The sequence below is a fragment of the Cetorhinus maximus genome, chromosome 22 (genome assembly GCF_964194155.1).
Source record: "Cetorhinus maximus chromosome 22, sCetMax3.hap1.1, whole genome shotgun sequence".
Lineage (NCBI taxonomy): Eukaryota > Metazoa > Chordata > Chondrichthyes > Lamniformes > Cetorhinidae > Cetorhinus > Cetorhinus maximus.
The window spans coordinates 42,988,747-43,244,606 of NC_135900.1; the positions used below are offsets into that span (position 1 = coordinate 42,988,747).

Genomic DNA, 255,860 nt, shown 5'->3' on the forward strand with positions numbered 1-255,860 from the left:
TGGGAAGCATCTTGGGGCATTTTGTTACATTAAAGATGCTGTATAAATACAAGTTGTTGTTGTTGTCATTACTGATTAAAAGCATTTTTAATTGCCCACTTAAATGATTAGCATTTCCAACATTGAATTACCATGTAGGATAGAATACCATTATGTCTCTCACATTTGCCACGAGATTGGGGGTCACTAGAGGTAAATGAGTGTATCTATAGGGCGAAATCTGAGATTTTCACTAAGTGCAGTAGCAGGCGGGTAAACCAACGTTTTACCTGCTGGCCGTGATGGTGGGTTTTCACGTCATGTCGTCTCAAAAACGCCACATTAATTATGCATTCCCGGGAAACAAGCCGTTTCCATGGTGGGCGGGCTCTCATTCACCTGCTATGCCATCACCTCGCTGCTCCATCACGCCAGGCACCATATTTAAAGTACAGTCGCACTCAGTGCTTCCAGCCCAGAACTGCAGCAAAGAAGAGATGGCCCTGAAAGGCAAGAAGACTGTAGCCCTCGAGCGACATTTGGATGCCGTGGATGCCCACTGTGATCTCCTCCACCCCCGCTTTGGCCGCAGGAAGGCCAACTACATCACCATTCTGGCTTGGTAGGTGATGGCAGTGGTGATCAGTGCCAATGCTGCACAGAAGGGGTTGGCCACCAATGCAGATAGAGGATGAATGATCTCATCCGTGCAGCCAGGGTATGGCAACCATCTCATCGCTCTAAACTCACACACTCAAGCCCATCACACATTCACTGTCATCTCACTCGCTGCCAGTTCAAGAGACATCACCACCCATTCTCACACACAAACCCTCACATGTCCATCTGGCCTCATTTCCTCTGGAGACTGCCTCCTCAGCCCTCACCATCTTGAGGCCACTTGCACAGATCAACATGTGCCCCCACACACACCCTGGGATACCCTCTTTCCCTAGTGGAGCTCTCGTTCTGCAGATTCTTCTCTTGTCTGAGGTCACTTCTCCCCCTTCACCAAGCAAGCCCTAGCCCTGCAGCCATTGAAAAGCCACCCACATATGGCTGATCTGGTAGGTAGAGACCTGCCATGAGCACCCCCTAAAAGTGACGTGCTGCTGTCTGAAGCCTGGTGCTGATGACTGCGAGTGCTGACTAAAGCAAGGTAGGCAAACAAACCTTGAAGTCCTGAGTGAAGTGCACACCTTATATATGCTGTTGTGAAACACGCCGACATGCTTTCCCACCGACGTGGGCGGACAATCCAGCGGCGGAGGGATGAGTCCAGCAGGCTGGCCTTATGATAATATGCTGATGTATTACAATGAGATTCCCGACATCCAATGGCGGGGAATGCAGCCCGCCATCAGCGGGCGGAGTGGACAATCGCAAACTGGTTTCACAAAGTTGTGAAACCAATTTTTGGCCTTCTCGCTATATTGTCCACTCATGCCACTGAACATACCCGGGCACAGAAAATTCCGGCCATAGACTCTAACCATGCTAAACCCCTCCCCGTCCTTACCAGGAAGTAGCCATTTGAACATTCAGATGACCTATGGTTGAACATAAAGAAGCTAGCAAAGGGGAAGGGTAAGTGCAAACTGGAAGATTGTCAAACTATTCTCAGACTTTGCATCTGATGCGAACTTCATTACAGCATCAGCCTCCGGCCGACAATGCAATTCAGTAGGTTGCCTCCATGTCACATTGTCCCTTTACTTGCCTGATGTTACTGGAGTCATAAGAGTCAGAGGGGAAGAAGGGGAGGAGATAATGAGCTGGGAACAAGATCCACCACCATCATTAAGCACTCTGTCCTAATCAAGCATCAGCCCAGAGACATGCATTGAGGGTCCACAGGTAGTTTGTAAGAGAGAGTATCACTGAATGATGCGTTAGGCACTGGCTGTCAGGAGAAGAGAGACATGAAGGAAAAGGATACTGTAGTTCCTGATTATAAGGTTAAGTAGCCCTGGGCTCAGGAGTTATTGCCAAAGATTTTGTGACTCTATTTCAACAGGTGACTATTCAAAACTATGCAAAGGGTCCATGATTGGCTTCCTACCATGGAATGTAGCAATTCTCAGAATGCTCTGCTACAAAGCTTAATGCTGCAACAGGGTAATTAAATTTGCTAATGAGAAAAAAGTAGTTTAGCAAACCTTGAGGATGACTGTAAAATTCCTCAGGAGGACTGGAAGTGGTTAGTGGATTAGGTAGTCAGGTGGTAATGACAATTTAATTCTGAAAATATGAGTTGATGCATTTTTGGAGGAAAATTGGGGAATGTGAAACACTGAAAAGGCATGGATGAACAGAGACGTGGAAGGTCAAATAGAAAGCATTTTGAGTTGGTGCAGTGGTCTAAAATGGGTGACAGCAAACTGGTTAGTTGTTTTTTTACATTTTTCATGGTTTTTATTTTCATTGACTTCAATGCTGATTTCCTGTCATCTCTCTGACATTATCACACTAAGTTAACATTCCCCTATAATAAGCTGACAATGACAGCTCAGGTAAATAAGGCTATAAAAATGATCAATTGCATTTTGAGTTTTATAAATAGTCACAGAAGAGTAAAGGAATAATGTACAAGGTAATGATTAATCCATGCTTAAAGTGTTGTTTGCACATTTGGACACCCCACTATTAAAAAAAAAGTCATTAAATCCATATATAATTTACAATATAGATTTACCAAAATGATGACAGCTATAGTTACGAGGAGAAATGTGAGACATTGGGACTATTTCCATGTAAATAGAGGAGACTAGGAGGAAATGTAATAGCTTATTTTTTAAATGATTGGGGTTTTAATAGGATGAATTCTGGTAGTAGTCTATGAAGGCACTGTAAAAAGGGGTTAGAAAAAATGTCTTTATACCAAGGGATGTTGGAGAATAGAATACTTTGTGTGGAGGCAGCGATCATTGCACCTTTAAAGGGAGATTTGGAAATATCTTTGATGTGCAAGAATATGGGGAAATAAGTAGAGCAATTAGGTTAATTTTAGGTCACTCTAACAAAGAGCCAGCACAAATACAATTAGCAAAATTGTCTCATACTTTACCACAAACTTCGATCGTCTATAAAAATAAAGCTGCAAGACATACTTCGCATGTGGCACCGAAACAATTTGCTGCAAGCTGCCTTTAATAGTAAAAATCCAACCAGATATCCCCCTATCATGTTGGGCACCAATAACTAGCATGAATAGCTGGTAGCTCATCCTTAAATTATAATGACGCATGAATCTCAAAACAGTTCATGTCTGTTATCCATGTCATTAAGTCGGCACCACAAAGCCTGGCCCATTTTGTGCCAGTTCTGGGTGCAAACAAAAGATTGCCTCTACCCTCACTGCCTTCCAACCTTCCCAGTTCATAATGATGGTCTTATGCTTCTCCCTCAGTTCAAAATCTGACACCTGATCCAACCCAGCTTAAAATGATACTTACCTTCCAATCCTGCCACTCACACTGGGGATAAAGAGGTGGTAGCAGCTATATTTCTGGCAGAGGCCTCCAACCATCATTCCCATTTCTTTCAATGACGTTATAACGGGAAGAGAGGGGCTGCAAGAAACACCAGATTTTAGATGAAAGGTGGAAAAAGACGAAAACCCTAGTGATACCAGGCTTCAGTCCAAATTCCTCCCTCCCACACTTCAAGGTTTTTGTACTGAAAATGCTGAGGAATTTCAGTATATATATTTCCAATGCACAATAGACACTTTTTATTCATGTTAAATAGTAATTAATGTAGATTATGCTAATTTACACACAATTTACATCATTTCCACATTACATTATTTTCTCTTTATTTAAAGTTGGTGTTAAACAGTATGAGGCGCTGGCAGAGTTCCAGTGGCCAGAAGAAGAGAAGGTGCTGCGTAAAGAATAACCCTTTCAGTGAATTCTTGCAGCATGAGTTGAATTTCCTTGTTAGTAACACTCAGGAAATACATATTCCCCAGGGGCTGACAGGAAATAGGGGTGGGGGCCAATGAAACAGGGCCTCCCACTCCTCTACATAATCCCAGGATCCTTGCAACTTCTCCAGAGGAGAAAGCCTGGGCATATTAGGTGCAGGCCAGGATCATCCATGGAAATGGCAGAAGCAATGTTATTCCTGGCTTTGCTGCTTCACTAGTCGAGAGCCTCCTGAAGAAGCCAGCTTTGGCCTGGCATCTGGAACCCTCTTGGAGTGAAGGGCCTGAGAAGGACAGGCAGAAAAGCAAAGAAGACTTGAGGAAAGTTGATTGACCTTTGTTTTCTTTTATAGTGGTCCTTCAGATCTTTAGATGCTGTGCAGCTGCAAGCTTCTGACATTCGTTTCCAACAATATTTTCCAGTTTAAAGCCCAGCCAGGGGTTATGCCAATGACTCACTCCACAAAATTTAGGAATTCTAAGACCTGGACTTGTGGACAACACCTAGGTTGGAATTTTAACTATGGCACGCCATTCCCACAGCAGAACCTCAAGTGTGCGCCATTTCCGCTCTCTTGCTTTTAGTCAGTTCCCACATGATTCTAATTAAAATGTAAACTGGGAGACAGCTGTGATCCCATGGCGGGAAAAGCTATTCAGTGGTGAAATCTGCCGTCAGCTGACAGTGCAGCAGACATGGGCGGGTTATAAAACAGCCTCCTGGGCATAACAGGTAGGCTCTACATTACAACCACAACTTTCCTACCCAACACCATTGCCATTAACACAGCATTATTGAGAGCACAAAGGCATCGGTGTTTTTTGAAATTTAAATTTCATTTATAAATAATTCACATTACTTTGGTTTCACTTTATTCATGTATGCATCATTGTTATTGGTTGAGACTAACTCAGTCAGAGAGCTAAATAGACTGGCACACCTCATGGTTGGCACACATTGATGTTTACAGGGAAGTTTGGGACATTTATTTATTGTGGAAGAAACGATTATGTGTTTATGCATTCACTCTTTATTGAATGTTCAATATGACCCACCACAAACACACCAGTGAGTTAATCTCTAAATCTGAACCTGCTGTCAGGTTCATGAACAAAGTATTATTTTCAGAGTTTCTTTACTTTTTACTGATGTAAGTGTCTGCGCATAATGCAGATAAATTTAAGAATCTGGGCTGCTGATAATGTGAATTGAAATCTTGAGTGCCCACAGCCTGCAATTTTATGACCATTCATTTTTTTTAGCTAGAAAATGACAGGCTGAAAAAGCCAGCTGAATTCCTGCAACTGAAAATCTAGTATGTGCTGCTTATTGATAAAACACCCCACCAGAATCACTGACTTGCAAAATCAGCCCCAATATATTTCATGTAAAGCAAGGGTGTGCTGCACAGTTGTTTTTCATGGACTAGTGCACTATATTCATTTGAGCACACTACTTCTACGTGAGGCCTTATTGAAAGAAGTAGGTGTAAAAGTCTATGCGAGGATGCCTGAGATGTAATTTCAGAGTGCCCATCGTCTATGCCTTACAGAACCAGATGGTCCTACCTTTTTTCAGTTGTGAAGCTTTCATGCTTTAGCATATTCTTCCTGTCACTTGCCCAAAGGCAGTTGCTAATAAGGGATTGGCAGCGCTAGCTACCTGTCCCTGTACTCTTGTTCCTGGAGATTGTGTTTTACACAGTTTATGTGCACAGAGGTTGTTGCCAGGTCTCCAAATCCCACTTTAGTGCCTGGCCCTTGTGTGCTTCCAAGCATATTAAAATCAGCCTTTTGTTTTCTTGAACTCTGGACTTTAATGACTCTGATGGTTAGTGGGAACATTCCTTTGAGATGTTTCAACTGTGTTTGTTGTTTTTGGGCTTGAGGTCTCACTGCAGATGATGTTACTGTTGCTGCTCAATTGCAGACAGCAGAGCAAACAGCCCTTGCTTGCACTCACACTGCTTAACTAGGTGGTTGAATCTGTAACTTGAGATGAATTTTCACCAAACTGACCTGCTCGCAGCAGGGGCTGTTGATCAGGAACCTGATTTAATGAACGGGCTCTGACATGGCTCTTTAACTCAGCCATGGCATTAGCATCCCACATCCAGGTTTCCTGACCAATCACAGTTATGATGACAACCCACACCTAGCAACGGAAGGATTGCTATGTAAAGGGGTCATGGCAGGAGGCAGAATGGCTGTATTTCAGATTGATTCCTGAGACTTCAGAAAGCTGAAGAATAGAAGTGAGACATGGGGAGGCTGCCCCCTAGATTCTCTGCCTCTTCCCTGGAGGTCCTGCTTCAGGTGATAAGGGCCCACGGAGACATGCTGCTTCCCACGGATGGGAAGAAGAGGCAAGCCTCTTAAACTAAGCAGGTAAGGTGGAAGTAGCTGAGGAAATGAGCAACAGGAATATGGTCCCTTCAGCCTGCACACATTGAGGTTCAATGACCTCAGGAGGGTAGAAAAGGTGAGTGGCATAACACTCACAGGTGCCGACCCAACACTCTGACTTGTCCAGCATTCTCCTGCACAACACTGCTCAGGTCACCACACCTTATAGCTCCACTTATTTGTCTCTCAAGGAATCTTCTCACATCCCCATCTGGACAGCCAGCACCGACACTCACCCTCATTTTATTGCCATCTCACAGCCAGCCTCACAGTCACTCTCCACAAATGTTGTCATTCCATCCTCCATGCAATCATTCCTCACAGTCCCAACTCTCTTCCTTCTCTCATTGCAGGAAAATGGAGTGCAGAACATCAAGGAGAGACAGAATACTGGGGTTGGCCCTCGAGAAATAGCCACCTTGACCACTGTGGAAGAAATGGCTTTGGAGTTTGGCAGGCACTGGAATGCATGCCCATTGGTGGTGGAGAGATGGAGGGGTGCTCCCAAACACCTGGTGATGGAATTAGAAATCACACTACTATGAGGCACATAACAATCACTAATGTCGATTTGCTACCACTGCTAACTGTAGTAGCTGTGCAGCTTCACTCTTTAAAGGCTTTCCAGCCTGTCAGTTTCACAGAGTAATGAATGCCCACTGTGCTCTCACCTTGTTGATCCTAGTAAGTTTCACACAGCTTAGAAACCCATGTGTTGGTCATCAAAGACAGAATGTTGTTCTTAGTATATTTAAATTAGAGACTCGACATCTCCACAGATGTTTCCAGTACCCTTCCGAACATGCCCTGATAAAAGCTGACAGTTGGGTTTCTGACACGCTTTTTTTGGGGGGGGTTTAAACTCCTCCCACCCACACCAGAATATGGCTCCTCTTGCCAGTTAAAATTCTATCCTTCATCACAATCTGTTTTCATACAACGAGACAAATGACTTGCTTAGCAGTTTGTATTTGTGAAAGATCCTCCAATTCATTGGTGGCCCCATGAGAACAAAATTACAAAATTACTCAGCGGACCCACTGTCACGTCAGCCAGACTTTCTTTAATTTCTTTACCCAGAATAAGAAGAAACCACGATGTAGCTGATGCTGGAAACCTGATTCAAAACAGAAATGTTGGAAATACTGCTAATTGTTTCCAACAAACTCCTGGGCCAATCTGTACCCTGCTCCACTTCCCCAGGCTTTTATGCTTCATTTTCCAATTTAGTTAACATGCTTTATCTATTCAGACATTCACTAGGTCTTGAATGTCTTTACTTCTCTCATCATGCCTTTTTTTCAATCAGTTCAGTCATTTAACCAATTCCTGTTCTCTACCTCATCATTTTACAGCTCATTCTTTTCCTTTTCTTGTGCATCACAAAAAACACCCATTTCCCCAGCATAACATCACGCCACTTTGCTCATCTGCTGCTCTCTCATTCATACCTTTGTTACTTCTACACTTGACTACTCTAATGCACTTCCTACCTGGTCTCCCAAATTCTAAGCTTGAGATCATCCAAATCTCTGCTACCTATGTCCTAACTCATACCAAGTCTCAATCATCTGACATCCCTTTACTACATTGGTTCCTGGTCAAACAACACCTTGATTTTAAAATTCTCATGTTTTCAAATCCCTCCATGACCTCAGCCCTCCCTGCCTCTGTAATCTTCTCCTGCCCCATAACCCACCAAGAGACCTGCATTCATCTAATTCTGGCTTCTGGAGCATCACTGGTTTTAATTATTCCACAAGTGGTGCCTGCGCCTTCATCTGCCTAAGCCCTAAGCTCTGGGATTCCCTCTCTAAATCTCTTTGTCTCTCTACTTTCCTTTCCTCTTTTAAGAACCTTCTTAAAACCTACCTCTTTGACCAAGTTTTTGATCATCTGATCTAATATCTCCTTATATGGCTTATTGTCTAATTTTGCTTTATAACATTACTTTGAAGCTGCTTAGGATGTTTTACTACATTAAGGGCGCTTATATTCCTAAACTATTGTTACATGTGTCTCCACAGCTTCCCCCACCCCCACTATTCTGCCATTCTCTTGTTTTGTTTCTTCTGAAAGCTGATCATCTATAATACCCAGTTCTGACAAAGGGTTATTGCTGAAACATTATCATTTTCTTTCCTTTCTTTACAGCTGTGGCCTGTCTTTCTGTGTCTTTCTGCTATTTCGTGTTCTCCATCACCTCTGTTGACTCTCCAACTAATGATTAATGTCTCAACCCGTGTTGCTTTTATAAAGTTCACTATTAGGAATTAAGTAGACCTTTTATTGCTGGGTGAAAACCAGGTGTTAGTGAATCAGCAGCCCGTTTTCTTCATCACAACCAAAGTTAAAATTATGCCCGTAATCTACAAAGAGGGAGGACAAGATACAGGGACATGATAGTTACCACACAGCACTGGGTTTCCTGAATAAGTTTGTAGTCTTTCCATAAATCTGTTGAGCAGATTTTAGCATCCTTATGCCAATCTACACCCATTTACAGGAATAGACAGATGTGCTGGATTGGAAAATCAGGTGCCAAGCAGTTCCACTAGACCCAGTTGGCTTGGGCGGACGGAGTGATTCATCTGAAGAAAATGTCAGCTTCTTTGGAACACTCGAAACAGAGCCGAGCAGTTCACCTGCATTTTGTGGCTGGCAGGTGAGTGGGATATCAAGTCCTCAATATTCCCCAGAAAGTCTCAAGGCAATTTTATGAGAAGAAAGCCTTTAAAGCTGCTACAATGGTTTAGCTGAGACTTTTCTTTAATTTGTAACTTTATTTCTAGTTAGAACTTAGGATTTCATGGGGCAGAAACTTCCCCCCATCGGGGAGGTTGTGCGGGGGCAGGCAGGAGCAAGCGTGAATCCAATCGGCACCTCCAATCGGGTGCGTGCTGCCATTTTGTGTGGGCGGGCCAATTAAGGCCCGCCCAGCGTGTCGCACACCCAGAAGCACTGTGCGCTCCCTGTGCGGGCGGGGGGGATTCCCTGAGTGCAGGGCCTGCGCTCTTTCATGCACACGCACAAAAGAGTGCAGAAATCTCCCTGAGGCACAGAGGTTGCTCAGGGAGATTAGTTTAAGTTTTGAAAAATGTAATAAAGGTAAAAAAAACTTTTAAGGACATGTCCCCTCGTGAAACTGTCACATGAGCTGGGACATGTCCATTAATTTTTAAAAAAATTTTATGTAATTAATAAACCGTTCATGGAACTTCATCCCACCCATGGTTGAGGTTTCATGAAAAATGCAAAGGCCGCCTGGGCTCTTCGCCTCCCCGCCAACCTTAAAGTGAGACGGGCAGCATTCGTAACAGCTTTAATTAGTTTGTTAATGGCCTTAATAAGCCTTTGCCAGTTCGGCGGGCGCGCAGCCAACACAGCTGTGTGCCCACCGAACTGATAATCTAAATGACAGGTGGTGATGTCGGGATGCCCGCCCGACGTCACCGCGCGTCATTTTACACGTCAGCGAGCGGGCCCTGCCCCCGCTCGCCAACGGGAAAATTCTTCCCATGATCTTTTCCCAGGAAAGAAGGATAAGACCTGTGAAGTGATGCCAGGCAGGTCCAGCCCCTCTTGTTGGCACCCTTACTGAGAGAGAGAAACGATCGCACTTTGGCATAGGTTCTTCACTTAATGCCATGGAATTGCTTTTTAAGTAGAAACTGTAAAAATAACAAAAACTTGCGTTTATGTAACACCTTTAACATCATGAAAATTCCTAAAATGTTTCGCACGTGTGTAGTCAGACAAAATTTTATATTGAATCACATAAAGAGATATTAGGGCAGGTGACCTAAAACTTGATCAAAGCGATAGGTTATAAAGAGCATCTTAAAGGATGAGAGTGAGATAAAAAGGCAGAAAGGTTTAGGGATGGAATTCTAGGTAGCTGAAGGCATGGCCAATAATGGTGGGATATGGAAACTGGAGATGCATAAGAGGCCAGGCTTAGAGGAATGCAGGTCTCAGAGGAATATAGGGCTGTAGAGGTTACAGATATAGGGAAGGTCAAGGCCATGGAGGGATTTTCAACACTAGGATAAGAATTTTAAATTTGCAGCATTGCCAGACCAGAACTCAATGTAGGTCAGGAAGCACAAGGGTAACAGGTAAACAAAGCTAGGATATGAGTCGCAGAGTTTTGATTGAGCTCAAGTTTATGCAGGTTGAATGGTGTGAGGTGGGTCAGGAAAGCATTCGAATAGTTAAGTCTAGAGGTGACAAAAGGATGAATGAGGGTTTCAGCGACAGATGAACTGAGGCAGGGGTAGGGATAGGCAATATTATTGAGTTAGGAGTAGGTGGGCTTGGTGATAGAGAGTATAAGGGGTTGGTGGAGAGGATAAGGGGCTGGTGGAGAGGATAAGGGGTTGGTGGAGAAGATAATGGGTTGGTGGAAAGGATAAGAGGTTGGTGGAGAGGATAAAGGGTTGGTGGAGAGGATTAGTGATTGGTGGATAGGATATGGGGTTGGAAGCTCAGCTCAGGGCCAAGTGGACACCAAGACTGCAAACTGTCCAGTTTGGCCTCAGACAGTGGCTAGGAAGGGGAATAGAGTTTGTGGCAGGGACCAAAGACAATTCAGGCATCTTTTAAGGAATTGGACCAGAAGAGCAAGTTGACTTATGGTGCAAGTGGTAAAGCAGCAGGTGAGAAAAAGGTAGGCAGGCAATAGTAACCTTCTTTCATTTCACTGCGTATATTCAATACCACCACTACCTTCTCCAGAGCAATTAGGATGAGCGACAATTGCTGGCCTTGCCAGCGACACTCACACCCCGTAAAAGAATAAAAAAAAGCTTTTAAAAGCCTTTGTTAAATAAAAACAGCATCAGAGAAATACAAAATTCAGAAGAGTTAGATATCCAGACAATGCGAGTTCAATTAACATCAATGTCACTTATCTAGAGTGCTTTGGTGCATAATCTCAACTATACAAGTTAGTTTCACCACCTTGCATTGTCAGACACAGGAAAATTTCTTTCACAATGTCATCATAATTCACAGACTAAAGAAAATGACAGGATAGAATAGAAATAGATCTTTGTAAGAGTTGGATTTTTAAGTGGTGGTATTACACAGAGTAAAGTTATCTCAGCTAGATCAACAATAAGAATGTGATTGACACGCCTCCAATGTTGGGAACATTATAGTCAGTCTTAGTACATAAAAAACTTAAGAACATAAGAAATAGGAACAGGAGTAGACCATTCGGCCCCTCGACCCTGCTCTGCCATTCAATAAGATCATGGCTGATCTTCTTGTGTTTCGATTTCCACATTCCCATCTAACCCCAATAACCTTTGATTCCCTTGCCTAACAAGAATCTATCTACCTCTGCCTTAAAAATATTCATTGACCCTGCCTCCACCACCTCTGAGGAGAGAGTTTGAAAGGCACACAACCCTCTAAGAGAAAAAGTTTCTCCTCATCTCTGTCCTAAAAGGGAGAGCCCTAATTTTAAAGCAGGGCCCCTTTGTTCTGGGCTCACCCACAAGGGGAAAAATCCTTTCAACGTCCACCTTGTCAAGGCCGTTCAGGATCTTGTATACTTCAATCAAATCACCTTTCACTCTTCAGAGCTCCAGTGGAAACAAGCCCAGTCTGTCCAACCTTTCCTCATAAGACAACCCACTCATTCCAGCTATCAATCTAGTAAACCTCCTTTGAACCACCTCCAATGCATTTACATCCTTATTTCCTTAAATATGGAGACCAAAACTGCACACAGTATTTGAGGTGCGGTCTCACCAATGCCCTGTATAATTGAATCACAACATCCTTACTTTTATGTTCAATCCCTCTCGTAATAAAGGATGGCATTCCATTAGCCTTCTTAATTACTCACTGTACCTGCATACTAACTTTTTGTAACTCATGTATTAGAACACTTACATCCCTCTGCACCTCAGAATTATGCAGCCGTTCTCCATTTGAGTAATACTCCTTTTTTTGTTCTTCCTGCCAAAATAAACAACTTCACATTTTCCCACATTAAACTCCATTTGCCAGATCTTTGCCCACTCACTCAAACTTTCTATAACCATCTGCAACCTCCTCAAGCCCTCTTCACAACATACTTTCCTACCTATATTTGTGTCATCTGCAAATTTAGCTACCATATCTTCACTCCCCTCATCTAAGTCATTAATGTAAATTGTAAAATGTTGAGGCCTCAGTACAGGCCCCTGTAAGGCTCCACTCATCACATCCTGCCAATCCAAAAAAGACCCATTTATGCATACTCTGCTTTTTGCCAACCAGCCAATCTTCTATCCATGGTAACATATGTTACCCCCTACACCATGCACTTTTATTTTCTGTAATAATCTTTAATGTGGCACCTTATCAAATGCCTTCTGGAAATCCAAGTGCATTATATCTACAGTCTCCCCTTCATTGATTGTGCATATTACTCCTTCAAAAAACTCCAATAAATTGGTTAAACATGATTTTTCTTTCACAAAACCATGCTGACTCTTCCTGATTGCCTTGAGCTCTTCTAAGTGCCCAGCTATAACCTCCTTAAAGATCGATTTAATAACTTGCCCATAACAGACGTCAAGCTAACTGGCCTGTATATTCCTGTTTTTTTGCCTCCCTCCCTTCTTGAATAGAGGGGTTATATTTGCTACTTTCCAATCTAATGGAAACTTTGCAGAATCTAGCGAATTTTGGAAAATTAACACCAGCACATCGACTACCTCATTAGCCACCTCTATTAAGACCCTAGGATATAGTCCAAAGGATCTGGAGACTTGCCAATTTGCTCAGTACCATTTCTCTAGTGATTTCAATTTCACCAAGTTCCTTTCTCCCGTTCATGTCCTGATTCACAGCTATTACTGGAATGTTTTTTGTATCCTCTATAGTGAACACAGAAGCAAAATATTTGTTCATGACTTCCGCCATTTCCTTATTATCTACTGTTGACTCCCCACTGACGCTCTCTAGAGGACCAACGCTCACTTTACTTACTCTTTTCCTTTTTAGATACCTGTAGAAACTCTTGCTATCCATTTTCACATTTCTAGCTAGCTTCCTCTCATACTCTAATTTCTTTCTCCCAATTAACCTTTTAGTTATTCTCCGATGTTTTTTCTATTCTGTCCAATCATCTGTCCTGCCACTCATCTTTGCAGAGTTGTATGCTTTTTCCTTAAGTTTGATGCTTTCCTTAACTTCTTTAGTAAACCAAAGATGCTGGGTCCTCCCCTTAGAATTTTTCTTTATAATAGGAATATACTTATTCTGAGTATTCTGAAATATCCTCTTAAATGTCTGCCACTGCTTCCCTATTGATCTATCCTCTAGCCTAGTTTCCCAGTTCACTTCAGCTAGCTTAGCTTTCATGCCCACATAGTTGCCCTTATTTAAGTTTAAGATATTAGTCTTAGACCCGCTCTTCTCCCTTTCAAACTGGATATAAAATTCAATCATACTGTGATTGCTGCTACCAAGGACTGCCTTTACTCTGAGGTCATTAATTAATCCTGTTGCATTACACAATAGCAAGTCTAATATAACCTGCTCTCTGGTTGGTTCCAGAACATGCTGCTCTAAGAAACTAGCTCGAAAGCATTCTAAGAACTCCTCATCCAGGCTACTACTGCCAATCTGATTTTCCAGTTTCTGTGTAGATTAAAATCCCCCATGATTATTGCCATCCCTTTATCACAAGCACACAATATTTTCTCTTGAATACTTTGTCCTACACTGTGGCTACTGTTAGGGGGCCTGTAGACCACTCCCACTAATGACTTTTTTCCCCTAATATTCCTCATCTCCACCCAAACTGATTCTACATCCTGATCTCCTGAAACAAGGTCATTTCTAACTATTGCACCAATGCCCTCTTTGATTAACAGTGCTACACCTCCACCTTTACCTAGCTTCCTATTCTTCTTGCAGGTCATGTACCCCTCAATATTAAGGACCAATCTTTGTCGTCCTGCAGCCATGTCTCTGTAATTGTTATCAGATCATATTTATTTACTTCAATGTGGGCCATCAATTCATTTACTTTGTTATGAATGCTACGTGCCTTCAGTTTTGTCTTTTTGTTACCTTTGTAACCTTTAGCCTTGACTGTTGATGTATTCTTAGGCATTTCCTCTCTGTCCCTTCCTGCTAATCTCTGACCCTCATTTCTCATATTACTTTTTTTCTCTCCTGTCTTGACTCTACACATTGAATTGCTACCATTACCCAAGCTTGATCCCTAACCCCTCTTTTTTAGTTTAAAGCCCTCTCTACTTCCCTAGTGATGCGATTTGCAAGAGCGCTCGCCCCAGCACAGTTCAGATGTAAACCGTCCCAATGATACAGCCACCATTTTCCCTACTATTGTTGCCAGTGCCCCACAAACTGGAACCCACTTCTCCCACACCAGTCTTTGAGCCATGCATTCATCTCTCTAATTTTATCCAGAGATTATTACCTTTGAGGTTTTGCTTCTTAATTTGGTACCTAGCTCCTCATACTGACTTTGCAGAACCTCTTTCCTAGTTCTACCTATGTCATTGGTACCTACATAGAACACGACAACTAGACCCTCCCCCTCTTACTGCAAGTTCCTCTCCAGCCCTGAGCAGATGTCCCGAACTCTGGCACTGGGCAGGCAACATAATCGCCTGTACTCACTCTTAACTGCAGAGAACAGTGTCAATCTCCCTCACTATACTGCCCCCTACTACCACTACATTCCTTTTTGCTCCCCCCGCTTGAACGGCTTCCTGTACCACAGTGCCATAACCAGCCAGCTCATCCACCTTGCAGACTTCGCTTTCATCCATTGTGAGCACCTCAAACCTGTTTGACAATTGCAAAGTCTGAGGCTCCTCCACTATTGTCTGCTCTGTCCCATTACCTGTCTCACTGACAGTCACATCCTCCTGTCCCTCACTGCTGACCAAAACAGATGACCCTCTTCTAAGCGGTGTGACTGCCTTCTGGAGCAAAGTATCCAGGTATTTCTCGCCCTCCCTTATGTTGCACTGTGTCTGCATTTCGGCTTCCAGATCAATAATCCTGATCCGGAATTCCTCAAGCTGCTTACACTTCCTGCAGACGTGTTTGTCATGGATCGCCTTGGCGTCCAAAAGCTCCCACATCTCACAGCTGCAACATAACACCTGTTCCGCCATTCTAACTTATGTTATTTAGTTAATTTACTTTAATTACTTTCTTCCAATGTATGCTATAATTTACTGTGTTTATTGAATGCTAGTACCACTGACAACTAAAGGTTATATGCTTCTTAACTACAAGGTATGTGTTTTAGATGTTTGTTTAAATTAGTTTATTTTTATTGCTTTTTTATCTTTATTGTTTTATTTTAATTTTAAAATTTTAAAATTTTGGTTTATTATTTTAAAGTTTTAGTTCCTTTTATTTATTGATCTACCTGAACTCACCTGCCCTAAGCTGGTTTCTCACACACTGTCCCTTAGACGGAGTGCTTACCGGTCAATCAACTTACTAGCTTCCTGTGACATCACAGTTGCTTCTCCCCCCACCCCCCCGCTGCCTCACAGCAGCTGAAACAGCGCACTCCTCAGCTCCCAACTGTCCCCCGCAGGTCTGCTCCGCTCCAACTCCCAGCCAGGTAGGCCACTCTGCAATCCCCGGTCTGTATTTATAGGCGCTCCTCAGCTCCCAACTGTCCCCCGCAGGTCTGCTCCACTCCGACTCCCAGCCAGGTAGGCCACTCTGCAATCCCCGGTCTGTATTTATAGGCGCTCCTCAGCTCCTGACTGTCTCCCGCAGGTCCGTTCCACTTCGACTCCCAGCAAGTAGTTGGACTTCTAAGATAGAAACTTGTACCATAACAACTTAAACTCTTCAGATGGACTCTGGCAATAAGAATACTATAATTAGGCCTTATTGATGGGAATACTACAGTAAAGTCCCATTGGTAGAAATCCTTAGGTAAGCTCCCGGACGTGGAATGCTACAATGGGCCCAAATGATATTCTTGCTCCGGCAGGGGGGTGGTATATTTGAGTTCCAGCAGTGAGGCCTGAACTGAACACTGGACTCTAACAATACAGATGCTGTTGTGAAGGTTAGCACCCCCAAGTTACTGAGAGGGAAAGCCAGGTGAGAATTTCTGTCCAAATTATTATCCAGTGTTCCTTGGTGAAATTGCAGCTATCAATTGTGGACAAAAATCAGACTTAGATACAATGGGTTGAATCTTGACAGGGGGGAAATGGAGTGGAGTTTCCATCAAAATAAACAGAAATTCGAGTTTCCCTACATGCTATGGAGTTTTGACTCCACAGCATGCAAAGCTTTGCTTTGACAGGTTCCCCTTCTGGAAGTCAGCTTGATTCCTAGGCTTGGCTACCAACCAGGTGGTGGGCACTACGGAGAAGGCTGCAGCTGTAGGTAAGTCACTTGTTGCTGCTAGTGGGAGCGTGGGTGTGGTGGTTGCTCACCAGTCCCTGGGGGTGGCGGTGCAACCCTGGAGGGGGCTCAAATCCCCAGCTCTGAGGTGCAAGCAGGGCCAGGGGAGAAACCATGGGCCCTCGTGCTTCTCCTGTTTCCAGACTCCTTATTACCACCAACCCCCACCCCAACCTTTTAACCCTCGACAGCTTCTGTCATGCGCCTTCACGATGTGCTTTGGGTCCTATAGGATAGAACAGCGCAGCACAGAAGGAGGCCATTCATCCCATCAAATCTATGCCAGTTCTTTCGAAAAGGAATCCAGTCAGTCCTACCACTATCCCTCCAACCATGTACCCACCCCCCACCCCCCACCCCACTCACCTGTTCTTTCCTTTTTTTTTCTCTCTCCAAGTATTTATCCAAATTCTTTCTGAACACTAATTTGAATCCGTATCAATATCAGGTGGGGGAGCGCATTCCAAATCCTAACCACCCTGTGTAAAAGTTTTTCATCACGTCACCTCTGGTTCTTTTGCCAAGCAACTTAAATGAAACTAAATCTGGGCTATCTGATTATTGATCCTTCAGCCATTTGAAACACTTATTCTATCTAAACCCTCCGTAATTTATACAACTCCATCAAATCCCCTCAGGCTTCTTGGCTCTAAGGAGAACAACTCCAGCTTCTCTGCAATTCCTCATATCTGGAGCCGTTCTAGTAAATCTCTTCTGAACCTCAACAAAGCTTTCATATCCTTCCAGTGCCCAGAATTGAAACAGTGGAGTTGAACTGTTTTGTATAGGTTAAGCAAAACTTCTTGGCTTTTGTGCTCTATACCTCTATTTATAAAGCCTATCGAAAGCTCAGGTTTCAGCATGATACACTTTACAACCATACAAGTTGGTCGTTCATAATATGCAACCAGCTCTGCTTCTTTGAACCTGGCCTTATACAATATCCGGATAGCAACATCCAACACTGCCACCGCTGCAAACAACAATCCCATGTACACATGAGATTATCTTGAGCTAACAGTGACATATTCAATGGTGTACGATTACTTGGACAGAATTTTACATCCTGCCGGCGGGCGGGCGCATGCCCGACCCGATCGGGCGTAAAATAGTGCACAATGACGTTGGGTGAGCATCCCAACATCATCACGCACACACGTGATATTTCAGTCAGGGGGAGCAAGTGGGTGCCAGAGCCACATCCGCCATCGATTAAGAGGCCACTTAACACCATAAAAAGCCAATTGATGGCGCTTTGTCGTTGCCCGTGTGATTTTGCGCTTATCGCACGGGCAAAACGGGCAGGTGGCCAACCGACAATTTCAAAAACCTCATCCACGTGCAGGATAAAAGGGGTGAGCAGCATTGCCAGTGTCAGTAGTGGGGAGTTTGGTACATAGTTTGCTGCTGGTGATTTATTGGTACTTGGCAGCTTCATCTCTGTTCAGTGCTTCATTCTTAGCATTTCCAGGCTTCATTTCAGGTCTACTTGGTGTCTCCAAGGCCCCCGGAGGATTCAGAACATGTGGACGCTTGCAGATCTCAGGCAGCCTTCCATTATCCTGGTAATGGGGATTGTCGTCTCCGCTGGAAGTACTTATTCTGAGGAGGAAGAGAGGGGCATGAGGGAGAGGAGGCCAGGTGTCCCTGTGCAGCTTCCAGGGGAGAGACCTGTGGGAGGAGATTTTCAAGCACAAGGGGCACAGGGCCAGCCAGTAGTCCAAGGTGGAAGGGGCCGCAGAAGGTGCCACTATCCTGCTGCAAGGGTTTACTGGCAGAGATGCAGCTACCTCAATATGTCTGAGGTGCGATGCCGAAGGAGGCCCCACCTCTTAAGGGAGACAGTGACCTCCATTTGTCAGATGATTGGGCCTGAGACCAGCTCAAACTGTGTGGGTGGACACTCCATGCCAGTGGCACTGAAGGTCACAGCAGCTCTCAACTTCTATACCTCCAGCAATTTCCAGGGGTCATTGGGGGATCTGTGTGGACTCTCCCAATCAGCTGTCCACAGTTGTGTCAAGCTGGTGACAAGCTCTGTTCAGGCAGGTACTGAGCTTTATTCTTTACCATATGGGTGAGGCCAGCCAGGCTGAACAAGCCAGAGGCTTTGCAGCAATTGCTGAGTTCCCCCGTGTCCAGGGTGTAATCATCTGCACACATGTGGCCATCAAGGCGCCAGTGGGTCAGCCGGGTGCCTTCATCAGCAGGAAGGGCTTCCACTCCATGAACATGCAGATAGTGTGTGACCTCAGGATGCAGATTCTGCAAGTCTGTGCAAGGTGCCCTGGCAGCTCCCATGACGCTTATATCCTGAGACACTCCCAGATGTCGAGGCTCTCCAATGCTCCAGCCCAACTAGATGAATGGCTGCTGGGTGACAAGGGCCATTCATTGAAAAGCTGGCTCATGACGCATCCCCGCCACCCAAGAACAGAGGCAAAGAAGCATTACAATATGAGTCACACCCTCACAAGGGCGGTGATAGAGAGGACCATAGGTCTTCTCAAGATGCGCTTCCGATGCCTGGACCGTTCAGGGGTTGCACTACAATAACCCCCGGAGCGGGTGTCACTGATAGTGGTTGCATGCTGCACTCTCCACAATCTGTCACTGGCAAAGGGGGGACCCACTGGAGGAAGAGGATCTTGACGCAGCTGCACAGGTTACACATAATGAATCCAGTCATGAGTCAGAAGAGGAGCACGATGAGGAGATCACTGAGGAGTGGAGACAGACCTTTGTAACCTCCAGGGAGACAGGGACGCCAGGGATGCCTTGATCCAACGGTCCTTCAGCTAGGCTACCAAGGATCAGCTTCAAACGTATGCCAGGGCTGCCGAAATAACCCTTTTATTTGCACCCAAAGTCCACTCAATGCCCATGCAATAAAGTATCCAGCCACTCGCGTCCAGCATTTCATACTGGTATACTCTGCATCAGAAAGAAAAAAGATGAAGTGTACTCAGGCCATCAGAGCCAAAGCAAATTTAATGTTATTGTCACATTGAAAGCACCCTGACATGACCCATGACTGGTGCTGATATCCACACCAGCAGACATATAAACCAAACATAAATGAACAGAAAACCACCCATGAACTGTCCCTCTCATGCCCATAGTGCCTTAAACTTACATTTACAAGAGCTACATCTTGGTGCCCCCCCACCCCTCGCTGGCACCGGCATTGGAGACAGCCTGCTGACTCTGCTGTCTTGTTGGCCTTGATGATTTTGGCAGGCGTCCTCTGGCCAGTGGAGCCTGTGCTGGCCTCGGCTGGGAGGGAGCGGCCAGTGCCACTGTTGGCATCTCCCCAGTCATCGCAGCCTCATCTGTTGCGACGGTCACTGGCAGAGGGGCAGAGGAATTGCTGCCATCATCCAAAGCACCCTGAGAGGAGCCCACAGAGATGACAAGCAGTTTGTGTGCCAACGTGAAGTCGCTCTGGACCTCCCTGCTCATGATGGATGGATGGGCATCTAGCTTGGATACTGGGTGCCCCATCCATCTCCCACACTGGCACTGACCACCTGAGGTCATTGCCAGTGTGTGGGCTTGCAGGTCTGAGCGCAACCCCTGATTCTGATCCTGGAGCTGCCTCTCCATGAGAGTCGTCACTCTCTCAATGCAGGAGGCAGAGCGCTCAGCCATGACGGTCAACGCAGCACTCACACTCCGCACTGACTCCTTCACGACAGAGACTGTAATACGCAGACCCTCATGGATCTCCGCCAGATCCACCCACACATCCCACTGGACATCCAGCATCTACTTCTCTGGACGACTCCAGAGGTTCACCATCTGCCTTCGACTGAGCATCGTCCCAGCAGTCCTCTGACTGCCGACGCCCTGGGCACTCTCTGCTTCTGGCTGCATCTCAAGCGAGCGTGAACTGCCCTCACCAATGTGCACTGACATTCTAGCCGCCGATCTAACGCCCACTGAGGTGTTGGTATCTATGATGGTGCCTGCTTCAGAGAGCGGGCGTGGCGCAGCTGCAAGTTTAGCTCGGTGGTCCTCTGGTGTCAGGGGTGGCCCTTTGGGGTCCAGAGAGTGAGCGCGTGCTGCCGACCCTAAAAGGGAGAACAAGTACATGTCAATAATTAAAAGTCATCACACGGTCACTGTGCGTGCCAGGGACCCTGGTGAGACAATGGAGATCTGTATTATGGTGCCATCGTCTTCCAATGATCGATGGGGACTCCAGGTTCGAGGCTCCCATCAATGAAGAGACTACACTAGAATGGTTGCACAATCCGAAACTCTCACCTCTGTGCACAGCACTCTTACCTTCGTCTGGCACCCCCTCCTCTCACGCCCGGTTGCACAGGGACTATGCCGGCTCTCGAGCTCTAAGCCATCCTACTCGAACCTGCTGAGCAGCAGGAGGTTGGACAGACCTCCGCCTGTATGTGCCCTCTCTGCTTGGTTATGGCTCATCTTCTCCTGTAAGGACAGAGGAGCATTGATTAGTGCACTCTCTACCTGCAGCACCATTGCAGCCTGGCCAACCCCACCTGAGGAACACCTTGCAGGGCACACCTGAGCCGTGGCCCTCGAGCCACCAGGCACTCAGTCAAAGCAGCCAGGGCTCACCCCATTGGCCAGCTCCGGCGTCATTGACAGTTGCTACTCAAGCTCTAGCATCCCTGAGGTCCATGGGGGGAAGGCCACACCTTAACACTTCTGCAAATTGACCCATTCCAACATGGTACTCACCATTCCTGAGCGCAGCAAGTCATTTAACCACTTCCGGCACTGGACCCATGTACGCCGCACCATGTCATGGCTGCTCACCATTGCTGCCACCTCCGCCCATGCCCTTTTGGTGAGTTGAGGGGGCCTCCTCCTCCCATCTCTGGGGACAAGGGTGTCCCTCCTGCCAGCCACTTCCTCCAGCGGGACCACGAGGTGCTCATCCGAAAAGAGGGGGGCCGAGTGCCCACCCAACCTGTGCTCCCGCCTGACGTCTCCAGCCACATTCGACTCCAGCCACACTCAACTCCAGCCACACAACGCAGAACAGACGTCCATCCTTGGCAGCCTTTCTGGGGCTGCCTGGGCCGTTTTTAAACCAGCTGCTGGATAGCCATTGGACCCGGCGGCCGACAGGCCCCTGCCCCTCCACTCGGCCCTTCCTGACCAGTGAAGAGCCGCATTTCATGCTGGGCGGGCCTTAATTGCTCCTCCAGCATGAAATCACAGAGAGGGGCCGATCGCGAGCAGTGGGCTGTTTCCCAGCCGCTCCTGGTCCTGCCGACTAAGCCCATCCGCCAACCTCAAAATTCAACCTCTTGTATCGGTTCCGAGTTTAAAAATAGCAAAACCTTCCAGTAAGTTAGCACCAACCAATTCACCTGCGATAATGTGCCATTTCTATCCACATAAGTGGGCTTTGTTAGCAGAAAAATTACACTTTGCATTGAGTGATAAATATTTTTTCATGTTAAATTGAAACTAACCACATTTATAAATGCCCAGGATGGAGCATATAATAGGAAAGCAAAATGCTGCAGGTGATGAAAATCTGAAATACAAACAGAAAAGGCTCGAAATACTCAGCAGGCCAGGCAGCATCTGTGGAGAGAGAAACAAAGTCAACACTTCAGATCTGCACTAGTTCTGAAAATGGCCAGGATTTTCTGGCCCCATCATGGCACAACCCACCGCAGGAGATTCGGCAGCCCAGCCAAAAGCCCATGGACTTTCGGCAAGACTGGATGATCTCGGCAGCAGGCAGGGCCGGAGAATCCTGCCCAAAGGGCCACTGACCTCTGTTTCTCTTTGCACAGGTGCCGCCAGATGTGCTGAGCATTTCCAGCACTTCCCATTTCATTCTGGAGCAAAAATAATCCCTTTTGCCAGCCGTCCAAACAGCAATCAGACTTCTTGTGAGCCTTCCATTCCCCTTCAGCAAGAAACCCAACAGCAGCTGCCTGAGATCTGCTTTGCACAACATTAAACAAAAAAAAGTTTCAAAAAAAGTTACGGTATGAAGAAAACATAAGCTACTTGCTGAACAAAAAAAAAAATATCAAAGCAATAAATCGATAATTTAAAGAAGTAAATAACAAAATGACCATTAAAAAATGCCAAGCAGCAGAGCTAACTAATAAAACTTTTTTTGCCTTTTCACTTAAGAAGCAGAGCTGGAGAGGTGATGACAAGGCCCCAAGTCCCGGCCACCAGGGAAAGGGGAGTAGGCTGGGGCTGAGCTAAGGAGTTGTGTTTAGTTAACCTCGACATCACGTTTGCCTCTGGTGTGCACATTCCGAGTTGGCGTCAGTGTAATTTATATGAAAGAGGGGGTCAGAAACGGGTTGCCTTTCAGCCTGGGTTTTGTCCTCTCCCAGACTTAGAAAATAATTGCAAGCCAGGACCATTTCTGGATCCTGACTCTGCTCAAGGTACTGGAGGCTTGGAAACTATTCTACCTGAACTGCAATATTGAACAACAAGCTTTGAGAAGAATGTGGCTCATCAATCTACCCTCTCTTCTGGTTTGCGCAGGAGCCTGCTGAAGTTATTTTTTTTGTTTCCAAGCTTCAAGACATTTCCTTTCCTACTTTCTCCAGCACTTTGTTGATACTACTTACACACATGTCAACCATTAGCATTTTACAGCCTTATAATATATTATAATGCAATATAATAAAAAATCTTCTGCTTTAAGAACTAAGTTAAATCTTTGTAAATAACTTTAAATGACATTTAAACGATGAAGCAATTCTTTCCTTTCAATTTCTTCCCATCATTGGAGCCTAAGTAATCTACACTTTTTTGGAAAGTCATGTTGATTTTTCTCTCTTTCAGAAATTTCAAATTGGTTTCAATTTTGTTCCTCCAACAAATTGGGCTAAAAGTAGGGTTGTGTGGTTTCCTTGGTTGGATGGGGTGGGAGTCAGGGGGTGGGGGGGGCTAGTGCTGGTGGGTGTCACTATTCAGCGCCCTGCAGATTGAGTTGGAGGAGGCCATGCAATTTTAATCTATCCACTTCATCTCCATCATTGGCCCAAGGCAGTTGCAGTGCTGCATCCTCTTCATCTCAGCTGCTAATTGTGAACTCTAAACATTGCAACAGGGCTGGGTGAGGCCTGGGAGAGTGGGTGTACTTGCACTGGTGTGCCTGTCAGCTAGTTCTCCCTGGAGGCAGTCAATTAGGACACCACGTCCAGGAGCTCCATCGAATCAGCCAGGTTTCAGACGTGGTGCAGCCTTGGAAATGACCGTGTGCCATCTGTGCAGAGGGGTGGTGCTGCCAGTAGCAAAAGCTGCGAGTTGAGCCCAGGAACGAGGGCATGCAGCCCTCACTCACTCACTATTCCTGGGGCGTGAGGTGGCCGCTGGAGAGAGGGGTCCAAGCCCAGGCCCCCCACCAAAGATAGAGACCCCAGTGATTAGCACCTTCTGCACTGCCTCTCCTGGGTCCTGGGGTGCAAGGTCTGATCCCTGTCCGCTGGGAGGAGGGGTGCAACCTGAGGGGGAGTGGGAGGGTTACCTTCTCCCCAAAGCTGCCCTCACCTCCCTTCAGCTGCTGGGAATCCAGTCTGTCTGGGTAATGCCTGTAAAAGCAGATTAAATCACAGTGTGGCAGCTTCATTAAAACATTCAAAATTGCCAACCTGTCTCCTGGAAAGGAGTTGGTTAATATGCATTATTCCATATCCATTAAACTCAGGAGCAGGCAGGCTGGAATCAAGTTTGAGCTTTTTAAAGTTTTAACATTTCACTCACCACCAACCCCCATTTTTGGAGATTATGAATCATGTGGCCTGTCAAGGCTCACACATGAATGGTGGTCAGTCATGTAACATGATGATGTGTACCCCAGCCAGGAAGCAGTGTTCTTAGAAGGGATGTGAAGGAACAGAACTGACAGGGGAAAGAAAAGAGTGGTGATGCATGAAGGACCTTTGAAGCATTTTTTAAACAAGGGTTTTATTCAGAAAAAAGGGCCATGAATTTGTCACATTAATGATAGGATACATTTACGATTTGTATATTTACCTCTGTTCTATATCCCACAAAATTCTGAGATAGAAAGTTTATTATAGTGGTGGGATGTAGATTATCTTAACGAGTGTTTGTTAATGAGTTATTGCCATTTGAATATGCTGCAATATTTTGGTGCATTCGATGTCACACAACTGAAGATAAAATAATCCAAATATAAATTCCAAAGTACATGATAGAAAAAAATGCACCAAATATACAGATGATGCTTGATGATTAATTTTTTTGAATAGCATAAATAACAGGTTATTTGAATAATGATGAGTGCCCCACTGACAAGCACAATGAATGACTTTCAAAATGTTTGAATGGAATGATTTTAAACACATGCACATCCATCTTGACAATTACTAGACCAAGTGCATGAATTTTTATAGGTGCAATTTTGTGACAAAGAATACTAAGATTTTTTTTGAAATACAAGCTGCTCATTCAAACAAATGGAGTATGAAGAGATCAAGATGATTTTTCACACAAAGTAAAAAAGAGAAGTAACATTGGTTTTTAGAGGTTTTCTGACAGGAATTCTTAATGGAAGGAGCAGTTACCATGAAATGTTGAGAATTCCAAGGAAGAAGGGAAAGTATTCTGATCAAACAAACAGACTTACAGAGCCTGCGTTTCCTGGATAAATCCCTTGGTGATGGGAAAAATAACAAAGGCTGGAATTTTCCGCCTCCGTTGGGTACCATGGTGGGTGCGAGCGGACAATATGGTAAGAAGGCCAAAAATCAGTTTTACGCCGTTGTGAAACCAATTTGCAACCGTCCACTCCGCCCGTCAATGTCGGGGCACGTTCCTGCTGTCGGACGTCGGGAACGTCATTTTAATACATTTGCATCTAATTATAAGCCCATGCTAAATCATCCAGGCATGTCAGCATGATTGCACACTGATGTGTTTCACAGCTGCACATAAGCGACGTGCACCTGGGCAAGCTGCACTTCGCTTGGGACTTCAAGGTTTGTTTGCCTACCTTTCTTCAGGCAGTACTCATGGTCATTAGCACCACACTTCGCAGGCAGCACATCATCACTTTTAGGGGTGCTCACATGTAGGTCCCTACCTACCAGGCTAGGTGGGGTGGATTTTCAATGGCTATAGGTCTACGGCTTGCTTGGGGAAGGGGGAGAAGTAGCCTCAGGCAAGGGAAGAGGCTACAGGGCGAGGGATTTACTGGGGAAGAGTGGTATCCCAGGGTGTGTGTGGAGGCACATGTCGATCTGTGCAAGTGGTCTCAAAATGGTGAGGGCTGAGGAGGCAGTCTCCAGAGGAGGTGAGGTCAGGTGGAGATGTGAGGGTTTGTGTGAGAGAGTGAGTGGTGATGTCCCTTGATCTGGCAGTGAGTGAGATGTCAATGAATATGTGATGGCCTTGTGAGTGGGTGAGTTGAGATTGATTATGATGGTGCCTTAGCCTGGCGGCACTGATGAAATCATTCATCCTCTTTCTGCACTGGATGGCTGACCTCTTGTGTGCAGCATTGGCCGTGACCACTTCTTCCACTTGCTCCCAAACCAGAGTGGTGAGATTGCTGGACCTCCTGCAGCCAGAGCGGGGTGGAGGACATCATGGCAGGCCTCCAAACGGCATTCCAAGTGACAGTCACTTAACTCTTCTTGGCTTTCACTGGAGCAGCCCTGGGCTGCAAGCATTGAGAACTGTGTGCATAGCTGCAGTTTAGATATGGCACCTGGAGTGAGGAAACGGTGAGGTAACAGTGTGACAGGCGATTCGGAGGCACCTGCCAGCGAAATCACGTGTTTCCTGTAGCTGAATAATTAACGAGACGGGGAGCGGACAATACTGAGCAAAAACCTGCTCCCGCATTTAGTGTAAATCTGGGATGATTCCGACCCATGTGTGTTAGATTTCCTGTTGGTGATACTGCTACCAAACAGTGATAGTACCAATAGTGATAATGAACCCAGAATGTCTATCCTAACAGAAGTTTTTGGTATAAATTTGCAATTCCAGTTTTTACATTACTTTGTTTTCTGCACTTCTTTCCTACACTCTTCTCAGCCCTCTCACAGCCACAACACTCTCAGGTCACAAGGACTTTGTTGCTCTGCAACAAGACCCTGGAAACACCTGAGAAGAGGGTTGGGAGTCTTCCCCATGGTATCAAATGCTTACACAAGAAATGCAACACCTGATACCTTCGATGGTATTAGCAAGGCACACGTATTATGAGGGAAACCAGAATGAAGTCATTACAATAGGTGTGTTTCCTACTGAAAAAGTCAACTAGTAAAGATTTTACATCAACTTAGTAATGGCACTACCATCTCTCTTAATCCCTCCACCGCCCTTGTATTGCCAAGCTGCTTGTCTGACATCCAGATAAAAACAAAAAACTGTGGATGCTGGAAATCGAAAACAAAAACAAAAATACCTGGAAAAACTCAGCAGGTCTGGTAGCATCTGTGGAAGGGAGCACAGTTAATGTTTCGAGTCCGCACGACTCTTCAACAGAACAGCCAAACAGTGTTGTCTGACATCCAGTCCTGGATAAGTCACAATTTTCTCCAATTAAGCATTAAGATGACCAAAAACATCTCTCTCCAACTCCCACCTCAAGCTCCAATCTCTAGCTACCAATTCCATCCTCCTTCTTGGCCATTGTCTGAGGCCAAGCCAGACTACTCATTACCTGGAGTCAATGGGAATTAGGGGGAAAACTCTCCACTGGTTGGTCTCATACCTAGCACAAAGGAAGATGGTTGTGGTTGTTGGACGTCAGTCATCTCAGTTCCAGGACATCACTGCAGGAGTTCCTCAGGGTAGTGTCCTAGGCCCAACCTTCTTCAGCTGCTTCATCAATGACCTTCCTTCAATCATAAGGTCAGAAGTGGGAATGTTTGCTGATGATTGCACAATGTTCAGCACCATTAGCAACTCCTCAGATACTGAAGCAGTCCATGTGCAAAGGCAGCAAGACCTGGCAAATAACATTCACGCCACACAAGTGCCAGGCAATGACCATCTCCAACAAGAGAGAACCTAACCATTACTCCTTGACGTTCAATGGCATTACCACCACTGAATCCCCCACTATCAACATCCTGGTGGTTACCTTTGACCAGAAACTGAACTGGAATAGTTATATAAATCCTGTGGTTACAAGGACAGGTCAGAGTCTAGGAATCCTGTGACAAGTAACTCACGTCCTGACTTCCCAAACCCTGTCCACCATCTACAAGGCACAAGTCAGGAGTATGATGGAATACTCTCCACTTGCCTGGATGAGTGCAGCTCCAACAACACTCAAGGAGCTTGACCCCATCCAGGACAAAGCAGCCCGCTTGATTGGTACCCCATCCACAAATATTCACTCCCTCCAATAGTGATGCACAGTGACAGCAGTGTGTACCATCTACAAGATGCGCTGCAGGAATTCAGCAAGGCTCCTTGGACAGCACCTTCCAAACCCACGACCACTACCATCTAGAAGGACAAGGGCAGCAGACACATGGGAACCTGAACGTTCCCCTCCAAGCCGCTCATCATCCTGACTTGGAAATATATCGCCGTTCCTTCACTGTTGCTGGGTCAAACTCCTGGAACTTCCTCCCTAACAGCACTGTGGGTGTACATACACTACATGGACTGCAGTGGTTCAAGAAGGCAGCTCACCGCCACCTTCTCAAGGGCAATTAAGGATGGGCAATAAATGCTGGCCTAGACAGCGATGCCCACATCCCATGAATGAATTTTTAAAATCCTCAGCATCCTACCTGACACTGAGCTGAGCTTGCGAACATATTTCCTCCCCATCACAGAGACCACCTCCTTCCACCTGTAAAGCAGCCCACCTTATATGCTGCTGAAATGCTCATCCATGCCTTTGTTACCTTGGAATGTTGTAATATTCCTTTAAAGAGTATCAGCACAACATCATTAGAAAGGAAATGTGTCCTGTGATCCAGTCTTCATTTCACTTTTGCTTTGAGCAGAGCACACACACAGAGAACGGATGTCTTCAAGCTTTATACCCGTGTATAACTGTTCTCATGTGCCTCGTCTCAATTAATGAACCCATGTGTTTACTCAATATCTCCTGGCTGATTGGTGCCTTGTGTCTTGTACAATAAAATAGCCCAAGGTATTATATAATTATAATAACATGACTCAGAACTTGATCATTTCAATGCTCTGTGGAGAGAGAAACAAAGTTAACAGGCAGGATTCTCCGCACGTGCACCAGGATCTTCCGGTTCTGCCGCAAGTCCATGGACTTCTGGCTGGGACGCCACTTCGCCCGCGGCGGGTCCCGCCCGCGATAGGGCTTAAAATCCTGGCCAACATTTCAGGTCAATGGCCTTTGATCAGAACCTCTGACATAAGACGACTGACCTGAAAAGTTAAGTCTGTTTCTTTCTCCACAGATATTACCTGATCTGTTGAGTATTTATAGCATTTTCTGTTTTTATTTCAGATTTCCCACACCCATGGCATTTTATTTTTGTAATCCAGTGCTATCCTGGCCAGCCTCCTTTTCTAACTTCCACAAACTTCAGCTTATCCAAAATTCTCATGTCTGTATTTTAACCCATACGTAGTCCCACTGAACCATCATCCTTATGCTTACTGAACTACACTGACTCCCTGTCCACCAACACCTCAGTTTAAAAACTCTTATCTTTGTGTTCAAATCCTACCATAGCTTTGCCCCTCCCTATCTCTGTAATCTCCAGCCCCCAAAACCTCCAAGATCTCTGAACTCTTTCAACTCTGAACTCTTGTGCATACATCACCACCTTTCTTCCATCACTGGTAACTGGGCTAAGCTTTGGAATTCCCTCCTTAAACCTTTCTGTTGCTCCCATGTCTCTCTCCTCCTTTAAAACACTCTTTGAGCCAAAGAAAGGGATATCAGGATGAGTAAGTAAAAGCTTGGTCAGTGTCAATTATTACCTTATTACACCCTTGTGAAGCAGCTTGATACATTTCCCTGTTACATGTACTATCTAAATATAAGTTACGGTTGGTACTGAATCCTGTTCAAATATCACATATCTAAAGAATTTTGGTAATATTGGGGAAGATTCCAACCAGATATGAACATGTCACAACCTAACAGAATCTCCAATAAGGAAAAGGTGTTAACCTTAATTGTTGATGTCAAGCAGATGGCTTTGTTTAAGAAAAAATTGCAAGCAGTTTAAATTATTCAACAAATTTTAAACATCAGCTAACTCCGCATGTTCAAACCTGTGTTGACATGTTTACAAAAAAAGAAATATACAAACAGGGGGCTGGATTTTACAGGGTTGAGAAGGGGATCCCCGACCTCAACATAAAAGTCAGGGATGAATCTGTCCCCTCTTTGTCAGTTCACCTTGTTGTCATTTAACAGCCATCGGGCTTTGGGTGGGCCTTCTTTCCATTTGAGGAGGAAGTCCCGCCTCCAAGACCTGCAGGACAAATAAATGGCCAGCAGCTCTCTGATCCCAGCAGCACCATCGAGAGTCGTGGTCACTGCTGGGACTGCACCCAGCCCCAAAGATGCTGCAATGGAGCCCAGACTTTAAGGCAAGTTTGAAGTCTTGCCGGGGCGAGGTTGGCAGGCTCCAACGAAAGTAGGAGGGGGGGTTGGGGTGGGTGGGTGGAGCTGGGTGGAAGGCTGGGATGGACAGAGCATGGGGGGAGTGGGGGTGTTAAGGGGAGGGGAAGCCTGGGGGTGGGAAAACCTTGTGGGGAGCCTTTGATGGGCACAGGCTGCCTATAAAGTAAGTACCCTCTCTGCTTGACCAGCCACCTGCCTGAGCAGTGAGACGTGCCAGGATGCACACAAGGCATGGGCTTCTTCCACTGCAGGTAGAATCCCAGTGCCAGTAGGATGTGGACCTTAAGTAGCTATAACTTGGCCACGTAAAGCTTCAATTGGCCCAAAGCTGAGCAGGCCTCCTGCTCCGCCACTGCTGTAGGTAAAATTGAGGTGGGGGTGGGGTTAGGTGAGTAGGCACCAGGAACGGTGCCAATGGCTCTCAATTTTACGACACCGCTCCTGGGGGCTGTAAAATTCTGGCCATGAAGACAAAGATGGAAGCTCCTAACACAATGCAGTTTCCAATACTCGCAGTGCACACATTGAAACCTCATCGCATCGAGCATAAGTGCATAGACTGCATACATGTCAGGGTATGCAAAACTTCAAAGGGCTGAATCAGTTTATTAACTCACGCAAGTGACAGTGTGTTTAGAAATAGAACTAAACCCAAGTATTATGCAAATGTTCTTAATTAATATTCCAACATACAATACATTTGAATATCTGAATAGCCCACCTTGATTCTTATTCCTTCCAGGTCTGAATGTAATCCTTCACTTTGTCTGAAAGATGACTTACTCACAGGTGTTTAAATAAGGCTAATCAACATGCATTTTCATTTCATTAACTTTTACAAGGTACAAATCATTTTCTATTCAAACTTTTCAGATTATGCTTTGTAGATTATTATTAAAGCTCTTGCCTTCTTCAAAGTAAAAGTGGAAATATACCCAAGTGTAAAACAGACAAAAATCATTTACATTTTGTTTCTTACATAATTAAACAATAGAGATATTGGGGTACAAATTGGTAGATGTTTCACCTGTTTTTAGGATAAAACAAGCACAAAATTTACAGAATCACACGACTTTTTTTTAATGTGAGCTTCTGCGCTCAAGGTGGACTGATGGCATGGCTGGCATCACATTGGTACATGTTGTTATGTAGCAACAGCAGCAGCAATGGAACAATATTAAAAGCTCAAAGGTGGGCCAAATGCCTGTTTCAAGTCCGCCTTCCAGAGTTTGTGAACGTTAGGCGGAGCATGTCGTTCTATAGTGGACGAGCTAGCGGTCCTTCAAGAACTGATTGCAGAGTTTGCTGGGCCACAATCCAATTTTTAAAACATGCATAAGGTAAGACATCCACTTTCCAGAGGCTACAATATCTCTTCCTGCACAAAGATGGGATATCCAGCACAGGCAGCTCTCCAAACGGGAACCTGCCGAAAATACTGACAGCCATCCTGGAAAATCACAGGGATCAGTGATGTCAACTGAGGGGAAGAGGTCGGACGTCCCAACCTCATTGAAGTTGCACCAATGTATGCTCGAGAAGAAAATTACTCTTTGACAACAATCCAGATACAGTTCTTAAAGAAGAAAAAGGGTGGCACCTAGGATCCAGTGATGACAATATCATGAGAACTGGAATACTTATGACAGTAATCAAAAAATACACAAAAAGAATATACTAGTATTGTCCACAAGGGGAAGATGGGTGCAGTCTCCCAGTCTCCCGCCATAACTTTGGTAGGAGATTGGTGGAAACTGATGCAAATAGCTCCTTAACTATACTAGGGAGATTTTAACTCCCCTTCAGGTAACAATTATCCAATTCTATTGTCACACAGATACAACCCTGTGGCTGTTTTAAGACCTTGTGGTGGAGGTGACTCAGGCAGTCACTTCATTGTACATGAATATCAGGCTCCTAAAACTCAGCTAGGACCTTGCAGCAATTTCAATGATCTAGTCAGCTCCACAGTGGAGGCTCCAACCAGTAAAACCTATTGGAGAAGATATGGATGCCCCAAATTCCAAGTCCAAAACTTATCTTTGTGGGGTCAGGATTTAGAAATACTCCTCCTGGCCCCACAAAGAAAATTTAGTCCTCTGCCATCTTAAGTTTCCACTCCTCCTTCACCACGAAATCCTCCTGAACTCCCCACCTGACTCCCACTAGGCTCACTTACAAAGCCCACCTGAAACTCCCATAGCAACTCCCAGGCAGGAAGTCTGACCCATCTCCCTTTTCTTGTTGGATTGGACACATACTTTCTCCCTGATTTTCCACCCGGGAGTTAAAATTCCCACTCAATTGATCATCCTGTTTTTAACGAGTGGGCACAAAATATGGGGATGAACAGATAGCACTAATATAGAGAATAGTAAGTTAATAGGTAAAGTTGGGGAAAGGGAGAAAACAACAAAATCTAAATCGGAAACAGAATTACCTGGAAAAACTCAGCAAGTCTGGCAGCATCGGCGGAGAAGAAATCAGTCAACGTTTCGAGCCTCCATGGCCCTTCGGCAGAACTGCAGCATAGTTTCAACAAGGGAGAAATATAAATTGGTTTAAGGTGGGTGGGGGGCGGGCGGGAAGAGACACATTGAGGGTGTGGTGTGAGCAGACAATCAAAAGATGTCAGAGACAAAAGGGTCAAAGAGGTGTTGAAGGTGGTGGTCTTTGTCTGAGAAAAGTGCTAATTAAGAATGGAATACAGGATATTCAAAGTACAGCTCTAGTGGGGGTGGGGTGGAAAGACTAAAGGTTTTAGTTTTAGATTTAAAAATAATGGAAATAGGTGGAGAAAGAAGAATCTATATAAATTATTGAAAAAAAAGCGGGTGGGGGGGGGAAAAGAAACGGGGTGGGGATGGGGGGAGGGGGAGTTTAAGATCTAAAGTTGTTGAATTCAATATTCAGCCCAGAGGGCTGTAAAGTGCCTAGTCGGAAGATAAGGTGCTGTTCCTCCAGTTTGCGTTGGGCTTCACTGGAACAATGCAGCAAGCCAAGGACAGACATGTTGGCAAGAGAACAGGGTGGAGTGTTAAAATGGCAAGCGACAGGGAGGTTTGGGTCTTTCTTGCGGACAGACCGCAGGTGTTCCGCAAAACGGTCGCCCAGTTTGCGTTTGGTCTCTCCAATGTAGAGGAGACCGCATTGGGAGCAACGAATGCAGTAGACTAAGTTAGGGGAAATGCAACCTCGGTTAAGGAAGAAGGAGGACATGTCAGAGGAGCTGTTTTTGAAGGTAGCGTCATCAGAACAGATGCGACGGAGGCGAAGGAACTGAGAGAATGGGATGGAGTCTTTACAGGAAGCGGGGTGTGAGGAGCTGTAGTCGAGGTAGCTGTGGGAGTCGGTAGGCTTGTAATGGATATTGGTGGACAGTCTATCATCAGAAATTGAGACAGAGAGGTCAAGGAAGGGAAGAGAAGTGTCAGAGATGGACCATGTGAAGATGATGGAGGGGTGGAGATTGGAAGCAAAATTAATCAATTTTTCCAGGTCCTCCTTCTTCCTTAACCGAGGTTTTCCATCCACGGTCGTTGACAGGGCCCTCAACCGTGTCCGGCCCATATCCCGCGCATCCTCCCTCACGCCTTCTCCTCCTTCCCAGAAACATGATAGGGTCCCCCTTGTCCTCAGTTATCACCCCACCAGCCTCCGCATTCAAAGGATCATCCTCCGCCATTTCCGCCAACTCCAGCATGATGCCACCACCAAACACATCTTCCCTTCACCCCCCTTGACGGCATTCCGTAGGGATCGTTCCCTCCGGGACACCCTGGTCCACTCCTCCATCACCCCCTACTCCTCAACCCCCACTTATGGCACCTCCCCATGCCCACGCAGAAGATGCAACACCTGCCCCTTCACTTCCTCTCTCCTCACCGTCCAAGGGCCCAAACACTCCTTTCAAGTGAAGCAGCATTTCACTTGCATTTCCCCTAACTTAGTCTACTGCATTCGTTGCTCCCAATGCGGTCTCCTCTACATTGGAGAGACCAAACGCAAACTGGGTGACCGTTTTGCGGAACACCTGCGGTCTGTCCGCAAGAAAGACCCAAACCTCCCTGTCGCTTGCCATTTTAACACTCCACCCTGTTCTCTTGCCAACATGTCTGTCCTTGGCTTGCTGCATTGTTCCAGTGAAGCCCAACGCAAACTGGAGGAACAGCACCTTATCTTCCGACTAGGCACTTTACAGCCCTCTGGGCTGAATATTGAATTCAACAACTTTAGATCTTAAACTCCCCCTCCCCCCATCCCCACCCCGTTTCTTTTCCCCCCCCCACCCGCTTTTTTTTCAATAATTTATATAGATTCTTCTTTCTCCACCTATTTCCATTATTTTTAAATCTAAAACTAAAACCTTTAGTCTTTCCACCCCACCCCCACTAGAGCTGTACTTTGAATATCCTGTATTCCATTCTTAATTAGCACTTTTCTCAGACAAAGACCACCACCTTCAACACCTCTTTGACCCTTTTGTCTCTGACATCTTTTGATTGTCTGCTCACACCACACCCTCAATGTGTCTCTTCCCGCCCGCCCCCCACCCACCTTAAACCAATTTATATTTCTCCCTTGTTGAAACTATGCTGCAGTTCTGCCGAAGGGCCATGGAGGCTCGAAACGTTGACTGATTTCTTCTCCGCCGATGCTGCCAGACTTGCTGAGTTTTTCCAGGTAATTCTGTTTTTGTTTTGTTTTGGATTTCCAGCATCCGCAGTAGCTTTTAGCTTTTTGTTTTTAAATCTAAATCGGGGTTGCTATGCATGTATGTGAATGCACGGAGTATAGTAAATTAGATTGGGGAGTTACAGGCGCAGATTGCCATGTGGAAATATGTTGTGGCAATAACAGAGACCTGGCTCAAGGAAGGCCAGAACTGGGTGTTAAATATTCCCGGATACAAGGTGTTCAGAAGAGATAGGAAAGGAAGGAAAGGAGGAGGGGTGGCGGTATTGGTTAAGGAGAGCATTGCAGTGCTGGAGAGAGAGGATGTCCCAGAGGGTTCAAGGACAGAATTATTTTGGCTAGAGCTAAGGAATAAAAAGGGTACAATCACATTGCTCAGTGTAGTCTATAGACCGCCAAATAGTGAGAAGGACGTAGAAGAACAAATCTGCAGGGAAATTACAGAGAGATGCAGTCATTATAGAGTAGTTATATTGGAGGACTGGGACAGTGGTAGTGTAAAGGGCAGATAGGGGCAAAAGTTCCTAGATTGTGTTCAGGAGAATTTTCTACAGCAGTATGTGTCCAATCCAACAAGAAAAGATGCATTGTTGGACCTGTTCTTGGAAATGAGGCGGGCCAAGTAGATCAAGTGTCAGTGGAGGAACATTTAGGAGACAGTGATCATTGTACTATATGATTTAGGGTGATGATAGAAAAGGACGGTAGGCAATGCAGAGTAAGGATAATTAACAGGTCAAGAGTTGACTTTGATGGGGCAAGAACGGAGCTGGGCCAGATAGACTGGAATGAAAGATTGGCAAGAAAAACTGTAGCTGAACAATGGGCTACTCTCAAAAAAGAATTGGTTCGGGCACAGTCAAGGTATGTTCCATTGAAAAGGAAAGGTAGGACAAACAAATCCAGAGCTCCCTGGATGAAAAAGGAGATTGAAATTAAGATAAGGAAAAAATAGTGCGCTTATGACAGGTGTCAGGTAGAAAATACAATTGAGAACCAAGAGGAATACAGAAGGTTCAGAAGGAAGGTGAAAAAGCATATTACAGAAGCGAAGAGGGGTTATGAGAAAAGACTGACAGTCAACATAAAGGGGAATCCCAAAGTTTTCTATAGACATATAAATAGTAAAAGGGTGGTAAAAGGAGGAGTAGGGCCAATTAGGGACCTAAAAGGGAATTTACACATGGATGAAGGGGCCATGGCTGAGGTATTAAATGAATACTTTGCACCTGTCTTTACCAAGGAGGTAGATGCTACCCAGGCCACGGTGACACACAAGGAAACTCTGTCACTAGAAGGGTTCAAAATTGGCAAGGAGGAAGTGTTGAATAGACTGTCGGTACTTAAAGCTGACAAGGCACCGGGACTGGATGAGATGCATCCAAGAATATTGAAGGAAGTGAGAGTGGAAATTGCAGGGACACTGGTCATAAACTTTCAGTCTTCCCTAGACTCAGGGGTGGTGCCAGAGGACTGGAGAATTGCAAACATTAAGCCTTTGTTCAAAAAAGATTGTAAGGGTAAGCCCAGCAATTACAGTTTAACTTCAGTGATGGGCAAGGTTCTAGGAACAATTAGTCGGGATAGAACTAGTTGTCACGTGGAAAAATATGGGTGATAAGGAAAGGCCAGCATGGATTTCTAAACAGGAAATCGTGTTTAACTAACGTGCTGGAGTTTTTATAAGAGGTAACAGAAAAGGTCGATGAGGGTAATGCTGCTGATGTGGTGTACATGGACTTTCAAAAAGCATTTGACACAGTGCCATACAACAGACTTGTGAGAAAAGTTATTGTTCATGGAATAAAAGGTACAGTAGCAATGTGGATACAAAATTGGCTGAAAAATAGGAAGCAGAGAGTAATGGTCAATGGATATTTTTCGGGCTGGAGGAAGGTTTGTAGTGGAGTTCCACACGGATCGGTATTGGGACCTTTGCTTTTCCATATATATATATATATATATATATATAAATGATCTAGATCTTGGTGCGCAGGGGACAATTTCAAAGTTTGCAGATGCTCGAAGCTTGGGAGTGTTGTGAACTAAGAGGAGGATGGTGTGGAACTTCAAGAGGGCATAGACAAGTTGATGGAGTGGGCAGACAGGTGGCAGATGAAGTTTAATGCAGAGAAGTGGGAGGTGATGCATTTTGGTAGGAAGAACATGAACAGACAATATAAAATAAGTGGTGAAATTTTGAAGTGGGTTCAGGAGCAGAAAAACTTGGGTTCATCGATTATTGAAGGTGGCAGGACAGGCAGAGAAAGCAGTTAATAAAACATATAGTATCCTGGACTTAATTAATAGAGGCACAGAGTACAACAGGAGGGAGGTTATGCTGAATTTATATAAGACACCCGTTAGAGCTCAGCTGGAATATTGTGTACAATTCTGGGCACCACATTATCGGAAGGGTATGAACACATTGGAGAGAGTGCAGACCAGGTTTACAAGAATGGTTCCAGGGATGAGAAACTCCAGCTATGAGGATACATTGGAGAGTTTGGGGCTGTTCTCCTTGGAGAGAAGAAGGCTAAGAGAAGATTTGACAGAGATGTTCAAAATCATTAGGGGGCTGGACAGAGTAGAAAGGGAGAAGCTGTTCCCACTCGTAAAAGGAGCAAGAACGAGAAGGCATAGATTTAAAGTGATTTGCAAAAGAAGCAAATGTGACATGAGAAAAAACTTTTTCACACAACGAGTGGTTCGGGTCTGGCATGCACTGCCTGGAAGTGTGTGGAGGTAGGTTCAATCGAGGCATTCAAGAGGGTATTAGATTAGATTATTTGAATAGAAACAATGTGCAAGGGTACAGGGAAAAGGCAGGGCAATGGCACTAGGTCATAATGCTCATTTGGGGAGCCAGTGCCAACATGATGGGCTGAAAGGTCTCCTTCTATGCCGTTAAAATCCTGTGATTCTGTGAAGAAGCAAATATTGTTCACTGTGGTAATGAGTTCAAACACAAAGAGATACAAGTAATAAATTAGCGAGTTAGGAGTCAGACATTCAAGCATGCATTTTTCATCCAATGGTTAACACACTTATGTAATAAATTACCAGGGGAGGTCATTGATGAGGACAGTATGGATGGATTAGAGACAATTTGAAACATATTTGGAAAGAGTATTGAATTGAAGATGTAATGAGGAGATGGGCGAGTAGAGTTGGGGCTTGATTTTCATTTCAGGGTCAGGCTCAGATAACTTCTGCATCCCAACCCCGCAACACTATCTTTAAGGACAGAATTTTTTGCTCAGCTTGCAGGCTTGTGCCCAACCCACTCAAGCATGAAATAGCACGTGACGAGTCGGTAGCACGCCCGCTGACAATTAAGAGGCCTATTAAGGCATTAACGTTGTAATTGATGAAGAATTTCCATTGCCTGTCCAATGTTATGGTTGGTGGGCGGGCGAATTGGCCAGACAACCTTTGACTTTTTGAGGAAACCTCATCCAAGGGTGCGATGAGGTTTCCGATATTAATTTTAAAAAATAAAAATGTTTGTACATAATTTATCATCATCCATATGTGCAAGTGACTGATTCTGATGCATGGACATGTTTTTTGGCATTTTAAAATATTTATTTATTGCTTTTGGATTCTTCAGCTCCTTGAGACAGCTCTCTACCTTCAGGGAGCTTTCATTCCGCACTCCCCCACGCCTGTGTTGACTTCAGCACTTTCCCTCCTCCCGCCCCCATCCCAGCTGCACTAAGCATTTCAGCGCGCTTTTTACGCTGGTTGGCTGTTAATTGGCTAGCCAGTGTGAAATCGCAGTCAGGGCCAATTGTGGTTGGTGGTCCGTTCCCCAGCTGATCCCGGACTTGCCGATCACGAACTAAAAATCCTGCCCTAAATGTAAATGCGCTAATCAGGCAGGAGGCGAGCTCAGTGCCCAATTAGTGGAGTCGAGCATTACCAAGAGGTGGGACCTGCCTACAGAATATGAGTGGCAAAAGTGGCAGCCATGGTGCATGGGGCCTCCTGTTGCCTTGCAGAGGAGATCACCTCAGAGGGCCAGCACAAAAGTGGCCAAATGACCAAAATGAAAGGTACTACACACAATCTGATGCAAGGTTCCAAAGTCCCAACACTTTTCACCATATAAAAAAACATCCGTCCATAATGAACACGAAAGCTGTGCACTAAAATGCACCAGACTGTCGGGCATATCGATTTCAATTGAAAATTGTATTCTTGCCCACCCCGGCCTCTTAACAAGCCTTCAAAGGCTCGACAAGCTGTTCATTGGAAGAGAGCAGGTTCTTGATTCACCCCAACCCCCAACACGCACATCCTCAGTTCGAAAATTCTAACATGTCCCAGAGGCGTCAGAATTCACAGATGTTTTCCAGATGTGTGATCTTCAATCTGCGCCCACATCCATAAGCACTTTGAAAATCCAGCCCTGATCTCTTAGGCTTGTTGGGTCTAATGTCCTTTTCCAGCTCTTATGACAGACAGACTGACAAATAAAAGAAAAGTTTAGATGGAGAAAAACGTAGAAGTAACTTTGATAGAACAGAGGCTTCTATATAGCCTCAGGATCCGTGTATTACTACAGAAACTTGATTCTTAGATGATGCATTGATGACCTCAGTCGTCATGAAATGCACTACCAGGCAAAAATAAAGGTACCTGGCTGACAATAGAAGGAAAAATTCCATGTGTCCCAAATCAGGATACATCCCTATACTCATTTGGTCATAGAATGGCAATGATAGGTGTTGTAGAGATATCTACTGGTACCATCCAACTTCTCTCCAACTTAAAATTTGTCAAAAAAAGTTATGGGACGATAAAGTTGATATCAAAGGAACATTTTATTATGTTCTTCCAATCACAGGAGATTTCCTCTGCGTTTCTGTCCTCCTCTGTCCCCAAATCTCTCCAGCCATGCAGGTCAAAATCTTCTGCTGTTGTTGGTGGTAAGCCTGGAGATGGGAGGGGTTTATAATTAGGTGGTATGGTGGCATACTGGAACTTGCCACCTTCCCACCTCTGCCAGAATTAAATTCTAGTTGGAAATGCCCGTGGGCGACCTTCCTGCCCCACTGCCTATTGAAGCCCTTAAGTGGCCAATTAATGACCACTTAAGAACCTCATCCCACTGCCACTTGTATTAACCTAGCTGCAAGTGGGCCTGTCACCATGCGGTGTACTTGGCAGCTAAAACCGAGAAGCCAACTTGTTACCTCCGGGAGGGGGACCCTCGATCAAAGGCACTTAGATCAGGAAGGTGGGGGGTGGGGGGGGGGGCTGCTGATTACATTTGCAGTTTGCCCTCGCTGCTGACCCCCCTCTCCCTGTAACACCCACCCCACAAACCAAACACCCAATCATATTACTTAATTGTAGCCTGGGTACTCCATGATCTTGGGTGTCTGGTAGGTGCATTTCCTGCAACAGCCACCAATTCCCCTGGGGGAGCTGCTGAGCACAATAGCTTCCAGCCTCGGAATGGCTGGCAGCTCTCAGTAGGTGAGACTTCCACCCCCGGGGTCTTGATTCCAAGGGAAGGCCTGCCGGTGGCCTCATCACTGCCTGATTGGCTTGTAGTTTGGTGGGTCTTCCCAAAAAGAGGCAGCATAGGTCTCTTGCCGGATCTCCAGGCGGCAGATGAGACCCCCAGCACCTCAAGATTCCACCCATAAATTTTCTTATTCACATTAATCACCAACAACTCAACCATGTTATTTCCCACAGCTTTCTACTCCCATTAGCTCGATGACTGACAAGCTATAATCGGAACATTTATTTGTATCCCTCAAAAAAACACACTGCTTCTGCTCCTGTCCTTGGAAAAGTTACTTACTGAAATTAGTTATGTTTGCACTTTCAAACTCGCAACAACCTAACCCTTAGCCTTTATTCACTATAATATCTCTACAACTGTCAAAATGTTCAACCCTCACACCCCCACCTCAGTCACCTCCATTTTTAATGCCCTTTTCCCCAACAAAATGTTTACTCTCTCTCATTCCTGTCAATCAGCTCCCCATTGTCTTTCCCTCAAGTCCATAGGTGCGCTATTGGTTTAGCCATTCATCACCAAATCTGGCTGAGTGATATAAAGCTCTATCACCTTGCGCTCTCTGTCAAACCATTCATCACTTCAGAATCAACCTGGGGAGCAAAGATAGCCTCAAAACTTCTTTCTCCAATATCAACTATCTTCTTAATCCCCTTCTCTCTTGACCTGTACCTCCAACAAATGCAAAGAGCTAATAAACATTTTTGTTATGAATATTGAGGTCTTCCATCTTCCAGAGCCTCCGTCTCTTCACCTTTCCCCCTAAGCAAAACTTGGGAAAATTTTGGAAACCAGAAATAGATGACCAAAAAAAATAATGAGGGGGAAATTAGAATGTGAGTAAACTAGAAAGAAACACAAAAACAATCAGTAAGACCTTATACAAGTATATAAAAAGAAAAAGTAGCTAAAGTAAACGTTGGTCCCTGAGAAGATAAGTCACTGGAGTTAATAGTGGAAGAGATTTTAACAAGTATTTTGTATCTGTCTTCACAGTAGATGACACAAAAAGCATCAAGAATCGTAGCAAATCAAGGGGCAAAAGGAATGGAGGTACTTAAAATAATCACTACCACTAGAGAAAAAGTACTAGGAAAACTAATGGGACTAAAGGATGACAAGTCCCCTGAACCTGATGGCCTGCATTCTAGGGTGTTAAAAGAAGTAGCTGCAGAGCTACTGGATGCCTTGGTTGTAATCTTCCAAAATTCCTTAAATTCTGGAACGGTCTGAGCAGATTGGAAAACTGCAAATGTTAGCTCTATTCAAGAAAGGAGGGAAACAGCAAGCAGGAAAGTGAAGGTCTGGTAGTCTAACATTTGTCATTGGGAAAATGCTAGAATCCATTATTAAGGAGGTGGCAGCAGGACATTTAGAAAATCATAATACAATCAAGCAGAGCAACATGGTTTTATGAAAGGGAAATAGTGTTTTGACAAACTTATTAGAGCTCTTTGAGGATGTAACAAGCATCTGCAGTATTTTGCTTTTACTCAGTCTATTTAGTTCCTCAAAATACCTCAGTTTTGATATAATTTTCATAAATTTTTTTGGACCTTGTCCAGTGCCTCGAAACCCTTCATGTAATATGGAGACCCAAATTGTGCACAAAGAAAAACTAACAAGTATTCATGGAGCAGAAAAGATGATAGAAAATAATAGTATAGTTTTTGACAAAATGAAGCAGAAATAATGAAAATTAAGAGCGTATGAAATTAACAAAATACCAATGTTGTTACGGCAGGCGGATGGTAAATGCCAAGCTACCCAAATCCCAGAGGGAAACCTGAAGCAGCTGCCGCAACTGTTTACAATTTGTACTTTGTATTTCGAGATGCTGGTTTTGAATTCAGTAAAAACGTCACCAAGTCTTATAGGTTTCTTACAAAATTAAATTAAATCTATATTAATAGAAGAAATGATTTACAAATGATCTACAAATTACTGCTATGATAACTTCTAAAATCCCTAATTAATCTAAGCCCGAGTTACAACTCTGTTAAGGCAACAGTGAGACACATAGGGCTGAATTTTCGGCTCAGCGAGTGGGCCCCACCCCCCGCTCACCAAGGCATAAAAAGACGCGGGCTGACTTTGGGCGTGCTTCCCGACGTCACCGGGCATCATTTAGATTCTCAGTTCGGTGGGTGTGCAGCCTTAAGGTTGGACAGGCAGCTCAGTTTATTACTTCAATCAATATTTAAATGGCCTTAATAGGCCTTTGACAGTTCGGCGGGCACGCAGCCGAACTGAAAATCTAAATGACGCGCGGTGACGTCGGGACACCCGCCTCGCCAAGCGGGCCCCGCCCACACTCGCCGAGCCGAAAATTTTGGCCATAGACACAGTCCCCACTGTTACTCTACTTTATAATAAATCCCAATGGCATTATGAAAATTATTATATCTTCTTGACAAGGTGCAGAACCTCATCAACAAAATTGGGAGATTTGGAAATAATTTGAGTTGAGGAAATAACTGTAAATAGGGATAAGAGAAAGATGGCTTCAGACAGGCCAGGCTTTTAAATATTGCAAACTATAATGAATTTAGAAAAGCTAGGACAGGAAGAATGGCTGGTTGGGTAACCGTGTTGGTTAGAAATAATGCAACAGCAAGAAAGGACACAATTACCAGTAACAAGGAGATAGAAGCAGAATCATTATGGATTGAGCTAAAGGGTAGAAAGGGATTAATTACACAATTAGGGGTATATGACATACCCATAGTAGAAACGAGTGGAGGGAGAAATATATGGAAAACTATATGAAATGAGACCAAAAGCACCATATCATAATCAAGGGGAACTTCAACCACCCCTAAATAACCTGACAGGGTGAGCAAACAAAAGGAGAGAAGGGGATGGAGATTTTATAGTGTGTACAAGATTCCTTTCTGAGCCAAAGGGAAAGAACTCCAACAAGGGACAATGCACTGCATTGTCACTCATTGAGTAATAGGAAGGGTACCAGAGCAGATCAACCAGAGAAGCAAGCAAGGAAAACATCCAGGGAGTAGAGTTCACAACATAATAAGGTTTAACATAATGATGTTAGAGATATATGGATAATAACAAGACCAAAGTAATAAACTAGAAAAAACAACAATTAAAATGGAGCTCAGGGAACATCCACCGCCAAAGAGATAGAACAATAGGCCATATTTAAAGAAGGGATCAATAGAATTCAGCAGAAATATATCCCAATAAAACATGAGAACAAACTAGCCAAGAATGAGATGCCATAGATAAGTAAAGACGTTGGGGTAAAGTTGAATCTAAAGAAAAGGCATACATACAGTATATAAACAATCATTCAGATGATTATAAAAGAGAATATGAGAAGCTTATGAGACGTTAAGAGAATCAGGAAGTCAAAGAGAAATAAGAAGCAAAAATATCAGAAAATATTGAAGTAAATGAACAGTAAAGTTTTCTATAAATACATAAATAACAAAACAGAATTAAGATAGGGGAAGGCAATATTCCCTCTTAGTTGCACGGCTGCCCAGTCACACAACAGGCCAGACATAACCAATGTTCCTTTTAAAATGCAGGAGTGTGGCATCAAGGAGCCCTAGCAAAACTGGAGTCAATGGGAATCAGGGGGAAAACTCCCCTTGGTTGGAGTCATACCCAGCACAAAGGAAAATAGTTGTGGTTGTTGGAGGTCAGTCATCTCAGCTCCAGGACATCACTGCAGGAGTTCCTCAGGGTAGAGCCCTCAGCACAACCATCTTCAGCTGCTTCATCAATGACCTTCCTTCCATCATAAGGTCAGAAGTGGGGATGTTCGCTGATGTTTGCACAATGATCAGCACTATTCACGACTCCTCAGACACTGAAGCAGTCCATGTCCAAATGCAGCAAGACCTGGACAATATCCAGGCTTGGGCTGACAAGTGGCAGGTAACACTCGTACCACACAAGTAGCAGGCAATGACCATCTCCAACAAGAGAGAATCCAACAACTGCCCCTTGATGTTCAATGGCATTACTATCACTTAATCCCCCACTATCAACATCCTGGGGGGTTACCATTGACCAGAAACTGAACTGGACTAGCCATATAAATACTGTGGCTACAAGAGCAGGCCAGAGGCTAGGAATCGTGCGATGAGTAGCTCACCTTCTGACTCCCCAAAGCCTATCCACCATCTACAAGGCACAAGTCAAGAGTGTGATGGAATACCCTCCACTTGCCTTGACGACTGCAGCTCCCACAACACTCAAGAAGCTTGACACCATCCAGGACAAAGCAGCCCACTTGACTGGCACCACATCCACCAACATTCCCTCCCTCCATCACCGACGCACAGTAGCAGCATTGTCTATCATCTACAAGATGCATTGCAGGAATTTACCAAGGCTCCTTAGACAGCACCTTCCAAAGCCATGACCACTATCACCTAGAAGGACAAAGGCAGCAGATAGATGGGAACACCACCACCTGGAAGTTCCCCTCCAAGTACTCACCATCCTGACTTGGAAATATATTGCCATTCCTTCACTGTTGCTGGGTCAAAGCCCTGGAACTCCCTCCCTAACAGCACTGTGGGTGTACCTACAACACATGGACTGCAACGGTTCAAGAAGGCAGCTCACCAACACCTTCTCAAGGGCAACTAGGGATGGGCAATAAATGCTAGCCCAGCCAGTGAAGCCCACATCCCATGAATGAATAAAAAAAAACATAAGAATGCACAAGGAATCAAGACTAGATGTTACAAAGATAACAAAAAGACTAAACTAAAGGCTCTGTATCTGAATGTGCATGTCATTCAAAAAATAGATAAACTGATAGCGCACATTGAAGTAAATAAGAATGATCTGATAGCCATTATGGAGCCCTGGCTGCAAGCTGACAAGGATTGTGTCCTGAATATTGAGGGGTATATGTCCTTCAAGAAGACTAGGAAGCTAGGTAAAAGTGGTGGGGTAGTACTGTTAATCAAGGATGGCATTTGTGCAATAGTTAGAAATGACCCTGATTCAGGAGATCAGGATATAGAATCAGTTTGGGTGGAGATGAGAAATAGTAGGGGAAAGAAGTCACTAGTGGGAATGGTCTATAGGCCCCTTTACAATAACCACAATGTAGGACAAAGCATACAAGAAAAAATAGTGGGTGCTTGTGACAAAGGGACAGCAATAATCATGGGTGATTTTCATCTATATATAAACTGGAAAAATCAGATTGACAGTAGTGTGCTGGATGAAGAGTTCATAAAATGCTTTCAAGGCAGTTTCTTAAAGCAGCACATTCTGGAACCAACTAAAGAGCGGGTTATATTAGACTCGGTATGGTGCAATGGGGCAGGATGAATTAATAACCTCAAGAGTAAAGGCACCCCTAGGTAGTAGTGACTACAATATGATTGAATTTTATACCTGGTATGAAAGGGAGAAGAATGGGCCTAAGACTAGTATTTTAAACGTAAGTAAACAACTATGTAGGCATGAAAGCTGAGCTAGCTGAAGTGAACGTGGAAACTAGGCTGGGGGATAGATCAATAAAGAAGCAGTGACAGACATTTAAGGTGATTTTTCAGAATACTCAGAATAAGTGTATTCCTACTACAAAGAAAAATTCTAAAAGGTGGACCCAACATCCATGGTTAACTAAAGAAGTTAAGGAAAGCAATAAACTTAAGGAAAAAGCATATAACTACACAAAGGTGAGTGGCAGGACAAGTATTTGCACAGAATATAAAGAACAGCAGAGAATAACAAAAAGGTTAATCAGGTGAAAGCTATTAGAGTATGAAAGGAAGCTAGCTAGAAATGTAAAAACAGATATCAAGAGTTTCTACAGGTATTTAAAAAGGAAAAGAGTAAGTAAAGTGAGTGTTGGTCCTCTAGAGAGTGACAGTGGGGAGTTAATAGTAGATAATAAGGAAATGGCGGGTGAAATGAACAAATATTTTGCTTCTGTCTTTACTATAGAGGATACAAAAAACATTCCAGTAATAGCTGTAAAGCGGGAGGGGAGAGAGGAACTTGGTGAAATTACAATCACTAGGGAAGCAATACTGAGCAAACTGATGGAGCTGCAGGCTGACAAGTCTTCGGGTCCTGCTGGACTTCATCCTATGGCCTTAAAAGAGGTGGCTAATGAGGTAGTAGATGCATTGGTGTTAATTTTCCAAGATTCTCTAGATTCTGTAAAGGTTCCATCAGACTGAAAAGTAACAATTGTAACCTCTATATTCAAGAAGGGATGGAGGCAGAAAATAGGAAACTATAGGCCAGATAGCTTGACATCTGTCGTGGGGAAGGTGTTACATTCAATCATTAAAAAGGTTATAGCTGGGCACTTGTAAAAGCTTAAGGTAATTGGAAAGAAACAGCATGGTTTTATGAAAGGCAAATCATGTTTAATCAATTTCTTAGAGTTCTTTGAAGGAGTAACATGTGCAGTGGATGGACGGGAGCCTGTAGACGTACTGTACTTGGATTTCCAGAAAGCATTTTAAAGGGGTGTTTCAAAGGTGCCACATCAAAGGTTATTGCAGAAAATAAACTCACATGGTGTAAGTGGTAATATATTAGCCTGGATAGAAGGTTGGATAGCTGGCAGAAAACAGAGAGTATGCATAAATGGGTCTTTATCTGATTGGTAGGATGTGACAAATGGAGTCCCACAGGGACTGTACTGAGGCCTCAACTTTTTACGATTTACATCAATTACTTAGATGAGGGGAGTGAAGGCATGGTAACTAAATTTGTAGATGACACCAAGAGAGGTAGGAAAGTATGTTGTGAAGAAGACATAACGAGTTTGCAGACAGATATAGATAAGTTGAGAGAGTGGGAAAAAATCTGGCAGATGGAGTATAACATGGGAAAATATGAAGTTGTCCATTGTGGCTAGATGAATAAAAAAGCAGAGTAACACTTATACAGAGAATGGATGCAGAATTCCGAGGTGCAAAGGGATCTAGGTATTCTCGTGCTTGAGTTACAAAAAGCTAGTATGCAGGTGCAGCATGTAATCAAGAAGGCTAATGAAATACTATTCTTTATTATGAGAGGAATTGAACATAAAAGTAAGGATGTTATGCTTATGTTATACAGGGCATTGGTGAGACTGCATCTCAAATATGGCATGCAGTTTTGGTCTCCTCATACAAGGAAGGGTGTAAATGCTTCGGAAGTAGTTCAGAAGAGGTTTACTAGATTTAATAACTGGAATGAGAGGGTTGTCTTATGAGGTTGGTTGGATAGGCTGGGCTTGTTTCCATTGGAGTTTAGAAGAGTGAAAGGTTATTTGATTGAAGTATATAAGATCCTGAATGGTCTCAACATGATGGACGTGGAAAGGGTGTTTCCTCTTGTGGATGAGTCCAGAACTAGGAGGCACTGTTTTAAAATTAGGGGTTGCCCTTATAGGACAGAGTTGAAGAGAAATTTTCTCTCAGAGGGTTGTGTGACTTTGGAACTCCCTGCCTCAGAAGACAGTGGAAGCGGGGTCACTGGATATTTTTAAGGCAGAGATAGATAGTTTCCTGTTAGGCAAGGGAATCAAAGGTTATTGGGGGTAGATGAGAATTTGGAACTCGAAACAAACAGATCAACCATGGTCTTATTGAAAGGCGGAGCTGGCTCGAGGGGCTGAATGGCCTACTTCTGCTCCTATTTCGTACGTTCATATGCTAATTCAAGGGTTAAAAGTGGGTTTTGAGAGCCATCTTGTTGCTCACAAGTTTGACTGTAGTCATAGATATACTGGGTGTTCCTTGGGCAGAATATGTGAGAAATCACTGTTAGCGGAGGAGCCTGAGGAACATTACACTTCAACACACTTTGGGGTGATCGCCCAAATCAAAGGCGTAAAAGTCGATCATGTATTGATAAGTATATATTTTCTTTTCATTTTAATAAACTTTGATATTATCTGCCATTTCAGTCTTGTCTTTGCCTGATGGCTGAGTCTCTTTTGAACTAAAATGGTTTAAAGGATTAGTTAGAACTGGGTAATTAGGTCATGCACAGCTAAATTAAACTGGGCCTAAATTTAAATGAAATACCCCTTTAAAACTGACAGTAGGAGTTTACTGTTTTTCCAATTGCAGAAAGGGGGAAGTGGGTCCACTGTTGCTCACCCAATAAATAAATGATTTGGATTTGAGGAATTAGAGAAATGGGGGAAAAAATTAGATAATACATGAAAACAGGCACAAGAGTCTGCATGATTAACCCATGCCTGTTCATTCCAAAGCAGGCAGCATGCAATCTTCATGCTGCCTGCTCGTTTTAATGATGGTAGCTTGCAGCCCAGCACTAAATACATTATTGAGTGGCTGCATGCCTCATCCAGGGGTGTAAGTTTGAGTGAGGTTAGCACCACACAAAGCTAGCCTTTACTACTTAAAGTCAGCCTGTACCTCTTAAATGGGGATGGATTCTGCCTGCAGCATGTGCTGGAAGGGGCTGCAAAAGACATTCTGAACAAGAAAAGTGGAAACAGTGTAACAGGGGCAGAGTGTGGGGAGCAAGGTTCCGCCATGCAGCACTGGAGGCCTTGGTGCAGGAGGTGAACAGGATGAAGACAAAGGTCCTAAACCCACCGGGGGCCTGGCAGCCCTGAGGGCAGTGGATGCAAATAACCATCGCTTTTAATGTAAGTGTCAGTTTGATCAGGACCTGTATTCAGTGCAGGAGAAAGTTCAATGACCTCACATGAGTGGTCAAAGTCAATGAATTCATCAAATGCCATAATATTACAAGTGAACAATTATGCTTACACATTGCTCCATTCAGCACTCCTCTTCATTCACCTACCAAATTTCCTTTAAATGCAACCACATCTAAAATTCATAGCCACATCTCACCCTCAACCACTTGGCAGTGCTGCAAGCCTCAGACCCACATCTCTCAACTTGCACACACTGCCAGTTATTAAACCATGACAGGCCCATCACATTGCACCACACACACTGACACACTTCCCTCTCTCTTGCAGGAAAAGGTTGGCAAATAATTGCAAGCAACAGCACCTAGCTGGTATGGGGCAGGCACAGCTGCAAGTCCTCAGCCCCCATGGAGGAGACAATGCTAACAATTGGCGAGGCCACACTGAGGCTGTGGCCAGCTGTGAACCTGAAACGGGAGAAGATGATTTCTACCCAATCCTCCTTCTCACAAGCCACCTCCCACAATCTCTTTTGATCTACAAGCTACAGATTGTCTATGTACACATCTCCTGTGTCCTCCCCACATTCCCTCACTGCCATCTCTCCTTATGCCTTTCACCTTTCAGATACCCCTGAACTGACACCTGACCAGCCAGTGGTCCAGAAGTGTAAAGTCCAAGAGGAGCAGGAGCACCAACACCATGGAGCATGAACCTGCTGTCCTCTCCTAGGATGACAGCACTCATGCTCCCAGCATTGCGACTTCACCCATTGCCCTTGCTTGCCAGCCAGCTAGCCCAGACCGTCACTGCCCATTCTGAGGTGGTGCAGTCCAAAGCCAGACATTCTAGGCCTGGAACTGGTCAAGGCCATCTTTCAAGGTCATAGGCAGTCTCCTCCATTGAAGGTCAGCAGTTTCCCACTAACCATGTTGCAGCGACTGGGGTAGCCCTGCATAGGCAAAGGCACCTACAAAAGTTGAATAGTTGGCTTTTGTACAAAATATTGAATGGTTAGTTTGGTAAAAGTTGGTATTGGAATTGATGTTTTGTGGTGGCTTATATTTCAACATTGCTGCCAAGAGGACACTGTGATGGTCAGTGACAGAGGAATGGAGCATAGGACTTAGGTGTAGCAGTAGGCTATTCGTCCCTTTGAGCCCGCTGCACCATTCGATAAGGTCTGGATGATTTAACTATGGTCTCAACAGCACTTTCCTGTCTACCCCACATAACCCTGGACTCCCTTGTCTATCAAAAATCTATCTAACTCAGCCTTGAATACCTTCAATGACCCAGCCTCCACAGCTTTCTGGAAAGAGAATTCTACATACTAATGATCCTCTGAAAGAAAAAAATTCTCCTCATCTCAGTCTTAAAAGGAGATCTTATTCTGAAACTGTGTCCCCTAGTTCTAGTCTCCCTGATAAGAGGAAACATCCTTCTGGTATCCACCTGATCAAGTCCCCTCAGGATCTTGTATGTTTCAATGAGACCACCTTTCCTTCTAAACTCCAATAGGTATAGGCCCAACATGATCAATCTTTCTTCATAAGATAAGCCCTTCATCCTAGGAATGAGTCGAGTGAACCTTCTCTGAACTGCTTCTAACAATTATATCCTTTTTTTCAAATAAAGAAACCAATATTTTACACGGTATTCCAGATATGTCTCACCAAGGCCCTGTACAGCTGCAATAAAACTTCCCTACTTTTATATTCCATTCCCCTTGCAATGATTGCCAACATTCCATTTACCTTCCTAATCACTTGCTGTACCTGCATACTAACTGATTGTGATTTATACACCAGGACATCCAAATCCCTCTGTACCGCCGATTCTGCAATCTCTCTTCATTTAATATATATTCCGCTTTTCTATTCTTCCTGCCAAAGTGGATAATCTCACATTCTGCCACATTATATTCCATTTGCCAAATTTTTGCCCACTCACTTAACCGATCTATATCCCTTTGCAGGCTCTCTACCTCCTCTTGGCAACTTACTTTCCTTCCTATCTTGATGTCATTGGTGAATTTAGCCATCACACATTCAGTCGCTTCATCCAAATTATTAATACAGATTATAAACAGCTGAGGCCCCAGCACTGATCCCTGTGACACTTTACTAGTTACAGCTTGCCAACCTGAAAAAGACACATTTATCCCAACTCTCTGCTTTCCACTAACTAATCAATCCATTATCCATGCTAATATGTTACCGCTCTGCCATGAGCTTTTACCTTGTATAATAAGATGTGGTACCTTATCAAATGCCTTTTGGAAATCCATGTATACCACATCTACAGGCTCTCCTTTATCCACATTGCTTACTAATTCATCAAAAACTCCAATAGCTTAGTTAGACACAATTTCACTTTCACAAACCCATGCTAAGGTACTAAGATGAGTGACTGGTGCAGAATGGAGAATTGGGGTTGTGTTCAAGGCAACTGAAATGGACGAGGCGATCATGGAGAGGGGGGTGTGCTATTTACTTCCCCCTTCCTCCTGCTCCTCCACCCTCCTGCTCCTCCTCCTTCTCAGCTGCTTGCCATATACTTGGTGTCAAGGGCAATGCTGCCACAATGGTAAGGTTGTGCAAGCTACAGCTGACCACCAGGAATTGTGGCATATGCTCCAATAAGAATAGCAGGGATACTTCAGAGTGGTCCAGAGATTGGAAACATTGCTTGAACACTCTAATGGTATGGTCGATCATGTTTCATGTGGCAACATGGCTTTTGTTACATGAATGGTGCCCACCTGTGGTTGGGTTGTGCACCAGAGTCATGAGCTGGCTGGTCATCAGAAAGCCCTTGTCACACAGGAGGTCTGATGTGGTGGCTCAAATACTGAGGAAACAGTGGACTGGCTCTTGAACAAAAGCATCATAGCTGCTGCTGGGATATCAGGCATTCACCTGCATGATATGCTGAGCATGATCACACATCAACAGCAAATTCAGGGAGTGGAAACCTTTGCAGATGCAATTTATCTCTGCATCTAGAAGTGCTGCTTGTAAATCCACATGTGTGTAGTCGATGGCACCCTGCACCAGGGGGAGGCCCGTTATCCTGGCGAAACTACGTACACGCTCCACTTCCTTCTTTTTGGTCAGAAAAAACATAATGTACACAATGTATACTCCCCTCTCCTGGCATATGGAGGGTCAGTCGCCTTCCTTATACAGCAGTGGACGGCAAACTGGAGATGTTAGAGATGCTGCCTGGTCCAGCCTGGAAGGATCCCAAAACAAAAAAGTTCATGGCGATTTTGTCACCTTCACAGCTGCTGGCAGGCCATCCTTGACCTGCTCTGAGACTGCAAGTGGGGCAGATTTTAGTGAGTATAGTATTTAATTGTTTGGTGTTTGATTGTGTGTGTCTGTTGACTGTTCTCTGTGCTGTTAGTCAAGCCTATATATGGTGACTAAGAAAGAGAAACTAAAAGTAAGCTGATACCTTGTGACTGCAGACATTTTAAACCATTGAATTAAACTCCTGTTCAGACATAGAAACTGGTGTCATCTCCGCATATTTCAGAGGCATAAAACACAACAGTGAGCACTTCCTCATTCAACAGAAACAATGTACATACTGTTCTTGGCTTAGGTTGAGGTAGGAGACTTTCTCCCTGAAGACTCTGGGTGGATAAAGGTCCTTGTTGGAAATATTGCTGAACACATGTTCAATTTTGTATGTTTAAGAGGGGATGTTAGCTGAAGTGGCAAAGTGTAAAATGACAGTCCTGATGTCAAACCAGCATTACACATTGACTGACATCACAATATGCCTAACCTGCATTCATCTGGCATATGGTCCTAATGTCTGTGCTTACACCCTGACCAAAATGGCACCCAGAGTGAGCTGTGCCAGAAGCGTCTGTGCACATGGAAGGCATTTTTGTACCAAAACGGCACCTGTAAATGCAGGCACTGTAGAGCAGAATATTGCAGCCAAAGCTTTGAAATTTACAGATGATACAAAATTTCAGGGCACAGCGAATAATGCAGATGACTGCACTAAAAGATAAAACGACATAAACAGACTGTCAGGGGGTTTGGATAAATGGTAAATGAAAATCAATGAAGCAAAGTGCGAGTTGTTTCGTTTTGATAGGAGGAATAAAGAGGCCACTCATTTCTTGGAAAGTAAAGAACTAAATGGGGGCAGAGGAACAAAGAGATCTGGGAATACACACACATAAGTTGCTGTAAGCAGCAACACAAGTTGATACGGCAAAAAAGTATTCAAAGTACTGGTGTTCATTTCTCAAGGAATAGAATTAGAAACAAGAATTAGAGTACAAAAGCAGAGAGATAATGTTAAATGTATATAGAAGATTGGTTAGACCACACCTGGAGTGCTGAGTAGAGTTCATGACTTGATACAAAAGTATAATAATTTTCAAAATACATTTCTAGTTTATTGTAAAGTAGGTTTATGGGTATGACAGCACCTTCCAAACCCACAATCAATACCATCTAGAAGGATAAGAGCAGCAGATAGATGGGAACACCACAACCTGGAAGTTCCCCTCCAAGTCACTCACCATCCTGACTTGGAAATATATCGTCGTTCCTTAACTGTCTCTGGGACAAAATCCTGGAACTCCCTTCCAAACAGCACTGTGGGTGTACCTACACCACATGGACTGCAGTGGTTCAAGAAGGCAGCTCACCACCACCTTCGCAACAGTAATTAGGGATGGGCAATAAATGCTGGCCCAGCCAATGAAGCCTACATCCTGTGAATGAATAATTTTAAAAAATAGCTGGGTCTGTCTGTGTGATATAATTACATTTGAAGTCAGGTAGAGTGCAAGTTTGGAATTATCAAAAGAAGCTAGGGGCAGGATCTTCCCCCACACTGGGGGAGGTGTGTGGAAGTGGGTGCGGGCGTGAGCGGGTGGGTTCCCGATCGGCGCCCCCAGCTGGAGGTGCGCCGCCATTTTACGTGGGCGGGCCAATTAAGGCCCGCCCAGCGTGACATGCGCCAGGAAACGCTGAGCGCTCCCTTTGCGGGCGGGGGGAGGGAGGATTCCCTGAACAGGGAGTGAGCTCTTCCGCGCATGCGAACAAAAGAGCGCACAGATCTCCCTGAGGCTCAGTGCTGCCTCAGGGAGTTCGGCTCAGGTTTCAAACATTGAATAAAGATGGGGAAAAAATTATTGACATGTCCCTTCATATGACACTGTCACATGAGCTGAGACATGTCCACTACTTTTATTTAAACATTTCTGGAACATTTTAAATCCGTCATGAAACCTCATCCTGCCTATGGATGAGGTTTCATGTTTTTTCTGAAGGTTGCCAGGGCTCTTCACCTGCCCGCCAACCTTAAGGTTGGACGGGCAGGTCCATTAAGTGTTTTAATTACTTTATTAATGGCCTTAAGTGGCCATTGACAGGTTGGCAGGCCGCAGCCAAGTCAGCTGCGCGCCTGCCGACCTGAAAATCTAAATGACGTGGGGTGATGCTGGGACGCATGCCCGACGTCACCCCGCATCATTTTACGCGTTGGTGAGCGGGCCCCACCCCCGCTTGCTGAGCTAAAATTTCTCCCCTCGATGTAGAAATGTGCTTGAAATGCTAATGAGTAAACATGGATGCTGGCTTAGCATGTAATGTGTGAAGGGAATTTGTATTTTTAGATAAATGAAGGGATTGTTTGGATTTCAAAGGCATCTTAGTCTGTTTACAACTAGCCGGATAAGCAAAGCTAAGGAGTGTGATTATTTTCCCCAAAGGTTACTGACAATATTGGCAACATGAAAGTTTTTATATTGTAGAAAGGGTACCATTCCAAAGACATATGGAACAATAAAATTTACATATTAAATAGAAATAAACAGATATAAAGGGGAATGAAAGGCTATTTGAAAGAGGGTCATGTAAGATCTAACAGGAATGTGTGAAACAGCCTTCAAGAAGCCTCCAGCCAGTTGTGCATAAGTCTGCTATGTAAAGTAACTGAAGTTGGGGAAAGCCATTTGGAATTCCACTGTCAAGTGGGTACTGTGTTAGCTTGCTGGTTTTGTTTTAAATCTAAAATCTATTTTGGACTGTTGCCTTAAAGGGGGTATATAACTGAGAGTCAGGTTAATTAGGAATTCTAGGATTTGCTATAGTATTAAGTAATTGTAGTCTTATGTATGTGCTTAAAATCTTTTATTTTGCAAATAAATATTTTAATGTAATTTTTAAAATTGCTAAAGGGCTTGGTGGACTCATTACTTCTGAATAGAGTGCACATATCTTCTCATAATAAATACAAATTGCAAAACCATTATGATAGCGCGACCAAGTTTCCCTTGTGGATTTGGTCCACCTTGCATACATCATCTGCCACGTCATAACAGACTTCATAGTACATCAAGGATACCAAATTTCAAGAAAATATGCAAAAAATATCAACAAGGCTGTTGCCAGATTTGAGCTGATAAAATTATCAGACAAGATTGAGCAGGTTGAGGCTCTAGGTTTTCTCTATGTTAAAGATAGTATGTATCTATTATGGAAGCATTGTAGGTGAAATATTACAAAGACTGTGCGTGGAACTTGACAGCTTGTAATGATGTGGAAAAATCAAAAGGTTAAACTTACTGAAGAATAGAAAATTGGAAAAATCAAACTACACTTAGGTGTGTTATCATTTCAACCAAAAATAGAACTTGACAGCATGTAGTATAAAAACACATTCAACTTAAGAAAACATGAGAAAAACACTTTTGCACAAATATTAGCCTGACATAAAAAATCCTAATCCTAATTTTGCAGCAGTCTGAGCTCAGGAGGGAGAAAGGAAGATTTCAAAATAATCATGTGTTCGATCCCCTGACCACCAGGTTTTCAAATTCATTCCTACCCCAGCACCTGGGAATCACTAAATGACAGCCATAAAGTTCAGATGGCGAGCACTCATAGGTTGCTCTTGTGCAGCTTTCGAGAGCCAGCTGTAAACTGGCAGTCATTTGCAGCCTGGGGCAGATTACTTGCCAACCTTTCAACTGAGGATAGAACAAAGACTCAGGGAGACCCATGAGCGATGGAGCAGAGCAAAATCCTATCCAAAAGACAATCTGAGCTGAACTCTTCCATCATGATTAGAGATTACAATTTAAACAAGCCCAGAGTGAATTGCCTCATTATTAGAACACTTGCAGGCCTGCATTGAAAGGCACACAATTGTCAGAAGAGAAGATTTATGAGCAATGAATTGGAATTGATGTGGAAGAAACCAAGTGAAAATTTAAAAATCCCTGTGACACAAACCAAATCTCAAGAGTAAGAAATTTTGGTGGTGGGGATGGGAGATGATTAAATACACCTACAGATACCAATAGAAACAAAAAGAATTATACAACTTGTATATTAAATCATGTAAGGCTTCAGTATGTTAGGCTGTGAGTGAAGGAAAACTTGTGAATTAGGGTGTGAAAGGTCTAATGGACCCTCATGGACATCTAAGGAAAATAGTATATGATATTCATGAAAAGGAGGGCAAGATGTGTGGAAATATGAAGCACACCTACAATATTGTACCAGTCCAAGTTGTGACTGGCCCCTCTTACCTATTTACAAGGTCATGGAACTTCTTTGCATTAATTGATCATTCCAGGGTTACCGGAGGTCACAGTCAATCACAAGGCCACCTCTTTCCACTGTGCCTAGATCCTGCTCTTCATATGCCTCCTGCCCTCAGAGCCTAAAAACAGAATTCTCTTTTGCCAGATTTCACCCAACAATGGGCAGAATCATCCCAGATTTGCATTAAGTGTGGTTGTGGGCGGGTAAAATGATGTTTTACCCATTGGCTGCAATGGTGGGTTTTCACACCATATCATCCCAAGCCCGCCGTGTTAGTTATGCATTCCCGGGAAACACACAGTTTCGATGGTGGACAGGCTCTCATTCGCCCGTCACACCATCACCTCGCCGCTTCATCACGCCAGACACCATATTTAAAGTCCAGATGTGCACACAAATCTCAGTGCCCCCAGCCCAGGACTACTGCAGGGAAGATGTCCATGAAAGGCAAAAATACTGCAGCCCCAGGTTTAGTGATGCGCCACCAGAATGCCTTTTGGATGCTGTGGAGGCCCACTGTGATGCCCGCTATCCCTATCCCCGCTCTGGCAGCAGGATGGCAGCGGCATGACCAACCAGGCATGGGAGGCGGTGGCAGTGGTGATCAGTGCCAATGCTGCACAGAAGAGGTTGGCCATCCAATGCAGATAGAGGATGAATGATCTCATCCGTGCAGCCAAGGCAACCATCTCATCACTCTAAACTCACACACTCAAGCCCATCACACATTCGCTGGCATCTCACTCACTGCCAGTTCAAGGGGCATCACCACCCATTCTCACACACATACCCTCATCTGACCTCATCTCCTCTGGAGACTGCCTCCTCAGCCCTCACCATCTTGAGGCCACTTGCACAGATCAACATGTGCCCCACACACACACACCCTGGGTTACCCTCCTTCCCCAGTACAGCTCTCATCCTGCAGCATCTTCCCTTCCCTGAGGCCACTTCTCCCCCTTTGCCAAGCAAGCCCTAGCCCTGCAGCCATTGAAAAGCCACCCGCATATGGCTGATCTGGTAGGTAGAGACCTGCTGCGTTGCTCCCTGAAAGTGACTTGGTGCCGTCTGTGAAGCCTGGTGCTGATGACTGCAATTGCTGTCCGAAGCAAGGTAGACAAACAAACCTGGAAGTCCCAAGCAAAGTGCAGCCCGCCAAGCGCACATCGCTAATGTGCTGTTGTAAAACACGTTGGCATGTTTTCCTGTCGACATGGACGGACGATCCAGCAGAGGGGGGACGATTCTGGCGGGCTGTCCTAATAATGATATGCAGATATTATAATGAGGTTCCAAACGTCCGATGGTGAGAGACGCGGCCCACAATCGGAGGGCTGAGCGGACGTTCACAAACTGGTTTCACGGCATCATGAAACCGATCGCGCCATATTGTCCGCACACACCACTGAGCACGCCCGATCCCAGCTGGCACAGAAAATCCCAGCCAATATCTCATCTGAAGAGTCTGATAGCATTGGGGCTCAATACTCTGACAATCCATCAGCCTTAGACACTTTAGGGTGTAAATGCTGCACCTGATCTCTGTTCAACCCAGAGGCAAGGTTTCAATGAGTATAAAGGATTAATTCAAGGAATAGAGTAAGAAACACAAAGTCCAGCTCAATGGAGTGTTTCTTCAGCAGAATACTTAACTTGGTGAATTTGATGACTGATGGAATTTGGCGCTACAAGGGAAAAGGTGCTTTCTGGTATTTTACAAAACAAGGAGTGGTCTGAGAGAGGGAGCAAGAGGCAGCAAAACCTGAGAGCTGAAGTCTATAGCTTTAATTAATTAGGCAGGCAGGTGATTGGTTGGTGAGTTTTAAGAAGATTTTTCTAAACTATGGAAGGGATTTAAACTAGATGCAGGAAAATTTAAGTACTGTATTAAATTTATAGTGTAACTAGTTGAACTGCTTAATGTCGTGTTTCCCATATTTTTTCCCGATGTGACCCCATTTGAGGCTCGAAAATTGCCATTACCCCAGAGTGAGATCCAGGTGCATAGAACTATAAGAATGGGGGTTGGGCGTGGGGGGAAGGGGAATGGGGGGACTTGTGAAGGCAAAGTGTTTGAATTGCAGGGTTTTTTTTAAAAGCACCTATCTTTTCACTGGCTTTTTGGAGCAGGAATCAGGCTTCAAAGATCGGTAAATTAGGCCACGCCTACCATTAAACCATTAAAAAAGAACACAAGGATTTAAAGGAGCTGTGAGCATTCAGCCCAAGCTCCATGATAGCAATTGCTGCCCCGGAGCTAGTGACTCCAAAACCTCATCTCCCAACCCCACGGGGGTTTACAATCCAGTTTGGAAAGCCCTGACAACTAACATAACTTCAATTAATCAAATAAATTAGATAAAGCTAGTCTAACTAGAACTTGGAAAAAGAAGGGGTAAATCCAGCTGTTGTGGTCCATGTTGGAACAAATATAATAATTAGGAACAGAGAGGAGGCCCTGCTGTAAGAGTATCAGGATTTCGGCGCTAAATTATAAAGCAGAACCTCAAGGGTAATAACCTCCAGATTACTGCCTGAGCCACATGTAAATTGATAGGGGACCAGACAGATCAGGAGAATTAACACATGGCTAAACAGCTGGTATGGGAAACAAGGTTCCTTTTCACTGGGACACTGGCAACAGTTCTAAGACAGGAAGGAGCTGTACCGATTGGATGGGCTCCACTTGAAGATAGATGAAGACCGTGTCCAAGCAGAAAGATTAAATAATGGGGTGGCAAAGGCTTTAAACTAATAAGATGAGGGAAGGAGGTCTGCAAGAAATGTAAGCACCTAAATATAAAATCAACAGGGAAGCCGAGCATAGGAAAGAATAAAATAAGGGAGAACATTGATGGTACAAAATAAACGGAGTTATAGAATGGGAGTTTCAAAACCATGGTCAAACATAGGGGAGAATGTTCTCCCTGTCAGAGGGGGGTTGGTCGGGAGCGGGCGCGGGCGGGCGCGCAGCCATTTTACATGGGCAGGCCAATTAAGGCCCACCCAGCATGACCCGCACCCGGAAGCGCTCAGCGCCCCCTGTGCGAGATGCCTCATGGAGGTTAAGTTTGTTTTCAAAAATTTTAATAAAGAAAAAAAATTTTTAAGACATGTCCCCTCATGTGACAGTGTTGATGAATTGGGACATGTCAATGAATTTTATTAAAAATTTTTAATTAAACTTTAAAAACCTTCATGAAACCTCATCCCGCCCATGGATGAGGTTTCATGATAAATGGGAAGGCCGCCTGGGCTCTTTGCCTTCCCGCCAACCTTAAGGTTGGACGGGCAGCTCTGTTAATCATTTTAATTGGACTTTAAATGGCGTTAATAGGCCTTTGACAGTTTGGCAGGTGCGCAACCGACTCTGGTGCGCACCCGCCGAACTGAGGACCTGAATAACGTGCGGTGACATCGGGACACACATCCGACATCACTGCGCGTCATTTTACGCGTTGGCGAGTGGGGCCCACCCCTGCTCGCCAACCCAAAATGGCCTCAGGCAAGGAAAGAGGCTGCAGGGCAAGGGTTGTATTGGGGAGGGAGGTATCCCAGGGTGCGTGTGGGGGCACATGTTGATCTGTGCAAATGGCTTCAAGATGGTGAGGGCTGAAAAGGCAGTCTCCAGAGGAGATGAGGCCAGATGGAGATGTGAAGGCTTGTGTGAGAGAGAGCGAGTGGGGTGATGTCCCTTGAGCTGGAAGTGAGTGGGATGCCATGAATGTGTGATGGCCTTGTGGGTGTGTGAGTTTAGAGTGATGATAGTTGCCTTACCCTGGCAGCATGGATGAGGTCATTCATCTATTTTCTGCCCTGGATGGCCATCCTCTTGTGTGCAGCAGTGGCACCGAGCACTGCCTCCCAGGCTGGAGTGGTGAGACTGATGGGCCTCCTGTGGCCATAGCAGGGGTACAGTACATCGCGGCAGGCCTCCATGGCATCCAGAAGGTGCCCCAGGGATATGTCACTGATTCAGGGGGCTGCATTCTTCTTGGCTTTTTGGGGACATGCCTTCACTGGAGCAGTCCTGGGCTGCAAGTATTGAGAATTGTGCACGTGGCTGCAGTTTAAAAATAGCATGCCGCATGAGGAAGCGGTAAGGTGACGATATGGCAAGCGAATTGGAGGCTGCCCGCCAGTGAGATGGCATGTTTCCTGTGGCTGAATAATGAATAAGGCGGGAATAGGATGATACGGCGCGAAAATCTGCCATTATGGCCGACGGGTAAAACAACTCTTTTCCCCCCCACTACCGCACTTGTGCAAATTTGGGATGATTCCACCCCTAGAGTACTGCCCTTATACCATACCCCTGGTCACCATATTATAAAAAGTACAGAGAGGCACTGGAGAGGATGCAGAGAAGATTTACAAGTCTGATACCAGAAATGTGTGGGTATGCATACCAGGAAAGGATTGACAGGCTGAATTTCTCCTCTCTTAAAAAAGGCCAAGGGGTGATAGAGGCCTTTAAAATTATGAAAAGTTTTGATGGGGGTGGACACAGAGAGAATGTTTCCTCTTGTAAGGAAGATCATAACCAGAGGCCATCAGTATAAGATAGTCACCATGAAATCCAATCATAAACTCCTAAAAAATGTCTTTACCCAAAGAGTAGTGAGAATGTGGAATTCGCTAACACAGGGAGTGGTTGAAATGAATAGCATAGATGCGTTTAAGGGGAAGGTAGATAAGCATATGAAGGAAAGGGAATATAAGGTTACGATGATAAATCTAGTTGAGGAAAGATAGGAAGAGCCTTGAGGCGCACATAAACATTGGCATGGCCTGGTTGGGCTGAATGGCCTTTTACTGTGCTGTATATCCTATGTAATCCTATGATACAAATAGCACTGAAAACTCACCCACAATATTAAAATAGGGTTAACCCAAGATAATGCGACAAGGTCACAGCAGAGTCAAACTGGTGTATGGAAGTACAACCTTGACACACATCTAATTGAAACTCTACCACAGGGTCCTACATCACCAGATTTTAATGCAGGTGTCAAATCATGGACTGGATAACAGAATAATATAACATAGCACAGAAAAAAAACATTTGATCCATTGTGCCTGCCCAGCACCTCTTTAACTGGAGCTATTTGTCCTTTCTTTGTATCTTTTTATATTCTACTTTTTCAATATTTTCCAATCCCCTTTAAATGAGACTATAGCCTCTGATGCAACAAGAGACTTGTGGTAAAATATTCCATGTTTTAATAACCCTCCATGTGCAAGCAGTCTTCTAACTGCCACCTTCATTCTTTGAGTGATAATTCTAAATTTATACTCCAGGTTATTGATTTACCAGTTGATGGAAACAGTTTTTCACTTTTTCATTTTCTCAAACCTTTCAAAACCTTAAATTGGTGCTAGATCTTCAATAATCTTTTGGTTGCTCCAGTAACCTTTCCATGGCTGTAATATCATTCCTCTAACATGGTGCCTGGGTTTAGCTGTGTCCAAACTGGTATCTTGTACAAATTCAAGATCAATGCCTTGCTTTTACAATCAATGGTCCTTTCTACTGCACTGTCATCCTTAAAGATTTCTCTTACTGTAGTTTGTTAAGAGCCCTACTGTTAAAGGTATATTTCCTTTCATTCTTCATCCGAAAATATACTATTTCACATGTCTCTGCAGTGAACTTTGACTGCCATCTATCTGCCTACATCACTAACCCATCGGTGGCCTCTTCCATTCTTCTTCAAAGTTTGCCATGCCCCAAGTTTGATATAATCAGCATTCCTCTTGTGCCTGTCTAAATTATTCAAATAAATGGAAGACAAACTAGCTCTTTCTCAGATCCATGGGGCACAATAAACACCAATTTACCCTGCTCAATGCTTCATTTGACCCAGCCATCTTCACCAGATTTAATTTTTGTAACAAGCTTATGTGACGCCTTATCCAACATCTTCGAAAATTACATCAGTATTCCTTTCATATATACAAAGCAAATCCTCAACAATTCATTTAAATTAGGCAAACGCAAATTGCCTTATGCAAATCCATAATGATTATTCTTAGTTATACCATGCTTTCTGAAATTTGAATATTGATTGGTTAGCTAAGAAAAATGTCCACATTTTGTGGAGAGCTCAGTGAAACTCGAATTCAAAAGGTTAATAATGGGAGTTTGTGATGTTGGATAGCACACTTTCCTTTCATCACTAGGACATGAGTTGGAATCCAGCCCAGGCTGATAGGATGAAAGGACCTTTACAGATGGCAGAGAGAGACTATGTGAAATGAGGTTGACAATGTCTCAACCCAGATAGCACAGGGCCACAGCACAAAACTGTATAAAATTTGGCATCAACTGGTGTGGGAAATGGAAATGGGGCACAAAACTTGTATTGGCTGCTCTTCTGAGCTGAGATTAAAGAGGCCAAGACAGGGCACAAAGGCAGAATCAGAGATAGAAACAGAGATAATTACTCAAACAAAGAAAAATACAGAAAGAGATAAAAATGGATGTAGATATACAGATACATATATACAGCCAAAGGGTCAGACTCAGGTCTCGTAAGGCACAGATAAACTTACAGCCAAAGAAATAAACACAAAAGCCTGGATTTTAACTGCCAGCAGGTTTCCGGTAGAAAACCGAGCTGGTGAGTTAATTTTCCACTTGCCCATAACAGAATGCAACCTTGCTCATTTTAAACAGCTCGCCTCATTTATATCGTGCCAGCTGACTTCATACATCTTCCTGGAGGGACTGCCTTTTGTTCAGGAAGAGTCCACAGCAGGGGATACCTAAATTTTCCTCGTAAGGAATACACCTGCTCCTCTTGGACCCAGAAGGAAAGTAAAAACTTGTGTTAACTTGCCGCTCCTCCTCCTCCCCTGGGGAGACAGCAGCAGCCACTCCCCAACTCAGGCTACCAGTTAAAATTGCAGTCGGAACTTTTGGGGTGAAGTCTGTAGGGGTGGCGTGGCATATGCTGAAGGACTTTCCTTCCTGACATGCATATGCCAGCTTTGGGTGGGTCTCCTTGCCATCTGCTCAGTAAAGCAAGTTAAAATTTAGAACAGTAAGTTCTTGGCGGCTCAGGTATAAAACCAGGCACATTTTAATTGCCCAATCACCCGGTTTCAGCTGAGTGGTTAGAGTCAAAATTGCTGCCAGAGAGGCAGGTCTACAGAGTAACAAAGGCAGAAGTGTAGTGTTTGCCTCACGGGATTTCGAGGTATTTCTGAAGAAACTCTGAAGAAGAGTCATACGGGCTTGAAAAGTTAACTCCATTTCTCTCTCCACAGATGGTGCCAGACCTGCTGAGTTTTTCCAGCATTTTCTGTTTTTATTTCAGATTTCCAGCATCTGCAGCATTTTGCTTTTATATTGTGAGATATTTCCTCTGGCAGCAGGACTGTGAAAATATCTGATCAACTATTCAGATTTAACCTTTCCAATCAGCCAATGAAAACGGAGGCTGAAAAATTTGGCTGCATAGCACTTGTATTTTTGGTGCTACTTTGGTTCCAAATGGCATCCATGCCACATGCTCACATTTCTGGTGTAAGCGGCACAAGACACACACGCATTAACGTAGACACAGGGACAGTGCATCAGAAGGAAGCAGACTAGGCAGATTGTGACATCTATCAGTCTTTAATGCTGATTTGATGCCAATGTTGTCATTTTGGAGCGAAGCACTCCAACAAGTGCCCTCTCTGAACTGCACACAGATGAACATCGATATTGAAAGCAAACACCAACTACATTCAAGTTAGCTGCTAATTGATTTCAATTGGCTCCTGCTAAGCTTGAAGAAGTATTTGACAGTTTGTACAGTTATTTAAAGCTGGTGAAATCTTTAGGGGTGGTGTGGCATGTGAAGGACTTGGAATAAAAACAGAAAATGCTGAAAATACTCCACAGGTCAGTTAGCAACTGTAGAGAGAGACAAAGTTAACATTTGAGGTCGAATGATGAAAGATGCGCAAGCAGCTGGTGTAATCCTATTCCTATTCTAGATCCAAAAGAGAGTGGCCCTGATGTTATCAACATTTCCAGTGCATTATTGACACTGAAACAGTGTTTGTTCTCTGTAAAGCCTGCATATTGGACCAGATCCTTTTATGACAGATTTCTGCCCTGTAATGGCCAAGTTGCCACTTCCAATGGAGTTTGGTCTTGAATGTCACACATGATATACACTCGAGTAATGAGGGGGGGGATTTAAATAATCCAGCTCTGTTGGAATAATAGAATGCCCTGGCCTAGAAATGCATCTTGGGGGCCAGTAACAGCTATCCGAAGGAAAACAGTGCTCTCACTATAAATAGTCTTTTTTTTTGCTTATAGCAACCAAAATCACGGGCAGAACCATCCCAGAAATCGGCAAAGTCCGATATTGGGCAGGGAAAGCAGCGTTTGACCCACCAATGGCAATGGTAGATTTTTCCGCCATTTTGTGCGGCACTTTGTTTAAAAAATGCAGAGGCACGGGTTTCACATCGGGTCGCTGGCAGGGCGGCCTCTAATTTGCCCGGCCCGCCGTCACCTCAGGTCTTCGGTAACTTAGGCGCCATATTTAAAGGGTGCCCCTGCACAGAGCTGGCTCTCTCTAAGGGTTCTAAAGCTCCTGGAAAATCATGGCTGCCGAAGGGAGGAAGCATGCTGCCCCCAAATTTAGTGACACTTCTCTCGAGCGCCTACTGGATGCAGTGCAGGCCCACTGCAAAGTCCTTTATCCCTGCTGTGGGCAAAGGCCAGCAAGCAAGGTTACCAATCCACCATAGGAGGCGGTGGCAGTGCTGGTCAGCGCCAATGCCCCGCATGAGAAGACAGCCATCCAGTGCCAAAAGAGGATAAATGATCTCTTCCATTCCACCAGGGTAAGTCACTCTTCTCATCACTCTCAACTCACACACTCACAAACCCATCACACACCCACAGGGATCTCACTCATTGCCAGTTCAAGGGACATTGTTGTGGTCACTTTGACAAACGGACCACAGAAGTCTCAGGTACAGGTCACGATCATTTATTCGAGCAATTGTAAGGGGAGAACCATCTCAATGCAGCTTGAGATAGCACTCTGCTAAACTACAAAGTGTTCAACATATTTATACATTATTAGTCACGTACATGAACAGTTTCCAAATTCCGATCTCATCAACATATAGGTTTACATTAAAGAGACATCTCGTAACAGGTACATGCATCGCATGTCCCTATTTTTCACCCAGGCAGAGACCTTCCCTCCTATCTAAGCTGGGACTATCTGTTCTTCCCCTATCTGCTGAAGAGCACACTTAATCTTAGTTGTTATTGCCAATGCTCTGACTCCAGTCCGGCTCCCAAGGCCTTTCTGTTGTTTGCAGGCCCTAAGGCTATGCAAGGTTCAGATTTCTCTCTGTCCGGCCTGGCCTTTAACTGTTAACTGCTTACGCAGACAGGTTTTGCCTGCTTGGATATTTTAAGTATTGATTCCCTTCAATAAGTTCTTACTGTATCCCTATATTGTATCCCTTTATTTCCCCCTAACAGGCATCATCATTCACTCTTTCTCACACACCCTTATCTGCCCTCCTGAGAATGTATCCTTGCCTATGGCTCTTTGTTATGTTGAGCAGTGCTCGTGTTAATCAGATATGAAACTTTGTTCCCTGCACAAAACGTCGCAGCCCAGGCCCTTTCCCCTGTGCACAGTGTAGTATTTTGAGCACAGTAATTGTCCAGCTTCAGAGTCACTCTCCAGATTAATGATGCATGCACCTCCATGTGGCTTGTGTTTGCTGAAAGAATCTGTCATGAAGATATTAGTATATATAATGATATTGGAAATTATTTTAAATTGGGCTTGTAGTAGGGTCTGTGTGTATGGGTGTGAGTGTGTGTGTTTGGATTGGATTAAAGCCAGCTAGACTGAGTGCTTTGATGTATAGTAGTTTTGAGATGTTAAACAGTAAGGTAGAATAAGGCATTTGCATTTTGTTGAATAAACCATTCAAAGACTGGGGGTGAAATCTTGCACCTAGCTAGGAGACACCAAGCAATATCTTTATATTACTAATAAAATTGGTACTATGAAAGGGGATTTATTGTTAGAAGAGGTGGAGTTCAAATGGCCTGGTGATACAATGAGAATTTACATTCAAAGGGAAAGCTAAGTATATACAGAAAAGAGTTTTGTTTGTGCAGGTCAGAGGCATGTAATATCTAAGCAGCCTGTAAGCCCTACAACTGTCTGCAGAGGAAACAAATTGCAAGGGACCTCATTTTGAATTAATAAGGTAAAATGTGCTTTGCCTGGTGGCTGTTTAACGTCTATGGGTTGTTGTTGCCTTGGTGAAGGTTTATCTAGAAACGATTAATTTGGGGATTTGTTTAAAAGTTATTATGGTAGTAATTTGTAGACATGTGTATATGTTTAATTCCTTGTTAAATTAATAAGTGTTTGATTTAATTTATATAAAACCCTCTGGAGGCTTGGTGGTTTCATTTCTGAATTCAGAGTTGCATCTCAAGCACACCAATTGAAAATATAGGTTATGACAATTGTTTAAAATTTCCCTCTGGGATTTTAAATAATTCAGCATTTACCAGCTGCTGTGTCATAACAAATCTTGTACCCAAGCGCCACTGGGTTCCGTGATTTTCTCTGTGTGCTCTCAGCGCCCTTGAGGCGAGGTTGCCTCCCACCCCTTGACAGAGCATATGTGCTCTGCTCTCAGCCAGACAGGGGTCAGACTTTCCCAGATGCAATGTGAAGATCTCAGGAGCATCCTCACTGCATCTCATCATCATCCTCCTGGAATCTTGTGGCAATGAGGGCCTCACAACTACACCTGTCTCATCTGGCCAGTGCAATAGTCTCATCATCTGAACCCTCGCCTTTCAGGACATCATCACCCTCATCCCTTTCGACCTCCTACTCATCAGAGGAGACGTGCAGCTCTTGCATCTCTTCATAACCCAGGTCCTCCCCCCTTTGCATCACCAGGTTGTAACAAGCCACTATTATATGTGACACCCTCTGGGGAGTGTACAGGAGTGCTCTGCCAGATCTGTCCAAGCACTGGAACCTCATTTTCAGGATGCCAATGATGTGCTCAACCTAACTCCGGGTTGCAGCATGAGCCTCGTTGTACCTTCCCTCACCAAGAATCTGAGGCCGCTGCAGGGCGTCATCAGCCACATCCTTTGTGGGTAGGCCTTGTCCTCGAGGATCCAAACCTGCATCCTGTGTGGTCCCTGGAACATGTCAGGGATCTGAGACCTGCTGAGGATGTACAAGTAGTGGACTCTTCCAGGTTATCTTGCACACACCTGCACGATCATTAGTTTGGTCGCAAACCAGCTGAGCATTGAGAGGGTGGAAGCCTTTGCGGTTCACATACTGGGCTGCTTGTTGCCAGGGAGAGTTAAGAGCCACATGGGTGCAGTCGATGGCTGCACCTGTGAGAATCCGGAAATCTGAGAAAATCCCAGCACTCATGCTTCCTGGCTTGGCTGGATCCCTGTCAAAATTGACAAAGGTGTGTGTCTTGACAAAAAAGGGCACCTGTGGCCTCCTGGACACATTTGTGAGTTGAGGCTTACAAAATCCTGCAAAGGTCCCCAGTGGAGCCCTGGAAGGAGCGACTGCTGTAGAAATTGAGCGCAGCAGTAACTTTAACCGCCAATGGCAGTACATACCCTCCGAGTCCCCGCGGTGCCAAATCCTGCAGAAGGTGGCATATGTGCAAGGCCAGTTCCCTTGTACATGTGCCATCTGTAGGCCCCAGGTCTAGCGATGTGCCTATGAATGACAGCTCTGTGGGGTTCATCCTCTGCGTGAAGAGGAGGCCGTGCTGCCCCTTGGTCTTCAGGGTTCTGCTCCTCTTTTTGGCGAGCCAGGCACCTCCGTCACATTCTTCTTCTTCTCTTCAGCCAATAAGCAACCAGGCAGACAGCAAGATCACCAGACTCCGTGTCCCTGATGGTCTCCTCACTGCAGTATCAAAGAGAGAGACGCAAAGGTCAGCAATTGTCTCCTAAGGACCACTCTTGGTCAAGTCATCGCCTGCGGCTGCCTCTCAAGGCCCCTTAACACATGCTCGAGAGTTGAGGCCATCACATGGCTGCCCAGTGTTTAGTGTGTATGATGGCTCACCACGCTCACACCCAGCACAACATGACAGTGCCAACAGCATTGGCCACTCGACTGCATCTTGAACTCTCATCTCACACACAGGCATTTTCCTAACCTGGACTTCAAGGCTTCGCAGTTTGATTGGATCATGAGGGTGACTTTTCAATGTCAACTGAAACATAATGCAAGGGGTTAGCAGCACACCCCTCCCTCAGTGTTCGATGGCCACCTTTCCCAACAGGACCCTCAGGCTTGCTCAGTTGCCCAATGATTCTGCAGCACCAAAGCACTCATTCAAGTTCTAAGTGCCTGCGTGAGGGGTTCACAGTAGAGGAGCAATCATTGACACTGTGAGGAATTGGTGCTGCTTGAGTGGGCTTGACTAGACTGACTCCAAGCATGTCAATTGAGCTCAAGCTAAATGCTCCCAGCTGTGGTGGAGTGCTCATCTTTGACATGTTTTGCCATTCGCTCAGCCATTTTCTTCCCCACACCCCGGCCCACCCAGCACCAATCCCTACACAAGTTTGTGCTCAAACTTCAGTCGGTGCTGCCATGACTCCGTCCCCCCCAACCATCGCACTATCGCCCTTGCCCCAAAGTTGCCTTCTCTCCCTTCACGCTTTGCACTGTCACCCTTCCCCTAAGGTTGTTTTCCCCCCCTTCCCCACTTACACTGTCGCCTTTTCCCCGAGCTTGCCTTCTCCTCCTTCCCTCTTTGCACTGTTGTCCTTTCCCCGGCGCCACAAGCTAGTCACGGAAAAGCCGCTGTGGAGACTTGCCTGTGCCACCCCTGAATCTGCAGCGCCGCTGGGATCATTGCAAGTGCTGCGCAAAGTTGCGTGCACTCACCTCCGAGTTCCCCTCAAAGTTGAGGTTGCCAAGTTCACGCCTTTTAAAAGCAGTTTTGAATCATGCTGTTGTGAAATTGTATTTAAATTTGACTTGCGGGGATAATCCCAGCATGTGGCCACAATAATTAAATGCATTTATTACAATTAAATTCCCAACGTTCGACGGAGGGAAACGCGGTCCATCATTGAAGGGGAGAGGGGACAACCGAGTCCAGGATTTACGTTGTCAGGAACCATGGCTAGGGTCTTCTTGCGAGATTCTCCAATCTCGCCACCGAGCACACCCACCATGCACTGGGGGGGAAATCCTGGCCCATGATTTTAACAGTCAACAATCTGAAAAATTCAGAAAATTCTAGAATATAACATTATGATTACAGCTTATAATATGCCTGACCCCATCGCTCCCCGCTCCAGATGAACAGAAATCTGATGACCTTGTAGAGCCCCAGGATCCCTTGTGAGATCACAGTTTGAAAACCTATATGTTAAAAGATAAAATCCAGTTTTCATTAACTCAAAATAATTGGAATCAAATGATCAGAAAACTCGATCTCAGCTTTATTCATCCTGTATTTTGTATATGCAGAAGCTGACATGTCTCCTGCCACATGACATCTGTTAAAAGGAATTTTTCCATGGGCTTGCAATTCTGAATATTAATAGAGAAAAGCTGCAGTAGCCTACCAGTGAATTAAAGTGGCCTTTCACCTCCTGGCTTATTGTCAGCATTCATAATTACCCATTAACAGCCGGAAGACATGTTACAAAATCTTCAGAATTTTTTTAATAGATTGTTCTCTGAAGAATAAGACATGCCATCTCACTTCAAGTACAGTGATGAATGTTTTTTTTATTTTACAAATGTACTTCGTTGTAGAATAATTCAGCACCAAATATATTGAGTCACTTATTGAGAGTGAGGAGTGATGGCCTGAAGAGAACAATTTCAATTGCTTGTTCTTTTGCCTAAAGATTATGTTTAAGTGTGCCACCTTCAAAATTGGAGTAGACATCCGATTTTTGAGTGGCTGCACTGAGATTTCTTCGGCATTCGTACATTGTTTGTGACATACTTTCCACAGCTAATTGATAAATGTGAATAGTTCTCCTTATGCTACATGACAAGTAATAGTTGAGCTGCATAAGTCAAAGTGATAACATTAAGCAGAAACCAGCACTTGTACAATGGCTCCCAGACCTCCAGACGTGTGCTGGAAGGCAAAAACTCTGAAAGAGTATTGAAGTCAACCCAGACTGACAATTCATGAAGGCCTTCAGAATCTACCAAATATGTGACTCAAATCACGCAAACCTTTTTGGAGCTCTCGGAATGATTTGAGCAATGCAGATTTGGACAAATAGGACAAATGGCGTAACTTTTGGGTTGATACCAATATTGCTTACAAAGATCTGGTGAGAGATTGGACAGTTAAGCCTGCAGGGTTCAACTTACTACGACCCGGGTGAGGAGGAGTGAACTGGTTCCCATTTATTCAGCCCCTTGGTTGGTTGCAACAAAGGCTTTTTAAAATTTATTTTCCCCATAAATGCTTTTTCCAATCCAAATGTATTTACTTTTTAATAAGGAGCCAATTAAACTAGGTTTTCTTGAGTCAAAGAAAGAGTAAGTTTATCAGATACTAAACCAGGGAAAAAATAATAAAAGATGCAACACACACACAGAAGAGAGAGAGAGAAGAGAGAGAGAAGAGAAGAGAAAGAGAAGAGAGAGAGAAGAGAGAGAGAAGGGGAGAGAGAGAGAAGAGAAGAGAAAGAGAAGAGAGAGAAGGGAAGAGAGAGAAGAAAAGAGAGAGAGAAGAGAAGAGAGAGAGAAGAGAAGCGAGAGAGAAGAGAAGGGAAGGGAAGAGAAGGGAAGGGAAGAGAGAGAGAGAACAGAAGAGAGAACAGAAGAGAGAACAGAAGAGAGAACAGAAGAGAAGAGAGAGAAGAGAGAAGAGAAGAGAATAGGAGAGAGAGAAGAGAAGAGAGAGAAGAGAAGAGAGAGAAGAGAAGAGAGAGAAGGGAAGAGAGAGAGAAGGGAAGAGAGAGAGAAGGGAAGAGAGAGAGAAGAGAGAGAAGAGAAGAGAGAGGGGTGGGAGAGAGAGAAGAGAGAGAGGGGGTGGGGGGGGGCGGAAGAGAGAGAGAGGGGGGGGGGGGGGCAGAGGGAGAGAGAGAGAGAGAGATTCTTTACCGATCCCTTCAGCAGTGTTTCCAGAAGACTTTTACTTTTCTCTCTGTGTTTCTGGCTTGGCAAAAACAGTTCTTAAACCTCTTGTCTGTATATCCTAAGAATGAATTTGATTAACATATCTTGCAGTCTTTGTTGCTGAACAAGTAATTGCACTTTTGATCTTTCATCTCAAAAACTTTTGACACATTTCAAGATAGTAGAGACCAACAGGAGTTGGGGTTATTTTGGTCTCCATAGCGGGTTTTGAATGCCTGTTGGGTATCTTGCTAGTTAGCAGTTCCCATTGTCTTCACAGAATTATAGCTCATTAACATCCAGCACTTTTCATTTTTAATGCCTACTGTTCAAGAGTCTCTTTTTGAAGTGGACCTTGTGTGGATTTCCATGAGCAACATGTCAGCAGTGCAATCCATATAGACCTTCCCAAGAAAGGTCAATTTACAATCCCAGACATCAGATAGCTTGTGGCAGCCATTTTTAGTCAGTGTCTTTTCTTGTATTTTTTTAAGAAAACAGATCCTCCTTAAACAGTCGTATATTTTTTTTGGTTAGCTGGTGAAGTTATAGATAGATCTCACTCGGTCATAATTTCCTGTCGTGACAAACCTCCCTCACAAACAATGGTCTACACTCAACATAATGTGCACTCTCCATGCAAAGACATTATACCTCCTTCACAAATGGAATTTGAAGGACAGCTCTGTATGTGACTGTGGTCACCCAGATTAGGCTGTTCACCACATTGTGAATGAATATGCCCTATGAAAATTTGCGCAGGATTCATGGCATTTCACCAAGTAACTCATAGTGTTATGACATGGAATTAAACTTGAAAAACTGTAAGATGTCATATGCAAGAAGAAGGTTGAGGTTTCTTAAATGTAAAGCAACAGAGTTCCTTTTTTAAATAAAAATATTTGGTTTACTTTCACTCCTTCTGTCCCTTCTATTAGAGCCAAATCTTAGTAACCACCACTTGCTACATTACAATGGGTATCACACTTCAAAAGTACATCATTAGCTGTAAATTCTTTTGGAACATACTGAGATCATGAAAGGTGTTAACTAAATGCAAGTACTTTCTTTTTAAGGATTATTTTCACCATCAGCAAAAAAGACAATAAAAGGCATGCACAATCCCACACCTTTCTCCATTGCATTCCTACATCCATGTAGCTTTAGATGAGCAAAACTTGGTAATTCTAATTAATTAATTAATTATTCTTGATGTGAAATCTTTAAGGCAAGATGCGTAAGTTGTATTTTGCTGAACAGCTGGAAGCTTTGGCTTCAGTTCTTGCTTTGTGCTGAATGAGAGGAGAGCTGCTCTCAGCTGTACTTAAAACAATGCAACTATTTCCTCTCTCTGGAGAAATCCTCCTACTGCTCCAGAGTCATTCTACAATACAAAAGTTCCAAACCCTCCTTCACCATTGTCAACCACCGCTTCAGGAATCCCTTCTAAAGCGCCATTCTTCACTCCAGTGCCACAGGAGTGGAAAATTGTAGAAAGCATACTAGTAGGTTTCTATTATGTGCTCCAAATGGGTGATGTGCTCCAAATGGGTGAGGTGCACCAGGGAAAATCTTGGCAAATCAGTCTTTACCTGGAGAGCAAAAATACCACATTTCTTTCAACTCTGCCTCCCCTACAAATTCCAACTACTTCATTTCCAACGGGTTGCATTCTTTACCTATTATGTCCCTCGCCTATCACTATGATCCCTATTAACCTCTACAGCCTCCCATCCCCTCACACAGAACTTTACAGTCCTTTTCCTGCTTTAGAAATTGCTCGATCTTACTCCATTATTTTAGAAACTTCCTGCAGCGCTTGTACAGACTTGCAGCCTGTGGCCCTTACAACACAGGTCTATGTTACTTTTCAACATCTTCACTCGAACTCTCACTCTGCCACATATATTCTACCAGTATAGTGGAAGATGAAGAGAGAGGGTAAGTTTGAGGATGTAATTTACAGCAATAAAGTGAGTTTGGGACCAATTTTGTATTCTAGAATGGTCGAGGTACAGTAGGGGGATTTGTTCACCAGGAGGGAATTATGGCATAGGCAGAGATATACCACAGTATATCTCTAGATGGAATAGAATTTCTTATAACTTCCGTCAGAACATCTATATTGTGTAAGACATTATTCAGGAAGTTTATTTTAGTCATTCATGGGATGTGGACATCATTGGCTAGGGCAGCATTTATTGCCCATCCCTAATTGCCCTTGAGAAGGTGGTGGTGAGCTGCCTTCTTGAACCACTGCAGTCCATATGGTGTAGGTACACCCATAGTGCTGTTAGGAAGAGAGTTCCAGGGTTTTGACCCAGCGACAGTGAAGGAACGGCAATTTATTTCCAAGTCAGGATGGTGAGTGACTTGGGTGGGAACTTCCAGGTGGTGATATTCCCATGTGTCTGCTGCCCTTGCCCTTCTAGATGACAGCAGTTGTGGGTTTGGAAGGTGCTGTCTAATGAGCCTCGGTGAGTTCCTGCAATGCATCTTGTAGATGGTACACACTGCTGCCATTGTGCGCCAGTGGTGGAGGGAATCAATGTTTGTGGATGGGGTGCCAATCAAGCAGCTGCTTTGTCTGGACGGTGTCCAACTTCTTGAGTGTTGTGGGAGCTGCACTCATCAGGCAAGTGGAGAGTATTCCATCGCACTCCTGACTTGTGCCTTGTAAATGGTGGACAGGCTTTGGGGAGTCAGGAGGTGAGTTACTCTCCGCAGGATTCTGAGCCTCTGACCTGCCCTTGTAGACACAGTATTTATATGGCTAGTCCGGTTCAGTTTCTGGTCAAAGGTAACCCCCCCAGATGTTGATGGTGGGGGATTCAGCAATGGTAATGCCATTGAATGTCAAGGAGCGAAGGTTAGATTCTTTCTTAGGAGATGATCATTGCCTGGTACTTGTGTGGCATGAATGTTACTTGCCACTTGTCAACCCAAGCCTGGATGTGGTCCAGGTCTTGCTGCATTTGCACATGGACTGCTTCAGTGTCTGAGGAGTCGCAAATGGTGCTGAACATTGTGCAATCATCAACAAACATCCCCACTTCTGACCTTATGGCGAAGGAAGGTCATTGATGAAGCAGCTGAAGATGGTTGGGCTGAGGACACTACCCTGAGGAACTCCTGCGGTGATGTCCTGGAACTGAGATGAGTGCCCTCCAACAACCACAACCAGTGGAAAGTTTTCCACAATTCCCGTTGACTCCAGTTTTGCTAGGGCACTTTGATACCATACTCAGTCAAATGCTGCCTTGATGTCAAGTCTCACCTCACTTTTGGAGTCAGCTCTTTTGCCATGTTTGAACCAAGGCTGTAATAAGGTTAGGAGCTGAATGATCCAGGCAGAACCCAAACTGAGCATTAATGAGCAGGTTATTGCCAAGCAAGTGTCACTTGGTAGCACTGTTGATGCCCCTTCCATCACTTTATGACTGATCGAACGTAGGCTGATGGGGCAGTAATTTGTCAGGATTGGATTTGTCCTGCTTTTTGTGTACAGGACATACCTGGGCAATTTTCCACATAGCCAGGTAGATGCCAATGTTTCAGCTGTACTGGAACAGCTTGGCTAGGGGCGCTGCAAGTTCTGGAGCACAAGTCTTCAGTATTATTGCCAGAATATTGTCAGGGCTCAAAGCCTTTGCAGTATCCAGTGCCTGCAGCTATTTCTTGAAATCATGTGGACTGAATCGAGTTGGCTGAAGACTGGCATCTGTGATGCTGGGGTCCTCTGGAGGTGGCTGAGATGGATTATCCACTTGGCATCCGGCTGAAGATTGTTGCAAATGCTTCAGCCTTATATTTTGCACTGGTGTGCTTGTCTCCCCCATCATTGAGGACGGGGATATTTGTGGAGCCTCCCACTCCAGTGAGTTGTTTAATTGCCCACCACCATTCACGACTGGATGTGGCAGGACTGCAGAGCTTAGATTAGATTCATTGGTTGTGGAATCACTTGATACTTGTTGCTTATGCTGTTTGGCTTGCAAATAGTCCTGTGTTATAGCTTCACCAGGTTAACACCTCATGCTGCTCCTGGCATGTCCTCCTACATTCTTCATTGAACCAGGGTTGATCTCCTGACTTGGTGGTAATGGTGGAGAGGGGGTTATGCTGGGCCATAAGGTTACAGATTGTGTTCGAGTACAATTCTGTTGCTGCTGATGGCCCACAGCATGTCATGGATGCCCAGTCTTGAGTTGCTAGACCTGTTCAAAATCTATCCCATTTAGCACAGTGGGAGTGCCACAGAACATAATGGAGGATATCCTCAATGTGAAGGTGGGGCTTCATCTCCATAAGGATTGTGCAATGGTCACTCCTGCTGATACTGTCATGGACAGATGCACTGCAGCAGGTAGAGTGATGAGGATGTGGTCAAATATGTTTTTCCTCTTGTTGGTTCCCTCACCACCTTCCACAGACCCAGTCTAGCAGCTATGTCCTTTAGGACTCGGTCAGTAGTGGTGCTACCAAGCCACTCTTGGTGATGGACATTGAAGTCCTTCAGCCAGAGTACATTCTGTGCCCTTGCCACCCTCAGTGCTCCCTCCATGTTGAAGGCCACTTGGAGGAAGTACTGGTTCATCAGCTGAGGTGGAGCGGTATGTGGTAATGAGCAGGAGATTTCCTTGCCCATGTTTGACCTGATGAGGCTTCATTGGGTCCGGAGTCGATGTTGAGGACTCCCAGAGCAACTCTCTCTTGATGATATACCACTGTGCACATCCACAGTGATGGTGGTGTCTGTAAGATATGATTCCGTGAGTATGACTATGTTGGGCTGTTGCTTGCCACAGACAGCTCTCCCAATATTGGCACAAGGCCAAAAGATGGCCCCAGATGTTAGGAAGGAGGACTTTTGCAGGGTCAACAGGTGCCTGAAGTTGATGCCAAATAGTCAGTACAGTTTCTTGCCCTTATAGGCTTTGTAGTGGTTTGATACAACTGAGTGGCTTGCTAGGCCATTTAAGGGTCAACCATGTAGGCCAGATGGGACTTACTTCCCTAAAGGGTATTAGTGAACCAGATGGGTTTTTAATGACAGTCAACAATGGTTTCACAGTCACCATTATGCTTTTACTTCAGATTTGTATGGAATTTAAATTCCACCATCTGTTCTGGTGGGATTTGAACTCAGGTTCCCAGAGCATTACCCTGGTTCTCTGGGTTACTAGTCCACTGACAATACCGCTGTACCACTGTCTTCTCCTACTTCACCAACTAAACAATATGGGGGAGCCAGCAGAACACTGAGCCTTGGCTGGACTAACAGATTGGACATGCAAAAGGTTTGTTGCATTTGGCTACCAGGAGCTGATATGGTCACTTTAAAGCAAATCTTTAACTGAGTTATTGGAAACCCAAGTAGTTCTCGAAGTTTTATTATCGACTTTTATGAACTACTACAATGCCATGAACATTCATGAGTAAAATTAAGTAGTTCTGAGATCTGGCAGGCTGCCATGTTCAAAAGGGGCACCGGTGGAACAATCAGCATAACAGTGCCATAACCCTACATCAATTCATGTAACCTTTCATCACTGGGGGGGCAAGACTTGTGAATGTATCTATTTTTTCATTCTCGGGATGTGGAAATTGCTGGCAAGACTAGCACTTATTTTCCATCCCTAGTTTCCCTTGAGAAGACAGTGGTGGGCCTTCTTAAACAACTGCAGTCCATGTGCTGAAAGTACTCCTGCTATCAGGTGAAAGGGCTAATCATGTTGCTGAGTTAAAATGTATATCTTCAAGTCAAAATGGTGTGCAACATGGGAGGGAATTCGGAGATGATAGTGTTTCCGTGCACCAACTTGTCACGAGTTTGCGAGGTGCTGCCAAAGAAATCTTGACAAGTTGTTACAGTGCATCCTATAGGTGGAATACATTGCAACCTTGGTACACCTGCGATGAAAAGGGTGAATGTTTAGGCTAAAGGGTATAAAACCATCTTATATCTTACCAGAATTTTTATGTCCCAACTCTTGGTTCTGCAGAAATCTGCACACCGGAAGCTGCAGTGTGATAGTGATAAATCATGAACTGATGATTGAGACAACAAATCCCCATGTATGAATAGCAGGGTGTCCATTGAACGCCCAGTGGAGCTCTACATAATATCTTTCTTTTCCAATGGCAATTATGTTTTGACTTTTTTCAAATTGGCTGCAAACACAAAGCTCCATGAACACATATTTACAATAAATCACTGTCACATTGTGTTCAACCAACGATTTCAAAACATTACAGTCTCTCACACAGAGACACAAACACAAAGCCATAAATATATGAATAGACAGAGTTACAAACTCATTGCCATAAAGAGATATCTTCCAAACACTTGAGCACCTCTTTACTAAAAGCCATCCTTTCAACTCACTACTTCTTCTACAAATGCTTCTACTAGTCTTCAGGGACAGTCCTTTTCAAGAGACCTGACACCTTCACTTCTCATCATCATGATGTGCACAGTTTCATATTGGGGAAGTCTCTCGTGACACCTATATTGCCTTCTTTCTCTCTAAAACAAAGAAATGGTGTACAATCAGTACCAAGAGAGATGAGTAGATGAAGATCTCCTTCAATGAAGTCCTCAAGCCCACAGGAAGAGAAGACATTAGATTTAAGAGGTAAACATTCAGGTGCATCTGTAATGGTTTCAATAAAAACAGTTATGATCTTGGTAGAGACCAATAACATATTTAGTTTTTTTTAAGAATCCAAAACCCCAAGGCAGAATATTGCCGTCGGCATGCGGGGGTGGGCCCGACACACCAACACATAAAATGACGCGCGATGACGTCGGGTATGCGTCCCGATATCATCACGCATCATTTGGATATGTCGATCGGTGGGCGCATGCCGGAGGTGCATGCCTGTGCACCTGCCAAACTGTCAATGGCCCATTAAAAAAGCAATGAACCTTGTTAAGAATGTTGCCCGCCAGAAGAGCCCAGGTGGCCTTCACATTTTTCAGGGAACCTCATCCATGGGCGGGATGAGGTTTCCTGAAGGTTTTATAAAATAATTAAATAAAATTTGCAAACTTCAGAAACATGTCCTAGCTCATGGGCAGAATTGCACCCCCCCACCCCCGGCCAGGTCACCAGGTCAGGGGAGGAGGTTGGGGGGCGAGTTCAAGGGGAGGCACACAGAGGTGCACCTCTGATCGGCGCCCCCAATCGGAGGCGCACCATCATTTTACGTGGGTGGGCCAATTAAGGCCCACCCAGCATGACGCCGGCCAGGAAGCGCTATGCACTCCCTGTGCGGGCGGCGGGGGGGAGGGATTCCCTGAGCCGAGAGTGCGCTCTTTCACACATGGGGGCGAAAGAACACACTCATCTCCCTGAGGCTAAGTGCTGCCTCAGTGAGATTGGCTCCACATTAAAAAATATTGAAAACAGAAAAAAAAATTTCCCTGACATGTCCCCTCATGTGATACTGTCACATGACTTTTAACATGTCCATCACTTTCAGTTTCACTTATATTAAAAATTTATAAACATACATGAAACCTCATCCCGCCCATGGATGAGGTTTCATGCTTTTTCCAATGCCCGCCAGGGCTCCTGGCCTGCGCGCCAACCTTAAGGCTGGATGGGCAGGTCCACTAATTACATTAATTACTTTGTCAATGGCCTCAATAGGCCGTTAACAGGTCGGCGGGCACACCGCTGATTCGGCTGCCTCCCCCGCCAACCTGAAAATTGAAATGGGGGGAGTGACATTGGGATTTCCGCCCGACATCATCCCGTGTCATTTTACGTGTCGGCGGGCGGGCCCTGCCCCCGACCGGGAAATCCTGGCCATGCAACACTGTCACATGAGGGGATATGCTTAAATAATTTTTTATTTTATTTATTAAAAAGTTTTATTATCTACTTAATCTCCCTGAGGCAGTTCCGTGCCTCAGGGAGATTGCTGTGCTCTTTCACGCGCATGCACGAATGAGTACAGGCCCCAGCTCTCCCTCCTCCTGAACATTGTCCGCACAAGTCGCGCAAGTGCTGCTTTCATTGGCCCGCCCGCGTAAAATGGTGGCGCGCAGCCAATCGTGGGTGGCGATTGGCTCCACGCTCTCCCCCCCCCACCCCCAGCCCCCTAGCCCGCCATAGGAAAAATTCTCCCCCAGGTATTTACTTAAAGAATGAAACCCCCACATTCACAGTTTAAAATCAACGAACACAAATACTAATAATTGCACTACCTTAAATAGTCAGTTAAGTTAAAGATATTAAATGTACAGTGAACACAGTTACTTATTATCTAAACCGAACTTCTTAAGTCAAATTTTCTTCTACACCCATTTGACTTACATCCTCAATAACTCAAGCCAGATATTTATCAGGATGTTTAGCTGCTTGGTCTGAGGACTGTTTCAAAGATTTGTATCGAGGTTAAGATTTCTTGGACCTTCCATTTACTTCCAGCAAGGCTGCCCTTCAAATCTCCCTCAACCACTCCATGGCTGTAGATTCCCCAATCAACATAGGCATTGCTAAAGTCTTAAGCATAATCACCTTGGATCAGAACTATCCTTGCTATATTATTATTTAATTCTCTAATTTTGCATCTGAAATTCTCCCTCTCCCTCTCCCTCGCTAACCCAAAGTTCAACTCATTGTTAGGAGTCCTTCAGTTAACAAGAGTTTTATATCTTCTCGCCAATGCACAAGATTTCACTGATTGCTGCTTGAAAGAGATGTTTCCTGCACCTGTTCCAAAATTACGAACTAAAACTGTTTGAACACATAACCACATCATCTACAGAACCCTACAATTAACTTCTGGTTGACTCTGCTATTCTATTGTTCATCTTACAGACAACCTTGTTACATGATCATTTACTGGAAGCCAGGTGCTTTACAAGAAATCCCCTTTCAGAGAAACCCAGTTCTTAAAGGGACCATCACCCCAACTCAACATATAGATTTTCCATAAAAGCGCATGAACCATCACAAAAGCTACAATGGTGATGTAATGGATGGATAAACATCACTGGTATAGGCATTGTACATTTTGCAGAATTTCTTTATCCAATTGTTTAATGTTGTACATACCTGTAATAAGCAAAGGCAGCATCCATTTATTTTGGATAAGCCGATTTCTGTCAACCTTTATTTTAAAAAATTGATAAGATCCTGACTAGTGTGTCTATTAGCAGACAACTTAACTCAATATCACTGGACTATGAAGGCAAAAAAATCAGTCAAGGTTTCCATTCTTGGCCAATGTTCAGTGATTCTTGTTGAAAAAGGTCAGATGAGAATAAGTTCAAGCTAGTTTCTAATGACCCAAAGTCCTGTTGCTTGCCAAAAATTGCTGTCAAATGTGCATTGGCCACTTGAGCAATGTACTGAGGGAACTGGTGCTCATGGAACTGAAATGCAGCATAAATCACCATCGACAGGAAGAAATGGGGAGGGAAAGATCCAAATTGATCCAGTTCAGATGTGGGAATGTTTTTGTAGCCTATGATGAAATTGTATAAAAAAATTAAATTTACAAATTGTAGAATTCAGCGTTTGATGTAACTCAAGAGCCTGTGATATTAAAAATGGCATGTCATCATTTAAATCAGTCAAGTACAAGGCAACTATATTTTCATTGCTAATCAACATGTATTCAAACACAAAATGACACTCCTAATAAGACTCCCATCTGACACCATATAAGGTACCTCAGTAGATGTCTCTTTAATTACAATGAGATGTCTCGTGCTCACAGCAACAAGGTACAATTCCCTTGGAGGCTGCTGAGAGAGTAGTAAAGAGGATGGTTCAAGAACGTTGAGCTGTCTGGCAGTCAATGCAGTTTTCAGAGAAGTTTTAGCAACTGTTGTGATCATCGAAGTATTTAATGACCAAATTGACTGGATTTCTCATGATGACTTTTTAATCGTGATGGCTTGTTTTACTCGAGATGCTGTTAGTGAGGGATTTCTTATTCTCTGAGATTTTCATTTGATCTTTCAAATATAGTTATGATAGTTTTATGGGACGTTCACAGAATTATAATCATTATGATCCTACCTATAATTTCAACATTAAGGCCAATCATTCTTGCGCTGTTTTGTTCACTGGAAGGATATCATTCATAATCTTTTCTGTCCTTCTCAGCAATTCACTGAGATTTTTCTCAATTTCCACCCCTACTCTGCTGAAGGCAATACCCCCAAAATGGGTCATTCTTTACACATAGAAACATAGGAAATAGGAGCAGGAGTAGGTCATTCAGCACTTCAAGCATGGTCTATCATTTAATATGATCATGGCTAATCCTCTTTCTCAACGCCGTACACCTGCACTCTCACCATACCCCTTGATGCCTTTAGAGTCCAGAAGTCTATCTTTTACCTTCCTAAATATATCCAATGACTTGGTCTCCACAGCCTTCTGTGGTAGAGAATTCCAAAGGCTCACCACCCTCTGAGGGAAGAAATTTCTCCTCATTTCAGTCCTAAATGGCCTACCCTGTATCCTGAGACTGTGACCCCTTGTTCTAGTCCCCCCAGCCGGAGGAAACATCATCCCTGCATCCAGTCTGTCCATCCCTGTCAGAACGTTAAATGTTTCAATGGGCAGAATCTTCTGTTCGGCGTGCGGGGGCAGGCCCAGCTTGCTAACACGTAAAATGACGCATGGTGACGTCGGGTGTGTGTCCTGACGTCACCGCATGTTATTCTGACCTTCCGTTTGGCTGCGCACCCGCCAAACTGTCAAAGGCCCTGCTAAGGCCATTAATCAAACAATTAAGCCAATTGAAAAAGCTGCCCATCCAACCTTAAGGTTAGTGGGCAGGCGAAGAGCCTTCGTATTTATCATGAAACCTCATCCGCGGGCGGGGTGAGGTTTCATGAAGGATTTATAACATTACTAAATATTTTTGGAAAATTTGAAAGACTTGTCCCAGCTCATGTGATGCTGTCACATGAGGGGGCATGCATAAATGATTTTTTAGTTTCTTTATTTAAAATTCACATCATGAAATTAATCTCCCTGAGGCACGGAGCTGCCTCAGGGAGATTTCTGCGCTCTTTCGCGCGCAAGCACGAAAAAGTGCAGGCCCCAACTCTCCCTCCTCCCCCTGCCCGCACAGGTAGCGCTGAGCGCTTCTGGGCATGCGTCATGCTGGACGGGCCTTAATTGGCCTGCCCACGCAAAATTGCGGCGAGCAGCCAATCACGGGCAGCGTTCGGCTCCGCGCCCGCCTGCGCCCACTCCCAACTGGCCTGCCCAACGGGGAGAAAATTCTCCCCAATGAGGTCTCTTCTTATTCTTCTAAACCTCAGTGAATACAGGCCTAGCCGGCTCAATCTCTTCTCATACAACAATCCTGGCATCCCAAGAATCAGCCTGGTGAACCTTCAGTTCACTTCATCTATGGCAAGTATATCCTTCCTTAGGTAAGGAGACCAAAACTGCACACAATACTCCAGGTGTGGTCTCACCAAAACCCTGTACAGCTGCAGTTAGACATCCTTGCTCCTGTACTCAAGTCCTCTCGCCATGAAAGCCAACATGCCATTTGTTTTCTTAATTGCTTGCTGCACCTGCACGCTTGCTTTTTAGTGATTGGCGTATAAGACACCCAGGTCCCTTTGTACATCAACATTTCCCAATCCATCACCATTTAAATAATAGTCTGCAATTCTGTTTTTTCTACCAAAGTGGATAACTGCGCACATACTCATGTTATACTTCATCTGCCATATATTTGCCCACTCACTGAACTGTCTAAATCGCCTTGAAGCCTCTTAACACGCTCCTCATCACTCACATTCCCACCACGTTTCATGTCATCAGCAAACTTGGAAATATTACATTTGGTTCCCTCATCTACTGATGATATTGATATATATTATGAATAGCTAGGGCCCAAGCACTGATCCCTGCAGTACTCCACTAGTCACCGCCTGTCACTCTGAAAAAGACCAATTTATTCCTACTCTCTGTTTCCTGTCTGCTAACCAATTCTCAATCCATGCCAATATATTACCCATAATCCCATGTACTTTAAATTTACACACTAACCTCTTTTGTGGGACTTTATCAAAAACTTTCTGAAAATCCAAATACACCACATCCACTGGTTCTCCCTTATCTGTTCTGCTAGTTACATCCTCAAAAAACTTCAGGAGACTTGTCAGACATGATTCCCCTTTCATAAATCCATGTTGACTTTGTCTAATCTCGTTGATATTTTCTAAGTATCCTGCTATCACATCCTTTATGATCGACTCTAGCATTTTCCCTACTACTGACATTAGGCTAACCAGTATGTAATTTGCTGTCTTCTCCCTCCGTCCTTTTTTAAATAGTGAGGTTACATTTGCCACCCGCCAATCTGCCGGGACTGTTCCAGAATCTACAAAATTTTGGAAGATGACAACCAACACATCACTATTTCCATGGCCACCTCCTTAGTACCCTGGGATATAGATTATTGGCCATGGGGATTTATTGGCTTTCAGTCCTATTAATTTCTCCAGCATTATTGTTTTAGGAGTACTAATTTCCTTCAATTGCTCCTTTTCACTAGGTCCTTGGTTCCCGAGTAGTTCTGGGAAGTTATTTGTGTCTTCCTCTGTGAAGACAGAACTAAAGTAGTTGTTTAATTGCTCTGCTATTTCCTTTTTCTCTGTTATAAATTCTCCCATTTCAGACTGTAAGGGGCTTACATTTGTCTTCGCTAATCTTTTTCTTTTTATATACTTACAGAAGCTTTTACAGTATATTTTTTATGTTCCTTGCAAGTTTACTCTCATACTCTATTTTTCCCCTCTTAATCAATCTCCTGGTCCTCCTTTGTTGAATTCTAAACTGCTCCCAATCCTCAGATTGCTACATTTTCTAGCAACTTTATATGGCTCCCTTTTCAATCTAGTACTATCCTTAATTTCTTTTGTTAGCCATGGTTGGGCCACATTTCCTGTTGTGTTTTTGCACCAGAAAGTAATGTATAATTGTTGCAATGCCTGCATTCATTCCTAAAGTATTAGCCATTGTCTATCCACCAATTTTAATGAAGTTCCCCAATCTATCTTAGCCAATTCATGCCTCGTACCTTTGTACTTTCCTTTGTTAAGATTTAGGACCCTAGTTTCAGATCGGACTGCTTCACTTTCCATCCTAATGAAGAATTCTATCATGTTATAGTCACTGTTCCCTAAAGGACTCCACACAACAACATTATTAATTAAGCCCTTCTCCTTGCACATTACCAAATCTAGGATAGCCTGTTCCCTAGTCGGTTCCATGTCAACAGTTTATATAGACATGGGAATGTAACAGTGCAGACCAATGCAATCTTGATTCAATAACCACACTGTTTCTCCCCACTGGCCACGCCCTCCACACTCCATTTTCCCCACCACCACCTCTACCCACTAACTACCTCCACCCCACCAACTGGGTACGCATACACAGTTCATCAGGAGTCAGCAGAAAACAAATATGAGTGGAAACACTTGCTGATTTTTCATATTCTCTAGCCTGAGGACACCATGATCATCTCCAGCTACTCCAAATCCCCACCTCGCCTAAAATCCCCACCACTTCTGACTGCTGTCCAAGCTGGAACATGTTCATTTGAAATAAAGCAATGATGCAGCCTGGTATTTTCCTGATCTGCATCACTCGATACCACAAGGTTAGTGTATTTACCAAAGCATTGTGGAATCAGGCCCTTTTGATATTTCAAATCAAACCCCTCTCCCACCTTCCCATCACTTAACTTCCTTCAATTTTAAGAGGCTTTTTACTGGTTTTCATCTTAAACTGCTTCTCATTCCAGAGTGCCACTCCAGCTGATATGCCATTTATACACCCCATAACCATATCACAAAGATGATAAAGAGAAGTACAGATGCCAGAGATCATTTGGCCCATGTAGATCATTCTTTTATAGAACTTTACATTCCCCCATCATAGTATTCTACTTCCTCTAGAATGATCCAGAGTTTTTGTCTAAAATGTCCTAACAATTCCAATAACAATCATTCTTTGTATGAATTATTTCTCAACATCAATTCTGGATTTGTCCTTTAACAATTTGTACCTTTGTCTTCTTGCCCGCAGTTGTAATGCAATTCCATAAACCTCCAAAAGGTCCCCTCTTAGTTGACTCCTTTCATGGCTGAAGCTTTCCAACATTTTCGTGTAGCTCAATTCTCCGGCATGAGGTGTAAATGAAGCTGGGTGGATGTTATCAGCCACCTGCCTCATTAGCCTCATTGGGTGGTCTAGCAAAGTAGTGTGCAGTGAAACTGCCATCAACAGGAGGGTCCCATCCCATGGACAGGACAAGGAGAGGCAAGTAAGTTCACACTTTTCATTTTAAACCCTTCCCACTGAGACATTTGAGTTGATTGCCATCAGGAGTCAGAAAGTCTTAGTCACAAGTTAATTTTGTCTAAGAAATAATGGAAACAGTGTTGAAAGAAAAGGATGTTTATATCCTGCAATGCATTATTCAACTCAGCAAGAGTGCAAATGTTACAAAGCATGCATTTTTCACATTGATAGATCCCCATTCACCTTTTCTTGAGGGAAAATAAATTGGCTTAATGAGCATGTGACTTTTGGGGGAAAAAAATTAAACATACGCATCCCAGGGATTTTAGGACTTGGTTAAAGCCAGCAATAAAGAATCATATTGATCTGTATAGCTGCACTTAAAAAGTGCCCACCATCGCATGTAACAATAGACTTTGGACTCTCAACAGTGTCTCCAATACCAGTCAGATCACTTGACACAGATCAAATATCATATTAAAACCTATCCTCATTCAGTATAACATTTCCAAAAACTCAAACTTGCCCAGCCCTGTTAAAGATTGCATTATGTCAAGTTTGACCACAGTAAAATCTAAATGTTTTCATAGTTTGTTTTCAGTCTGAGTTCCACTTGATTCCCAAGTGATTTTAGAAAATCTAGCAAAAAAATGAGCTACCCACACTCATAGTGCAGCAGCAAACATGCCATCTATCAACAAGTGATTGTTGCTCTCGGTGGGGGGAACAGCAATGGGCATGGGATAGAGCAGCAGAGACTCAACCTGAACCCAGTTCTTATAATAGCATCTGTTTAATTCATATGCCCTCAGCATATTACAACAAGATCTGTTGTTTCTATCCACAGCAAGGGAAATCTTAGAAAGCCTGAAAACTATCTAGAATCCTATTGATATCAATGTCTCATAAAGCCATTTATCAGATTGTATTTCCACTGTCACTCCTATAATATCCTTATCTGTAAAATACAGCCACAACTACTCTTGAGAAAGCTGACATTTCACATGAGACAATAGCTGGGCTATGCCAGAATGTTCATTTGAGGAAATTTTTAAAAGATTTAAAAACTGGACTTTATTATATACAAAACTTTTTTGGGGAAGGGCAAATTAAGTCAACACATCTGTAGTTGGCTTTCAGAAAACATTTGTGCATCTTAAAACTTTTCCAACTGCAATTTGTGACATAAAGCAATGACTGATTGATTTGTTCTGAAAGAGTCCAATCCTATCCCCTGCCCAATCTGATTACTTCAGTCCCAGCCTCCTGCCAATCTCACTAGTTTTGAATGCTCCAAACTACCCTTCAGTTGAACTAATTGTTGATTCTGACAAGTTCCAATCTGGTGAAAAAGCTGATTTGTCCTGTGGGATGCAAAAAAGCTTACAACAGAATTGAAACACTGACATTTAGCATGTTGGAACTGATCAGTGCATAAAAAATAGAAGCTACAGACTGATTAATGCACTATACCTGGAGACATTATATGGACTGAACAATACACAAAGAGGAGCTGCATTGACTGATTAATGCATTAAAAGGCACAGGTGACTGGAGGAATATATTTATTATGTGCCTTTGGAAGCTAACTGCCTTGCATTACTATCATGTGTCTCTTTCTCCTGATGATTCATCCTCCTGTTTAGTAAATGGTTCCATCATGAATACCCTGCTCGCTTCAGCTTCAAGTGACATATTCCTCCAGTTACAGATAGTCAAAAGCTGCAGAGATGAAAGTAACTCCTTCAGGGGCCATTTAATATTGGCTTTTCTTAGCTGGTAGTTGATTGCTTGGTTGTACAGTGCTAAGGTAGTTTTATTTTCCCTTAGTCTCCCAGGCAGGAAAAAAGGATCGACATCAATTTCAGAAGCAACAAAGGGGCTTAACAGCACTATAGTGAATTACTTCACCATAAAATTGCCATGCAATAAATGCAGGTAGTTTGTGCCTCAGCTCCTGCCCTGGCTTGGCTGAGTTTTTGATCTTGCTAGTCCCTTCAAGATAGTAAGCATTTGTGTCTGACTGCTTAAGTGGGAAGGAATGGCAAATTTAGGATGGATTTAAAATAAAAATGATTGAACTTTAGAGAGTATGGGGCCAATTTTAACTTTGAGTGGACATCAGTAAAGCAGCAGGAGATGCATTCAAGCTCCCCATCCAATGTCCTTGCTGTGAAGCAACAGCGGTTTCAATGGCCAGGTTCTCATTTCGATATACACAGAAAACTGGGAGCTCACTCTCTGGAGAGGACAAGGCAGAAAATCCTGTGGTTCCCATGCGGAGTCGAGTCTGAGGTAATGAGTTAAAAAGGAGGAATGTAATTGAGGGAGTGGGCGCACAGAGGCCGGCAGCGGGTAGGAAAATTCATACTCTTTCTGGCCTCACAAAAATCTTTATGAAAACTTGCCTTCCGTATTTTTGTAAGTGACCTGCAGCTGTCCTTTAAAGATCAATGGTTAGTCTGCTCTACACCAAGGGTTAGTGGCCAGGATGTGTGTACGCTCCACCCATGAGCACTATAAGTTGTATCGCTGTCCACTGTAAATTATGGGATGCCCCCAGAAAATGAAAACAGCTGGATCAGAAACAAGAATAGGATTGTAAATGCAACCCCGTATTTTCAGCAGGTCACTGCCCCATTTCCACTCAATGGGGACTGTGAAAATTGGCCCTTAAGTGAATATTGTGTAATTAGATTAATTTTGTAGTTATTGTACAATTATTTTTATTATAATACTCAGTCCCAAAGCTTTTCATTCAGGAGATTTTATTATTTTTTCCTTCTCATGAAACAAAGACCCTTCCCTGAGATAAAATGACCTGCTCCTAGATTTTCACCAATGCCATCTTAAAACCAGTCAATGGTGTTGCAGAGCTGAGTCAAGGGCAACTCTTGCCTGGAGAAAAATCTGATTAGTCCCATGGAATGCAAACAAGCTAACACTTGGGCTGAAACACTGACATTTAGAATGCTGGAACTGATCAATGTATAAAAAAATTGAAGTTATTCAACATAGTCCCACAGTGCCATGATTCAGAGTGAGTGCCAACAAGACAAGGATCATTTTGCTTTTATCTTAAGACAAGGATCATGATTGACTCTCAATAACTCCATGATGCAGCATACTTGGCCTTCAAGACTTCACCACATCACAAGTCTTTCAATCTTTTCTTCCTTTCTTCCTTAATTCTCAAATCTTCATAACACATTAAAAAAATGAGAACAGAAGGATTAAAAAATTCTGAGGGGGCTTGGCAGAGTAAGTCCTAGCCATTTGCATCCCCTAGCTGAACAGTCTAAAACTAGGAGGCATAGTCCCAAGATAAGGGGTCGATTATTTAAGGCTGAGATGAGGGGGAATTTCTTCTCTCAAAGGGTTGTGAAAATTTGGAAATGTTGCTCAGTTTGAATCACATAATCTTAACAGCAAAGAAGGAGGCCATTCAGCCCATCATGTCTGCACTGGTTCTCCAGATGAGCATTATGACCTAGTGCCATTGCCTTGCCTTTTCCCCGTACCCTTGCACATTGTTTCTCTTCAAATAATCACCTAATGCCCTCTTGAATGCCTTGACTGAACCTGCCTCCACAACATTTCCAGGCAGTGCATTCCAGACCCAAACCATTCAAGGCTGAGATCAATGGGTTCTAGGACTCTAAGGAAATCAAGGAATATGGGAATCAAGCAGGAAAGTGGAATTGAGGTCAAAGATCAACCATGATCTTACTGAATGGCAGGCCAAGCTTGAGGGGCCATAAAGTTTATTCCTGCTGCTACCTCTTATGTTTTTAAATCCTTTTGTAGGAGGTACAGCAAAGAAGGTTGGTTATAACTGTAAAAATTGCAAACTATCCACTGTGGGCTACCACTGGTGTTTGGTCTCCATGGAGGTCCAAATCCATCTATAACTACTGTCAACGCTGGTTGTTGAAATTTTTAAAGGAGAGCACGGGGTTGTGCCTTCAGAAACAAATCATCTGAAGGTTAGTGAGGAGCCAGCCATGGATTCCCCAAGGCATCAGCCCAGCCCCACAAGAGGGTAAGTAGGACAAAGGGGGGCTGGGCACATGGTAATGGAGGGGCCTTGGCAATGCAAAGGGGGCTTGGAGAATGGGCACTCAGGGCCCAAATTTTGAATAGGATTGACATCACAAGGGCAAAAGAGCAGGAAATAAGGCTGCCAAGGGAAACTGGCTACCAATCCAGGAGGAAGGCTCTAGCTGGCAATGGGGGCATAACTGTCAGATTTTGGACCACGTGGCGATTAGGGGCAACACCCTGGCAAAGGCAGCACCCCATGGCATCAGCAGGGCACAGGAGAGGAAGGAGGGGCAGGAATGCACGGCAGCCAAACCCTCTACATAGGAACTACCACTGAAGGTGAACTATCTGGAGATGACAAAGAAATTGCCAAAGATCTCACACCTCGCAACCCTGGTCGCATTGCCCTGCCAATGGCCATCCAAGTCACTATGGCCTTGAACTCCTTCCCTTCATATTCCTTCCAAGAATCAGCTAAGAACCTTTGTGGGATCTCACAAATAGCAGCACCACTGCATCTCACAAGAGACTGGTGCCCTCTTTGCCAGAGCTGGCTACTTAATTAATTTAATGACAGACACAGCCTTGTAAGGACAGAGGGCATTGGGTTTCACCTCCATTGCAGGATTACCCCAGTGTTGTAGCTGTTCCAGTACAGCTACAACACTGTCATCTACCCAGCTATGTGGAAAATTGCTCAGGTATGTCCTGTACACAAAAAGCAAGACAAATCCAACCCAGCTAATTACCACCCCATCAGTCTACTCTTGATTATCAGTAAAGTAATGGAAGGGGTCATCGACAGCGCTATCAAGCAGTACTTGCCTAGCAATAACCTGCTCACTGATGCCAAGTTTGGGTTCCACCAGGGCCACTCAGCTCCTGACCTCATTACAGCCTTGGTTCAAACATGGATAAAAGAGCTGAACTCCAGAGGCAAGATGAGAGACATCAAGCCAGTATTTGACCAAGTGTGGCATCAAGAAGCCCTAGCAAAACTGGAATCAATGGGAATCGGTGGAAAACTCTCCACTGGCTGAAGTCATACCTACCGCAAAGGAAGATGGTTGTGGTTGTTAGAGGTCAGTCATCTCAGCTCCAGGACATCAGTGCAGGAGTTTCTCAGGCTAGTGTCCTCGGCCCAAACATCTTCAGCTGCTTCATCAACAACCTGCCTTCCATCATAAGGTCAAAAGTGGGGATGTTCGCTGATGATTGCACAATGTTCAGCACCATTCACAACTCCTCAGATACTGATGCAGTCCATGTCCAAATGCAGCAAGACCTGGGCAATATCCAGGCTTGGGCTGACAAGTAGTAAGTAACTTTCGCACTACACAAGTGCCAGGCAATGACCATCTCCAACAAGAGAGAATCCGACCATCGCCCCTTGCTGTTCAATGGCATTACCATCACTGAATCCCCTACTATCAACATCCAGGGGGTTACCATTGGTCAAAAACTGAACTGGACAAGCCACATGAATACAGTGGCTAAAAGAGCAGGTCAGAGTCTCGGAATCCTGCAACGGGTAACTCACCTCCTGACTCCCCAAAGCCTGTCCACCATCTACAAGGCACAAGTCAGGAGTGTGATGGAATACTCTCCTCTTGCCTGGATGAGTACAGCTCCAACAACACTCAAGAAGCTTGACACCATCCAGGACAAAGCAGCCTGCTTTATTAGCACCACATCCACAAGCATTCACTCGCTCCACCACTGACATACAACAGCAGCAGTACCATCTACAAGATGCACTGCAGGAATTCACCACGGCTCCTTAGACAGCACCTTCCAAACCCACGACCGCTACCACCTAGAAAGACAAGGGCAGCAGGTGATGGGAACATCACCACCTGGAAGTTCCCATCTAAATCACCCACCATCCTGACTTGGAAATATATCGCCGTTCCATCATTGTCGCTAGGTCAATATCCTGGAACTCCCTCCCTAACAGCACTGTGGGTGTACCTACACCATATGGACTGCAGCAGTTCAAGAAGGCAGCTCACCACCACCTTCTCAAGGGCAACTAGGGATGAGCAATAAATGTTGGCCCAGCCAGCAAAGCCCACATCCCGTGAATGAATTTTTAAAAATCATCGATTGTGCCCATGTGGCCATCAGGGCACTGAGTGACCAGCCAATGAGATCCTTCAACAGGAAGGGTTTCCTCTCCCTCGATGACTAGTCTGCAATCATAACAAGAGATTTTTCTCTGTGTGCGTTAGCTTTCCTGGCAGCTGCCTTGACTCCTTCACCCTTTGCCAGTCAGACCATCTCAGATCTTCTCTCCAACACCCAAAGTGCATTGGTAAATCCTAGGGGACAAGGGAAATACTTTGAAAACTCGGTTGTTCACCCCTCTGCAGGACCCCCAGACAGAGGCACAGAGTCGATAAAACCAATGCCACTTGTTCAGTGGGACAACCGTTGAACAGACCATCGGTCTGAAGATGTGATTCTGGTGCTTGGACTGGACGGTAGCATCCTCCAATACCCTCCTGCAAATGGAAGAATTTCAAGGCCACAGTGACTTGGATGGCCACTGGCAGGGCATGGTGACCAGGGCTGCGAAGTCTGAGGTCTTTGGTAATGGCGGAACGGATGCCTGTGACCATCTACCTGGAGTGTCACAATCTCCTGTGGCACTGGTTCTTTGTCATCTCCAGGTAGTTTTGCCTTCAGCAGTAGATCCTATGTTCAGGGTTTGGCTTCCGTGCCTTCCTGCCCCCCTTTCCTCTCCCATGCCTTCCTGATGCCCTGAGGTGCTGCCCTTCCTGGGGGGTTGCTCATAATCGTCACGTGGTCCAAATCTGACAGTTTTGGATGGCTGCACTCTTCATAACATGGCCCTCCAGAGAAATATGGACCTTGAGAATGGTGAGGCCCTGGAAGGAGACAGCTCATCAAGAGAGGAGGAGGAGCAGGAGGTAAGAGGAAGAGGAGTTGGAGGGAGCTGACATTGAACAAAGAGGTGACTTTGCTACAGGGCAAGGTGGCATCCATCTACCACCATCCGAGCAAAGGACCTCCCTCCTCTCCCTCAGAGCCTCCAACCTTAGATACAAGTTGGCATCAATGAAGTAATGCCAACCTCCGTGCCTGGAGACCTCCGGCTTCCCTGTGGCATCTAATTTCCCTCTGGTGAAGTGGAAGGCTTTGGCACAAACAGCAAATCTCTCCCTCTAGACAACTAGCAGCCTCTGATAGCTGCCGTGGGGTGTCTAAATGAATCCCAAACTTCATGTGACCCACCTCCGTTCCCGTCCTCACTGGAACTGTGGGCAAGAAACCCACATCGGTAGCAAGTAAGAGCTTCCCCACCCAACAATCTGAATTTCAATCCATTTGCCACAGAAGGCGGTTTTCTGAACCAAAAACAAATCTAACTCCTGTTTCCGACCTTGTGAAAATTCAGCCCATGATGAGTGATATTGAGGTTTTAGAAAGGTTTAGAGGAGGGTCACTGGACTAATTCTCAATAGAAAGATCTTAGTTGTCAAGATAAGCCAAGCTATTTGGGACTCTACTTTAGAATAGCATAGACTTAGAGGGTGATCTGATCGAGGTTTATAAGACGAAGGGAATAGACTGTTTTCCAACTGACAGTCTGTCCTAATTAAATAGATTAGGAAGGACCAGAGGTCACAATTTTAAGTTGCATAAAATCAAATCTAGGTTAGATGACATAGGCTTAGACTTAGTAGTTTCCATGTCTTGAAACTCATGAGGGAGAAAAAGCACCCCATTCTCTCCTGTCCACAATCAATGTTCTCACATTGCTTCAGCATCTGTTGAGCGACTGGAGATCTCTGACAGTCTGGTGCCAGTTCATCTTGGGTTACCCTCTTCTTCTACCTCTGGGTTAGATGCCAGGAAGTGATTCTTCTCCTAGAGAATAGTGGACCTCTGGAACAGGCTGACACCTCATGAGTTGGACACCGATTCACTAAATTCCATTAAACAAGAGGTGGACCTATTTCTGGCTGAAGCAGAGATGATTCATGTTCAGTAAGTCTCATGTTTATGTTGCATGTTCATGCTCATGCTGCATTTTCAGTAGGTCTCACGAAGAGGTTCTGAGTTTTGTATGGTTGAACATTAAATACTTCATAGTAACACATTAACTATGTACATATATGCAGGGCATATTTCAAGCTATGAGCTAACTCTATGCTTGCTTATACATGGGTCTCTGCCCAGTCCACAACTGACTCTACTCTCAGTCTATGTCTCTTTACATCACATTGTGGGTGGTACTGCATCCCAGTCCCACGCTAACCCTTGCTATGCCAGATACCCTTATATTACAATAAATATTGCAACAAGGCCAGGGCCAGAGTGATCTCTTGCACTACTTTCCATTGCCTAGATGATATACAAGGTATAACATTTGTGTGGAACAGGCTGGATGGACCAGAAGCTCTTGATCTGTCCACCATTTTTCACACATTTATACGTTCGTATCTGAAGGATCATTGACATCATTGTGTTTACTATTTTCAAGCAAGAGGATCTATTTTATAAACAATTCTATAGGCCTTTTTAATTTTTTTCCCACTTTCTACCAATTTTTTCCTTCCTCGTTTTCTGAAGACATTGAAACTTTGTTGGACTTCAGAATACTGGTCTTTCTACAGTGCCACTTATATTTTCACTTTCTTCATGTGTGACCCTAGGCATAGTGTCGGCAGCCTATTTGATTATGGTGGAAATCACAGCTAGCCCAGTCCTGTTTTCACACAACAGCTAATGTATACACTTATTTCACCAGGGTAGGAACATAAGAACAGGAATCCTGGCTACTTTTCTTCCCTCTAATTAAGGGTTACTGAAGCCAAAAGAACTCAGTAATTCAGAATAGATCAGGGTTCAAAACTGGGACCTTCCTACTCTGTATATTTCAACAACACAATCCCCTTAACCAGCTGTGGAATCAGTGGGCAATTAATGTTGACTGCAGTGCTGAATAAAATGGAGGATGTGATATTCAAGATCTATGATTCCAAAATGGCACCCCACATTACCAGCAGTTAAATTGATAGATGCATCTAAGGTTTAATTCTAAGGTTAACAGTTTGTCACCATGACATTAACAGCTTCTATACTGGATAAGGCGGTGTGGCATCATCACCTCATATAGCATCAGTATTGTGACCAGTTGCAGCACAAGACTGCAGTTACAGTAACATGTTATGACATTTTGAGTTGAGTTTTCAGAACCAGCCTGACATGATCCTGCTTGAATGCCACTGAGTGTAGCAGCAGATAACACAGATTGATTTATTAATGTTTAAGTGTAGCTAGATTCTCCACAGTGACAGACAGGTCACATCATCTGCTGCTTCTTTTACTTTATCTCCTGGAGACCATAAACTTAATCAACGAATAGAAAATTTCTACACGTACCTGGAAGAAGGGGTACTGGAGGGGATCTTCTGATCAGCGTCAGCTGCTGGGCAACAGAACTGATGTAAAACATTCTCATTTCTGTAAGAAAATGGAACAAAAATTGAAATTAATCTAATTCCTGCTACATTATTAGAAGAAAATAAAACAGGTTGCTGGGGTCCATTGAAAGGACAGTCACAGTTTCCAAATCATTGCTGTTGATAGTTAAAAGAAATGCAGACTGAGGGGCTAGATAATGTGGTATGTTAGTGCAGTGTCCTTTCACTTAGCCCAAATCAAGCAAAGGAATGAAAGCCTAATCTCTATACCATATAAGTACGCTTAGGCTCAGAATCAGTTCTTAGCTGGCAGAATCCCTAATTAGATAATTTCATATAGAAGCCACCAGGATGGTAGATGGGAGAAATGGAAATGCCAATTAATGCACTAGTAGATGGTCTTTCCCAGGTCAGTACAAGCTCAGGATATTGGATATTATGGAGTGTAAGATCGTACTTCATGATGGCCACACCAAAAACCTTTTGAGCTGGCTGCAACTTAACATGTGACTATTGGCATTTAAACTGTGGACAATATTTAATTCTATAGCCAATATTTAGTTAAACATGGACCTGAATAAAGGTCCTGTGAAATTTAAACATCTCATTGTTTAAGGATGAAATAGCGTTTGAGGAATCTCTAGATGGTGTCCCCAGAGTGTTGGTCTCTGAGTGCCATATTGAACAAAGCAGGATATTTGAGCTCAAGTTGGGACAGAAATAAGAGTGAATGACCATTTTCAACTGCTATTGAATTGTGGTGGTCTGGACCCCAGAAATGTTAACCATGCAGTCATGTGACTGAAACTAACTTTCAGACACTGAAGTTTAAAATATCCCAAGCAAAGCAAATCCAACAGAGAAACATTTGAAACATCAAAGCTGAAAGTCTTCCAATGCAGACAAAGTGCTGTACTTGTTCCAGCTTCATAATCCACCTGAGAACCAATTTCCTGGCTATCAGTTTACAAGAGGCTTCACAGCTTCATGAGAATGCTTTGTTTCTAAAAGACCTTCACTCCAACTAAAGGGTCACCCCAACTAAAAAGACATAGGCTGGGATTTTCCGGCCCCACCATGGTGGGATCTACCGTGGGGGATGCGGCAGGCCAGCCAAAAGTCCATTGACCAGAAGACCACGGCAGTGGGCAGAGCTGGAAAATCCCAGCCATCATGCCTGCATCAACATAGAGACTGAGTTATAAAATCCATTTTTATAATGATGGCTTTAACTTCATCCGCATCTAATCTTTGCGTGTGTGAAAATGCAACTGAGATGAGCAATTGAGACATTGCGTTTCAAACATCCGGAGCAAGTGCGTGATAATAAATAACCTTCTTTATTTTTAAAATCAGCAACAAGTCTGCTGCTGGAATTAATTTTAAATTAGGAAAAATCACTTTGAGTGTAAGAAAATACAAATACCTTACACACAAACATCCTGATTGCGGACTGGAAGAGACTACACAGATTCTGTAGTAACACTACTTTGAGACTTTTTCTATTCCCTCTAAACATACGACTTCACGAGTGCATCTGCCACTTTTTAACAAACTTAAACTCATTTAACTGTATAATTCATAGCATTGGGGCCACAACAAAGCACTTATTCAGAATATGAAAAGCGATATGATGAGGACTCAAGGTATAAAATATTCATTCAACGAAACAAACTATTAAGTCTTTGGCACCTGTGTGTTATGTGTTCAGGCTTACTTGATATTCAAAGGGGAACTACTGCACATCTTCGACTAATGCCATAGGCAGCCAGATTGGTTATTGGAAAAATCGGATAAACCATAACTTAGGTAAAAAAAAATTTAGGCTCTACCAAAGCCACTGAAGTTCTGAGCCACACAAGGAGCCTTGGAAAATCTGGAATGGAGTAGGTTATCTTCTTGCTTGCCTTTTATGTGCAGAGGGGTGAATAGCCAACCAAAATGGGAGGAAAGGCTGAACAGTTTTCTGCATTTAAGCATTGTGTTACAACAACAAAGCAACATAAACAAATTTAACATCTTGATCAATCACAAGACTGATAAATATCCCCAATCATGAGATAACCTTAACCAACTTATGACTGTCACTCCTGATTTATTTATTCAGTCCAGTGTGGAGTTCAGGTCCTGCTGCTGGCTGAGACATCTTACAGCAGAACACAAATTGTCATCTATTTTAGGATCAAATCCTTCTTTTATTTCTCTTGTTTGCACTTTTTATATTAAACTTTGTTCTCAATTTGCTACTAAATCACATCTGTACAAAAAGTACAGGGATTCAGAATCTGCATGGGTGGAAAATACAGGAAAGAAAGCATACATATCAATCAGCATCAATTCAGCATCAATTTAGCATGATGATGGCCCACTTCATGTTTGTCATTAATAACAGCAACTTGCACTTAGGTAATGCTTTTAACAGAGAAAACATATCCCAAAATGATACCAGAGTGTAAGAAATAAATGTTCATCAAACAAAAGAAGTAGATATTAAGACATAAGCAAAAGACTACGCATGGAGATCTGAAATATCATCAGAAAATGTGGGGAAAAGTTTGGAAGGTCAGACAGCATTTGTGGAGAGTTAATGGGCTGGATTTTCACTACTGAGACAGTTCCAACGAATCAGGTCATTTCCCGTCTCAAGCTACCCATTTCAGTAAAACTTATTGTGAACCACATAATTATCGCTCTGTCGGGTGTAGGTACAGGATAGATTCAGACCCACCATCCCCATGGTGGTCTTCGGGGAGGCATATGCCAAGGCAGGCTGGTTAGAAGGCCTGCTTCTGTTCTCTGGGACTTCGTCCCAGTTGTTTTAGAAGCTGTTAGGCCACCTAACCCTCACCCTTCACATTTCCCACTAACCCCCATAGCCCCTCATCCTCTCCATGCCACCTCCATAGCCCCTGCCCAAGCCTCACTTCCTCCCATAAAAGTGAAAGAGCCTTGGGTACACATACTGGGATCAATTTTAACTTGTATCACCAGGCATTAAATTGGAGATTATCTGCCTGACAAAGAAGCTGGTAGCCTTACCACCCATTAACTCTAAAATGTGGCTGGTGCCATTTTCAAAGGGGCTCTCGCTGGATGCCTAAACTACCTGCCAGTTTCAGGCAGTGGGCTTAGTTCACTGGGAAATTCAGTGTTCAAAAATCCCTTTTACCATTTTAGGTTGGATGCACACTCCAGTCATTTCCACAGGTGATGAAGAAACGGTCATCTGTCACTTAAAATTCAAAATCAACCCCTGTTTAAATTAAAATGTCTGTGTAACTCTTTGTTTTCAATTTAACTTTTACACGGACAATTCCTCATTAGTCAATTTTTCGGCCTGTGTCGGCTTTTGCTAGTGTTCTAAATTGGGAAGGGGGAGAAAACACTTTCTAAATGGTTAAACTCAAAGCAGGAGGAAACTCCCAGTTGTAACTTTGCTTCATTACAAAAGATAAATAAAGTAATTGTAGCTTTAAGGAATGTAATGACTGTAGCTTTAAGATTTATTGTGTTGTATAGATTCACATGACAGTGTGAACAAATCAGCTCTAAGTGCGGGGAACCTTAGAGTGGGAGTTCTTCTTCCAGTTTGATGGAAGCATGTAACTGCTGCTGCAGCCTGTAAATAAAGTTCGATGTTTCTGATGAGAAACCAGCCTGGAAAATAAAGTCCATAACAAACTGGATATAAATCGTGTCTGGCATTGTCCCTCACCCAGCGACTGTGAGTATCTTGTTTATACAGAAGAAAAGGAAGATATACTCACCAGATATGCAACATTTTGGCAGGACTGACCCCTTCAAACCATCCACAGAGGATTGGTGTCAATATATAGAATGAGTCGGGTTCTATTTCCAGGCAAATGAAATAATGGGTGAGGAAAAAGAGGAGAGCAATTCTCCTAAGTATTTGTGGGAGTAAAACCTATAATTTAATCTGATTATTTGATGGCCCCGAACTCCCCTGATTTGAAGACCTTTGGTGAATTGGTAGACCTCATTAAAGGACACTTTCAACCCAAACCCTCAGCCGCCATGCAAAGGTTCAGGTTTAATTCGAGGGTTAGAGCCCCAGGGGAGACCATTGCTACATAGGTGGCGAAATTGAAACAACTGACTCAACACTGTGATTTCAGGGAGACCCAAAGTGATATGCTCAGGGATCATTTGGTCTGAGCTTTGCAAGATGATGCCATTCAACGGCAATTATTAGCTGAAGTAAACTTCGATGTTAATAAAGCATTGGAAATAGCTCATGATGGAAAGCACCGAATGGGACACGCAGGCTATGCAAGGTGCACAAAATGGCACTGTTTTGCAGCTGGGGAGGGAATGGACAGCTGGGTGTGGCACAAAAAGTTGGGACTCTGCCGCAAAGCAGGAGACAGTCCCCGCTACCTGAAAATTTAAAATAAATACAGGAAACAGCTCAACAGCAAATCTGAAAATGAATTGTTACCAATGTGGAAGCAATCATACTCCTGAAACTTGTCGTTTTAAAGAGATGGGGTGCTATTTTTGCCATTAAAGAGGGCACACATTGAAGCATTGTAAAGCAAGATTGAGACAGACTCCTAGGCAGCAAACTAAGTTAATCAAACTACATAATGTGAAAGAACCAGAAACCACCAATTCTGGTTTTTACTCCCTATTTAATGTAAAAGTAGGGAAGACAGAGCCAATCACTGTTACTTTGCAGGTAAATGGAAAACCTTTAATAATGGAAGTGGACACTGGTGCTTCAACAACTGTAGTGGAAGAGCACACCTTCAAATATTTAAACAAGGGTACTCAACAATTCAATTTGGAGCAGACTTCAGCCAAACTGAAAACTTATACTAGCGAAGGGTATTATCACTGTACCTGTTTATTAAATTAATCAAACAGCACAGCTCCCAGTGATGGTAGTAGAGGGTGAAGGACCAAGCCTTCTAGGTTGTGATTGGTGGAAAGAAATTAAACTAAACTGGTCTGAAATTTTCCAGCTACAAGTAGGAGGACTGCCAGAGCTGCTAAAGAAATATGACAAGGTTTTTCAAGATGAACTGGGGAGAATCAAAGGCCTACAGGCTAAGATCTACATTGACTCAGAAGCAACTCCTCATTTCTTTAAAGCAAGGCCGGTGCCATATGCTCTGAGGGAGAAGGCTAACACTGAATTGAATCATTTAGAGAAGCTGGGGGTCATACAGCTGGTTCAATTCTCAGAGTGGGCAGCACCTATTGTCCCTGTCTTAAAACTGGATCAGATCATGCAGATCTGTAGGGGCTATAAACTAACAGTAAACAAAGCTGCCAAGTTGGAGAAGTACTTGATCCCCAAGATTAAGGATCTCTATGCTAAATTAGTGGGAGGAACAACTTATACTAAACTAGAAATGAGTCACACGTATCAGCAGCTGGAATTGGATGATACCTCCAGAGAGTTTGTGACCATAAATGCCCACAAAAGGTTATATCAATACACACCTCTGCCCTCCGGTGTTTCTTCGGCCTGCGCGATTTTCCAGAGGACGATGGAGGATTTGCTACAATGACTACCTCAAGCCATGGTCTACCTGGATGACGTCCTAATAATGGAGTTCATGGAAGCTAATTTGGAGGAAATCTTGAAATGAATTTTGGAAGGAGTGGTGCTCTTAAAAAAAAAGTCTACCTTTCAGGCAAGCAAAGTTGTTTATTTGGGCTGTTGGGTGGATGCCCAAGGATTACACCTAATGATGCCCTAAGTCACCTTCCTTTGCAGGAGAGCAATGAACATGCCCCAATTCCCCAAGAGATCATATTAGTGATGAATTTCCTGGCAAAGCAGATAAGAAACTGGATGAATCGTGATCCAGTCCTGACTAAATTGAGAGACCAAGTGTTGAAAGGGTGGTCCCAGGAACCAGTCTCCGATGAATTGAAGCCATTCTTCATTCAAAGGAATGAATTGAGCAGTCAAGATGGTGTTATGTTATGGGATGCGCGAGTAGTTGTTCCTTCACAAGGAAGGGAACCACTCTTAGCAAAGTTGCACAGCGCACACCCAGGAATCTCAAGAATGAAGATGATCGCGTGAATTTACATTTGGTGGCCAGGCATGGATAGTGATATTGAGAAGGTGGTTAAACACTGCATACAATGCCAACAACTTCAGAATTTACCTGTTGCGGCCACACTACACCCGTGGGAATGACCTGGTAGGCCCTGGGTGAGACTGCACATAGATTATGTTGGTCCTTTTCTAGGGACCATGTTCCTACTAATAATTGGCACACATTCCAAATGGCTAGATGTGTATGAGGTTAGGTCGCCAACATCATGTGCGGCTATAAAAAAGTTACGCCAAAGGTTTTCTATACATGGATTGCCAGAAGTACTTGTCTCAGTATTGCGTTTACTAATGCTGAATTTCAAAGTTTTATGAGCCTAAATGGTATCAAACATGTAAAGACGGCACCATATCATCCATCATCTAACAGATTTACCAAGAAAGCAGTACAGACTTTCAAAGCTGGGATGAAAAAATTATCAGGAGGATCATTGGAGACTAAAATTTCACGTTTTTTGTTTCACTATAGAACAACCCCACACACTATTACCGGTTTAACACCTTCGGAGTTACTTATGAAGCAACGCCTTTGAATGAGATTAAGCCTAGTACTTCCCAATTTGGGAAGGTGGAGAAAAGCCAAGGGAATCCTAAAGCGACTCATGATTTGCATAGTCACATGCAAGAATTTACTCTTGGTGAAGCAATATATGCATGAAACTTCAGTGGTGGATCGAGTGGGTTACCTGGTGTAATAGTTTCTGTGACTGGACCCCTCTTGTACCATGTAGAAGTGGAGGGCCTGATCACCTGCAAACACGTGGATCATTTGAGAAGAAGGGAGATACCCAACAAAATGATGTTCCATCTGTAACCATTATATAACCCGTGGTCCCTGTTGAAATTGTTCAACAAAAGAGAGTGCATTAAGCTATTAATGTATATAATGTTACTGGAAATTATGTTAAATCAGACTTGTAGTAGGGCCTGTGTCTGTGGGTGTGAAAGTGTGTGTGTGTCTAAATTAGATTAAAGCCAGCTAGTCTGGGTGCTTTGATGTATAATAGTTTTGAGATGTAAACAGAAAGGTAAAGAGGACATTTGCATTTTGTTGAATAACCCATTCAAAGACTGGGGGTGAAATCTTGTACCTAGCTAGCAGACGCTAAGCAATATCTTTATTGTACTAATAAAATTGGTACTATGGAAGGGGTTTTATTGTTAGAAGAGGTGGAGTTCAAAGGGCCTGGTGATACAATGAGAATTTACATTCAAAGGGAAAGCTGGTAAATACAGAATAGTTTTTCCTGTGGAAATCAGAGGCATGGAAGATCTAAGCTGCCTGTAAGCCTATAACTGTGTGAAGGAACCTCATTTTGAATTTGCAAGCTAAAATGTGCTTTGCCTGGTGTCTGTTTAAAGTCTATGGGTTATTGTTGCCTTGGTGAAGATTTTAGGAGTGATTAATTTGGGGATTTGTTTAATAGTTATTATGGTAGTAATTTGTAGATGTGTATGTGTTTAATACCTTGTAAAATTAATAACTGTTTAATTTAATTTATATAATAAACCTTTGGAGGCTTGGTGGTTTCATTTCTGAATTCAGAGTTGCATCTCAAACATACCAATTGAAAATGTAGGTTATGACGGTTGTTTAAAGTTTCCCTCTGGGATTTTAAATAATTCAGCATTTACCAACTGCTGTGTCATAACAGAGAGACATACCAGATGTCTCTGTCAGAGTAGTTAACACTAGACTGCCTGTGCCTAAAGAGGTACCTGAAATGGCTGCAGTTGCAGATAATGTGGATCCTTTAAGAGATTCTAAAGTCATGGAGCTATGATGTTCCCCCCGGATCAGGAAACCACCTGAGAGACCGAACTTATAATTCCATGACCTGTATATATATTTGTAGTATCATGAAGATAGATGTTCTTGTAAATACAAACTGTACAAAATATTTAAAGGGAGAGGAATGTAGTAATTGTAGCTTTAAGAAATGTAATGACTATAACTCTAAGACTTGTTGTGTTGTATAGTATCACGTGACAGTGTGAACAAATTAACTCTAAGTGTGGGAAACCTTAGAGTGGGAGTTCTTCTTCTAGTTGTGGAGCTTGATGGAAGCATGTAACTGCTGCTGCAGCCTGTAAATAAAGTTCGATGTTTCTAATGAGAAACCTATCTGGAAAATCAAATCCATAACAGAAGAGCAAACAAATGGCTGAGGTGCATTATTTCTGGAGAAACAGGAAAGAAAATACCAAATCTTCCATCTAAATTTTCTAAACTAGCTGCTTTTATAAAAATTGAACTTTAGGCCCCTTTGTATCTCGGTTTCAATTTCTATAGAAGTGTGGAGGTGAACAAGCAGAAATGTAGTGATCTATAATTGAGGATCACCACTTGACTGGAAGACAAAGCCACAGGTCACTGCCTGCACCCCAACTGCTATTCTTAATTGCTACCTATGGTTAATTTAGTGTAGCACTGCACATACTCATTGCTAACATTCAATCACATTCAGCTCATATTTATCAATATTGCTTTTTGAACCGAATGCTATGTCAATACAAATTTCCTGCTTGACCTGATTACATCATGCTTCCATTAGTCCATCAATTGAAGTCCTCATCAGAACACTGCCATCAGACCTTGGACTCTGATTACCCTAGTACACATGATATACAGCACAGGAATGGACCATTGGCTATTGACTGTCCATTTAAAATTATCCATCTCACGGTTCTCTCTTTATGGTCCAACTGAACTCCATGGCTAGATCCCAATGTGTAACCAATACCTGGGAATGAATTATCCTTTGTAGAAACTATATCTGAAGTTCTTGATTAGATTTTAGCCTATAACTCACTCTGGGTAAAAGTGCAGGCTGGGGAGCTGTGTCTGGAACACAGACCAGTTGAGCTTATCCAGGCAGTGCATTTTGGTCACTGCCTCTCTGGCTGGTGAGGCCATTCAGCTATAGGAGACATCACAACCCAATATGATCCTGTTCTCATTCAGTGTCTTGTCATGTCCACTTCTTAGCAGGGGAAAACTGTACACAGTGATCAGGAGTGAGAACTCAGGTTAATTGCCCCTACTAGCTCGAGGGCACAGAAGCCAATGAAGTCAGCTAACTCAACACAGGCTAGGATCAATTATTTACCCTCTATGCCTTGGAAAAGTTTGTATTTTATATGTTTACATTAAAGTCACTGGTTAACAGTGAACACTTCATGGAGTTTCTCAAATTCCTGCATGTAACAATGTATCAATGCAGTTTTTTTTATTATTCATTCACAGGATGTGGGCTTCATTCACTGGGCCAGCATTTATTACCCATCCCTAGTTGCCCTTGAGAAGGTGGTGGTGAGCTGCCTTCTTGAATTACTGCAGTCCATGTGGTGTAGGTACACCCACAGTACTGTTAGGAAGGGGGTTCCAGGATTTTGACCCAGAGACGGTGAAGGAACGGCAATATATTTCCAAGTCTGAAGGTGTGTGGCTTGGAGGGGAACTTGCAGGTGGTGGTGTTCCCATCTATCTGCTGCCCTTGCCCTTCTAGATGGCAGTGGTCGTGGGTTTGGAAGGTGCTGTCTAAGTTGCCTTGGTGAATTCCTGCAGTGCATCTTGTAGATGGTAAACACTGCTGCTACTGTCACCCAGCAATCTGTTTATATGGCAGCCGCTTCACTCCGTCTTCCATGCAGCACATTCTATTGGTGAAGCCTGCAAGTTAACTCCAGATCAATTACCTCCTCTTCCACCTCTCATGAGAAATGCATTCTTAATATAAGCCTTTTTTTCAGAAATGGTCCATTGCTGATAATAACTTTGGCAAGAAATGTTAAGTTTGAAGCAAGGTTTTTATAAATTACAGTTAAAAATAACCAATGTGCAAATATATGGATCACAGCCATTTCTTTCAGCAGATCAATTTGAGCACAAACAACAAAAAGTGTAAAGAGGAAGTCTCACCATCAAAACCTGTTTAAAAAAGGAATAATAACCACTGGATGCTCTTTTTAAAGAGGAATCTTACTATCGTTTTAAAAAGATCAAACAACTACAAATAACTACCAAAAGCCTTAATATGCTTTTTCAGGTTTTGATTGTTTAAATATATTTTTAATTAAACTGTGATCCCTGATGAGATCAAGAAAAACTGATGTAGATGGGTCAAGAGCCTGCCTGTGAAGGAGCTCAACCAACATGAGCAGAGGGTTAGTCATTAACCTGAAAAATTATTAGGCCTGACAGTGTGAGAGCTAAATTAACATATGACCATAAAGTTCAGACTATGAAAAGGCTGCTTGGCTCATTAGGTTCAGTTCATACACCATAATTCTATCATGCACTTGATCCATTATCAATAGCTTCTAATCACCTACTTTAAGGAACATTCATACTCTATTCTTTCTTCTTATGAATTGCCTGTTCCACCATTTCAACCTATCTCTCCTTTACTGACAATTTTGTTCCCATGCTATTAACCTTTCAGATTGCATGCCACCAGAGTGTATAACCTTCATTCTTCAACAGTGCACATTCTGATTCACTGCATCTTGATCTCCTCCATGCCCTTAAATAGGGAAATCAACATTTTGCTTTTTTCCATTCTTAAAGACATCACTCTTACAAGTCCAAACAACAAATACTTCTCTTGCCTACAATGGCTTTAGCTTTGGGTTCTTTTCCTCTATTGACATTCCAGGCATCTTGACTTCCCCTGATTTCAAATAAAGTTCCCACAACTTCTGTGTTGGAAAAGCTGCCTTCACAAAGTTTGGTTCCCTGCTTCTTGCAAAAGACTTGCTATTCCCACAATAGCTCTTTGAAACCTAAGTTCACCCAGGATATGAACACAACGTTCACAGCTGGCATTCCATGTTAAAACTTCAGGCCAATGACACCCACACTATGGCCCCTCCCAATTGCCTCTTCTCCCCTGGACTCTCCTGATCGAGACCCTCCACCAGTGATTAAGCTGGCTAATCTTGCTGCCCTCCCAAAACTGGCAAGCTGCCTCTGGGGCAGCGAACGGAATCTACAATTGACTGGTTCTATTCTAAGGGGAATAACAGTCAAAGAGTCCCTTGTTTTCCGGCTGGCCTCATTAGGCACTGCACTGGGGTTACCACCTGGCTTGAGCAGAATGCAATTTCTAGACAAACATGTTTTGTAATTTAAACTACAATCCATGGAAATTTGAAAACAACAATCTCTAAAGATCTGTACACAGGGTATGAGTCAGTTATTTGTCATCACCATAGTTATAGACAACATTAAACTACAATAATGTTCTCCTTCTCTTGTCTCTGGCATCTGTCTACATGTTATCATTCTTTCATTCAGGTTTCCTAGTATAAAATCTTATAATCACTAGAGAAAAAATACTAGGAAAACTAATGGGAATTGGGGCTGACAAATCCCCTGGACCTGATGGCTTGCATACTAGGGTGTTAAAGGAAGTAGCTCCAGAGTTAGTGGATGTATTGGTTGTAATCTTCCAAAATTCCTTAGATTCTGCAAAGGTCCCAGTGGTTTGGAAAAAAGCAAATGTAACCCCTGTTCAAGAAATTCAAGACCCGCTTGATTGGCACCCCATACATCAACTTATATATTCACTCCTTCCACCATTGACACACAGTAGCAGCAGTGTGTGCCATCTACAAGATGCACTGCAGCAATTCATCAATGTTCCTTCAACAGCACCTTCCAACCCCAAGATCTGCCACCTAGAAGGACAAGAGCAGCGTATACATGAAAACACCACCACCTGCAAGTTCCCTTCCAAGCCACACACCATCCTGACTTGGGAATATATTGTTGTTCCTTCACTGTTGTGCGTCAAAATCCTGGAACTCCCTCCGAAACAGCACTGTGGGTGTACCTGCGCCACAGAGACTGTGACGGTTCAAGAAAGCAGCTCACAAGCACCTTCTCAAGGGCAATTAGGGATGGGCAATAAATGCTGGCCTAGCCAGTGACACCCACATCCATTTTCTGAAGAGTTTAATCCAAGCACAATCAATAAGGGAATTTAATTTTGAAGGAACTCGATGCTTGGATTTACTCTTGTATTTCCTTCAGGGAAACTAGAATATGCCAGTGGACCATCACTGACAACCGAGGCGAGTACGCGGGCCAGGATCGGTCCCACACCCCAGTTCCTGCCTCGAACGGAAAAATCCGGTCCAAAGAATCTGCAAAGGGATATAGATAGGTGAAGTGAGTTGTCAGAACCTTGGCAAATGGAGAATAATATGGGAAAATATGAGTTCAGAAGAATAGAAAAGCAGAATATTATTTAAATGGAGAGACTGCAGAATGCTGTGGTAGAGAGGGATCTGAGTGTCCTCGTAGATGAATCACAAAAAGTTTGTATGTAGGTACAGCAAGTAATTAGGAAGGCAAATGGATTGTTGGCCTTTATTGCAAGGGGGATTTATTATAAAAGTAGGGAAGTATTGCTACAACTGTACAGGGTTTGGCGAGACCACATCTTAGAGTACTGTGTACAGTTTTGTCTCCTTATTTAAGGAGAGATATACTTGTGTCATGACGACAGGAAACTGCTACTGAGTGAGATCTACTGAGAACTTCACCAGCTTACTACAGACATAATGAACTGTTTAAAGAAGACATGCTTTTTAAAAAATACAAGAAAAGACACTGATCAAAAATGGCTGCCATAAGTTACCTAATGTCTGATACTGTAAGTTGACCACATCTCTGAAAAGGTTCTACATGAATTGCACTGGAGAACTGTTGCATGGAATTTCATGCCTGGGGGGGATGTCAAGGTCCACTTCAAATAGGGCCTCTCTTGAAAGGAAGGCATTAAAAATACAAAGTGCGGGACTTTGATCAGCTATAGTATAGCAAAGCAATGGGAACTGCTAACCAGCCAGATATCATCAGACATTCAAAATCCCCCGTGGAGGATGAAATAACCCCAGCTCCTGTTGATTTCCATCTTGAAATGTTTCAAAAAGTTTCAGTGGTGAAAAGATCAAAAAATAGGATCACTCAGGTCTACAACAATGAATGAAAAACATGCTAATCAAATTCTTTTCCGGGAATATACAAACAGGAGTTTTAAAAACTGATTCTGACAAGCAGAATCAGAGGAGGAAAAGGAAACATGACAGTCACCTGAAAACACTGCCAGAAGAGAGCAGTAAAGATCTCTCCCACACTCCATCTCTTTCTCTCTCTCTCTAAAGCTTGAAGATTGTCTTCAACAAAGTACAGACCCGAACCAAGTCAACTCCAGAATTCTACAGGAAACCAACTAACTTCAAATGGTCACAATGTTCAACAACCTATGCCTCAAAGACAAGCAAAAGACTTAATCGTATATTCTTTTAACTTTTTATTGGGTTCTAACTTTCTTACTTCTGATATCTGTATGTGTGTCTTTATTATTTTTCCTTATTAACAAATAAATACATTTAGATTGGAAAAGGTATTTACGGGGAAAAGAAATTTAAAAACCTTTGTTGCAACTAACCAAGGGGGCTCAATAGAAGGGGAGCCAGCTCACTCCTCCTCACCCGGTCGTACAGGTGCATCAGAGACAGTTCAGGGAAGGTTCCTGGAGTGAAGGGGGTGTCTTCTGAGGAAAGGTTGAGCAGGGTGGGCCTATATTCATTGGCATTTAGAAGAATAAGAGGTGATCTTATTGAAACGTAAGATTCTGAGAGAACTTGACAGGGTAGATTCTGAGGGGATGTTTCCTCTCATGAGGGAAATCGGGGTGCATGGTTTCAAAATAAGGGGTCTCCCACTTAAGATGGAGATGAGGAGGAATTCCTCTCTCATGGTCATTAATCTTTGGAATTGTCTATCCCAGACAGCAGTGGAAGTTGGTCATTGGATATATTCAAAGCTGAGTTAGACTGATTTTTGATCTATGATGTCAAGGTATCGAGCCAGTTGGAGCAGCAGCGGGAATGGAGTGAAGAAAACCTGGGGGTGAATGGCGCCAGCGGAGATTCTCAATGAAAGCCTGAGGTTCAAGGCCCAGATGGAGCCAGCCAGAGCAGCTAGTAACCCCAACAGGAACCCCACCCGAATTCAAAAAGGCTGACGAAAGTGACATCAGCACAAAGCAGATTGCTGATTGGTAGTTCATGGATAAGTTGATTTTCTCTACTTTAAAGCTACAGTTCTAGCTTTTTTTTAAAAAAAGAAAGAAACTTAAATAATTTTCTACTTGGCTTAAATTTAGGGTAAGAGTATTTTAACTAAAGGTATGGCAAGGGAGCTCAGTCCCACGTGTTGCACGGCCTGCAGAATGTGGGAAGTCTTAGCTATTCCTGGCAGTCTGGAAGTGCCACCGGTTTGACCAGCTTGAGCGCCAGGTTTTGGAGCTTGTGTATCGGCTGGAGGCACAGCAGTGCATCCACGAGGCTGAGAGTTACATGGATAGCACGTTTTTAGATGTGGTCACCCTGCAGTTTAAGGAAGTGCAGTCAGAGAAGGAATGGGTGACCACCAGTCAGAAGAAAGGAGGCAAGCAGATAGTCAGGAAAGCCCCATTGTGCATCTCACTCAAGAACAGTATTTCTGTGTTGGAAAACTGTGAGAGTGACGGTTCCTCTGGGGAATGCAGCCAGAGCCCTGCTGCACAAGGCGGGAGGAGAAAGAGAGGAAGAGCAATATTGGTATGAGACTCAATAGTAAAGGGTTCAGACAGGCATTTCTGTGGCCGCAGATGTGACTCCAGGATGGTGCGTTGCCTCCCTGGGCCAGGGTCAAGGATGTCACTGAACGGCTGCAGGGCATTCTTAAGGCGGAGAGTGAAAGGTAAGAGATCGTGGTTCACATTGGTACCAACGACATAGGTAGAAAAAGGGATGAAGTCCTGTCACAAGAATTTAGGGAGCTAGGTAGCCGATTGAAAAGCAGGACCTTAAAGGTTGTAATCTCTGGATTGCTCCCAGTGCCACATTTGAGTATAGGAATAGGCGGATAGAGCAGATGAATGTATGGCTGAAGAGTTGGTGCATTCCTTTAGATTCCTGGATCACTGGGACCATTTCTTGGGAAGGCAGGACCTGTACAAGCCCGACGGGTTGCACCTGAACCGGGACCAACATTCCCAGGGTTTGCTGATGCTGTTGGTGGGGGTTTAAACTAATTTGGCAGGGGGGTAGGATAGGGGGTAGAGGTATAGTAGGGGGTGATGTACGTACAAGTATAGAAGAGAAAACAAATCAGTCTGGAAGGCAGAGCATATATAGTCAAATTAAGGCACAAGGTAACATGGCTAGACTGGATGGCATTTATTTTAATGCAAGGAATCTTGCGAGTAAGGCAGATGAGTTGAGGGTGTTGATTAACACATGGGGTATGATATCATTGCTACCACGGAGACATGGTGAGGGAGAGGCAGGACTGGCAGCTCAATTTTCTGGGGTATAGAATCTTCAGGTGTAGGGGACGGGTGTATAAGAGGAGGAGGTGTCGCAATATTGATCAAGAAGTAAATTGCTGCAGTAAGGAAGAATGATATCTTAGAAGGTTCATCAAATGAGGCCATATGTGTAGAACTTAAAAGCAAAAAGGGGGCAATCACAATGCTGGGAATGTACTATAGACCCCCAAACAGTCAGGGAGAGATAGAAGGGCAGATATGTAGGCAAATCTCAGAGAAGGGTAAAAATAATAGGGTAATAATAGTAGGGGATTTCAGCTTTCCCAATATTAACTAGGATAAGCAAAGTTTGAAAGGTTTAGAGGGGGCAGAATTCTTAAAATGCATCCAGGAGAGCTTTTTAAGCCAGCACTGTGAAAGTCCTACAAGAGAGGGGCGGTGCTGGACCTGGTTTTAGGGAATGAAGCCAGGCAAGTGGTAGAAGTGTCAGTGGGGGAGCATTTCAGCGATAGTGACCATAACTCAGAAAGCTTTAAGATAGTTATGGAAAAGGACAAAGATGGACCGGAAATAAAGGTTCTGAATTGGGGGAAGCTGATTTTTATATGATAAGACAAGATCTGGCCAAAGTGGACTGGGAGAAGCTACTTACACGCAAATCTACACCAGAGCAGTGGGAGTCATTCAAAAAGAAAATAGTGAGAGTGCAGGGCCAACATGTTCCCCTAAAGGTGAAGGATGGGACCAATAAGTCCAGAGAACTCTGGATGTTGAGGAATGTACAGAATTGGATAAGGAACAAAAGGGAAGCTTATGGTAGATACTGAGGGCTTAAAACAGTGGAAGCCCGAGAGGAGTATAGAAAGTGCAGGAGGTTACTTAAAAAAGAAATTAGGTGAGCGAAGAGGGGGCATGAAAAAACACTGGCAGGTAAAATAAAGGAAAATCCAAAGGCGTTTTTTAAGTATATTAAGGGCAGGGGGATAACCAGGGAAAGAGTAGGGCCCATTAGGTACCAAAGTGACAAACTGTGTGAGGAGCTGGAAGACATAGGTGAGGTTTTAAATGAATACTTTGCATCTATATTCACTCTAGAGAAGGATGATGTAAGTATAGAAATCAGGGAGGGGGACAGCAATATACTTGAATAAATTAGCAATGAGAGGGAGGAGTATTAGCGGTTTGGTGGGCTTAAAAGTGGATAAAACCCCAGGTCCAGATAAGATACATCCCAGGCTGCTGAGGGAGGCAAAGGAGGAGATTTCAGGAGCCGTGACATTAATTTCAAATCCTCTCTGGCCACAGGAGAGGTGCCAGAGGACTGGAGGACAACTAATGTGGTACCATTATTCAAGAAGGGCAGTAGGGATAAACCAGGAAACTATAGGCCAGTGAGTCTAACATCAATGGTAGGGAAACTTGTGGAAAAAATTCTGAGGGGCAGAATTAATCTCCACTTGGAGAGGCAGGAATTAATCGAGGATAGTCAGCATGGCTTTGTCAGGGGGACATCATGTCTAACAAATTTGATTGAATTTTTCAAGGAGGTGACTAGGTGTGTAGATGAGGGTGGTGTAGTTGATGTACTGTACATGAACTTCAGTAAGGCTTTTGACAAGGTCTCGCGTGGGAGACTGGTTAAGAAGGTAAGAGCCCATGGGATCCAGGGCAACTTGGCAAATTGGATCCAAAATTGGCTTAGTGGCAGGAGGCAGAGGGTGATGGTCAAAGCTTGTTTCTGTGGCTGGAAGCCTGTGTCCAGTGGTGTACCACAGGGTTTGGTACTGAGTCCCTTGCTGTTTGTAGTGTACATTAATGATCTAGACATGAATGTAGGAGGTATGATCAGTAAATTCACAGATGAGACGAAAATTGGTGGTGTGGTAAAAAGCAAGGAGAAAAGCCTTAGGCTAGAGGACGATATATAGAAGGGCTGGTCAGGTGGGCAGAACATGGCAAATGGAATTTAATCTTGAAAAGTATGAGGTGATGCATTTTGGGAGGACTAACAAGGCAAGGGAGTACATGATGAATAGTAGGACCCTAGGAAGTACAGAGGATCAGCAGGACCTTGGTGTGCATGTCCATAGATCTATGAAGGCAGCAGGACAGGTAGATAAGGTGGTTAAGAAGGCATATGAGATACTTGCCTTTATTAGTGAAGGCATTGAATACAAGAGCAGGGAGGTTATGATGGAGCTGTATGAAGTGTTAGTTAGGCTAAATCTGGAGTACTGTGTGCAGTTCTGGTCGCCACACTATAGGAAGGAAGTGATTTCACTGCAGAGGGTGCAGAGGAGATTCACTAGGATGTTGCCTGTGCTGGAGCGTTTCAGCTATGAAGAGAGAATAGATAGGCTGGGGTTGTTTTCCTTAGAGCAGAAAAGGCTGTGGGGGCATCTGATTGAGGTGTACAAAATTATGAGGGGCATAGATAGGGAACAACTTTTCCCCTTAGTGGAGGGGTCAATAACCAGGGGGCATAGATTTAAGGTAAAGGGCAGGAGGTTTAGAGGGGATTTGAGGAAATTTATTTCACCCAGGGGGTGGGAGGGTATCTGGGACTCACTGCCTGAAAGGAACTCTCACAACATTTATGGAGTATTTAGATGAACACTTGAAACACCATAGCATACAATGCTACAGGCCAAGTGCTGGAAAATGGGATTAGAGTAGATAGGGGCTTGATGACTGACGTGGACATGATGGGCCGAAGGGCCTCCTTCTGTGCTGTAAAACTCTATGACTCTATGGGGGGGCAGGCAAGAAAGTGGCGTTGAGGCCACGATCAGATTGGCCATAACTTTACTGAATGGAGAAGCAGGCTCGAGAGGCTGAATGGCCTACTTTTGCAACTATTTCCTATGTTTTTATGCTCTTATCTCAGTTATCACCACCTGCAAGTTCCTCTCCAAACTACATACCATCCTGACTTGCCACGATATCGCTGTCTCTTCACTGCTGCAGAGTCAAAATCCTGGAACTCCCTTCCTAACAGCACTGTGGGTGTACCTACTCGACATGGAATGCAACAGTTCAAGAAGGTGCCATTGACACCCACATCCCATGAAAGAACAAATAAAAAATGTTTGACTTTCCATGAAATTTTTCCCCCCAAATGGAATTCATTCCACCACTCAGGGTACATTTCTTCAACCATGCGGCACATTTGCCTTCACCATTGCAATTTCTTGCAATAAGATATCCTGTTCCTGTTCACAGGTCACCTTCTCATCACTTCAGAAATAGTCATTCTATCCTCCCAGCTGTACCCTATTCTTCCTGCCATTCTAAAAGCATCAGACTTCTATTTCTATACTTCTATTTTGTGCATCACAATATATACAATCCTCACCCAGAAGCCATGTAATCTCCTGAGGAAGGTGTAAAAACATAAAAGCCCAAGTCAACTGGGGAAAAGAAACCTGGAAAACTCCTCTCCCACCCAGTTAGGTGATCAAAACTAGTCCAGACCAGCATTCTGATTCCATTATTTCTAAACGGTATGAAGTGATCTCCGCTCAGCCAGAAACAGGGTCAGCTCTCACTTGAAGGGATTTAGCAAATCATGGTTCACAACATGAGCCGGCAGCCTGTTCAACAGATCCTCTATTCTCTGGTAAAAGAACCACCTCAGAGTCACAGAATTGTTATGGTGCACCGTGTGTGCACCAGTTCTCCGAATGAGCATTATGACTCAGTGTCATTCTCCTGCCTTTTCCCCATAACCCTGCACATCATTTAAATAGAAACAATCATCTAATGCCCTCTTGAATACCTCGATTGAACCTGCCCCCACCACACTTCCAGGCAGTGCCTTCCAGACTCGAACCACTCACTGTGTGAAAAAGCATTTTCTCACATCGTATTTGTTTCTTTTGAAAATCACTTTTAATCTGTGCCCTCTTGTTCTCAATCCTTTTACAAGCATGTAGTAATTATAATTTTGATAAACATAGGACTGTATCTTTAAGAATAATCCTGTGTTGAAAGATCACGTGATCTGTGCAAACCAATAAGTTAGCAGCACGGGGAACCTCTAGGGGAGAGTTATTCTTTAGTTATAGAGTTTGATACACGCATGTAGTTGCTGCTGCTGTCTGATAAATAAAGTTCAACATTTCCACCAAGAAAAGTTGCCTGGAACATCAACTCTACAACAAAGTGGCGACGAGGATAAATCAGATCCAGTACTGTCCCTCGCCCAGTGATTGTGTTTAATTAGAAAGAAAGGAAGATATACTCATCCGAGGTGCCATAGTTTGGCAGAATTGATCCCTTCGAGCCAGACACAGATGACTGGTCTCAGTATATAGAACATCTTGCTTTCTACTTTCAAGCCAATGAAATCAAGGGGGAGGAAAAAAGGAGAGTGATTCCCCTGAGTATTTGTGGGAGCAAGACCTACAGTTTACTTCGAAGCCTGACGGCCCTCAGTGCCCTAGATTTGAAGACTTTCAGTGAATTAGTAGACCTCGTTATGGGACATTTCCAATCCAAGCCTTCAGTCACAATGCAGAGGTTCAGGTTCAATTCACGGAATAGAGCCCTGGGAAAGACCATTGCTACCTATGTGGCCAAATTAAGTGGAATATTGTGATTAACAGAATATTGCGATCTCAGTGAAACCCTGAATGATATGCTCAGGGATTGTTTGGTATGTGGCGTGAAAGAGAATGCTATTTAGCAAAGACTGCTGGCTGAAGTGGATCTTGATTTTAAGAAAGCGTTAGAAATAGCGCTTGCGATGGAAAGTGCTATAAGGGATTCACAGGTGATTCAAGGTGCGCAAAATGACACCGTTCTCCTAATTGGGCAGGAACAGTCAGCCAAAGGTGGCACAAAAAGCCGGGACTCCGCCACAAAGTGGGAAACAGCCCTACTAAATGAAAGTTTAGAGGGAACCGCTTAGCAGCAAAATCGAAAACTAATTTTTACTGATGTGGGAAAAAATCATACACCTAACAATTGGCAATTTTAAAAGGTGGAGTGTTATTTTTGTCACAAAAGTGGACACATATGGAAACATTGCAAAGCAAGGTTAAAACAGGCTTCCAGGCAGCTAACAAATTCCAATGAAGTATACAGTGAGGAGGAGCCAGAAACAACCAATTCTGACATTTATTCCTTATTCAACATGATAGTTGGGAAGACAGAGCCAATTATGTCACAGTGCAAGTGAATGGTAAACTGTTAAAAATGGTAGTAGACACAGGTGCTTCTACCACTGTAATAAGAGAACACACTCTCAGATATTTAAATAAAGGTGTTCAACAATTAAATTTGGAACAAACATCTGCCAAGTTGAAAATGTACACATGCAAAGAAATCCAGGTAAAAAGTATCACCAGAGTAACTGTTCATTGCAGACATCAAACAGTACATCTGCCACTGATGGTATTAGAAGGCAGAGGACCAAGCCTCCTAGGCTGAAATTGGTTGAGGGAAATTAACCTTGATTGGCCAGAGAGATTTCAAATGGAAGCTGGAAGAGTTCCTGAATGGAAATAAGAACAAGGCAAGGTACTTCAGAAAGAGCCTGGAGAGTCCAAGGACTGCAACAGGATGAAAAAGGAGTGTGTAGCCATTCAGCAACCTGAAGAAATGAAGACTGTCTTAAACAACGACATGGAAGAGCAGCAGAAGAAACCCAAGGAGCTTCTGCTGAATTACAGAGTTCAAGATGAAGCAAGTGAGCTTTGCAAAGAAAAGGAAAACTTGTTGAGAGACCTTCACACACTACAAGGGTCCCTCAAGTCAAAGTTTGTACCTCTGGAAAATTACGAAGAGAAGCAGAAAGAATTTAACATCAATCTGAACAAACTGGAGAACCAGTTGGCAGAGAAAACGCAGCAATGTTCAAGGTTCCAGGAGGAAGCCAACAGATACAAGAAGGAGACAGAAGAGCTGAAGAATCAGCTGAATGAAGCTAAAGAAGCATTGAAAGTAAAAGTTGTAGAGCTTTCCAAGGTGTGAGTAGATAATGAAGTCATGGGTAGCTCAACTACTAAGACAAGTTGAAATTTCATCTGAGAGAAATTTGGCTGACAATGAAGTCAAAAAGAAGACCGAGACTAAATCCTGTGCTAAAAAGAAGAAACATAGGAAGAGAATGCAGAATTATTGATGAGGCACCATCTTCAAACAAGACTAAGCCTGACACTTCCCAATTTGGAGTGGAAGGTGGAAAAAAGTCAAGGGAACCAAAAAGCGATTCATGATTTGCATAGTCATGAATGACAATTTACTGCTGGAGATGCAGTATATGTAAGGGGTTTCAGTGGAGGACCAAAGTGGTTACCTGGTAAAGTAAACTCTGTGACCGGACCAGTGTCGTACCATGTGGAAGTGGAGGGCCGGATCACCCGTAAGCACGTGGATCATTTAAGAAAAAGAGATATCCCAACAAAATGATGTTCCACCTGTAACCATTGCTGAATCTGTGGTTCCTGTTGAAGTTGCTCAACCAAGGATAGACATGCCCGATGTCTCTATTGGTGTGGAAGACACTGAACTGCCTGTGTCTAATGAGGTGTCTGATGTTAATGCTGTTCCAGAGAATGTGGCTCCTGCAAAAGAATCGGAAGTTGTGGAGCTATGATGTTCCACATGGATCAGGAAACCACCTGATAAAATGAACTTGTAATTTCATGATAAAAGCAAAATACTGCAGATGCTGGAAATCTGAATCAAAAACAGAAAATGCTGAAAAAACTCAGCAGGTCTAGCAGCAGCTGTGGAGAGAAAAAAAGTTAACATTTTGAGTCCGTATGACTGAAAAAGAGTCATTCTGCTGTTAGACCTGCTGAGTTTTTCCAGCATTTTCTGTTTTTGTTTGTAATTTCATGACCTGTGAAAATATTGTAATGTCATGCGATAAATACCCTTGTAAATACAAAATGTACAGGAAAGTTTAGGGGGAGGAGTGTAGCAATTATAGTTTTAATAAACTTGGGCCGGAGCTTTAAGAATAATCCTGTGTTGTAAGGTCACGTGACCTGTGTAAAACAATGAGTTAGCAGCACAAGGAACCTCTAGGGGAGAGTTCTTCTTTAATTATAGAGTTTGATGCACGTTCAATGTTTCCACCATGCCTGGAAAATCAACTCTATAACAGAGCAGGAATAGTTTCACCCTATCTACTCTGTCCAGCCCCCTCATGATTTTGAACGCTTCTATCAAATCTCCTCTTCGGCTCCTCCTCTCCAAGAAGAACAGTCCCAACTCCTGCAACCTATCTTCATAGCTGAAGTTTCTCATCCCTGGAACTATTTTTGTAAACCTCTTTTGCACTCTCTCTCCAATGCGTTCACATCCTTCCTAAAGAGTGGTGCCCAGAACTGTATACAACAGTCCAGCTGAGGTCTAACTCCTGACATCTAACCTGTTCTGCCTTTACATGACTTAAGCCTGTGATTCCTGGTCTTCCCTAACCTATTTAGGTGAAACAAATTGCCTACAGAAACACAATCTAATCCCTTCATCATCTTGTAAACCTTGTTCAAATCTCTCCTAAGTATACACTTCAATAAATGTAGAGATGCTGCTCTGAGCCTATCTTGGTTCAAAGGTGCTTTAAAATGGGGATTAATCTCCTGTTCTTCCTCTGCACCCTTTCCAAAATCTCATTATCATATGAAAGGTTAATATACATACTCATTTAGCAATGACAACATTAGTTTTGTGGCAGGATAGCATTGATTTTGAGTGACACGGCTATTGGTACTAAATCTGTGATGTCAGTTTCGGTGGTGGTACCTTGGATAATTTCAAGGTAAATGAAAGGGACATTAGCTCCTCAGATTTTCTTTGGATAGTGAGAGTAATGCAAAGCTGCAGAAAACAACATTTGGGGGAGGAGGAGGAGGAAGAGAGACCTTGAAGGAGCAGGGAGTTTTACTTTGCTGAAGTGGGCAGGGTAATCTGTATAGTTGCATGTGTGGCTGATGTTTGCGGCAGGATATTTGTATAGCTTTACCAGTCGACTCAAGCATGTGCTCCACTTATAGGAGAGGTGCAGTGTTGTGATATTCTAATTAAACAGTAAACGGGCACAGAGAAAGGTTGGGATTGTGTCACACGTTAAATAACTGAGCGGTTATGAGGATTAGTGAAGGGTGCTGCAATGATGTGGTAGGCTATGTGGATAAATGATTATTTGCTTATCCCCTCTCAAGGTCCTTCTCTGCTTTTCTCCAGTGAGGAACGCAGACTAACAACCTACATTCAGGACTTTTACCAATCTCACTGTTTGATCAATTACTGGGCAATGCAGAGGAGTATTGGCTTCCTTCTGATTTTTTTCTCCTCTGTCTCTTTGTAGCACTTCTTCCAAATGCCCTCTATGCGTGATAACAAGTACAAATCTAAATCAAACTGCTACCTTTGGTATGACATTGCTGCTCATTCCCTGGAAGCTATTACTTTTGCAAGCCTTTTGCCAAAGAATGCTCGACTGCAGTTGCTTTATGTGTTAAGTAATGCACTTTTCCCAAAAGACTGGGACTGAATCATCTCAAAGTGTGTTTATTGGTCCCTGCAGACTAGAAAAAAGAATCTATTTTCCATTACACCCACAAAAGTGAAATGTGCTTACAAAAAAAACCAGAAAAGTGCACTTACATTTTACTAAATTTGCCAGTTTGCTGCAGTGGTAGCAGTCTCACCTCTGGGACTGAATCATCTCAAAGTGTGTTTATTGGTCCCTGCAATAAATATCGAAGGAGTTGATGGTGCTGTCTTTCAGATGAGATGTTAAACTGAGGCTCCATATGGCTGTTTTGCAGGGTGTAGAAGATATCATAGCACTATTTAAAAATGAGCAGAGGGAGCAGAGGAGTTCTTCCAGTATTCTTGCCAACATTTATCCCTCAACTAGCATCAAGTTAGGTTAATTCATTCCTTCATTCACCGTTTCTCTTGTTGCGTACAAATTGGGTAGGTGGCAACAGTGGCTGCATTTCAAACCTAATTGGCTGTGAAATAATTTAGGATGTCCCAAGGACATGTACAGTACTTTCTAATGGCAAGTTTTTTTCTGTCCACCTGATTGAATTTGATGAACTTCACCAACCCTCACAAGTCCAATTTCTCTAATGGATTCCATATACGAAAACCATTACAGCTCCTAGAGGATGGATATATCCTGTTTAATCTGTTTCATGCACACTGTGATGTAATTTAAAGTAAGTTGTTAGAAATGTTTAAGTTTGTTATGTAAGATTGTTATGTTTTGGGACTGTCTCTTTAATTTAGGGTAAAATGGAGGAATGAAGAGGATCATGTGACCTACAAAAATACGAAATAGGAGCAGAAGAAGGTCATTCAGCCCCCCAAGCCTGCTCTGCCATTCAGTAAGATCATGGTTGATCTGTTTGTGTTTCGAATTCCACATTCCCATCTATCCCCAATAACCTTTGATTCCCTTGCCTAACAAGAATCTATCTACCTCTGCCTTAAAAATATTCAATGACCCCACCTCCACCACCTTCTGAGGCAGAGAGTTCCAAAGTCGTACAACCCTCAGAGAAAAAAATTCTCCTCATCTCTGTCCTAAAAGGCTGACCCCTAATTTTAAAACAATGCCCCCTAGTTCTGGACTCACCCACAAGAGGAAACATCCTTTCCACTTTCACCTTGTCGAGATCGTTCAGGATCTTATATATTTCAATCAAGTCACCCCTCAATCTTCTAAACTCCAGTGGAAACAAGCCCAGTCTGTCCAATCTTTCCTCATAAGATAACCCACTTATTCTAGGTTTCAATCCAGTAAATCTCCTCTGAACAGTCTCCAAAACATTTACACTCTTCCTTAAATAAGGAGACCAAAGCTGCACACAGTATCCTAGATGTGGACCCACAAATACCCTGTATAACTGGAGCATAACATCCTTACTTTTATGTTCAATTCCTCTTGTAATAAAGGATAGCATTCCATTAGCCTTCTTGATTACATGTTGTACCTGCATACTAACTTTTTGTGACTCATGCACGAGAACACCTAGATCCCGCTGCACCTCGAAATTCTCCATTTAAGTAATACTTTGCTTTTTATTTGTCCTGCCAAAGTGAACAGCTTCACATTTTCCCACATTATACTCCATCTGTCAGATTTTTGCCCACTCACTCAACCTATCTATATCGGTCTGCAGCCTCCTTACGTCCTCTTCACAACACTTTCCTGCCTATCTTTGCAAATTTAGCGACCATGCCATTGCACCCCTCATCTAAGTCATTGATATAAATTGTTAAAAATTGAGGCCCCAGCAGCCCCTGTGGGTCTCCACTCGTCACGTGCTGCCAATCAAAGAAAATACCTATATATGCATACCCTCTGGCCAGAAACTTACCTATGTCGGGCAGGCGGGGTGGGAGCGGGCGGGGAGGGCGCGGAGCCAATCGCCGCCCACGATCAGCTGCGCGCCACCATTTTACGTGGACGGGCATGACACACAGCCAGTAGCACTTTTTAGCGCTACCTGTGTGGGCGGGGGCAGGAGGGAGAGTCAGGGCCTGCACTCTTTCGCGCATGCACGCGAAAGAGCGTAGACAGGGAGATTAAGTTGAGAGTAAAATTTTGTAAAAAAGGATGAAAATAATTATTTAAACATGTCCCATCATGGACAGTGTCACATGAGCTAGGGTTTGTTTGTGAAATGTGTAAAATTAATCAATAACTTTATAAAACCTTCAGGAAACCTCATCCCGCCCGTGGATGAGGTTTCCTGAAAAGCGTGAAGGCTGCTTGGGCTTTTTGCCTGCCCGCCAACCTTAAGGTTGGACAGGCAGTTTTGGTAACAGTTTTAATTGGGTTTTTAATGGCCTTAATACGCCGTTGAAAGTTCGGTGGGCGCGCAGCCGCCTCTGGCGTGCGCCCGCCGAACAAAATATCTAAATGATGTGCGATGACGTCGGGACGCACGCCTGATGTCATTTTGCACATCGGCGTGTCATGCCACCCCCGCACACCGACAGCAATATTCAGGCCTCTGTTTTCTGCCAGCCAATCAATCCTCTATCCATGCCAATATGTTACCCCACTGCACCATAAGCTTTTATTTTCTGCAATAACCTTTGATGTGGCATCTTATCAAATGCCTTCTGGAAATCCAAGTACAGTAAGCCTATAGGCTTCCCTTTATCCATAGCACAAGTTTCTCCTTCAAAGAACTCCAAAAAATTGGGTAAACATGATTTCTCTTTCATAAAACCATGCTGACTCTTCCTGATTACCTTGAGCTTTTATAAGTGCCCAGCTATAACCTCCTTAGTGATCAATTCTAACACCTCCTCCACGACAGACGACAAGCTAACTGGCCTATAGTTTCCTGTTTCCTGCCTCCCTCCCTTCTTGAATAGAGGGGTTATATTAACTACTTTCCAATCTGATGGAACCTTTCCAGAATTTGGCGAATTTTGGAAAATTAACACCAAAGCATCTACCACCTCATTAGCCACCTCTTTTAAGACCCTAGGATGAAGTCCATCAGGACCCAGAGACTTGTCAGCCCGCAGCTCCAACAGTTTGTTCAGTACCACTTCCCTAGTGATTGTAGTTTCACCAAGTTCCTTCTCCCCTCCACCTCCTGATTTACAGCTTTTACTGGAAGGTATTTTGTATCTTCTATGGTGAAGACAGAAGCAAAATATTTCTTCATTTCATTTGCCATTTCCTTATTATCTACCATTAACTCTCCATTGTCATTCTCTAGAGGACCAACGCTCACTTTACTTACTCTTGTGGTTTTAAATACCCATAGAAACTCTTGCAATCCTTTTTTACATTTCTAGCTGGCTTCCTCTCATACTCTAATTTCTTTCTCCTGATTAACCTTTTAGTCATTCTCCGCCGTTCTTTATATTCTGACCAATCATTTGATCTGCCATTCATCTTTGTGCAGTTATATGCTTTTTCCTTAAGTTTGATGCTTTCTCTAACTTCTTTAGTTAACCGCGGATGGTGGGCCCTCCTCTTAGCATTTTTCTTTATAATAGGAACATACTTATTCTGAGTATTCTGAAAAATCCCCCTAAATGTCCACCACTACTTCTCTTTTGATCTACCCTCTAGCCTGGTATCGCAGTTCACCTCAGTTATTCAATTTTCATGCCCACATAGTTGCCCTTATTTAAGTTTAAAATAATAGTCTTAGACCCATTCTTCTCCCTTTCATGCTGGATGTAAAATTCAATCATATTGCTGCTTCATTGGAGTGCCTTTACTCAGAGGTCATTAATTAATCCTGTCACATTACAAAATACCAAGTCTAATATAACCTGCTCTTTGGTTGGTTCCAGAACGTGCTGCTCTAAGAAACTACATTGAAGGCATGCTACGAATTCTTCATCCAGACTACTGCCAATCTGCCAATCAGATTTTTCCAGTTTATATGTAGATGAAAATCACCCATGATTATTGTTGTCCCTTTGTCACAAGCACCCAATATTTATTCTTGTATATTTTGTCCTATATTTTGGTTACTTTTGTGTGCCTGTAGATCACTTCCACTAGTGACTCCTTTCCCCTGCTATTCCTCATCTCCACCCAAACTGATTCTATATTCTAATCTCCTGAACCAAGGTCATCTCTAACTATTGCAACAATGCCATCCTTGATTGATAGTGCTGCCCCACCACCTTTACCTAGCTTCCTAGTCTTCTTGAATGTCATATACCCCTCAACATTCAGGACCCAATCCTCGTCATCGTGCAGCTACATCTCCGTAATTGCTATTAATGTGTGCTGTCAATTCATTTACTTTGTAATGATTGCTGTATGCATTCATTACAGAGCCTTTAGCAGTAAGGCACACACAGGGAGGCAGGAGACGACGCCTGAGTGAGATGGAGACCAAGTGTATAGTGAATTAGGTTCACGTGGGAATTCAGTGCACAGGGAAATAGGTGTAGTATACATGGGAATTAGTCTAAGTTAATTAAGAAAGTAATAAAGTTAAGTTAACTAAATAACATAAGTAACAACAGCAAGACAGGTGTTATGTTGCAGCTGTGGAATATGGTGCTTTTGGACGCCAAGGCAATCCAGGACAAATACATCTGCAGAAAGTATAAGCAGCTGGTGGAATTCCAGATCAGGATTATTGATCTGGAAGTCGAGCTGTAGACACTGCGCAACATAAGGGAGGGGGAGAAATACCCGATCACTTTGATCCAGAAGGCGGTCACATCCCTTAGAAAAGGGTCATCTGTTTTGGACAGTGGTGAGGGACAGGAGGATGTGATCATGAGTGAGGCAGGTAAAGGTATCGAGCAAAGAGTAGTGGAGAAGCCTCAGACTTTGCAATTGTCAAACAGGTTTGAGGTGCTCACAACCTATGTGGACGAAAGCAAGGTCTGCAAGGTGGATGAGCTGGCTGGCTATGGCATTGTGGTACAGGAAGCTATTCAAGCAGGGGGAGCAAAAAGGAATGTAGTGGTAGTAGGAGACAGTATAGTGTGAAGGGGATTGACACTAGTCTCTGCAGCAAAGAGCAAGAGCCCAGAAAGCTGTGTTGCTTGCTTGGTGTGAGGGTTTGGGAGGTCTGCTCAGGAGAGGAACTTGCAGTGGGAGGGGGAGGATCCAGTTGTCATGGTCCACATAGGTACCAACAATATAGGCAGGACAAGGAAAGAGGTTCTGTATAGTCGGTATGAAGAGCTAGGTACTAAATTAAGAAGCAGAACTTCAAAGGTAGTAATTTCTGGTTTATCACCTGAGCCGCATGTAAATTGGCAGAGGGCAAATAAGAATAGCAAAGTGAATGCATGGCTCAAAGACTGGTATATGAGAAGTGGGTTCCAGTTTGTGGGGCACTGGCATCAGTACTGGGGAAAGTGGGAGCTATACCATTGGGACGGTCTACACCTGAACCATGCTGGGACCAGTGTTCTAACGAGCCACATAACTAGGGAAGTAGAGAGGGCTTTAAACTAAACAAAGGGGTTGAGGGGTCAAGCTTGGGTAGAGGTAGAAAATCAAAGGGTAGAGTCAAGGCAGGAAAGCAAAATAGTAATATGGGAAATGAAGGTCAGACAATGGCAGGAAGGAACAGAGAGACAAAAACCTAAGAATACACCAACAGTCAAGACTAGATGTTATAAAGATAACAAAAAGACAAAACTAAAGACCTGTTCTGATTTCTGCCCGACCCAAGCCTGGATGGCTTGTTTGTTAAAAGTTAAAGGGAGTCCAGGTTGTCTGAGTGGGAAGAAGGTGTGAGTTATTCACACCTGTAAACAATGACCAGGGCAGCTGTGCTGGTGGTGGATAGACTGTTAGTCTCCAAGTCACAGGGAGGTATTAGGAGTGTCAAATTTTGTAAACGGTAATACTTTAAATTGCCTATTTAACATCAAGATGGAATGGAGCTGGATCTAAAGGATATCTAATTAGCATTTCTACCTGGCTACAAGGCCCATCAAGGTCTTGTAGCATGGTAGGTAGTGTCAATCCCTGCCTCTGAGCCAGAAGTTCCAGGTTCAAGTCCCACCCCAGGGCTTGGTGGCCAAGGAAGGTGCGTTCATAACAGGACCAAACATGTTGAGTATCAACCTGCAAATTCTTCCAACACATGCAATGGCAGGTTTAAGAGCGGGAGAGATTCCTGGTCAGTCATGTGATAGTAAGTTGAGGCCTCTATCATCACTATCTGTGGTTCCAAACTACACCAGGTATGTGAAATTACATGTTATCACAGCAGCTCGAACTCCCTGAGTGAACTGTAACACCCCACTACCACAAGGCCCATGTGATTAATGTTGCTATGGAGATGAGCTTTGAGAGGGGAACAGGCCATAAAAAGTCATTGTAGTATTGTCTTACAGGATTTTCTTAGAGTATCCCTGAACCTCACAGACAAGGTCAGTCTGCAAAAACCTGGGAGGGAGAGAGAGAGAGAGAGCAGAGCAGAAAGATAGAGGCAGCTAATCCTGCTCTTTAATTAAGCAGAGACAATGCTGGCCCTGTCGGTCACCATGCAAAATTCGGGTGGGAGCTTACACTCAGGTTGAAGAGACCGAGTTTGAGATTGGATGACTTGCCTAGCTTGGCTAGAGGGAAGAATCTTCAATTCACCCCTCACTGTGAAAATCAGTTCAGGTATTAGAAGTTATCTGGCTGGAAAAGGTAAAAGGAAGCAAGCCATCGGGAGCTGAGGATAGCTTTGGATTTGTTCCTGGAGAATGAAGTGTCCACTAAAGGACAGTGAAGTATAACCATGGGAGGGAATTTTCTGCAAATGTTAAATGGGGGATTTTTTCTGTAGTTTAGAATATAAGATACCTACCGAATTAGACAATGTTGCTTTTAGTTTGTTTATTACAATAAAAGTCTTAAACTTGAAACCTCGTTTGATCATACTAGTCAGCCACTGGAAATTCAAATATCTTTAACAATTATTAACTTCTTACATGAATCATAGCAAAATAGAAATTGAACTGAACTAGCCATACAAATATTGTGGCTACAAGAGCAGGTCAGAGACCAGGAATCCTGTGATAAGTAACTCACCTCCTGACTCCCCAAAGTCTGTCCACAATCTACAACGCACAAGTCAGGAGTGTGATGGAATACTCCCCACTTGCCTGGATGAGTGCAGCTCCCACAACACTCAAGAAGCTTGACACCATCCAGAACAAAACAGCCTGCTTGATTGGCAGCACATCCACAAACATGCACTCCCTCCACCACCAACGCACAGTAGCAGCAATGTGTACCATCTACAAGATGCACTGCAGGAATTCACCAAGGCTCCTTAGACAGCCCCTTCCAAACCCACGATCACAACCATCTTGAAGGACAAGGGCAGCAGGTAGATGGGAACACCACCAACTGGAAGTTCCCCTCCAAGGCACTCACCATCCTGACTTGGAAATATGTCATCGTTCCTTCACTGTGGCTGGGTCAAAATCCTGGAACTCCCTTCCTAACAGCACAGTGGGTGTACTTATACCACATGGACTGAAGCGGTTCAAGAAGGCAGCTCATCAGCACCTTCTCAAGGGCAACTAGGGATGGGCAATAAATGCTGGCCCAACCAGTAAAGCCCGCATCCCGTGAATGAATAAAAAAGTAAGATATACACTCTGGGCTGAATTTTCCCAAGACAGCATGGCCTGAATTTTCCCCTCTGCAATTTGGGGGCGGGGCCCGCTCGCTGACGGGAAAATGATGTGGGATGATGTCGGGAGGAACCCCTGGCGTCATCCGGTCCATTTAACTCTTTAGGAAGGTGGACGGACAGCGAAATCAGCTGTCTGCCCGCCAACCTGTCAATGGCCAATTGAGGCCATTGACAGGGTAATTAAGATAATTAAAGACCTGCCCGTCCAACCTTAAGGCTGGTGGGCAGGCCAGGAGCCCCAGCGGGCTTCTGAAAAAACATGAAACCTAATCTACTGGCGGGATGAGGTTTCATGTCCGTTTTTAAAAACTTTAATAAATTTTATGTGATATTTATTAACATGTCCCATCTGGTGTGACATTGTCACATGAGGGGGACATGTTAATAATTTTTTAATTTTTCTATTTTTTAACTTTGTAACACTTTCAGTGCTCTCCCTGAGACAGCACTTAGTCTCAGGGAGCAGTGCACTCTTTTGCGCACATGCGGGAAGGAGCGCACTTTGACAGATGGGGAATCCCTCCCCCCTCCACACAGGAAGCGCATAGCACTTCCCATCGGGTGGCCCGCCCACTTAAAATGGCGTCGGGGCCCGTTTCAGCGGCAGAGTTTGGCTGCCCGCCCGCTGCCAAGCCGGTGGGGCCCGCCCGCCAACCGAGGGCAAAATTCTGCCCCATAAGTCCTGTAGCTGGGGCCAAAATGGGGAGGCTATCCCATTTCAGCCTGAGGCGGGATCCAAGGCCACATTGTGCCGGTGGTGGCCAGAGCTGCCGGACCCATCAGAGGGGATCCAGGACCAGGCAGGAGGCCTCAGTGATTGGAGGCTGTGGGAGTGTGGGGGTGGTTCCTGAGGTAGCAGTGAAGAGTTAGGTACAGGCCAGCCATTGTCGCCTGGGGGGCCCCCATCGTGGGCAAAATGCCTGCAGTGGTGAGAAGTGGACCCTAATCGGCCACTTAAATGGCTCAATTGGGCTCCTGGCAGGTGTGCAGTCTTTACCTGTTTTGCAACTGAATAATAGATTTCTACGTCAACTGGTGACACCTCCTGTCCTTGTGGTTCCATCTCCTTTATCTGCTTCTGTCATTTCTTGGCCACTTCTTACACTCTAACTCTTTTTGTTTCTCCGTCTGTTCTTTCTTGCATTTGCTTCTGTTGAGAGGGAAAGGAGCTCTTAATGAATTCCAACTACATTTGTGGTGGGATTTTCAGGAAAGCCCTGGCCCTCAATGGCTTCCTTGCTACCCGTATCCCTCACTTCCATCATATTTCCTATGCCTTAACTTCCCATTATCGCTTTTTCCCTGCCACTAACCCCTCAGTGCCATTATGTATTTCCTTTCAGCCTCTCAACAACTTTTGCTCAACACTACTATCCTCCCCTTCAAATCACTCCACTGTCACTCATTTCAACAGTTCATCCACTGCACACTGATCTAAAAGCCCTTGAGGAGACAGAGGCTCCTGTATCTCTAGCATGCTTCCCTCCTTAGATTCTCAATTCAAGTCTGTTTCCCTCAAAAATGCTTTGGTTCCATATAAATTTAAACTTCTCTTTTAGAAAATAAATCAAGTCAGCATGAAAAAGATGATCTCTGGTTGCCTCATAGCTGTTACATTAAAATGCTATCTCACAGCTATTAATAATTACCTTTCCAAATGACCTCATACATGTGAAGCAACAAAAAGAGAGATAAGCTGGTTTCAAAATTGAATTATTTTTTTAAAATTAACTATTTGGATGAAGTAAGAGCCCCTCACTTTCATACCTTCATTTTCTGTTTTGCTAGTTCTCTCTCAGCTCAGTCATTCTTATTCCCTCGGCTTAATACACTTCCAGAAGTTAATACAACCTAAACTAAAGCTTCACCAAGGCCAGAAGTTTTAGCTTGTCGGACAGGCATGCGCCCAACCCAACCACGGGTAAAATGACGCGCAATGATGTCGGGCGAGCTTCCCGACGTCATCGCGCACTTGCGCGATATTTCAGTCGGCGGGAGCGCGCTGGGGTCAGCAGTGTGCCCGCTGACAATTAAAAAGCCGATTGACTCCATCAAAATGGTAATTGGTTTAAAATTTTTGCTGCCCATCAAACCTTACGGTTGGTGGGCAGACGAAAAGGCCAAGCAGCCTTTGCATTATTTAAGAAACCTCATCCACGGGCAGGTTGAGGTTTCCAACATCAAATAAAAATAAAATAAAAAATGTTTAATTTAATTTATAACACGTCCCTGCTCATGCGACAGAGTCACGTGAGGGGACAGGTTATGTAACATTTTTTAAATCTTTGGGCAGAATCTTCAGTTTGGCGAGTGGGCCCAGCCCCCACTCGCCGACACATTAAGTGACACGCAGTGACGCTGGGCGTGCGACCCCACGTCACCGTGCATCATTCAGACCTTGAGATTGGCGGGCACGCGCCGAAGTCAGCTGCGCGCCCACTGAACTGTCAAAGGCCTGTTAAGGCCATTTAAATTCCAATTGAAATCATTTAAAAGCTGCCCGTCCAACCTTAAGGTTGGCGGGCAGGCGAAGAGCCCAAGTGGTCTTCACATTTATCATGAAATCTCATCCACGGGCGGGATGAGGTTTCAAAAAGGTTTTCAAACTTTAATAAAATTTTTCAAAAAAATTCATAGGGCAGGACCTTCCCCCCCGTCGGGGGGGTTGTGCGGGAGCGGGCGCGAGCGGGTGGGTTCCCAATCTGGGGGCGCGCTGCCATTTTATGTGGGCAGGCCAATTAAGGCTGCCAGGATGCGCCATGCACTCCCTGTGCGGGCGGGGTGGGGGGATTCCCTGAGCCCGGAGTGCGCTCTTTCGCACATGCGCGCAAAAAAGCGCACAGATCTCCCGGAGGCAAAGTGCTGCCTCAGGGAGATCGGCTCAGGTTTGAAAGTTTCAATAAAAAAGGGGAAAAATATTACTGACATGCCCACTCATGTGCCGCTGTCACATGAGCTGGGACATGTCAGCTCCTTTTATTTAAACATTTTATAAAATTTTTAATACCCTCATGAAACCTCATCGCGCCCGTGGATGAGGTTTCATGTTTTTTCAGAAGCCCGCCTGGGCTCCCGGTCTGCCCGCCAACCTTAAGGTTGGACAGGCAGGTCCATTAATCATGTTAATTGCTTTTTTAATGGCCTTAATAGGCCTCTGACAGTTCAGCGGGCGCACAGCCGAACCTAAATGACACAGGGTGATGTCGGGACGCACGCCCGATGTCACCCTGCATCATTTCACCCATCGGCAAGTGGGCCCCGCCACCCCCACCCCCCACCCCCTCCCCCCCGCTCGCCGAACAGAAGATTCTGCCAGTAGACATATCCCAGCTCACGTGACACTGTCACATGAGGGGACATGTATTAAAAATTTTTTTTTTCGTTATTAAAATTTTTAAAAATCAAACTAATCTCCCTGAGACAGCTCTGTGCCTCAGGGAGATTTCTGCGCACACGTGTGAAAGAGCACAGGCCCCGACTCAGCCTCCTCCCCCCCGCCCGCACAGGGAGTGCACAGCGCTTTCGGGTGCACGTCACGCTGGGCGGGCCTTAATTGTCCCCTTTCTAAATTCTCCCCTTAAATTATTCATCTCCCTGGGGCAGCTCTGTGTCTCAGGGAGTTTTTCCAGCACGCACCTGCACAGATGCACAAAGTTTGAGCTCTCACCCTCCTCCCCCTCCCCTTCCCCCACCACACAGACAGCGCTGAGCATTGCCACATGCGTTTCACGCTGGGCAGGCTTTAATTGGCTTCCCGATTGCCCCCACCGAGCCTGCCCGACAAGGGAAAAATCCCTTCCCAAGTGTATAATTTGTACACTGCTATTGTTTCACTCTCTGACACACATTGGCATTCACACATTGTTTCACCCTTAGCTTCCAACCACATGAGCTCCATCGCCAAGGCTGCCTACTTCCACTTCTGCAACATCACCTGACCCTGACCGAGCCTCAGCTCATCTGCTGCTGAAACCCACAACCATGCTTTTGTTAGCTCTGGATTTGTCTATTCCAATGCTCTCCTCTCTGGCATCCCATTTGCCATATATACATGGAGGTCAACAGAAAATCTGCTGCCTGTAATTTGTACCATCTCTTTCACCAGTAATCCCTGTGATATCTGACCTACACTGGCTCAGAGAACACCTCAATTTTAAAATCCTGTTCCTAATTTTCAAATCTCTCCAATGGCCTCACCCCTCATTATTCAGCCCTTCCTTCCAAGATTTCTGCACTTCTCCAAATCTGGCCTCTTACACATCTCTTATTTAATTGCTCCACCACCAGCTGCAATGCTTTCAGCTGCCTTGTGCCCTAAGTTCTGGAATTGCCTCCCTTAACTGCTCTGCTATTATACAGTTCTCTCCTCCTTTAAGATGCTCTTTAAAACCCGTCCCTTTGACCAAATTTTTGGTAGTCAGTCCTGATTCCTCTTTCTGTGGCTTGGTGTAAAAAGCATTCTTTTTATTGATAACAATCTTTTTAAGCACCTTGGGATGTTTTACTATGGTATAGGTGCTATATAAATGCAAGTTGTTATTGTTATTTGATTCAAATAAGCAACAAGAATGACCGAGGTGAGCAACAGAAATGCCATGTTGGTTTATTTGGGTTGTTCCTCTGAGTTTGGAGTTAAGGCATATTGTTAGGACTGAGTTGAGGGAACTTTAATTTGCATCTAGCCTGTCCTTTTACTGATGTCAGAGTATTTGGGGCTAAAAGTGAAAAGCATCCATTCTGCAGCACGCATGTCCCTCACCTTGCTCAGCACACAAAAAAAATTGAAGAGAAAATAATTCTAAGATTATAGTACAGGCCAAAACAAAGAATCAATTAGGCCTGATATGTGTGGAAAAACTCAGTGTGGCTTTCTCCATTGTTTTCCTGAATCTCTGTACCTGAGCGGTAATGCATTGCATTTGTGTTGTACTGTTGCACCTATGAAATACACACTTGAGATGGAGACTCCACGCCGAGGACACTTAAAATCCAAAAATTATATTTGTTGAAAATGAATCCTACTTTTACAATCACATTGACAGGCCAGTTTATATAGCTGTCAGTCAAACAAGGCTTGAAACAAATGACTGTCCATTAAAAAGTCATTAAATGAAATGTTTGAGAATTAAATTGTCAATTACCATTGGCAAAGGTGAGAGTTGGGTTGCTCATCTGATGTTTAAGTGCTCACAATGCTGCAGGGCTATCCAATTAAAAAGCATTACCCCTTCTATATTAAATAAACATCTCAATAGTTGCATACTTCACAGTACAATATCATTCATTTGCAAACTGCTCTAAGTAAGCAAAACATTTGCCATCAACAGGAAACATGTTTTTGAGCTGAGATATATATGCTTTGGTTCTATGTTGAACCTATTGGAGCATCAACATGCAGTGCTGCAGAGTGCTAGGATGTGGTTTGTTCAGCTTCTATACTACAGAGGGAAGCTATAGGCTGCGCGCTTCCATACTTGAGCAGTAAATAAGAGACAAATCTGTCTCCATGTCCTTCTCACCTGCCTCCTGGCAACTGCCTTACTGAAAGAGGCCAGTGAGCTGGATAACTAGGATACATACGAGTCTTCTTTATCAAGGGATGGGGATGAAGGGAAGGCAATCTGGCAGAGTGGTTTACCTCCCCCCATTGAATTCCACTGAGTTTAATGGGATTAAAATCAAGTGGGTTCTATCACAGGTAGGTGATCCACTCCACCCGATTACTGCCCTGCCAGTAAAAACTAATGTCCACTTTCCTACCTGCCTTCATGTCCTCAGATGTTGTGTGACACGAAGAAACAAAGAAAAAAAAGGACATAGCTTTTAAAATTACAAACACAGGAAGCATTAGAAATAATTGCCACAAAATTTGGCTCTGTAGCGTCACTGTTTTCAGCACTATGAAAACTGGGTGACAAAAAGGTAAAGGGTCCGCTCCTGATGACTTCCAGTGCAGCCTGCGCTGATCACCATGTTTTAAAATATAATAGCACAGGCGTGCAAGGCTGGTGCCAGAAGCATCCAGAACGGGCAGGTTGTGACCTCAGCCAGTGCCTAACCTGATTTGGCACCCAAGCTGCCATTTTGGACTTCACTGGTCCTGTTAACAGCATCTCTTATACATGCACAGCAGAACATGCTTGCACGTGGGACACCCGCCAGCATTATTTAAAGGCATCATCATTCAACTTGCATGTGAGGTGCTTGTGACTTTCTTCATGCTGCTACAGAATGAATGAAAGTACTGCGCTGTTGGAGGAGTTGACAGAAGTCCTTTTTGTCCAGTGAGAGTGCTGTTGAATCTTTGGAGGAAATTGTGTGGATTTGAGCAACCTCTGAGTACACAAACTGCCTCCAGTCATTGGGGGACTGTACTCTTGAGCTGAAATATGGCAGGAAGGTAAAGCAGGGACAGCAGAGAGGAGAAACTGTTTCCAGAGGGAAGAGGAGGGCTCTCAGCAAGAAGCCATACACAACAAAGGTCTTCAGAAAGCACTTGTCCTACCAGGAGTAGAGCCTACAGCTCCGCTTCACCAAGGAGGTGGTTGTAGAGCTGTTCCACCTTCTCCAAACAAACCTACAGCTGAACAGCAGGGTGGTGTTGGCTCCTTCAAGGCGTCAATTTCTACACAGGCTGATCCTTCTAAGCTGGAGCCTGTAACATCACCAACATATCTTATTTTTCCCTCCATTGCTACATCTGCATGGACACAGAGGGCTGTATGCCTGGATAGGAGATTTAATTGTCTTCTTTATAAGCAGAGAGAAGATGGAAGGAAGTCCTGGTAGCAGGATTCCCAATGATGCAGGGAGCCATTGACTATACATACATGGCTCTGCAGATGCCCTATTTCAATAGGGAGATGTACTGCAACCACAAGGGATACCAGTCTGTGAACATACAGTTAATGTGCGGCCACATTCAGAGCATCACGTTGTTATATTCCCACTATCCTGCCAGCTGTAACAAGGCTTTCATCCTGTAGAAGTCAGCCTTTCCAAGGCTACCTGCCATGCATATGGCTAATGACTTCCCTCCACCACCCAAACTCACATGAACTGTGCTCCTATAATGACAGTGATGCTGCAACTAGGAACATTGTGGAGCAGTCTAACAGCATCCTAAACCAAAGGTTCCTGTACTCGCAGGAGTGTCTCCCCTGATTTGCATTGACACGCTGTGTCCTCCACAAACTTGCCAATATGAGGGTGCAACCCTGACCACCAGGGCATTGCCAACAACTTCAGGAGGATGAGAAGGATGGAGATGAGGCATCTGGGGCATCATCGCTCTGGGCGATCATCTCATCAGGCTCTACCTCCCCTGAAAATAATCACCAATCACCATTGCTCCACACCTTTCCATCCTCCACTGTAAGAGACCATCACAGCATCCTCATGGCCTGAATTAAAAGGCATCACCACACAACCATTCCATACCAATTTTATCCAAAACATTTCTAATAAATACATACCACATTCAACTATTCACTTTTGTGCTTTACTTTAGTGTCTGTCTCTCAAGTACCTTTGCCTGGCCTAGTGCTCCTACAGAGTGCTACCCCAGTGGCTGCAGCATTACCAGTGAATGTTGTTGACTTTCATAGTGGATACTGCAGATGGACTTGAAGGCCCAAATTTGTATTGTGTGATCTCAACATGGGTGGCAGAAGTCTGGGCTAGTTGGTTGACAGGCAACAATGGGGTCATTGGCAGAGTGGCAGTGGTGGGAGCACAAATGCTGCCATCTTGAGAGAGGACAGCAGGTTCACATTTCATGGAGTTACTGTCATCCTGAGGTGGCAGCTCAGAAATCCTAGTAATCTGTGGCCAGACAGATTGCTGGGCTGCTGTGAGACCCTGTAAGCCTCTTTGAGCGCTGGTATCCGCAGCCATGATGGCAGCAGTCTGAGCTTGCATGGCAACACTGAAACATTGGGTGGTTTCTGTTTGTGCTAAAATGGAAGTGGAGACATCAGCCATCAGATGCTGCATCATGGTCAGATCCACAAGTGCCCTCATGGAATTGGCACCCACTTCCTGACTGGAAAGAATGGGCTTCAAGCTTTGTGCAAACCCCTATGCTAAGTGGGAGTCAGACTCCTCCATGCTCCTTGACAGTGACTGCAGGCTCTCTGGCAGGTCTGACAACGTACCAAGCAGTTTGGTGTGCATTCCCATTAGCCTTTTCCTGTACACTGCACCATCAAAGTCCCCATCTGTAATCTTGCCCTTCAGGGAACTGGCACACGAGTGATACCTTTACCCTCTGGCTTGGCTGCATCATGCCCTGTGACTCACAATGTGTAACTCTGACCTCTATACTACTCTCTAAGGTGCTGGTATACGAGCTGATGCCTGCGAGTATCAGAGCGAGTGTAGGTGTTTCTTCCTCAGTGGTCTGTTCTTCCCCTGGGCCTTCACCCTCAGGCACCACTGGTGGGCAGTTCTTGGCTTTCTGAAAATGTAAGTGTACAAGGGGAAGGATGGGGTGAGGGAAGAGGGCAGTTGGAAAGCAAGAAGTGCATAATTACACTACCTGCACCTTGTACATGACGCCAGATTATGGGATGAGGACGAAATGGGATTTGAGAAGGTACATTAGGCAAGAACATACTGCCACCCTGAATGTCTTCAGCGAGGCCTCAGGGATGGCCATGCCAATGATGTTCAGCACTGTCTCCTCCAGTGGGGTGAGGACATGCTGCCATACTTGTACCCCACCAGTTCTTTGCTGTTCCCTTTGATTATGTGCCATCTTGTCCTATAAGGGAGAAGAAAGAGTGTCAGTGAGTGTGTTTGCAATGTTTTGGGGTATAGCTAAGTAGCTAGGTGTATATGGAAGCTGCGGAACATGGGTGTGAAGCTTGCAGCAGTTGCAAATGTATAAGGGTAAGATGTTAGACAAGAATGCTAGAGATTGCTGATGGGTTGAGTGTTAGTGGTGTGATGCACTGCGCATTGTTAGAGGCTTGTGGTACAATTGATAGGATATTGCATCTGAAGACACAATCACTGACCTTGTCCACTCGTGTGAGTTCATTGAATCTTTTCTGACAGTGTATCAGGTTCTCTGGGCCGGACTCCTAGCGCTGACCTCCATGACTATCTGCTTCTTGCCCCCCTGCGAAAAGATGCCTCTCTTCTCCTTTCAATATCTGCACCAAGTCTTTCACCACTGCACCATAGAATCCAGGAGGTCCCTCTCTGGCCTGCTGTTTCATTGTTCTGGTTTTGTCCTACTCAGAGGCTCTTCCCCGCCACTTCCACTGCAGCCAGAATGTACCTTGCCTTTAAAAAGCACTGAGTAGACTTAATTTGTGCTAACCTCGCATGAACCTGGGACCCCTGGTGAGCATGCAGCCACTCAGCAATGTTTTTAGTACTGGGCTGCATGTCACAATCACAGAGAAGAGCAGGCAGCAAAAGTGTGCATCCTTACTGCATCACTTCCATTAGACACAGGATAGTCGTGCATTGTGATTCGACAACCAAATAGACCTTATCAATCGTTCCTGCCAAAATGTCAGAACTGGAGGCTGTGATGGCAGTTGAGAACTACAATATAGTGGGAATATCAGCAACACGCCTAATTCCAGAGATTCGTACTGAATTTAACATCTCGGCCATCTAGAGGCTTTAGAAAGGACAGAGAGAACAGGAAAGAAGGTAGTGTAGCCCAAGACATCAGAGACATCGGAGACATCTGAGAGGTAAAGAAAAAAAAGAATTTGCATTCGTATAGCACCTCTCACAGCCTCAGTACATCCAAAAGCACAATACAGCTAATTAAGTACTTTTTAAGTGCAGTCACTGTTGTAATAAGCAAACAAAGCAGTCAATTTTGTACACAGCAAGGTACCACAAACAGCAATTAAAGAAATTACCAGGTAATCTGTTTCAGTGATGTTGGTTGAGGGATAAATGCTGTTCACCGAAGGAACTTCCCTTCTCTTGGAATAATGCCAGAAGGTATTTTACATGCATCTGAGAAAGCAGATGGTTTAGCATCATATCCAAAAAGTGGCACCACTGACAGTGCAACATTCTGTCACCACTGCACCAAGTGGCAATCTGGATTATGTACTCAAGTCTCTGGAGTGGAGCTTGAACCCATAACATTTTGACTCAGAGTTAAATGTGCTACTACTGAGCCAGAACTAAAATCTTGGAAGAACAAGGAGTTGATCCAAAGAAGCTGATCTACAAAATAATCAATTTTGTTTAGGTATCACAAATCCAAGCTGTTACTAAGATGCTACAAGTCACCAATATAAGAGGGCAAATTGCTCTATGAAGAGATAAGTAGATAGGTGAGACAAGAAAGATTTTTTTCAGTCAACCCAGCAGAGGAAATAATGATGAAACTTGATAATCATTTCTTCAGATCTCACCGTGAATATTACATCTAGCTTTGGTGCCAAGAAACCAGAGGTATTCAAGCAGTGGAGGAAGTATAAAGAGCCATCATACCTGTCCTAGTGTAAAAAAGTCTCAGATACAAGGAAAGACTAGAGATCTTTTAAGTCAGGAAGGAGTTGTGTGAAAGATATGCAAGATAGTTAAAGGCAGAAGCAAAGTTAACCCAGAATAATACATTAATTTAAACTGTGCAAGTGGAACTAGGGTACAGTGGTTCAAATTAATAAAAGTTTATTTTAGGACTGATAACAATAAAAGCTTCTTCACAAAAAGGGTGATCAACACGTGCAATGGATTTCCAAATAAAGAGCTAGGAGCAAAAATCCTAAAACCATTCAAGAAACAATTGGAAGAGGGATGGATAAATCAAACGGGCCAAATGACCTTCTTCAGCTGTAATTATCATAAAATGTTATAAAAGCCTTCACAGCAAAAAGAAAATCACAAAATGCATGTTTATTTAAAAGGGCTGAACTTTACGTCCTGTGGGCGGGCACGCACCTGACCCGATCAGACGTAAAATCATGCGAGAAGATGTTGAGTAAACATCCTGACATCATCACACACTTGCGCGATATTTCACGTGGCGGGTGCACACAATAGTTGGAAGCACGCCCGCCGACAATTAAGAGGGCAATTAAGCCCATTAATGGCGCAATTGTCTCCGATTTTTTGTGGCCTGTCCAACCTTTGGGTTGGTGCACGGGCAAATCGACCAGGCGGACTTTGCATTTTTCATCAAAAACTCATCCAAGGGCGGGATGAAATTTCAGTTATGAAATAAAATAAAAATAAATATCTGTGGACAGTATTTTTATCAGCTATATTTTCAGGTGATTGATTGTGATGCATGGACATTTTGTTGCAGCTATTTAAGCCTTTATATTAGCTTTTTCAGGTCTGCAGCTCCTTGAGGCAGGGCGCTTTCTTGCAGCGCTCACCCACGTCCGCGGAAACGCCATCGCCTGCCCTCTTCCCGCCCCCACTCTGGCAGCACTGAGCTTTTCAGCACGCCTTTCACGCTGGCTGCCCGTTAATTGGCCTGTGGTGACATCGCTTTCGGGGGCCAATCGTGGTTGGTGGCCCGTTTCGTGACCACTCCTGGGCCCACCGATTGCGTGTGCCCGCCAAAGGTAAAATTAAGGCCCTTGTTTCTTATTGCAAACATTTCACACTATAGTCTCAATTGGAAATGTGATCACAGTTATGTGAGATAATAAAAGTAAATCGTTGCAGCACCAGAGATTGTACTTTTAAGGCAGCAATTTAACGTGATCACATAAAAGCACCTGTGTCCAGGAAATTAGCAGATAAAGTTTTTTTTTAAATTAAACAAAAGGAACAATAGACAATTATAGGAAGGGCAGGAAGATTGCACTTTCATAAGGCTTAGGGCAATGCATAAGCTGAGACGAAGAAAATTCTGTTTTACCTTGGCATCTATTAACTAGAAATGTATATAAACAGTGCTTTTTTAATGTGAATGCTAACTGAAAATGAGTGGGCATTTTCATCAGAGTTAAAATCATAGCTTTCAAATTTAGGAAATTAATTTTAATTTACAAAAATAATTTTTTGTATAATTATTTTGTAAAAGGAAGCAGAAAATCTTGTTCATTATTTTGGACAGCAAATTGCCCTTAATATTTTATATCAGTGGGTAAAATTATACAGTTTTGAAACATAAAATTACATGTCAAAAGAGAAAAACAGGTTTTAAAAAGTATTCTGGGAGGTAGGGGGGATTTTTGAGCCATGTTTAAGAACAGCTGCAGAGTCGAAGGATCCACAACGAATGAAGAAAACTTACCTGAATAAATGTACAGTAAAATGATTGGAGAGACACTGGTAAATAACTGCCACAAGTGATGGCTCATTACAAAAAAATCAAACTGGCAGCAACATTCAGAAAGAATAATTTATTTCCTGTATCATTAAAGTACATGTCCTGTAATGAGAAACTGATCACCAGTGAATTTCAGATGTGTTTTTCTATATCGACTGGAGCAATCAATGCCAGGAGGCACTGCCTGCCTGGGGAAACTGAAATCATTTGTTTAAGAAAGAAATATGCATCATTTATACAGAACACATTCATAAAATCGATTTATTTCCATTCAGGGGAAAAGATAGCATTTATAAATCTGTTATGTATATGGTGCTGTGATACTTCCTTAATAAAAAATCCTGTCATATTTCCTAATGAATTTGTTATGTATATAATGCTAATTTATTGTGTATATAGTACTCTAACATTTTCTATATAAATCTGTTATGAATCTAATGCTGGAATACTTCCACTTTAACCGGCACATGAGTACAATTCTGACTAGGGCTTTCCTCCAATGTAGAATATTGGCAGATACCCCAGAGAAATTTTGTTAATGGTCATTGTAACATTTCTCGGTGGTTTTTGTCTAAGTTACAGTCTGAGATCAGGAAAGTTCCAATGGAAATTCCAGGCCACAGAATTGGGAGATAACCTCTCAGGTACTGGCAGCCCTCAGGTATTTCACTCATATGGCCACTCTTTAAACGTGGACTCAGGCTGTGAGTATTTGGAGGCTATTTCATTACGAGGATTCACAAATGAAACTGCCCTAATCTCAAGTCTGTACATATGCAATTACATCCGAGAGCCAGCTGCATGGTATGCCTTATTGTTATTTTTACTTTCTTCCCTTAGAAATGAGCACTTTTCATTTTAAATATTCATCTCGCTCAGCTGCAGCCATATGTTGGCAGCATGAAAAAATTTTATTGTCAGGGAATGGTTAGCGCATGAAGCAAACATGAACAATCCTTCCAGATTCCAAGTCTGAGAATGCAACAAGATTCAACTGATTATGTTCTCCACATAAGGCTAGCAACTGAGAAACTCGCAGACATCAATTTGCTAGCATGCAACATTATTTCAAGTACCTCATTCAGCTAAGACCCTCAGTTAGTTAACACCATTGCCTTAATACAAAACAAAATACTGTGGACGCTGGAAATCTGAAATCAAAACAGAAAATGCTGGAAATACTCAGCAGGTCTGGCAGCATCTGTGGAGAGCAAAACAATTAATATTTCAAGTCTATGACTTTTCATCAGAACAGAGAAAGGTAGGAAATGCAATAGGGTTTGAGCATGTGTAATTAAGGAGGCTGGGAAAAAGGACAAAAGGGAAGGACCACAGAGTTAAATTTTCACATCATTGTCCCTTCACTCATGAAAGATATTCAACCCGAAACATTAACTCTGTTAGACTCTGCCATATCTGCTGAGTATTTCCAGTATTTTCTGTTTTTTATTTCAGACTTCCAGTATTTGCAGTATTTTGCTTTAGAACAAAAAGGGAGATCTGTGATAGGGTGGAGGGCAGCAGAGATTAAGACCTGAGTTTTCATCCTCAAGGTAGGTAACTGGAGTAGGGGAAAATTCCCGGCCCAGCCCGTCTGCCTCAAAAGAACGTGCCCACAAAGGCAAGATCTTCATTGCCTGGGAGTGAGTGAGGATTGGAGTCAGGCCAGCCAACCTGGGAAAAAGTTCGGAGGCAGCCACAGTCAGTGGCTGTCGGGTGCAGAGGCAGGCTGTTTAAAAGGCTCACCTCAGTGCAGTGGGACTTTGTCCCATTTAATTAAAACACAAAGGCCCTCCATCCCTCAGCCCTCACATCCCCTTACCTTCCACATGCTCCCCATGCACATCCATGCCACTTTATGACCCCACACATCCCCTATGGCTCCTCACACCTCCTATGTCAAGCTCTGCCCTTCCACCCACCCAGCATAACCCCTCATACCTCCAACGCAATGCATACATAATGTGACTTGGTTGAGAGCCAAGACATCCATTACGCTGGTTGAAACAGCTGCGCCCCAGAGAAAACATTGTTTGATTGACAGGTCAGGTTTTCTGATCTCTGCTGTCCATTTCACAATGTTTATTTACACAAGATTAAGTGGTTTCAAATGCTTGTCGATTTTGTTATTGACACTTTAAAGGGCCTGGATGATTGACACTTGTATTGCCATCTAGTGAAATGACTTTAAAAAAAACAGTAGGAAGTTATGAAAGAATTACTGTTTTAAAGCTTTCTTTTTTTCACATCCTACTGTCACTATAAGGTACATTGGTTCTATACACTGTATTGTGGGTCAATGGGTATGGAAATGCCATGGCTTGACACTGCAGATATGAGGAGTCATGGAGGGTGTGGATGGAAGGGCATAACTTGGCATTGGAGGAATGAGGAGCCATTGGGGATGGATTGAAGGGTGTGGCTTGACAATGGAGGAATGTGGAGCCATAGCCTGGCATGGGGGCATGAGGAAGGCCTTTTGAACTTATTTATAAAAGCTACACTCACGCAGACTAGGGCCCATGACTCCTCTGTAGGGCCATAAACCACCACTCTGTAAAAACCTGGCTCCATGAAAATTGCAGAGGAGTAGGACATGCCTATCTCCTCAATGGAGCCGGCCAGGTCAAGAATGCCAGGCGTGGAACTTGCCCACACTCCCGAAATTCAGGCAGCCCAGGAATAGAATTGAGAATCCCAGAATCAAGACTCACCCATCATTTTTAAAAAGGTTCTCGAGTCATTCCGACTTGGTGAAAATCCAGGGCTCAATCACAAAAAGTTGCAAGGCTAAAGGAAGTGGTAATGGGACAAGTAAAGGAACAAAAGACGTGCTTAGAGGAGGTGTGAATGGCAGGATAGCACTCATCCAAAAGCAAAGTAAAGGAATTAAGAAACAAAGAAACCAGCAAAAAAAAACATAAAACAAAATGGAGGCAAAGATTATTAACTAAAATTGTTGAACTCAATGTTGAGTCCAGAGACTGTGAAATACTAAGTCAAAAGATGAGGTACTGTTCCTTGAGCTTGTGTTGAGGCTTCATTGTAACACTGTAAGTGGCTGAGAACAGAAAGGTCAGAGTGGGAGCAAAATAGAGAATTGAAATGACAAGTGATAGGAAGCTCGGGGTCATGTTTGCAGATTGAGTGGAGGTATTCTGCAAAGCGATCATCCTTTCTGCATTTTATCTCCTCAATGTAGAGCAGACAAAGTGAATTGTGTGCTAAATTGAAAGAAGTATAAGTTAATTGAGGTTACACATAGAAAGAGTGTTTGGGACTTTGAGGGGGTAAAGGGCAGGTGTTGCATTTCCTGTGCTTGCATGGAAAGGTGCCATAGGAAAGGGAGGAAAGGGAGGCGTTGTTGTGGGTGACTGAGGAGTGGACCACGGTATTGCAGAGGGAACAGACCCTTCTGAATGCTGAAAAGGGAAGAGCGGGGGAAGATATGATTGGAGGTGGCATCACACTGGAGGTGGCAGAAATGGCAGAGGGTGGCAAATATTGATAACTGGTGGGGTGAAAGGTGAGGACAAGGTTCTGGGAGGAAGGGGAAGGGGTGAGAACATAAGTGCTTGAAATAGAACAGACACCTTGCAGGGCCCAGTCAAACACAATAGGGGAAATCCTGGGTTCAAGTAAAAGGAATAATCCTGGAAGCTCTGGTGTGGAATGTCGCATTGTTCAAACAAATGTGACAGAGACGGAGAAACTGGGAGAATGTAATACAGCCCTTACAGGAAGTGAGATGTGAAGAAATGTTGTCAAGATAGTTATGGTAGTCAGTGGGTTCAAGGTGAATATTGGTTGTAGCTTATCTCCAGAAATGGAGTCAGATAAGTCAAGGAAAAGAAGGTTAGAATTGGAAATGGACCATTTGAAGGCGAAAGAAGGGTAAAAGTTGGAACAAAGTTGATAAAATGTTGTAATTCAGGGCAAGAGTAGGAAAGACATCATTATAGTTATTAATTTATCAGAAAAAGAGTTGAGGGAGGGGACTGTGTAGGGCTGGAACAAAGGATGTGCCACATATCCCACAAAAAGGCAGGCATAGCTAGGACCCATGCAGGTACCCATTGCAACATTGTTTATTTGGAGGTAGCGGGTTGAAGAAGAAATTGTTCAATGTGAGAAATTCAGCCAGGTGGAGGAGGAGGGTGGTAGTGGATGGGGACTAGTTGGACCTCCATTTATGGGAGAAACAGAGAGCTCTCAGGCTATCCTGATGGGGGGTGAAGGTGGAGAGAAATTTGATGTCCATGGTGAAAAGGAGACAGGGCAAGGAAACTGGAAAATGTCAAAGTTACGGAAGGCATTGGAAGAGTCACAGATGCAGGTGGTAAAAGACTAGTCAAGGGGAGAGATAATAGAGTTAATATAGGATGAAATCAATTCAGTGGGTTCAGGAGCAGGTTAAAATGATGGGTTTACCAAGGCAGCACTCTTTATGGATCTTGGGAAAGGGGTAGAAGCATGCTGTTCCAGATTGGGGGCCGATAAGGTTGGAGGCCTTAGCGGGAAGATCTCCAGAAGAGAGGAAGTCATGACAGTCCTAGATACAATGGCTTGATTTTTGGCAGTGGGGTCATTTTACAGGGGGTGGTAGTAGGTGTTGCAAGGTATAGGAGATAGTTTGGTAGGTCTTATTAAGATATTCATAGTCTTAGGTAGTTCAACATTAAGTATTTATTAACTACTAGAAACTATATTCAAAGGTACAGCAAAGGCCCAAGCTAGGAGCTATCTCCATGCTTGCTTCTACATACAACTCTGTCCAACACTACACTGACCCCCAGGTGCAGGTCATTGGTTTTTTTACATCACTGTGTGGGCAATACTGTACTCAGTCCCAAGGTAACCCTTTATGTGTCAGATCCTTATACTACACCTCCCCCTGACCCTTATACTACATGTCCCCTCAACTCTTTATCCAATGTATTTACAAGTTATCTCAGTTTACCCCAAGTATTTACATCATTATTACTACCCCATCTCCAACCCTCAGCCCCCTCAAGTCTCTGAGTTCATAGGTTCGGGCAGGTTGGAGGTCTTATAACCCTTCCATATCTTGTTCTCACTACCGTTGGAGTAGTGATAAGCTCTGTCACTGCAGGTAAACTTTGTTGAATTGGAGGTTGTTCTGGCATCTGGGTGGGTGGAATCACCCCAGATTTGCATTAAGTGAGGTAGCAGGCGGGATGTTTAACCTGCCGGCCGCAATGGTGGCTTTTCGCTCCTTGTCATCCCATACCCGCCTCATTAATTATGCAGCCACTGGAATTACGCTGTCTCGCTGATGGGTGGCCTCTGATTTGCCCGCCATGCCGTTACCTCACTGCTTCTTCGCACAAGGCACCATATTTAAGCTGCAGCTGTGCGCACACCTCACAGTGCTTAAAGCCCAGGAGGGCACCGGTGAAGACATAGGCTCAAAAGCCAAGAGTGCAGACCCCCAATTCAGTGACACATCCCTGGGATGCATTCTGGACTCCATGAAAGCCCACCGAAATATCATCTACCCCCGCTCTGGCTGCAGGAGGCCCATCAGTCTCACCACTCCGGCTTAGGAGGTGGTGGCAGAGGTGGTCAGTGCCAATGCTGCACACAAGAGGTCGTCCATCCAGTACAGAAAATGGACAAATGATCTTATCCATGCTGCCAGGATAAGGTGACTATCTCATCAATCTAAACTCACACACTCACAACCCATCACACATTCACTGGCATCTCACTCACTGCCAGCTCAAGGGACATCACCACTCACTCTCTCACACACACCCTCACATCTCCATCGGGCCTCATCTCTTCTAGAGACTGCCTCCTCAGCCCTCACCATCTTGAGACTGCTTGCAAAGATCAAAATGTGCCCCCACACACACTCTGGGATACCCCCCCTTCCCTAGTACAGCCCTCACCCTGCAGCCTCCTCCCTTGCCTGAGGCCACTTCTCCCCCTTCCCCAAGCAAGCCCTAGCCTTGCAGCCGTCGAAAAGCCACCCCCTCCTTACAGCTGGTCTGGTAGGTAGAGACTTGCCCATGAGCCCCCCTAAAGGTGATGTGATGCTGCCTGTGAAGCCTGGAGTTAATGACCGTAAGTGCTGCCCGAATCAAGGTAGGCAAACAAACCTCGAAGTCCTGAGCGAAGTACAGCTCACCAGGTGCACGTTGTTTATGTACAGTTGTGCAACACATTGGCATGATGCCTGGAAGATCCAGTGTAGGGGGGATGATTCCCGCAAGCAGGGCTTATAATTGGATGCAAGCGCATTAAAGAAGAATTTTCCCGTTGGTGAGCAGGGGCGGGGCCCACTCGCCAAACCGGAAAATGACGCGCGGGCGGGCGCCCCGATGTCACCACGCGTCATTTAGATTGTCAGTTCGGCGGGTGCACAGCCGCGTCGACTGCGCGCCCGCTGAACTTTCAAAGGCCTATTAAGGCCACTAACAAAGTAATTAAAGTTATTAAGAATGCCATGGCGGGCAAATCGGAGCCCAGGCGGCCTTTGTATTTTTCATGAAACCTCACCCACCGGCGGGATGAGGTTTCATGAAGGGTTTATTATTTAAATAAAAATTTTTGAAAAAGTTAATGGAAATGTCCCAACTCATGTGACAGTTTCACATGAGGGGACATGTCCTTAAAAAATTTTTTCATCTTTATTAAATATTCCAGAACTTAAACTGATCTCCCTGAGGCACTTCCAACTCAGGGAATTCCCCCTGCCCGCACAGGGAGCGCACAGCGCTTCCAGGTGTGTGTCACGCTAGGCGGGCCTTAATTGGCCCACCCATGAAAAATGGCGGCGGGGAACCGATCAGGAGCACTGATCAGGTTCAGACCTGCCCCCGCCCACCCCCGCACAACCCCCCCAACGGGGGGAAAATTTTTTCCTAAGTTCCTAATGTTTGAAAGCGGGAAAGGCCATTGATGGGTGGAGCGGATGATTGCAAACTGGTTTCATAATGGCGTAAAACCAATTTTTGACCTTCTCGCCATATTGTTCTCCCCCCCACATGCCATAACACCCGACACCATCAGGAAATGAAATTTCCGGCCGGTGTCTTTTCATCCTCTTTTTCCATTCTTTGGCATTGAATCGCTCTATGTCAATTCCCCAATTGTAGTGATAGATAGCGGTTGGTTTATCCTGCTCTTTACAGGGCAGATGAACTTTGGGCTCGTTTCTATAGTGTTTTTTTCTATTCTTCCTTTGTGCGGCTCACCATGATGCATTCTGGGATGTAAGATGGTTCTTCCTGTTGTGAGGGTGTGACTTGGCACTAAGCTCACCTTTGCTTTTGGCTGTGTGGTGTGCTGTCGTCAGTGGATGGCTGCTACTTGGTTCCATCATCATTTTTTGGCACTATCATGTCTGTCTGGAGATTGCAGTGTCTGCTCTGTGATCTCAAGGTTTATCTCTCCAACTGGCATCAGAGCCAGAGGCTGAGGCTCTTCTCATTGCTAGTTCCTCTCTTGACTGTCACCTACTTGAGGTGTCGTGGTAACCATCTGAATGGTTGGCTGGTTAAACCAATGAGGGGCTTCTGGCACCTGTAACGAAAGTGGACAAACCTGTTTTGCAAAGAAAGAAGACAATTCAGAACTAAAGTCCCAGACGAGAGAATCTTTCTTGTTGGTGCACTCGTGAGCTTACAGTCCTGTATAATTTACGATAGTGGTTGTCTTGACATCTTCTGCCGTTTTGAGGCGATTCAGGGCTACACAGACATCTCTACTCAAGAGAGAATAAGACAGGTTACAGATGACGTCCATCAGCTCAAGGATTTGTTTGTCATTGTATCTTAATGGTTCCAGAATCATGCCTATGACCAGAAGTTGGATTCCTCTGGGCCCATAGAGTGATGCGTCTGTTGTCTGTAGCCAGAGGTGTCTCAGCCATGGTTCTTTGTCCGATAAGCCTGAAACACTGGATCCTGTGCTCAATTTGAAGTTTGTGAGATGGCCATTAACCGAGATGTCCGCATTCCACAACAAAAATCCAGGATCTTTGACCTCACCAAGAAGCACAGTTGTGTGTCCTCTTGGTTTGATGTCTCGACCTCGTGAATCTTCTTGGGCAGCTCTGTGCATTTTGATATTTCAGCTTTGCACAACTTCCCGAAGTGTCCTATTCGGTTACATTGAAAGCATTGGGCTGAAATTGCAGGACATTGATCATGCCTGTGATCACATCTGCTTCACTCTACAGCATTGGCATGGTTGCTCTTCTGGTCAGTTAGGGTATTGCTTCCCTTGACCTGGAATCTCTCTGTTTCTGTGCTGTTTCACCAACTGGACAATAGAGTTTATCCCTCTGTACTACAGTTTGCGTTCTCCATTTAATATGGATCTGTGCTGCAAATGGATTTCAGATTGCCTGACATTGTGGATGGCTTTCTCAAGGCTTAGATCTTCCTTCATTTGAAGCATGTCTGAGAGTGCGTCGTCTGCCACTCCTACAACTATTCTATCCCCAAGTAGCTCAGGTTTCAGGTCACCATAATCACAGCCTTCAGACGTTCAGTACAGCTCCGTAATGAAGGAGTTAACGGGTTCTCCTGGCTCCTGGGCACGTTTATTAAATCTAGCCCTTTCAAGGATTTTGTTACTTCTGAAGTTAAAATAAGTGCCAAATGATTTTAAAACTTCTTCAAAGTTTGCAGATGATTTGTTGATTCATTTTCTAGTTATTATATCATCAGCTATCGGGCCTAATGAATAAAATAATGTGTTAACTTGTTCAGCTTCTGTCTTTTTATCAAGATCTGAATCAATTATGTACCTAAGGAATCTTTTTCTCCAAAGTCCCCAATTTTGTGATTATCCTGGGCCTTGGATAAGTCCACATTAATCTGGAAGAGTGGATTTCTGATCCATGGTTAAAATGTTTAAGTTGCAGATTCAGCTTTAAAAGGGATTCTGAAAATCCAAGATGGCGCCACCATACACTTGGCATGGCCGTAGGTCTGAAAGTGTGCTTGTGAGCTAGCATTGAGTCACTCAGGAATCCAAGGAGAAGGAATCTCAGAAGGTGAGATTGAAACCCTGAGAGTTTGGCCATTGTTAAGGCTGTCCTGAGTAGGAGAGACATTTGGAGAGAATTCCAAGGTATGATCTTCGAAGGCGGAGATTAGAGTATGTTGGAGTATAAAATACATATTGTAAATTGTTTTGTCTTTCTGAACTTGTTTAGTAAATTTTGTTTTTGTTTGTTCAAAACCCGTGGAATCTTGTGGCTTTATTCCAGATGCAGGTAGCTTGACTCTCAATCTTTATCTACTTTAAACAAGATATTATTGGTCCTTAAATGGACCTCCCACCACGTCCCAGGGTCTGGCCAAGGATCGTAACACCAGGAAGATTCATGTTTACCAATCTCAATTTGGGTCATTGTGGTGCTACATTTAGCTTCACTGTCCCTGATAAGGGCATGGCAAAAAATTTCAACTTTTCATTATCCAGTGGCCCCTATGTGTGGGTTGTAAGGACACAACCCAGATTGCTTCTGTTGCTCTTCAAGATTAAAAGATTTGATTGGGTCATTGATGAAGAATGGCCATGTGACAAGATACTGTAGGTTTGTGGGCAGAAATAGAGCATGATTTGAGCTTTCAGGACAGGTAGAGAGAAGCTGAAGGAAAAAAATGCAATGATAGCTGAACACATTTTCTCTCTGTCAAACAAGACTTTACAAACAGTTGCGGATGTAAACGTGAAACTTCCTTCATTCACTGTAAAATCCATTTTGTTACCACTGGCTCTAAGCCATCAGCTAATGAATGCTTACAGGTTCATCTGACAGAGAGGGCTGATGTTTTTTCTGCATATTACACATCCTAATCATGTATCGCACCAGTGAAAGAAATTCAAGAAACTGGCTTCTTCAGCTTGACTCCACGGGATGTTTTAGACTCCTCAAAATAATCAATAACCACTGTGAGGAAGTTTCTATTGCCATATTATGTTGTGAACCAAAAACAGAGAAAAGCTAAATAAAGCAGACCTTTGATATTAACATGAAACAAATTCTTACAGGGAACTGCAAAGCCACAAACATTATTACAAAGGCCTGAAAAATAAAAACTGTAAAGTGAGACTTAGGCCACTTATGAAAATCACCATTTAGTTGTGTTACACATATGTGCTTATTAAAGTTGCCTCCAGGTCTACCTTGCTCTTACAGAGTCCTCATAATTGGTTATTCTCCGCATAGCACGCTTCTGAGCATTTGTTATCCTATTTTCCATAACCTTGGCTTCTCTGGCTCTCCCATATAATTAACCTTTATATGTTACGTGAGATTCACTGTGGGATGGCCATAAACAATTATAAATTTTAATAACATTAGTTGGTGATTAAACACCCAATGGACTTCTGGCATGAGTAAGCGGATACTTGGGACTGAAGCTTGCTCAGCGTGTAGGCCGTACATTATGAATACAGCATACTGAAGAAACAAGTTATTAGGAAATGGTTTGAGTGAGCTCTAGCTGGTCAATCAGGCAGTAAATGTACACTTTAATGACTTGGCTTGCTGTGACAGCACTAGTAGAAACTATCCCACATGGAAGAAGAGCTGATCAACAAATTGGGTCGGGCCTTGGAACTCTGTCAACAGTACTGAGCAATATGCTGGTTAATCTATCATTTAACTATGTTCCCTCATTATAATACGTCAGTCATCCAGAGAACCATAGCACTTTGAGAATAAACTACCGCTAGGGAAATAATGTTTTGGGACACTGAGGAAAAACAACAAGTTCAAAGGTCAGAATATCAAAGTCATCGTTTGAGAAATTTACAGAATTTACATTATTCAGTTCCAGACAGAAATTTAACACTACATTGTGCCATCATTTGTGAGTGGGTCCACATGGCTTCTATGCTTGGCTTTTCTATCATTCTTTCAAAAATATCTGAGTATTTTAAGGTTTTCTATTTCCATTCCACAATTTTCCAAACTACTAGTATTTGAGAAGGAGGAAAGGTGGGTTAGCAATCTTCTCCAGGTCACAGCCAATGTTGTCTTGATATGGATCTTAGGAAGCACAGGGTAGAACACTCAGACCTTCTAATTCCTCACTATCGCCCACTGTGCACAACACGAGCATTCCCCTCCCCCACCCCCACCAAAACTCTGCCCCCGCCACCTTCTCAACTTCCATTTGAGGATCATGACCCCTTCTTCGGCATCTCACCATTAGAGGTTGACGGAGTTTGAGATCTCAGGAGCAAGATTTTTCTGTTGTCTTGAATATATGAAAATATTATGCTGGGTTTACTTCTCAATTCCATGATATATCTAAAATGCTTTATAAGAAGCTCTCTAAGGCATCACTTTTCAAAGCTCAGGAGCCCTAGTTGATCAAATCATTCTGCATAACACTTCCTTCTCAGCCTGGGGTCTAGGCTCATTGAGAGTAACCTAACAATAGAGAGGAAGGAATGCAGAGCAGGACAACACTAAGGATGCTAAATATGGCTGCAGAATGGAGTACATCCCATAGCACATATATTGATACACAAGGATGGAAAAAATAAGACAGAACAGAGTGCTGCTTTTTATGTGAAAGAAGATGTGGAGGTAAGAGAAATAATGAAACTGGGATTCAATAAGGAAAAAGGCATAGGAATTATGGATTGAGGCAAGGGATAACAAGGGGAAGAAATTGTTTGTTAAAAGTCATTACATGTCAAAGAGTCAGAATGAGGGTACAGATGCTGAATTATGGAAACAGATTAAACAGATATGGTTAGGTGTAAATATAATTGTCATGAGGTATTTATTAAACCTTATCAGTTACAAATGGAATCCTGTGTGAATGTGCTAAAGGTAAACTATCCCCCCTCATTCTTCTCGACCTGTCAGCAGCGTCCCTTTACACAGCTGACCACACCATCCTCCTCCAACAGCTCTCCATTCATCCAGCTGAGTTTGACTGTACCGGCCTGGTTCCATTCTTACTTAAATATTGCCAACTCACCTGCAATGGCTTCTCTTTCTGTCATGCACAGTTACCTCTGGTGTCCCCCAAAGATTTTCCTTGGCCCCCTCCTATTTCTCATGCTGCCCCTTGGCAACAGTCGGTTTTTACATGTACGCTGGCGAAAGCCAGCTCAACCTTTGTTTACTCCTCCACTGTCTCAAAATTTTCAGACTGGACAACCAATCCTGGATGAGAAGAAATTTCCTCCAACAAAATATTGGGATGACTGAAGCCACTGTCTTTGGTCCCAGCCACAAACTCTATTCCCTAGCCACCAACTCCATCCCTCTCCCTGGCAACAGTCTGAGGCTGAAACAGACTTTTCGCAATCTTAGTGTTATACTTGACCTTGAGAAGAGTTTCTGACAACATATCTGTGCCATTTTTAAGGTTACCTATTTCAACTTCCATAACGTCGCCTGACTCCTCACCGATTGCTTTAACTCATCTGTTGTTGAAACCCTCAACCTTTGTCTTTGTTACTTCTATACTTGACTGCTCTAATGCACTCCTGGCTGGCTTCCCATTCTTCATCTTCTGTAAACTTGAGGTCAACCAAAGCTCTGCTCTTCTTGTCTGAACCCACACCAAGTCTCTTTCCCCTATCACCAATGTGCTCGTTGACCTATCTTGGCTTCTGGTTAAGCAATGAGCAGATATTAAAATTCTCAACCTTATTTCGCTAAGTTTGCGGATGACACAAAAATAGGTGGGAAGGCAAGTGGTGACGATGACACAAAGAGTCTACAAAGGGATATAGACAGGTTAAATGAGTGGGAAAAAAATGTGGCAGATGGAATATAATGTGGGAAAGTGTGAGGTTATGCGCTTTGGCAGGAAGAATAGAGGAGCTGAATATTATTTAAATGGAGAAAGACTGAAGAAAGCTACAGCACAGAGGGATTTGGGGTCCTCGTGCATGAATCCCAAAAAGCTAGCATACAAATTCAGTAGGTAATAGGTAAGGCAAATGGAATGTTGGCCTTGATTTCAAAGGGAATGGAGTATAAAAATAGGGAAGTCTTGCTAAAACTATACAAGGCATTAGTTAGACCACACTTAGAATACTGTGAACAGTTTTGATCCCCTCATCTAAGGAAAGATGTACTAGCATTGGAGGCAGTCCAGAGAAGGTTCACTAGGTCGATCCCGGGTATGGAGGGATTTTCTTATGAGGAGAGGTTAAGTCGGTTGGGCCTGAACTCATTGGAGTTTAAAAGAATGAGAGGCGACCTTATTGAAACATATAAAATTCTTAGGGGGCTTGACAGGGTAGATGCTGAGAGGTTGTTTCCCCTTGTGGGAGAGTCTAAGACCAGAGGGCATAATCTCAGAGTAAGGTGGCACCCATTTGAAACAGAGATGAGGTGGAATTTCTTTTCTCAGATGGTAGTCAATCTGTGGAATTCTTTACCGCAGAGGGCTGTAGAAGTTGGGTTGTTAAGTATATTCAAGGCTGAGATAGACAGATTTTTAATCAGTAAGGGAATCAAGGGTTATGGGGAAAAGGCAGGAAAGTGGAGTTGAGGATTATCAGACCAGCCATGGTCTCATTGAATGAGCAGACTCGATGGGCCGAATGGCCTACTTCTGCTCCTACACCTTATGGTCATCATATGATCTTAAATCCCTCCATGGTCTCACCCCTTCCTATCTATGTAATCTCCTTCAGCCCTACAATCTTGCAAGATAGCTGCACTTTAACTCTGGCCTCTTGGGCATCCATGATTTTAATCACTGCACCACTGGTAGCCATGCCTTCTGCTGACTAGGCCTTAAGCTCTGGAATTCCCTCTCCAAACATCTCTGCCTCTCTACTTTGCTTTCCTTCTTTAGGACTCTCCTTAAAACCTACTTCTCATCTGCCCTAATATCTTTTTGTGTCTCCATGTCAAATTTTATTTTATTTATTTTAAATTTTAATTTTATTTCATCCAGTGAAGTGTCTAAGGATGTTTTACTATGTTGCATCAATACAGTTTGTTGTTGTTAATCTATCTGGAATTAATTAGAGATATGGTATCGTCTACTTGTTAATGTAAAGTCATTTTTGTTGAAAAATATGAATTATGCAGTAGTGTGAATTAAGCAATTTTAATAAATCAGCACAGGAGGCAATCTTTCTACAATTTCAATTTGAATTAATGGATACATTGAATTCAGCAAGTTTGCATTTCCAGACGACCATATGGAGCATTTTTTATGATCTCTTTCAGCGTCTCATGTGTAATTGAAGTCAACGTAATAGGCCTACAAATAAAAAGATGATACTGGAAACACTCAGCAGGTTAGGCAGCCTCTGTGAATTGAAAAATAATAGGCCCATAGTTCTCTGGTTCTGGCTTGTCCCTTTAAATAATGAATTTTCTTCCATGCCACTTTGTACCATCCTGCTTATTTCTTTGGGTGCCTCTGCCCAGTCCTGTGCTTGAAGACATGCTTTCAAAGTTGCATAAAATTGCAGATGAACCCTCTAAGACATTTACAAGACCATTATCTCACTGCAACCAGCAGCTTACAACTCATTTGCTGCTACTGCTACAAACTTCAGCCATTTTCGGCTTTTTGAAAGGATACACTACTAATTTCCAAGCTCCCTAAGTGCAGTGCATCTGGGTGACTGAACTGCCAAAAGACATACCAATGATCTGCCCTCACAAGTATGATGGGGTCAGCACTGAGTGACATTGGAGGGTTCAAGCCCCTGCTGAGGGACACAGCATTAGCATAAATGACCCTTAGAAATTCAGGGCAGAGGGAGTCATACATAGAGCTGTGTCAGAGTATTGGGAGCAAGTGGGAACTTTACTTTTCACATCATCAATCAGTGACTCGGAAATGGGGATGGAGGCAAAGCTGTCAAAAATTTGTCAGTGACAAATTAGTGCAGGGGAAAGAGCAGGCTGAACGGCTGAAGAAGGATTTAGACTGGGAAACTGATTTGAGAAATGTGTAGGATCGGAATCCCCTCCAACTGGGAAATTTATGGAACATAATTTCAAACCCACGGACATGTTTTGACCTCACATTGGAACTATAATTACAAAAGATAAGCTGCAGTCAGCAGTACAGGGCTGAGCAGCAAGGACTTAATTCGGACATGTAGTTAAAAAACAGTGGCTCATCAAAAGGGTTTGGACATTGGCTGACTGCTATCAGCGAAAAGGGTACCAGGGAAATGCCATTACCTGCCATCAACTAATGCAATCAAGAAGTACGATTTACTCAATACAATGGCACAAAGGACATATCATCAGTACAATACACTCAAGGAATTATGCAATTAAGGTCTGAGCCACAGACAATAGTACTGGAATAGTGTCATTCAAACCCTCATTAACTTTGGAGCCAGGTGCCGTTACTGTACCACCTCAAACAGCAGGAGAATTGCCCATACAATGGGAACTGATAATATTCAACTGGATACATCTCCCATGGGAAACCCCATTCTGTTTCAACCAATAGGAGCTGATGACATTTGTCTGGACTTTGCATGGAATCAAATAAGTGGATATTGGAACAACAGGAAATATGTTTTGACATGTCTGAGTTAAATTATTATAAAAGAAGAGCAGATCTGAGTATCTGGGCTGCAGTTGTCAGGAGGGTCAAGACTGGTCACCTTGACTCAGGCCTACATTGTACACCGGACAGACCAGCCGTGTTGGGGATTGTAGGTGTTTTCAGCCATATCATGGTGATATTGGCCTGAAGGTTTTGGGCTACAGTTGGAAGAAGGGTCGAGTTTGGTCACCTTGACTCAGGCCTACAGTCAACACTGGACAGACCAGCCATGTTGGGGATTGTAAGTTTCAGCCAAATCGTCGGGATATTGGTCTGAGGGTTTTTTGAAGGTTTGGGGCAAAAACTTGGTGGTTTTTTGCCGGTACCTTGTAACTTTCAGCCATATCTTGGTGATATTGACCTGAGGGTTTTTCTTAAGGTTTCAGGACAAGACGTGGCGTTTTGCCTGTGTTTTTGTAGGTTTAAACCAAGTGGTAGGGATTTTGTGTGGAGTTAGCATTTTTGTAAGTTTAAGCCCGAGTCATGATGACTTTGTGTTAGGTATTGGGAGTGAGTTGTTTTAAATTTTGATGATGATGGTAGTTCTTGGATCATAGGAAGTGTAACTTGTCTGGAATGATAGCTTTGTTGACTGCCTTAAGGCTGGCGCATAGTCTAAGTTCGCCATTTTTGCAGCATGCAGTGACTTTTTTTATTCATTCACGGGAGGTGGGCTTCACTAGCCGGGCCAGCATTTATTGCCCATCCCCCTTTGCCATTGAGAAGGTGGTGGTGAGCTGCCTTCTTAAACCGCTGCAGTCTATGTGGTGTAAGTATACCCACAGTACTGTGGCGAAGGGTGTTCCAGGATTTTGACCCAGCAACAGTGAAGTAACGTCGATATATTTCCAAGTCAGGATAGTGAGTGACTTAGAGGGGAAATTCCAGGTGGTGGTGTTCCCATTTATCTGCTGCTCTTGTCCTTCTAGATGGTAGTGGTCATTGGTTTGGACAGTGCTGTCTAAGGAGCCTTGGTGAATTCATACAGTGCATCTTGCAGATGGTACACACTGCTGTCGGTGGTGGAGGGATGATGTTTGTAGATGTGGTGCCAATCAAGCGGGCAGCTTTGTCCTGGAAGGTGTCAAGATTCTTGAGTGTTGTGGGAGCTGCACTCATCCAGGCAAGTGGGGAGTATTCCATCACACTCCTGACTTGTACCTTGTAGATGGTGGACAGGGTTTGGGGAGTCAGGAGGTGAGTTGCTTATCGCAGGATTCCTAGTCTCTTGCCTGCACTTGTAGCCACAGTATTTATGTGGTTTATCCAGTTCGCTTTCTGATCAATGGTAACCCCCAGGATGTTGATAGTGGGGGATTCAGTAATGGTAATACCATTGAATGTCAAGGGGCGATGGTTAGATTCTCTCTTGTTGGAGATGGTTATTGCCTGGCACTAGTGTGAAACAAATGTTATTTGCCACTTGTCAGCCCAAGCCTGGATATTGTCCAGGTCTTGCTGCATTTGGACATTTCAGTATCTGAGGAGTCGCGAACGGTGCTGAACATTGTGCAATCATCAGTGAACATCCTCACTTCTGACCTTATGATGGAAGGAAGGTCATTGATGGAGCAGCTGAAGATGGTTGGGCCGAGGACTAGATTCGATATCCAAGGCGAAGAGTCGATTTGCACAATGATACCATCTGCTTCAAGTCGTTTCAGCTCCTTTGACACTTTGTCATGGATTGCAAATGGCAACCATCTCGAATTTTGAGAAGCTGGTGGAATTGATATATTGATGCAAGGAGCACGACAGTCCCCTTAATCTCCCTAAATCCAGTAAATAAGGAACAATGCTGTCATGTTTAGCCTGCATCCTTAATCACATTAATGTGTTCTCCATTGGGGTCTTCAGGTTTGAATCCAGCCCTATAGAAAAGGTTTATCCTCCTCCCCCCACCCCCCCATAAGGCTTCTGTCTTTAGCTACATAAAACATGAACCTGCCTGGGGTCTGGTTTACACTGGACTGGATCTGATATTGCTCCCAAAACTGGAATAATTGAGTCGTCATAAGTTTGAAGAGTGTCTGTCACAAGAGTGAGAGAAAATTTTTTAAAATATCAATGGTAAAATTTGTTGCTCAATATAGATATTTTTGCACCAACATTAACGAGGAGTGACACTGAGATGCCTGTGATCTTGACTGAGCATTCCCTAAAATGACCTGGTGCATTACAGTTCATGATGGTATAAAGATACATTACCTCACTCTTAGGAAGAATCTCTTCCACATGTCAAACCAATTAAGTCCTTTTCTTTGACCCATACACCTTTTCAAAGTTTAAGCATGAGTTACATTTTTTTCCCTCAAGTTGGACATGGTGGTGTGAATCAATGAGTACTTCCACAACTTAGACCAGTTTTGAAGGCATCCGATCTTGGTGGGGCACGTGTTGATGAGATTACTGAGAGGTCTCTTTGTCTGTAACCTTTGCATTTGAACTGGTTGGGCAAGCTATGTCAGCAACCTTTGAGTCTGAGGGTGTATTTCTGTGTAGCCTCTTTGAATCTAATATAGCAGATTTGATTTGGACTGCCATGGTCATGGCTTTTTCCAAGGTTAAATCATTATCCTCCATGAGGAGACGTTCCCTAATTTGTGGAATTGAAGTCTTCAATTAATTGGTCAAGAATTAGTTCATTGGTTAGTGTGCCAAGTTTACATGCAGAAGCTAATTGCTGCAATGCTGCCGTGTATTGTTTAATGGGCTCACCATTTCCTTGGCACCTCTGGTGAAATGTATATCATTCGATAATAACACTTTCCTTTGGCCTGAAGGAGTGTCCGAGAGCACTTGGTACTGTATCAAATGTAGGTGTATCTTCTATGAGCTGCTTGAATATTTGCTGGCCTTCTGCTCTGAGACAATGTACAAGTATCAGCTCCTTGCAGATCACTGCTATATCCAGACTGTTCATCCCTGTAGCAAACAAGTAGGTCTTAAATTCCAAAATCCATCAATCCCATGGCATAAGTAGATTTCCCAGCAAAGAAAGGAAAGATGCAGGAGCTGGTAAATTGAAACTTTTCTCCATTATCTTCATTACCAATTTACTCTACATTTTATATCTCAGATTTATGTAGAGATGATATTGGTTTCTTTGTGTATAACAGGTTTTATTCACAGTGCTTTAAGATGTCTACTCCATACTTCTAGCTCAGGCTTCCAACTTCTTCTACAGTTTGTTCGCTTTTTTCTGAGTCCACACCCAGCCTTAACCAATCAAGCATAGTGAGCATCATTAGTAAACAGACTCACACATAATCAAACACAGAACAATTAAACACTACAACAGTAATAGCCGCTTTTGTGTTAGGTTGTGAGTAGAAACTCCCAGATATCACGATCCTGCCCTGGTCATCACTAGCTGATTATCAAAGGGCTTGAGGAAATTTGTCATCTCTGGAAGGGTCTTCCTGAAGAGTGGCCATCACTTGCCATGTCACAGTGTGCTGTAAAGTAGGTTCATAGGGTGAGCTACAGCTACCAACTACATTGGCAGGTGGTGGATAGCCAAAACAACCTCCAGATATGGCAGCTAGCCAGGGGCTCTCCTGATGAATAAACAGTCAAGACCACAGAGGCAGGATGTTTAGGGTGGGGTACAGTATTGGGTGCTGCCCCTACATCATTCAAAACATGCACCATAATAGGAATTGATAGGTTGACAGAAATCCTCACAGAACTACAGCTTAGTTCATTCAATTACCCATACTGCCATCCATCCTCTACTTTTGGGTGCTATTGCTATTCAATCATACCTTCAAAACTACAACGGTCAATTATGGTGTGCAAGATCTTCCAGAGCAACCTGCCTTTTATCTCTTCTTCCTTCCTTTTATGGAAATCTTTCATCTCCATTCTGCACCTTCCTGATTACATGGCTTAGACGAGTTGTTTGGTGCGTAGGGAATTGTGGAATGCCCTGAAACATTAACTTGTAGGAGTACCATGTCGTTTAGTCAGATTTAAAACTTTCAAAGCATAGAATAATAGAATACAAATCTGTGGTCATAATTTCCCACACTGAGGCTCCCAATCCCTGCTGTATCATTTAGTCCGATCATAGAACAGAGGCCAATCAATTTCACAAGTGAATCTAAGATAAATTAGAAGTCCAGTCAAAATGTGGTTGTTAAATATAGCATAGCATAGGCACAAGTAAAGAGCATAAGCAAATAATAGGAACAAGAGAGATTATACAGGATCTGGACAGCTCAGTTTGCAAAAGGTTCCTTCAAGCAACATTTTGCTAGTGATGTATATTTATTGGTGACAGCAACTGCCATTAGCAAATCTTTACTGCAAAGGAATAAAATTACATTTAAACTGTGCCTTGGGGGTACTGCAACACCAACACTCAGTGATGGATGAGTTGTGGGGTAGAGGGGTGGTGGGTGCAGCAATGTCATTATCCACAAACTCAAAGCATGAACAGTTTAGAAATATTTCCTGACCACAAAGATTGGGTTTTATTGCTTTTAACTCCATTCAAGGGAATCAATGACTTAAAAATATATATATATCACAGCTAAAAACTCCTGGCATACACATTCTAGCAATTGAAACCACACTGCCTGAGCTGTTCATTCCTTTGCTACTACAAGTGACCACTCCAAGTTCCTAAGCACATGCAAATCATTTTGGTGATGGTGTTGGCTAATTTGCACTATTACCCAAACTCAAAATAGTCCCTAATGACCTCACTTTATAAGTGGTGATTATCAACTGAATTTGCAATCTAATTCCCACAAAAATAAGTACTTGTTAGATAATATAACCAAATTTGTGGCCTTATTTAGAATGGTAATCATTCTTAACCTTCTAATCTAAATACAGTAGTTTTCTCTTCTTAGTTAGATGGTTTCATCAACATCAGTGAATAGGAGTGGGTGGCATTTCAATGCGTAAATACACTGTTGTATTAATCCATAAGCTACAAGGATGTTTTGAGGTTCAAGGCCTTAGGCTGCCATATTTGGCAACAATCAGCATTTCACATTCAAAGTCAATATTTGCTATGTAATGTCAGCATTTGCTGATAAAAATTAGCTTTCCAACATTGCTTGTTACCCTCTGCTGAGGTTAGGCTGGGATTCTCTGTAATTCCCTTCTGAACATGTAGCATGCACGATGAAGTTGATCAATGGCTTGTGATTGGTCATCCACTGGCAGGTAAAAAAATGAAAAATAATTCTCCTTGCATGCCAAGCATTAGCACTTACTGTCAAAAAGATCACAATTCCTGTGATGAAATGGCAGGTTCGTACTTCAAACCGACAGAGTGAGAAATGCTACAAAAGCTAAGCATGTAATCTGAACTAGAGAGATGAAGTCTATCAAGAAGAAATGATAGATATATTTACTCCCAAGTGTCGCTAGTTTCTTTATACAACTTCCCATCTTCAGCTCTTATACTGTAGGACTTGATGAGGGAGAAATTGGACTCTAGCAACGGATTTTTCTTTTTAGGTACTGCCCTCCTGGCGCTCAAAAATGGAATCTGAAATGCATGCGCACACTTCCAATGGGAAGTGTGCAGAACATCATTGTGGTAAAGAGGCTTATGTGCATGACAGAATAACCAACAGTCGCATGCAGAGCTGCCAGCTGATGGTATGTGTGCAACACTGATTTGATGCCATTGCTAACATTTTCAAATGCCACATTCAAGCCTACCCTGTCATAACATTGTACAGCTGAATACTACATTAAAATAAAGGCCCACTCCCCCTTCCCACCCCCTCACTGGCATTATTTCAAAGGATCATGAACTACTTACAGGTTTGTAGCTGAATGATTTCTTCTGGTTGCTGGTGCAATTCTATTTGTTTTTGGAGCTTTCCTGGCTAAAGTCTACAGGAATTGGGCTGGCTGGTGCAAATACTTTCTTCTTGATTTAAAATCTGAAAAGAATTGCATCCAGACATGGAGAATGGAGACCAGGCAGAGCAGCACAAGTTGCTAGAAGGAAGGACTCAGCAAAGGCTATATCCACTGAGGGTCATTAGGGAGCAATTGTCGTATCTCATGCATTGATCCTTGATGAGGTCGTGGTATCTTCTCTTCACAAAAGCGTTTGTGACTCAAATCTGCCAATTATTGTGTAGTGGGGCATCCGACAACAGGTGGCAATGTTGGGGCAGAGCACCGAAAGGAGAATGAGTCAGCCCCTGTGGGCCCCTTCTTGCAGGGAACAGTGTCTTTGACAAGCTGAGGAGTGAAGCCAAATGCCATGAAGCGAGAGGAAAAAGCAGCCAGGACAAAATCCAGGGCTTGTGAGCGGCAGCGTGACAGGAGCCTAGGGCAGCTTGAAGCTCCTGAGGGTGACAAAAGAGCCAGGGAAGGAATTCGAAACCTAGTCCAACCCTGAGTCTGAGAAGTCTCAAAAGAGAGAGATTGAGAGAACAGGACTGCAGTCAGGAACTGGGCAGCAGAATAAGCCTGAGCAAGCCTGGTGAGCGACTGTGTTGAGGAGCCGAGACCCAGAATAGGACAGAGAATTGGCGCATTGGCAGTGAATATTCTCTGTAAATAGTTTCCTCCTTGGAGTTACGCTTTCCCTCAAGGGTTGATATTGCTTTGGTGCCAGTGGAATAAACAAACCTTGTTTTCTAACCTCTGTACAGTCTGTGTGCTTAAATCACACGTTACAATTGCAACCACAAGTAGCAAGGCCAGCATTACCTGAGGTCGTCAAGACGAACATGGTTCTTAACTGGCTCCTTCCAGGCTGCTGCTGGAGATATAAATGATATATTGCAGTGTGATGCTGCAGAAGGAAGATTACTGAGGCCAGTATACACCAAGAGATAGCTTCATGTTATTCCCTCTTGCCAGAGGCAAGCAGGTGGAATGGACACAAGCATTTGCATGGATTTCAAGTTTCCCTATGGTGCAGGATTCCATTGACCCCACACACACACTGTCTTGCCTGTATCTCATCTGAACTCAGCTTTTTTCCAAAGAGGATTCCATTCCCTCAATGTGCAGCTGCTGGGCAACCAGTGGACCACAGATGAATGCCCATTACCCTGGCACCAGTCAAGATTCCTTCACCCTGTCTCTGTGCTACCTGTCTTTGACCTACCATGGCAAATCAAAGGCTAGACACTTGTTGACAAGGGTTATCTACTCATAAGGCTCATAATTCCAGTCTAGAACCTGCAGATACATGCACAGGAGGCCTATAGTGAGACCCATTCTTCCACAAGGAACATTATAGAGCACATCATCAGTGTCCTCAAAAAATGCTTATGCTACCTGAACCACACTGGAAGAGCCTGGAAATACTCAGCTGAGTAGGTATCATGACTTTTGACATTTCAACATAGCCACCCTTTACCACCATTTATCAGGTGAGAAACTGAGGAGCAGGAGCAGCAGGAAGAGGAGGAGGAAATACAGGAACACGAAGGGGAAAGAAAGCTACAATGTAGATCAGGCTCTACATGATCAAATAATTTCTGAGTGTGTCATGAATATTTTAATCACAGAAAATGGTTCATCTTCAAGAGCTAAGTACATTCTGGAAGAATTTTTGTTTTAAAAGACACTGTCCCTTAAAGCGTTAATGCAGGATTCTGATTGCTATTCTTGGAAAAAAACATCCATTTACAAGAAAAGATAATTAATCAGTTTTAAAGAAGCTGGAAGCCTCTTGATCCTGGTGAACTGTGTACAAAAGGGGTCACATGGTAGTTTATGGCTCTGAAAAAAAAACATGCCTGGAACTGTGTTTAAAAATTAACATCGGTTTTGCTTTGAGAGAGAAAGGACCAATTGCTTGTGAAAGACAGCAGCCTTTTTGAAGTCCAGAGCCAGTCCGCAGACAGAAGTGAATATAAGCTGCTCCTAAGTTGCTCTACAGCTGCAGTAGAGTACCATCAAGTGTTCCTCAAGTCTGCCTGAAAAGCAATGCAAGAGTCATCGATTGTTTTGCAGATCAACGCTGAGAGACCAACCGTATAACCCGGACGCCATTTCAAAGACTCCACCATCTTTCCTTTTCACTTGAACCATTGACTTTAACCTTTGGCAGAGTTCCTCTTTTTTATCGGCGGTGGGGGGGGGGGGGGTGTGTGTGCGTGTTTATGTGAGAGAGAGAGAGGCTTAGTATCTTGAAAGAGTAGTTAGTATACTTTCATGTTCCATACTATATGTTAGTAAGTTTTGCCTTTCTATTTGACAAGACTGATTTTATAATAAATGAATAAGTTTGTTGTTTATTGAAAGAAGCCTGGTTAAAGTGCTTTTATTCTGGGTAACTGCAGCGATGGTGAATGATTGGCCATTTTGGTGAATGAATCAAACTTTTAAACTAATGGTACAATCTGTTGAGTAGTGTGGCAAGAACAACTGCAAACTCCTCCCATTCCAGTTGTAACAAGTAATACAAATAACCTCAACTACACCTCCCCTTCACCACCTGTCCCACATGCCTTTCCTTTCCTCTTATGATACAGCCCTCTTCTTGACAATGCAAAAATAAAAACCAGCAGGAAATGCACATTCTAATCCAATTTTCTCAATTCAATCTTTACCTAATGCATACAAAAATTAACTAATCACCCTTGTGCATTTCCTTCTTGTCTGTTTCATGTCCCTTTACCTGCCTTAGTCCTCAGTATCAGATGCTTCCTCACATGTATGGGGGAGGACACTTACGATACAATAATGGGAAATAATAAACCTGCCCAGAAAAGACAAACAACAGGAGATGTAGGGTAGATTGTCATGGACATGATGTAGTTTGTCAGGGCTTTGTTTGGTGCTTCAGACTTGCAACAAAGTCATGATTTTGCCCCCTGCGCTCATGTCTACTGAAACTTCATGCTGGCAGAAAGCCTCAATTTCTACCAACTGAAGTGCATCAGTTTCCATTCAAATGCAAAGTGATAGCTTCAATTATTCAGCTTCCAGTAAATTTTATAAAATTCTTATGCTGTCCTGCATTTGAGATTTCTGCTCCTGAATGGCTGGATGATAAACTCTAGAAGGATCCCCTCGCTCTCTTCCCATAGCCGTGAACTGGGTGGTGAGATATTTGAGACCATCAAGGATCCTGTCCATCTTCAAGAAAAGTTGTTTCACATTCAAGTAGGTTCCATTACATATAGATCAATCATACAAAGATTCAGAGAATTCTTACAACAGCAGACCTACATGATCACTGCACTTCCTTGACTGGTATGAAATGAGAGCTCAGACCTAGAGAAGTGCCCAGCGAAGACCAGAGCCTCAATGAGAGCAAAAAACTGAGAATGCTCTATCGAACCAAACTAGTACAATGGAGACAGGTCTTGAAGCAGACAGAAGTAGACTAGTCCCATGGGACTCATCTTAAATGCGTAGAGCATATTAATTATGGCTCAGCAATGTATGGCACCAGGTGAAGATGTCCCAATGCAGCTGCCACTTGCATCAAATTTTCCCCATGGCTGCTTTTTCATGATGTCATCTTGAATTTTGGAAACTGAGCACAATGATATGATTAATGAAAATCTGGCTTTTCCATTACTAAGGATGATGTTGCTGGAAAGTTTTCAACTCAAATGTCACAAGCAGTTGAACTATGCAATCAGTTTAAACTGTTGTTTTATGATAATGAGAGCAAATTTTGGCTTTTTATTCCAGTTTGTGCTCAGTTAGAGTACACCATCTTAGAGTACTGTGACACATCACAGAGACAGCAAATTGAAGCACTTATTGGGATTTCAAAAATTCTGGAATTACCTGGACTGGCATTGCTTAATGCACCTACTGGACTACTGACATCCTCCACTTTGAGCGTGATGATTCACACCAAGAAATATAAAGGTGAATTGCTAGGCTCAGGCAATTAGCCTAGATGAGTCTAGAGTCAACCTAAACATAAATAGGAATAAATTTCTATACACACTTACTTGGCAAGGATGTGGGATCCAGGAGGTAATATAGCAAAGCAAAAGGACATGCATAAAGAATTGGGAGAGACGAACGGTAGTGGAGTAGGAAATAATAAGGTATTAGGTGGCGTCAGAGTAAGACAGAATGTAATAAGGTCTAAATTAGGTTTACTATACATGCATATGAATGCACTGAGAATGATAAATAAGGTTGGTGAGCTGCAAACGCAGATAGCCACATGGAAATACAATGTTGTGGCAATAACAGTGGCTTCACTCAAAAAGGGCAGAAATGGGTATTAAATATTCCTAGATACAAGGTGTTCAGGAAAGATAGGGAAGAAAAGAAAGAAGGGGGTAGCAGTACTGATTAAGGAGAACATTCTAGTGCCAAAGAGAAAGAATGTTCTAGAGGAGTCAAGGACAGTCTCTATTTGATTGGAGCCAAGAAACAATAGAGATACCCATGACATTGCTGGATGTATTCTATAGGCCACCGACTAATGGGAAAAATATATAGAGTATAAAATTTACAAGGGAATTACAGGAAGGTACACCAACTATAGAGTAGTAACAATGGGGGACTTTAATTATTCTAATATATATTCTGGGATAGTAATAGTGTAAAGTACAGTGAAGGGAAAGAGTTTATGAAGACTACTCAGGAGAATTTTCTAGATCAATAGGTTCTGGCCCAACGATTTCTGGATATGATTTTGAGGATTGAGGTGATCGAGTGTATCAAGTGTCAGTAGGGCAATATTTAGGGGACAGTGATCATGGCATCATAAGGTTTAGATTGGCTATGGAAATGGACACGGAGCAAACAGAGTGAAAATAATTAATTTAGGGAGGGCCAACTTCAATGAGTTGAGAACGGATCTGGTCCAGGTAAATTGGAATCAAAGATTGGAAGCAAAACTGTAATGGAACAATGGGTATTACCTTTAAAGAGGAGATGAGAGGGAAATGGCATGAGAGGGGAGGCAAGGGAAGAATGCAATGGCATGGGATGAGGGTGACATGGGATGGAGGGGATGGCATGGGAGGGGTGGGTGATGATGGAATTGATTAAGTACGGCAAAATGATGGAGACAATTGTGTATAGAGCCATTGAGAGTCTGCCACTAGATCCTGTGAATAAAAGTCTGTTTCAAAATTCAACATTTCTCCTTAGCCACTTTAATTTTCCAGAAAGATAAAACAAGAAACTTCAGCCACATAAATCTGCAAAGTTTTCAGCAGATTTGGGCCATATATGAGTAGAGTCATGCCAGAAATTGTGGTGGGGCCGGACTGTGCCATATCTCCCCACTACCTGATAATGTACTGGCATTTCCTAGCGGTGGGTGTACGTGGTTCTTGCATCCATCCCTGTCATGTTATTATAATGATATAATACCTTGCGCTTATTTACTGTACAAGACACAAGGAATGAATCACTCATAAGGGATCATAAGACGAGGCACGTGAGAACAGTTACACATAGGAATAACGCTTGAAGGCATCAGAGTCGTGTGTGTGCTCTGCTCAAAGCAAAAGGGAAACTAAGACAGGATCACACTACACACAATACAAGGGGATGAGGTGGTGTACTGGTATTGTCACTGGACTAAAAATTCAGAGACCCAGGGGACAGGGGTTCATAATCCCACCACAGCATATAAATAAAAAAGAAATCTGGAATTAAAAGTCTAATGATGACCATGAAACCATTGTTGATTGTCATAAAAACCATTTCCCTTTAGAGGTCTGGCCTGGCCTACATGTGAGTCTAAACCCACAGCATTGTGGTTGACTCTTACATACCCTCTAAGATGGCCTAACAAGCCACTCAGTTGTATCAAACTGCTGAAACCAGACGGATCACCCTTGGTACTGGAAACAACAACAGGTCCTGTTGACCTCCTTACTAACATCTGGGGGCCTATGTCAAAATTTAGAGAGCTGACACAACAGCTTGATGTAGTCACCCTCACAGGATCATACCTTACAGACAATGTCCCAGACACCACCATCCCCATTCTTGGTTAAGTCCTGTCCCAACGGCAGGACAGACCCAGCAGAGGTAGTGGCACAGTGGTATACGGTTGGGTGGAAGTTTCCCTGGACGTCCTCAACATTGATTCCGGACCCCATGAAGTCTCATGGCATCAGATCAAACATGCAGAAGGGAACCTCTTGCTGATTACCACGTATTGCCAACTACCCACCTCCTAACACCCCCAATACTCCAGCTGCAGAATCAGTACGCCTTCATGTTGAACACCATTTGAAGGAAGCACCGAGGGACTGTAGGTGGCAAGGGCGCAGAATGACTTCGATGTCCATCACTAAGAGTGGCTTGGTAGTACCATTACAGGCCGAGTCCTAAAGTCCTGCTAGACTGGGATTGCGGCTAGTGGCGAGGGAAACAACAAGAGGAAAAACATACTTGACCTCATCCTCACCAATCTGCCTGCTGAAGATGCATCTGTCCATGACAGTATCAGTAGGAGTGACCACTGCACAGTCCTTGCGGAGGTGGTCCCATCCTCACATTGAGGTTCCCTCAATTGTGTTGTGTAGCACGATCATAATTTCAGTTACTAAATGGGATAGATTTTGAACAGATCAAGCAACTCAAGACTGAGCATCCATGAGGCACTGTGGGCCATCAGCAGCAGCAGAATTGTACTCAACCACAACCTGTAACCTCATGGCCTGGCATATCCCCCACTCTACCATTACTATCAAGCCAGGGAATCAACTCTGGTTCAAAGAAGAGTGCGGGAAGGCATGGCAGGAGCAACATCAGGCATACCTAAAAATGAGGTGTCAACCTGGTGAAGCTACAACACAGGACTACTTGTGTGCCAAACAGTATAAGCAGCATGTGATAGACAGAGCAAAACAATTCCACAACCAACAGATCAGATCTAAGCTCTGCAGTCCTGCCACATCCAGTTGTGAATGGTGGTGGACAATTAACAACTCACTGGAGGAGGAGGCTCCACAAATATCCCCATCGTCAATGATGGGGGAGCCCAGCACATCAGTGCAAAAGATAAGGCTGAAGCATTTACAATCAACTTCAGCCAGAAGTGCCAAGTGGATGATCCATCAAGGCCTCCTCCTGAGGTCCCCAGAACTAGTCTTCAGTCAATTCGGTTCACTCCACATTATATCAAGAAATGGCTGAAGGCACTGGATACTGCAAAGGCCACTGGCCCTGACAATATTCTGAATGAGGACTTGTGCTCCAGAACTTGCCAAGCGCCTAGCTAAGCAGTTCCAATACAGAAACAACTGGCATCTACCCAGCAATGTTCAAAAATGCCCAGGTATGACCTGTACACAAAAAACAGGATTAATCCAACCTGGCCAATTACTGCCCTATCAGTCTACTCCCCATCATCAGTAAAGTAATGGAAGGGGTCATCAACAGTACTATCAAGCGGCACTTGCTTAGCAATAACCTGCTCACTGATGTTTGGGTTCCGCCAGGGCCACTCGGCTCCTGACCTCATTACGGCCTTGGTTCAAACATGGACAAAAGAGCTGAACTCCTGAGGTGAGGCGAGCGTGACTGCCCTTGACATCAAGGCAGCATTTGATTGAGTGTGGCATCAAGGAGCCCTAGCAATACTGGAGTCAATGGGGCTTGGGGAAAACTCTCCACTGGTTGGAGTCATACCTAGCACAAAGGAAGATGGTTGTGGTTGTTAGAGGTCAGTCATCTGAGCTCCAGGACATCACTGCAGGAGTTCCTCAGGGTAGTGCCCCAGGCCCTACCATCTTCAGTTGCTTCATCAATGACCTTCCATCATAAGGTCAGGAGTGGGGATGTTTGCTGATGATTGCACAATGTTCAGCACCAAGAGCAGATGAGAGACTAGGAATCCTGTGGCAAGTAACTCACCTCCTGACTCCCCAAAGCCTGTCCACCACCTAAAAGGCACAAGTCAGGGCTGTGATGGCATACTCTTCACTTGCCTGGATGAGTGCAGCTCCAACAACACTCAAGAAGTTTAACACCATCCAGGACAAAGCAGCCCACTTGACTGGCACCACATCCGCAAACATTCACTCCCTCCACCACCAATGACGCACAGTGGCAGCAGTGTGTACCTTATACAAGATGCACTGCAGGAACTCACCAAGCCTCCTCAGACAGCACCTTCAAAACCCACAACTGCTACTACCTAGAAGGACAAGGGCAGCAGGTACATGGGAACATCACCACCTGGAAGATCCCCTCCAAGCCACACAGCATCCTACTTGGAAATAAATCACTGTTCTTTCACTATCACTGGGTCGAAATCCTGGAACTCACTCCTTAACAGCACTGTGGTTGTGCCTACACCACATGAACTGCAGTGGTTCAAGAAAGCAGCTCACCGCCACCTTCTCAAGGGCAATTAGGGATGGGCAATAAATGTTGGCCTAGCCAGCGACGTCCACACTCCATGAAAGAATTAAAAAAACACATTTCCCTTCTTGTGATTTACGTGCTGGTATCACTTAAAGGCATATTACAACAATCCCTTGCAACCTGATGCCAGAAATGGCGATGGGTCACTCACCAGAATTCCTACTAGTTCCACTTCAAACGCCCTCACATCTTGTACACTTGCAGGAAGGCACACAGTAGCTCACAGTAACCAAGGGGGAGCCCATGAGACAGTTTCAGGGGTCAGTTTTTATTATTAAGTGGCATTTGTCCCAAAGCAGTGTTAAAGGGCGGAATCTTTTGTTCTGAAGTCTTAGTTCGATGGCAGCTGCGGAAGTGGGAATGATTCCCGCTGGAGGGGCGGAGCAGTTTACTACGCCTGATTTTATGCTGTTCAGCTCATTAAATATGCATCCATTGGAGCACAGCAACTTTCACAGGTGGGGGGTGGGGGGGGGCACGCAGCAAGTCCCAGTTCCCACTGTTACCGTCTGGGCTCAAAGGTCCAAGCACCATAATTAAAGGGCACCCAGACAGCCATTCACTCACTGCAGACCAGGAGCTTCTGTCTCGATGTCCATAATGTCCCAGAGAAGAAAACCATGTGCGACCCCATGATTTAGCGAAGCCTCCCTGGAGACTCTCCCCCAGGCTGTCCAAAGGCAGGATGTCCTGTTTCCCAGTAATGGCAGCAGGAGGCCCTCCCTTTTAACATGGTGGCCTGGACAGAAGTTGGAGCAGAGGTTAATAAGCCTGGGGTCCAGCACAAAGAAGCCCAGCAGTACAAGAAGGGGATGAATGATCTGCTGCACCCCCACTAGGTTAAGTACATCATCTACCGACTGCAAACTGACACTCATAAGGGCAGCAAGCAGTCTAAGTTTGGGTTGCAACACTCACTGGGAGACAGGATATCTGCACTAAATGTGTGACGGCCACTTTATGTTATGTTCTCAATCTCATTTCAGTTGCAGGGCAATTGCCTTTCTAGTCACTTACTGGGGAGAGCTCAGCAGCTGCAATAGGCATGCATGCTCCTAAACTGCCCATGCAACCATTGGCATGACTATCAATCCTTCTGTCTTTCTGCAGAAGAACACCCACAACAAGCGTAAGCGCTCCTAGACTGGAGATCAAATTCTGGACATCAGAGTCCTCACCCCTTTCCAGGAGATGGGCACAGAGATAGCCAGGGAGGAGCAGGACCATGCCTGTGCTTAGGGTAAGATAGGACACCCCCAGAATGCCAGTGAGGATGCCTCCAGTCTACAGTTGTCAGCTGTGCCCACTGGATGAGAGAACTATTTAATAAAGGAGCCTGCATAGTCACTCACTCAATCTTTCTTTTCTCCATTATTGGTCCAGCAAAAAATGGGGGAGGACTGCAACCCAGACCAGCCACAGCCCCAGCCCCAACCCCAACCCCAACTCTGAGGATAATGCTTCAGAAACCTCAGTACATGCACTGTCACAGCATTCACCCGCACCCTCCATCAGTGCAGATACACTCACCCCGATGGGTCCACATTCTAGGGTAGGCTTGGGGTCACAATCTGGTGAGCATATCACTGACACAGGTCCACAGTTGGCGGAGGCAGTGACAGCTGAGGATTCTGACATTCTGAGGACTGCTGTAGACCAGTCCCCTGTCTCGCCCCATGAAAATGACAAGCCATTGGTCTCAGCCCTAAGACCCCTGATGGAGATGCACAGCCAGGCAGGGGAACATCAGGTAGAGATGCCAGGGACCATTTGCAGACTGAACCGAAGGCTGGAGGAGTCCATCCACATTATGTCTGATGTTATGGCTCTGTTATTGTAGTGCTTGGCTGCCTCATGGAAAGGATGACGGCTGCCTTGGAGGCCTAGGTTCAGCAGAATGCACAGTGGCTGCTGGATATGAGCTTGGACCTGTGCTCGGTCGCTCCAGGCATTGATACAGTGCAGTAGCGGCTAGGCAAAAGGGGGATGCAGTGTAACATTATTTGTTATGGCAAGGGGTTAATGTGTGACTGCAGAACAGTACAGCCCACAGTGTGATGTAAAGAGTCACATGACAAGAGCACACAAAGCAGACAGGTTAGGACATGGAGCAGACATGATCTAGAGATGTGTAGAAGTCAGCATGGAGTTAGCCCATAGTCAGGGCTATACTTTGTACATGTGTATATACTTATGCATAACCAATAAACACAATGTTCAACCTTACAAGCCTCTGAACCTCTTTGTGAACAAACCCTTACAACAGGGGAAGGGGCAGCTCGACCTCCTTCAAGGTGCCCCTTCGCCTCAAGGAGTCAGGGAGGTGCCATTGGGCACCCAGATGGGAGGGGGAGTGCCAGCCAGCCACCCCAGCGGCTTTATCCCAGGGCACTCCAAGGGTGCCATGCTGCTCTACCTCCCCTCTGCCAATGACCCAGTTGCTTCCAGCAGGTCAGGCAAAGGAGCGTGCATCTGCACCTGAGCAGAAGACCCTTAGCAGGCCGGGGTCCTCTAGGTCTTGGATCTTCAGAGAATGCCTGCCAAAGTCATCACAGTCAACAGGGTATAGCAGTCGGCAGGTTACCTCCCCAGCTCAGCTGTGGATGTTGAGGTTGCACCTAGACATAACAAAAAGAAAGATAAAGAAACATTAAAGGGCACAAATGTGCCACAGGTGTATTAGCACTATAAATATCTATCACAATTGTTATGTTCGTAAGACATGAAAGGGATCATAAACTGTGTAAATCAAACCTTACTTTCTGCTTATTTAAAAATGAACTTTGCTGGACCAAAAACACAGCTGCCATGGGTCACATGATTTGCAAGTTGACTGCAGTTCTGGGAACTTCCAGCAGTAATTATAGGACAAAGCTCAACTCTCATCCTAATGGATTCTCACATCTATCATTGTGTGAACCCATTACAATCAGTGAAACAAGGGAGCAGCAGATGGTCTGTCTCCCCAGCCTGGACTTATAACAAAGAGACAGTCATCAAAACTCATCCTACCTGCAGAGATGCTAATAGCCACCATCTATCTCCTAAGGTGAACAATGGATTTGGACCAGAGGCATAGAAACTGATCGTTAACTTGAAACTGGCTCATCAGTGGGCAGCACCACATTACCTAAGCTCCTTTGGCCTTTGGAAAGTTTTAATGTTACATTTCTGGACTTTCAGGGCAGTCTGCTGTTAACATCCAGCCTGTCAACAGCAGGCTGATAACAAAGCCTGCCTCAAATCTAAACCTTGAAGCCTGGTTCTCTGGAAGATTCCTGCCATTGCCTGTAGAGTGGACTAAGACTCTAGATACCATCCTCATCTTGCTGCATCATCACCAACTTTGAAGGAATTCGGCAACTTCTAATTTCAACTAGCTGAACCCGCCTGAACTTTAACTCCTACGTGAAGGAACCCTCACTGGACTCTGACATTCACATGAATTAATATCTGTACCTTTGGTTTTTTTTGTTTTAAGTTATTCCTAGCTGTAAAACTCTTTTCCTTCCTAGCTCCTTGTGTGCTTGTGTGTGTGTGTGTGTATGTAGGTTGGGTCGACCAACGCCGGGTTTGAATTTATGAATAAACAATACCCCTGATTTAACCCTAAATAGAAATTGCTGTGAATCACTTTAAAATTGACTTCATAAACAGAGGATTTGGGAAACATGTACAGCCTATTTCAAAAATTAAAACATCTGTGCTTACGAATGGACGGTGCGATGAATAAAGGAGTTCAGTTGCTTCTCTCCCCTGTCCATAAGCAAACTATAAATATATGTATAATTGAACCGTGTTTATACTTGTTGTATTCTCATTAGGCAGCTAGTTGCTGAAATGATCATGTGCAAAGAGCATCGCACTTCATTGCCGAGCGTCCACGGATGACGTGGGCCTGTTCGATCACCATTTATGGTCCTGCATCATCTGTTGAGCAAGGTATTAAGGATGCAGAACTGTGTAGAAGGCATCCTTGGGCATCATTGTTGAAGTTGAGGCCTTGTTACGAATCTGACCTACCAATAGGAACAGGTGACCTAATTAGATCCCTCTGGGAATGCTTTTATGCTGTTTCTATTGCTGGGCCATCCTGCCCATATCCTTCTCAGTTGCACCATGGCTAGCAAAATGGCAAGGTCGCCTTCAGCTATCACTGGGGATGCCTGAGGTGCTTTGTGAACACATTGTAGTTCTGAAGAAGAATCATATTGGACTTGAAACATTAACTCCATTTCTCTCTCCACTGATGCTGTAGACTTTCTGAGTTTTTCCAGCACTTTCTGTTTTTACTGCAATGACCCATGTAATCATCATATTGTTTGAAACTTTCCCTCTGACCCTGATCAATTCAGCCAATGGGAAGGCATGTACCTAGGATCAGTGTATCCTGGCATTAAGCGTATATGCACACCCAGTATAGCGAAGCCCATACTGAAAGACCACAGATGAGTGCTCCTCTTGTACAGACATCCATGTGCACGGATACATGCTGCATGGACTGCGTCATGAAACATGTCGTCACATCATCCCTCAGGCATTATTGAGCTGCCCTCCAAAACCGTCAAGACACATTCGATAGATCCTGCCCGATACATAACACCCAGCTCCTTATCCATCATTATTATCTAGCTGCATACCTTGAGGCTCCAACACAGCACATTGGGGCCATTCCCCATCCGAATCTCATGGAGATCCACTTCCCTCTCCCACTCCAGCCATCCCTGGCTCAGCCAAGAGGAGATGGCCTTCAGTTCAAGCTTCACCGGTACTCCCGACCTTGCTGGAATGACGTTGCAATGAGACCCAAGAGTTATGGACAAATGCTGTTGCTGTCTTGGGAGTTTGACCATTGAGATGAGAATGCACCTGAGCATGGTTCTCCATCCAGTTGACTAATGATTATTAGGGTGCCCCTTTAGTTGGCCCACTAAGCACACCAGTAACTCCATCCACCATGGACATTGTGACATTGCAAATTAAACAACGCTGTGCATCTCCTATTGATGAAGGTCCAGCACCTTCTACCCTCCCCTTATCACCCACCAAGTTCTTCCTATCTTCCTTCACCAATGCCACATTATCCTTCAGCTCCTCTCGTTCGCCTTGCACCTCACTGTTACCCTTGACCCTATAATATTTTATGTCTTTATCTCTGCTCCTTCCTCTGAGCCCTTAAGCATCCAAGTGCAGGTGCCTATTCTGACCCTGACTCCTCCTGTTCTTGAGGCCGGCATTAACCTGACTTTTTACAACTGTCCCCATGAAACCCTATAGTGCCTGACCATGACCCTACCACTGCCACCCTAGCGGATCCACCTCCCTCCATCACCATACCCTCTGTTGCCTTGTACCCTAATCTTAACCCTCAGGACTCAAACTTTGACATCCATTGGCCCACCCTTTAGACACTTCCCTCTGCCACCATCGCTAACCACACAGCCTCTCCCTCAGCATGACCAATGCCCACTTGAGTTAATCAGCCTGTTTATCTTGGTCTGGACAGCCTGCATCGCCCCTTCCTGAATTGCCTGCACTCTTCCTTCCACATTTGTCTGATCACTGCTCTACCCTCCCTACTAATTAAGCCTGCCTCCCTTTCTCCTTCCTTTGGTCATCTTCCACTGCCACCATCCGGTTTGAAGCATAGGATAGAATTTGCAAAAGCTCCCCAAAGAGGACAATGCAGCGGCAACTCACTGTTAATCATGGAAGTGAAGCCTGCCAGGTGCACGCCATTTACATATACAGTCGTAAAAGTAACCATTCTAATTTCTCACTGGCAGGGAGCTTAATTTGGTCGGGGAACTTAATTCTGATGAGGTGGCCTTTGAATGAGCATGCATGACATGTTATTGCATGCAAACGGGGTTCCCGACATTGTTCGTTGGGAAGCTTGATCCACCTTTAAAGAACCAAGAACAGAATTCCAAAAGTTCATCCCACCATTAGGAAATTGATTTTCGGCCTCACGCCAAATTAAGTTCCCCCACCTGCCAAGCTTCTCGCTGCTGGCGGGACCAGAAGATTCCGTCCAAAAATTCTGTTCTACCCCACCCAGCCAGTGCTCCTGCTGCATCAACATTTGCATAGCCACCCAACAAAATTATATTATTGTCTGATGCCAGGAAATCTGACTAGGTGAGGCGTTTAGGTCACCAGCATAACAGATGTCCCACTCCAGCAATGTTAAATAGGCGGGGTAACGTTCTTGGTTTTCTGGCCCATTGTCTTTTCAAACATTTTCTATGGACTTTGAAATAGAAAATAATCACTTTATCAAAACTGTAGTGTCATCAATCTTCTCCAGATGAAAAGTGCTGAAGTAAAAAAGAATGTTTCCATTGTAAGAGCCTCGTTATTTCCTTCAGGAGACAAAGCCAGCTGCTGTTTTTGACTTGAATGCATTCATGGACCAGACTATAACCACCATTATTGATTATTTGGAATTAGTAAATTTATTTTGGACCAAACCATAAGTCTACACTTCAGGTTTCCTTGGCTAGCTTGGTTCCCCAACATCCTGAAAAATTCATCTTTGATTATCCAAAGCTCTGAATACTTTGTTAGTAATTTGGTGGTTAATTACGTAACACATGTATGGAATTACCTTAAGTATATATTTTTCAGATTGTTGAACTTTCAGTCCTGATACTACAGCAGTTAGATGCTGTGGAAGATTCACCAATATGTAGCAGAGTGATGTGGTTTCATTAGGTCTCTTTAGCAATGGAGTAAAGCCCTGACAGAATCAGGACCTTTGGTCACTATATTGAGGCAGTGGGGACCGAGCAGGGTCAGGATCTCCACAACTCAAAGTACATCATAGGTAGCCTGGATTCTCAAAATCATTTCTCTGCTGACTGGGATCCAAACTGAGGATGTGGCTTCCCTTTATAACTTAAATCTTATATACAAGTCACTTGGTTTTCATATAATAATAAAATGGTTACAGCACCCCTCAGGCAGTGCATTCCAGATCCTAACCAATCATTGCATAAATAAGTTTTTCCTCATGTCGCTTTTGGTTCTTTTGCTAATAACCTTAAATCAGTGGTTTTCCTGTGGTTCTCAACTCTTCTGCCAATACAACAACAATTTATAGTTATACAGTGTTTTTAATGTAATAAAACTCCCCAAGACACTTCTCAGGAGCATTATAAAACAAGGTATGTCACCAAGCCACATATGAAGATATTAGGACAGGTGACCAAAAGCTTGGTCAAACAGGAAAGTTTTAAGAAATATCTTAAAGGAAGAAAGCGAGGTAGAAAGACACAGAGATGTAGACAGGGTATTCCAGAGCTTGGGACCTAGGCAGCTGAAGGCACGGCCATTAGTGGTGGAGCAATTATAATTGTCAATGTACAAGAGGCCAGAACTAGAGGAGCACAGATATCTCGGAGGGTTGTGCACTGGAGGAGATTAGAGGTAAGGATGGGCAAGGCCATGGAGGAATTTGAATGGACGGATGAGAATTTTAAAGTTGAGACATCACTTGACTGCCAGCCAATGTAGGTCAGCGAGCACAGGGGTAAGAGGGGAACTGGACTTGCTGCAAGTTAAGGCACTGGCAACAGAGTTTTGGATGACCTCAAGTTTATGGAGGGTAGAATGTAGAGCGTAGACCAACCAGAATTGTGTTCTAATCGTCGAGTTTAGAGGTACCGAAGGATGGTAATGAACAATGGGAAAAGATTCTTTCTATCTACTGTTGTGGGGAATTTTCAGTTACGGAACATGGTTCCTTGGCTGTGTGGTGGTCTCCTGTGACATTAGCTAGATGAAAAGGTATGTAGGGACAACCCCTTGGTGCCTGTGCTTGGACCCCTGCTGCTCGTGAGCCAACCTGGGTCAGTTGAGAACAAAGGTAATAGGCTGAGCTAGTTAATAATGTAAATCTGTGTAAGATAGGGACAGATGTTGACATGGGTTTTATGCGTATTTTGTGTGTTTAAAATAATCGGAATCGTCTGGGCATTGTGATCACCCATAACCTTGCTACGGGAGGGCAGTTAAAGAGAAATGGATAAAAGCAAAATACTGCGGATGCTGGAAATCCGAAACAAAAACAAAAATACCTGGAAAAACTCAGCAGGTCTGACAGCATCTGCGGAGAGGAACACAGTTAACATTTCGAGTCCAATACGGACTCAAAACGTCAGCTGTATTCCTCTCCGCAGATGCTGTCAGACCTGATGAGTTTTTCCAGGTATTTTTGTTTTTGTTTTGTAAAGAGAGATGGATGTCTGTAAGTAAACTATTTTGGGTGATATCAATATTCATCGGAGTTCACCTCCAATCGTTAACAGGCTATCAATACTTATCAGAGTTTACCTCCAGCTGCATTTTAACATGAACTTGGATGTGTACAATCGTTAATATGAAATGGGAAGCAATCTCCGCGTATTGTTTACTATCTCCACTGTATTGTTAGCCATAGCAATGAATGAAATTGTCTTACTATAAAAACTGGATACATGTTTGTATTAGTTAGATGTGACTCTGGTGTAGTCTGCATCTCTCATTGCAATGATAATAAAATCAACTATGCATTCGCCTCCAGCCGGGGTCTCGTGGCTTTCCCTTGTTTTCTTTAGGCCACATTAATTCGACAGGAAGCCCTCAGCAAATTAATAGACCCCAAGAAGTGTAATTGAGAAATCCCCCAACACTACACTGCCTAGACCACTCATGATTTTGAGTACCTTTTCAACCTTCTCTTCTCGAATGAGAACAACCCCATCTTCTCCAATCTATCCACATAACGGAAATCCCTCATCCCTGAAACCATTCTCATAGAGCTTTTCTGCATTCTTTCCAATGATTTCACATCCTTCCTAAAATGTGGTACCGAGAATTGGCCACATTACTCCAGTTGAGACTGGACCAGTGTTTTATAAAGGTTCATCATGACTTCCTTGCATTTAAATCTATGCCTCTATTTATGAAGCCCAGGATCCCGTATGCGTTATTAACCACTTTCTCAACATGCCCTGCCACATTCAACAAGTTGTGCATATTTACTCCCAAGTCTCCAGTGCTCCTTTTAGAAATGTATACTTTAGTTTACCAAAATGTATCAGTTTACACTTCTCTGCATTAAATTTCAACAGCCATGTGTCCTTCCATTCCACCAGCCTCCCTAAGTCCTCTTGGATTCTATCATTATTCTCCTCACATTTCACAATACTTCCCAGTTTTGTTCATCTGCAAATTTTGAAACTGTTCTGTGCACTCAGGTCAAACTTATTAATATAGATCAAGAAAAGCAGTGGGCCTAGTAGCAAGACCTGGGAATGTCCAATGTATACTTTCCTCCAGTCCTCTTCATTGCCTCTTTAATGTCTTTAATTCTTTAATTGCCTTCCTGGCCCAGCCACAGGGGTTCCAACACTCTCCACCGGGCCACCCTGGGGAACACGTCAGGATACCTGACAATGGCATTTTTATCAATTTTCCAGATTTTCCCAAGAGTCTGGGAAAATATCTGCATGTGCCCACCCGTCTCCTTCCACCTAGAATTAAGCTATGAGAAGTTAAACAAATTACGGCTATATTCCCTGGAAGAAGATTAAGGGGTGATTTAATTGAAATATACAAGATATTATAGGGAACAGATAGGATATTTAGAGTGAAACTACTTCTGCTGGTTGGGGAATCTAGGGCCTAGGGGTTATAGTCTACCATTGAGACCAGATCTTTCAGCAGCGAAATTAAGAAACATTGCTTCAATCAACCATAGGGTGGATTAAGTTTAGAATTCTCTTCCATAAATGAGAATTGATGCTAGATCAATTGTCAATTTTAAAACTGAGTTTGATTGTTGCTAACCAAAGGTATTAAGAGATATGGGGCAAAGGCAGGTATATAGATGTAGGTCACAGATCAGCCATGATTTAATTGAATGGCGGTATAGATAGAATGGCTAAATGGCCTACTGCTGTTCCTGTGTACAAAATTGGCATAGATACTGACATTACTGTATAATAATGATGTAAAAATTGATAGAATAAAGAGCAAACATCAGGGCAAATTTGCACTGTTCTTTGAGGTATATTGAATTTCTGCAGATGGTTCACTATCCCGATAAGATTGACTCCTCTAGCAGTGGTGGACAACTCAATCCTATTTTTCAATTTAAAAGTGAAATCGATTTTACAGGCTGATTTTAGATTGCACTGCACAAATTAACCAATTGCCTTCCTGTTCCCTGACATGTATAGTTGCTGCAACAGAATTTTCAGGTGCTCATCTTCCAAATTTTTAACCACTTTCCCACAGGTGCGTTGGATGTTCACTGCCAACTCTATTAATTGATTCAATTGGTGATTTTTTTTCCCTCCCTCAGTCAGGAAGTGCTTTGCACAGTGACATGCTCAGCAAAAGCCAGCAACTCACATAGGCCTCATTTGTGAGCATGTCACATTACACTATTCAACCACCTAGGCTCCTTCGACAGCACCTTCCAAACTCGCAACCTCTACCAACTAGAGCAGCCTATAGATGGGGACACCACCAACTGGAAGTTCCCCACCAAGTCACCCACCATCCTAACTTGGAATTATATTACCATTCCTTTGCTGTCGCTGGGTCAAAATCTTGGAACTCACTTCCAAACAGCACTGTGGGTGTCCCTACATGAAATTGACTGCAGCAGTTCAAGAAGGTGGCTCACCACCACCTTCTCAAGGGCAATTAGGGATGGGCAATAAAAATGCTGGCCTAGCCAGTGACACCCACGTCCTGTGAAAGAATTAAAAAAATTCAACGGCATCAAGTTGCCAACCTGCTGCACATATATAAACATCTCCTCTAACCACCCAAGGCCATCTATAAAATGTACATCACAACAGAACATATGGACCAAATTTGTGCCTGGGTGCAGAGACGCGTTTTGGTGCATAAATGGCCACATTATGATTTTTTTTGGAGGAAATGTAATTTTCCTCCTCATTCCCAACTGTGAATCATTTCCTTCTGGCCTTTTTGCGGGTCAGGAACGCCTACTGTGCAAAACACACAACTGACCCCACTGAGGTCAAGTTCACCGTTTTAAAAAGGGGAAGAAAATCGAATTTCCTCCCACATACCATTTTTGTCTGGTGGCATGGGGCTTTAGAAGGCCATTGAAAGCATGCCTGGTTTGAGAGTTTGTGAAGAAAATGAAAGCCTGCTGGGGAGTCTGGAACATTCTGAAAGGAGATGTAAAGTGCTTTCATACCTTCAAATATTATGATTGGGTGCAGTATTGAAATGTAAATGTGTTTTTAATGCAGTGATTCATCAAAAGAATCTGTCCTGCAAAGATAAGTTGACCCTTATATTGACCAGCCTAAAAATGTTAAAATATCCAGTCAACCCGGGCTGTCATCTTTTCTTCTTTGAGTTAAGTGGCTCTGGCTACTGAAAAATAATTGGTTTTGACACCTGCTCCCTTACATTGATTAATAGGGGCTCTGCTTCAAAATTGAAATGAGCTCCTTCTGAGAGACCAGTGTGTTGTTTGGACAGCTGTGGCCATTATCAATGCCTGACTGAGTTTCAAGTGCTAATGTGTTTCAGCAAAGGAAATGTTCCATTCATCTGAGGATGAATGACAGTTTCAAGAAGTTGTAATAACAGGTTGCCCCTTCTTTGTGGTTTCTGGTTTATTGACCCAAGCTAATAAGATTACAAGTATTACATGGGTCTTCAAATGGCAAACTGCATTTTATTTTCTCAGAATCAATGACATGGAGGCTTTTATTAGATGGTGAGAGGTTTATTTTTTCCCCCAAGGAGTGTAAAATATTTTCCATTAATATTGCATGGAATCTGAGGACGGTACATAGAGGATATTGGATGAGAGGCTATGGAGAATACATGGGGGCATAGAGATGACATGGGGAGGCATGGTTATCTGAGGGGGTGTGAAAAATACATAAGGGCATAGAGGTGCCATGGGAGATCTGAGGAGGCATGGAGGATACTTGGGAGACATAGAGGTGGCATGGTGTGGCATGGCAATCTGAGGCAGATAGGGTGGGTTGGAAGCTGAGGAGTGAGATTTAGGAGGTCTTTAAACACTGTTGGAAGCTTGGTTGCTGTGTCGAAGAATTGAGACAGGCCTTCTAACAAGCCTGCCTCGCAGCCACCCTCCTCATGCACTCCATCGTGACTCACAAAACACATGGCAAACCTGGCTCCTGTGTGAAAAGGCAAAAATGGCATGTGAAGTCACACATGAGTCGGGTGTGCAGTTTGCGAGCTACCCAGAGGAAGATTAGGCCCTATGGCCCCAATATTTTTTTTTATTCATTCATGGAAGGTGGGCTTCTCTAGCTGGGCCAGCATTTTTTGCCCATCCCTAGCTGCCCTTGGGAAGGTGGTGGTGAGCTGCTTTCTTAAACCACTGTGTAGGTACACCCACAGTGCTGTTAGGAAGGGAGTTCCAGGATTTTGACCAAACAACAGTGAAGGAACGGCGATATATTTCCAAGTCAGGATGGTGAATGGCTTGGAGGGGGACTTCCAGGTGGTGGTGTTCCCATCTATGTGCACCCCTTGTCCTTCTAGATGGTAGTGGTCTTGGGTTTGGAAGGTGCTGTCAAAGGAACCTTGGTGAGTTCCTGCAGCGCATCTTGTAAATGGTACACACTGCTGCTACTGTGCGACAGAGGTGGAATGAGTGAATGTTTGTGGATGTGGCGCTAATCAAGCAACCTGCTTAGATCTGGATGGTGTCAAGCTTCTTGAGTGTTGTGGGAGCTGCACTCATCCAGGCATGTGGGGAGTATTCCATCACACTCCTGACTTATGCCTTGTAGATGGCAGACAGACTTTGGAGAGTCAAGAGGTAAGTTACTCATCACACTAATCCTAGCCTCTGACCTGCTTTTGTCACCACAGTATTTATATGGCTAGTCCAGTTCAGCTTCTGGTCAATGGTAACCCCCCCAGGATGTTGATAGTAGGGGATTCAGTGATGGTAATGCCATTGAACATCAAGGGGCGATGGTTAGGTTCCCACTTGTTGGAGATGCCCATTGCCCGGCACTTGTGTGGTGCAAATGTTACTTGCCACTTGTCAGCCCAAGCCTGGATATTGTCCACGCCTTGCTGAATTTGGACATGGACTGCTTCAGTATCTGACAAGTCGCGAATGGTTCTGAACATTGTGCAATCGTCAGTGAACTTCCCCACTTCTGACCTTATGATAGAAGGAAGGCCATTGATGAAGCAGCTGAAGACGGTTGGGCCTAGCACACTACCCTGAGGAACTCCTGCAGTGATGCTCTGGAGCTGAGATGACTGGCCTCCAATAACCATAGCCACCTTCCTTTGTGCTAGGTATGACTCAAACCAGCGGAGAATTTTCCCCCTGATTCCCATTGACTCGAGTTTTGCGAGGGGTGTGGGGGGGGTGTGCAGTTGTGGGTCAGGGGACTGTTTAGAGCTCAGCAAACCCAGAAGTACAAGTTTCCCTTAGCTTGTGTCAAATTTTGTGGCAGGACACAAGTACCATTTTTGGAACCTCTTTCCCGCCTGTTGACAGGGTAGGCCCGTGCTATCAGGCTGCAGCTGGGGTGTGTAGAGAAGGGAGGGAGAGATCAGGGGTCCAGATATCAGAAGTCGATCCAATAGCACAGTTTTGTGGGGGGACGGGGTGTGGGGGGAACAGTGTGGAGGTCTTCAGAGTGGAGGCACGGAGGATGTCTGATGCATTCCTGCCTCTGGGGTCCTGAAGCCCAAGGGAAAATCCAGCTCATTGGGTCAGAACCTTTGTTGTCTGTATTATAAAATCTCCAACACCTTCTCCCATTTAAGTTGCAATCCCCATCAGTTGGCTTAGTGATAGTTGAAACTTTCCATGACTATTAGTTTTTTCATTCATTTCATACTTTTGCTTACACATTTCCCTCTCTGCTCCTTTCCAGTATTTAGTAAGCTGTGATGGATGCCTAACAACCACCACCCCGACCTCCCCCAACTTCTTATCCTTTATCTTAATCCAAATGGATTCAGTTTCTATCTTTTAGTTAGCTATGCCCTTCTTTGCTACTGCCATTATAGCCTGTCTGGTCTGCAGCCATGTTTCTGTTATCCTTATGACACCTATTTCCTCTCTTCTAATTACACCTCCAATTCCATGTTTTGTTGCTGATGTAATGCAGTCAAATTAGAACAATGTATAATGTGCTCTTGTTTTTCATTATTCCTGTTTCAATTGTATCTCTTTTTGTACATTAGCCTTTGTGCCCCATACTTTCCTTTTCTTAATCTTTAGGTTACTACTATTTCCACCTGAACAAGCAACCAGTGAGCATCACTGACAGTGGGGGAAAATTTCCATGGCATTCTCCTGATCTTCTGTCATAATTTCGGCAGATGGCCAGCAAAACCCTGGGGAACAGCATGAGCAACATTATTATAAGCTTCTTTACGTTGTTACTTCAGCGGTTCCACCAACGTTAATAAATCAAGAGAATCCCAACAGGAATTCTCCCTCTAAATGTCCATTGCTATATTCCACATTTAATTTTACACTCCCAGCGCCCTACATTACCAGTGGCACTGCAGCCCTCTTCACTCTTTAGAGAAACATTAAAATATTCCAGGTAGCTGATTGTGATCTCTACTCTCACCAGACTTTACCTGTGGAAACCCTAGGGCTTTAAAAACTGACATATATTCAAACAGTTTTCTCAGTATCTGAATTCTAAAACCTCCAAATTTCCTACCTCTTCTGTATGAATGGTGTGAATTTTCACTTAATGGGTGCAGGTGTGAATGACTGTGCGTTTGTCTTTATTCATGGTTCAGATGATAGGAAGCTTGTCTAAAATCAGTTACAGTGAGCTCCAAAATAACATAGCATATGATAGTCATATATCATGGAGGTCTTGTGGCGCAGTAGGTAGCATCCCTACCTCTGGGCCAGAAGCTTCAAGTCTGAGGCCTACTCAAGGCCTTCATGGCCAAGGAAGGTGCATTCATAATGTGCGCAAAACAGTTGATTATCAACTTGTAAATCTTTCCACAATGCCTATGGCAGGTGATAAGACCGGGAGAGTCTCCTGGTCAACGACGCTCGAAGTGGAGTGGCACCCCTCAAGCTATAGCCTCTGGCTTCAGGCTAGTGACATGTTCCAGAAAAAACTAGCTAAGTCTGCCTCATGCACCTCTGTGTGCAGGAAGAGAATCGAGAAGAAGGCATATATCAACACTCCTTTCAAGTGAAGCAGCACTTCACTTGCGCTTCCCTCAATTTAGTCTACTGCATTCGCTGCTCCCAATGCGGTCTCCTCTACATTGGAGAGGCCAAACGCAGACTGGGTAACCGCTTTGTAGAACACCTTCGGTCTTTCCGCAAGCATGACCCAGACCTCCCTGTCGCTTGCCATTTCAACACCCTGCTCTCATGCCCACATGTCCATCCTTGGCCTGCTGCAATGTTCCAGTGAAGCTCAACGCAAACTGGAGGAACAGCACCCCATCTTCCGACTAGGCACTTTACAGCCTTCCGGACTGAATATTGAGTTCAACAACTTCAATCATGAACTCTCTCCTCCATCTCCACCCCCTTTCCGATCTCCCTTTTTCTAATTATTTATAATTTTTAAAAAATATTTTTCTTTTCCCATCTATTTCCATTATTTTTAAATGTATTCCCATCTATTGTTTCATCTCCACCTTTTAGCCTATTTCGATCCCTTCCCCCCACCCCACCCCCACTAGGGCCATCTATCACGTGCTCATCCTGCTTTCTGCCCTTAATGTCACCATTAGCACACTTCTTAGCTAATATCACCACCGTCAACACCCCTTTGTCCTTCTGTCTATGACATCTTTCGCAATCTCTTCTTTGCTTCCACCTATCACTGGCCCTCTATCCAGCTCTACCTGTCCCACCCCCCTCAACCAGCTTATATTTCACCTCATTTCTATTTTTCCTCAGTTCTGATGCAGAGTCATATGGACTCGAAACATTAACTGTATTCCTCCCCGCAGATGCTGTCAGACCTGCTGAGTTTTTCCAGCTATTTTTATTTTTGTTTCAAATTTCCAGCATCTGCAGTATTTCGCTTTTATCATATATCATTTTGTCTGTAGAAAACACACTATTAGTATTGAATGGCTTGTAAGAGTCTCAACATTGGTGCCTGAACCTCCATCACTTTTTTTAATACATTTCACTGTAACATCTCCTCACTATAATACTATAAGATCTACCATTCCCATATGTAGGCCATGAGTTGTAACATACCATGAACTAATAGACCATGCTGATTCATTAATAAAAACATATGAACTATCATCTCACAATCTCCCAGCAGCTGACTGAAGATCTTCAAGGTCAGTTTCTCACTAAAATGATTGACTATGACGTGTTACTGCTTTATTTCCAGCACCCTCATGACTGTTACCCTGCTGAAGCAACATGGGACTCCAACAAAACATTCTGCAGAGCAGCATGAAGTTTCAGGTCTGAGAAAAGTGGAGACCAAGTACCTCGAGGAAAAGGGAGTGGAGCAGAGATATTTGATAACACGGTGATTGGGACTTAGAAGTAAATTTGCACCCTACCTTCTCAGCCAATGAAGGCAGCTGACGCAAGCACATTTCATGTGAAAAAACTAGAAGACAATAAAAATAACCAAAAGTAGCACAGCAGCATTACAAATTATTATAATTTGCTGACATGGTTTAATAAAAGGAGTAACCTGACAGATGAAGAAAATTCATTCATGTACATAAATTCTAACACTTCTGCAATGGCGTAAGATGTACCTCACAAATTTAAAACTATATCTATTAATTCATGTTCATAATCAACACTCCAATATATTTAATGAAGAACTGGGGGCAGAGATCTGTAAGAGAGCTATGCTCAATGAGCTATTGGTCACCCAATTTATAGGACAAATACACATGGGGATTTTCTATGTAACAGTAGTACTTCTTCAAAGCGCACATCAATGTTTAACTGCAATGATCAGACCAACAAATTAAATACTCTGACCCTGAATTCACCTACCATAACTTTTGGTAGATCAGTGGAACCCTAGGCGAAATGGCCACTTTAGCTTTTTACACCATTGTTCCATCATTCTATCACCAGAAAACCTCATATGTCTGCTCCACAACCAACAATCCAGCTCAAAAACTCTGGAGCAAAACACCTTCCACACTGGGAAAGGGCAATAGACAGCACTGCCTGGAATTTGACAAAAATTCTTCAGCAGGACTTTGGCAGAACCCCCAGTGTAAATAGCTAAAATCAATTTATCCGTAGAATTGAAATGAGATTGCTGAAACAACTGGTGTTGAATTATGAGCTTTTGGGGGATGTGGAATTGTACCCATGAGAAATTAGATTAAGCCTGCACCAAACTCATGTCATATAGAGTTGTCAGAGAGAGGAGACTGTCATTCAATTGTTCTGAGCTGGATTCAATCTCAAATTTCACAGGTCCTCTACCAACGGACCGATTAATTGCAAAACAGCAACATCTATTTGGGGTCTGGTACTTTGTTCATTGCAGGGGAGTGCTTCCTGAGAACTATCCCCCTTTTATCTGGAACTGTGCTGTATTAGCCAAATCATTTTTGTGCAGAACGTGGAATTGAAAGAGCATTCTTCATATCGCAAGAGCCTTTGTGTGCCATTTGAATTTTTTTCACAAATAGTCTCAAAGGAACTGGAGATTACAAGCAATGTGCAGCACTTAACTCTCAGGACAGGGTTGCCATAGAAACAGAGCTGAACTCGTTAGCTGAGACTGTACAATCTAGTCATCTCCCTTCAGTTGATGATAGTCTTTTCTGACTATTTATAATTTACTATACTTACAATATCAGCGGTGTCACTCCCTGACAAATCCTCAGACTGGCATAAAAATGCAACATGTATCAGTGATATTTGGCTCTTTTAATCTTTCTCTCAATTGCATCCGACCTAGAAACCATCTCATTGTCAATGTCACTGTTTAACCACTCCCCTGATGGTTCCAGGTGAGCTGCCTTCTTCTCACTAATAGTTTTTTTATCGCTTCCTTCTTTGCTGCAGGAAGGCATCAGTTCTCCAGTTTTCAGCTTCACTTGAATGCACGTGAGGAGCTCAAAATGGGTGTAGGAGACTGGGTATAAAGTTTTACTTCAAACCCCATGCCACACTACCAGCAACAACCACCCCTCCCCCTCCCCCAACACCCCCACCCCCCTTCTGGGTGTCTCACTCTTACCTGGAGGTCCATCTGTGGGAGCTGACAGGCTGGAGAAAGGTGGGCTCACTGAAGGGCAAGGTGCAGAGGACATCTTCTTCAACCAAACAAGCATGGTTAGAAATGGCCAAGGAAGTAAGCAGCAGCAATGTGGTCCTCTAACCTGGAGACAGTGGACCTTGAGAATGCAAGTCCTCAGGAGGGTGGGAAAGGTGAGAGGCATAATAATTTTAGGTGCCAAACCAAACTCTCTCATTTTCCCAGCATTCTCCAGCACAGCATACCTCCCCTGCCAGAAAATGTTGACATCATTCTGTGTTCAACAGTCATCATTTGACATCAAATGACAACATTGATGATTACAAAGCTCAAACGTCATTTGTGATCAAATAGCATCAGAAGGCATTCAACTGCTCAGAAGGCAATCAACTGGCATGAAAAGCAATCAAGGAGCTTGTTCGTGAGGAAAAACTCTAGTTCCAGCAATCATAGCAAAATTGATTAAGTTTCAGACATCAGATTTTTCTAAGTTTCAGCAAAGCAGTAAAACGTATTTTTTCTAATTTTCCCTGCTGTTCCCTCCTCCACTTCCAAACCTACCTCCAAGGCCCTGGGAAAAATCCCCTCATTATTGATTCAGGAAGGAGTAGAGAGATACATTCTGGTTGTTAAAGTGGAAGAGAGAAGAAAGTGGCTTGAATAGATCCAGAAGGATATATACGATGAAGCAAGTTAAGTGCTCTGCATTGCCTATTCACAAGGCTCTCATTTGCATATCCTCCAATCTTTAATGGGTCTGACCCAATGCTAGCTGAGAATCATGTCTGTAAGACAATGACCTTCCTATAATTGTTCATATAAGCCAGGAGAATGACTCAGCTCCTGAGCTGAATTTTCCTTTAATGAAGGTGATAATGTGAACTGGCTACCTGTTACAACCATGGTTCATGTTTGCAAGATAAGGAGCTTTAATGTTTTGCTTTCTGACATGTTATGCTTAATATGGGTGTTGCAGACTGGCACATTCCAAGGTCCAGGACTACATGCTGAGGGATGCACTAAAGCTTGGGGCAGCCACCGCAAAGGAGCAATGGGGAAAGGTCGCTGTCTAAGACCTTTCTGCCATAGGGCACCGAGGGGCTGGGAATTGTTTAGATCCCCTCAGGCTGTACAGCTCACAATGAATGTATGCACTGAATATTAATTGTATTGAAGCACCTCAGAGTGCAACATGATGTATGTTGATAACTCCAATACCATTGTCTGATTGTTCATAATGACTATATTGAAATGATGGTAATATTCATTGATTGTATTGAAGCACCTCGTGATCCATGTGTAAAAGTTGAATCTGATTGTCCTTTTTGTGACAGCGATTTAGAAATGTTTTGTAATGTTCTTCCAGATATTTTATGAATAAAGAATATTTTTCAACAAAAAAAATGTTATGCTTAATATGGATACTAATAGCTGAGACAATCTCTGGCTCTAGCACATGGTTGGTTAGATGAATATTCAAATTTTAACCCTACCCTATATTTCAAAGGGACCATTCCTTCTGCAACATCCTGGTTCACACTTCCATCACCCACTCCCCTGCCCATGCAAGCACCGGAAAAACAACACCTGCCCCTTCACAGCCTCCCTTCCCAGTGCCCCAAGCACTCCTTCTAGATAAAACACTGACTTACTTGTGGTTCCTTGAATTTGGTATACTGTACTCAATGTTCATGATGCAGTCTCCTCTAAAGTAGGGAATGAAACACAGAATAGCTCCATTCAGTCTGCAAGCATGACCCCAAACTTCTAATCACCTGTCATTCCAATCACCCCACTCCAATCTTTCTGTCCTCAGCCTCCAGCAATGTTCCAGTGAAGCTCAAAGTAAATTTTAGGAGCAGCACCTCATTATGCATTCAGGCACCTTACAACATTCCAGACTCAACGCTGAGTTCAACAATTTCAAATCATAACCTCTGTCCTCATCTTTTTTCTTGGAGAGCAATGCGTGTTTTGTTGATGCCATTTACTGCTCCTGTAGATCCATCTTTGTTTCTTTACTGGTTCCATTACCTTTATTTTTTGCCTTCCACCGTCAACCCTTTTGTCACTTAAAATCACTCCTGTCCTTCACACTATCACAGATCTTCCCTTTTGTTCTTTCCTCTTCTCCGCCTTTGTCTCTGCTTAAAACCTGTTATAACTATAACATTTTCCAGTTCTGACAAAAAGTCAATGACCTGAAACTTTAACTCTGCTTTTCTCTCCCAAATGTTGCCTATTTCCAGAAGTTTATGTTTATATTCAAGTACAAACTGGAGATGGACTTGCAATCACATTCTTCCTGTCATGTTTTTATAACGATGTAAAAGCATCAATCACTCATAAGGGATTGGGTAAAGACATTGTGGGCTCATTTATTTAGACTAGGTACATAAGAATATATATACATGGAAGACAGCTTGAAGACATCAGCAGCAGAGCTGTGTGTGCTGTGTTCTGCTCTCAGGCCAAAGTACAACTGAATGGATCACATAATACACTTTCTTCTAGTGATGGCATGCTGCTGTCCCTTTAAGGCATATTACAACATTTCCATCCTCAGCTACTTCTCCCCACACAGTGTATCTATCCACACCTAATTCCCTCAATAAATTCACACTAGGAAAGGCCTACATGCTCACATACACAAAAATATTCAGTAGATCTTTTCCAGTCACTTAGCCTTGGTAAATGAGATATTGAACCTGGTTTATTCATGATTTATCAGTAGATAAAAACATTAAAAGATCATCTTAGACTTGGAGGATTGTGGGTTAACAATGTGCATACTGGTTTGATTTTTGTTTTATTCTTGAGGTTAGCTGCAGTCATTGATTGAGAGCTTTGTTAGATCATTGATCAGGTAACATAGCAACAGGTTAGAAGAATCACCATTGGCTAGGAGATGAAGCTAATTAAGTGAAAAACAGCTGGGTTTTGCAACCATGATGTAATGCAGAAGCAACAAGTACAACAGTTGAAACAATGCTGTCTAGACCATATATTTGAATATTGGAGGCTCATGCTGAGTCTGGGAAAGTATAAACGCACATCTAATTTAATGCTAGCTGCAAGCAGTTAATTTAGAGGGTGTTATAGTGTACACTGAATTGCTAACTTCTTGGTAATCAACTCCATTGATTGTGTCACTCTTAATTCCTCACCAATGCTGCATCGGCCATGATCAATTTGAAACACACTTCACAGTCAATGTTCATATTACAAATGACAAAGAGGATGAAATGGAATAAAACTGGCCCTATGAACTTTCATACCTTATGAAAAATAACAAATAGATGGATGTGACTAAGAGGTTAATGAAATTGTCTAAATATTGTTCAGTTAGATCCAAGCATTGTAATTATTGTCAGATATCTATTATTCTACACGGATATATGTTCTATCACAGCCTCTTGATTAGATACCACTCCTAGGTATCCACTATTGTCTGTATAATCTCATAACGGTTTGTATTTATTCTAAACTCCGGACATCTTTCAAGGAAAGGATAGCCACAAATCGAGGCACTGTAGCATTCTTGCACACCTCTTAAAAATTTGTTTAAGACAGCACCTGAAAGAGATCTAGGAGGTGATTGTCTTCCTGGAAGCAATGTATAGGTGATTGGGTAGGTGCAGAAAAGGACAGCATTGAGAGGGGAGAAAAAAACAAAAATGGACAGGCTGAATTTTAACTTTCAGACCCGCATGGCAGCGCATTGGGAGCCTGGGAGTTTCAGCAAGAGTCTGCCAGTGTCCTTTTAACTCAGCCACAGTATTTGCACCTGATTTCTGAGTTTCCCAACCAATTAGTGGGCGGGGATGATCAGTCTGTTTCAGCTGCACTATTTGAAGGGATCTCACAAGGGTCGGGATGGAAGCATTATCAAAGTGTCAAAAGAGAGCCAGGAATTTGGCAGAGAGAGAGAGAGAGAGAGAGATAATATGAAAAAAAGCAGTACCATGGTTCTCAGGTGTACTGTATCCCTGAAGTCATGCTACGGGCTGTCAGAGCCGCAAGAAGATTCTGTTCACTGCGGACGGGAGAAAGAAGGCAAGCTCTGAATAAGTAGGGCTGGAAGTGGTAGTCAAAGCCAGTAGTAGGAATGTGATGCTTTATTCCTGAATACAAACTGCAAGAGACTTAATAACCAGACCAATACAGAAAAGGTAAGTGGCATTGTGCATCAAAACACAAATCCCTTCACTCTGTCTACCTGAGGCATCTCCTGCACATTACTCCTCAGGCCAACAAAACTGACAGATTCACCCCTACCTGAACAGCCACCACTTGCACCCGCCCTTATCTATCACCATCTCATATCCACCCTGAGAGTATCACTCCACAAATGTTGTTCAGTCATCCTCTCAAAACATTCCATCTCTCACACTGATAACCCTCTTCTTTCTCTCCTTTTTTAAAAATTCATTCACAGGATGTGGGCTTCGCTGGCTGAGTCAGCATTTATTGCCCATCCCTAGTTGCAATTGAGAAGGTGGTGATGAGCTGCCTTCTTAAACCGCTGCAGTCCATGTGGAATAGGTATACCCACAATGCTGTCAGGGAGGAAGTTCCAGGATTTTGACCCAGCGACAGTGAAGGAACGGTGATATATTTCCAAGTCAGCATGGTGAGTGATTTGAAAGGAAACTTCCAAGTGGTGGTGCTCCCATCTATCTGCTGTCCTTGTCCTTCTAGATGGTAATGATCGTGGGTGTGGAAGGTGCTGTCTAAGGAGCCTTGGTGAATTCCTGCAGTGCATCTTGTAGATGGTACACACTGCTGCTACTGTGCGTCGGTGGTTGAGGGAGTGAATGTTTGTGGATGTGGTGCCAATCAAGCGGGCTGCTTTGTCCTGGACAGTGTCAAGCTTCTTGAGTGTTGTGGGAGCTGCACTCATCCAGGCAAGTGGGGAGTTTTCCATCACACTCCTGACTTATTCTTGTTGATGGGGGACAGACTTTGGGAGTCAGGAGGTGAGTTACTCATTGCGGGATTCCTAGTCTCTTGCCTGCTCTTGTTGCCACAGTATTTATATGGCTAGCCCAGTTCAGTTTCTGGTCAATGGTAACCCTAAGGATGTTGATAGTGCAGGATTAGTACATTAGTGATGGTGATGTCATTGAATGTCAAGAGGCAATGGTTAGATTCTCTCTTGTTGGAGATGGTCATTGCCTGGCACTTGTGTGGTGCAAATGTTGCTTGCCACTTGTCAGCCCAAGTCTGGATATTGTCCACGTCTTGCTGCATTTGGACATGGACTGCTTCAGTATCTGAGGAGTTGCGAATGGTGCTGAACATTGTGCAATCATCAGCGAACATCCCCACTTCTGACCTTATGATGGAAGGAAGGTCATAGATGAAGCAGCTGAAGATGTTTGGGCCAAGGACACTACCCTGAGGAACTCCTGCAATGATATCCTGGAGCTCAGATGACTGACCTCCAACAACCACAACCATCTTCCTTTGTGCTAGGTATGAATCCAACCAGCGGAGAGTTTTCCCCCTGATTCCCATTGACTCCAGTTTTGCTAGGGCTCCTTGATGCCACACTCAGTCAAATGCTGCCTTGATGGCACTCCTGCCTCACCTCGGGAGTTCAGCTCTTTTGTCCATGTTTGAACCAAGGCTGTAATGAGGTCAGGAGTTGAGTGGCCCTGGCAGAACCCAAACTGGGCTTCAGTGAGCAGGTTATTGCTAAGCTAGTGCCACTTGATAGCACTGCTGATGACCCCTTCCATTACTGATGATGGAGAGTAGACTGATGGGGCAGTAATTGACCCGGGTTGGTTGGATTTGTCCTGCTTTTTGTGTACAGGACATACAAGGGCAATTTTCCACATAGCTGGATAGATGCCAGTGTTGTAGCTGTACTGGAACAACTTGGCTAGCAGCGCAGCAACTTCTGGAGCACAAGTCTGCAGTACTATTGCCAGAATATGGTCAGGGCCTGTAGCCTTTGCAGTATCCAGTGCCTTCAGCTATTTCTTGATATCACGTGGAGTGAACCGAATTGGCGGAAGACTGGCATCTGTGATGCTGGGGACCTCTAGTGGAGGCCGAGATAGATCATTCACTCGGCACTTCTGGCTGAAGATTGTTGCAAATGCTTCAGCCTTATCTTTTGCACTCATGTGCTGTGCTCCCCCATCATTGGGGATGGGGTATTTGTGGAGCCTCCTACTCCAGTGAGTTGTTTAATTCTCCACTACCATTCACAACTGGATGTGGCAGGACTGCAGAGCTTAGATCTAATCTGTTGGTTGTGGGATCGCTTAGCTCTGTCTACACTTGTTCCTTATGCTGTTTGGCACGCAAGTAGTCCTGTGCTGCAGCTTCACCAGGTTGACACCTCATTTTTAGGTATGTCTGGTGCTGCTCCTGGCATGCCCTCCTGCACTCTTCATTGAACCAGGGTTGATCCCCTGGCTTGATGGTAATGGTGGAGTGGAGGATATGCCGGGCCATGAGGTTACAGATTGTGTTCGAGTTCAATTCTGCTGCTACTGATGGCCCACAGCACCTCATGGATGCCCGTTCTTGGATGCGTGATCTGTTTGAAATCTATCCCAAATTAGCACAGTGATAGTGCCACACAACACGATGGGGAGTATCCTCGATGTGAAGAGCGGAACTCCATCTCCACTGTGCGGTGGTCACTCCTACCGATACTCTCATGGACGGATGCATCTGTGGCAGGCAGGTTGGCGAGGCTGGGGTCAAGTATGTTTTTCCCTCTTGTTGGTTCCCCCAACACCTGCTGCAGGCCCAGTCTAGCAGCTATGTCCTTTAGTACTCAGCCAGCAGTAATGCTACTCTTGGTGATGGACACTGAAGTCCCCCACCCAGGGTACATTCTGCACCCTTGCCACCTTCAGTGCTTCCTCCAAGTGGAGTTCAACATGGAGGAGTACTGATTCATCAGCTGAGGCAAGGTGATACGTGGTAATCAGGAGGTTTCCTTGCCCATGTTTGGCCGGATGGCATGATTTCATGGGGTCCAGAGTCAATGTCATCTCCCTCCTGACTGTATACTACTACGCCGCCACCTCTGCTGGGTCTATCCTGCCGGTGGGACAGGACATACCCAGGGATGGTGGTGGTAGTGTCTGGGACATTATCGGTATGGTATGATTCTGTGAGGATGACTATGTCAGGTTGTTGCTGTGGGACAGCTCTCCCAATTTTGGCCAGGTGTTAGTAAGGAGCTGTTTGCAGAGTCGACAGGGCTGAGTTTGCTGTTGTCTTTTTCGGTGCTGCTGAGTGGTCTGTCCGGTTTCATTCCTTTTTTGTGAATTTGTAGTGTCTTGCTAGACATTGCAGAGGTCATTTAAGAGTCAACCACATCGCTGTGGGTTTGGATCAGACAAGGACAGCAGGTTTCCTTCCCTAAAGGGCATTAGTGAGCTAGATGGGTCTTTACAACAATTGACAATAGTTTAATTCCAGATTTTTTTTATTGAATTCAAATTCCACCAACTGCCATGGCAGGATTTGAACCTGGATCCCCAGAGAATAACCCTGGGTCTCTGGATTACTAGTCCAGCAACAATACCACGACGCCATCACCTCCCCTTGCAGGAGAAGGGAGCACAGAACACCAGAGAGAGGCAGAGAATCAGAGGTTGCCCTCCAGTTATAACCACATTGACAGTTGTGGAGGAGGAGATAACCAGGGACTTGGCATGCATAGCTAGTGGCGATAGAGTGATGAGGGTCACCTAGCTACCTGGTGGCAGAACTAAAAATCACACAGCCACGTGCCATCCAACACTCATTCATATAGACTTGATGTCTGCAGCCACCATAATATGATGATTTTTACGATGATAACTTAGAATCTTCTCATCCTGTCAGTTATAATTCATGCCTTTCACTGACTCTGCTTGATGGTACAAATATCTGTAGGACATTTGATTGAGGAAGGTGAAGACATCAGGGGTATCTTGCACAGACATTCATGATAATCTATCGGTGTGTTGCAGACCGGCTAAATGCTGATGGAGAGAAATCCCTTTCAGTCGATGAACACTGCTGGCTGATCTGACGGTGCCTTGATTGCCACATCTGTGCAATCTATGAGCCTGAACCAGTGGGAATCCATCCAGTGCAGCAAATCCGAGGGTCAGCTCATTTTGACTGGCCTCACTGGTGGCAAAGTGCATATAAGTGGCAAACATGGCATCCATCACCATGCACTTTTGGAATGCAGATAGTGAGATTCCACAAGTGACTCCATCAGATCCCTGGAAAGAACTGGAGGCAAAGAAATTGAGGGCTGTGGTGATTTTGACCATCACTGGCAATGTATGTCCACTTAGTCCACTTGGAAGGAGGTCTTATCCAGGAGTTGCAAATGTCAGCAATGACCAGATGGGAAAGTCAGAACCTCTGGAGGCACTGGTGCTCAGTCATGTCCAAAAAGCTGATCTTTTGTCTGTATGCATTGTGTTGGGGATATCGCCTCCGGTAATCTGGAGATCTGTACTCATTCCCTTTTCCCTCTGGAGCAGCAGCTGACTGATGAGAAGGCAGTTGCTGCTCCTACTGCTGTTGGTTTTGCCACTGCTACTTCTCTTGTTCCTCAACACAGCTACAAGATAAAGCTACATGATTGGCTCTCATGCTGCAATGAAAGCTGACAGCTAGGAAGTGCAGATCAAAGGCAAAAAAACTTCATGGTAGCAGAAATTATCTCCAACGTCTTGGAAATTGATTCAAAGCAGTGAAAGCACACTCTCAGAACAAATCCTGTGAGCAAAAGCACCTCAATTAGGCGAGAAAGCAGCTCTCATACCTCAGTATTTAAAGCCTTTCCAGCCGGTCAATTTTTCAGCCATGTCAATGCCCCCTGTCCTCCCATTTTGTTTAGCCTGGTGAGTTCCAGGAAGCCCAGGAAATACGTGCACACAGAGTTAAATGCAGAATGCTGAATTATAACTGCATTTAATTAACATATTAGAATCTCAGATCCACCTGTCCCACAGGTGCTTCCCACTGCTAACAATTGCTTCCCAACATACTGGCAGTTTCCCCTCAGTGAACTAAGGATCAGAAATCAGTAGAAAACCCAAGCCTTGCATCCATATAATTCTACCTAACAGAGACTTTATGGGCGGAATTTGATGCTGTCCCTCCATGGTGAGTTTGGCAGTGAGGGGCATTTAATCGGGTGGTAGGGTGGCAGGTAGGGACCCAACCACCTTCCCACTCTGTCCTGATTAAATTCGTAGCCAGAAGGCTTGTGAATGGCCTTCCCACCCCGTGGCCAATTGATGCCTTTAAGTGGGTAATTAGTGCAATGAAGAACTACCGGCCTCTGATTGGCCAGCAGCCCTCGGTGGGCAGGACTTCTGCCCTTGGGGTCCTTGATCCTGGGGAAGACCTGCCACTGCCCAGTTAAGTGCTTGATTGGCATTTAATATAGTGGCCTTCCTGAAAAGAGGTGACATGGTGATCTCGCCAGCTCTCCAGTTGGCAGGCTAGACCCCTGTCTCCTCGATTAAAATACTGCCCTATATTTTAAATGCTCATATTCCTAGGAGCACAGTTCTATCTGTTCTTTACTGAAACAACCAATAGCTAAAGGTGACTTTAAAAAAAAACTGACCTTACGGAAACTCTGACTTATTTGTCACCATGAACAACTTTTATATATTATCTAAAGCAAGTATTCACCTAGCAGGTTGAATAACCTTGGCCTAACTCGTGCCAGAGTCCACATTCTAAACAACACAGAAATAAGGAGGGCTATGTCTGCTGGATGGATGTAAAAGATGCCAGGGCACCATTCCAAAGAAGGGCAGGGGAATTATCCCTGGTGTCCTGACCAATATTTATCCCTCAATATCATAAAAACGGATTATCTGGTCATTATCACATTGCTGTTTGTAGGTGTTTGCTGTGTATATATTGGCTGCTCTGTATCATACATTACAACAGTGATTACATTTCAAGAGTACTTCATTGCCTGTAAAGCTCCTTGAGACGTCTGGTGGTTGTGAAAAGCGCGTTATAAATGCCTGTCAATGGCCCAGTGGTATCTGCCCTCTTTAAAGTTGTCTCCTTCTGGCCCTCATTACGCCATCTAAAATATGTAAACTAAAAATGTAATTATATTGAGCCTGCCCTTTTGCATTGTGTGGGTGGTGTCCTAGGCCCAGCCATCTTCAGCTGCTTCATCAATGATCTTCCTTCCATCATAAGGTCAGAAAGGGGGATGTTTGCTGATGATTGCATAATGTTCAGCATCATCCATGACTCCTCAGATACTGAAACAGTCCATGCCCAAATGCAGCAAGACCTGGACAATATCCAGGCTTGAGCTGACAAGTGGCAAGTGACATTTGTACCCCACAAGTGCCAGGCATCTCCAACAAGAGAGAATCCCCAAAGCCTGTCCAATATCTACAAGGCACAGGTCAGGAGTGTAATGGAATACTCTCCACTTTCCTGGATGAGTGCAGCTCCAACAACACTCAAGAAGCTTGACACCACCCAGGACAAAGCAGCCCGCTTTATTGGCACCCCATCCACAAACATTCACTCCCTCCACCACCAATGATGCATAGTGGCTGCAGTGTGTACCATCTACAAGATGAACTGCAGAAACTCACTAAGCCTGCTTTGGCAGCACCTTCCAAACCCATGACCACTACCACCTAGAAGGGCAAGGGCAGCAGACACATGGGAACACCAACACCTGGAAGTTCCCCATCAAGTCACTCACCATCCTGACTTGGAAATATATCACCGTTCCTTCACTGTCGTTGGGTCAAAATCCTGGAACTCCCTCCCTAACAGCACTGTGGGTGTACTTACACCACATGGACTGCAGCGGTTCAATAAGGCAGTTCACCTCGACCTTCTCAAGGGCAATTAGGGGTGGGCAATAAAAGCTGGCCTAGCCAGCGATGCCCACATCCCATTAATGAATAATTTAAAATAAACTTAGTGAGACTGAGGCTCATTTACAGGTGTGTATATGTTGTGCTTCAGCAAAAAAAATGTATCATAGACATCAAGATTTTCTATTTGCTGGGCAAAGCAATTTGTTTTCCATGCAGAAATCATAAAGCTGAATACTAGCCAAACATACCCTGCTGGGTTCTTTCAGTATTATTTGTATGATGTTGACATAAACAATGATCACTGTCGGGGATATTACAGAGAGAAACATGGGTACATGCTTGTGGAAGACACCACTGATAAGAACTTTTGGCTCACTACATTTGTGCACTGTAAGGAGGGCACTGTTTGTGAATTTCTAGTGAATTTCTGTTGGCTAACTCCAAAAACCTGGGTTTGATGTGGAGAACAAACACGAGATTACCACTAAAGAAAAGGTTTCATTTACAAAAACACAATTCACTACAATAAATTCTTCTTTAACTTGCCTTACCTTAAACTGTTATGTTGTTCAGACTTCCACCTGCCCTTGAACTGCAAGGATACCTATCCAAAGCCAACGGGGTCTTTCTTTGCATATGCATTTGACATCACCCCAAGGACTTTAGCACATAGTCATATTTCACTTCAATGAAAGAAAAATTGTGTACAGTGTAAAACAAGTTGTCGATTTGCTATTAACATATTTTGTGCTACTGGTGTTGACTAATTTCAGTCCCGAGATCAGGGGTGGGGAACCTACAGCCCATGGGCCGGATCTATCCCATTGCTCAATTTCATCCAGCCTGCAGTAATATTTCTAAAAATATAGACCTATGACAGGAGCGCCTTCAAAATTGCATTTATCATCATCGTTACGAATTAGCTTTGGATAATTTGGTTAAATTACTATAATAACATTTAACAATATAATAACCAAATTCAGCCATCACATTAAAACAGCAGGCAAGTTGAACATTTCTGTATTCTCTCTAAAATAAAACTAAAAAGTTGATTTTTATGTGTGCATATCCTGCAACTGATTTTACCTACGTGTAAATGGCCCATGATAAGAAAAAAGTTCCCCACCCTTGCTCTAGATGCTTGTACCAAGCCAGGTGGGTTCCACCAGGGCTATGTGACTCCAGGCCCTCATTACAGCCTTAATCTATACATGGACAAAAGAGCTGAACTCAGAAAGTGAGGTGAGAGACTGCCCTTGATATCAAGGCAGCATTTGACTGAGTGTGGCATCAGGGAGTCAATGGAAATCGGGGGTGGGGGAGGAAATTCTCCACTGCTTGGAGTCATACCTAGCACAAAGGAAGATGGTTGTGGTTGTTGGAGGTCAATCATCTCAGTCCCAAGACATCGCTGTAGCAGTTCCTCAGGGTAGTGTCCTGGACCCAACCATCTTCAGCTGCTTCATCAATCACCTTCCAACCATCATAAGGTCAGAAGTGGGGATGCCAGCTGATGATTGCACAATGTTCAGTAACTGCTCAAATACTGAAGCAGTCTGTGTCTATATGCAGCAAGACCTGGACAATGCACAGGTTTGGGCTGATGAATGATAAGTAACTTTCATGCCACACAAGTGCTAGGCAATGACCATCTCCAACAAGAGAGAATCTAAACATCTCCCCTTGACATTTAACAGCATTACCATCGCCGAATCCCACCATAAGTATCCTGGGGCTACCATTAGCCAGAGGCTTAACTGGACTAGCCAGATATGTACTGTGTCTACAAGAGGAGAACAGAAGCTGGGAATTATGCAGTGAGTAATTCACCTGATGACTCCCCAAAGCCCGTCCACCATCTACAGGGCACATGTCAGGAGTGTGATGGAATACTCTCCACCGCCTGAGTGAGTGCAGCTCCAACAACACTCAAGAAGCTCAACACAATCCAGGACAAAGCATCTTGCTTGATTGGAACCCCATCCTCCATCTTAAACATTTGCTCCTTCCACAACTGATGCACAGTGGCAGCCATGTATACCATATACAAGATGCACTGCAACAACTCGTCAAGCCTCTTTCAACAGCACCTTCCAAACCTGAGATCTTTATGATCCAGAAGGTCAAGGCTAGCAGATGCATGGGAACACCACCACCTAAAAAATTCTCCTTCAAGCCACACATGATCCTGACTTGGAACAATACCGTCGTTCCATCACTGTCGCTGAGTTAAAATCCTGGAACTCCCTTCCTGACAGTACTGTGGGTGTGCCTACACTAGACGGACTACAATGGTTCAAGAAAACAGCTCACCATCGCCTTTTTGATGGTAATTAGGAATGGGCAATAAATGTTGGCCTTGCCAGTGACACTCACATCCCATGAAAGAATGAAAAACAAGGTGGTATAGTCAATTCAAGTATCATTGTAAATGATGAAACCTTTCAACTCGATTGGCAGAAATGTAATCTTTTTAAAAAAGTCTTAGGTTTTCAAGGCTTCTAAAGAGTTACTAATATTATAGTAATTTCTGATAAAATATTAAAACTCTAAACCTTAGAAGATATCACAACTCAGTAAAATAGCATGTGCACAAGGCACCAGAAATGCACTGCACTCACAGCAGATGGCCCCCACTTTATTAGAAGGGTTGGGTTTCAACACATGTGGAGACACATTCCTGATGGAGAACACATGTGATGGGATGCTTGGGTGCACCTTGGGCGATAAAAGCTCCTGGCGTCTTAAAGAGTCATGGAGTTTCAGAAAGAGCTGCCACAGTATTATGCAGTTCACTGCCCCTGAGGTTTTGGGATGATTGATTGTGAGTGTTTTGGTTGCTCCAGATCGATTTAAGTGTGTCAGGTAGTTTTTATTAAAAATGCTTTTAAATAGGTCTTTGACTGACAACTTCCCTGACATGTAAGTTTTCTTTGCTGGTTTTAAAATTCCATCTCTTGATAATGGTTTCCTGCCCTGCTGGCAGGAGAGGATAGCAGCAACACGAGGAGGAAGGCTATGGGATTCACAGTTTGAAAGGGAAAGCACAGAAGAGTTGCATCATGCTGCATGCAAACAGGCAGAAGGTGAAGGTTGTACACCTTATGGAGCAAAATGGTCCCACCAGCAGATAGCAGAGGAACTGAAAGCTGGTTCCATTACACAGTCACACATGGATGCCATGCCAGAAATAGTTCACTCATCAGAAAGGATAACGTTTAAATAAGAAAAAAGTTAACTAAGTGAGCATTGCTCCTATAGAGAGTGCGTCTGGGGAATTGATAATGGAATGTAGGGAGATGGCGGATGAATTAAACAGGTATTGGCTTCACTATGCAGGACACCAGTAACATCCTGGACATAGCTGTAAATCAGGAAATGGAAGGGAAGGAGGAGCTTGGGAAAATTACAATCACAAGGGAGGTGGTATGAGCAAATTGTTGGGGCTGCGGGCAGACAAATCCCCAGATCCACTAAGGTCTTGAAAGATAAAAACAAAAAACTGCGGATGCTGGAAATCCAAAACAAAACAGAATTACCTGGAAAAGCTCAGCAGGTCTGGCAGCATCGGCGGAGAAGAAAAGAGTTGACGTTTCGAGTCCTCATGATACGTCAACTCTTTTCTTCTCCGTCGATGCTGCCAGACCTGCTGAGTTTTTCCAAGTAATTCTGTTTTGTTAAGGTCTTGAAAAAAGTGGTTAGTGAGATAGTTGATGCACTGATTTTAATTTTCCAAAATTCCCTAGATTCGGGGAGGGTTCCATTAGATTGGAAAATAGCAAATGTAACTCCTTTATTCAAAAAGGAGGCAGACAGAAAGCAGGAACCTATAGGCCAGTTAGCCTAACATCTGTCATAGGGAAAATGTTAGAGGCTATTATTAAATGTGTTATAGCAAGGCACTTAGAAAAATTTAAGGCAATCAGGCAGAGTCAACATGATTTTGTGAAAGGGAAATCATGTTTAACCAATTTATTGGAGTTCTTTGAAGGAGTCACATGTGCTGTGGATAAAGGGGAACCGGTGGATATACTGTACTTAGATTTCCAGAAGGCATTTGATAAAGTGCACATCAAACGCTATTGCAAAAAATAAAAGGTCATGGTGTAGGGGGTAACATATTGGCATGGAAAGAAGATTGGCTAGCTAGATAGATTCTTGATTAACAAGGGGGTGAAAGGTTATCAGAAATTGAGGGGCACTCCATTCCCAGAGCCATGTGCTATCCCATTCTCCTGTAGATGGGAGCTCACCTCAAAGGAAAACTAGGAGAGGTAGGCCCATCTGCACTGACATGGAAAAAAAGGTAAGAGAGAAGCACCATGTTAATAAAGAGACAAACTGGGAGAAGGTAGCGCTTCCTCTCCATTCTTATTTCCTCCTGAAGGGAATTAAAATTCAACCATATTTGGAAAAGTGGAAGCACAATTTGTTCTCTTTGTTAGTGAAAAAATGGCTGCTGGCTATGAAGAAACCAGGCAAATATCTTCAATTGTCAAGGCAGCATATTATTATTGCTCTTTTTCTGCCTCCAAGTAAGCCATCACATAAAAAGGGGGCTTAGGGAAATCTTTATACCAAGCATGGCATCTATAAGTGAGTTTAAAAGAGTTGCAGCATTCTATAATCACGCTGAAAACCATTTTTTTATTCAAAAGACCAAAAACAAAGACTTTTCTTGAGCATTTTTTATTATTCATTCACAGGATGTAGGCTTCGCTGGCTGGGCCACATTTATTCCTCATCCCTATTTGCCCTGGAAAAGGTGGTGGTGAGCTGCCTTCTTGAACTGCTGCAGCCTATGTGGTATAGGTACACCCAGAGTACTGTTAGGGAGTTCCAGGATTTTGACCCAGCGGCAGTGAAAGAGCGGCGATAAATTTCCAAGTCAGGATGGTGAGTGACTTGGAGGTGAACTTCCAGGTGGCGGTGTTCCCATTTATCTGCTGCCCCTGTCCTTCTAGATGGTAGGGATCATGGGTTTGGGAGCTGTTGAAGGAGCCTTGGTGCATTTCTGCAGTGCATCTTGTAGATGGTACACTGCTGATACTCTGTGTTGGTGGTGGAGGGAGTGAATGTTTATGGATGTGGTGCCAATCAAGTGGACTGCTTTGTCCTGGATGGTGTCAAGCTTCTTGAGTGTTGTGGGAGCTGCACTCATCCAGGCAAATGGGGAGTATTCCATCACACTCCTGACTTGTGCCTTGTAGATGATGGACAGACTTTGGGGAGTCAGGAGGTGAGTTACATGTCACAGAATTCCTAGCCTCTGACCTGCCCTTGTAGCCACAGTACTTATATGGTTAGTCCAGTTCAGTTTCTGGTCAATGGTAATCCCCAGGATGTTGATAGTGGGGGATTCAGTGATGGTAATGCCATTAAATGCCAAGGGGTGATGGTTAGATTCTTTCTTGTTGGAGATGGTCATTGCCTGGCACTTGTGTGATGCAAATGTTACTTGCCACTTGTCAGCCCAAGCCTGGATATTGTCCAGGTCTTGCCGCATTTGGGCATGGACTGCTTCAGTGTCTGAGGAGTCATGAAAGGTGCTGAACATTATGTAATCATCAGCTAACCTCTCCACTTCTGACCTTATGATGGAAGGAAGGTCATTGATGAAGTAGCTGAAGATAGTTGGGCCGAGGACACTACCCTGAGGAACTCCTGCAGTGATGTCCTGGATGCATAACAACCTACCCTTTAAGACAGATAGAAACTAAAGTACTATTTTATTTTACAGCAGTTTGCCCTGAACTATACTCAATGCTAAAACAGGAAATCTGAATGCATGGATTTGTGATCCTCATTTGTAGGCATTTGGTATTGGTGCACCCTGTCATGAAAAAATACTAATGTGTATAATGTTATTGGAAATTATTTTTAAATTGGAATTATAGTAGGGTCTGTGTCTATGTGTGTCTGTGTGTGGTTTAATTGGATTAAAGCCAGCTAGTCTGGGTGCTTTGATGTATAGTAGTTCTTAGATGTTAATTAGATAAACAGTCAGGAAGTTAAAAAGGTTAAGTGTATATTTGCATTTGTTGAATAAAGCATTCAAAAGAATGGGTAAAATCTTGCACCTGGCTGGGAGGCGCCAAGCAATGTGTTTATATTACTAATAAAATTAATGGGATGAAAATGTTATTGTTAGAAGATGGAATGTTAAAAGTCTAGGATACCATGGAAAATTTAGATTCAAAGGAAAAGCTAGGTATAAACGAAAAGGAGTTTGTGTGTTTAAGTCAGAGGCATTTAAGATCTAACCAGCCTGTAAGCCTACAACTGTGTCTGCAAAGGAACCAAATTGCAAGGAACCTCATTTTGAATTTGTAAGGTCAAATGTGCTTTGCCTAGTTTCTGTTTAAAGTTTATGGGTTACTATTGACATGGTGGAGATTTACCTGGAGGTGATTAATTTGGGGATTTGTTTAAAAGTTATTATGGTAATAATTTGTAAACAGGTGTATGTGTTTAATTTGTTGTTAAATTAATAAATGTTTAATTTAGTTTTATATTAAAAAAACGTCATGAGGCTCGGTGGTCTTATTCCTGAATTCAGAGCTGCATCTCAAACGTACCAATTGAAAATATAGGTTATGACAGCTGTTCAAGTTTCCCTCTGGGATTTAAACAACTCAGTCTTTGCCAACTACTGTGTCATAATACACCCTCTTCGGACACTGGCAGGTACAAAACCTGAAAGGTTATAAAGGAAATTCAGGTTCAAAATCAAATGGGAACAAAGGATTAGCACCATTTTTTCCTATGCATAGTGCCCATGCAAACCACTCAGTTATCGAGTTCAGAGAAATTAGGGATCGAGTTCAGAGAAATTAGGGGTGAGTAAGATATGGGGGACTTGGCAGTGATCTCCACATCCCAAGAAAAGATCTTTTAAAATTTAGGCACCAAATCCAACAAAATCATCCTTAATTGTTTTTATTCATATTAGAAGATACATGATCTGACAAGTCTTCAAACAAAAGAATGTAAGGTCCCTTTCAGAAGTCTTGAAGTGCAACTACTTCTTCTGATTGAAATTACTAAGTAGACAGCAATCTATTTGCATAGAGATGGGAAATCTAGAGGACTCAGGATGGAAAAAACTGTAAGAGACTAGTAAACTTCTGATTTTCTCAGTTGCACATCTTCCTTACTCTACAGTGTATAGAGTTCAACTTTAATTTGAAGAATGATGACTAAGTTTAATGGTAGGCAATATAGCATTTCATCTACACAGTAAATAACAAGCTTCAAAGCAATTGAAGCAAGAGAACATCCATTGATGACTCTGAAGAAATTGTCACCAGCCCTTTGCCACTAGACCATGGCAATGCTTGACTTGATGAAATTAGCAAGAAAGAAAGGAGTTCTGTGGAATTCTACATTTATTTCACTTTCTCAGTGTGTGACAGACATTAGCAAGAAAACAAAATCTCCTTTTTTGTTAAATACCAAGTAAAAATGCTTATTTTGAGAATACTTCATAATTAAATAGCTTGATATACTTACATCTATAGTCCTTTGTGCATTTTATCCAAAAAATAGAAGACTGTTAAGATCTTTACACAGTGATGGAAGAACATTCTTGTTAGGTGAAAGCTTCTCATATTGTAAGCCTGTTTTAATGGTAGATTAAATAACAAGTAAGCAATGAATGCTAGAAGGTAGACTTTGGAAGTGTATTTAAGTTAATAACATAATATGAATCGAATCACAAGCTGTTCTTAAACTGATTCGTGCTATACTTTCATAGCACTATATTCCCCATTCTGTGCATGTGTATCATCCTCATTTCCATGCATGTCATACCTAGTGGGCTGATGCAATTAGTTCAGCTGGTTTCCCATTGAATTTTCTGTGACAAGGGATGCGATAGTTTAAATCCAAATTGAAATTATAACTCACTATCTCATCCACAATCAGCTATCACACTACTTGATCTCTATAGAGGGAATTCTTTTTACCCATTTCATCTCATTCATTTTGAAATCACTAGACATCTTCTTCCCAATGCAGAGGACTAGATTCCATACGGGAAACAATTTTGGTTGAGTAGTTCTGTTAAATGACATCCAGTTGAAGATTAAATTCCACCTGATAACATATTACATATAAACCACTCTGCCAGAATTACATTCATGATTGCAGATGAGCTCACTTTCATTTCTCATTAATTGACATCACCAAGACTCCAGGAAAGTTCTTTCAAATTTAGCTTTTATGTTCAATATAACCTTTTCTTAGATCACCATGAAATACAGGACTGAATTGTAAAAAGTTAACCAAAACAAGGACATTATCTATAGCAGGTAATTAACTTTCCTTACACAATACACCACCTAGGGGTACAATAGTGTAGAGGCTATGTTACTGGATTTATAATCCAGAGAATGTGAGTTCAAATTCCACATGGTAGTTGGAGAATTTGAATTAAGTTGAAAAAAATGTATTAAAAATTTATTTTAAATGCTGCTATCAGTAAAAGTGACCACAGAGCTATCATTAGTACAGAAACTTCAACAGTACAATGGCATCACAGATTCTACTGCACCACTACAGAGCAGACCTACTGCCCAGTATTATGTCCCCAACATGATGTTGTTCTAAGTACTGGGGACGGGACTATCAGGAATGGGACCAATGCTGCTACACTGGTGCCCACTCCACAAACTGGCTGGATGTCAGAGTAACTCCTTGCAGCACCTACTTGCTGACATGGCCTAATTCATTGCAATGTCAGAATTAAGTCAAAAAATTCTCTCTCACCTGTCAGCATGTTTGTAAATGGCATTGTAGCCCACTCTTCCACAAATGGCAATTGATGTTAAATCAATTATTATTACAATTGTGATTGATAGCTTTTTGTTGGCTAAATGTGTTAAGGTATATTGGGTAAAGGCAGGTATATAGAGTTAGATTGCACATCAGCCATGATCTCAGTGAATGCCGGAACAGACTTGTAGGGCTAAATGGCCAACTCCTGTCGTATGTGACCCACATGCAGTTGTAGACCACATAAGTCTGATTCCTCCAGACAAACATGCAGCTGATTGTACCAAGGGTTTGGTGTGTTTTCTGGAGGCAGCTTAGTTCACCTATTTCAAAGTCTTTAACACCATCCACCTCTGCACATTTGCTGTTAAAACTCTCATCTGTGCTTTTGTCACATCCAGACTCTGAGTACTCTGCTTGGGTGGCTCCGCATCCTCCACCTCCAAAGTCAATCCATCCAAAGCTTTACTGCCCTTATCATAACCACAGGAAAGTCCTGCTTATCAATCCTACCTGTCCTCACTGTCCTACCTACATTGGTTTCTAGCTCCCAAATCCTCACATTTAGATTTCTCACCTTCATGTTTAATGGTCTTGCACCTCCCTTTCTCTGTAACCTCCTTTACCCCTACAATCCCTCCACCCTGAATTCTTCATTCCTCTGACTCTGGCTCCTTGTCCATTCACCCCACAACTGGTGGTTTTGCCTTCAGTCACCTCAGCTCCACACTAAAGTCCTCTGCCCGTTCACGTGCTGAAAATCAGGAGCACATGCCCAAAGGTCTGTGGATCAATTAAAATTTTCAAGGCTGACATTGTTAAATTTTTGTTGGCCAAGGGTATCAAAGGGATATTGAACAAAAGTGTGTAAATGGAGCTGAGGTACAGATCATCCATGAGCTAATTTAAAAGCTGAAGGGGATGAATGCCCTACCTCTCCTTTTTAGTGGTTTCTTTTAAGACCATCCCTAAAACTTACCTTTTTAACGAAGCCTTTGATCGCCTCTCCTAATATTTCCATCTTTGAGTCGGCAATCATTGGCTTTTGATCACTCGCCTTTGATCAGCTTGTAACATTTTTCTACAGTAAAGGTGCTATATCAATGTAAGTTGTTGTTGGGTCTGGTAAGGGCTATTCTAGATATGTCCCCAAAATTGATATTGAGGCAGACAGGGGTAGTGGAGAAAAATGTGCAAGCTGCTTCTTTTGAAAGTGGCATGTGAAGCAAAGATGGGCAGAAACCCAGCAGAGATTGCATTTAGCCCTAATTACCAATCACTCCATTATGGAATGCTTGACTTCTACCCCAAAAGTAGGATTATTTTGTACTTGTCAGGTGAGGGATGTCCGTATCTGTGTTCTATTCACTCCAAATAATAATTTGCAACCCCTGAGGAGCACTCCAATGCAACTGGGGTGAATGTCTTCATCTCTGTGCCTTCTCCAAATGAGCTTTCCAATTTGGTTCCCAGTGGTGCCATTATGTGAGCAGATTTTTCCCAAACCATCATATTTTGTTTCATTTTTCATAATTGACATAAGTTGATCATCTTAAGCAAAATGACACATTGGAATAGTTTGAGGGTGAAGTGAATGAACAGGGACATTGTTAGAAACAAAATGAAGAGCTTAATGAGTGCAATGCCTGTCCTGAGAAGTGCTGATTAGTTTTGAAGGAGCTTCCATCTGTATCTAAGGTTTGATGGACCTTACAAGTGTTTGTTGCTGATTCTGGTAAAGTAAGATGCAAAAATTTGCAAAGCGTTTCATTAGGCAGTAATGACATACCTCATATGTAGCATGAAAAACATCCAAAAAACATTTATTCTAATGCAATTAGTCATACAATCTAGGGTGGGAATTACCAAGGCACATGGAAAGAAGGTAATCAACATAATCAGTCAAAGCAGATTGCAATCAGCACACCACTGCATATCAAATAGTCAGGATGTATACTGAGAATTGATATATTACCCTTCATGGAAACATAATGCAATGTACTATAATGCAACAAAATGAAATATCTTCTGTATGTTTGTCCATGGAACAATAAGATTGAACATCTACAGCTGCTCTAGGATTTAGGATTTCTGACAGGCATTGTAGTGCATCCACCCAGCCCTGAATCTAGTTTTAACTCTATTTTAGTGATGCCGTGAAGCAGAAATTGCTCCACAGTGATGTTTAAGCAGGAGCGTTGCATTCAAAGGAGCTTGGGTTAGAGAGAGAGAGCAACAACACTGTTGCTCCGATTAACACTCTCCGCAAATGCGGCTCCCACTGGCAACACAGGATTACAAATTCTCTCTGTGGTGTAAATACAGCCCAAATGATTTCAGTGTAGACAACTTCTTGTCATCAATACTCAGTGTTTAGGGAATATATAGGGGTGGGGGAAAAGCACATGCCAACCTCAGGCATATGGCCTTTATGTCAGTTTAGGATTATTATGCTCACTCAACATCCCATCAAGTGCTCAAAGGCAGAAGACTCCATTATCATGTATCTATTCTAGCACATGCGGCGCCTGATCAAGAATGATTGATGGAGAATATAGAGGAACATTTACTCTGTATCAAAGGCTTGCTATCCCCAAATCTGTGATGGGGAAATTTAAATAAAGCTTTGCTCTATCTAACTCTGCTTTCCTGGCCTAGGAATACCTGTATGTAAAAAAAGCCTTACTCTGTATCTAACATGGGCTACATCTGAATACTGAAAATTGAGCAAAGCAGGGAGAGTTTTACTGTCAAGAACTCCTCAACTTGCCATGAGGTAAAAACTTCCACTCTGTGGTATTTTGCACCTGAGGAATAATCCAACTGAGTGGGTCATCTGTCCTTATAGAACCTTGCCTGAAGCCAATGGAATAAAAATCAGGTGGGATCTACAACAGGCATGCAATGTGCTCAGCCAGATTACTATATAGCCAGTGAATTTGATGTTATGAATCATCCAATAATCCTGTAATTGTAATATTTCTAACATCCATATCACACACTTCATTGCAGACAGTTATTACTTAATTATTGTAGTTACAGGAGATCCTTATCTACATGAATTATAGGACAGCTGTCTGCACTGAGGTGTATACATGTGCATCTACTTTGGAATTGGAGACTCTAAGATTATAATTGCAGAATGACTGGGTGAATCATAGTACATTAAAATGCTTCCCCCTGTGTGACAGTCTTCCAGTCCTGCTGAGTCAATAGCAGTTTTTATTTCAGGTCACCCTATTCATTGCTTTTCCTTAGATCATGTTTGTTGCTAAACAGGAATCTGCGGGCAAGTGCTTTGAAGTTGAAATGCACTGAAGTTGAAATGTTACCTGTTGTGCTTCGTGTATTAGTTTATTTATTTGTACATTTAGAAAACAGTATTTTGCCCAATATGTTGCATCATCAGCTCCAAACTGTGCTAATATTGATTTGTAGATCATTATGTTACAAATTGGATTTGAACTGGACCAAATTACAGTAATAATACAGCAATCTCCTCAATTATAGCTGGATTTGAAACCATTCCTTTGAAGGACAGTGTACTAATCCACTGTACCATCGAATCTTCGTCACATTATTGCAGGAAACTTTGCATTACCCTCTCAGATGGACATAAAAATCCGGTGGCACTATTTTGAAAAAGAGCAGGGAAGTTATCCCTGCCATCCTGGCCAATATTTATCCTTCAATCAGCGTCATTTTTAAAAAATGATCTGGTTGTTATCACATTGCTGCTTATGGGAGTTTGCTGTTTGTAAATTAGCCGTTATATTTCTAACATCATAACAGTGACTACACTGCAAAAGTACTTCATTGGCTGTAAGGCGCTTTGGAACATCCCGAGGTTGTGAAAAGCAAGTCTTTTCTTAAAGGTCTCATTGCACCAGAGTTCTTTATGAGAGGATTTCACGATCTGACTACTTCCAGCATAGTTCTCGCCCAACCAGTTTTGAGACGCTCAGTCAATTTTTTGTGCATAATTCATAAATTTTCAACAAGTAGCAAGAATTCTAAAAGTCCAGTATATTTTTACAGAAGCCCATTGTTTAAATTTAATTATGTATTTTGTGATAAAGGTATTAGTTAAAAACATTTTCCATAAGTTTTCATCGACAGCAAAGAGAACACTGGGGTACATGGAGCAGTGAAAGTAGAGCAAAAAGCATCAGTAGCCTCAACATCAATGGAAACGGACATCAAGTAGGGTGTAAAATACTGAGATGTCGATTTCTTATAGCCCATGTTACATTACCACCAAAGATCAATTTCAGCACCCTGATCACAAGCCAGAATCTGTTGCTCCCATTTGGCTTTGAAGTTGGAAGAAGATGTCAATCCTAACCTGATCCCCATTCCAGTAGCCTGCAGTATAAATAAAAATAGATTTAAATAGATGGTGATTGACTAAAATTGCTTTACTGCAAATGAAAACTAGACTGGTTGAAGCAATGGGTGTGGAACAATATCCTCTTATGGGGACTAAATTCAAATTCAGAACAGACAAATGGAATACAAGTTCCCTCTCTCCAACAGTGGCTAAGAGTCCTAAGTGAAATGCATTCCAAATAGACACAACTCCAGAGCATCAAAGTACACATATTTCAGCATGAATTATTTAATCTTTGTCAATAAGGTTGTAAGGCAAACTGACTTCCTAACCGTGAATCAAGAATATCACACTTGCAAGCATGAGATTCTCTTCTAAAACTAATATAGGGAAGGTTATCAAAGAATTTCAATGGAGTGCTAAATTATAACTAAAGTATTATTTAACTATTCTCATGTTTGGCACTGGGTGGCAAAACAAAATCCAAGTAAAACCCACTAAGTACTACCTGTATAACTTTAACAATTACATAGTAACTTGCATCTACTAAAGTGCCTTTAGATATCAAAGGTGCCTTATATTTGACAGTCCAACTTGAGCCAAAGAAGGGGGGAGGTGATTGCTGAAGGCTCTGACACTGATGGTAGAGCAGAGCAGAAGGAGGGAGGAATATGATGTAGACTGCAGTTGGAAGACAGAGAATGTGGACTGAGGAAGAATGCAAAGGTAGGAAGGGGCAAGGCAAGGACAGATATGAAGACAAAAACAAAGATTTTGAGGGAAAGGTAATCAATGGAGGTCAGTAAGGATGAGGGTGATTGGTCAGCGGGATTTTATGTGAGGTAGGATGCATTGAACAGAGATTTGTATAAATTGGAGATTAGATAAGGTGGAACATGGAGATTCAGGAGAAGGCATTGGAAAGGTCAAATCTAGAAGAGGTAAAAACACAGTGAGGATTTCAACAGGTTCTAATGGGGGCTGATCAGATTGACTTCCACCTAGCAAACATTAAGCTGCAAAAAATCCTAGCTCTTTCACAACTTGATGTTGACAGTACAACAACAGTTGCAGAATCTAGGATGATAGTGGAGGATTAAGGCTAGGTATCATCAAACATATGAAAGTTGAACCTTGCTTATAAATAATATTATTGGGGGCCAAATATAGATGAGGAATATGAGGGAACTAAGATACAAATTTGGGAGACACTAGAAGTGAGCACAGGGCAAAGGAGGAGAAACCATTACAGGCTTCATTGAGACAGATATGATTGGAATCCTGAGAGGGCAATGCCACAGAGGTAGACCACAGAGGATAGGCAGTGAAGGTAGATGGTGTATTTGACCATGTCAAAAGCTGCAGAGAGGTTACAGTAGTTCAGAAATCAATGGGTGGATACCTAGAGAGTGGGATCAGTTGCTAACGTTCTTAAACACTGGGCTAAGGAAGGGCAGTGCAGTGGTCAGGAGTTGCTTTCAGAGAGAGGGTAATAAAATAGGAGGCTGGTATAATGGAAAAGGTGCATCTGGTATGGTCTAAAAAGAAGTGAAACTAGATTGGTGTGAGGTTGGAAGTGGGGTGGGAATGATGAAAAAGAGGCTGGGAGAGCTGAGTGACTAGCCTCTGTTTTGGAGATGAGGAAATCTGAGATATTTGCAACTTTAAGACCATAACATTCCCAAAGGAAAAATTAAATTAAAAAAATATTAAAACTAGAGATGTGCAAATGACATGGTTCAATACATTATGTCAAGAAATGATAGGTCTTGGTAATCCGACTCACAATTTATCACGCAGTGAGATCCTTATCTCAGCCATTTCAGGGGCAGATGAAGATGCTAGTAGAAGATTAGTATTTCCCTATTTGTTGAGGTAGATCTACTCAGACTGCTCTTGTCACATTATCACTATCATCTCAGCCAATTTGGTAATATGTTGGCCCTCCCTCAAGACTGTGAAATTACTTATGTTGTGTAAGGAAAGGATTGATTAAAAGATTTATGTTTGAGTGTGGTGGCTGAAGAGGAATGTTAGCCAAAGCACCAGAAGGATTTTCTGAGGATCTTCAAACAGGATGCCTAATGTCCACTGGAATAGGCATACAGAGTCTCAAAATAAAATCTGAAACAATTGTCTGAAACAATGAAGCACTCATTCAACACTACAATTAAATATAAATATATGATCAGGTGTCAGAGTAGGGCTTGAACTCTCAGCCTTCTTATTTGGAAATAGTACCATTAATTTAGCCAAGCTAACACAGTAAGCAACAATCAACATTCCAAACCATAGACTTTCAATTAGCAGAATTCTGCATATCATGGAGATTGTCAACACAAGTTAGCAGTGTCCACTCCTGGTGAAGAAATAGGTAATGGTTGATTTTCTGCTTCCTAACTCAAGGATGTTTAGGCTAATTTTAAAGTCCTTATTAAAATCACCTAACATAGTGCAGACCTGGGATATCCCTGGTATGGTTCAGTTACTCACTGCATAAATATTCTGCAGCAACATAAATGTTTCAGCATCAGCTTCTATATATGCACAGTATGCTTTCATCAAAAGTTCTTATGCAAGTACACTGTAAAGCAGGTTAATTGAACACTTATCATGGCAGAGGAGTTAATAGGTTAAAGAAGATCAAACTATGGAGAAGCTGTGTTTATTGAATTGTTACCTCATATAGGTATAACAGTCATGTTGTACTTAGTTAAGTTTACATCTGCACACTTGTTTGGAATTCACAAACTAATCTCTGCTTCTGCATGATGTGTTCTGAGTGCATAAAGCTCTATATTCAGCTAATTTTGGGAGAGTATCATTTATATGGAAGCATTCCTCCTTTACTGGTTTATTTTCACTCCTTCAGAAATTGTTCAGTATGTAAATTCTCACTAAGTTTCTGTATTTTGAAAAGCAAGAACTTCAGTTTTCAGGGGGTTCATTTCTGTTTGTTAGCCTCATATGGCTCAAGCCTTGTACTGTTCAAATTGTGAAGTGCAAGATGGCATAATTAGCAGCATCTCTTGTATTGGCAAGTGGAACTGCATCACATGTCTCTAAGCAATCCACTCACTGCATCTATCAAAACAAAAATCAAATGAATGAAAGTACTGAGCAAGTTGCCAGAAAATCCAGTAGACAAGCAAGAAATAGCTAACTGGCTGCAATTAAAAGATTTGTGTGATCTCTCAAAGTGTCTTGAAAGATGGAAACAAGGTCTACAAGTTCAAATTATGAGTATCTAACATGACCTTGTTCATCTGTTGTGTTTGGCACTAAAGATTCTCTGCCGATAAAAGTCTGGAAACATTCAAGTTCAGTCCCTGCACTGTATAGAATTAGTTGATTTCAGCCAAGGTGGCAGAAGGAGTGATACAAATTAGGGAAGGCTAAATTAGCCAGAGTTCCTGCTCCTGGACTATAACTGAGACCCTTATTGTAAGTGCGCATGTGCTGAAGAACAGGATCAGAATTAACTGTGCTCTATAATGTACTGGCACTCACTTTCAATACTCATAAGAAATGGCCACTTGAGCAAGATATTAGATAGAAACTGCCACCATAGAACCAAGCCTTAGTGAGACAATCAAGGGCATTAGGTGAGGGGAAGAAATTGGGGAGAAAATTGGAAAGAACAAAAGCTAGAATCTTGATGGTTAAAGAAAGATTGTCATTGTTGGAAAGTTATTAGCACAGCTCTCTAACTGTAGTTTTCAAAACATGATCCCAAAATGTAATTTGTGTAGTGACAAATATCACTCATGTCACAAATACGGCATTTGCATCGTATGTATCTAATTTCCTGGGGATGTTTTACAAAATAACTCTGCCAGCCGATGATTCAACATTGCTCTTACTCCCCCTATGTCATTTGGATGGAGATTAGTCAGAGCAAAAGGGATCACATACTGAGCCAGTAGGAATCTTCACAATGTCAAGGATTTTTAATGGAAACAGGAGTCAGCCATGGGGCTAAAAAATGCACAAGGCAATCCTGCCACTAACTGAACTCAGAATCCACCAAAGTCAGGATTTATATATTTCTGCAATTGCCACTAATCATGATAATGCCTCTGTATAATTTTCATGCAGCCCTGTATTTTAATTTAGTTCAAATTAACAATGCATAATATTTAGCGGGGGGTGGTGGGGGAAGCTTGCATTTTCATTTGAACAAACCCCACTCCAGGGCAGAACCAACCAACATTTTTGCTTGAAAATCCATATTTATTAAAATTCAAATAATAATATCCTCCTTGGCATCTATTATTATTCTATATATAATTCATCTAAAGCTTTCATTAGATTCTAACCTATAGTTCACTCCTGGGATCCATTATTCTATACATAATTTATCCAAGCCAATTAGTTTCTAGACTGGAACTTACTTTTGTGTATCCATTATTCTATATATAATCCACCTGATCAGATTCCAGCCTGTAAATCACAGGGTTGCCTTGCATTCACCATACAGTTTCGTGTGTGTGATTTTTCTTTTGTCTTTGAGTCTTGTTTCAGTTGATGATAGCTGACAGTAACTGTTATGTCCTTGATGTATGATGATGTTTCCCAGTCCTTGTTGAATTAGAACATCTCAGCTGTTCAGTTTGGGAACGGCAGTTGACCTCAGTTTCTCTGGGCAAGGACGTGTGAAAGAACAAATTTAAAATGCAAGAAACGCCTATGTGGATATCAGGTGAAAACAGGATCAGGCATGCTCATGATGCCTCTGGTGATCAAATCACTCATAGGATCTATGCTCCTCCATAAAGAATGGCTGCTTGGGAAAAATATCAGAGAGTGTCCAGTACCCATGGAGCCTAGCCAGAAAGGAAAGGAAAACAGTAGACAAAAAAGGCAGCTCCTTCACACCTTTGATTTGAGTAACACTCTCAGCCTGCCCTTTGAAAGCGGCACTTACTAAACAAAAATGCTCGCAAAGATAAAAGGAAACAGATAGAAATGAAAGATTGTTAAAGCTAATCATGATTCTTTGCAACAATGATGATGTACTCTTCCTATATAGGGCTGGAAATGATTGTCTTACTGATCCATGCACTGAACATTTTTAACCTTCAGGTTAACTCTGACAACTTAAAGCCTTGGCAATCTTTGGCAAATAAGTCTGTCTTTCGTTTCGGCTGCGAGTGCTGATAATGGAGGCCTTTCTTCAGTGCATGTGAAGGATATAGAACCTTCTGACAACACCCACTCAACTCCTTCCCCCCATCCCATCACAGTCAGTTGTGAAGGCTAGAAATTACAGATGGTGGTATTAACTGACTGATGTTTAATCTTTTCATTGAAAATGTTGTCCTCTGTTATTTTAACACAGGTAGGAAAATGTGTTTATTTTAAATGGGTTAGAGTAAGTTCCTCCTGTAAACCTGTAGAAGTCAGACACTGTAAAAGATTACCACTCTCTTCCCACCCTTGAATTGCGACATAAAAGATGTAAGAACTCTGAAGTACTTAAATATTTTGCTCCCCTACCCCGACTGAAAAACACAGCCATAATAATCCTAGAAGATGTTTAGTTCACTAATAATAGTTTGACATTTAGATTCAGATTACAGTTACATCTAATTATTTTGATCCAAAGCTCCAGTTGGATTTTGCATTGTGATTTGATGCATGGGGAGACATGAGATCATTACTACCCGTGCCAATTATCCAATTACCATTGCTGCACTACCATTGGTCATGGGACAGCAGTTCAGCGCGCACACACACACACACACACACACACACACACTTAGTAAATTTATGGGATCATGTTATAATGCATCATTTTGCTTAGCCATTTTCTTTAGAGGAAAGTGTGTTTACCAAGATGAGCAAAGTCAATATTAGAAATAGAACAGTTATTCTACTTTGTATTTAGAATCAACACAAAGCATTCTCAGCTCAGAAACAGTAGAGGTTCAATATTTGAATTCACTACGAATCATTTTGAAAGAACCCAAGCCTATTTAACTCAACTCCTTTCAGCAGGCAAAGAAAAAGACTTTGATCCCATTAGTCTGAGTTGTATTCAAACCCAGATTCCAGAGGTGATCATTTCTAATCCACTGTGTCACCCAGTTATTGTGCTTAGTCGGTCTACTAGAGCACTGACTCATAGGTTCAATCCTGCATGAAGAACAGACCAATCCTTCCTCCGACATCATCTTAAACACCCATTCAGCTGTAAAATGTCAGGAACAAAGGCTTTATGTTGTTGTATAACATATTATATAACAAAGTAATTTCTGCCAATGGGGTTGGTCAAGTCATTGGAAATTCTGTATGACTTCAAAACAAAAATTATCAAAGCAGTGCAAGGTGCAACTTAACAAGAAATGGTCAAGAATGCCACAGCTTTTATAAACGTTGTACTGCGCATTTACAGGAACTGACACTGAGGCACAAACTGTAATATCAGATGGGAAGAAAGCATTCCCTTTTACCTGATCTATACTGTTTATGGTATGCATAGGAGCCAACAATGATTGACACATGAGGCATGAGAGCTGGTGGTGTAGTGGTATTGTCACTGGACTGGTAATCCAGAGACCAAGGGTTAATGCTCTGGGGCCTGGGTTCAAATCCTGCCATGGCAGATGGTGGCATTTGAATTCAATAAAAATCTGGAATTACCTGGTCTGGCTCCAGATCCCACAGCAAAGTGGTTGACTCTTAAATGCCCTCTGAGCAAGGTCAGTTAGGGATAGGCAATAAATTGCCTAGCCAGCCACATCCAATGAATAATAAAAAAAAACAATGTCAACATTTCCATTTTACACAGCATTTAGTATTTTGCTGTCAGAAAATAGTTATTTATTCTTCACAAGATTATATGTGCTAGTAACATGGATTACCACAGTCCAAAATAAAACCATTGGGCATACAGTATAAGTATTCAGTTAATTTACAATCTGCAAAGCTCATTCAATGGGGTTAACATTCAATCAAAATAATTAAAAATAAAGCATTCACTCCCATGTGGGATCCTATCACTCACCTAATGCAGCAAAACAGAGTATCTTCTGAGAATGAATTAAGCATGGTAAGTAAACTGTGGCAGCGTTGAGGAAAAGGATATTACAGCACTTTACATAATTTGTCCCTTTTTGCCAGAGATTAAAAGAATTAAATGATGACAAAATTATTTTCCAATAAATATATTATGACATACTAGATGTAACTTCTGAGGATTACCATCATAAATAATCACAATGTACATGGTTTTCCATCACAGTCTACCGTATCTTAGAATGGGGGAAGTGCAGGATGCATCATATACTTGCCCCACTCTCACAGGCATCTGAACTTGGACATTCCTGGTTGTTAGGCAATAGAATTAAGAATCAGCATCATGCCCAGCAGAAATTTTCATCTAATAGATAATGACTTCCATGATAGAGCTGGTACTCCTCCGGCTCTGATATAACAAATAATTTAAATTATATGATAGTTCTCATTATGCAGTTCAACAAGACATTAATAAATATTCAAATAACAATTATGAACTTGTAGTTCACACAGACAGTTTTCACAATCATGTAAAGACCTTGGCTGAATTACTTGGAATTGATCAAAAGCTGTCAGTAAATTCTACTCAATATATTTACCTCAACTTAACCCTCCACTTAAGGAGCTACAAAGTAGAATAGAATAAAAAAGGTGCTATTTCACTAAATTTCCATTAGTCACACTGATCAATAAATCTGTGATATTAATTTGCACTTATTGACATCAACTTTTTCACAGCACAGGGGCAAAGAAGAAGTATGATAAACATCTCAATACCGAGAGCCTGCCAAACCATGATGGGGTAGAGGTAGATACAGTTGCGGCTTTCCAAAGAGTATTGGATAAGCTCCTGAAGAGAAAAAAATTGTAGGGCTATGAGGAAAAGGTTGGGGAGTGGAACTAGCAAAGTTGCTCTTACAGAGTTGGCATGGGCATGACGGGCCGAATGCCTGCTTCTGAGCTGTAACCATTCTATGATTCTGTAATTTTAGATGCAGTGCAAGAACAATACTAATGTCTTTAGAGGCCATGTCAGTGACATCGTCACTAGGGTAAATGATCTTTTCTTTTACAATTTTTTTAAAAAGAGATGAACAGAAAAAACTTAAGGTAGAAAAAGACAGACATATTCACAATTTGTCAACAGGGAGACATAATCGGATAGATAGATAGAGAGCGAGACAAGCAAAGCAACAGAGGTGAAAGAGTAACAAAGGAAGGATGGAAACACAAAGAGACAGAGCTCTAATAAAGACACGTACATTGACAGGGAGTCAGCAGTAGAGACAATTAGGGAAAAGCAGATGAGTATGCATTGATACCGAGAGAAATAGACAGGGTGAGGCAGAGAGACTAAGATAGACAAAGGAAAGAAGCAGTAAAAAGCAGATAGGGAAAATTATAGGCACAAAGACAGAGGGATGAAGCAAAGCAGATACAAAAGGAAGCCAGAGAGAAAGACAGAAAATGAATTTGGTGAAAAGACAGATTGTCTATGGCCATGGGGAAAAAGGATTACAATGTACCTAAACTTTTTGGATTCTCACAGAATATGTGAAAAGCTAAATAAATAATTAGATTTTGCTCATGTATGTATTCATAAATTATATAATTGATGATTGGGAGTGATTAAAACACAGCAACATTATCAAATGGTTCACATTACCTCATAATCTGCAAGATCATCTTTATAACCTTAGGTATAAAAACAGAAAATGCTGCAAATACTCAGCAGGTCAAGCAGCATCTGTGGAGAGAGAAACGGAGTTAACGTTTCAGATCGATGACCTTCCACCAGAACTGATGAAATGTCTTGGCTGAAATATTAACTCTGCATACTTTGCTTTTGCAACCCCAGTATGAGATTGTAGCTATATGCCCATAAATATACTGTGAAGAGAAGGAAGAGAGGAAGAAGGCTGGCATCCTTATGTTTACTGATAAACTTTGTCAAGGGAGATGCCCAGAGCCAGTAAAATCTATGCATTGATGCACGAAGGCATTTAAACCGAAAGATTCATAACAATCCCTGCGACTTTATCAAATAATAATGCACACATTAGATAGGTAAAAGTATGCACCGTACAAGCAAAAATACCTACTGATTCTCTTCACCTTTAAATATTTACCGGCAGAATCCTATCTTCGGCACCTATTTACAATCTGGATTGATACGCAATTTAAAGTTTCTGCAAATTTTTTTAACTCCTCCCCCCATTTCAGCACAATAGGAGTCACTTTTCATTAGATTTGTGGACGATACTCCAAAAAGAACTGTTTCTTCCTCATTCTGATGAAGAGTCAGACGGACTCGAAACGTTAACTGTCTTCCTCTCCGCAGATGCTGTCAGACCTGCTGAGTTTTTCCAGCTATTTTTTTTGTTTTTGTTTCTTCCTCATTGTTCCCGCTTCCTTCCACATCAATTTAACTCGGTATATTTCAAAGTTAACTTCAATCGGAGCTACTCTTTCCTTTCACACAACCCTTTCAACAAACCAGTAGGAAATACGCGTAAATAAAAATCAATGCATCTGTCCTCGCGCTTATTAAACGATTAACCTCACTGCACAGATCTGTAATTGGCGGATTCTGTGGTTGAGGGAGGCATTTCAGTGTCAGTCAATCTGGCTTCACGTTCAGTCGGGCTTCTCCACTTTTATTCTAAAGCTCAGAAATGGAGAAGATTTAAAAACTCCAGTATGAAAATGTGACCCTCTTGTATATTTCTTGCCGAGTGACCATTCTACTTAATTATATGTGGCCAGTCATTGGTGCACTTTTAATTACACGGGGTTGATGCGCTTTTTTTAACATGAATTACAAACGAAGATGAATGATTTTAGAGCTAAATTGGTGCTGAGCTAATCTGAGCAGCGCCTTCTCAACTAGACCTTGCTGCGTTCGTTTATAGCAATAGAAACGGATAAAGTTCAGAAGGAAGAGGCTCGATCTCGAGGACTTACTCTGGGTTGCAGGGGATGGCTGCCCGGCTGCTGCTGATGGCGGGGTGTTTGTGCTGCGGATCCTGGTGATGGTGCTGGAGATCTCGCTGCTGCTCCTGCTGCTGCTGCTGCTGATGGTGCTGATGGTGGTGGTGGTGACGGTGGTGGCCGCCGTTCCCTGGCTGATCTTTCAGGCTCTGGTTCTCCTCCAGGAGCTCCTCCACTTTGAGCTCCAGCTCGTGGATCCTGTGCCTCTGGGTCTGGATGAGGGTCTGCTGATTCTGGACGATGGTGGTCAACTCTTTGAGATAGAGCACTGCCCTCATCGGGTTCTCCATCAGGCTCTCCATGCTGAGGATGCTGCGAGAGGAGAGGACGGAGATGTATCAGGGGCGGGCGGGCGGGATGATGCTGCTCAGCGCTCAGGATGCTCCTTGGACCAGCTGGAAAACTGACGCACAGCCACGTTAGTTAAAGGGACAAGCCGCCTGTTAAAGGCACTGCGATCGCGATCATATCCACGCACATGCCGACAAAAAAAGGATAATTTAAAACAAAGAATAGCACAGAGCAGCAATTATTTATTTTCTTATTTGATGTTTCACAGGCGGGAGTACAGCACGGGCCATGCTGCGCGTCTTCATCTTTCAAATCTTAAAGGGAAAGCTCCTGTTTTATGTTGCACTTTTGCATGGTCCAGATAGTGTCCGGCTGCAGCCTGCGCACTATCGCTATCTAGAGAGGATTGCAGATAGGCGGGAAGAGTCTTGATCTGATGAGAAAGCGGTGATTTGAAGGCGAGAGAGAATTGTAAGATGGACCGGGGTCTGGCTAGAGATGAAAGCTCGAATAAAAGCTCAGTCCCCAAGACGGAAACTAATCCCCTTTGCGGTCACAACCCTGGTCACCTCGGTCCCCGCTCCCTTAGTCTTGTATAACATTGAAACCATTCTACACCAATTACTTTCTGACAAGGAAGACTCACCAGCTGCTCTATAAATACTGCAGATCAAAGTGCCAAAAGTCAGGAAGGTTTTAATGTGTACCCAAAAATAGGAGTTTGCATCAAATCTTGAACTATCCAAGTGTCAATTCACAGTGCCCTTTTTAAAAAGGTTTACTCGCTTTGTTACTCCCACCAGATACACCTCCTCCATTGGCTTCAGCAGAGCTGTACTAGGCTGCTCTGGATAATGTTGGTCCCTTTCCAGATACTTGGTAATCTCTGGGAGTTGGAGCCCATCATAGCAGGGCTGCAAACTGGAGCTCCTCAGCTGCAGCTTTCTGGCCCAGCCTGGCTTTCCAGGCCCTATGATGGGTATTGGTTGAGGAGCTGCTGAGAGAACAGGCATGCTGCTCTGTCACATCACCATCACTCCCATGGAGCTGAAGCATATCATTCCCCTTGAGCGAAAGCACACCGGAGGAAATGAGTGACATTTTGAAAGCCCCTATCTGTGTGGTCTGCCAGATTGTTCATCTATTACATCAGGCTGTGCAAGGAGGTGTTGATGTTACAGCCCATGTTCTGGATGAGAACCATCTGAGCTGCCAAAGCTGATATAACAAACTCCTGCTGGAAGGGTCCAGGTGAAGTGGCCCTAGAAGTGACTTAAAGATTTTGGAATGGGAATCCTACTTGAGAAAACTTCTCCATACTTTCAGAAATGGCACGCAAATTCTTAGGCAGTCTTTCCTGTACATGCTGTAATTTTTGGTGTGCTTCAAGCACTTATTTTTTTCGTAGTCTGCATATTTTCCCCATTCATCAGAGCTAAGAGTGACATTGGTGTTAGGCCGACATCTCTGGGATTGTCCTGTCCATCAGTATCTGCTCCTGCTCAAATGAGCTCTGTGTTTCATCAGGTGTAGACCCTCTAACTCACTATCTATCTCAACCAAACTGAGAGCCTCAGCATTAGTGTTTGGGAGTTATGGAATTGTTTTTTAATCATTCATGAGATATGGGTATTATTGGTAAGCTCAGCATTTATTGCTCATTTCTAACTGTCCTTGAGAAAGTGATAGTGAGCTGCCTTATTGAATACAACTGACTGACTTGTTAAGTAATTTTAGAGGCAGTTAAGAGTAAACACCACTGTTGTGGGCTAGTGTCACTTATAGGTCATATTGAGCAAGAGTAGCATGTTTCCTCCACTGAAGGACAGCAGTGAACACAAGAACACAAGAATTTCATGATCAGCATTACTGATACTAGCCTTTAATCCCATGTTTTTTTTAATTAAAAGAAAACAGTGCAACAGTGAGTATATCACAGGCAGTACAGTTATCTACAGATTGCAAAAGGCAATGCCAGAGGCACCTTAGAATGTCCCGAAATGTATTTGCTCACATCTGCCAGCTTCTCTACGATGAGCTGCAGCCAAAAGGACTTGGATGGAATCCCATGCCGGTGGCATTGAAGGTCACCACCGCCTTGAACTTCTTTGCCAGTGGCTCCTTCCAGGGCTCCATCGGGGACCTGTGCATTATTCGCCATTCAGCGACACACGTCCCGCACCCGCGACGTGACAAATACCCTATTCAGGAAAGTGCACCAATTTGTCCAATTCCACCTGGATTCCAAAAGCCAGGCTGCAAGAACGTTGGGCTTTGCAGTAATCTCAGGTCTGCTGCAAGTGCAAGGGGCTATTGACTGCACACATATGGCCTTGAGATCTCCCTGGCAGCAGCCACTCACATTTATCAATAGGAAAGGATTCCACTCTTTGAACATGCAGCTGATTTATGATTACCAAAGGCAAATCCTGCATGTTTGTGCTCAGTTCCATGATGCCTACATTCTGACCCACCCCCAGATGCCACAGGTTTTTGAAGGACCTCGGTGATTACAGGGCTGGTTCCTTGGGACAAGGGATACCCCCAGTAGACCTGGCTGATGACACCAGTTTGCTATCCACAGAGTCCTGCTGAGGAGAGGTACAATGTCACAAATGCCTCCATAAGGTCCACAATTGAGCAGACAATAGAAACATAGAAAATAGAAGGAGTAGGCCATTCGGCCCTTCGAGCCTGCTTCGCCATTCATTATGATCATGGCTGATCATCCAACTCAATAGCCTGCTCCCGCTTTCTCCCCATATCCTTTGATCCCTTTCACCCCAAGAGCTATATCTAACTCCTTGAAAACATACATTGTTTTGGCCTCAACTACTTTCTGTGGTAGTGAATTCCACAGGCTCACCACCCTCTGGGTGAAGAAATTTCTCCTCATCTCAGTCCTAAATGGTATACCCCGTATCTTCAGACTATGACCCCTGGTTCTGGATTCCCCCACCATCGGGAACATCCTTCCTGCATCTACCCTGTCTAGTCCTGTTAGAATTTTATAGGTTTCTATGAGATCCCTCCTCATTCTTCTGAACTCCAGCGAATATAATCCTAATCGACTCAATCTCGCCTCATATGTCAGTCCCGCCAACCCAGGAATCAGTCTGGTAAACCTTCGCTGCATTCCCTCTGTAGCAAGAACATCCTTCCTCAGATAAGGAGACCAAAACTGCACACAATATTCCAGGTGTGGTCTCACCAAGGCCCTGTATAATTGCAACAAGACACCCCTGCTCCTGTACTTGAATCCTCTCGCTATGAAGGCCAACATATCATTTGCCTTCTTTATCGCCTGCTGCACCTGCATGCTTACCTTCAGCGACTGGTGTACGAGGACACTCAGGTCTCGTTGCACATGCTCCTTTCTCAATTTATAGCCATTCAGCTAATAATCTCCTTTCCTGTTTTTGCTACCAAAGTGGATAACCTCACATTTATCCACATTATACTGTATCTGCCATGCATTTTCCCACTCACTCAGCTTGTCCAAATCACACCGAAGTATCTCTGCATCCTCCTCACAGCTCACCCTCCCACCCAGCTTTGTGTCATCTGTATATTTGGAGATATTACATTTAGTTCCCTCATCTAAATCATTAATATATATTGTGAATAGCTGGGGTCGCAGCATCAGCACTGATCCCTACGGTACCCCATTAGTCACTGCCTGCCATTTGGAAAAAGACCCGTTTATTCCTACTCTTTGTTCCCTGTCTGCCAGCCAGCTTTCTATCCATCTCAATACACTGCTCCCAATCCCATGTACTTTAATTTTACACGCTAATCTCTTATATGGGACTTTGTCGAAAGCCTTCTGAAAGTCCAAATAAACCACATCCACTGGCTCCCCCTCATCAACTCTACTAGATACATCTTCCAAAAATTCCAATAGATTTGTCAAGCATGATTTCGTAATTCCATGCTGGCTCTGTCCGATTCTGCCACTGTTTTCCAAGTGCTCAGCTATTAAATCTTTTATAATGGACTCTAGAATTTTCCCCACTACCGACGTCAGGCTGTCTGGTCTATAATTCCCTGTTTTCTCTCTACCTCCCTTTTTAAATAGTGGGGTTACATTAGCTACCCTCCTAACTGTTCCAGAGTCTATAGGATCTCAGAAGATGACCACGAATGCATCCACTATTTCTAGGGCCACATCCTTAAGTACTCTGGCATGTAGATTATCAGGCCCTGGGGATTTATCTGCCTTCAATCCCATCAATTTCCCCAACACCATTTCCCTACTAATACTGATTTCTTTCAGTTCCTTCCTCTCACTAAACCCTGTGTTCCCCAACATTTCTGGTATGTTATTTGTGTCCTCCTTTGTGAAGACAGAACCAAAGTATGTATTTAGTTGGTCAGCCATTTCTTTGTTCCCCACTATAAATTCCCCTGTTTCTGACTGTAAGGGACCTACATTTGTCTTCACTAATCTTTTTCTCTTCATGTACCTATAGAAACTTTTACAGTCTGTTTTTATATTCCCCGCAAGCTTACTCTAGTACTCTATTTTCCCCTTCTTAATCAATCCCTTGGTCCTCCTTTGCTGAATTCAAATTGGCCTCCTTAAGATGAGGATTAGATGAGTCCCAAAAGTGTCCCAGATCATCGTTGTTTACTACACCTGCGCAACCTTGGACTACAAAGGGGAGATGTCTCCTCCCAATAATGAGGACAGTGAAGGGGATGGTGCTGACAAGGGCCAGGATGTCGTGGAGCCACATGCAGAGGCCATTGCAAGGGTATGACACAGCAGACAGGCCTGTGGCAATATGATAGCTAACAGATTATAGGCAGAGTAAGCTGCCAAGACATTTCCTAGACTATTTGGCTGGCTATAGTGCCTGGCTGGCACTCTTCCTCCCTGTGGGTGCCTGATGGCATCTCCCTGACTCTTCAAGGAGAAGGGATAACTGGAGGGAGGTTGAGGTGCCCCATCCCCCTCTTACCTATTCAATGCTGCACTGTACCCAGGGCTAGTGCGAGATTGCAGGTCTGAGCTCATATCCAGCAGCCACTGTGTGTTCAGCTGGACCTGGGTTTCCAAGGCAGCCACCACTCTTTCTATAGAGGCAGCCAAGCACTCACATGCTGAAGTCACAACAGCAGACAGAACATGGATGGACTCCTCCAGCCTTTGGTTTGATCTGCGCATGGCCCCTGGCATCTCTGCCTGATGTTACCCTGCCTGTCTCTGCATCTCCAACAGGTCTCTTAAGGCCGAGTCCAGAGACCCGTCATTTGTATGGGGCTGAGCAGCGGCCTAGTCTCCAGCAGTCCTCCAAGTCTCATGGATCTCAGCTGTCACTTCCTCAACCAGCTGTGGACCCATGTTAGTGATGTTCTCACCAGATTGTGACCCCGAGCCTACTCTAGAACATGGACCTATTGAGGTGAGTGTATCAGCAATGGTGGAGGATGCAGGTGAACGCTGTGACAGTGCATTCTCTGAGGCTTCTGAGGCATCATCCTCAGAGGTGGGGCTGGAGCTGGAGCTGTGGCTAGTCTCCATTGTGGGCCTCCCCTTTTTCTTGCTGGTCCCTGGAATGGAGAGAAAAAAGATTGAGTAGATGCCTAAGCAGACTTGTTAATTAAAGCAATGTGTTACTCTGTAGGCACATTTGACAACTGCAGATGGAGGCATCCTCACTGGCTTCCTGGGGAAGTCCTATTTTACCTTTAGTACAGGCACAGTCCTGCTCCTCCCCAGCCATCTCAGCAGCCTGCTCCTCAAAAGGGGTTTGGACTCAAATGTCTGTAATGCAGCCTCCAGTCGTGGACCGCTTCTTCTTATTGTGGGCGTTCTTGTCCTGCAGATAGACAGAAGGATTGATTGTCATACCTACGGGCGCATGAGCAGTTTAGGAACATGCAAATCAATGGCAACTCGTGCGCCCTCCCCAGTAAGTGATTAACAAGCAGGATGCCCTGCAACTGATAGATGATTGAGAGCATGAAGTGGCTGGCACATATTCAGTACAGATGTCCCATCTGCTACTGAATCCTGCAACTCAAACTCCTGTCTCACATCCCTGTGTACTTGCACACTTAACTGCCTGATGCCCTTACGAGTGCCAGTTTGCAGTGAGTAGATGATGCCACTTACCCTGGCAGAGCACAGCAGGTCGTTCAACCTCTTCCTACACTGCTGGGCAGTTCTTTGGTGGGCCCCGAGGGCACTTATCTCCATTGTGACCTCCTTCCAGACCAGTGTGGTGAAATAGGAGGGCCTCCTGCTGCCATTCCTGGGAAACGGCACCTCTTGCCTTTCCTGGACAGCCTGAAGGAGAATCTCCAAGGAAGATTCACTGAACAGTGGGACCACAATTGTCTGCTCTGTGACATCCTGGTCTCGGCAGAATCCGGAGCTCCTGGCTTGCAGTGAATGAATGGCTGTCAGGGTGCCCTTTAAATATGACACCCAAACCTTCCACCCCATGAGGTAACAACTTCCTGGCCCACCCCGCTGTAAGCCCCTCATAGATGAATATGTAATAAACTGAAGAGAGCAAGGTCGCACATGGTCAGCCGTCCCCATAGTGGGAATCACCCCCACTTTTGCTCCCGCCACCGACCTTAGACTCCAGAATGAAAGATTCTGGCCCTTGAGTGGGAAGTGAGTGGTTTGAGTGTGAATTGAGGAAGAACTATGACGAGGAGATGCGGTCTCAGCAACTGACAGTAGATGAGAAAAACATGGCATAAATGGAAGCAAGGAAGGCAGCAAGCAGGAAGTTTATATTTGAAAGATGGAACATTGTGATTGATGGTGATGATACGTTGCTGTGGTGACGGTCTACATGCTAAAGAATGGAGGGGAGGGATTTTGACCAGTTACAATGTAAGATATGGAGAAAGGGGAGTTATATGTAACTTTGCTGACCTAATGAGGTTTATTAAATTTCTTCCGGCAATGGATGCAGGACGGTGGGACTGTAACTGCCTTATTCAACCATCTCTAACCATGCTTTCTTTGAGAGGCTGTTAGGTATCTTCTTCCCACTTTGTTCCACACTCCTTCTGTCTCTGACCACTTCAAGTGGCATCTCCTAGGATTCATCAAAACTGAGGGCAACCACTGCCCTTCTTCCAGCCTTGTTCATTGTCCAGTCCAAAAGGAAATGGAAATGGAAAGAATCATAAACTTAGATCAATGTAACCTCCCTTTAAATGGTATATTCACCCTTTAAATATGTTGACTCATGAGCACCACCACAAATTGTATATTAAAGCTGGGAATGAGGCTTGCTGTCATACAATTGATCAGCCAGCCTGCCAATCATATTATGAAAACTAGAATTAAAATCATCCAGGCTTGACTCTGATTTCATCGTCTGGTTCCAACGTTCAGTTCAGCTCCCGCCCACCGCCCCCAACCCCCACAGATCCAATTTGTCTCCAGTGTGTTTCTGGCGAGAGAAGGAATTGATGGACGTGGTGAGAAGGTGGATTGAGATCTCTCAATAAGAGATAAGTTTGTTAGAGTAAATTTCATCTTTTTCCTAAAACTGCTTACATTGTAATGACATGAATTAAGACTCCATGGACCACGTTGTACCTGATCTAGCTGGAAATTCTTGACAATGACGTTTGCCCATCCTAATGAACAGAAATAAAACACAAATTGAAATAAGCTGCTTTGTTTGCTCCTGTGGCGCCTTAAGCTGTTTTTTGATAGCATAAAAAACATCTTCTTCTTTATTAGTTTCCCTCATCTTCTTTGGTTTACACCATTTATTGCTGAGCAGGGCTCTGGGTTGTAGCCTACTCACAGAGCTCCATCATTGTTGCCTGAATCAGTCTTTATGAGCTGCATGAACATGACTTATGCTGTGAACTTAATTCTTTTATTCCCCTCTGTCATTCCTAGAACAAGTCACTAGCCTTCTCTCAATGGGTAAACTTAGTGATTTAAAACAAGATAGTGGATAGGAGGAAGAAGCACATACATAGAGAGACAACAAAGGCAAAGAAGGAAAGAAAGACAGAAAAAGAGTGAATGACAAACAGGAAAGGATCCGGACTGGTAACCAGACAGACGGAAAGAAAGATATATGGAAGAAAAGAACTCTGTTTCCCATGTCTTAACATGCAGTAAGTCCTGTTCTCCTTTCACCCCCTTTCTCACTGACCTACGTTGACTCCCAGCTAAACATTTTAATTTTAAAATTCTTAACCTTGTTTTCAAATCCCCCCATGGCCTTGCTCCTCCCTATCTCTGTAATCTCCTCCATCTTCACAACCCTCCGAGATGTTCACACTTCTCAAATTCTGGCCTCTTCAGCATTCTCTATTTTAATAGCTCTGCCTTTGGCGGCCATGTCTTCAGCTGCCTAGCCTAATCCTAACCCTAACCCTAAATTCTGGAATACTCTCCTTATACCTCTCTGCCTCTCTACCTCACTTTCCTTCTTTAAGACACTCTTTAAAACCCATCTCCTTGATCAAACTTTTGGTCATCTTCCCTAATATCTCCTTATGTGGCTCAGTGTCACATTTTATTTTATAATGCTCCTGTGAAGTGCCTTAGGACATTTTATTACGTGAATGACATTTCTTTGTTAAAAATACAAACATATGACATGTTGTTGTTATGACAAGCAGATCAAAATAGAGTTAGATGGGGAGATAAAAAGAAAGAAAGAAAATGGACAGGGGAGATACAGGTGAGAAAATAAACTTGCAGATAGAAGAGGAGAACCATTGAAAGGCAGAAGGAGAGTGAAACAGAGAGGATGAAGAGAGTCAGACAGAAATGAAAAGTGAGAGAAATATAATGGGAGATGATGAGACAAAAGAGAAAATGAGGGAGTCAGCAAAACAAAGTTGTCTTGGGCAGAGACTCAACGTTTATCCACTTGCTATAGCAGCATTTATCCACTTGCACTTCCACTTCAGAGGAATCAACATTTACTCATTCCCACTTGTTTTCTTGTGTTTGACCATGGAATGAAAGGAAACTTGGGTGGATCATTTCTCATTGTGGGACACACTTCAGAGCATTTCACCAACTCTTCAATATTTCTATTGTTATGGACGGGGAGAGGTGTGGAATAACTCCCGCCTGTTCTCATCTCTTGGCTGACTGCAACAAGGTGTATTTTTGAGAAGGAGTGTTTAACCCTTTTGAGTGCTGTGACATTAAAGAACAGACACAGACAGGCTTTCGTGTAAGTTTAAATAAAAAGATAAACATTTATTTTCACAACACCCGAAATGTAAATGCAACAAACGCCCACTCCCCAAACACGCAGACACACATAGACACAAGAAAATATGATTTCTAGAGATATAACATGCACTTAGATTACTGACAGACTAACAAGAAACAAGTCACTTGTTTAACCAGTCTTTAAGATGGAAGTTAAAAATGGTATCATTCTGTAGGATCCCCTCCTGGTTCTTTGAAGAATAATAGACATTGGAAGTTCCTGGCTTTTCTAGGCAAAATTGTGGCCAAACACCTGTAGTGAAGAATATAATCTTGCAGGTAAAATGAATTTGTCTCTTTTCACTGCCTGAGATGACTGTCTTATGGAGGCAGGGTTCTTTCCTTTCTGCCGGGTGGTCTCTCCGTCTATACTGTTGGACCCAGCCCGACTTGCTGGCTCCCTTGTGGATTAATAAAATATTGACCTCTCTCTGGCCAGTTTTGGTCATATGATAGCAGTATTGAGGCATACTATGTCGAAAGAATGAGTTGGAGCTGATGTCATTAATACAGTATTCTGGGGAGGGGAGGGGGGTGGGGTGGGTGGTTGGTGGTAGGATGATTGATATCCCAATAACATTCCAGGTAGGATTACCAAACCTCCAGGATTGGCCTGGAGTCTCCAGGAATTGAAGATCATATTTCAAAACATTGCTGTGCGCAATCCTGGAGAAAAATCACAGGGACATTAAAAAGATAGTTTCTTTTAATTTTTGTTGAGCATTTCTCTTTACCAGATATAAAAATATTGAAAATGGGGGAAAAAAGACTGTTTGGCTGACAGTCAGGCATCATTAAATTGGGTAATGAGTCTTTTTGATTTCCAATTGTCATAGAAAGGCAGTACGTTGCAAGAATGGATGTGTTGGCCAATGAATGGCTGGAATTTGGGGACAAGCCATGTGATGAAACCCCCTTGAATACATATTATCACAGTTGACAACTCTAATTCCAGGTATGATTAGTTCATTGATATCCCATCTTCATGGTGCTGACAGGTCTAGAAGGTACAATGTCAATTTTTTCATGTGGTTTTCATTTTAAAAGTACAATGTTCACCTCCCAGTTTGCTCTTCTGGCATGATGTGACTGTCACACTATCTACCTTTGATACCTAAAATATCTTCCTGCTACTGCTTTCATATGGATTATCCCTTTGTGCTCTTGATGAAGTTCCTCTCACAACCCCTCTCTAAACTTTGAATCTTAAATCCCATAGGAGACAGCTTTGATCTACACTAGTTCATTTTAACATGTGAAGAACTCCTACAATTTCTCATCATCACACTCTTTAGACCAACCATTCATGACATAATTGAGCAGTTTACTGAGCAACCACATCCTTGTGAGATTCTTCATTAATTTCTCTGGCAGATACTGGCATGTCATTTGTGTACGTAAAGTAATTCACAGGTAACTCAGTCACTGAAAATGAATCAGACTTCAGGAGAAATCTTGAAAGAAAGTCTGCATTTGCATGATCTGCTGACTTATGATATTTAACATCATATTGATGACTAATTTTATCATTTGCTCCTCCTTACTCAAAGACACTTTGTTCTCTCTTAACACTTCCTCAATGACAGACATAATCTTACTGATTTCTACTGTAAATAACTTGGCTCATTTAACCATATCTTCTGGAGCCAATTTCTTCCCATAGGGGAAATTTTGTTCCCTCCTACCACTACCAGTGACAAGTAACAGGATACATAATCACATTCCACTCTAACACTAACTTCATGCAACATTGGAATGTTGTTATTGGAATAACTGATCCGTTTCGGACCAGCTTTACATAATGAAATGTGACTTAGAGCCATCTTGTACTCTCCTTCTGAGATAACAGATATGACTGAAGTGGTATTAGTGATGACAGTAAGTTGTGAATCTCCAACTTTCATTTCTACTCAGCCCTATTACTCTCATCTTCCATGTGCTTTTTTTCTTGCTCTCTAACTGAGTACAACTCTTCCTTCTTGATAACATCAACTTCTGTTTCCACATCTATCATATGCACATTTGAGAATTTGTAGACTCCTGAACTAGCTTTAGATCAACCACGACCTCGACCTGGTGCATGGAACTTTACCATGACCTGGAGATTTACTGTTTCCCCTACTCCTGCATGCCTTCCAGTTATGACAACTTTCCCAGAAGCATAGCACTTTGATTGAAAATAAGGAAATTTAAATGGGTGGTGGCTACTATGGCAACGGTATTCTGCCTCTGAAACTGTGAACCTGGCTCCGAAACTGTGAACCTGGCGACCATGGCCTGGATCCCACTGAAATTCTGTGGACCTCCCCTTCCGGCTCAGGCAATTTGCAGCTTTCTCTTTCTGCCATTTCCATGGCTGGGGACTCATCGCAGGCCTCCTTCCATGTCACCTTATTGCCTTTGTTCAAAAACCTGGCCTGGATTTTATTGTTCTTTAGGCCTCTTACATATCTGTCTCTAAGGTTGATTTCTAATATGCACATAACCACACTGACTAGAGGGTTCCCTTAATTTGAGAATGTAATCTGCAACAGTCTCACTTGGCAACTGCTTCCTTTCACGGACTATACTTTTAGTACAAGCTAATTTTTAGTCGTGCCACAATATGTGTCCAGAATCCCGTTAATTTCAGAATCTCTTAAGCAACATTGGTTAGACACCACCTCAAAAATTTCTGGCCCCATAATGGTGAGGAAACCATTTTTTTTATTCTCAACTCCTATTTTGTTCACTTTCGGCCAAATGTGTAACCTTCATTCGTTATTACAACAGTCCTCCTTATTAGTGTTGAATCACCCATTGTCCCCAAATATGTCTTCAGTGCCATTTTTTTCAGTTACGTACCATGCTGATTCACTGTGTAGCTAAAAATGATGCGGGCATGGAGCAACCTTTCAAACTCCTCACATTTCCTCAAAATCAAATTTAGAAATTCCAAAATTGTGGCAGAATGGGCAGAATCATCCCAGGTTTGCACAAAGTGCGGCAGCGGGTGGGAAAAAAGTAATTTTATCTGCTGGCTGCGATGGCGGTTTTTCACACTATATTGTCCCAATCCCGCCTCATTAATTATGCAGCCACTGGGGGTCTCCGATTTGCCCACCATGCCATTACCTCGCTGCTTCCTCACGCAAGGCGCCATATTTAAACTGCAGCCCCTTGCACACTTCTCAATCCTTGCAGCCCAGGAGGGCACTGGTGAAGACATTGCCCCAAAAGCCAAGAAGAGTGTAACCCCCTGATTCAGTGATGCATCCCTGGGGCACTTTCCACACACCTGCTGCGATGTCCTCTATCCCCGCTTTGGTCACAGGAGGCCGATCAGTCTCACCACTCTGGCTTGGGAGACAGTGGTAGATGTGGTCAGTGCCAATGCTGCACACAAGGGGTTGGCCATCCAGTGCAGAAAGAGGATGAATGGTCTCATCTGTGCCACCAGGGTAAGACAACCATCTGATCACTCTAAACTCTCACACTCACTAGGCCATCACGCTTTCACTGACATCTCACTCACTGCCAGCTCAAGGGCCAACACCACTCACTCTCTCACACACACCCTCACATCTCCATTTGGCCTCATCTCCTCTGGATATTGTCTCCTAAGCCCTCACCAGCTTGAGGCCACTTGCACAGATAACATGTGCCCCCACACACACCCTGGGATACCCCCTTTCCCCAGTACAGCCCTCGCCCTACAGCCTCTTCCCTTTCCTGAGGTTACGTCTCCCCCTTCACCAAGTAAGCCCTTGCTCTGCAGTCATTGAGAAGCCACCCCTGCCTTACAGCTGGTCTGGTAGCTAGAGACCTGCCCATGAGCCACCCTAAAAATGATGTGGTGGTGCCTGTGAAGCTTAGTGCTGATGACCGCTAGTTCTGCACAAAGCAAGGTAGGCAAACAAACTTCAAAGTTCCGAGTGAAGTGCATGAAGTGCAGCTCACCAGGCGCACATTGCTTATGTACAGTTGTGAAACACATCAGCATGATGGTCCAGCGTGGGGCAAGGTTCTGGCGAGCAGGGTTATGAGACGCAGCTGTATTAAAATGATATTCCCATTGTGCAGCAACGGGAAACATGGCCCGTCATTGAAGGGCAGAGTGGACACACGACTGTGTGAAACCAATTTTTGGCCTTCTTGCCATATTATCCGCTCAAACCTGCCATGACGCCCAACGCCAATGGGGACAGAAAATTCCGCCTAATATTCCTCAGTCCTTAATTTCTCAAATGAGAAATTTCTCATCACCGTCATACTGATTGGCCATCAAAATCAATTCCCATCTCTGAAGCTGTGATGCCTCTAGAGATGGTACTCCCTTCTTTGAACCAAATATGATCGTAAGGGTTTGGTGGTCAGTTAACAAAATGAACTTTCTACCGTACAAGTATTTGTGGAAATTAGTAACACCATATAATGATGGTTAATGCCTCTTTTTCAACTTGTGAGTAATTTTGCTCTGACTTGATTAAAATACATGATGCATATGCTATAGGCTTTTCCACACCATCTTCCATTATGAGATAACACCACACCTAACCCCTCGAGGTATCTCACGTTAAAACTAATTTTTTCTTGGGATCCTAGTGGGTCAAAACAGCATCACTAGTCAGTACTTTCTCCACTTCTTCAAATGCTTTCTGACAGTCCATAGACCAATCCCAACCTATTTCATCTTTGAGCAGTTGATACAGTAAAGCAAATGTATTAGCTAAGTGGGGGATGAACTTAGGACATTTACAGGCATTGTTGTGTATTATTCTACGTTTTTCTTTGTTCTCTCGTTTCTTTGCTTTCAAAATCCCTTCAACCTTCTCATGTGTTGGGTGGATACCTTCAATATTTATTTTGTGATTCACATGTGTTACACTGGCCTTCACAGAACTGGCCATGAAGCAACACTTGTGATTTTTAGTTTTGATGTCATACTCTTGAAGTTGATCTAGGACTTTATTCAACCTTATAAAGTGCTCTTTCTCTGCCTTACTGCTAATTAGAATGTCATCTAAGAAGCAGCACACTCCTTTCATCCCACTTAGTACCTGATCCATGGCACTTTGGAAAACTGCAGGAGCAGCAGACGCCCCAAATGATAACATTTCATACTGGTATGAATGTGTGTATGAAAGGTAAGCAGTTCCTTGCTCTTGTCAGTTAATTCTAATTGCAAATATGCATTTGACAAATCCATTTCACTGAACACATTTCTATTGCCTAAATTAGAAAACAAATCTTCATTGGTAAGCAGTGTGTAAGTATCAGTTTCAATCACCTTATTGTTGTTTATTATCTTCACAAATCTGAACTGATCAATCTGCTTTTTATGGCCCACTCACGATTCTTCACCTTCTTACTTGTCCCTGTTCTTTCTAATCTATTCAGTTTTTTACTTGCAGCTTCTAGCTGTGCATAAGGCACTGGCCTAGCCTTGCAACATTTCGGCTGTATAATGTCCTTTATCTTTGTTTCGGCCTTGTGATGTCTACACAGATGAAGGAGCTACATGAATCATGACTTTTAGCTGACAGCATTTCTCTCTATCTTTTGTGCTATGATAAAACTGTGAGCTGTGATCATCAATGTGATACAGCAGTGATGGAAGAAATTCCCCTTCCACATTTTCTGACTGCTGTAATTGCATTATTTAGCTCTGTCTAAATGTATAACCCAGGGCTATGCAAAGAGATCACGGAGAAATTGTGTGATCATTTCACTGTGGAACTCAGTGAAACAGACTCATGAATTGTAATTCAAACTGTCATTGAAGGAGAATGAGAGACCTAAAAATAAGATGCGAGCAAATCAGATATATGAAAGTAATTTGTTGTTTTAAAAGCCTCTTGCAGCTAGCCTCCAGTGTTCAAGTTATCTGGCTATTCTGCATAAAATAAAACAACAGCTCCTGTGACTTTTGCTTGAAGCTGGGGTCTTATTTGCTGTCTCGGTTCCAAATTTACAACTATATCTGGAACTAAAACATCCAAATGCAATGCTGATGATCCTCTTAAGCACAGCAGGGGCAGGATTGAAGGGACGATAATTAACTCAGAGGTGGATTTCAAACTAGGATTTGGGTTAGGATTAGGATTAGGTCTATGATTAAGGCAGTGATATGGATTTGAGGCTAAAATTAGGGTTTGGATCACAGTTGGGGACTGTATGGTCACTGCACAATTAAACAATTTTGCTCCTTTAGAAGAAAAAGTTGGTGCTGGGTGATCACTATATCTTTGTGAGCTGAACAATATAAGCTCTGCCTCAACTTCTATTCTCACTCAGTGACAATCTGACAGGCCACTATATTTCAACAATGTTGTAATCACCTACTATCAGCTTGATACATTCCTGGGGGCTAAATGTGCATCTCCAGTAGGTCTAGTAAGCATGCAAAATTGGGAACTCTGAGCAGGAAGTTTTTACTCCCAGGGTCAACTGACAGCCTTGTGAACCGAACCTTGTTAGAAACAATGCTGCTCTCAAGCAGAAACTTAAAGGACAGTTACTTGCAGCCATTAGGCAAGATCATTTTAGGGAATCTTCATACACTTCTTAGTGATCAACCACAAAGTAGCACAGGTGGACCTGGAAACAAGTGTCCAACTTCAGCAATTGGAAGGAAAGAAAACAAATGCATTTCCAAGAAGAAAAAGATGCTGTAGAACTAGAATTACTATCTTTACATGTTTCCTTACTGCATCATTCCATGTTGGATGGAGGAAGAGAAATGAATTGGAAAAAAAAGACCACAGGACATGTTTCTGACTGAATGTTTTGATGTTCTTTCTTGAACACTTAATTTAATTTCTCTCCTTCACTGCTATCAATGCTCATCCTGCGTAAGCCTCTCATAAGAGTGTGATAAACTGACTTGGATTGGTTAATACTCCAGTTTCCCCTGCTGCCCTAAAGCAATGCTGGACTTCTCAGCTTGCTGCCGCCTACCCATCGTGGGAGCACAGCCAATGTTAGATACTTGTGCAGAATCAATACCACATTCTGAAGTTCTGCCTCTCTCCTTTCACTACAACCCAGAGCACTGGTGTGCCATACAAGCATTTGCACATTAAAAGAATAGGATACATCCTCCTAATGAATTCTCCTAGAACTTAAGAACATAAGAACTAGGAGCAGGAGTAGGCAATTCAGCCCCTCGAGCCTGCCCCACCATCCATTACGATCATGGCTGATCTCATTTCGGCCTCAACTCCAATTTCCCACCCTCTCCCCATAACCTTTCAACCCATTGCTAATTAAAAATCTGTCTATCTCCTCCTTAAATTTATTCAGCATCCCAGCATCCACTGCACTCTAAGGTAGTGAATTCCATAGATTCACGACCCTTTGAGAAAAGTAATTCCTCCTCATCTCTGATTTAAATCTATCATCCCTTAGCCTAAAACTATGGCCTGGTGAATTCACTTGGAAATGTGAGCCACACAAACTAGGAGAATCTAATCTCTGAGTTAGTTGATCTCAGCATGGGAAATAGTTGAGGCGTTACATTTGTTTTTAGTGTCATTAAGTAAGGGAAGGGAATTGTCCACTAGATATCCCATTTCTTGATATCCCAGAGAGCTGCTGGAAAGTGTGTTATGTTAGGATTGCACTTGATTGTGATGTGAGATCATTGAGTAATTGACAAACCTCAGTGAAGTTTGGCCACTTGAATGAAGCATTAGAGGGCAGCTGACATCTTCAGGAGAAGAGAAAATAAATTCAAAAGGAAAAGATCTAGATGTACAATTTCCTAACAATGAGACCATCAAGTGACAAAAGAAAAATCAACTAATTGAAATAAACTAATTCAGAGGATAGACACAGTCATTGACAAATGCTTTAACCCACAAACCCTTTCTGCACATGTAAACTAAACAAATTGTTGAAATTAAAATGGAATTCAGCATCATTCAAGCTCCTGGGCCATCCTGAGCTGAGAGGATTTTGATGTTTTGTAATGTTCAATTTGCAAAGCTAAGGTATGAGCTGAACCACAATTATCCCTGAAGTAGAAACAAACAGCTGATCGCAGTCACAGCTTTTCATCCTACAATGAGTCCTCATTACACCCTCCCCCAACAAACATCCCAAGCCCCATCTGGTGTTGGGTCTTGTTGCTCCTTTCCCTTTTAATTATACAACATTAATGACAAACTAATTAAAATATTTAATGCAAAAGCATATTAATCATGATCTGATGTGGCAATCCTGCAAGGAGCAACCCTGTGGGCAGAAGGAGCTACACCCTCAATTCCTTTTCTTGGTCAGATCTTCATTTTGGGTTATGGCTTTGGGAAGGGGGTGGTGCATGGGGGGGAAGCTAGAGTGGGGCCTGATGTTTATAAGGAGAAAGAGGCAAATGGGAAGACGAGTGATCCTCTAGTATCCTCCATGTTCAACTAGCTCATAGCAACAAGAGACCTAGGACACATCACAAGCTTCATTTCAGCAATGGAATGGAAACTCAAATAAGAAAATTAAAATTAAAATAAATATAAAAGAAGTGAGTAAATATGCATATGGAATGCTTTTGATACATACAAATTCAGCTGAATGAAACTGTTTACAGAACTCAGCTAATATTTCACAACTAAATTTTTGCCACAAGTCTTGCAGCTCCCCTCTTTCTGAAATAAGATTTATTTTCTCGTATGCTAAAAGTTAAGCACTACTTTTATGAGCAGTCTTGTGGAACACTGCCCTGTCATCTACAGGTCTATGTTGGGAATACTCAGCAGGCTTTGTTTCTTTGATAGTAAGCTAGTAAGAGAGCTACAATGACATATGATACATGTTAGGTGTATCAAGCAGTTTCTCTGTTAGCAGGGGCGCTGGAAAAATTAGCGATATGTGTAAAGGTTTCTCTGTTGGTGAGGGAACTGTAACAAAACATATTATCCAGGTATGCTGAGTAAGGAAAAAGACCCTGAATTTATCTGGTGTCCTTTACATCCTCAGAATTTCCCATAATATTTCACAACCAATAAATTACTTCTGAAGTGATTATGTAGGCAAACATAAAAACAAAAACAAAAAACTGCGGATGCTGGAAATCCAAAACAAAAACAGAATTACCTGGAAAAACTCAGCAGGTCTGGCAGCATCAGCGGAGAAGAAAAGAGTTGACGTTTCGAGTCCTCACGACCCTTCAACAGAACTGAGTAATATTAGGAGAGGGGTGAAATATAGGCTGGTTTAAGGTTGGGGGGGGCGTGGGGTGGGTGGTTGTAGGGACAAGCAAGCAGTGATAGGAGCAGATAATCAAAAGATGTCACAGACAAAGGAACAAAGAGGTGTTGAAGGTGGTGATATTATCTAAACGAATGTGCTAATTAAGAATGGATGGCAGGACACTCAAGGTACAGCTCTAGTGGGGGTGGGGTGGAAAGACTAACCGGGCATTAAAGGTATAGATTTAAAAATAATGGAAATAGGTGGGAAAAGGAAAATCTATATAAATTATTGGAAAAAACAAAAGGAAGGGGGAAGAGACAGAAAGGGGGTGGGGATGGAGGAGGGAGTTCAAGATTTAAAGTTGTTGAATTCAATATTCAGTCCGGAAGGCTGTAAAGTGCCTAGTCGGAAGATGAGGTGCTGTTCCTCCAGTTTGCGTTGGGCTTCACTGGAACAATGCAGCAAGCCAAAGACAGACATGTGGGCAAGAGAGCAGGGTGGAGTGTTAAAATGGCAAACGACAGGGAGGTTTGGGTCTTTCTGGCGGACAGACCACAGGTGTTCTGCAAAGTGGTCGCCCAGTTTATATTTGGTCTCTCCAATGTAGGGGAGACCACATTGGGAGCAACGAATGCATTAGACTAAGTTAGGGGAAATGCAAGTGAAATGCTGCTTCACTTGAAAGGAGTGTTTGGGCCCTTGGACGGTGAGGAGAGAGGAAGTGAAGGGGCAGGTGTTGCATCTTTTGCGTAGACATGGGGAGGTGCCATAAGTGAGGGTTGAGGAGTAGGGGGTGATGGACGAGTGAACCAGGGTGTCCCGGAGGGAACGATCCCCACGGAATGCCGCCGGGGGGGGGTGAAGGGAAGATGTGTTTGGTGGTGGCATCATGCTGGAGTTGGCGGAAATGGCAGAGGATGATCCTTTGAATGCGAAGGATGGTGAGGTGCTAAGTGAGGACAAGGGGGACCCTATCATGTTTCTGGGAGGGAGGAGAAGGCGTGAGGGCGGATGCGCGGGAGATGGGCTGGACACGGTTGAGGGCCCTGTCAACGACTGTGGGTGGAAAACATGGCAGTCAATTAACCAAGGCCAAGCAATCAATAAATGAGATAAATAATTAGTTCATTTGGTTTGGAGATGTTGGTTGAGACACAAATATTGGTCAGGAGGACTCCCTGCTCTTCTTTGAAAAGTGCCATGAGGTCTTTTACATCCTCCTGCACAACTAGACAACTCTACAGATCACAATTTGTCTCATCCAAAAGACACTTCAACAATGCAGCACACCCTCAGTGCTTCTGCCTAATTTAGTAATAGCTGTAGTAGTATATTGGGCTCAAAAATCTTTGCGCCTTTAGGTGTATTCCTGCCATAAGTTGTACAAGCTGGCAGCCAGCAAATTGTGTTAGGATTCAGATATGCCAGGTGCCTGACGTCTGTTGCTAAGTTACTTTTGGGGGCTGCTTGGAGCAGAACCTATGCCATTCCAAATATAGGATATGGTTGGTGGAGAAGATGAAGGTAGAGAGCTTCCTGGGCCTCAATCTGGTCAGTACCCCAAGTGATAGGAAGCAGGGCAGCATTCCAACCGAAGAAAGTGAAACCAATAGTCCCTTGGGGAGTTTGGTTTCAGGGTATGGAGTAGCTGCCTATGAGCCATTCATTACCTTTCCCTCGGGTATGGTATGCATCAACTGTGGTTGCTTAAATAGGGAACTTCCCCAGTCTCAATGTATTTTGATAGGGTAAGCAGTAGAGAACCCTAGTGAACAGAGTCTGCTTTTTCTGCCAGGATTAAAGGCCCTCAGATGTTCGGGCCCATGGTACTTTTAAGGCCTGTTATGCAACCTTAAAAACTGATCCGTACAATAATGAATTGTGTTTCATTGTTATACCGCAACTGAGGCAAATATTAACCACTCTAGTTAAATCTGGTTACTTGTCCTCTATTGCAAAAAAGGTTTCCAGTTAATTATTTTTTCTTTTCCCACTTATTTTCATTATTATTTTTTTTTACATTTATTTCCATTGTCATTCATTGTTCTATCCCCAGCTTTTAGCCTATTTTCGATCTTTCTTCCCCCACCCCATCCCCACTAGGGCCATCTGTCACTTTCCAGAGTGCTCACCCTGATCCATTATCATATCTTGTTTCCTTAATGTCACCATTAGCACCTTCTTTAGCCAGTATCACCACTGTTAACAACTCCTTGACCTTTTGTTTATGCCATCTTTTGCCATCTCTCCTTTGCCTCCACCTATCACTGGCCTTCTATCCAGCTACACCAGTTCCACCCCCCTTAATCAGTATATATTTCACCACATCTCTACTTCCCTTTAGATCTGAAGAAGAGTCAAATGGACTTGAAAAGTTATCTCTGTCTCTCTCTCCACAGATGCTGTTAGACCTGCTGAGCTTTTCCAGCATATTTTGTTTTCGTTTCAGGTTTCCAGCAAGCGCAGTATTTTGCCTTTATTTCTTCCAGTTAATTATTGCTTTCAATTCTATTGGCCTTCATTTCCATTATAAGCCTACTGCTATTGCTGGCAAAGCATACTATCATTATTCTGATTTCTGTTCAGTTAATGTAAGATCCTCCAGTTAGCCATATGTAAACCAGTAAAGGCTTCCTGATGTAACTGCATAAGGCTAATCTATGCATGCATGATGGACTATATATAGTCACAAGGGATTGGATAATGGGGAGAATTGCTGACAGGTCTGAAGGGTTAGATCATTAAATAATGGCATATACTAATCCAGAAAAAGAAAGAACTGTTTGTGCAGTTAATTGGAAATGAGCACTGTGAAACATTTTCTAAGTTTTCCAAAGAAGTTCTTGGGACTACAACATGCAACTGACAAGGTTCTGGAGAAACAAATTAGATCAATAAAACAAAACATAGCCAGTCTGGAACCGCAGCAAATATTTGCAGAGAAGGAATTAAAACAAAAATGTTTCTTGTTATGTGTTTTCTGTAGTTTTAGAAAAAAAAGCTTATGAGCTTAAAAATATTTATTTGCAAATTAAAGAATCTTGTTCTTTTAATGAAGTATTGTTTAAGGAATGCAATATGTGCTATCACCAGTTGCATCAGCATACTCCTAATATTCTTGCGGCCTCTTGATGTAAGTTTATAGAATCATAGAAAAATACAGCACAGGAGGAAGCCATTCAATCTATCATACCTGCGCTAACTTTCTGAAATAGCTTCCAATTAGTCCCACACCCTGCTATTTCCCCACAGCCCTGCAAATTTTTCTTTTTAAAATATATATCCAATGCCCTTTTGAAAGCTACTCTTGAACCTGCTTCCACCACCCTTCAAGGCAGGACATTCCGGATCATAACAACCCACTGAGAGTTTCTTTCTTTTCATCGCTTCCCTCACTTTTTGTCAATTATCTTTAACCTCTATCCTCTAGTTATCAACCCTTCTGCCAGTGGAAACAGTTTCTCCCCATCTACTCTATCAAAACACCTCATAATTTTGAACACCTCTAATAAATTTCCCCCTAACCAAAGAAAGACTTCTTTGAGTCTAGGAAAGACAATTCCAGCTCCCCTAGTCTCTCTTTATAACTGAATTCCCTCATCCCTAGTACCACTCTGGTAAATCTCCTCTGCACCCTCGCCATTGCATTCTAAATGTGGTGCCCAGAATTGCATACAATATCTGAGGTTATTATGTATAACCTTGTGCCAGTCAGTAATATGAGTTGAATGCTGAAAAAAAAAGAGGGCATAAGGAAACATTTTTTGTATAGTTGAATTGTTGTGATTTGGAATGCACTTCCTGAAAGAATGCTGGAAGCAGATTCAATAGTATCATTCAATAGAGAGTTGGATATATACATGAAGGGAAAATATTCACAAGGTTACATCGAAAGAGTAGGGAAGTGAGATTAAATGGATAGCTCTACCAAAGAGCCGGCATAGGCACGATGGGCCTATGTGCTATATCATTCTACGATTCTATGAAATTTAGGTGAACTATATATGGACACCTCTTGCAATTTCTGTACTTTGGAGGGTTTAATCACATTTAGCTGAGCAGGGCCATGGTCCAATATTTACAGGGAGGCTAGTAGGCTGTGGGTGAAACAAAAAATGATGGAAGAACCCGGCACGACCTGGGTCACAGGCCTTCTCCTGATCTTCATGGCAGGACCACGTTTACATTTATTAGATCCATTTCCTGACAATTGGCCGAATACACTGCTTTGAGGTTATTGGGCGGGGGGCGAGGTGGGGAGTGTAGTGAACATCAACAACAGGATGCTGCCATCAGGAAACCTTAGGGACAGTCCTCGGCAAACAGGAGGTGGAATAGGTCCAAAATCAAAAGGCCTGAGGAGAGGTCAGCAATCAGGAGGGCTGAGGTGGGGGAGGTCAGCACCCAGGAGAGCTGGGGGGGTGGTGGTCAGCACCCAGGAGAGCTGGGGGGGTGGTGGTCAGCACCCAGGAGAGCTGGGGGAGGGGGGGAGGTCAGCACTCTGGAGCCCTGACAGGGGGAGATCAGCACTCAGGAGGACTGAGGGGGGAGGTCAGCACTCAGGAGGACTGACAGGGGGAGGTCAGCACTCAGGAGGACTGAGAGAAAACGTTGATAATCAGGTCTCAAGGACAGAGCAGACTGACAAGGCCACGGTTACTGGGTTCCTTAAGGGGCCTTGGGATACCACTCTCATTCCTCCTGGTCCACAAAGAGTATTGAAAGAGGCATTTACTTTGTGAAAATGGCAGCTTTCTCCTCCATTTCACTACCGCCCTTACAGATCCCAGGAAAACAGCAACAGTAAATGTTAAAACGGATATCCAATTGCACAGTGGGAACCTGATTTAAATATATTTATGAGATATCCCACACATCATCTTGTGTCTGTGCAAACACATGAAAAAGGAATTTGAGTATTTGGTACATGAATAAGGGAGAAATGTTGGCTCCCAGTTGACTCTGAACAGTTTGTATCCCTGCTGAATCATATGCTGAATGAGTTGATTTTAGTTAGCCTGGTGGGACGATTAGTCTCAACAGCTTTACAAGGGCTAGAGGAAATTAATGAGAGTTTCTTACCCTGACCCGTCACTGGAAAGTGCATAGTTGTGGATATTGGGTGAGGACTGGATAAAGTTTAGCTATCATACCTCCTGCGCTGGCTGTCTAGGACACGCACGAAGAATAATTGTTTGAGCAATTGTACCTATGAAATCATACTCAGTAACTAAGGGCAGGATTTTAGGGCCCCACCAAGGTCGGGAACAAAGGCGGACAGGGCCTGAAAATATTGGCTGGCCACTTTTGGGGAGGTGGGTCTGGGGCCTGGCAGAGTGCCTATCCACATGAGACAGGCAACCAATTAGACTCATTAAGAGAGTGGGCGTAGCCAAAGGATGATCTGTAGAGGGATTTCCCACACCCACCGTCTCAACCACCACCAGTGGTAGCCTGGCTGCTCCTTCTATATGTTAATTAATTTTTTTAAGAAGTTGGTGAGAGAGCACATTTTGGTGAGGGGTGAAGAGTTACTTACCCTTTACTGCCCTTGAGTGCTCCTTTGAAACTTGAAGGCTTCTGATTCACCTTCCAGGTTCGATAGCTCACCTACCATCCTAAATTGGACAGGGATCATGTCTCTACGGCAATTAAGGAGGTGTACCAATCAATCCCAACCAGTGACTATTTCCCCCCGTGGGTTCAGGACCAGAACAGTCCCCAGCTCCTGTTTTCTGCCCCCAAAGTGAAAATTCAGCATCAGAAGACATCGGGCTAACGTTTTTGTCCCCACAGCGGGTGCAAAGTGTCGGGAGAATTCCTGTCTCCATGAACCCAGCTGCTATAAATGTCTGATTGAACACCAGATTTTCAGGCAGGGCTGGTGATGGGAGTGGGAGTGGGGGTGGGGGTGGCGGGGAAGGAGAAGGGACGCAGATTATATTAGGAGTCAGGGCAGGTGACCCCGGATGTAAAAAGGGGTCTGAGACATGCACGATACAGGTTGGGCGACTCGACTCGGGTGCAGATAAAAAGCAGGCTCTCAGAAAGGCCAATTTGAGAGGTTGGTCATTCATGGTGAAGTGTCTTGGAGGAGATATCATTGACTTGTCAAGTGAGTGGGAATAACGCTATAATTGTTATCAAACTGTTAACTGACCCAGGAGCGGATGGCCCATCATGGGCTTTCCCTAGGAAAAAATTGCCACTGTTGCTGCCTATTCACAGTGTACTCGACTGAAACACTGAAAGCATGGAGTGGATTCAAAGGACACAGCTACAGAGGTGGCATCATCTTGCCACCCCTACCTGGTACAGATATTCTGCAGTTATGTGGTTAGTTGCCAAAACTCAGTGGATGATTGATGAACAGTGCCATGGTTATTATCCCATCCAATTGACCTTTTGCCACCCATCTATCAGGATGCGCCCACAAAGTTGATCCTTAGCCAGGTCCCTCACAACTGCACACTGTCACAGCATAACAGTGTGAAGAGGGGGAGACCAGGACAGCTGCAGTGGTTGTAGAGCACAGCATGCTACCTGAGAGTCACAGCCGCAACATATGGCACCAAGCATTTGCACAGAGCTATTTTCTTCACCACATCTTACCAGTAACCATTGCTATGGTGAAAATGTTTAGTGCATGTAAGCATACAAAAGTGAATGAGCACATTGTAATCTGAATGGCTCTTGATCCTTTTCACCTTATGTTTTTATTCATTGAATATCACACAGAGGAGACATGGGGGAAGGGATGGATCCAGCTGCCTCACGATTTTCTGACCAGGACTTTCAGGTTTTATGGAAGAGGTCCAGAAGAGGAGAGCAGTCTTGTACCCTGCTGGCCAGCGTAATCCAACTGCAAAAGAAGGCCTGGATTCAAATGGTGGCTGTGAAGAGCGCAGAAGGAGACCATCAGCGCTCATGAATTCAGTGCAGGAAAAGGTTCAATGACCTGCTGCATTCCAACAAGGTGAGTAGCTTGGCTCATCCACACAGAGCTCCAAGGGAAGGGTCATGTCTGCACACTGCAGCTAAGGTACGAGACATGGCACATATCTCTGCTTCAGCACTGAAGCTTATATGTGTAAGCTGCTCATGTAGGGATGCACAGAACAGATGTGAATGAGCACTGTGACTCACAGACACAGTGAAATATCCCTGCATGCACTTTGTATAAGGCTAACATGAAAGCCATAGAAAAGTTACAGCACAGAAGGAGGCCATTCAGCCCATCTTGTCCATGCCAGCCCAAGGACACCCAGGTGTCCTTTCTAATCCCACCTTCCTGCACCCAGCCCATAGCCCTGCAGCTTACAGCACTTAAGGTGCAGATCCAGGTACTTTTTAAAAGAGTTTAGAGTTTCTGCCTCTACCACCAACTTGGGCAGCGAATTCCAGACACTCACTACCCTCTGCGTAAAAAAGTTCTTCCTCATGTCCCCCCTACACCTTCTGCTACTTATCTTGAATCTATGTCCCCTGGTTCTAGAATTCTCCACCAAGGGAAACAATTTTATCCTGTCCACTCTATCTATTCCCCACATAATTTTGTACACCTCAATCAAGTCACCTCTCAGCCTTCTTTGTTCTAAGGAAAATAACCCCAACCTATCCAATCTCTCCTCGTAGCTACACTTTTCTAACCCTGGCAACATTCTTGTAAACCTCCTCTGCACTCTCCCCAGAGCTATTACGTCCTTCCTGTAATGTGATGACCAGAACTGCACACAATACTCCAGTTGTGGCCTCACCAGTGTTTTATACAATTCCAACATTATATCCTTACTTTTATATTCTATACCTCTGCCAGTGGAGAGCATTCCATATGCTTTCTTTACAACCTTGTCTACTTGAACTGCTGCCTTCAGAGACCTGTGTACTTGTACGCCAAGATCTCTCACTCAATCTACCCCTCTTAGTATATTCCCATCATGTGTTATTGCAGTCAAAAAGGGCAAAGAACGACATGGAGATGGCCTGGGCTGGGGCTAGGCCAGCCTGGCTGAGAACAATTTGCTCGGTTGAACAGACGACCATGGAGATTGCTAGAGTGCCTGAACAGTTGGCTGTTGGTGATGGTGAATCACCGTTAGCAGGTGATAAGGCAATATTAAAATCATAGAACATGATGGTTATGGTGGAGGTCATCAGTTCACTGGGCACAAGGGGATGCTGGCGTGGGAAGGAATGCAACGATGGGATTGTGTCATAAGGGCAGCGCTTGATTGGTTAAGGCAATCGTGTGCATCAGAGCGTCCTTTCATAATGAGAAGGGCTATACCTAAATAACTCCTTTTGTGTCTCACACAGGTCTCAGTTCTGCTCCCTTATCCCATGCCACCCCCCACCCACTCCCTCCCCAACACCACCCCCACCCAACCTCTAGGGCCAGGTCATCCCTTAGGCGTGAAGACGAGGGAGAGATGTCCGAGGACCCAGCATCACATCTGTCTAGTCCACACTTCGCCAACTCAGATACATGCACTTTGGAGAGATGTAGCACACGTGTAGAGTCAGGGGCACAGGGTGAAAGTCACTGCACCAGAGTGCAGGAGGAGCTGTCAGAGACATCTGTGCTCAGTCCCCCTCAGAGAAGGGAGTAAAGTCACAACAATGCTCCAGTGGGCAGGAATGTGGAGCCTCAGGTGTCACCTTTTGGGGCACAGTATTTAGATAATCAGCAGCAAATGTGTAGACATCGAGTGGAATTCTCTGAGGTAGTGGAAGCTCTTGGACTGCAAATGGAGGAGTACATCACCATCATGAGCTCCACATGGGGGCTCAACTGCACGAGTTTTGATCATGGGAGATAGTCCACTCTTAAGGAGTGGATCGAAGAGCAACATCTCAGCCAGGAAAGGGTGCAAGCTTCCCTCAGTAACCTAAATCAGTCTGCTCAGAGTATGAGTGATGACATCTATGGAATACATGAGGAGCTGGGTGCACTTAACAGGCCAGTTGGACGGTTGGCTCAGTGGTTGCTGGAATGAAAGTTGGCTGAAATAGCTGAGGGAGTTGGGAACTCTTTAATACAGAGGAGTTGTGGTACCTGCCAGGGAGCCTTGCACACACTTGAAGGAAGTGGTCACTTGTGACTTGTGGTCACAAACCACCTCTACATTGATTGAGTGGGAGGGCCTTCAGTTGATGAAGGTGTCCGAATTATGAATTAGAGCCCTTATGGCCACATAGATGTAATCAATAACACCCTGCACTTGAGGGAAGCCTGATAATTGGGCAAAGGCCAGGGCTCTTTGCGTCTGAGATGCTAAACCTACAGGGAAGTGAATCTGGTTCCCTCACATGAGCAAACAGGGCAAGAGTTACAGTTAATGGAGCTGCGTGCTGCTGACTGGGAAACGCCAGACAGGTCTCCTGATGATCCCAGGAAACAGCCTGAGATATAAAAACTGAAAGCTTTTACCTTTACAGCCACCGGCAGGGCATAGGGGATCAATAGGGTCTGACTCGAGTTGTTGCTGGACCATGCAACATATGTCTGTCATGACCTCACAGCTTAACCTCAGTCGTCTTTGGCACTGGTTCTCGGTCATATTGACATATGATGTCTCAGATCTGTACACCCTTCCCACAGGGCTGTCCTGCCTCTCTTCCTCCTTCTTCCTGATGCATATGGCACTGGCTCTTTCCCTTGACCTTCCGCCCTCCCTCTGGCCTCTGGCTGTTCACAGTGACTGGCTTCCACGGTGTTTACGTAAGGGTGCCATGACCATCTTGTATCTTCCTTCGATCAAAGTGCAATGCGCCCTTCTCCAGCACAAATTTCTTCCTGGCACCCGGGTTCACAAGTCAGTAGGGGCAAAGAAACATGCTCTGAGAGTCCAGCAAACCCACCCTCTTATATCCTTGGGTTAAATCATGACAGTTTGAATTGAGCTTTTACCAATTCTGAGGCAGTTAGGGCAAGTTTAATGCTAATTCCACAGGAGTATGTTCACATCTCCAACAGGGTGCTCTGGCTATCCAAAGAAATGCACAAAGTTCAGACCTGTTCCTACCAGGTCGACTCTGCACTGGTTGCGTTTCAGACACCTGTGAGACCAAAATCCAACGTGAGTGGAGGCCACTGCTGATTAATATGTGTAGCTGCCTCCATGAAACATGCATGCGCTGAACTTGACCTGCCCCCATTCTCGCCCGCGCAAAAATGGTAGGTGCCATGCTCGAGGACTGACTGATTTCTGGGTGCAGGGTACTCATTTTGATGGTGGCTCAGGATGCTTTAAAAAGCACTGCTATTGATCCAACAATAGCACAACAGATATTGTTGTGATATGATGTACATGTACCTTCAAGGGTACATATCTTAAACTGCTATCAATCGCTACCACTGAGACAGGATGAGATGTAATATTCCCATGACTCTGAACTCAGTCTACAGCAGCAGCAGTAGAAGTCAGATGTGTGTACATAGTATCCCAGTAAATATTGTATGTATATAGTCTTATCTTCAAATAAAGAACTTATTATTGTTCTACCAATCCTTGTCATATGTTTGGTACATTTACATTGAGAAGAACATAACAGATATTATCCATTTAAAACCTCTCCTTAATTGATTTGACAGCAATAAACTTATCACAGATTGTGATGAAACTTGAGAACTTCCTAATTTACAAGGCTGAGCCTGCAGAGCATTCACACAGCAATGTGCTCCATATGCTGCTCTTTCATTAGCAAGTAGGAGGTATAAGAAAGGCTCAACTACCATTTCTAATAGTGCAGTAAATGCATCTTAGTGGCACTGTGATCTCAGTATTTTAGGGACATCAGGTCTTCACCTCATATACCTGTGCACTTTTTTTTTGATCCAACTAGATTTTCACTATTTTAATAAGCTGCAGAATGGTGCCCCACCAGCACCTGCTGTAAATATTGTCAAAGCACTGACAAAATGGTGATGCCAAAAATGAATGAAGTTCCTATCAGTGCCATTCAATTCCTTCTTTCCTTCCTGCTAGATGGAACCTATCAAAAATTGTTGTCATCAATTCATGTATTTGTTGTGCTGAGTTACGATTGCTGCTTTTTCTTTCCTGAATATTAAATATTGAAGACCAGAGAACCCATTTGTACAAGAAGCTTTTTATTCCTTTTGTCGAGAGAAGCAACATTACTCCTCAGGAGGAAGCAAAATGTGAGATTCTAAAGGCTTTGAATTATCCAGTTCACTTCCCTGTACTTAAATATGCCATTAGTTACATTATACAGTGTGCGCGAGTTTTATTTTAAGAGTAACTGCACCATAAAAGCAACTTTTGAATATTTTCCAGGCTGGTGCTTTTGTTTACTTGAAACCAAGAGACTGTAAGTCAGTGCTGTATACTTCCTGCATTTTATTAAACACCTAATGCACTCATTAAGATCCATCATCTATACTATACATAATTTCATATGAATAGCACTTATTGTTTTTTCTCTGCTTTCCCGAAAGTGCTGACTCATAACGGGCTATGGTTGCTGAGCACCAGCAGTCCCATGTCTAATCCGAAAATCATTCTTCATGTTAAGAAAGTGGGGTCAGTTTTCGTCTTAACCACTTGGCAGGAAAGGGGCAGTTGTGTGATGAAAATCATGGTACAATTCTCATTACCCTACTGCTGCTGCTGATCCAGCATTCCGGTTTTGGTGAGAATATTGAAATGGATGACCTAGGTGCCCTCTGGAAACATGTTCATGACTCATTAGCCCCTAAAAATTGCCAATAGGTCCCTGATGCAATTTTTAAGTACCAATGGGTGTATTATGCACCATGCACTCTCTGCCTGGTCTATCTGACATTGAAAAGTCTTACCCGTGGTTCTTAAAGGGACCACCAGAGGCTGCTCCTAAAACTTCACAGTAAGTTCTTAAATTATTTTTGTAGAATCGAGCGCGGGGAGTGGGTAGCATTAATGCTGCTCCTAGTCCCACAAAGATTAAATTTCCCACCTCATGCCTGACCTTACATACCTGTCCCAGGAACCACCTCCTTCTCCCTTTTATTTACCATAATGGACTTGGATCCACAGATCTTCAGCGAGTTGAGTATCACCGCACCTTTACTGAGGGCAACTCACCGATTGCATTAACGCATTCCATTTTCGTTCCTATCATTTTCCATTCCCTTGGAATGTCTGTCAATACATCACATATTCTCTGCTCCTCCTCAATGATTCTCTTTATCATTGACAGTCACGGGGATACAACATTTGTGTCCAACTGAGCAGAGCTAGGAGAGGATGCAATCCTGACAAGGACTGTCCAATGCTGTCCCTGCCATCATCCTTCCTAAGGTCCCCAGCATCACAGGTACCAGTCTTCAACCAATTTGATTCACTCCACATGATATCAAGAAACAGCAGAATCCATTGGATACAACAAAGGCTATTGGCCCTGACAGCATCCTGGCTGTAGTACTGAAGACTTGTGCTCCAGAAGTAGTTGCACCCATAGCCAAGCTGTTCTAGTACAGCTACAACACTGATACCTACCAACAATGGGGAAAATTACTCAGCTTTGTCCTGTACACAAAAAGGCAAATCCAATTATCCCCAGGTTAGTCTACTCTCAGTCACAGCAAAGTGATAGATGGTGTCATTGGCAGTGCTCAACTGGCACTCACACAGCAATAACCTGCTCAGTGATGCTCAGTTTGTGTTTGGTAGGGCCATGTAGCTCCAGATCTCTTCACAGTCTTGGTCCAAACATAGATAAAAGAGCTGAATGCCAGTAATGAGGTGAAAATGACTGCCCTTTGTAGTATAAAGGGTTAACAGAAGGGATATGCTAATGTATGATGCAGATGACAATGTTTCACTGACATCAGTCAGTCATGCATTAGACTCGAGAAAGAGAGGTTGGAACATCATGCTCAGGAGCAACATGCCTACTCTGTAACTTGTTTAGATGTTGTACTAATAAACACGCATTAAGCAAGTACCAGAGTATGATTACAGTCTGTCCATTAACCACGAACTACGCCTTGAGTCCACAGATAAGGGCCATCACAGAACATGGTGGAACCAGTGGAGAAACAATGTAAAAAATACATTGGTGTTATCGACAGAACAACAGAGTGAAGAAAAACTTGGTAGCAGCTTGTATTTACTGATGACGGAAGGAGGCGGCAAACTGGAGAGAGGTAATGATGGCCTTATCCGGTGAGCTGTCGCTATCCCTACCCTGCCCGTTTGACTGTCTCGAGGGCTCACAGAGGAGCTAGACATGCGAATCATGAAAATGCATTTCTTTCAATATTGAGCAGCATCGAGCCTTCATGCTAAACAGCGGAAGCATCATGTCAGTCCTCTTTATTCTGTAGGTCCAGTAGCAGACAACGTTCTATGAGGCAGGGAGTGGAGATGTCTACTGTGGAGTTTGAGGCTGTTATCATAGCCTTCGACACATATTTTAGCCCGTAGTGAAACTTAATAATAGAACAAGCATTAACCAAATTTTAACCTAAGGTCATAATGACCCGGGGAATCGATTGAAATATTTCTCACCGATCTATATCACCTAGCTAGTTCTTGCAGAAACGGTGTGCTGAAGGATGAGCCAATCAGTGATTGCATAGTCGTGGGTATCCGAGATGAATAACTCTCTGACTTTCTGCAGACCAAAGATGACCTTACTTTAGATCAAGTGGTCCAGTTTCAAGGCAGGCCAAGCTTAGAGAATTTAACCAGGCTATAATTCGGTGTGACTCCGACTTCTCATAACTCCATTGACTGGGTAGGCCCACTGGCAGCGGCCCCACCAATAAGGAAGTCTTCCAAACTGGGTGAAAGGATGGGAAACTCCACATATGCAGCCATTTTGAGATGCTTGTGCTGTGGCGCAAAGAGCCAACATAGACATCAGGACTGCCCAGCCAACGGTGTGGAATGCTTCTAGTGCAGCAAAACTGGACATTTCAAGTGTTTCTGCAAATCCAACAACTTTATTATTGGCAGAGGACAAGAAAATATTTATGAAACACACTCCATCCAAGAAATTAGAAATCAAGACAAAGACAAAATGACAGAGCTTCTCGGGAAAGTTAATAGTCTTAGTCCAGACTATTGGTCAGTTATGTGCGAGTTAAAGGCTTCAATACCGCCTTTAAAATTGATATTGGAGCTGCTGTTAACATATTGGCAGATGGTCTTGACTGGCTTCAGCCAATGACCCTTCATCCATCAGGCATCAAATTACAAGGTCCAGGTGGCACAGACCTTCTGATTAAAGACAGGGTTATGGCTCCTCTTTGTTACAAGGGGTGATAGATCATTGTTTCTCTCTATGTTGTCACAATCAACATACATCCTTATTGAGTGGTGATGTTGGCATCCTTCTAGGAATTCTGAAAAACCAAATGATGTCCAGTATTTAAACAACTCAAAGTCAATCTTCAACTTTTTGTTTAGAATCAGTGGAATTTCAACCTACACCAGCTGAGGAAGTTTATTCAATCAACGGCAAGTTCCTTTCTTTCACAGAGACACCATCCGCTACACCTTGCGCAGAGATTGAAGTTATGAAGTTAGGCCAGAGATGGCGGGTACAGAAGGAGCTGTAGTAGAGGTTGGCCATCTGCATGAAGACCTGAAAGCTCATGCTGGGCCTGAACTGTCTCTCTCCTGAAGAAAGAGATGAGGAAGAAGTTGTTGCAGCACTGAGTGATCTGTTGGAGGATGAGGTCCTAGAGGTTGGTCCGTCTTTCCAATCGTTAGATGTACCACAATGAAGTCCCTGATGCCTTTTTTGAGGTATCAGCTCTGTTTCTAGCCACTGAGCAGCATTCAGATCTTTGTTCCACTGAGCCGACCAACGTATGGCCTAGTCTATCTATTATTGGCCATGAAAAGTCTTTCAGAGAGGATGCCTTGCCTGATTCCATGTCAGAGTCCATGGTGGATCACACTGCCAAAGAGCTGGTAACTTCCAGGGGTAAAAGTCAAGTGACACCTGTACTTCAGTCCTAGCTGAAAGTCTTCTTTCCTTTAGAGCTGGGTATCCACTCAGAAGCTGCAGCAGAATCTTTAGCACTTAAGAAGCTGCAGACTCCTATACAGCAATCTTGTCTCCGAGTTATTTGTCTACAGAAAATTTATCTTTATTTTGGCATTGAAATTCATTCCATTGCAGAAGTTGGTGCTGTCTTGTCTCCATATCCTCAGCAATAATCCTCAGCAATAATTTCCATTGCTCAGAGTGGAGCTACCTCACACAGAGAAAAGTATGGGTCTCTTACAACTGCCTACAGAAAGTACACAGTCCTTCCAGAATACAATCATGAATCATCTCTTCTTTTTCAGAAAGACTTACAGTAATGTTGTCATTTTTTTTCCTTCATTGTCCAGGTTCATTGCAATGTCCCAGGACTGAGATGATTGGTCTCCAACAACCACAAACACCACTACCTTCCTTTATGCTAGGTATGACTCCAACTAGTGGGATATTTTCCCCTTGATTCCTATTGACTTCAATTTTGCTAGGGCTTCTTGATGCCACAACTGCTGCATTGATGTCAAGGGTGTTCTGAGATGGTCCTTCTTATCTGTGGTC

The 255,860-nt window shown here is 43.5% G+C and overlaps 1 protein-coding gene across 1 annotated transcript; it reads right to left on the minus strand.

Annotated features, from left to right (window-relative positions):
• Positions 1–94,842: 94,842 nt before the first annotated feature.
• Positions 94,843–221,955, minus strand: LOC144696640 (IQ motif and SEC7 domain-containing protein 3-like). Its single transcript, XM_078568181.1, has 2 exons — positions 221,591–221,955; positions 94,843–95,773 (listed from the first exon to the last, which is right to left on the minus strand). The coding sequence occupies exons 1-2, from the start codon at positions 221,917–221,919 to the stop codon at positions 95,683–95,685; spliced, it is 420 nt and encodes a 139-aa protein (XP_078424307.1). The 5' UTR covers positions 221,920–221,955; the 3' UTR covers positions 94,843–95,682.
• Between the last annotated feature and the right edge of the window lie 33,905 nt (positions 221,956–255,860).

Bases quoted from the DNA above. Each gene is read 5' to 3' on its own strand.
- LOC144696640 (XM_078568181.1), bottom strand. From the start codon at position 221,919: ATGGAGAGCCTGATGGAGAACCCGATGAGGGCAGTGCTCTATCTCAAA. The intron at 95,774-221,590 runs GTAAGTCCTCGA...ATTTTCTTACAG, and splicing joins GCCATCCCCTGCAACCCAGA to AAATGAGAATGTTTTACATC.